Below are 232,013 nucleotides of genomic sequence, written 5' to 3' on the forward strand. Positions count from 1 at the left end.
AGAGGCAGAGAATCCCAGTGAAAGAGGGAAACCGGCCAGGCAGAGACAGCAAGGGGGGTTCGTTGCTCCAGAGCCTTTCCGTTCACCTTCACACTCCTGGGCCAGACTACACTCAATCATAGGACCCACTGAAGAGATGAGTCTTCAGTAAGGACTTAAAGGTTGAGACCGAGTTTGCGTCTCTCACATGGGTAGGCAGACCATTCCATAAAAATGGAGCTCTATAGGAGAAAGCCCTGCCTCCAGCTGTTTGCTTAGAAATTCTAGGGACAATTAGGAGGCCTGCGTCTTGCGACCATAGCGTACGTGTAGGTATGTACGGCAGGACCAAATCAGAGAGATAGGTAGGAGCAAGCCCATGTAATGCTTTGTAGGTTAGCAGTAAAACCTTGAAATCAGCCCTTGCTTTGACAGGAAGCCAGTGTAGGGAGGCTAGCACTGGAGTAATATGATCCATTTTTTTCCGGTTCTAGTCAGGATTCTAGCAGCCGTATTTAGCACGAACTGAAGTTTATTTAGTGCTTTATCTGGGTAGCCGGAAAGTAGAGCATTGCAGTAGTCTAACCTAGAAGTGACAAAAGCATGGATTAATTTTTCTGCATCATTTTAGGACAAAAAGTTTCTGATTTTTGCAATGTTACAATGTAGGTGGAAAAAAGCTGTCCTTGAAACAGTCTTGATAGGTTCTTCAAAAGAGAGATCAGGGTCCAGAGTAACGCCGAGGTCCTTCACAGTTTTATTTGAGACGACTGTACAACCATTAAGATTAATTGTCAGATTCAACAGAAGATCTCTTTGTTTCTTGGGACCTAGAACATGCATCTCTGTTTTGTCAGAGTTTAAAAGTAGAACGTTTGCAGCCATCCACTTCCTTATGTCTGAAACACATGCTTCTAAGCGAGGACAATTTTGGGGATTCACCATGTTTCATTGAAATGTACAGCTGTGTGTCATCATTATGTTTTCGAATGACATCCCCAAGAGGTAAAATATATAGTGAAAACAATAGTGGTCCTAAAATGGAACCTTGAGGAACATCGCAATTTACAGTTGGACAAACCATTCACAGAGACAAACTAATATCGTTCCGACAGATAAGCTCTAAACCAGGCCAGAACTTGTCCGTGTAGACCAATTTGGGTTTCCAATCTCTCCAAAAGAATGTGGTGACCGATGGTATCAAAAGCAGCACTAAGGTCTAGGAGCACGAGGACAGATGCAGAGCCTCGGTCTGACGCCATTAAAAGGTCATTTACCACCTTCACAAGTGCAGTCTCAGTGCTATGATGGGGTCTAAAACCAGATTGAAGCATTTCGTATACATTGTTTGTCTTCAGGAAAGCAGTGAGTTGCTGCGCAACAGCCTTTTCTAAAAGTTTTGAGAGGAATGGAAGATTCGATATAGGCCGATAGTTTTTTATATTTTCTGGGTCAAGGTTTGGCTTTTTCAAGAGAGGCTTTATTACTGCCACTTTTAGTGAGTTTGGTACACATCCGGTGGATAGAGAGCTGTTTATTATGTTCAACATAGGAGGGCCAAGCACAGGAAGCAGCTCTTTCAGTAGTTAAGTTGGAATAGGGTCCAGTATACCGCTTGAAGGTTTAGAGGCCATGATTATTTTCATCATTGTGTCAAGAGATATAGTACTAAAACACTTGAGTGTCTCGCTTGATCCTAGGTGCTGGCAAAGTTGTGCAGACTCAGGACAACTGAGCATTGAAGGAATACACAGATTTAAAGAGGAGTCTGTAATTTGCTTTCTAATAATCATGATATTTTCCTCAAAGAAGTTCATTAATTTATTACTGCTGAAGTGAAAGCCATCCTCTCTTGGGGAATGCTGCTTTTTAGTTAGCTTTGCGACAGTATCAAAAAGGAATTTCGGATTGTTCTTATTTTCCTCAATTAAGTTGGAAAAATAGGAGGATCGAGCAGCAGTAAGGGCTCTTCGATACTGCACGGTACCGTCTTTCCAAGATAGTCGGAAGACTTCCAGTTTGGTGTGGCGCTTATTTCCGTTCCAATTTCCTGGAAGCTTGCTTCAGAGCTTGGGTATTTCATGCATACATGGGAGCTCGTTTCTTATGACAAATGTTTTTAGTTTTTAGGGGTGCAACTGCATCTAGGGTATTGCGCAAGGTTAAATTGAGTTCCTCAGTTAGGTGGTTAACTGATTTTTGTCCTCTGGTGTCCTTGGGTAGACAGAGGAAGTCTGGAAGGACATCAAGGAATCTTTGTGATGTCTGTGAATTTACAGCACGACTTTTGATGTTCCTTGGTAGGGGTCTGAGCAGATTATTTATTGCAATTGCAAACATAATAAAATGGTGGTCCGATAGTCCAGGATTATGAGGAAAAATATTAAGATCCACAACATTTATTCCATGGGACAAAACTAGGTCCAGAGTATGACTGTGACAGTGAGTAGGTCCAGAGACATGTTGGACAAAACGCACTGAGTCGATGATGGCTCCGAAAGCCTTTTGGAGTGGGTCTGGGGACTTTTCCATGTGAATATTAAAGTCACCAAAGATTAGAATATTATCTGCTATGACTACAAGGTCTGATAGGAATTCAGGGAACTCAATGAGGAACGCTGTATATGGCCCAGGAGGCCTGTAAACAGTAGTTTACAGTTTTTTGTAAATTGAAATTTGCTATCGTAAATGTTAGCAACACCTCCGTCTTTGCGGGATGCACGGGGGATATGGTCACTAGTGTAGCCAGGAGGTGAGGCCTCATTTAACACAGTAAATTAATCAGGCTTAAGCCATGTTTCAGTCAGGCCAATCACATCAAGATTATGATCAGTGATTAGTTCATTGACTATAATTGCCTTTGAAGTAAGGGATCTAACATTAAGTAGCTCTATTTCGAGATGTGAGGTATCATGATCTCTTTCAATAATGACAGGAATGGAGGAGGTCTTTATCCTTGTGAGATTGCTAAGGCGAACACCGCCATGTTTCGTTTTGCCCAACCAAGGTCGAGGCACAAACACGGTCTCAATGGGGATAGCTGAGCTGACTACACTGACTGTGCTAGTGGCAGACTCCACTATGCTGGCAGGCTGGCTAACAGCCTGCTGCCTGACCTGCACCCTATTTCATTGTGGAGCTAGAGGAGTTAGAGCCCTGTCTATGTTGGTAGATAAGAGGAGAGCACCCCTCCAGCTAGGATGGAGTCTGTCACTCCTCAGCAGGTCAAGCTTGGTCCTGTTTGTGGGTGAGTCCCCATATATTGTGGGTGAGTCCCCATATATCCCCATATTGGTTTTATTTACTTTTTTTTGCTCTTTTGCACACCAGTATTTCTACTTGCACATCATCATCTCATTTACATTTACATTTAAGTCATTTAGCAGACGCTCTTATCCAGAGCGACTTACAAATTGGTGCATTCACCTTATGAAATCCAGTGGAACAGTCACTTTACAATAGTGCATCTAAATCTTAAAAGGGGGGGGGGGGTGAGAGGGATTACTTATCCTATCCTAGGTATTCTTTAAAGAGGTGGGGTTTCAGGTGTCTCCGGAAGGTGGTGATTGACTCCGCTGTCCTGGCATCGTGAGGGAGTTTGTTCCACCATTGGGGGGGCCAGAGCAGCGAACAGTTTTGACTGGGCTGAGCGGGAGCTGTACTTCCTCAGTGGTAGGGAGGCGAGCAGGCCAGAGGTGGATGCATGCAGTGCCCTTGTTTGGGTGTAGGGCCTGATCAGAGCCTGGAGGTACTGAGGTGCCATTCCCCTCACAGCTCCGTAGGCAAGCACCATGGTCTTGTAGCGGATGCGAGCTTCAACTGGAAGCCAGTGGAGAGAACGGAGGAGCGGGGTGACGTGAGAGAACTTGGGAAGGTTGAACACCAGACGGGCTGCGGCATTCTGGATGAGTTGAAGGGGTTTAATGGCACAGGCAGGGAGCCCAGCCAACAGCGAGTTGCAGTAATCCAGACGGGAGATGACAAGTGCCTGGATTAGGACCTGCGCCGCTTCCTGTGTGAGGCAGGGTCGTACTCTGCGGATGTTGTAGAGCATGAACCTACAGGAACAGGCCACCGCCTTGATGTTAGTTGAGAACGACAGGGTGTTGTCCAGGATCACACCAAGGTTCTTAGCGCTCAGGGAGGAGGACACAATGGAGTTGTCAACCGTGATGGCGAGATCATGGAACGGGCAGTCCTTCCCCGGGAGGAAGAGCAGCTCCGTCTTGCCGAGGTTCAGCTTGAGGTGGTGATCCGTCATCCACACTGATATGTCTGCCAGACATGCAGAGATGCGATTCGCCACCTGGTCATCAGAAGGGGGAAAGGAGAAGATTAATTGTGTGTCGTCTGCATAGCAATGATAGGAGAGACCATGTGAGGTTATGACAGAGCCAAGTGACTTGGTGTATAGCGAGAATAGGAGAGGGCCTAGAACAGAGCCCTGGGGGACACCAGTGGTGAGAGCGCGTGGTGAGGAGACAGATTCTCGCCACGCCACCTGGTAGGAGCGACCTGTCAGGTAGGACGCAATCCAAGCGTGGGCCGCGCCGGAGATGCCCAACTCGGAGAGGGTGGAGAGGAGGATCTGATGGTTCACAGTATCGAAGGCAGCCGATAGATCTAGAAGGATGAGAGCAGAGGAGAGAGAGTTAGCTTTAGCAGTGCGGAGCGCCTCCGTGATACAGTGGAGAGCAGTCTCAGTTGAATGACTAGTCTTGAAACCTGACTGATTTGGATCAAGAAGGTCATTCAGAGAGAGATAGCGGGATAGCTGGCCAAGGACGGCACGTTCAAGAGTTTTGGAGAGAAAAGAAAGAAGGAATACTGGTCTGTAATTGTTGACATCGGAGGGATCGAGTGTATGTTTTTTCAGAAGGGGTGCAACTCTCGCTCTCTTGAAGATGGAAGGGACGTAGCCAGCGGTCAGGGATGAGTTGATGAGCGAGGTGAGGTAAGGGAGAAGGTCTCCGGAAATGGTCTGGAGAAGAGAGGAGGGGATAGGGTCAAGCGGGCAGGTTGTTGGGCGGCCGGCCGTCACAAGACGCGAGATTTCATCTGGAGAGAGAGGGGAGAAAGAGGTCAGAGCACAGGGTAGGGCAGTGTGAGCAGAACCAGCGGTGTCGTTTGACTTAGCAAACGAGGATCGGATGTCGTCGACCTTCTTTTCAAAATGGTTGACGAAGTCATCTGCAGAGAGGGAGGAGAGGGGGGGGGGATTCAGGAGGGAGGAGAAGGTGGCAAAGAGCTTCCTAGGGTTAGAGGCATATGCTTGGAATTTAGAGTGGTAGAAAGTGGCTTTAGCAGCAGAGACAGAGGAGGAAAATGTAGAGAGGAGGGAGTGAAAGGATGCCAGGTCCGCAGGGAGGCGAGTTTTCCTCCATTTCCGCTCGGCTGCCCGGAGCCCTGTTCTGTGAGCTCGCAATGAGTCATCGAGCCACGGAGCGGGAGGGGAGGACCGAGCCGGCCTGGAGGATAGGGGACATAGAGAGTCAAAGGATGCAGAGAGGGAGGAGAGGAGGGTTGAGGAGGCAGATTCAGGAGATAGGTTGGAGAAGGTTTGAGCAGAGGGAAGAGATGATAGGATGGAAGAGGAGAGAGTAGCGGGGGAGAGAGAGCGAAGGTTGGGACGGCGCGATACCATCCAAGTAGGGGCAGTGTGGGAGGTGTTGGATGAGAGCGAGAGGGAAAAGGATACAAGGTAGTGGTCGGAGACTTGGAGGGGAGTTGCAATGAGATTAGTGGAAGAACAGCATCTAGTAAAGATGAGGTCGAGCGTATTGCCTGCCTTGTGAGTAGGGGGGGGGAAGGTGAGAGGGTGAGGTCAAAAGAGGAGAGGAGTGGAAAGAAGGAGGCAGAGAGGAATGAGTCAAAGTTAGACGTGGGGAGGTTAAAGTCGCCCAGAACTGTGAGAGGTGAGCCGTCCTCAGGAAAGGAGCTTATCAAGGCATCAAGCTCATTGATGAACTCTCCGAGGGAACCTGGAGGGCGATAAATGATAAGGATGTTAAGCTTGAAAGGCATGGAATTCAAAGGAGGTGATAGACAGATGGGTAAGGGGGAGAAAGAGAGAATGACCACTTGGGAGAGATGAGGATCCCGGCGCCACCACCCCGCTGACCAGAAGCTCTCGGGGTGTGCGAGAACACGTGGGCGGACGAAGAGAGAGCAGTAGGAGTAGCAGTGTTGTCTGTGGTGATCCATGTTTCCGTCAGTGCCAAGAAGTCGAGGGACTGGAGGGAAGCATAGGCTGAGATGAACTCTGCCTTGTTGGCCGCAGATCGGCAGTTCCAGAGGCTACCGGAGACCTGGAACTCCACGTGGGTCGTGCGCGCTGGGACCACCAGATTAGGGTGGCCGCGGCCACTCGGTGTGGAGCGTTTGTATGGTCTGTGCAGAGAGGAGAGAACAGGGATAGACAGACACATAGTTGACAGGCTACAGAAGAGGCTACGCTAATGCAAAGGAGATTGGAATGACAAGTGGACTACACGTCTCGAATGTTCAGAAAGTTAAGCTTACGTAGCAAGAATCTTATTGACTAAAATGATTAAATGATACAGTACTGCTGAAGTAGGCTAGCTGGCAGTGGGTGCGTTGTTGACACTACACTAATCAAGTCGTTCCGTTGAGTGTAATAGTTTCGACAGTGCTGCTATTCGGGGGCTAGCTGGCTAGCTAGCAGTGTTGTTTACGTTACGTTGCGTTAAAAGAACGACAATAGCTGGCTAGCTAACCTAGAAAATCGCTCTAGACTACACAATTATCTTTGATACAAAGACGGCTATGTAGCTAGCTATGTAGCTAGCTACGATCATCTATCACTCCAGTTTTAATTTGCTAAATTGTAATTACTTCGCTACTAGGGCCTATTTATTTCCTTACCTCCTTACTCCATTCGCACAGACTGTATATAGATTTTTATATTGTGTTATTGACTGTACTTTTGTTTATTCCATGTGTAACTCTGTTGTTTTTTGTCACACTGCTTTGCTTTATCTTCCCAGGTCTCAGTTGTAAACGAGAACTTGTTCTCAACTGGCCTGGTTAAATAAAGATGAAATAAAAAATAAAAAGAGCAGATGTTTCCTGACTATGATGACTGTCTCTCTCTGATAGTCCTCCCTCTTCCCTGCAGTACCTTATCTTCCTCATAATCTGTTTTTTAAAATTCTCCTCCTCCTCTTTGTGTATCTCTCTCCCTCGTTTATTGTTCTAGTGATACCTGGTCCCTCTCTCTCTTTTGTAGCCCTGCTGACGCATGCACAAACACACATATGCACGAGCACACATCAACATACACACACACACACACACACACACACACACACACACACACACACACACACACACACACACACACACACACACACACACACACACACACACACACACACACACACACACACACACACACACACACACACACACACACACACACACACACACACACACACACACACACACACACACACACACACACACACACACCTTTCTAGGGATAAGGGGGAGAGGGGGGTAAACAGCAGAACAAGCATATTGGGAAGAGATAGAAGAAGAAAAAAACAGGGGAGGAGGAAGAGAGATAAGAGGGATAACGCCAGGAAAGTCAATACATGGAATGTTATGATTCCATGTTATCACTCTATAAATGGACATGGAACAAATGTCGGCCTAGATTCAATCATTCAAAGATATTTTTATTTAACGAGTCGGACGCAAAGGATTTACTTCAGACACCAGACAAGGCCCAAATCCCCGTCTTTCAATTAAAGAAGAGCTGGAGATATCGGGACGTAGGTCGGGGTGCCTTGTAAGGATCTGATGGCGAGTGGTTAATCCGCCTCTACCATCAGTCTTATTAGCCAACGTGCAATCATTGGATAATAAAATGAATGAGCTCCAATCAAGACTAACCTACCAACGGGAAATAAAAACTGTAAGATATTGTGTTTCACCGAGTCGTGGCTGAATGACAACATGGATAACATACAGCTGGCGGGGTTTTCCGTGCATCCGGTAAGACAAGGAGTCTATTTTTCAAAAACAGCTGGTGCACAAAATCTTATATTAAGGAAGTCTCAAGGTTTTGCTCGCCTGAGGTAGAGTATCTCATGATAAGCTGTAGACCACACTATTTACCAAGAGTGTTTTCATCTATATTTTTCGTAGCTGTCTATATACCACCATAAACTGATGCTGGCACTAAGACCGCACTCAACGAGCTGTATAAGGCCATAAGCAAACAAGAAAATGCTCATCCAAAGGCGAGGACTTTAATGCAGGGAAACGTAAATCTGTTTTTACCTAGTTTCTACCAGCATGTTACATTTCCTCTCGACCACCTTTACGCCACACACAGAGACGCATACAAAGCTCTCCCTTGCCCTCCATTTGGCAAATCTGACCATAACTCTATCCTCCTGATTCCTGCTTACAAGCAAAAATGAAAGCAGGAAGTGTTCAGATGATTCAGATGCTAAACTACAAGAATGTTTACTAGCACAGACTGGAATATGCTCTGGAATTCTTACAATGGCATTGAGGAGTACACCACATCAGTCACTGGCTTCATCAATAAGTGCATCTATGACGTTGTCCCCACAGTGACCGTACGTACGTACATACCCCAACCAGAAGCCATGGATTACAGGCAGCATCCACACTGAGCTAAGGGGTAGAGCTGACACTTTCAAGGAGCGGGACTCTGACCCAGATGCATATAAGAAGTCCCGTTAAGTCCTCCGACGAACCATCAAACAGGCAAAGTGTCAATACAGGACTAAGAATGGATCGCACTACACCAGCTCTGATGCTCGTCGGATGTGGCAGGTCTTGCAAACTATTACGGACTACAAAGGGAACCACAGGCGTAATCTGCCCAGTGACATGAGCCTACCAGACGAGCTAAAGACCTTAAAAAAAGTCAACATTCACAAGGCTGCGGGGCCTTTACCATATTCTCATCGATGGGGCTATAGTTGAGCAGGTTGAAAGCTTCAAGTACCTCTGTATCCACTTTATGGTCTATGATGGTCCAAACACGCCAAGACAGTCGTGAAGAGGGCACGACAACGCCTATTCCCCCCCAGTAGACTGAAAAGATTTGGTATGGGTCCTCAGATCCTCAAAAATGATACAGCTGCACCATTGAGAGCATCCTGACTGGATGCATCACTGCCTGGTATGGCAACTGCTTGGCCTCCGACCACAAGGCCCTACACAGGGTAGTGTGAACTGCCCATCACTGGGGCCAAGCTTCCTGCTATCCAGGACCTCTATACCAAGAGATGTCAGAGGAAGGCCCTAAAAAATGCCGAAGACTACACCTACCCGAGTCATAGACTGTTCTCTCTGCTACCACACGGCAAGTGGTACCAGAGTGCCAAGTAGAGGTCCAAAAGGTTTCTTAACAGCTTCTACCCCCAAGTCATAAGACTCCTAAACAGCTAATCAAAGGGCTCCCCAGACTATTTGCATTGACCCCCTCCCATTTTTACACTGCTGCTGCTCTTTATTTAACCTTTATTTAACTAGGCAAGTCAGTTAAGAAACTAGTTGTTATTTACAATGACAGACTAGGAACAGTGGGTTAACTGCCTTGTTCAGGGGCAGAACAACAGATTTTTACCTTGTCAGCTCAGGGATTTGCTCTAATAACCTTTCGGTTACTAGCCCAACGCCCTAACCACTAGGCTACCTGTCGCCTGCTCTCTGCTCATGATCTAAGCATAGTCACTTTACCTTTACCTACATGTACATATGACCTCAATTACCTGGACTAACCAGTTCCTCCGCACGTTGACACTGTACCGGTACCCTGTGTATATAGCCTGGCTACTGTTCTTTTATTGTTTCTTTAAAATTAGTTGTTACTTTTCTATTCTCTTCTTATTTTTATAAAACCTTTTTTACTTCAGTTTTATTTGAGGAAATAAATACTTTCTTAAAATAAATACTTTTTCTTAAAAATGCATTGTTGGTTAAGGGCTTGTAAGCACACATTTCACTGTAAGGTTGTATTCGGTGCATGTGACAAATAACATTTTATTTGATTTGATTTATTTTAGTGTAACTGTGTTGGAGCCATCAAATTGGTCATTAGCTGCTCTTGCGATCAATGGTGGAGTTATTTTGCATAGCCCGGTCCCAAAAGAGGGTGGAGATGAAGAACCAATGGGATGATCTAAAATGAGTAAACTCCGCCCACCCGGGGGCCAGCGACGCAAAATGAACTTGATCGTTGCCATTAAGGCACTAGAACAGGAGAATGGAAGACAGAAAGAGAGGGGTGGATAGAGGAGGAGAATGGAAGACAGAAAGAGAGAGATGGATAGAGGAGGAGAATGGAAGACAGAAAGAGAGGGGTGGATAGAGGAGGAGAATGGAAGACAGAAAGAGAGAGATGGATAGAGGAGAATGGAAGACAGAAAGAGAGAGATGGATAGAGGAGGAGAATGGAAGACAGAAAGAGAGAGATGGATAGAGGAGGAGAATGGAAGACAGAAAGAGAGAGGTGGATAGAGGAGGAGAATGGAAGACAGAAAGAGAGGGGTGGATAGAGGAGGAGAATGGAAGACAGAAAGAGAGGGGTGGATAGAGGAGGAGAATGGAAGACAGAAAGAGAGAGATGGATAGAGGAGGAGAATGGAAGACAGAAAGAGAGGGGTGGATAGAGGAGGAGAATGGAAGACAGAAAGAGAGAGATGGATAGAACTTGAGAATGGAAGACAGAAAGAGAGAGATGGATAGAACAGGAGAATGGAAGACAGAAAGAGAGGGGTGGATAGGACAGGAGAATAGAAGACAGAAAGAGAGGGGTGGATAGAACAGTAGAATGGAAGACAGAAAGAGAGGGGTGGATAGAACTTGAGAATGGAAGACAGAAAGAGAGAGATGGATAGAGGAGGAGAATGGAAGACAGAAAGAGAGAGATGGATAGAGGAGGAGAATGGAAGACAGAAAGAGAGAGATGGATAGAACTGGAGAATGGAAGACAGAAAGAGAGGGGTGGATAGAACTTGAGAATGGAAGACAGAAAGAGAGAGATGGATAGAGGAGGAGAATGGAAGACAGAAAGAGAGAGATGGATAGAGGAGGAGAATGGAAGACAGAAAGAGAGGGGTGGATAGAACAGGAGAATGGAAGACAGAAAGAGAGAGATGGATAGAACAGTAGAATGGAAGACAGAAAGAGAGGGGTGGATAGAGGAGGAGAATGGAAGACAGAAAGAGAGAGATGGATAGAACAGTAGAATGGAAGACAGAAAGAGAGGGGTGGATAGAACTGGAGAATGGAAGACAGAAAGAGAGAGATGGATAGAGGAGGAGAATGGAAGACAGAAAGAGAGAGATGGATAGAGGAGGAGAATGGAAGACAGAAAGAGAGGGGTGGATAGAACAGGAGAATGGAAGACAGAAAGAGAGGGGTGGATAGAACTGGAGAATGGAAGACAGAAAGAGAGAGATGGATAGAGGAGGAGAATGGAAGACAGAAAGAGAGGGGTGGATAGAACTTGAGAATGGAAGACAGAAAGAGAGAGATGGATAGAACAGGAGAATGGAAGACAGAAAGAGAGGGGTGGATAGAACAGGAGAATGGAAGACAGAAAGAGAGGGGTGGATAGAACAGGAGAATGGAAGACAGAAAGAGAGGGGTGGATAGAACTTGAGAATGGAAGACAGAAAGAGAGGGGTGGATAGAACTGGAGAATGGAAGACAGAAAGAGAGAGATGGATAGAGGAGGAGAATGGAAGACAGAAAGAGAGAGATGGATAGAGGAGGAGAATGGAAGACAGAAAGAGAGAGATGGATAGAGGAGGAGAATGGAAGACAGAAAGAGAGGGGTGGATAGAACAGTAGAATGGAAGACAGAAAGAGAGGGGTGGATAGAACTTGAGAATGGAAGACAGAAAGAGAGAGATGGATAGAGGAGGAGAATGGAAGACAGAAAGAGAGAGATGGATAGAGGAGGAGAATGGAAGACAGAAAGAGAGGGGTGGATAGGACAGGAGAATGGAAGACAGAAAGAGAGGGGTGGATAGAACAGGAGAATGGAAGACAGAAAGAGAGGGGTGGATAGAACAGGAGAATGGAAGACAGAAAGAGAGGGGTGGATAGGACAGGAGAATGGAAGACAGAACGAGAGAGATGGATAGAGGAGGAGAATGGAAGACAGAAAGAGAGAGATGGATAGAACAGTAGAATGGAAGACAGAAAGAGAGGGGTGGATAGAACTGGAGAATGGAAGACAGAAAGAGAGGGGTGGATAGAGGAGGAGAATGGAAGACAGAAAGAGAGAGATGGATAGAGGAGGAGAATGGAAGACAGAAAGAGAGAGATGGATAGAGGAGGAGAATGGAAGACAGAAAGAGAGAGATGGATAGAACAGTAGAATGGAAGACAGAAAGAGAGAGATGGATAGAACTGGAGAATGGAAGACAGAAAGAGAGGGGTGGATAGAACAGTAGAATGGAAGACAGAAAGAGAGGGGTGGATAGAACAGTAGAATGGAAGACAGAAAGAGAGAGATGGATAGAGGAGGAGAATGGAAGACAGAAAGAGAGGGGTGGATAGAACAGCAGAATGGAAGACAGAAAGAGAGGGGTGGATAGAACAGTAGAATGGAAGACAGAAAGAGAGAGATGGATAGAGGAGGAGAATGGAAGACAGAAAGAGAGGGGTGGATAGAACAGTAGAATGGAAGACAGAAAGAGAGAGATGGATAGAGGAGGAGAATGGAAGACAGAAAGAGAGAGATGGATAGAGGAGGAGAATGGAAGACAGAAAGAGAGAGATGGATAGAGGAGGAGAATGGAAGACAGAAAGAGAGAGATGGATAGAACAGTAGAATGGAAGACAGAAAGAGAGAGATGGATAGAACTGGAGAATGGAAGACAGAAAGAGAGGGGTGGATAGAACAGCAGAATGGAAGACAGAAAGAGAGGGGTGGATAGAACAGTAGAATGGAAGACAGAAAGAGAGGGGTGGATAGAACTTGAGAATGGAAGACAGAAAGAGAGAGATGGATAGAGGAGGAGAATGGAAGACAGAAAGAGAGAGATGGATAGAGGAGGAGAATGGAAGACAGAAAGAGAGAGATGGATAGAGGAGGAGAATGGAAGACAGAAAGAGAGAGGTGGATAGAGGAGAATGGAAGACAGAAAGAGAGGGGTGGATAGAGGAGGAGAATGGAAGACAGAAAGAGAGGGGTGGATAGAGGAGGAGAATGGAAGACAGAAAGAGAGAGATGGATAGAGGAGGAGAATGGAAGACAGAAAGAGAGAGATGGATAGAACTTGAGAATGGAAGACAGAAAGAGAGAGATGGATAGAACAGGAGAATGGAAGACAGAAAGAGAGGGGTGGATAGGACAGGAGAATAGAAGACAGAAAGAGAGGGGTGGATAGAACAGTAGAATGGAAGACAGAAAGAGAGGGGTGGATAGAACTTGAGAATGGAAGACAGAAAGAGAGAGATGGATAGAACAGTAGAATGGAAGACAGAAAGAGAGAGATGGATAGAGGAGGAGAATGGAAGACAGAAAGAGAGAGATGGATAGAGGAGGAGAATGGAAGACAGAAAGAGAGAGATGGATAGAGGAGGAGAATGGAAGACAGAAAGAGAGAGATGGATAGAGGAGGAGAATGGAAGACAGAAAGAGAGGGGTGGATAGAACAGGAGAATGGAAGACAGAAAGAGAGAGATGGATAGAACTTGAGAATGGAAGACAGAAAGAGAGGGGTGGATAGAACAGGAGAATGGAAGACAGAAAGAGAGAGATGGATAGAACTTGAGAATGGAAGACAGAAAGAGAGAGATGGATAGAACAGGAGAATGGAAGACAGAAAGAGAGGGGTGGATAGGACAGGAGAATAGAAGACAGAAAGAGAGGGGTGGATAGAACAGTAGAATGGAAGACAGAAAGAGAGGGTGGATAGAACTTGAGAATGGAAGACAGAAAGAGAGAGATGGATAGAGGAGGAGAATGGAAGACAGAAAGAGAGATGGATAGAGGAGGAGAATGGAAGACAGAAAGAGAGAGATGGATAGAGGAGGAGAATGGAAGACAGAAAGAGAGAGATGGATAGAGGAGGAGAATGGAAGACAGAAAGAGAGGGGTGGATAGAACAGGAGAATGGAAGACAGAAAGAGAGAGATGGATAGAACAGTAGAATGGAAGACAGAAAGAGAGGGGTGGATAGAGGAGGAGAATGGAAGACAGAAAGAGAGAGATGGATAGAACAGTAGAATGGAAGACAGAAAGAGAGGGGTGGATAGAGGAGGAGAATGGAAGACAGAAAGAGAGGGGTGGATAGAACTGGAGAATGGAAGACAGAAAGAGAGAGATGGATAGAGGAGGAGAATGGAAGACAGAAAGAGAGGGGTGGATAGAACTTGAGAATGGAAGACAGAAAGAGAGAGATGGATAGAACAGGAGAATGAAAGACAGAAAGAGAGGGGTGGATAGAACAGGAGAATGGAAGACAGAAAGAGAGGGGTGGATAGAACAGGAGAATGGAAGACAGAAAGAGAGGGGTGGATAGAACTGGAGAATGGAAGACAGAAAGAGAGAGATGGATAGAGGAGGAGAATGGAAGACAGAAAGAGAGAGATGGATAGAGGAGGAGAATGGAAGACAGAAAGAGAGAGATGGATAGAGGAGGAGAATGGAAGACAGAAAGAGAGGGGTGGATAGGACAGGAGAATGGAAGACAGAAAGAGAGGGGTGGATAGAACAGGAGAATGGAAGACAGAAAGAGAGGTGGATAGAACAGGAGAATGGAAGACAGAAAGAGAGGGGTGGATAGGACAGGAGAATGGAAGACAGAACGAGAGAGATGGATAGAGGAGGAGAATGGAAGACAGAAAGAGAGAGATGGATAGAACAGTAGAATGGAAGACAGAAAGAGAGGGGTGGATAGAACTGGAGAATGGAAGACAGAAAGAGAGGGGTGGATAGAGGAGGAGAATGGAAGACAGAAAGAGAGAGATGGATAGAGGAGGAGAATGGAAGACAGAAAGAGAGAGATGGATAGAGGAGGAGAATGGAAGACAGAAAGAGAGAGATGGATAGAGGAGGAGAATGGAAGACAGAAAGAGAGAGATGGATAGAGGAGGAGAATGGAAGACAGAAAGAGAGAGGTGGATAGAGGAGGAGAATGGAAGACAGAAAGAGAGGGGTGGATAGAGGAGGAGAATGGAAGACAGAAAGAGAGGGGTGGATAGAGGAGGAGAATGGAAGACAGAAAGAGAGAGATGGATAGAGGAGGAGAATGGAAGACAGAAAGAGAGAGATGGATAGAACTTGAGAATGGAAGACAGAAAGAGAGAGATGGATAGAACAGGAGAATGGAAGACAGAAAGAGAGGGGTGGATAGGACAGGAGAATAGAAGACAGAAAGAGAGGGGTGGATAGAACAGTAGAATGGAAGAAGAAGAAGAGAGGGGTGGATAGAACTTGAGAATGGAAGACAGAAAGAGAGAGATGGATAGAACAGTAGAATGGAAGACAGAAAGAGAGAGATGGATAGAGGAGGAGAATGGAAGACAGAAAGAGAGAGATGGATAGAGGAGGAGAATGGAAGACAGAAAGAGAGAGATGGATAGAGGAGGAGAATGGAAGACAGAAAGAGAGAGATGGATAGAGGAGGAGAATGGAAGACAGAAAGAGAGGGGTGGATAGAACAGGAGAATGGAAGACAGAAAGAGAGAGATGGATAGAACTTGAGAATGGAAGACAGAAAGAGAGGGGTGGATAGAACAGGAGAATGGAAGACAGAAAGAGAGAGATGGATAGAACTTGAGAATGGAAGACAGAAAGAGAGAGATGGATAGAACAGGAGAATGGAAGACAGAAAGAGAGGGGTGGATAGGACAGGAGAATAGAAGACAGAAAGAGAGGGGTGGATAGAACAGTAGAATGGAAGACAGAAAGAGAGGGGTGGATAGAACTTGAGAATGGAAGACAGAAAGAGAGAGATGGATAGAGGAGGAGAATGGAAGACAGAAAGAGAGAGATGGATAGAGGAGGAGAATGGAAGACAGAAAGAGAGAGATGGATAGAGGAGGAGAATGGAAGACAGAAAGAGAGAGATGGATAGAGGAGGAGAATGGAAGACAGAAAGAGAGGGGTGGATAGAACAGGAGAATGGAAGACAGAAAGAGAGGGATGGATAGAACAGTAGAATGGAAGACAGAAAGAGGGGTGGAGAGGAGGAGAATGGAAGACAGAAAGAACTGGATAGAACAGAGAATGGAAGACAGAAAGAGAGGGGTGGATAGAACAGGAGAATGGAAGACAGAAAGAGAGGGGTGGATAGAACTGGAGAATGGAAGACAGAAAGAGAGAGATGGATAGAAGGAGAATGGAAGACAGAAAGAGAATAGAACTTGAGAATGGAAGACAGAAAGAGAGAGATGGATAGAACAGGAGAATGGAAGACAGAAAGAGAGGGGTGGATAGAACAGGAGAATGGAAGACAGAAAGAGAGGGGTGGATAGAACAGGAGAATGGAAGACAGAAAGAAGGGGTGGAGAACTGGGAATGGAAGACAGGATAGAGACAGGAGAATGGAAGACAGAAGAGATGGAGAGAGATGGATAGAGGAGGAGAATGGAAGACAGAAAGAGAGGGTGGATAGAACAGGAGAATGGAAGACAGAAAGAGAGGGGTGGATAGGGAGGAGAATGGATAGAACTGGAGAATGGAAGACAGAAAGAGAGGATAGAGAGAATGGAAGACAGAGAATGGAAGACAGAAAGAGAGAGATGGATAGAACAGGAGAATGGAAGAGAAAGAGAATGGAAGACAGAAAGAGAGGGGTGGATAGAACAGGAGAATGGAAGACAGAAAGAGAGGGGTGATAGAACTAGAGGAAGACAGAAAGATGGAAGACAGAAATGGAAGACAGAAAGATGGATAGAACAGCAGAATGGAAGACAGAAAGAGAGGGGTGGATAGAACTGGAGAATGGAAGACAGAAAGAGAGAGATGGATAGAGGAGGAGAATGGAAGACAGACGGGGGAGATGGATCGATGGGCGGATGGGGCAGACGAGAGAGAGGTATACAATAGAGGTGTATCAATCTCACTTCGTCATCACAAAATGATCTAGACACAAATAGAAACCCAAAGACCAGTGGACTCCAACAGGAAGACTCCAACGGAAGACTCCAACAGGGAGACTCCAACAGGAAGACTCCAACAGGGAGACTCCAACAGGAAGACTCCAACAGGGAGACTCCAACAGGGAGACTCCAACAGGAAGACTCCAACAGGAAGACTCCAACAGGAAGACTCCAACAGGAAGACTGTCACGTAGAGTAGGCCAGAAGGCTAAACTGGATAACCTAACCTCTATCAAAATAAAAAGATGGCGGAACCGCAAAAGTTCTTCTGTGCAAAGGTGTTTATTTACAAGTCATTCCAGAACAAAAAAACAACAGTACTGCCATCAACGTCTACCTTATGGGACAGCTTAAAAACAATGCTGCCCCATCCACAGCTCAATCCAAAACAAAAACCTCCCCATGACTGAAAGAGAGGCTCCTTTTGTAGGGCTAGCCCCTCCCCTCAGAACAATTAACCCTAATTAATTAATCAATTAACAATACAAACCTACCTTTTCCATGAACTAAACATACTAAAGGATATACATTGCAACACGGTTTTAAACAATATCACAACATAACATTTACAACATTACCTCACTACTGACAATATCTTTCAATATGCCCATATGCATTACTGAGCCATTTGGGACAGGCACTATAAAGCCAACCCAATTCCCTTAGCTCGGGTCCTTTTCCAGCATACCCGGAAGCTACAGAGATGGAGAGAGAGGAACAGAACAAACAAACAATGCGCTCATCCACAACATTGATAAGTATAATAATTATTGTATCTCTCAAATATGAACACTGACAGGTGTGAAATGCATGCACCAAGACAGAAGTTAATTTGTGTGTCGACCCACATTGTTAACTTATCTTATAATGGCGCAGGGAGGAGTGAAGAATATGTGTGTGCGTTAAAGAACCAAATGCTGCCCGCGGCCAGTGACGGACTTCTACGTCACAAAGACTCCAACAGGAAGACTCCAACAATATTTACAGAGATAACCAAACTCTCCTCCTGGATGTTTTAGAGTAACAATAAATGGAGCCAACGGAAAGACGGTGTAAACACTGTGAAGATGTAAAGTTGTTAATAAACTCAGAGTTAGAACCCCTAGAAGGCTCTGAGAACAAGCCCCAATGAGGTATACAGTACAATGTATATTTAAGCAATAAGGCACCTGGGGGGTTTGTGTTATACAGTTCATTCGGAAACTATTCACAATCCTTCCCTTTTTTTCACATTTTGTTACATTTTAGCCTCATTCTAAAATGGATTATATACAAAAAAAAAATCCTCATCAATCTACTCCCCATAATGACAAAGCGAAAACAGTTTAAAAAAAAACATTTTGCTAATTTACATTTACATTCAATTGATTGGACATAAGGTCCCACAGTTGACAGTGCATGTCAGAGCAAAAACCAAGCCATGAGGTTGAAGGAGTTGTCCGTAGAGCTCGAAGACAGGATTGTGTCGAGGCACAGATCCGGGGAAGGGCACCAAAGAACGTCTGCAGCTTTGAAGGTCCCCAACATTATTAGTATTTAGTATTTTCCAGCATTATTAAATGGAAGAAGTTTGGAACCACCAAGACTCTTCTAAAGCTGGCCGCACGGCCAAACTGAGCAATGGGGGAGAAGGGCCTTGGTCAGGGAGGTGACAAAGAACCCAATGGTCACTCTGACAGAGCTCCAGAGTTCCTCTGTGGAGATGGGAGAACCTTCCAGAAGGATACCGATCTCTGCAGCACTCCACCAATCAGGCCTTTATGGTTGAGTGGCCAGACAGTAAAATACAGCCCGCTTGGAGGTTGCCAAAAGGCACCTAAAGGACTATCAGACCATGAGAAACAACATTATTTGGTTTGATGAAACCAAGATTGAACTCTTTGGCCTGAATGGCAAGCAAGAAGAAACCTGGCGCCATCCCTACTGTGAAGCATGGTGTTTTTCAGCAGCAGGGACTGGGAAACTAGTCAGAATCAAGGTAAAGATGAACAGAGCAAAGTACAGAGAGCTCCTTGATGAAAACCTGCTCCAGAGCACTCAGGACCTCAGACTGGGGAAAAGGTTCACCTTCCAACAGGACAACGACCCTAAGCACACAGCCAAGACAACACACGAGTGGCTTCGGGACAAGTCTCTGAATGTCCTTGATTGGCCCAGCCAAGCCCAGGCTTGAACTTGATCGAACATCTCTGGAGAGACATGAAAATAGCTGTGAAGCGACGCTTGCCAATCCACCTGACAGAGCTTGAGAGGATCTGCAGAGAAGAATGGGAGAAACTCCCCAAATACAGTTGTGCCAAACTTGTAGCGTCAAACCCAAGAAGACCAGAGGCTGTAATTGCTTCCAAAGGCTCTTCAACAAAGTACTGAGTAAAAGGGTCTGAATACTTATGTAAATGTAACATTTCTGTTTTTTGTTGTTTTGTTTGAAATGTTTTATTTTATTTATCATTACTTTGTCTTTATGGTGTATTGTGTGTAGATTGATGAGCTACATTTTTTTACACACATTTTAGAATAAAGCTGTAACGTAACAAAATGTGGAAAAAGTCAAGGGGTTTGAATACTTTCAGAATGCACCAATATACCACGGCTAAGGCCTGTTCTTCAGCACGACGTCTGGTTACAGCCGTTAGCTGTGGTATATTGGCCATATACCACAAGCCATGGAGGAGCCTTATTGCTATTATAAACTGTTTACCATTGTAATTAGAGCAGTAAAAAGTATTCTTTATGTATTTTACTTTCGCGTGGTATACAGTCTGATATACCACATCTTTCAACCAATCAGCATAAAGGGCTCAAACCACACAGTTTACAATGATGTATAAATGAGGTATAAACACATATGTATAGCATAGTTGTTCCTGCCAAAGTCAACACCTGGATCTAGATGGAATGCTGTTGTCTCGTTCTGTTTTGCACTGAATAAATAGCCTACATGTATGGGAATGTATAGTATGTCTATGATTAAACCTCCTAGTAGGCTATAACCTAGGGTTGATTATCTCACCAATCACCGTACTGAATGAATGAACGAATGAACAAACAAATGAATGAAAAATAACAATAATAAACAAACTCTTGAATGAATGGTTTATTTACATGTCAAATCGACTTTAGTGACCCATCCCTTACTTACTATTATTTGAGATTTTGAACAAGCACAGTTTGTAGTTCTGTATAGGTGGGTGGTGTGTTTGGTATCATAAATATGTCTACGTCTGCTACGAGAGGAGACAGGAGTCGACAGAATGTTATGACCAATGTTCCATCTGGTGCCAATGTTGCCAAGGTTGTGTGTGGGCCTGTGCCTGTGCGTGTGCTTGTGTGTGTGTGCGTGTGCTTGTGTGTGCGTGCGTGTGTGTGCGCGTTTTCTGCGATCGTGTCCATGCATGTGTGTGTACATATGTTCTTCAGACATCTGTAAGTATATGTCCACATACTTCTCCAGGGTATCCAGAGTAGGTGAGTGCTAACATAATTCACTTCATTGTGGTGATAATGATTATGTTTGTGGAAGTGGAAAATGTGGCTGTGGTTGAATGAAAGTGTTGTCACTGTGAGAGCCCTGTTCGGAGAGATGGGACAGGAAGAGAGGGAAAAATAAGAGGGAGACAGAGGTGCGTGAGGGAGAGAGAGGGAGAGAGATGGAGAGAGAGGTAGTGGGGTGAATAGTACTCTGTTAGAGCAGAGGGAGACAAGAGAAGGACTCATGTCAGTGTGGTTCCAAGACTGATTGATAATATCTATGTGTATGTGTGAGTGTGTGAGTGTGTGAGTGTGTGAGTGTGTGTGTGTGTGTGTGTGTGTGTGTGTGTGCCTGCCTGCCTGCCTGCCTGCCTGCTGTCTGCCTGTCTGTCTGTCTGTCTGTCTGTCTGTCTGTCTGTCTGTCTGTCTGTCTGTCTGTCTGTCTGTCTGTCTGTCTGTCTGTCTGTCTGTCTGTCTGTCTGTCTGTCTGTCTGTCTGTCTGTCTGTCTGTCTGTCTGTCTGTCTGTCTGTCTGTCTGTCTGTCTGTCTGTAGTCTGTGCTTGTGAGTCTGTGCTTGTGAGTCTGTGCTTGTGAGTCTGTCGATTTCAAGTTTTCTTAACAATCGGTAATCAGCCTTTTTGGACGCCGATTATGGCCGATTACATTGCAATCAACGAGGAGACTGCGTGGCAGGCTGACCACCTGTTACGGAAGTGCCGCGTCAAAATGACCTTGTGGCTGCAATGAGCCAAGGTAAGTTGCTAGCATTAAACTTATCTTTTAAAAAACAATCAATCTTCACATAATCACTATTTAACTACACATGGTTGATGATATTACTAGGTTAATTAGCTTGTCCTGCGTTGCATATAATCAATGTGGTGCCTGTTAATTTATCATCTAATCACAGTCTACTTAACCTTTGCCAAACGGGTGATGATTTAATAAAAGCTCATTCGAGAAAAAAGCACATTCGTTGCACAAATGTACCTAACCATTGTTAGGTTATTATTCCTCAGAGTTAATAACTCACAGACACTAGAGAAGTTTAATTCTGCCCAAAGGGTCTTAGAAGGGTCTTTAGACAGCAAAATATTTCTCAACATCACATCATATATCCCACTTAAGACACTCGTCCTGCTCTCCAATCCTTACATTTTATGGTTCCACAGGAAGAGGGTAATAGGATAATAAACCATTATAACTCCCTTCGGGGGATCTGACCTGACCTCCTGACCTCAACCCCTCCTTCGCCTAGTCCACAGATGTCCATCCGTCTCCCCAATAGCAATCCTTTGATCCCCTCCTGTCCACACAGCACATTCCACAGCCACTCTGTCTTTCTACAGATCTCACTCCTTTATGTACTATGTGGCTGATCTATCATGTCTTTAATATCTCAATGTTCAACATTTCGAATCCAACACCATCAACATCAATGCCTTCCTTAAAATCAATACACAGAAGTATATTTTTTAAAACCTGCATATTTAGTTAAAATAAATGCATGTTAGCAGGCAATATTAACTAGGGAAATTGTGTCACTTCTCTTGTGTTCAGTGCAAGCAGAGTCAGGGTAGATGCAGCAGTTTGGTCCGCCTGGCTCGTTGCAAACTGTGTTTCTTCCTAACAAAGACCATAATTAATTTGCCAGAATTGTACATAATTATGACATAACATTGAAGGTTGTACAATGTAACAGCAATATTTAGTCTTATGGATGCCACCCGTTAGATAAAATACGGAACGGTTCCGTATTTAACTGAAAGAATAAACGTTTTGTTTTCGAAATTATAGTTTCCGGATTTTACCATATTAATGACCAAAGGCTTGTATTTCTGTGTGTTTATTATAATTAAGTCTATGATTTGATATTTGATAGAGCAGTCTGACTGAGCGATGGTAGGCAGCAGCAGGCTCGTAAGCATTCATTCAAACAGAACTTTATTGCGTTTGCAAGCAGCTCTTACAATGCTTGAAGCACAGCTCTGTTTATAACTTCAAGCATATCAATGTTTCATTATTTATTTGAGACTAAATAGATATTATTTATGTGTTATATTAAGTGAAAATAAAAGTGTTCATTCAGTATTGTTGTAATTGTCGTCACTACAAATATATATATAAAAATCGGCAGTGTAACGGCTTTCTTCCTGGGAAGGAGAGGACCAAAGCGCAGCGTGGTGAGTGTTAAACATCTTTAATAAAGACGAATACCGAGAACACTACAAATATACAAAACAATAAATGTGAAAACCGAAACAGTCCTGTCTGGTGAAACAAACACAGACACTGAAACAATCACCCACAAACAAACAGTGAAACCCAGGCTACCTAAGTATGATTCTCAATCAGAGACAACTAACAACACCGACCTCTGATTGAGAACCATACTAGGCCGAACACAGAAAACCAACCTAGAAACACAAAACATAGAATGCCCACCCAACTCACGTCCTGACCAATTCAAACAAACAAATAACACAAATACTAGGGTCAGAACGTGACAGGCAGATTAATCGGTATCGGCTTTTTTGGCCCGCCAATAATCTGTATCCGTATCGGCGCTGAAAAATAATAATCGGTCGACCTCTAGTCTGTGCCTGTAGGTCTGTGTGTCTGTGCCTGTAGGTCTGTGTGTCTGTGCCTGTAGGTCTGTGTGTCTGTGCCTGTAGGTCTGTGTGTCTGTGCCTGTAGGTCTGTGAGTCTGTACCTGTGAGTCTGTGTCTGTGAGTCTTAGCCTGTGAGTTTGTGTCTGTGAGTCTGTGTCTGTGAGTCTGTGCCTGTGAGTTTGTGTCTGTGAGTCTGTGCCTGTAGGTCTGTGTGTCTGTGCCTGTAGGTCTGTGAGTCTGTGCCTGTAGGTCTGTGTGTCTGTGCCTGTAGGTCTGTGTGTCTGTGCCTGTGAGTCTGTGCCTGTAGGTCTGTGTGTCTGTGCCTGTGAGTCTGTGCCTGTAGGTCTGTGTGTCTGTGCCTGTGAGTCTGTGCCTGTAGGTCTGTGAGTCTGTGCCTGTGAGTCTTAGCCTGTGAGTTTGTGTCTGTGAGTCTGTGTCTGTGAGTCTGTGCCTGTGAGTTTGTGTCTGTGAGTCTGTGCCTGTAGGTCTGTGTGTCTGTGCCTGTAGGTCTGTGAGTCTGTGCCTGTAGGTCTGTGTGTCTGTGCCTGTGAGTCTGTGCCTGTAGGTCTGTGTGTCTGTGCCTGTGAGTCTGTGCCTGTAGGTCTGTGTGTCTGTGCCTGTGAGTCTGTGCCTGTAGGTCTGTGTGTCTGTGCCTGTGAGTCTGTGCCTGTAGGTCTGTGTGTCTGTGCCTGTGAGTCTGTGCCTGTAGGTCTGTGTGTCTGTGCCTGTGAGTCTGTGCCTGTAGGTCTGTGAGTCTGTGCCTGTGAGTCTGTGCCTGTAGGTCTGTGTGTCTGTGCCTGTGAGTCTGTGTCTGTGACTCTTAGCCTGTGAGTTTGTGTCTGTGAGTCTGTGTCTGTGAGTCTGTGCCTGTGAGTCTGTGCCTGTGAGTCTGTGTCTGTGAGTCTGTGCCTGTGAGTCTGTGCCTGTGAGTCTGTGTCTGTGAGTTTGTGCCTGTGAGTCTGTGTCTGTGAGTCTGTGTCTGTGTTGTGTTTATATCTTGAATTACCGGATTCCCCTCTGCCGTGTATAATGTTTTCCAAATCGCTACGCCTAATGTTCTGAGTGTCACGCTATGATTGGTTATGGCTGAATTCTCAGTTCATAATTCGATGGATGTCTTTAGCGATGTCTGGCCCATGATAACAAGCTGAGGTGTGTTTAAAGGCTCAGTCCTGCATTTTTTCAACTATTCTGATTTATTATAGGACAGAGCTACATACAGTAAGACTATCCCTCTGACGGTGTAAAATAAGCTCAGCTGTGTTTTGGATTGAGATATTTTGTGTGTGTTCCAAATGGCAGCCTATTCCCCATGTAGTGCACTACCTTTGACCAGAGCCCTAATGGGAATAGGGAGCCCACTCACTACTGTATATTGGGAATAGGTTGCCATTTGCGGCGCAGGAAACAAGGCTTGAGGTGTGGTCATAATAGAGAGAGGCTAACAACAATCTTTCATTCAAAATAATAAAATAAGGGGTGTCAGAATAAAGATGTCTACCACAACAATAATGTCAACGGCATCAACAATAATAAGAAGTTCATTTCATAATGATTTGCCCTCAAAAATTCATAAATAAAAAAAATTCAACAAACTAATTAAATGTACTTGCAGAACAGAAATGACTCTGCAGTTACACCACACGCTCTACTTTACACGCATTTCAGAGAAAATAATGGGATTTTACATTTACCATTATTCATAATTTTATCATAATTTCATAGCACTGCAATCATGTAAAGGTAACATAGGCTACATACAATACATATACTATACCCGGCAAAGATTTGATCTCAGGCAAAAAAAAATATCTAGTGGTTTTGAAGTGAGGTTTAAAAATGTGGCAACAACATCGTGTTAGTCATAAGAGCAGATTTGAGTTTCTTTCGTCTAAGGTCCTGGAATAGCTGTTTCTCATTATTCAATATCAGGGAGGAGAGGGGGAGGAGAAGGTCACAGGGAGGGAAGAAGGGAAGAAGAGAGGGAGGGAGGAAGAGGAGGAGGGAGAGATGGATGGAAGGAGGAAGGGAGAGAAGGAGGGATGGAGGGAAGGAGGGATGGAGGAAGGGAAGGAAGTTGGAAGGCCAATAGAGACTAAGTGGCTATACATAGCATAAAAAACACTGAATGGACAGTGAGATACTTTTGTTTTTATCCGGAAAAATGGTTGTTATATGATACAAGGTTATATGGGAAAGATGGCGGAGTAAGAGATGGGGAAGATACATAGGGAAGGGGAGACCGAGAGAGGCAGTAAAATAAAGAGGGTGAGGAGGGAGAGAGAGGAGGGCAGTAAAAGAGAGGGAGAGGGAGGCAGTACAAGTGAGGAAGAGAGAGAGGCAGTAAAAGAGAGGGAGAGAGAGAGGCAATAAAAGAGAGGGAGAGAGAGGGGCAGTAAAAGAGAAGAAGAGAAAGAGAGAGGGGTAGTAAAAGAGAGGGAGAGAGAGAGGCAGTAAAAGAGAGGGAGAGAGAGAGGCAGTAAAAGAGAGAGAGAGAGAGAGGGGGCAGTAAAAGAGAAGAAGAGAAAGAGAGAGGGGCAGTAAAAGAGAAGATAAAGAGAGAGGGGCAGTAAAAGAGAGGGAGAGAGAGAGGCAGTAAAAGAGAGGGAGAGAGAGAGGCAGTAAAATAGAGGGAGAGAGAGAGGCAGTAAAAGAGAGAGAGAGAGAGAGAGAGGCTGTAAAAGAGAGGGAGAGAGAGAGGCAGTAAAGAGAGAGAGAGAGGCAGTAAAAGAGAGGGAGAGAGAGGCAGTAAAAGAGAGAGGGGCAGTAAAAGAGAGGGAGAGAGGCAGTAAAAGAGAGAGAGAGAGAGAGAGAGAGAGAGAGAGAGAGAGAGAGAGAGGCTGTAAAAGAGAGAGAGAGAGAGAGGCTGTAAAAGAGAGGGAGAGAGAGGCTGTAAAAGAGAGGAGAGAGAGAGAGAGAGAGAAGAGAGAGAGAGAGAGAGAGAGGCTGTAAAATAGAGGGAGAGAGAGAGGCAGTAAAAGAGAGAGATATAGAGAGAGGCAGTAAAAGAGAGAGAGAGAGAGAGAGATAGAGAGGCAGTAAAAGAGAGGGAGAGAAAAAGAGAGGGGCAGTAAAAGAGAAGGAGAGAAAGAGAGAGGGGCAGTAAAAGAGAGGGAGAGGGAGGCAGTACAAGTGAGGAAGAGAGAGAGGCAGTAAAAGAGAGGGAGAGAGAGAGGCAATAAAAGAGAGGGAGAGAGAGGGGCAGTAAAAGAGAAGAAGAGAAAGAGAGAGGGGCAGTAAAAGAGAGGGAGAGAGAGAGGCAGTAAAAGAGAGGGAGAGAGAGAGGCAGTAAAAGAGAGAGAGAGAGGGGCAGTAAAAGAGAAGAAGAGAAAGAGAGAGGGGCAGTAAAAGAGAAGAAGATAAAGAGGGAGGGGCAGTAAAAGAGAGGGAGAGAGAGAGGCAGTAAAATAGAGGGAGAGAGAGAGGCAGTAAAAGAGAGAGAGAGAGAGAGGCTGTAAAAGAGAGGGAGAGAGGCAGTAAAGAGAGAGAGAGAGAGGCAGTAAAAGAGAGGGAGAGAGAGGCAGTAAAAGAGAGAGGGGCAGTAAAAGAGAGGGAGAGAGGCAGTAAAAGAGAGACAGAGAGAGAGAGAGAGGCTGTAAAAGAGAGAGAGAGAGGCTGTAAAAGAGAGGGAGAGAGAGAGGCCGTAAAAGAGAGGGAGAGAGAGGCTGTAAAAGAGAGAGAGAGAGAGGCTGTAAAATAGAGGGAGAGAGGCAGTAAAAGAGAGAGATATAGAGAGAGGCTGTAAAAGAGAGGGAGAGAGAGAGGCAGTAAAATAGAGGGAGAGAGAGAGGCAGTAAAAGAGAGAGAGAGAGAGAGAGAGGCTGTAAAAGAGAGGGAGAGAGGCAGTAAAGAGAGAGAGAGAGAGGCAGTAAAAGAGAGGGAGAGAGAGGCAGTAAAAGAGAGAGGGGCAGTAAAAGAGAGGGAGAGAGGCAGTAAAAGAGAGAAAGAAAATAGAGGGAGAGAGAGGCAGTAAAAGAGAGAGAGAGAGAGGCTGTAAAATAGAGGGAGAGAGGCAGTAAAAGAGAGAGATATAGAGAGAGGCTGTAAAAGAGAGGGAGAGAGAGAGGCAGTAAAAGAGAGAGAGAGAGAGGCAGTAAAAGAGAGGGAGAGAGAGGGGCAGTAAAAGAGAAGGAGAGAAAGAGAGAGAGGCAGTAAAAGAGAGGGAGAGAGAGAGGCAGTAAAAGAGATGGAGAGAGAGAGGCAGTAAAAGAGAGGGAGAGAAAGAGAGAGGGGCAGTAAAAGAGAGGGAGAGAGAGAGGCAGTAAAAGAAAGGGAGAGAGAGAGGCAGTAAGAGAGAGAGAGAGAGAGAGGCAGTAAAATAGAGGGAGAGAGAGAGGCAGTAAAAGAGAAGGAGAGAAAGAGAGAGGGGCAGTAAAAGAGAAGGAGAGAAAGAGAGAGGGGCAGTAAAAGAGAGGGAGAGAGAGAGGGGCAGTAAAAGAGAGGGAGAGAGAGAGGCAGTAAAAGAGAGGGAGAGAGAGGCAGTAAAAGAGAGGGAGAGAGAGGGGCAGTAAAAGAGAAGGAGAGAAAGAGAGAGAGGCAGTAAAAGAGAGGGAGAGAGAGAGGCAGTAAAAGAGAGAGAAAGAGAGAGGGGCAGTAAAAGAGAGGGAGAGAGAGGCAGTAAAAGAGAGGGAGAGAGAGAGGCAGTAAAAGAGAGAGAGAGAGAGAGAGAGGCAGTAAAAGAGAGGGAGAGAGAGAGGCAGTAAAAGAGAGAAGAGAGAGAGAGGCAGTAAAAGAGAGAGAGAGAGAGGCAGTAAAGAGAGAGAGGGCAGTAAAAGAGGAGAGAGAGAGGCAGTAAAAGAGAGAGAGAAGAGAGAGAGGCAGTAAAAGAGAAGAAGAGAGAAGAGAGAGAGGGAGAGTAAAAGAGAGGGAGAGAGAGAGGCAGTAAAATAGAGGGAGAGAGGCAGTAAAAAGAGAGAGAGAGAGAGAGCTGTAAAAGAGAGAGAGAGAGAGAGAGAGAAAGGAGTAAAAGAGAAAAGAGAGAGAGAGAGGCAGTAAAAGAGAGGGAGAGAGAGAGGCAGTAAAAGAGAGGGAGAGAGGCAGTAAAAGAGAGAGGCAGAAAAGAGAGAGAGCAGTAAAAGAGAGAGAGAGAGAGAGAGAAAAGAGAGAGGAGAAAAGAGAGAGAGTAAAGAGAGAGAGAGAGAGGGGCAGTAAAAGAGAGGGAGAGAGGCAGTAAAAGAGAGGGAGAGAAAAGAGAGGCAGTAAAAGAGAGGGAGAGAGAGGAGCAGTAAAAGAGAGAGAGAGAGAGAGAGAGAGAGGAGAGAGAGAGAGTAAAATAGAGGGAGAGAGAGAGGCAGTAAAAGAGGGAGAGAGAGAGGCAGTAAAAGAGAGGGAGAGAGAGAGGCAGTAAAAGAGAGAGAGAGAGAAAGAGAAAGAGAGAGAGAGAGAGGCAGTAAAGAGAGAGAGGAGAGAGAGAGAGAGAGGGCAGTAAAAGAGAGAGGGAGAGAGAGAGGCAGTAAAAGAGAGAGATATAGAGAGAGGAGGCAGTAAAAGAGAGGGAGAGAGAGGCAGTAAAAGAGAGAGGAGAGAGAGAGGCAGTAAAAGAGAGGGAGAGAAAGAGAGAGGGGCAGTAAAAGAAGAGAGGAGAGAGAGAGGGGGCAGTAAAAGAGAGGGAGAGAGGCAGTAAAAGAGAGGGAGAGAGAGAGGCAGTAAAAGAGAGGAGAGAGAGAGAGGCAGTAAAAGAGAGAGAGAGAGAGGCAGTAAAAGAGAGAGAGAAAGAGAGAGAGGCAGTAAAAGAGAGAGAGAGAGAGGCAGTAAAGAGAGAGGGAGAGAGAGAGGCAGTAAAGAGAGAGGAGAGAGAGAGGCAGTAAAAGAGAAGAGAGAGAAAGAGAGAGGGGGCAGAAAAGAGAAGAGAGAAAGAGAGAGGGGCAGTAAAAGAGAGGGAGAGAGAGAGGGCAGTAAAAGAGAGGGAGAGAGAGAGGCAGTAAAAGAGAGGGAGAGAGAGAGGCAGTAAAAGAGAGAGAGAGAGAGAGAAAGAGAGAGAGAGAGGCAGTAAAGAGAGGGAGAGAGAGAGAGGGAGAGAGAGAGGCAGTAAAAAAGAGAGAGAGAGAGAGAGGCAGTAAAGAGAGAGAGAGAGAGGCAGTAAAAGAGAGAGAGAGAGAGAGGCAGTAAAAGAGAGGGAGAGAGAGGCAGTAAAAGAGAGAGAGAGAGGGCAGTAAAAGAGAGAGAGAGAGAGAGGCAGTAAAAGAGAGAAGGAGAGAGAGAGGCAGTAAAAGAGAGGGAGAGAGAGAGGCAGTAAAAGAGAGGGAGAGAGAGGGCAGTAAAAGAGAGAGAGAGAGAGAGAGAGGGGCAGTAAAAGAGAGAGAAAGAGAGGGCAGTAAAGAGAGAGAGAGAGAGAGGCTGTAAAAGAGAGGGAGAGAGAGAGGCAGTAAAGAGAGAGAGGAGAGAGAGGCAGTAAAAGAGAGGGAGAGAGAGGCAGTAAAAGAGAGAGAGAGAGAGAGGAGGCAGTAAAAGAGAGGGAGAGAGAGGGGCAGTAAAGAGAGAGAGAGAGAGGCAGTAAAAGAGAGGGAGAGAGAGGCAGTAAAAGAGAGAGAGAGGGCAGTAAAAGAGAGAGAGAAAAGAGAGGGAGTAAAAGAAGAGAGAGAGAGAGAGAGAAAAGAGAGGAGAGAGAGAGGCAGTAAGAGAGAGAGAGAGAAAAGAGAGAGAGGGCAGTAAAAGAGAGGGAGAGAGGCAGTAAAAGAAGGGAGAGAGGAGGCAGTAAAAGAGAGAGAGAGTAAAGAGAGAGAGAGAGAGAGAGAGAGAGGCTGTAAAATAGAGAGAGAGAGAGGCAGTAAAAGAGAGAGATATAGAGAGAGGCTGTAAAAGAGAGGGAGAGAGAGAGGCAGTAAAAGAGAGAGAGAGAGTAGTAAAAGAGAAAAGGAGAGAAAGAGAGAGGGGCAGTAAAAGAGAAGGAGAGAAAGAGAGAGGGCAGTAAAAGAGAGGCAGAGAGAGAGGCAGTAAAAGAGAGGGAGAGAGAGAGAGGCAGTAAAAGAGAGGGAGAGAGAGAGGCAGTAAAAGAGAGGGAGAGAGAGGGCAGTAAAAGAGAGAGAGAGAAAGAGAGAGAGGCAGTAAAAGAGAGGGAGAGAGAGGGCAGTAAAAGAGAGGAGAAAGAGAGAGGGCAGTAAAAGAGAGAGAGAGAGAGAGGCAGTAAAAGAGAAGAGAGAGAGAGAGAGAGAGAAAGAGAGAGAGAGAGAGAGAGAGAGAGAGAGGAGAGTAAAAGAGAGAGAGAGAGAGGGCAGTAAAAGAGAGAGAGAGAGAGGCAGTAAAAGAGAGAGAGAGAGAAAGAGAGAGGGGCAAAAAGAGAGGAGAGAGAGGGCAGTAAAAGAGAGGGAGAGAGAGAGGCAGTAAAAGAGAGGGAGAGAGAGAGAGAGAGAGAGAGGCAGTAAAAGAGAGGGAGAGAGAGAGGCAGTAAAAGAGAGGAGAGAGAGAGAGGCAGTAAAAGAGAGGGAGAGAGAGAGGCAGTAAAAGAGAGAGAGAGAGCAGTAAAAGAGAGAGAGAGGCAGTAAAAAGAGAGAGAGGCAGTAAAAGAGAGAGAGAGAGAGAGAGAGCAGTAAAAGAGAGAGAGAGAGAGAGGCAAAAAAGAGAGAAAGAGAGAGAGAGGCAGTAAAAGAGAAGAGAGAAAGAGAGAGGGGCAGTAAAAGAGAGAGAAGAGAAAGAGAGAGGGGCAGTAAAAGAGAGGGAGAGAGAGAGAGGCAGTAAAATAGAGGGAGAGAGAGAGGCAGTAAAAGAGAGAGAGAGAGAGAGAGAGAGAGTAAAAGAGAGGGAGAGAGAGAGGCAGTAAAAGAGAGAGAGAGAGGCAGGCAGTAAAAGAGAGAGAGAGGCAGTAAAAGAGAGAGAGAGCAGTAAAAGAGAGAGAGGCAGTAAAAGAGAGAGGCAGTAAAGAGAGGCAGAGAAGAGAGAGAAAAGAGAGAGAGGCAGTAAAAGAGAGGGAGAGAGAGGGCAGTAAAGAGAGAGGAGAGAGAGAGGCAGTAAAGAGAGAGAGAGAGAGGCAGTAAAAGAGAGAGAGAGAGAGAAGAGAGAGAAAGAGGAGAGGAGAGAGGCAGTAAAAGAGAGAGAGAGAGAGGCAGTAAAAGAGAGAGAGGGCAGTAAAAGAGAGAGGGAGGAGAGTAAAGAGAGAGAGAGGCAGTAAAATAGAGAGAGAGAGGCAGTAAAAGAGAGGGAGAGGAGAGAGAGGGGCAGTAAAAGAGAGGGAGAGAGAGGCAGTAAAAGAGAGGGAGAGAGAGAGGCAGTAAAAGAGAGGGAGAGAGAGAGGCAGTAAAAGAGAGAGAGAGAGGGCAGTAAAGAGAGAGAGAGGCAGTAAAAGAGAGAGAGAGAGGGCAGTAAAAGAGAGGGAGAGAGAGAGCAGTAAAAGAGAGGAGAGAGAGAGGCAGTAAAAGAGAGAGAGAGGCAGTAAAAGAGAGGGAGAGTAAAAGAGAGAGAGAGTAAAAGAGAGAGAGAAAGAGAGAGAGTAAAAGAGAGAAGAGAAAGAGAGAGGCAGTAAAAGAGGGAGAGAGAGAGGCAGTAAAAGAGAGGGAGAGAGAGAGGGCAGTAAAAGAGAGGAGAGAGAGGCTGTAAAAGAGAGAGGCAGTAAAGAGAGAGAGAGAGAGGCAGTAAAAGAGAGAGAGAGAGAGGCAGTAAAATAGAGGGAGAGAGAGAGAGGCAGTAAAAGAGAGAGAGAGAGAGAGGGCAGTAAAAGAGAGGGAGAGAGAGAGAGCAGTAAAGAGAGAGAGGAGAGAAGAGGCAGTAAAGAGAGGAGAGAGGCAGTAAAAGAGAGGGAGAGAGGGCAGTAAAAGAGAGAGGAGAAAAGAGAGAGAGCAGTAAAAGAGAGGGAGAGAGAGAGGCAGTAAAAGAGAGAGAGAGAAAAAGAGAGAGAGGGCAGTAAAAGAGAGGGAGAGAGAGAGGCAGTAAGAGAGAGGCAGTAGAGAGGAGAGAGAGGGCAGTAAAAGAGAGGGAGAGAGAGAGGCAGTAAAAGAGAGGAGAGAAAGAGAGAGGCAGTAAAAGAGGAGAGAGAGAGAGAGAGAGGCAGTAAAGGGAGAGAGGAGAGAGAGGGCAGTAAAAGAGAGGGAGAGAGAGGCAGTAAAAGAGAGGGAGAGAGAGAGCAGTAAAAGAGAGGAGAGAGAGAGAGAGAGGCAGTAAAAGAGAGGGAGAGAGAGAGGCAGTAAAAGAGAGGGAGAGAGAGAGGGGCAGTAAAATAGAGGGAGAGAGAGAGGCAGTAAAAGAGAGAGAGAGAGGCAGTAAAAGAGAGAGAGAGAGAGAGGCAGTAAAAGAGAGAGAGAGAGAGAGGCAGTAAAAGAGAGGGAGAAAGAGAGGGGCAGTAAAAGAGAGGGAGAAAGAGAGAGAGGCAGTAAAAGAGAGGAGAGAGAGGCAGTAAAAGAGGGCAGAAAAGAGAGGCTGTAAAAGAGAGAGAGAGAGAGGCAGTAAAAGAGAGGGAGAGAGAGAGGCAGTAAAAGAGAGGAGAAAAGAGAGGGAGAGAGGCAGTAAAAGAGAGAGAGAGAGGCAGTAAAAGAGAGAGAGAGAGGCAGTAAAAGAGAGGGAGAGAGAGGCAGTAAAAGAGAGGAGAGAGAGAGAGAGGCTGTAAAAAGAGAGAGAGAGGGCAGTAAAAGAGAGAGAGAGAGGCAGTAAAAGAGAGAGAGAGAGAGTAAAATAGAGGCAGTAAAAGAGAGAGAGAGAGAGAGGCAGTAAAAGAGAGAGAGAGAGAGAGGCAGTAAAAGAGAGGAGAGAAAGAGAGGCAGTAAAAGAGAGAGAGAGAGAGAGAGGCAGTAAAAGAGAGGGAGAGAGAGGCAGTAAAAGAGAGGGAGAGAGAGGAGTAAAAGAGAGGGAGAGAGAGGCAGTAAAAGAGAGGAGAGAGAGAGAGAGAGAGGCAGTAAAAGAGAAAGAGAGGAGAGAGAGAGAGGGAGAAAAGAGAGAGAGAGAGAGGCAGTAAAATAGAGAGGAGAGAGAGAGGCAGTAAAAGAGAGGAGAGAGGCAGTAAAAGAGAGGGAGAGAGAGAGGCAGTAAAAGAGTAAAAGAGAGAGAGGCAGTAAAAGAGAGAGAGAGAGAGAGGCAGTAAAAGAGAGGGAGAGAGAGAGGCAGTAAAAGAGAGGGAGAGAGAGAGAGAGGCAGTAAAAGAGAGGAGAGAGAGAGAGGCAGTAAAAGAGAGGGAGAGAGAGAGGCAGTAAAAGAGAGAGAGAGAGAGGCAGTAAAGAGGGTAAAAGAGAGGGAGAGAGAGGGCAGTAAAAGAAGAGAGAGGCAGTAAAAGAGAGAGAGAGTAAAAGAAAGAGAGAGAGAGAGAGGCAGTAAAAGAGAGGGAGAGAGAGGCAGTAAAAGAGAGGGAGAGAGAGGCTGTAAAATAGAGAGCAGTAAAAGAGAGAGAGAGAGGCAGTAAAAGAGAGGAGAGAGAGAGGCAGTAAAAGAGAGGGAGAGAGAGAGGCAGTAAAAGAGAGAGAGAGGGGCAGTAAAAGAGAGGAGAGAGAGAGCAGTAAAGAGAGGGAGAGAGAGAGGGCAGTAAAAGAGAGAGGAGAGAGAGAGAGGCAGTAAAAGAGAGGGAGAGAGGCAGAAAGGCAGTAAAAGAGAGGAAAAGAGAGAGAGAGGCAGTAAAAGAGAGGGAGAGAGAGAGGCAGTAAAAGAGAGAGAGAGAGGCAGTAAAAGAGAGAGGGAGAGAGAGAGAGGCAGTAAAAGAGAGAGAGAGAGGCAGTAAAAGAGAGGGAGAGTAAAAGAGAGGGAGAAAGAGAGGGGCAGTAAAAGAGAGAGAGAGAGGGCAGTAAAAGAGAGGGAGAGAGAGGCAGTAAAAGAGAGGAGAGAGAGGCAGTAAAATAGAGGGAGAGAGAGCAGTAAAGAGAGAGAGAGGCAGTAAAGAGAGGAGAGAGAGGCAGTAAAAGAGAGAGGAGAGAGGCAGTAAAAGAGAGAGAGAGGCAGTAAAAGAGAGGGAGAGAGAGAGGCAGTAAAAGAGAGGGAGAGAGAGAGAGAGGGGCAGTAAAAGAGAGAGGAGTAAAAAGAGAGAGGCAGTAAAAGAGAGGGAGAGAGGCAGTAAAAGAGAGGGAGAGAGAGAGAGCAGTAAAGAGAGAGAGAGAGAGGCTGTAAAAGAGAGGAGAGAGAGAGGCAGTAAAAGAGAGAGAGAGAGTAAAGAGAGAGAGGCAGAGGCAGTAAAAGAGAGAGGAGAGAGAGGCAGTAAAAGAGAGGAGAGAGAGGCAGTAAAAGAGAGGGAGAGAGAGCAGTAAAAGAGAGAGAGAGAGGGCAGTAAAGGGAGAGAGAGGTAAGAGAGAGAGGCAGTAAAAGAGAGAGAGAGGCAGTAAAATAGAGGGAAGAGAGGCAGTAAAGAGAGAGGAAAAGAGAGAGAGGGCAGTAAAAGAGAGGGAGAGAGAGAGGCAGTAAAAGAGAGGAGAGAGAGAGGCAGTAAAAGAGGGAGAGAGAGGGCAGTAAAAGAGAGGAGAGAGAGAGAGTAGTAAAGAGAGAGGGAGAAAAGAGAGAGGCAGTAAAAGAGAGGGAGAGAGAGAGAGGGCAGTAAAAGAGAGGAGAGAGAGGCAGTAAAAGAGAGAGAGAGGCAGTAAAAGAGAGGAGAGAGAGAGAGAGGGGCAGTAAAAGAGAGAGAGAGAGAGGGCAGTAAAAGAGAGGGAGAGAAAGAGAGAGGGAGAGAGAGGCAGTAAAAGAGAGGAGAGAGAGGCAGTAAAAGAGAGGGAGAAAAGAGGCAGTAAAGAGAGGGAGAGAGGGGGCAGTAAAAGAGAGAGAGAAAGAGAGGGGCAGTAAAGAGAGGGAGAGAGAGGCAGTAAAAGAGAGGAGAGAGAGAGGCAGTAAAAGAGAGAGAGAGGCAGTAAAAGAGAGGGAGAGAGAGAGGCAGTAAAAGAGAGGGAGAGAGAGAGAGGCAGAAGAGAGAGGGTAAAAGAGGCAGTAAAAGAGAGAGAGAGAGGCAGTAAAAGAGAGGAGAGAGAGAGAGGCAGTAAAAGAGAGGGAGAGAGAGAGGCAGTAAAAGAGAGGGAGAGAGAGAGAGAGGCAGTAAAAGAGAGAGGAGAGAGGCAGTAAAGAGAGAGAGAGAGAGAGAGGCAGTAAAAGAGAGGGAGAGAGAGAGGCAGTAAAAGAGAGGAGAGAGAGAGGAGGGCAGTAAAAGAGAGGAGAGAGAGAGGCAGTAAAAGAGAGGGAGAGAGAGAGGGCAGTAAAAGAGAGGAGAGAGAGGCAGTAAAAGAGAGGGAGAGAGAGGGGCAGTAAAAGCAGTAAAGAGAGAGAGAGAGAGAGAGAGAGAGGCAGTAAAAGAGAGGGAGAGAGAGGCAGTAAAAGAGAGAGAGAGTAAAAGAGAGAGAGAGAGAGAGGCAGTAAAAGAGAGAGAGAGAGGCAGTAAAAGAGAGGAGAGAGAGAGGGCAGTAAAGAGAGAGAGAGAGAGAGAGGCAGTAAAATAGAGGAGAGAGAGAGCAGTAAAAGAGAGGAGAGAGAGAGGCAGTAAAAGAGAGGAGAGAGAGAGGCAGTAAAAGAGAGGAGAGAGAGAGAGGCAGTAAAAGAGAGAGGAGAGAAAGAGAGGCAGTAAAAGAGAGGGAGAGAGTAGAAAGGGAGAGAGAGCAGTAAAAGAGAGAGAGAGAGAGAGAGGGCAGTAAAGAGAGAGAGAGGAGAGAGAGGCAGTAAAAGAGAGGGAGAAAAGAGAGGGAGAGAGGCAGTAAAAGAGAGGGGCAGTAAAAGAGAGAGAGGCAGTAAAAGAGGGAGAAGAGAGAGAGAGAGAGAGGCAGTAAAGAGAATGTAAGAGAGAGAGAGAGAGAGGCAGTAAAAGAGAGGGAGAGAGAGGGCAGTAAAAGAGAGGAGAGAAAAGAGAGAGGGCAGTAAAAGAGAGAGAGAGGCAGAGAGAGAGGGCAGTAAAAGAGAGAGAGAGAGAGGCAGTAAAAGAGAGGGAGAGAGGCAGTAAAGAAAGAGAGGGAAAAGAGAGAGAGGGCAGTAAAAGAGGGAGGAGAGAGAGAGGCAGTAAAAGAGAGGGAGAGAGAGGGCAGTAAAAGAGAGAGAGTAAAAGAGGCAGTAAAGAGAGAGAGAGAGTAAAATAGAGGAGAAAGAGAGAGGGCAGTAAAAGAGAGAGAGAGAGGCAGTAAAAGAGAGGAGAGAAAGAGAGGAGGCAGTAAAAGAGAGGAGAGGAGAGCAGTAAAATAGAGGGAGAGAGAGAGGCAGTAAAAGAGAGAGAGAGAGAGAGGCAGTAAAAGAGAGGGAGAGAGAGAGAGAGGCAGTAAAAAGAGAGAGAGAGAGAGGCAGTAAAAGGGGAGAGAGAGAGGAGGGTAAAAGAGAGAGAGAGAGGCAGTAAAAGAGAGGGAGAGAGAGGCAGTAAAGAGAGAGAGAGAGGAGGCAGTAAAAGAGAGGAGAGAGAGAGGGCAGTAAAAGAGGGAGAGAGAGAGAGGCAGTAAAAGAGAGAGAGAGAGTAAAAGAGAGAGAGAGGCAGTAAAGAGAGAAGAGAGGGAGAGAGAGAGGCAGTAAAAGAGAGGGAGAGAGAGAGGCAGTAAAAGAGAGGAGAGAGAGAGAGAGGCAGTAAAAGAGAGGGAGATAGAGAGAGAGGCTGTAAAAGAGAGGGAGAGAGGCAGTAAAAGAGAGGGAGAGAGGCAGTAAAGAGAGGGAGAGAGAGAGAGGCAGTAAAAGAGAAGGAGAGAGAGAGGGAGAGAGAGAGAGGAGAGAGGCAGTAAAAGAGAGAGAGAGAGGGAGTAAAAGAGAGGGAGAGAGAGAGGCAGTAAAAAGAGGGAGAGAGAGGCAGTAAAAGAGAGGAGAGAGACAGAGGCAGTAAAAGAGAGAGGAGAGAAAGAGAGAGGAGAGAGAGAGGCAAAAAGAGAGGGAGAGAGAGGAGTAAAAGAGAGGGAGAGAGAGGGCAGTAAAGAGAGAGAGAGAGAAAGAGAGAGAGGCAGTAAAAGAGAGGAGAGAGAGAGGCTGTAAAAGAGAGGAGAGAGAAAGAGTAAAAAAGAGGGGAGAGAGAGGCAAAAGAGAGAGAGAGAGAGAGGCTGTAAAATAGAGGGAGAGAGAGAGAGCAGTAAAAAGAGAGGGAGAGAAAGAGAGGGCAGTAAAAGAGAGGAGAGAGAGAGGCAGTAAAAGAGAGGGAGAGAGAGAGGGGCAGTAAAGAGAGGGAGAGAGAGAGGCAGTAAAAGAGAGAGAGAGAGGCAGTAAAAGAGAGAGAGAGGAGAAAGAGAGAGTAAAGAGAGAGGCTGTAAAAGAGAGGGAGAGAGAGAGAGGCAGTAAAAGAGAGAGAGAGAGAGAGGCAGTAAAAGAGAGAGAGAGAGAGAGGAGTAAAAGAGAGGGAGAAAAGAGAGAGAGGCAGTAAAAGAGAGAGAGAGGAGGCAGTAAAAGAGAGAGAAAGAGAGAGGCAGTAAAAGAGAGGGAGAGAGAGAGGCAGTAAAAGAGAGAGAGAGTAAAAGAGAGAAAGAGAGAGAGGGGCAGTAAAAGAGAGGGAGAGAGAGAGAGAGAGAGGTAGAAAGAGAGAGAGAGAGAGAGAGCAGTAAAAGAGAGGAGAGAGAGGCAGTAAAAGAGAGGAGAGAGAGTAAAGAGAGAGAGGGCAGTAAAAGAGAGGGAGAGAGAGGGCAGTAAAATAGAGAGAGAGAGGGGGCAGTAAAAGAGAGAGGTGAGAGAGGCAGTAAAAGAGAGGGAGAGAGGCAGTAAAAGAGAGAGAGAAAGAGAGGCAGTAAAGAGAGAGAGAGAGAGGCAGTAAAAGAGAGGGAGAGAGAGAGGCAGTAAAGAGAGAGAGAGAGAGAGGCAGTAAAAGAGAGGAGAGAGAGAGTAAAGAGAGAAGAGAGAGGCAGTAAAGAGAGAGAGAGGGCAGTAAAAGAGAGGGAGAGAGAGAGGCAGTAAAAGAGGGAGAGAGAGGCAGTAAAAGAGAGAGAGAGAGAGGGGCAGTAAAAGAGAGGAGAGAGAGGCAGTAAAAGAGAGGGAGAGAGAGAGGAGTAAAGAGAGGAGAGAAGAGAGAGAGGCAGTAAAAGAGAGAGGCAGTAAAAGAGAGAGAGAGAGAGGGCAGTAAAAGAGAGAGGGGCAGTAAAGAGAGGGAGAGAGAGGCAGTAAAAGAGAGAAAGAGAGAGGCAGTAAAAGAGGGAGAGAGAGAGAGGCAGTAAAAGAGAGGGAGAGAGAGAGGCAGTAAAGAGAGAGAGAGAGCAGTAAAAGAGAGGGAGAGAGAGCAGTAAAAGAGAGAGAGAGGCAGTAAAAGAGAGAGAGAGAGAGGCAGTAAAAGAGAGGAGAGAGAGAGGCAGTAAAAGAGAGAGAGAGAGAGGCAGTAAAGAGAGGGAGAGAGGGGCAGTAAAAGAGAGAGAGAGGAGAGAGGGCAGAAAGAGAGGAGGCAGGCAGTAAAGAGAGAGAGAGAGAGAGTAAAAGAGTAAAGAGAGGCAGAAAGAGAGAGAGAGAGGCAGTAAAAGAGAGAGGAGAGAGAGAGGCAGTAAAAGAGAGGAGAGAGAGGCAGTAAAAGAGAGAGAGAGAGAGAGGCAGTAAAAGAGAGAGGGAGAGAGAGGCAGTAAAAGAGAGGAGAGAGAGGGCAGTAAAAGAGAGAGAGAGAGAGCAGTAAAGAGAGGAGAGAGAGAGGGGCAGTAAAAGAGAGAGAGAGAGAGAGGGCAGTAAAAGAGAGAGAGAGGCAGTAAAAGAGAGGAGAGAGAGAGGCAGTAAAAGAGAGAGAGAGAGGCAGTAAAAGAGAGGGAGAGAGAGGCAGTAAAAGAGAGGGAGAGAGAGGCAGTAAAAGAGAGGAGAGAGAGAGGCAGTAAAAGAGAGAGAAAGAGAGAGGCAGTAAAAGAGAGGAGAAGAGAGGGGCAGTAAAGAGGGAGAGAGAGAGAGGGCAGTAAAAGAGAGGGAGAGAGAGAGGCAGTAAAGAGAGGGAGAGAGAGAGGCAGTAAAAGAGAGGGAGAGAGAGAGGCAGTAAAAGAGAGGAGAGAGAGAGAGGCAGTAAAAGAGGGAGAGAGAGAGGCAGTAAAAGAGAGGGAGAGAGAGGCAGTAAAAGAGAGGGAGAAAGAGAGAGAGGCAGTAAAGAGAGAGAGAGAGAGAGAGGCAGTAAAAGAGAGGAGAGAGAAAAGAGGCAGTAAAGAGAAAAGAGAGGAGAGAGAGAGAGGGAGTAAAAGAGAGGAGAGAGAGAGGGGCAGTAAAAGAGAGGGAGAGAGAGAGGGGCAGTAAAAGAGAGGAGAGAAAGAGAGGCAGTAAAAGAGAGGGAGAGAGAGAGAGGCAGTAAAAGAGAGGGAGAGAGAGAGAGCAGTAAAAGAGAGGGAGAGAGAGAGGCAGTAAAAGAGAGAGAGAGAGAGGCAGTAAAAGAGAGGGAGAGAAAGAGAGAGAAAAGAGAGGAGAGAGGCAGTAAAGAGAAGGGCAGAAAGAGAGAGAGAGAGAGAGGGCAGTAAAAGAGAGAGAGAGAGAGGCAGTAAAAGAGAGGAGAGAGAGAGGCAGTAAAAGAGAGGGAGAGAGGGAGAGAGAAAGAGAGGGGCAGTAAAAGAGAGTAAAGAGAAAATAGAGAGAGGCAGTAAAAGAGAGGGAGAGAGAGGCAGTAAAAGAGAGAGAGAGAGAGAGTAAAGAGAGAGAGAGAGAGAGAGGCAGTAAAAGAGAGGAGAGAGAGAGGCAGTAAAAGAGAGAGAGAAAGAGAGAGGCAGTAAAAGAGAGGGAGAGAGAGAGGCAGTAAAAGAGAGGGAGAGAGAGGGGCAGTAAAGAGAGGGAGAGAGAGGCAGTAAAAGAGAGGAGAGAGAGAGAGAGGCAGTAAAGAGAGAGAGAGAGAGGCAGGCAAAAAGAGAGAGAGAGAGAGGGGCAGTAAAAGAGAGGGAGAGAGAGAGAGGCAGTAAAAGAGAGGGAGAGAGAGAGGCAGTAAAAGAGAGGGAGAGAGGCAGTAGTAAAGAGAGAGGGAAAAGAGAGAGGCAGTAAAAGAGAGAGAGAGAGAGGCAGTAAAAGAGAGAGAGAGAGAGGCAGTAAAAGAGAGAGGAGAGAAAGAGAGGGGGCAGTAAAAGAGAGGGAGAGAGAGAGAGGGCAGTAAAAGAGAGGGAGAGAGAGAGGGCAGTAAAGAGAGAGGAGAGAGAGAGAGGAGGAGGGGCAGTAAAAGAGAGGGAGAGAAAGAGAGAGCAGTAAAAGAGAGAGAGAGAGAGGCAGTAAAAGAGAAGAGAGAGAGGGCAGTAAAAGAGAGAGAGAGAGAGGCAGTAAAAGAGAGAGAGAGAGAGGCAGTAAAAGAGAGGAGAGAGAAAGAGAGAGAGAGGCAGTAAAGAGAGGGAGAGAGAGAGAGAGAGTAAAAGAGAGGAGAGAGAGAGAGGCAGTAAAAGAGAGGGAGAGAGAGAGGCAGTAAAAGAGAGGGAGAGAGAGCAGTAAAAGAGAGAGAGGGCAGTAAAAGAGAGGGAGAGAGAGGCAGTAAAAGAGAGGGAGAGAGAGAGGGCAGTAAAGAGAGAGAGAGAGAGTAAAAGAGAGAGGAGAGAGGCAGTAAAATAGAGAGAGAGAGAGAGGCAGTAAAAGAGAGGGAGAGAGAGAGGCAGTAAAAGAGAGAGAGAGAGAGAGAGAGTAAAGAGAGGCAGTAAAGAGAGAGAGAGGCAGTAAAAGAGAGGAGAGAGGCAGTAAAAGAGAGAGAGAGAGAGAGGCAGTAAAAGAGAGGGAGAGAGGCAGTAAAAGAGAGAGAGAGAGAGGCAGTAAAGAGAGAGAGAGAGAGAGAGGCAGTAAAAGAGAGAGAGAGAGCAGTAAAAGAGAGAGAGAGAGAGGCAGTAAAAGAGAGGGAGAGAGAGAGTAGAGAGGGAGAGAGCAGAAAGAAGAGAGAGAGGCAGTAAAAGAGAGTAGGAGAGAGGCAGTAAAAGAGAGGAGAGAGAGAGTAGGAGCAGTAAAGAGAGGCAGTAGAGAGAGGGCAGTAAAAGAGAGGGAGAGAGAGAGGCAGTAAAAGAGAGAGAGAGAGGGCAGTAAAAGAGAGGGAGAGAGAGAGGCAGTAAAAGAGAGGAGAGAGAGAGGGGCAGTAAAGAGAGAGGAGAGAGAGAGGCAGTAAAAGAGAGGGAGAGAGAGAGCAGTAAAAGAGAGGGAGAGAGAGAGGCAGTAAAAGAGAGGGAGAGAGAGAGGGGCAGTAAAAGAGAGGGAGAGAGAGAGAAAGAGGAGTAAAAGAGAGGGAGAGAGAGAGGCAGTAAAGAGAGGGAGAGAAAGAGAGAGGGCAGTAAAAGAGAGGAGAGGAGAGAGAGAGGCAGTAAAAGAGAGAGAGAGAGAGGCAGTAAAAGAGAGGGAGAGAGAGAGAGAGGCAGTAAAAGAGAGAGAGAGAGAGAGGAGAGAGCAGTAAAAGAGAGAGGAGAGAGAGAGGCAGTAAAAGAGAGGGAGAGAGAGAGGCAGTAAAAGAGAGGGAGAGAGAGAGAGTAAGTAAAGAGAGAGAGAGAGGCAGTAAAAGAGAGAGAGAGAGGCAGTAAAAGAGAGAGAGAGGCAGTAAAAGAGAGAGAGAGAGAGGCAGTAAAAGAGAGAGAGAGAGGCAGTAAAAGAGAGAGAGAGGGCAGTAAAAGAGAGAGAGAGAGAGAGGCAGTAAAAGAGAGAGAGAGAGAAAGAGAGAGCAGTAAAAGAGAGGGAGAGAGGCAGTAAAAGAGAGGGAGAGAGAGAGGCAGTAAAAGAGAGGGAGAGAGAGAGGCAGTAAAAGAGAGGGAGAGAGAGAGGCAGTAAAAGAGAGAGAGAGAGAGGCAGTAAAAGAGAGGGAGAGAGAGGGGCAGTAAAAGAGAAGGAGAGAAAGAGAGAGAGGCAGTAAAAGAGAGGGAGAGAGAGAGGCAGTAAAAGAGAGGGAGAGAGAGGCAGTAAAAGAGAGAGAGAGAGGCAGTAAAAGAGAGGAGAGAGAGAGGCAGTAAAAGAGAGGGAGAGAGAGAGAGAGGCAGTAAAAGAGAGGGAGAGAGAGAGGCAGTAAAAGAGAGAGAAAGAGAGGGCAGTAAAAGAGAGAGAGAGAGAAAAGAGGCAGTAAAAGAGGGAGAGAGAGAGAGAGGCAGTAAAAGAGAGAGAAAGAGAGAGGCAGTAAAAGAGAGGGAGGAGAGAGGCAGTAAAAGAGAGAGAGAGAGAGGCAGTAAAAGAGAGGGAGAGAGAGAGGCAGTAAAAGAGAGGGAGAGAGAGAGAGGCAGTAAAAGAGGGAGAGAGAGAGGGCAGTAAAAGAGAGGGAGAGAGAGAGTAAAAGAGAGAGAGAGAGAGGCAGTAAAAGAGAGGGAGAGAGAGGAGGCAGTAAAAGAGAGGGAGAGAGAGAGAGGCAGTAAAGAGAGAGAGAGAGAGAGGCAGTAAAAGAGAGGGAGAGAGAGGGGCAGTAAAAGAGAGGGAGAGAGAGAGGCAGTAAAAGAGAGAGAGAGAGGCAGTAAAAGAGAGGGAGAGAGAGAGGCAGTAAAAGAGAGGGAGAAAAGAGTAAAAGAGAGGCAGAAAGAGAGAGAGGCAGTAAAAGAGAGGGAGAGAAAGAGAGAGGCAGTAAAAGAGAGGGAGAGAGAGAGGCAGTAAAAGAGAGGGAGAGAGAGGGGGCAGTAAAAGAGAGAGAGAGAGGCAGTAAAAGAGAGGGAGAGAGGCAGTAAAAGAGAGGGAGAGAGAGTAAAGAGAGGGAGTAAAAGAGAGGCAGAAAGAGAGAGAGAGGCAGTAAAAGAGGGAGAGAGAGGCAGTAAAAGAGAGAGGAGAGGCAGTAAAAGAGAGAGAGAGAGAGGCAGTAAAAGAGAGGGAGAGAGAGGCAGTAAAAGAGAGGGAGAGAGAGAGGCAGTAAAAGAGAGAGAGAGAGAGAGAGGCAGTAAAAGAGAGGGAGAGAAAGAGAGAGGCAGTAAAAGAGAGGAGAGAGAGAGAGGGCAGTAAAGAGAGGGAGAGAGAGAGGCAGTAAAAGAGAGGGAGTAAAAGAGAGAGGCAGTAAAAGAGAGAGGAGAGAGAGGCAGTAAAAGAGAGGGAGAGGCAGTAAAAAGAGAGAGAGAAAGAGGGCAGTAAAAGAGAGGGAGAGAGAGGCAGTAAAAGAGAGGGAGAGAGAGGGGCAGTAAAGAGAGAGAGAGAGTAAAAGAGAGAGGGAGAGAGAGAGGCAGTAAAAGAGAGGGAGAGAGAGAGGCAGTAAAAGAGAGGGAGAGAGAGGGCAGTAAAAGAGAGGGAGAGAGAGAGAGGCAGTAAAAGAGAGGGAGAGAGAGAGGCAGTAAAAGAGAGGGAGAGAGAGAGAAAAGGAGGAGAGAGGCAGTAAAAGAGAGGGAGAGAGAGAGGCAGTAAAAGAGAGGGAGTAAAGAGAGAGGCAGTAAAAGAGAGGGAGAGAGAGAGAGGGCAGTAAAAGAGGAGAGAGAGAGGCAGTAAAAGAGAGAGAGAGAGAGAGAGGCAGTAAAAGAGAGGGAGAGAGAGAGGCAGTAAAAGAGAGGGAGAGAGAGAGGGCAGTAAAAGAGAGGAGAGAGAGAGCAGTAAAAGAGAGGAGAGAGAGAGAGGCAGTAAAAGAGAGGGAGAGAGAGAGAGTAAAAGAGAGGAGAAAAGAGAGAGAGAGAGGGGGCAGTAAAAGAGAGGAGAGAGAAAGAGAGGCAGTAAAAGAGAGGGAGAGAGAGAGGCAGTAAAAGAGAGAGGAGTAAAAGAGAGAGAGAGGGCAGTAAAAGAGAGAGAGAGAAAGAGAGAGGGGCAGTAAAAGAGGGAGAGAGAGAGGGCAGTAAAAGAGAGGGAGAGAGAGAGAGGCAGTAAAAGTAAAAGAGAGAGAGGCAGTAAAGAGAGAGAGGAGAGAGAGAGGCAGTAAAAGAGAGGGAGAGAGAGAGGCAGTAAAAGAGAGAGAGAGAGCAGTAAAAGAGAGGGAGAGAGAGAGGGGCAGTAAAAGAGAGGAGAGTAAAAGAGAGAGGCAGTAAAAGAGAGGAGAGAGAGAGGGCAGTAAAAAGAGAGGAGAGAGAGAGAGGGCAGTAAAAGAGAGAGAGAGAGAGGCAGTAAAAGAGAGGAGAGAGAGGCAGTAAAAGAGAGGGAGAGAGAGAGAGGGGCAGTAAAGAGAGAGAGAGAGAGGGGCAGTAAAAGAGAGAGAGGAGAGTAAAAGAGAGAGAGAGAGGGGCAGTAAAAGAGAGGGAGAGAGAGAGAGGGCAGTAAAAGAGAGGAGAGAGAGAGTAAAAGAGAGGAGAGAGAAGGCTGTAAAAGAGAGAGAGAGAGAGAGGGGCAGTAAAAGAGAGAGAGAGAGAGGCAGTAAAAGAGAGAGAGAGAGAGGCAGTAAAAGAGAGGGAGAGAGAGAGGCAGTAAAAGAGAGGGAGAGAGAGGCAGTAAAAGAGAGGAGAGAGAGGCAGTAAAAGAGAGGGAGAGAGAGAGGCAGTAAAGAGAGAGAGGAGAGAAAGAGAGAGGGAGTAAGAGAGAGAGAGGTAAAGAGGGAGAGAGAGAGAGGCAGTAAAGAGAGGGAGAGAGAGAGGCAGTAAAAGAGAGGGAGAGAGAGAGGCAGTAAAAGAGAGAGAGAGAGAGAGAGAGAGGCAGTAAAAGAGAGAGGAGGGCAGTAAAAGAGAGAGAGAGAGAGGCAGTAAAAGAGAGAGAGAGGGCAGTAAAAGAGAGGAGAGAGAGCAGTAAAAGAGAGGAGAGAGAGAGGCAGTAAAAGAGAGAGAGAGAGAGAGGCAGTAAAGAGAGAGAGAGAGAGAGGCAGTAAAAGAGAGGAGAGAGAGAGAGGCAGTAAAAGAGAAGAGAGAGGCAGTAAAAGAGAGGGAGAGAGAGAGGCAGTAAAAGAGAGGGAGAGAGGCAGTAAAAGAGAGGGAGAGAGAGGGCAGTAAAAGAGAGGGAGAGAGAGGCAGTAAAAGAGAGGGAGAGAGAGGCAGTAAAAGAGAGGGAGAGAGTAAAAGAGAGAGAGAGGCAGTAAAAGAGAGGGAGAGAGAGAGGCAGTAAAAGAGAGGAGAGAGAGGCAGTAAAAGAGAGGGAGAAAGAGAGAGGGGCAGTAAAAGAGAGAGAGAGAGAGAGGCAGTAAAAGAGAGGGAGAGAGAGAGGCAGTAAAAGAGAGGGAGAGAGAGAGGCAGTAAAAGAGAGGGAGAGAGAGAGGCAGTAAAAGAGAGGAGAGAGAGAGAGGCAGTAAAAGAGAGGGAGAGAAAGAGAGAGGGGCAGTAAAAGAGTAGGGAGAGAGAGGGCAGTAAAAGAGAAGAGAGAGAGGGCAGTAAAGAGAGAGGGAGTAAAGAGAGAGGGGCAGTAAAAGAGAGGGAGAGAGAGAGAGAGGGGCAGTAAAAGAGAGGGAGAGAGAGAGGCAGTAAAAGAGAGGAGAGAGAGAGGCAGTAAAAGAGAGGGAGAGGAGAGAGAGAGGCAGTAAAAGAGAGAGAGAGAGAGAGGCAGTAAAGAGAGAGAGAGAGAGAGAGAGAGAGAGAGAAAGAGAGAGAGAGAGGAGAAAGAGAGAGAGAGAGAGGCAGTAAAATAGAGGGAGAGAGAGAGGCAGTAAAAGAGAGAGAGAGGAGGCAGTAAAAGAGAGAGAGGCAGTAAAAGAGAGAGAGAGGCAGTAAAAGAGAGAGAGAGAGAGGGCAGTAAAAGAGAGGGAGAGAGAGAGAGGCAGTAAAAGAGAGGGAGAGAGAGAGCAGTAAAAGAAAGGGAGAGAGAGAGGCAGTAAGAGAGAGAGAGAGAGAGAGAGAGGCAGTAAAAGAGAGAGAGAGAGAGAGAGAGGCTGTAAAAGAGAGGGAGAGAGAGAGGCAGTAAAAGAGAGAGAGAGAGAGGCAGTAAAAGAGAGAGGGGCAGTAAAAGAGAGGGAGAGAGGCAGTAAAAGAGAGAGAGAGGGGCAGTAAAATAGAGGGAGAGAGAGGCAGTAAAAGAGAGGGTGAGAGAAGCAGTAAAAGAGAGGGTGAGAGAGGCAGTAAACGAGAGGGAGAGAGAGGCAGTAAAAGAGAGAGAGAGAGAGGCAGTAAAAGAGAGGGAGAGAGAGAGGGGCAGTAAAAGAGAGAGAGAGAGGCAGTAAAAGAGAGGGAGAGAGAGAGGCAGTAAAAGAGAGAGAGAGGCAGTAAAAGAGAGGGAGAGAGAGAGGCAGTAAAATAGAGGGAGAGAGAGGCAGTAAAAGAGAGGGAGAGAGAGGCAGTAAAAGAGAGGGAGAGAAAGAGAGAGGGGCAGTAAAAGAGAGGGAGAGAGAGAGGCAGTAAAAGAGAGGGAGAGAGAGAGGGGCAGTAAAAGAGAAGGAGAGAAAGAGAAAGAGGCAGTAAAAGAGAGGGAGAGAGAGAGAGGGGCAGTAAAAGAGAGGGAGAGAAAGAGAGAGGGGCAGTAAAAGAGAGGGAGGGAGAGAGGCAGTAAAAGAGAGAGAGAGAGAGGCAGTAAAATAGAGGGAGAGAGGGAGGCAGTAAAAGAGAGGGAGAGAGAGGGCAGTAAAAGAGAGGGAGAGAGAGAGGCAGTAAAAGAGAGGGAGAGAGAGAGGCAGTAAAAGAGAGGGAGAGAGAGGCAGTAAAAGAGAGGGAGAGAGAGAGAGGCAGTAAAAGAGAGGGAGAGAGAGAGGGGCAGTAAAAGAGAGAGAGAGAGGCAGTAAAAGAGAGGGAGAGAGAGAGGCAGTAAAAGAGAGAGAGGCAGTAAAAGAGAGGGAGAGAGAGGCAGTAAAAGAGAGAGAGAGAGTAAGAGGCAGTAAAAGAGAGGGAGAGAGAGAGGCAGTAAAAGAGAGGGAGAGAGAGAGGCAGTAAAAGAGAGAGAGAAAGAGAGAGGGCAGTAAAAGAGAGGGAGGGAGAGAGGCAGTAAAAGAGAGAGAGAGAGAGTAAAATAGAGGGAGAGAGGAGTAAAAGAGAGGGAGAGAGAGAGGGCAGTAAAGAGAGGGAGAGAGAGAGGCAGTAAAAGAGAGGAGAGAGAAAGAGAGGGAAAGAGAGGCAGTAAAAGAGAGAGAGGCAGTAAAAGAGAGGGAGAGAGAGAGAGTAAAATAGAGGGAGAGAGAGGCAGTAAAAGAGAGGGAGAGAGAGAGGCAGTAAAAGAGAGAGAGGCAGTAAAAGAGAGGGAGAGAGAGAGGCAGTAAAAGAGAGGGAGAGAAAGAGAGAGGGGCAGTAAAAGAGAAGGAGAGAAAGAGAAAGAGGCAGTAAAAGAGAGGGAGAGAGAGAGAGGGGCAGTAAAAGAGAGGGAGAGAAAGAGAGAGGGGCAGTAAAAGAGAGGGAGGGAGAGAGGCAGTAAAAGAGAGAGAGAGAGAGGCAGTAAAATAGAGGGAGAGAGGGAGGCAGTAAAAGAGAGGAGAGAGAGAGGGGCAGTAAAAGAGAGGGAGAGAGAGAGGCAGTAAAAGAGAGGGAGAGAGAGAGGCAGTAAAAGAGAGGGAGAGAGAGGCAGTAAAAGAGAGGGTGAGAGAGGCAGTAAACGAGAGGGAGAGAGAGGCAGTAAAAGAGAGGGAGAGAGAGAGAGGCAGTAAAAGAGAGGGAGAGAGAGAGGGGCAGTAAAAGAGAGAGAGAGAGGCAGTAAAAGAGAGGGAGAGAGAGAGGCAGTAAAAGAGAGAGAGGGCAGTAAAAGAGAGGGAGAGAGAGGGCAGTAAAAGAGAGGAGAGAAAGAGAGAGGGGCAGTAAAAGAGAAGGAGAGAAAGAGAGAGGGGCAGTAAAAGAGAGGGAGGGAGAGAGGCAGTAAAAGAGAGAGAGAGAGAGGCAGTAAAATAGAGGGAGAGAGGGAGGCAGTAAAAGAGAGGGAGAGAGAGAGGGGCAGTAAAAGAGAGGGAGAGAGAGAGGCAGTAAAAGAGAGGGAGAGAGAGAGGCAGTAAAAGAGAGGGAGAGAGAGAGGCAGTAAAAGAGAAGGAGAGAAAGAGAGAGAGGCAGTAAAAGAGAAGGAGAGAAAGAGAGAGAGGCAGTAAAAGAGAGGGAGAGAGAGAGGGGCAGTAAAAGAGAGGGAGAGAAAGAGAGAGGGGCAGTAAAAGAGAGGGAGAGAGAGAGGCAGTAAAAGAGAGGGAGAGAGAGAGGCAGTAAAAGAGAGAGAGAGAGGCAGTAAAATAGAGGGAGAGAGAGAGGCAGTAAAAGAGAGGGAGAGACAGAGGGGCAGTAAAAGAGAGGGAGTGAGAGAGGCAGTAAAAGAGATGGAGAGAGAGAGGCAGTAAAAGAGAGGGAGAGAGAGAGGCAGTAAAAGAGAGGGAGAGAAGAGAGGGGCAGTAAAAGAGAAGGAGAGAAAGAGAGAGGCAGTAAAAGAGAGGGAGAGAGAGAGGGCAGTAAAAGAGAGAGAAAAGAGAGAGGGCAGTAAAAGAGAGGGAGAGAGAGGCAGTAAAAGAGATGGAGAGAGAGAGGGGCTGTAAAAGAGAGGGAGAGAAAGAGAGAGGGCAGTAAAAGAGAGGGAGAAAGAGAGAGGGGCAGTAAAAGAGAGGGAGAGAGAGGCAGTAAAAGAGGGAGAGAGAGAGGCAGTAAAGAGAGGCAGAGAGAGAGAGGGGCAGTAAAATAGAGGGAGAGAGAGAGGCAGTAAAAGAGAGAGAGAGAGGCAGTAAAAGAGAGAGGAGAGAGAGAGAGGAGAGTAAAGAGAGAGAGGGCAGTAAAATAGAGGAGAGAGAGAGGCAGTAAAAGAGAGAGAGGCAGAGAGGCAGTAAAAGAGAGAGAGAGTAAAAGAGAGAGAGAGAGGCAGTAAAAGAGAGAGGAGGCAGTAAAGAGAGAGGGAGTAAAAGAGAGGGAGAGAGAGAGGCAGTAAAAGAGAGAGAGAGAGAGGCAGTAAAGAGAGAGAGAGAGAGAGAGAGGGCAGTAAAAGAGAGAGAGAGAGAGAGAGGGCAGTAAAAGAGAGGGAGAGAGAGAGGCAGTAAAAGAGAGAGAGAGAGAAAGAGAGAGGGCAGTAAAAGAGAGAGAGAGGCAGTAAAAGAGAGAGAGAGAGGCAGTAAAAGAGAGAGGAGGCAGTAAAAGAGAGGAGGAGAGGCAGTAAAAGAGAGGGAGAGAGAGGGCAGTAAAAGAGAGAGAGAAAGAGAGGGGGGAGAGAGTAAAAGAGAGAGAGGGCAGTAAAAGAGAGAGAGAGGAGAAAGAGAGAGAGAGAGGCAGTAAAAGAGGGAGAGAGAGAGGCAGTAAAAGAGAGGGAGAGAGAAGAGAGAGGCAGTAAAAGAGAGAGGAGTAAGAGAGGCAGTAAAAGAGAGAGGCAGGAGTAGAGAAGAGAGAGGGGCAGTAAAAGAGAGGGAGAGAGAGAGGCAGTAAAAGAGAGGGAGAGAGGAGAGTAAAGAGAGAGAGAAAGAGAGAGAGGCAGTAAAAGAGAGAGAGAGAGAGGCAGTAAAAGAGAGGGAGAGAGAGAGGGTAAAATAGAGGGAGAGAGGAGGCAGTAAAGAGAGGGAGAAAGAGAGGCAGTAAAAGAGAGAGAGAGAGGGCAGTAAAAGAGAGAGAGGCAGTAAAAGAGAGAGAGAGGCAGTAAAGAGAGAGAGAGAGAGGCAGTAAAAGAGAGGGAGAGAGAGAGGCAGTAAAAGAGAGGGAGAGAGAGAGGGGCAGTAAAAGAGGCAGTAAAGAGAGAGAGGCAGTAAAGAGAGAGGAGAGAGAGAGGCAGTAAAAGAGAGGGAGAGAAAGAGAGAGGGGCAGTAAAAGAGAAAGAGAGAGAGGCAGTAAAAGAGAGGGAGAGAGAGGGGCAGTAAAAGAGAGAGAGAGAGAGAGAGGGCAGTAAAAGAGAGGGAGAGAGAGGAGTAAAAGAGAGGGAGAGTAGAAAATAGGCAGTAAAAGAGAGGAGAGAGAGAGGGCAGTAAAAGAGAGAGGAGAGAGAGAGGCAGTAAAGAGAGGAGAGAGAGAGGCAGTAAAAGAGAGAGAGAGAGAGAGGCAGTAAAAGAGAGGAGAGAGAGAGAGGCAGTAAAAGAGAGGAGAGAAAGAGAGAGGGGCAGTAAAAGAGAGAGAGAGAGAGAGGGGCAGTAAAAGAGAGGGAGAGAGAGAGGGGCAGTAAAAGAGAGAGAGAGAGAGGGGCAGTAAAAGAGAGGGAGAGAGAGAGGCAGTAAAAGAGAGAGAGAGAGGCAGTAAAAGAGAGGGAGAGAGAGAGGCAGTAAAAGAGAGGGAGAGAGAGAGGGGCAGTAAAAGAGAGGGAGTGAGAGAGGGCAGTAAAAGAGATGGAGAGAGAGAGGCAGTAAAAGAGAGGGAGAGAGAGAGGCAGTAAAAGAGAGGGAGAGAAAGAGAGAGGGGCAGTAAAAGAGAAGGAGAGAAAGAGAGAGGCAGTAAAAGAGAGGGAGAGAGAGAGGGGCTGTAAAAGAGAGGGAGAGAAAGAGAGAGGGGCAGTAAAAGAGAGGGAGTGAGAGAGGCAGTAAAAGAGATGGAGAGAGAGAGAGGGGCTGTAAAAGAGAGGGAGAGAAAGAGAGAGGGGCAGTAAAAGAGAGGGAGTGAAAGAGAGGGGCAGTAAAAGAGAGGGAGAGAGAGGCAGTAAAAGAGAGGGAGAGAGAGAGAGGCAGTAAAAGAGAGGGAGAGAAAGAGAGAGGGCAGTAAAAGAGAGGGAGAGAAAAAGAGAGAGAGGGCAGTAAAAGAGAGGGAGAGAGAGGCAGTAAAATAGATGGAGAGAGAGAGAGGGGCAGTAAAAGAGAGAGAAAGAGAGAGAGGCAGTAAAAGAGAAGGAGAGAAAGAGAGAGGGGCAGTAAAAGAGAAGGAGAGAAAGAGAGAGAGGCAGTAAAAGAGAGGGAGAGAGAGGGGCTGTAAAAGAGAGGGAGAGAAAGAGAGAGGGGCAGTAAAAGAGAGGGAGTGAGAGAGGCAGTAAAAGAGAGAGAGAGAGGCAGTAAAATAGATGGAGAGAGAGAGAGGGGCTGTAAAAGAGAGGGAGAGAGAGAGAGAGGGGCAGTAAAAGAGAGGGAGAGAGAGAGGCAGTAAAAGAGAGAGAGAGAGGCAGTAAAATAGAGGGAGAGAGAGAGGCAGTAAAAGAGAGGGAGAGAGAGGCAGTAAAAGAGAGGGAGAGAAAGAGAGGCAGTAAAAGAGAGGGAGAGAGAGAGGCAGTAAAAGAGAGGGAGAGAGAGAGGCAGTAAAAGAGAAGGAGAGAAAGAGAGAGAGGCAGTAAAAGAGAGGGAGAGAGAGGCAGTAAAATAGAGGGAGAGAGAGGCAGTAAAAGAGAGGGAGAGAGAGGCAGTAAAAGAGAGTGAGAGAAGGAGAGAGGGGCAGTAAAAGAGGGGGAGAGAGAGAGGCAATAAAAGAGAGGGAGAGAGAGGCAGTAAAAGAGAAGGAGAAAGAGAGGCAGTAAAATATAGTGAGAGAGAGGCAGTAAAGAGAGGGAGAGAAAGAGAGAGAGAGAGAGAGGAAGTAAAAGAGAGGGAGAGAGAGGCAGTAAAATAGAGGGAGAGAGAGAGGCAGTAAAAGAGAGAGAGAGAGAGTCAGTAAAAGAGAGGGCAGTAAAGAGAGAGAGGCAGTAAAATAGAGGGAGAGAGAGAGGGCAGTAAAAGAGAGGGAGAGAGAGAGGCAGAAAAGAGGGAGAGGAGAGAGGGGCAGTAAAAGAGAGGAGAAAAGAGAGAGGAGGGCAGTAAAAGAGAAGAGAGAGAGGCAGTAAAAGAGAGGGAGAAAAGAGAGAGGAGAGAGAGGGCAGTAAAAGAGGGAGAGAAAGAGAGGCAGTAAAAGAGAGAGAGAGAGGGAGAGGCAGTAAAAGAGAGAGAGAGAGAGGCAGTAAAAGAGAGGGAGAGAGAGAGGCAGTAAAAGAGAGAGAGAGAGAGAGGCAGTAAAAGAGAGAGAGAGGAAAGAGAGAGGGAGGCAGTAAAAGAGAGAGAGAGAGAGGCAGTAAAAGAGAGGAGAGAGAGAGGGCAGTAAAAAGAGGGAGAGAGAGAGAGGCAGTAAAAGAGAGGGAGAGGGAGAGAGAGGCAGTAAAATAGAGGGAGAGAAAGAGGCAGTAAAATAGAGGGAGAGAGAGGGGCAGTAAAAGAGGAGAGAAAGAGAGAGGGGCAGTAAAAGAGAAGGAGAGAAAGAGAGAGAGGCAGTAAAAGAGAGGGAGAGAGAGAGTCAGTAAAAGAGAGGGAGAGAAAAAGAGAGGGGCAGTAAAAGAGAGGGAGAGAGAGAGGCAGTAAAAGAGAGGGAGAGAAAGAGAGAGAGGCAGTAAAAGAGAGGGAGAGAGAGAGGCAGTAAAAGAGAGGGAGAGAAAGAGAGAGGGGCAACAAAAGAGAAGGAGAGAGAGAGAGGCAGTAAAAGAGAAGGAGAGAAAGAGAGGGGCAGTAAAAGAGAGGGAGAGAGAGAGGCAGTAAAAGAGAGAGAGAGAGAGGCAGTAAAATAGAGGGAGAGAGAGGGGCAGTAAAAGAGAGGGAGAGAGAGAGGCAGTAAAAGAGAGGGAGAGAAAGAGAGAGGGGCAGTAAAAGAGAGGGAGAGAGAGAGGCAGTAAAAGAGAGGGAGCGAAAGAGAGAGAGGCAGTAAAAGAGAGGGAGAGAGAGAGAGAGGCAGTAAAAGAGAGGGAGAGAGAGGCAGTAAAAGAGAGGGAGAGAAAGAGAGATGGGCAGTAAAAGAGAAGGAGAGAGAGAGAGGCAGTAAAAGAGAAGGAGAGAAAGAGAGGTGCAGTAAAAGAGAGGGAGAGAGAGAGAGAGGCAGTAAAAGAGAGAGAGAGAGAGGCAGTAAAAGAGAGGGAGAGAAAGAGAGAGGGGCAGTAAAAGAGAAGGAGAGAGAGAGAGGCAGTAAAAGAGAGGGAGAGAAAGAGATAGGGGCAGTAAAAGAGAGGGAGAGAGAGAGAGGCAGTAAAAGAGAGGGAGAGAAAGAGAGAGGGGCATCCGGCGCCGACTGAGATGGCCGCCTCGCTTCGCGTTCCTAGGAAACTATGCAGTTTTTTGTTTTTTTACGTGTTATTTCTTACATTAGTACCCCAGGTCATCTTAGGTTTCATTACATACAGTCGAGAAGAACTACTGAATATAAGATCAGCGTCAACTCACCATCAGTACGACCAAGAATATGTTTTCCGCGACGCGGATCCTGTGTTCTGCCTTACAAACAGGACAACGGAATGGATCGCATGCAGCGACCCAAGGAAACGACTCCGAAAAAGAGGGAAACGCGGCGGTGTTCTGGTCAGACTCCGAAAAAGGGCACATCGCGCACCACTTCCCAGTATTCTTCTTGCCAATGTCCAGTCTCTCGACAACAAGGTTGATGAAATCCGAGCAAGGGTGGCATTCCAGAGGGACATCAGAGACTGCAACGTTCTTTGCTTTACGGAGACATGGCTTACTGGGAAAACGCTATCCAGGGCGGTGCAGCCAACGGGTTTCTCCACGCATCGCGCGGACAGAAACAAACATCTCTCTGGTAAGAAGAGTGGCGGGGGCGTATGCCTCATGACTAACGGGACATGGTGTGATGAAGGAAACATACAGGAACTCAAATCCTTCTGTTCACCTGATTTAGAATTCCTCACAATCAAATGTAGACCGCATTATCTTCCAAGAGAATTCTCTTCGATTATAATCACAGCCGTATATATCCCCCCCAAGCAGACACATCGATGGCTCTGAACGAACTTTATTTAACTCTTTGCAAACTGGAAAACATTTATCCGGAGGCTGCATTCATTGTAGCTGGGGATTTTAACAAAGCCAATCTGAAAACAAGACTCCCTAAATTTTATCAGCATATCGATTGCGCAACCAGGGGTGGTAAAACCTTGGATCATTGTTACTCTAACTTCCGCGACGCATATAAGGCCCTGCCCCGCCCCCCTTTCGTAAAAGCTGACCACGACTCCATTTTGCTGATCCCTGCCTACAGACAGAAACTAAAACAAGAGGCTCCCACGCTGAGGTCTGTCCAACGCTGGTCAGACCAAGCTGACTCTACACTCCAAGACTGCTTCCATCACGTGGACTGGGACATGTTTCGTATTGCGTCAGATGGGAATATTGACGAATACGCTGATTCGGTGTGCGAGTTCATTAGAACGTGCGTCGAAGATGTCGTTCCCATAGCAACGATAAAAACATTCCCTAATCAGAAACCGTGGATTGATGGCAGCATTCGCGTGAAACTGAAAGCGCGAACCACTGCTTTTAATCAGGGCAAGGTGTCTGGCAACATGACTGAATACAAACAGTGCAGCTATTCCCTCCGTAAGGCTATTAAACAAGCTAAGCGTCAGTACAGAGACAAAGTGGAATCTCAATTCAATGGCTCAGACACAAGAGGCATGTGGCAGGGTCTACAGTCAATCACGGACTACAAGATGAAATCCAGCCCAGTCACGGACCAGGATGTCTTGCTCCCAGGCAGACTAAATAACTTTTTTGCCCGCTTTGAGGACAATACAGTGCCACTGACACGGCCTGCAACGGAAACATGCGGTCTCTCCTTCACTGCAGCCGAGGTGAGTAAGACATTTAAACGTGTTAACCCTCGCAAGGCTGCAGGCCCAGACGGCATCCCCAGCCGCGCCCTCAGAGCATGCGCAGACCAGCTGGCCGGTGTGTTTACGGACATATTCAATCAATCCCTATACCAGTCTGCTGTTCCCACATGCTTCAAGAGGGCCACCATTGTTCCTGTTCCCAAGAAAGCTAAGGTAACTGAGCTAAACGACTACCGCCCCGTAGCACTCACTTCCGTCATCATGAAGTGCTTTGAGAGACTAGTCAAGGACCATATCACCTCCACCCTACCTGACACCCTAGACCCACTCCAATTTGCTTACCGCCCAAATAGGTCCACAGACGATGCAATCTCAACCACACTGCACACTGCCCTAACCCACCTGGACAAGAGGAATACCTATGTGAGAATGCTGTTCATCGACTACAGCTCGGCATTCAACACCATAGTACCCTCCAAGCTCGTCATCAAGCTCGAGATCCTGGGTCTCGACCCCGCCCTGTGCAACTGGGTACTGGACTTCCTGACGGGCCGCCCCCAGGTGGTGAGGGTAGGCAACAACATCTCCTCCCCGCTGATCCTCAATACGGGGGCCCCACAAGGGTGCGTTCTGAGCCCTCTCCTGTACTCCCTGTTCACCCACGACTGCGTGGCCACGCACGCCTCCAACTCAATCATCAAGTTTGCGGACGACATAACAGTGGTAGGCTTGATTACCAACAACGACGAGACGGCCTACAGGGAGGAGGTGAGGGCCCTCGGAGTGTGGTGTCAGGAAAATAACCTCACACTCAACGTCAACAAAACTAAGGAGATGATTGTGGACTTCAGGAAACAGCAGAGGGAACACCCCTATCCACATCGATGGAACAGTAGTGGAGAGGGTAGCTAGTTTTAAGTTCCTCGGCATACACATCACAGACAAACTGAATTGGTCCACTCACACTGACAGCGTAGTGAAGAAGGCGCAGCAGCGCCTATTCAACCTCAGGAGGCTGAAGAAATTTGGCTTGTCACCAAAAGCACTCACAAACTTCTACAGATGCACAATCGAGAGCATCCTGGCGGGCTGTATCACCGCCTGGTACGGCAACTGCTCCGCCCTCAACCGTAAGGCTCTCCAGAGGGTAGTGAGGACTGCACAACGCATCACCGGGGGCAAACTACCTGCCCTCCAGGACACCTACACCACCCGTTGTTACAGGAAGGCCATAAAGATCATCAAGGACATCAACCACCCGAACCACTGCCTGTTCACCCCGCTATCATCCAGAAGGCGAGGTCAGTACAGGTGCATCAAAGCTGGGACCGAGAGACTGAAAAACAGCTTCTATCTCAAGGCCATCAGACTGTTAAACAGCCACCACTAACACTGAGTGGCTGCTGCCAACACACTGTCATTGACACTGACCCAACTCCAGCCATTTTAATAATGGGAATTGATGGGAAATGATGTAAATATATCACTAGCCACTTTAAACAATGCTACCTTATATAATGTTACTTACCCTACATTATTCATCTCATATGCATATGTATATACTGTACTCTACATCATCGACTGCATCCTTATGTAACACACGTATCACTAGCCACTTTAACTATGCCACTTTGTTTACTTTGTCTACACACTCATCTCATATGTATATACTGTACTCGATACCATCTACTGTATGCTGCTCTGTACCATCACTCATTCATATATCCTTATGTACATGTTCCTTATCCCCTTACACTGTGTATAAGACAGTAGTTTTGGAATTGTTAGTTAGATTACTTGTTGGTTATCACTGCATTGTCGGAACTAGAAGCACAAGCATTTCGCTACACTCGCATTAACATCTGCTAACCATGTGTATGTGACAAATAAAATTTGATTTGATTTAAAAGAGAAGGAGAGAAAGAGGGAGAGGCAGTAAAAGAGAGGGAGAGAAAGAGAGAGAGGCAGTAAAAGAGAAGGAGAGAGAGAGGCAGTAAAAGAGAAGGAGAGAAAGAGAGAGAGGCAGTAAAATAGAGGGAGAGAGAGGGGCAGTAAAAGAGAGGGAGAGAGAGGCAGTAAAATAGAGGGAGAGAGAGGGGCAGTAAAAGAGAGGGAGAGAGAGGCAGTAAAAGAGAGGGAGAGAAAGAGAGAGGGGCAGTAAAAGAGAGGGAGAGAGAGAGGCAGTAAAAGAGAGGGAGAGAAAGAGAGAGGGGCAGTAAAAGAGAAGGAGAGAAAGAGGGAGAGGCAGTAAAAGAGAGGGAGAGAAAGAGAGAGAGGCAGTAAAAGAGAAGGAGAGAGAGAGGCAGTAAGAGAGAAGGAGAGAAAGAGAGGGGCAGTAAAAGAGAGGGAGAGAGAGAGAGAGGCAGTAAAAGAGAGAGAGAGAGAGAGAGAGAGAGAGAGAGAGAGAGAGGCAGTAAAATAGAGGGAGAGAGAGGGGCAGTAAAAGAGAGGGAGAGAGAGAGGCAGTAAAAGAGAGGGAGAGAAAGAGAGAGGGGCAGTAAAAGAGAGGGAGAGAGAGAGAGGCAGTAATATAGAGGGAGAGAGAGAGGCAATAAAAGAGAGGGAGAGAGGGAGGCATTAAAAGAGAGGGAGAGAGAGGCAGTAAAAGAGAGGGAGAGAGAGGCAGTAAAAGAGAGGGAGCGAGAGAGAGGCAGTAAAAGAGAGAGAGGCAGTAAAAGAGGGAGAGGGGAGAGCGAAAGGCAATAAAAGAGCGAGAAAGGCAGTAAAAGAGAGGGAGAGGGAGACCTGAGAGAGACCTGAGCCCCTATTCATAAAGCATCTAGAGTATGAGTGCTGATCTAGGATCAGTTTAGCCTTTTACTGAATAATACGATTACATGGACATGACCTAATACTAGGTCAGCACTCCTACTCTGAGACACTGTGCCCTGGGTTCAAATAGAATCAGTTTTCTTTCAATTGGTTCAAGCGTTTGATTATCAGGTGAGATGGGGGAATTTTGTACTTTTGGGACAATTCCATCGCACCAGGCAAGCTAAATCAAGCACAGCACAAAGCATTTGAGAGAAGTATAATTATATTTGAAGTCAGGTGTGCTGAACATAAGACTCTCTAGGTGAAAATCTAGTTAAGTAACAGAGTTAAGTCCCAGACACAAACTTGCTGTTTTGGGATGTGCTGTTCTATTTGTTATGCATAATGCCACCCTGTTTTTTTCTCTCCCTCTCCCTCCAGATATGCGAGTTTATCAAAATTGGGTTTGTTTTCAAATTCTTTGTGGATCTGTGTAATCTGAGGGAAATATGTGTCTCTAATATGGTCATACATTTGGCACCGGAGGTTAGGAAGTGCAGCTAAGTTTCCACCTCATTTTGAGGGCAATTTGCACATAGCCCCTCTCTATCTCTATTTCTCTCTCTCTTTCTCTCTCTCTTTCTCTCTCTCTCTATCTCTCTTTCTCTCTCTCTATGTTTCTCTCTCTCTTTGTTTGGCTCTCTCTCTGTTTCTCTTTCATCTGTTCATCCATATCTACTTTCAGAGAGTAGCAGCCAATCTGAGGGAGGGATGCATTCAGTATCTGTAAATTAATGTGGTTATGACCCCTGTAGTTCCCAGGCCAGACCAGGATATGTGTGTGTGTGTGTGTGTGTGTGTGTGTGTGTGTGTGTGTGTGTGTGTGTGTGTGTGTGTGTGTGTGTGTGTGTGTGTGTGTGTGTGTGTGTGTGTGTGTGTGTGTGTGTGTGTGTGTGTGTGTGTGTGTGTGTGTGTGTGTGTGTGTGTGTGTGTGTGTGTGAGAGAGCCTGTGTGTTCCCAGGAAAGAGAGGACCACGGGTTTATAACGTTCTGATCTCATCCTGGCCTGTCGGTGCTATTACCAAGCTTTGTGTCCTCTGGCCGTTCTAACAGTGAATTGTTTCTAACTCTGCGTGACGTTGGAGGAATCTCTGGTGGTAAACTGCTCTAAGATTAGGGCCGTGTCTGAAATGGCACCCTGTTCCCTATGTGGTCTGGTCAAAAGTAATGCAGCACCATGTAAGCTGGGAGTTAGTGGAAAGTGAGCTCACAGCCACAGTTAAGACCTGCTGACGTCTGATCCTAGATACCATTCATCATGGACAGACAGACAGACAGACAGACAGACAGACAGACAGACAGACAGACAGACAGACAGACAGACAGACAGACAGACAGACAGACAGACAGACAGACAGACAGACAGACAGACAGACAGACAGACAGACAGACAGACAGACAGACAGACAGACAGACAGACAGACAGACAGACAGACAGACAGACAGACAGACAGACAGACAGACAGACAGACAGACAGACAGACAGACAGACAGACAGACAGACAGACAGACAGACAGACAGACAGACAGACAGACAGACAGACAGACAGACAGACAGACAGACAGACAGACAGACAGACAGACAGACAGACAGACAGACAGACAGACAGACAGACAGACAGACAGACAGACAGACAAATTCCCAATCTTAAATCAGTTAGGATCAGCACTTTATTTTAAGAATGTGAAATGTCAGTATAATCGTAGAGAGAATGATTTATTTCAGCTTTTCTTTCTTTCATCACATTCCCAGTGGGTGAGAAGTTTACATACACTCAATTAGTATTTGGTAGCATTGCCATTAAATTGTTTAACTTGGGTCAAACGTTTCAGGTAACCTACCACAAGCTTCCCACAATGAGTTGGGTGAATTTTGGCCCATTCCTCCTGACAGAGCTGGTGTAACTGAGTCAGGTTTGTAGACCTCCTTGCTCGCACACGCTTTTTCAGTTCTGCCCACAAATTTTCTATAGGATTGAGTTCAGGGCTTTGTGATGGCCACTCCAATACCTTGACGTTCTTGTCCTTAAGCCATTTTGCCACAACTTTGGAAGTATGCTTGGCGTCATTGTCCATTTGGAAGACTCATTTGCGAACAAGCTTTAACTTCCTGACTGATGTCTTGAGATGTTGCTTCAATATATCCAAATAATGTCCCCTCCTCATGATGCCATCTATTTTGTTCCTAGTCCATCATTGTAAGAATTTGCTCTTAACTGACTTGCCTGGTCAAATATATATTTTAAAATTAGGCCATGGATCAAATGCAGGTTCAGGGATGGCTAATGTTGGAGGTCCCTTTGATCTCCGATGAAAGGGTTTTCGTGTTTCTGGAACAATCTCCAAAACACCCTGATATCTGAGGTATTGGTGCCTCGAGGGCTTCTCAGACGGCTGTTAGAGGACTTGTTTATTGATGAATATATTTGTTTTTAATGCTTGTTTTGTATGTATGATAGTGCGGATTAGTTGTATATTAAGTGTTTTTATTGTATAGATATGTATAGTTTTGTTTCTACAGTGCTCACCTTGGTCTCAGCGTGACTTTCATAAAGGGTCAATCTTTTTTTTGAAATAGAATGTTAGTCACGGTTGTTTCTAGGCTCCAAACTGAAGACATTCTATTGAAACAGAGGTTAGGACCCTGCAAAGTGGATAGGACATTAGCTTTTCATAAAGCATCCTAGCAGCCAGTTTGTGTGTGTGCGTGGGTTTATGTGAGTGTGTGTGGGTGTGTGGGTGTGTGGGTGTGCATGCGTGTGTGTTTGTCTGAGGCACCCCAACAGGGTAGGGCAGGATAGTATTAAATGCTATGCCTTAATATTAGAGACAGAGAGGGAAAATGAGAGGAGGGGGGGATGAAATATGAAATGTGACTGTGGGTCTTTGTGTTTTCAAAGCCCTTGTCTTTTGCTACGACCTGTTTAGTGGGTTTCTGTATTGTATGTCTATGGAAAACGAGATGACCAGAGGAGAGACGATGAGAGGAGTTGACAGAGAACAGAAGGTGCTAATGCCTATGTTGTGTCCGCCAATGATTGTTGAATGGCGGCCATCTTGGTTCGGAGAGACACACCTCCTATCCAGTGTCCTTAAAGTTGAACTTAAATCTAGCCAATTCAGAAGAGTTAAGTACCATTAAGTACCTTCAATTATATGTTAATTCAAATTCGGAGCATGTCTGAGTGTCTTGGAGGCTATAGGTTGAAATTTTCCGGGAGAATCTGATGGTCTCATCGGTCCAACCTCTTTTGACACTTGTAAATTAAACAATTGCCCTGGAAATTCTGCCAACAGTTGGCCTAGCTTGTTAGTCAATTATTAGATAAATGTTCTCAACAAATACTCAAGGAGAAAAGAAAGCTTGCAATTTTTTTTGCAGAATGTAAAATATAGCATAGAACAAATTGCAGTGAAGGTTTAAAAGGAGAGAAAGTGCAGTGGTGATGATGAATCAACACATTGTTACCCTTCCCCCATATTTGGGTCATGGGATGAGGGCATTCCAAGAGATTAATGTTGAAGATTTAATTGGATGGTTGTCTGTTGTATTTAATTTGACCGTAAATCCTATTGGTTTTCTGGAAGCTGATTTGGTTATTTTCCCTCATTTTCTCCACAAACAAGAACATTGTTTATCTCAAGAAACACACTGCTTGTCAGATGGAGGGTTCTTTCCATGGTTTCAAGTTCATTAGGTTCAGTTTAGTGATTGATCAGCACCCTGAGGAGTGAGACGAAGAAAGGTCTGTTTGTCAGAAATTGTAATTTTAAACCAAAACCACACAGTGCCATCGAGAGAGAGAGAGAGAGAGAGAGCGAGAGAGAGCGAGAGAGAGCGAGAGAGAGAGCGAGAGAGAGAGAGTGAGAGAGAAACAGAGAGAGAGCGAGAGAGAGAGAGGAGAGAGAAACAGAGAGAGAGAGAGAGAGAGAGAGTGAGTGAGAGAGACAGAGCGAGAGAGAGAGAGCGAGAGAGAGCGAGAGAGCGAGAGAGAGAGAGCGAGAGAGAGAGAGAGAGCGAGACAGAGCGAGAGAGAGCGAGAGAGACAGAGCGAGACAGAGCGAGAGAGAGAGAGAGAGAGAGAGAGAGAGAGAGAGAGAGAGAGAGAGAGGGGAGAGAGGGAGAGGGGAGAGAGAGAGAGAGAGAGAGAGAGAGAGAGAGAGAGAGAGAGAGAGAGAGAGAGAGAGAGAGGGGGAGAGAGGGGGGGAGAGGGAGAGAGAGAGAGGGAGATAACTACTTCACTTTACCGAGCTGGTAAATGTGGTGGATAAAACAGCCATTATGCCAAACATTTTTGGAAAATAAACCCACTATCAACACCACTGACTTCACACTATCATCACCACTAACTTCACACTATCAACACTACTGACTTCACACTATCAACACTACTGACTTCACACTATCAACACCACTGACTACTGTTCTATAGATTGTCATACTATCAACAATGTATCTGTTGATAAGCACCTGTTTGCTAAGGTTACTTTTAAGGTTAGAGTAAGGGTTAGGGTTAGGGCTAGGGCTAGGGTTAGGGTAAGGGTAAGGGTAAGGGTAAGGGTAAGGGTAAGGGTAAGGGTAAGGGTTAGGGTTAGAGTAAGGGTAAAGGTTAGGGTTAGAGTAAGGGTAAAGGTTAGGGTTAGAGTAAGGGTACAGGTTAGGGTTAGAGTAAGGGTAAATGTTAGGGTTTGGGCTAGGGTTAGAGTAAGGGTACAGGTTAGGGTTAGAGTAAGGGTAAATGTTAGGGTATGGGCTAGGGTTAGAGTAAGGGTAAAGGTTAGGGTTAGAGTAAGGGTACAGGTTAGGGTTAGATTAAGGGTAAATGTTAGGGTATGGGCTAGGGTTAGAGTAAGGGTACAGGTTAGGGTTAGAGTAAGGGTACAGTTTAGGGTTAGAGTAAGGGTACAGGTTAGGGTTAGAGTAAGGGTACAGGTTAGGGTTAGAGTAAGGGTAAAGGTTAGGGTTGGAGTAAGGGTACAGGTTAGGGTTAGAGTAAGGGTAAAGGTTAGGGTTAGAGTAAGGGTACAGGTTAGGGTTAGAGTAAGGGTAAATGTTAGGGTATGGGCTAGGGTTAGGGTAAGGGTACAGGTTAGGGTTAGAGTTAGGGTTAAGTTTATGGGTTAGGATAAGGGTTAAGGGTTAGGGTTAGCAGAGTGTTGAAATGTTATTGATAATCAGTATAGTATCTACAGATGGACTATCCAAATAAAGTGTTACTGTTCAATGTAGAGTACATCATCTTCTGTTTTTCTCTGCACCTGGTTAGAGTGAGGGAGGTTTAGATAGCAGGAAATAGCAGGAAACCATGGATAAGACGAATGATGGAGGAGAGGTTTTGATCTCTGGTGGTGGAAGGTGAGGGAGGTGAGTGAGAGGAAGAGCTGGCAGGTATATGAACATGAGTGCGTGTCGACAGAAGGAGAAATTTGGTAATAACGATGGAAGAATGGGAGAAAAATGTCAGAGGTCACAAACAAAACACACACACACACAGAGAGACCAGACGCTTGAAATGTAGTACCTATGTGCTTAACAAGCATATGAAAAGACAGATAAGTAGACAGATGTAGCATACCTCAACTCAACTTCACAACCATGTCCCAGCTGCTCCTTGATTCCATCAGATATTAGTGGCAAAGCGCCCTCGGATTTTGGAAGACAACATCTACAAACAGGTCACTGACCATCTCGAATCCCACCGTACCTTCTCCGCTGTGCAATCTGGTTTCCGAGCCGGTCATGGGTGCACCTCAGCCACACTCAAGGTACTAAACGATATCATAACCGCCATCGATAAAAGACAGTACTGTGCAGCCGTCTTCATCGACCTCGCCAAGGCTTTCGACTCTGTCAATCACTATATTCTTATCGGCAGACTCAACAGCCTCGGTTTTTCGGATGACTGCCTTGCCTGGTTCACCAATTACTTTGCAGACAGAGTTCAGTGTGTCAAATCGGAGGGCATGCTGTCCGGTCCTCTGGCAGTCTCTATGGGGGTGCCACAGGGTTCAATTCTCGGGCCGACTCTTTTCTCTGTGTATATCAATGATGTTGCTCTTGCTGTGGGCGATTCCCTGATCCACCTCTACGCAGACGACACCATTCTATATACTTTCGGCCCGTCATTGGACACTGTGCTATCTAACCTCCAAACGAGCTTCAATGCCATACAGCACTCCTTCCGTGGCCTCCAACTGCTCTTAAACGCGAGTAAAACCAAATGCATGCTTTTCAACCGATCGCTGCCTGCACCCGCATGCCCGACTAGCATCACCACCCTGGATGGTTCCGACCTTGAATATGTGGACATCTATAAGTACCTAGGTGTCTGGCTAGACTGCAAACTCTCCTTCCAGACCCACATCAAACATCTACAATCGAAAATCAAATCAAGAGTCGGCTTTCTATTCCGCAACAAAGCCTCCTTCACTCACGCCGCCAAGCTTACCCTAGTAAAACTGACTATCCTACCGATCCTCGACTTCGGCGATGTCATCTACAAAATGGCTTCCAACACTCTACTCAGCAAACTGGATGCAGTCTATCACAGTGCCATCCGTTTTGTCACTAAAGCACCTTATACCACCCACCACTGCGACTTGTATGCTCTAGTCGGCTGGCCCTCACTACATATTCGTCGCCAGACCCACTGGCTCCAGGTCATCTACAAGTCCATGCTAGGTAAAGCTCCGCCTTATCTCAGTTCACTGGTCACGATGGCAACACCCATCCGTAGCACGCGCTCCAGCAGGTGTATCTCACTGATCATCCCTAAAGCCAACACATCATTTGGCCGCCTTTCGTTCCAGTACTCTGCTGCCTGTGACTGGAACGAATCGCAAAAATCGCTGAAGTTGGAGACTTTTATCTCCCTCACCAACTTCAAACATCAGCTATCCGAGCAGCTAACCGATCGCTGCAGCTGTACATAGTCTATAGGAAAATAGCCCACCCATTTTCACCTACCTCATTCCCATACTGTTTTTTTATACTGTTTTTATTTATTTATTTTTCTGCTCTTTTGCACACCAATATCTCTACCTGTACATGACCATCTGATCATTTATCACTCCAGTGTTAATCTGCAAAACTGTATTATTCGCCTACCTCCTCATGCCTTTTGCACACATTGTATATAGACTGCCCATTTTTTTTTCTACTGTGTTATTGACTTGTTAATTGTTTATTCCATGTGTAACTCTGTGTTGTCTGTTCACACTGCTATGCTTTATCTTGGCCAGGTCGCAGTTGCAAATGAGAACTTGTTCTCAACTAGCCTACCTGGTTAAATAAAGGTGAAATAAAAAAATAAAAAATAAAGAAATGCATTCAGTGCTGACTGGTGGCACTTTAAAATAGAGGAAGGGCTCATTGTAATGGCTGAAAATTAATACATTGAAATATTTAAACACATGGTTTCTATGTATTCGATGCCGTTCCATTAATTCAATTTCAGCCATTATTATGAGCTGTCCTTCCTCCTCTAATCCAACCACAACCTAATCCAACCACAACCTAATCCAACCACAACCAAATCCAACCACAACCAAATCCAACCACAACCTAATCCATCCACAACCTAATCCAACCACAACCTAATCCAACCACAACCAAATCCAACCACAACCTAATCCAACCACAACCACAACCTAATCCAACCACAACCTAATCCAACCACAACCTAATCCAACCACAACCTAACCCCAAATGGCAAGACATCACTTGAAATGCTCCTTACACTGCTTACCTTTTTATGCCAATGGATTTATGAAGGATTGTGTGAACTAGTCAGAGACACATGGCAATGTGTAATGACACCCTATACCCTATATAGTGCACAGAGCTCTGGGCAAAAGTACTGCACTATATAGGGGAAAGGGAGCCATTTTAGAAAAGAAAGATCAAAGTAAACTAGGTCACAAGTAGTGTACACTACACACTCACTAATGTACTGACCTGACCTGACATGGCTTGGCTCCTCTTAGTGCTGCTGGGTCACACAAAATATGTAGTACATTATGTACTGTAGTAGGACAGATAGCCTTAATATCTGATATGTAATAGGTTATGTACTGTAGTAGGACAGATAGCCTTAACATCAGATATGTAATAGGTTATATACTGTAGTAGGACAGATAGCCTTAACAACAGCTATGCGGGCTATGTACTGTAGTAGGACAGATAGCCTTAATATCAGATATGTAGTAGGTTATGTACTGTAGCAGGACAGATAGCCTTAACATCAGATATGTAGTAGGTTATGTACTGTAGTAAGACAGATAGCCTTAACAACAGCTATACGGGCTATGTACTGTAGCAGGACCGATAACCTAAAAGCTGAGATCTGAGTGAGGTGAAACAGACCCACTTGTTGCCCCAGGTGCATTTGTTATTGTTTTGGTTTGGTTTTTGAAACGGGGCAGAGGAGCATCTTGCATCGTGGTGAAAAAAACCCATAGATCAGCAGAATATGTACTATCACGCATTATGTGAAATGATGTTCAATGATGTATAATGCTGTTCAATGATATTCAATGATGTTCAATGATGTTCAATGATGTATAATGCTGTTCAATGATGTTCAATGATGTTCAATGATGTATAACGATTAGGAATGATGTGCAACGATGTCCACTATATTAAGAATAGGGGGTCATTTGGGACAAAAATCCCAAGAAAAGCTGGAATGTACCCCACTGTAAGTTATGAAAATGTGATGATTCTGTTTAATGTTTTATATAACATTAGATAGCTATGTAGGACCTGTACAGTTTTGGAGTGTTCAACCAACTCTCCCATGCTATCTGCCAAACAACTCTGCCAAATGACTCCCCTCCAGAACCACTAGTCCATGTGTTGAAACTCTGTCAAATAACTACCCTCCAGAACCACCAGTCCATGTGTTGTCATATTGTTGCGTGCAAGTTATGACTACAATTGTTTCTCTGTTTTTTCTTGGAGGCATTTGGTCCATCCTCGCCTATAAAGTGAAGCCAAAACACTTTATAATGTGTTATACTGTATATTTTAGAGAGACATTATGAAGAGTCTCTAGCTGAGATAAAGAACTTTAACCTGTAGTCATACCGAGGAGAAAAATAATCAAAGCTGTGTTTTCCGGTGGATTTACAGAGAAAATTGTTTTCATCATAAGCACTTTAGAAACGGTACACCTGAAGAGAATGAGGGAGGGAGGGAGGGCAGACATGTAAGACATCTAATCACAAATGGACCCCTAAACCCTGTGCACTTGTGGAGATCAGAGAGGATTTTATTGGTAGAAGCAATATGGGAAGCTTCCACCTAGCCTATTAAAGGGCAAGGTGGAACTACTACCATATTGCTTACACCTGTCAAATCCTCTCACATTTCCACACGTGTATAGGGTGTAGGACTTCAAATCAAATCACATGTTATTTGAATGCATGCTTTGTAGACAAGAGGTGTAAAGTAACAGTGAAACGCTTACTTGCGGGTCCTTTTCAAACAGTGCAGGTTTAAAATAAGATACTTCTAAAAATACAAAATAGACATATGTCACAATGAATAAAGAATAAAAATAAAGAATAAAAATGACATGGCTATATACATATATAGGGAGTAGAAAATAACATGGCTATATACAGGGAGTAGAAAATAACATGACTATATACATATATAGGGAGTAGAAAATAACATGACTATATACATATATAGGGAGTAGAAAATAACATGACTATATACATATATAGGGAGTAGAAAATAACATGGCTATATACAGGGAGTAGAAAATAACATGGCTATATACAGATATAGGGAGTAGAAAATAACATGGCTATATACAGATATAGGGAGTAGAAAATAACATGACTATATACAGATATAGGGAGTAGAAAATAACATGACTATATACAGATATAGGGAGTAGAAAATAACATGACTATATACAGATATAGGGGGAGTAGAAAATAACATGACTATATACATATATAGGGAGTAGAAAATAACATGGCTATTTAAAGGAGTATATACATATATAGGGAGTAGAAAATAACATGACTATATACAGAGTAGAAAATAACATGGCTATATACAGATATAGGGAGTAGAAAATAACATGGCTATATACAGATATAGGGAGTAGAAAATAACATGACTATATACAGATATAGGGAGTAGAAAATAACATGGCTATATACAGATATAGGGAGTAGAAAATAACATGGCTATATACAGATATAGGGAGTAGAAAATAACATGGCTATATACAGATATAGGGAGTAGAAAATAACATGACTATATACAGATATAGGGAGTAGAAAATGACATGACTATATACAGATATAGGGAGTAGACAATAACATGGCTATATACAGATATAGGGAGTAGAAAATAACATAACTATATATAGGGAGTAGAAAATAACATGGCTATATATAGGGAGTAGAAAATAACATGGCTATATACAGGGAGTAGAAAATAACATGACTATATACAGATATAGGGAGTAGAAAAACATGACTATATACAGATATAGGGAGTAGAAAATAACATGACTATATACAGATATAGGGAGTAGAAAATAACATGACTATATACAGGGAGTAGAAAATAACATGACTATATACAGATATAGGAGTAGAAAATAACATGACTATATACAGATATAGGGAGTAGAAAATAACATGACTATATACAGATATAGGGAGTAGAAAATAACATGACTATATACAGATATAGGGAGTAGAAAATAACATGACTATATACAGATATAGGGAGTAGAAAATAACATGGCTATATACAGATATAGGGAGTAGAAAATAACATGGCTATATACAGATATAGGGAGTAGAAAATAACATAACTATATATAGGGAGTAGAAAATAACATGGCTATATATAGGGAGTAGAAAATAACATGGCTATATACAGATATAGGGAGTAGAAAATAACATGACTATATACATATATAGGGAGTAGAAAATAACATGGCTATATATAGGGAGTAGAAAATAACATGACTATATACAGATATAGGGAGTAGAAAATAACATGACTATATACAGATATAGGGAGTAGACAATAACATGGCTATATACATATATAGGGAGTAGAAAATAACATGACTATATACATATATAGGGAGTAGAAAATAACATGGCTATATATAGGGAGTAGAAAATAACATGGCTATATACAGGGAGTAGAAAATAACATGGCTATATACAGATATAGGGAGTAGAAAATAACATGGCTATATACATATATAGGGAGTAGAAAATAACATGACTATATACAGATATAGGGAGTAGAAAATAACATGACTATATACAGATATAGGGAGTAGACAATAACATGGCTATATACAGATATAGGGAGTAGAAAATAACATGACTATTTAAAGGGAGTAGAAAATAACATGGCTATATATAGGGAGTAGAAAATAACATGGCTATATACAGGGAGTAGAAAATAACATGACTATATACAGGGAGTAGAAAATAACATGACTATATACAGATATAGGGAGTAGAAAATAACATGACTATATACAGATATAGGGAGTAGAAAATAACATGACTATATACAGATATAGGGAGTAGAAAATAACATGACTATATACAGATATAGGGAGTAGAAAATAACATGGCTATATACAGATATAGGAGTAGAAAATAACATGGCTATATACAGATATAGGGAGTAGAAAATAACATGGCTATATACAGATATAGGGAGTAGAAAATAACATGGCTATATACAGATATAGGGAGTAGAAAATAACATGAAGTAGAAAATAACATGGCTATATACAGATATAGGGAGTAGAAAATAACATGACTATATACAGATATAGGGAGTAGAAAATAACATGACTATATACAGATATAGGGAGTAGAAAATAACATGGCTATATACAGATATAGGGAGTAGAAAATAACATGGCTATATACATATATAGGGAGTAGAAAATAACATGACTATATACAGATATAGGGAGTAGAAAATAACATGGCTATATACAGATATAGGGAGTAGAAAATAACATGACTATATACAGATATAGGGAGTAGAAAATAACATGACTATATACAGATATAGGGAGTAGAAAATAACATGACTATATACAGATATAGGGAGTAGAAAATAACATGACTATATACAGATATAGGGAGTAGACAATAACATGGCTATATACAGATATAGGGAGTAGAAAATAACATGACTATTTAAAGGGAGTAGAAAATAACATGGCTATATATAGGGAGTAGAAAATAACATGGCTATATATAGGGAGTAGAAAATAACATGGCTATATATAGGGAGTAGAAAATAACATGGCTATATACAGATATAGGGAGTAGAAAATAACATGGCTATATACAGATATAGGGAGTAGAAAATGACATGACTATATACAGATATAGGGAGTAGAAAATAACATGGCTATATACAGATATAGGGAGTAGACAATAACATGGCTATATACAGATAGGGAGTAGACAATAACATGGCTATATACAGATATAGGGAGTAGAAAATAACATAACTATATATAGGGAGTAGAAAATAACATGGCTATATATAGGGAGTAGAAAATAACATGGCTATATATAGGGAGTAGAAAATAACATGGCTATATATAGGGAGTAGAAAATAACATGGCTATATACAGATATAGGGAGTAGAAAATAACATGGCTATATACAGATATAGGGAGTAGAAAATAACATGACTATATACAGATATAGGGAGTAGAAATAACATGGCTATATACAGATATAGGGAGTAGAAAATAACAACTAACATGGCTATATACAGATATAGGGAGTAGAAAATAACATGGCTATATACAGATATAGGGAGTAGAAAATAACATGGCTATATACAGATATAGGGAGTAGAAAATAACATGGCTATATACAGATATAGGGAGTAGAAAATAACATGAAGTAGAAAATAACATGGCTATATACAGATATAGGGAGTAGAAAATAACATGAAGTAGAAAAAAACATGGCTATATACAGATATAGGGAGTAGAAAATAACATGGCTATATACAGATATAGGGAGTAGAAAATAACATGGCTATATACAGATATAGGGAGTAGAAAATAACATGATATACAATCCAATACAATCCAAGTAGAAAATAACATGGCTATATACAGATATAGGGAGTAGAAAATAACATGGCTATATACAGATATAGGGAGTAGAAAATAACATGACTATATGCAGATATTGGCCTTTCTAGGGAGTAGAAAATAACATGACTATATACAGATATAGCTGTTTGAGTAGACAATAACATGACTATATACAGATATAGGGAGTAGAAAATAACATGATTAGATTTGACATGGAAATAAAACATGGCTATATACAGATATAGGGAGTAGACAATAACATGACTATATACAGATATAGGGAGTAGAACAATAACATGACTATATACAGATATAGGGAGTAGAAAATAACATGAGGGATACAGATATAGGGAGTAGAAAATAACATGACTATATACAGATATAGGGAGTAGAAAATAACATGACTATATACAGATATAGGGGAGTAGAAAATAACATGGCTATATACAGATATAGGGAGTAGAAAATAACATGACTATATACAGATATAGGGAGTAGAAAATAACATGGAGATATACAGATATAGGGAGTAGAAAATAACATGACTATATAGGAAAATAACAGATATAGGGAGTAGACAATAACATGACTATATACAGATATAGGGAGTAGAAAATAACATGACTATATACAGATATAGGGAGTAGAAAATAACATGACTATATACAGATATAGGGAGTAGAAAATAACATGGCTATATACAGATATAGGGAGTAGAAAATAACATGAAAGATATACAGATATAGGGGTGTAGAAAATAACATGACTATATACAGATATAGGGAGTAGAAAATAACATGGACTATATACAGATATAGGGAGTAGAAAATAACATGAAGGGAAAACTAGAAAATAACATGGCTATATACAGATATAGGGAGAAGAAGAATAACATGAAGTAGAAAATACAAGATGGAGTGGTAGGAAAAGAATAGAAGAAGAATACACCCTTAAAACTACGGAAAGATTAGGGGGAGATGGATTATTTGACCATGCTGGTCATTTATGAACATTTGAACATCTTGGAAATGTTCTGGGGATAATGGTGGGTGGGTGGAGGAAAGAAGAGAAGACTGGCCACCCCAGATAGCCTGGTTCCTCTCTAGGTTTCTTCCTAGGTTTTGGCCTTTCTAGGGAGTTTTTCCTAGCCTAGTGCTTCTACAAAGATGCATTGCTTGCTGTTTGGGGTTTTAGGCTGGGTTTCTGACAGCACTTTGAGATAAAGCTGAAAGATACGAGGGGGAGATGGGCTTGGGTGGGTGGAGGAAATACATTTGATTAGATTTGAAAGATGTTGGGGAGATGGAGTTGTTGGAGGAAAAGTAAAACTAAGAGGCAAAAGATAGGGGAGGGGGAGATGTTATGTTGGAATGGAAGCCACCAGATAGAGAGGGAAAACTAGGAAAGATATGGGAGGTTGTCATGGATCTGGGTGTGGTTTCTAGCCATAATGCAGCTTTGGCACTTTCCCCTGGACACAGCCAAGAACTCAGGGGATAGAACACTTCAGAGTGGGGTTAGGGTTAGAGTGAGAAGGGGGAGATGGAGTGGTGGGTGGAGGAAAAGAGAGGGAGAAGAAGAGGGAGAGAGATAGAGAGGGAAAACTAGGAAAGATAGGGGAGGGGGAGATGGAGTGGTGGGTGGGTGGAGGAAAAGAGAGGGAGAAGAAGACGGAGAGAGATAGAGAGGGAAAACTAGGAAAGATGGGGGAGGGGGAGATGGAGTGGTGGGTGGGTGGAGGAAAAGAGAGGGAGAAGAAGACGGAGAGAGATAGAGAGGGAAAACTAGGAAAGATAGGGGAGGGGGAGATGGAGTGGTGGGTGGAGGAAAAGAGAGGGAGAAGAAGAGGGAGAGAGATAGAGAGGGAAAACTAGGAAAGATAGGGGAGGGGGAGATGGAGTGGTGGGTGGGTGGAGGAAAAGAGAGGGAGAAGAAGAGGGAGAGAGATAGAGAGGGAAAACTAGGAAAGATAGGGGAGGGGGAGATGGAGTGGTGGGTGGGTGGAGGAAAAGAGAGGGAGAAGAAGAGGGAGAGAGATAGAGAGGGAAAACTAGGAAAGATAGGGGAGGGGGAGGTGGAGTGGTGGGTGGGTGGAGGAAAAGAGAGGGAGAAGAAGACGGAGAGAGATAGAGAGGGAAAACTAGGAAAGATAGGGGAGGGGGAGATGGAGTGGTGGGTGGAGGAAAAGAGAGGGAGAAGAAGACGGAGAGAGAGAGTTAGAGAGGGAAAACTAGGAAAGATGGCACAGCGGGTCCAAATAGAAAAAACATCCCATCAATATTCAATCAATCACCTATGCTTCCTTTCATCTCTCTTCTTCTCCTCTCTCTCTCCCCTTCCATCTCTCCTCCCTCCTCTCACTCTCTCCGTCTGCCCCTTCCATCTCCCTCCCCCCGTCTCTCTCTCTTTACTCTGTCTCTACATCCTGCCAATGATTACAGCAGTTTCAGTTTGACCCCTGCAGCTGCATAGTTCCATGGTCCTCAGTGGTCCTTCCCTAAGGAAAACAACTCCATCAATTTGACATAAAACCAAACAGAAATAGCACGTAGTTCGTCTAGTGCAGCTCTCCCACCGACTCCCAACCGGGCCCCGCCAGGAGGCTTTCAGCCAGCCTTAAAAGCCCAAAGTGAGAGCGTCAAATTGGGGGGGGCACTCTCTGTGGACGTGATGCAATAATGCCCCCCAGCTGCCCCAGCAGTCCCCTAACACTATAAAATATCACAGAAGCCCTCTGACAGCTCTGAATACCAGTGCCGGGTTCAGAGAGGTCAGATAGCAGTGCTTGGTGTAAGATATACACACGTGGATCCATTTCCGTGTGTGTGTGTGTGTGTGTGTGTGTGTGTGTGTGTGTGTGTGTGTGTGTGTGTGTGTGTGTGTGTGTGTGTGTGTGTGTGTGTGTGTGTGTGTGTGTGTGTGTGTGTGTGTGTGTGTGTGTGTGTGTGTGTGTGTGTGTGTGTGTGTGTGTCCGCTGCAGGCTGAGAGCTGAGGGAGTTGAGGACAGGTGACACTTAAATCCTAGGGACTAATCTCCACATCCCAGAGGATCAGATGGAAGCTGAATATGCACTTGAAATCCAAGTGATCATGCAGTGTGTGTGTGTGTGTGTGTGTGTGTGTGTGTGTGTGTGTGTGTGTGTGTGTGTGTGTGTGTGTGTGTGTGTGTGTGTGTGTGTGTGTGTGTCATCACGACACTGACATGATGGGCTTAAATTACAGTATGTGGGGACACGTACAGAAGTAGGATCTTAATTTGATCGCTATTTTGTTACTGAGAATTGCCTTGCACGGCAGGAAATGCAAACTTGTTGTGATTTTCATGTTTAAAATACAATTCTAAAGTTTGTCATTTCCACTTTAAAATGATTTACCCTAACGAAATATGTATCAACCCCTACCGAAAAATAGTTGCTGCAGGATTATTTTCCTGCTGTTGCATACTTGCTCAAATTAAGATCCCAAATCTGTAGACATACGCAATAGGCATGTAAGGTAATGTATGTAGATAATGAGCGTATTTTGATAGTGTGTGATATGAGTGAGGTTGTGTGGGGGAACAACTCTCTCTCTCTCTCTCTCTCTCTCTCTCTCTCTCTCTCTCTCATGTTTACATTGCCAAAGCAAGCGAAATAGATAATAAACAAAAATGAAATAAACAATAAAAAAGAACAGTAAACATTACACTCACAAAAGTTCCAAAAATATTGAAGACATTTAAAATGTTATATTATGTCAATATACAGCATTGTATTGATGTGCAAACAGTTAAAGTACAAAAGGGAAAATAAATAAACATAAATATGGGTTGCATTTACAATGGTTTTTGTTGTGGTAACAGGTCACGGATCTTGCTGCTGCGATGGCACACTGTGATATTTCACCCAATAGATATGGGACTTTATCAAAATTAGATGTGTTTTCGAATTCTTTGTGGGTGTGTATAATCTGAGGGAAATATGTCTCTCTAATATGGTCATACATTTAGCAGGAGGTTAGGAAGTGCAGCTCAGTTTCTACCTCATTTTGTGGGCAGTGTTGCACATAACCTGTCTTTTCTTCAGAGCCAGGTCAGCCTATGGCAGCCTCTCTCAATAGCAAGGCTATGCTCACTGAATCTGTACATAGTCAATTATTTCTTTCATTTTGGGTCAGTCACACAGTCAGGTAATCTGCCACTGTGTACTCTCTGTTTAGGGCCAAATAGCATTCTAGTTTGCTCTGTTTTTTTGTTAATTCTTTCCAGTGTGTCAAGTAATTATCTTTTTTCCCTCATGATTTGGTTGGGTCTAATTGTGTTGCTGTCCTGGTCTATGGGGTCTGTTTGTATTTGTGAACAGAGCCCCAGGACCAGCTTGCTTGGGGACTTCTCCAGGTTCATCTCTCTGAAGGTAACGGCTTTGTTATAGAAGGTTTGGGAATCGCTTCCTTTTAGGTGGTTGTTGAATTAAATGGCTCTTTTAATAATTTTGACAATTAGTGGGGATCGGCCTAATTCTGCTCTGCATGCATTATTTGGTATTTTACGTTATACACAGAAGATATTTTTGCAGAATTCTGCATGCAGAGTCTCAATTTGGTGTTTGTCCCATTTTGTGAGTTCTTGGTTAGTGAGTGTACCCCAGACCTCACAACGATAAAGGGCAATGGGTTCTATAACTGATTCAAGTATTTTTTGCCAGATCCTAATTGGTATGTCGAATTTTACGTTCCTTTTGATAGCATAAAAGGCCCTTCCTAGCTTGTCTCATCAGATTGTTCACATCCTTGTGGAAGTTACCTGTGGCGCTGATGTTTAGGCCGAGGTATGTATAGTGTTTTGTGTGCTCTAGGGCAACGGTGTCTAGATGGAATTTGTATTTCTTGTCCTGGCAACTGGACCTTTTTTGTAACACCATTTGAGTCTTAATGAGATTTACAGTCAGGGCCCCGGTCTGACAGAGTCTGTGCAGAAGATCTAAGTGCTGCTGTAGGCCCTCATTGGTTGGGGACAGAAGCACCCGATCATCAGCATTCAGTAGACATTTGACTTCAGATTCTAGTAGGATGAGACCGGGTGCTGCAGACTGTTCTAGTGTTCTCGCCAATTCGTTGATATATATGTTGAAGAGGGTGGGGCTTAAGCTGCATCCCTGTCTCACCCGACAGCTTTGTGGGACGAAATGTGTGTGTTTTTTGCCAATTTTAACTGCACACTTGTTGTTTGTGTACATGGATTTTAGAATGTGGTATGTTTTTCCCCCAACACCACTTTACATCAATTTGTATAGCAAACCCCCATGACAAATTGAGTCAAAAGTTTTTTGAAATCAACAATGCATGAAAAGACTTTGCTTTCGCTTTTGGTTGGTTTGTTTGTCAATGATGCAGAGTGAATACGCGGTCTGTTGTACGGTAACTTGGAATAAAGCCAATTTGACATTTGCTCAGTACAGTGTTTTCAATGAGGAAATGTATGAGTCTACTGTTAATGATAATGCAGAGGATTTTCCCAACATTGCTGTTGACGCATATCCCACGGTAGTTATTGGGGTCAAATTTGTCTCCACTTTTGTGGATTGGGGTGATCAGTCCTTGGTTCCAATCATTGGGGAAGATGCCAGAGATGAGGATGATGTTAAAGAGTATAGCCAATTTAAATTGTGGTCTATATATTGTATTATTTATTATAGGATAACATCAATACCACAGTCCTTTTTATATTTTTTATTTTGTCCTGTAGTTCATCCAATAAATTGGAGAATCCAATGGGATCTGGTAGTCTTTAATAGTTGATCATGTATATGTTTTTGCTGTTTGATCTTTGTTACAGGGCCAAAAAGATTGGAGAAGTGGTTTATCCATACATCTCCATTTTGGATAGATAACTCTTCTAAAGGTAACTATTTTAAATGGATTCTTATTTGGATTTCATGTAATGGACACAAAATAGTCCAAAGTGGTGAAGTGAAATGAAAAAAATGTATAACAAAATGAAAAACGGTAAATTGGTGCATCCATACGTATTCACCTCCTTTACTATGAAGCCCCTAAATAAGGGGCCATCCATACGTATTCACCTCCTTTACTATGAAGCCCCTAAATAAGGGGCCATCCATACGTATTCACCTCCTTTACTATGAAGCCCCTAAATAAGGGGCCATCCATACGTATTCACCTCCTTTACTATGAAGCCCCTAAATAAGGGGCCATCCATACGTATTCACCCCTTTACTATGAAGCCCCTAAATAAGGGGCCATCCATACGTATTCACCTCCTTTACTATGAAGCCCCTAAATAAGGGGCCATCCATACGTAATAAGGGGCCATCCATACGTATTCACCTCCTTTACTATGAAGCCCCTAAATAAGGGGCCATCCATACGTATTCACCTCCTTTACTATGAAGCCCCTAAATAAGGGGCCATCCATACGTATTCACCTCCTTTACTATGAAGCCCCTAAATAAGGGGCCATCCATACGTATTCACCCCTTTACTATGAAGCCCCTAAATAAGGGGCCATCCATACGTATTCACCTCCTTTACTATGAAGCCCCTAAATAAGGGGCCATCCATACGTATTCACCCCCTTTACTATGAAGCCCCTAAATAAGGGGCCATCCATACGTATTCACCTCCTTTACTATGAAGCCCCTAAATAAGGGGCCATCCATACGTATTCACCCCTTTACTATGAAGCCCCTAAATAAGGGGCCATCCATACGTATTCACCTCCTTTACTATGAAGCCCCTAAATAAGGGGCCATCCATACGTATTCACCCCTTTACTATGAAGCCCCTAAATAAGGGGCCATCCATACGTATTCACCTCCTTTACTATGAAGCCCCTAAATAAGGGGCCATCCATACGTATTCACCCCTTTACTATGAAGCCCCTAAATAAGGGGCCATCCATACGTATTCACCCCTTTACTATGAAGCCCCTAAATAAGGGGCCATCCATACGTATTCACCCCTTTACTATGAAGCCCCTAAATAAGGGGCCATCCATACGTATTCACCCCTTTACTATGAAGCCCCTAAATAAGGGGCCATCCATACGTATTCACCCCTTTACTATGAAGCCCCTAAATAAGGGGCCATCCATACGTATTCACCCCTTTACTATGAAGCCCCTAAATAAGGGGCCATCCATACGTATTCACCCCCTTTACTATGAAGCCCTAAATAAGGGGCCATCCATACGATTCACCCCCATTTACAAATTAAAAGCCCCTGGGGCCATCCATACGTATTCACCCCACTATGAAGCCCCTAAATAAGGGGCCATCCATACGTATTCACCCCTTTACTATGAAGCCCCTAAATAAGGGGCCATCCATACGTATTCACCTCCTTTACTATGAAGCCCCTAAATAAGGGGCCATCCATACGTATTCACCCCCTTTACTATGAAGCCCCTAAATAAGGGGCCATCCATACGTATTCACCTCCTTTACTATGAAGCCCCTAAATAAGGGGCCATCCATACGTATTCACCCCCTTTACTATGAAGCCCCTAAATAAGGGGCCATCCATACGTATTCACCCCTTTACTATGAAGCCCCTAAATAAGGGGCCATCCATACGTATTCACCCCTTTACTATGAAGCCCCTAAATAAGGGGCCATCCATACGTATTCACCTCCTTTACTATGAAGCCCCTAAATAAGGGGCCATCCATACGTATTCACCCCTTTACTATGAAGCCCCTAAATAAGGGGCCATCCATACGTATTCACCCCTTTACTATGAAGCCCCTAAATAAGGGGCCATCCATACGTATTCACCCCTTTAGGGCATTAATCAGAAAGGCAACAAAGAGACAAAAAGATAACCCTGAAGGAGCTGCAAAGCTCCACAGCGGAAAGTATCTGTCCATCTATGAAGCCCCTAAATAAGGGGCCATCCATACGTATTCACCCCTTTACTATGAAGCCCCTAAATAAGGGGCCATCCATACGTATTCACCCCCTTTACTATGAAGCCCCTAAATAAGGGGCCATCCATACGTATTCACCCCTTTACTATGAAGCCCCTAAATAAGGGGCCATCCATACGTATTCACCCCCTTTACTATGAAGCCCCTAAATAAGGGGCCATCCATACGTATTCACCCCCTTTACTATGAACCCTCTAAATAAGGGGCCATCCATACGTATTCACCCCTTTACTATGAAGCCCCTAAATAAGGGGCCATCCATACGTATTCACCCCCTTTACTATGAAGCCCCTAAATAAGGGGCCATCCATACGTATTCACCCCCTTTACTATGAAGCCCCTAAATAAGATCTGTTGCAACCAATTACCTTCAGAAGTCAAATAATTCAATCAATAAAGTCAACCTGTGTGCAATCTAAGTGTCACATGATCCATCACATGATCTCAGTATATATACACCTGCAACACCACTAAGTGGCACTATGAAGACCAAGGAGCTCTCCAAACAGGTCAGGGATAAAGTTGTGGAGAAGTACAGATCAGGGTTGGGTTATACAAAAATATCAGAAACTTTGAACATCCCACGGAGCACCATTAAATCCATTATTAAAAAATTGAAAGAATATGGCACCACAACTAACCTGCCAAGAGAGGGCTGCCCACCAAAACTCACAGACTAGGCAAGGAGGGCATTAATCAGAAAGGCAACAAAGAGACAAAAGATAACCCTGAAGGAGCTGCAAAGCTCCACAGCGGAGATTGGAGTATCTGTCCATAGGACCACTTTAAGCTGTACACTCCACAGAGCTGGGCTTTACGGAAGAGTGGCCAGAAAAAAAGCCATTGCTTAAAGAAAGAAATAAGCAACATGTTTGGTGTTCACCAAAAGGCATGTGGGCGACTCCACAAACATATGGAAGAAGGTACTCTGGTCAGATGAGACTAAAATTGATATTTTTGGCCATCAAGGAAAACACTATGTCTGGCACAAACCTAACACCTCTCATCACCCCGAGAACACCACATGGGAATGTTTTTCATCGGCAGGGAAACCGTCAGAATTGAAGGAATGATGGATGGATCTAAATACAGGGAAATTATTGAGGGAACCCTGTTTCAGTCTTCCAGAGATTTGAGACTGGGATGGAGGTTCACCTTCCAGCAGGACAATGACCTAAGCATACTGCTAAAGAAACACTCAAGATGTTTATGGGGAAACATTTAAATGTCTTGGAATGGCCTAGTCAAAGCCCAGACTTCAATCCAATTGAGAATATGTGGTATGACTTAAAGATTGCTGTACACCAGCGGAACCCATCCAACTTGAAGGAGCTGGAGCAGTTTTGCCTTGAAGAATGGGCAAAAATCCTAGTGGCAAGATGTGCCAAGCTTATAGAGACATACCCCAAGAGACTTGTGGCTGTAATTGCTGCAAACGGTGGCTCTACAAAGTATTAGCTTTGGGGGGTGAATAGTTATGCACACTCAAGTTTTCAGTTTTTTTGTCTTATTTCTTGTTTGTTTCACAAGAAAAATATTTTGATCTTCAAAGTGGTAGGCATGTTGTGTAAATCAAATGATAAACCACCCCTCCCAAAATCTATTTTAATTCCAGGTTGTAAGGCAACAAAATAGGAAAAGTTGCACAAGGGGGTGACTACTTTTGCAAGCCACTGTTTAGGTTTTTTGCTACCAAGTTTACACCTTCACTATTACAGTGAACATTTGTTCCAGGAAGTCTAAAAGGGATTGCATTTGCTGTTGCCTAATCGTTTTTTTTGGTAGGTTTCCATCCTACTTTCCTTCTATCTACAGCATTTCTATCTACCGTAGGAGTCCCCTCGAAGCCTACCATAGACTATATACATACCCAGCATGCGAGTTGTGACCCGTTTATGTTGTCGTAGTTGTGCCTCGGTGGGCATATGGGGGAGGGAATGTTGTCACCTCCAGGCAGGTGTTTGTCCCCCTGTGTGCTGAGGGTGTCAGGTTCTTGTCCAGATCTGGCATGTGGGTCGCCACAGACTAGTACATGTCCCTTGGCCTGGAAATGATTAATTTCCCCCTCCAGGATGGAGAAGCTGTCTTAAAGTATGGGGATTCTGGTGGGGGGATATAGGTAGCACATTTTTCTCTGTTGAGATCATTTCCTTTAGAATTTCTGCGTGTGTGTGCACACATTTATTTAATAGAGTGAGTTATGTCTGCTCTTTACCAAATTAGCTTATCCCCTGACTCTCTTCCCTGTTTCACACTTGGTAGTTTGGTGGATGGGACTTCTAGCTCTCTGTAACCTAGAGGCCAACCAGTGGGTCCATCTCCTCTATACCATGTTTCTTGTAGGATGACAACGTCAGTATTTCTGATTTCTTTGAAATCCAGGTTCCTTCTCTTTAGGCCGAAGGCAGAGGACTTCAGGCCTTGGATATTCACTCTCTCTTTCTCTCTCACTCTCTCTCAGTTACCATTGAGTAGAAGTGGATATAATGAAAACCTAAAACTATCTCGTAGCACTGAGAGAAGATACTTTGTGTTAATTGATGGAGGCGATAGCTATACCCTGACATATTGTAATGTAGCTTAGCCATGTGGCTCTGAAATGGCCTACTAACAGAGTGATTGGAGCCAGCTGTGGTGGGCAGAGGCCTGTTCAGACAGTCTGATTGATTACTATCACCTGGAGATACACACAGGAAGGGAAGGAACACATGCACACACACACAAAGACACACACACACAAAGACACACACACACACATTAACTTATGGCCTGAATAAAAGGGACATGACTTATAAGAACTTGGAGAGAGAAATAAATAGTGGGGGAGAGAGACATTAGGAAATTGAGCCAGAGGCATCCACAAGAAAACAAGAGTTATGGCAACTCACATTATCATGTTCATTTCCATATCTCACTGTTAGGGTAAACCTCTAAAACCTACCATTTTTCACAGTAGAAAGGAGTCCGTTTTCATACACAGGAGGACGGAAAAGACGGGATTGAGAGATATGAGGAGGAGAGAGGACTGAGGGAGATGGAGAGAGATAGAGATCAGTGGAGGCTGCTGAAGGGAGGACGGCTCATAATAATGGCTGGAACGGAGCGACTGGAATGGCATCAAACACATGGAGAACTATTGTGTTGTATTGTGGAAACCATGCGTTTGATGTATATGATACCGTTCCACCTATTCCGCTCCAGACATTACCACGAGCCCATCCTCCCCAACTAAGGTGCCACCAACATCCTGCGGAGAGAGAGATAGAGGATATAAAGTTGCCACAGGGGTGGGAGAGGACAACGAAGGACATCTGGGCATCTGGTCAGACCAAGGAGATGAGTAATGTGAGAGAGTGACAGATAAGAGAGTAAGAGTATGAGAGAGAAAGAGATGGATGGCAGAGAGAGATAAAGAGAGTGATGCAGAGGAGGGAAAGAGTAAGGGCATCTGTTTGTGTTTAATAAAATGGCTGAAATGAAATCCACACTAACCTGTTTGATTTGGTTTCCAGGCAACTCCAGTGGCTATGCTGCAGGGGTTATGGGTCCAATCACTGATGGCCTATTGGATGATCACATAATAATATGGAGAGGTCGCAACCTTTCCATCAGGTGTATGTTCTCTTTTAAAGGCCTTTCTCAGATAATCCAGTATGTTATGTGATCGAGGCTCTTTCTCTCCACAGATCATCTAGTATATTATGTGATCAAAGCTCTTTCTCTCCACAGACCATCCAGTATGTTATGTGATCAAGGCTCTTTCTCTCCACAGATCATCCAGTATGTTATGTGATCAAGGCTCTTTCTCTCCACAGATCATCTAGTATATTATGTAATCGAGGCTCTTTCTCTTCCTAGATCAGCCGGTATGTGATCGAGTTCCCACCCCATGAGTCTCATATTGGCTCCAGCTGACCCACAGGGAGAGAGGGTTAGGGGGAGAGAATAACGGGGGACAGAGGGTTAGGGGGAGAGCGATATGGGGCCCAGAGGGTTAGAGGGAGAGAGGTATGGGGAGAAAGGGTTAGGGGAGAGAGATATGGGGGAGAGAGGGTTAGGGGAGAGAGATATGGGGAGAGAGGGTTAGGGGGAGAGAGATATGGGGGAGAGAGGGTTAGGGGAGAGAGATATGGGGGAGAGAGGGTTAGGGGAGAGAGATATGGGGGAGAGAGGGTTAGGGGAGAGAGATATGGGGCCCAGAGGTTTAGAGGGAGAGAGGTATGGGGAGAGAGGGTTAGGGGAGAGAGTAATGGGGGACAGAGTGTTAGGGGAGAGCGATATGGGGCTCAGAGGGAGAGAGGTATGGGGAGAGAGATATGGGGAAAAGATCAAGGTAATGGGGGAGAGAGGTATAAGGGAGAGAGTAGGGACCGGGGAAAAGAGCTCAGCGCAGGGAGCACGGAACAGCATTAGGGAAGAGAACAAGTGAGGTATGGAGGAGAGGTGAAGGACGTGGAGGAGGTATGGAGAAAGAGGTGGGGGAGGTGAAGGGGTATGGGAGAAAGGTGAAGGATGTGGAGGAGGTATGGAGAGAGGTGGGGGGGAGGTGAAGGGGGTATGGGAGAAAGGGGGAGGAGATGGAGGAGGTATGGAGAGAGGTGGGGGAGGTGAAGGGGGTTTGGGAGAAAGGTGAAGGACGTGGAGGAGGTATGGAGAGAGTTGGGGGAGGTGAAGGGGGTATGGTAGAAAGGGGGAGGAGATGGAGGAGGTATGGAGAGAGATGGGGGGAGGTGAAGGGGGTATGGGAGAAAGGTGAAGGACGTGGAGGAGGTATGGAGAGAGTTGGGGGAGGTGAAGGGGGTATGGGAGAAAGGTGGGGGGAGGTGAAGGGGGTATGGGAGAAAGGGGAGGAGATGGAGGAGGTATGATGGAGAGGAGGAGGAGGTATGGGGGACCGGGTGAAAGAGCTCAGCGAGGTATGGGGGAGATGGAGGGAGATGTGGTGGAGGTATGGAAGGGAGAAAGAGGGGGCCGGGGGAAAGAGCTTAGAGCAGGGAGCACAGACCAGCATTAGGGGAGATGATGAGAGAGGTATGGAGGAGAGAAAGATAGAGGAGAGATGAAGGAGAGAGGAGACAGAGGAAAGAGCTGGGGAAGCACAAGGCATTTATTAAGAGCTTGATGGAGAACATGAGGAACATGTTGGTGTGAACAGTCAGAGGGGGCGAGAGAGAGGGAATTGAGCACACTGAAACATAAGCAAATTGAGTGTGGTAAAAGAGTGTTTGAGCAAATTAGCCTGGATTGGCCTGATTTTAAACAATACACAAACAAAAGAGAGAAAGAGATGTGTACACTGCCTCTTCAGGGTCTCTGCGGACCAAACAACTGATGGAGACAGAGGGAGTCAAAGAGACAGAAAGCCAAAATAGTCCGAAGCTAAAATACACTGGAGGGTAATTCCCAGCACTCTTCACACACCATACATCACTCATCACTCCCTATGTATATTAAATTCTTACATGAAATCTCTTTATAAACACACTGTTTGATATTCAGTATATAAATTATAAATCACAGGGAACAACTCATCACTTTCCCACAGAATCTAAACAGTTGGGGAATTAACCAACAGTGACATTGTGATTATTAAATGGACAGCAGAGGTCAGTGGGATTCTGTCCGTTCTGACCGTCGGGGAATAGAAAGACTGAAGGGTTTGATCAGTATCTCTGGCCCAGTACACACTCAGGTTGTACAACTGATGTAGCCTACAGCACATTTCACATAACCGTTGTGATTACAGCTGATGTTTTTGTGATACAACGAAGAGTTTGCCTGCGCAAAAAAATCTGTAATCATTTTTGTGCAGAAACATTCTTAGTTGAATCGCAACCGTTGTCAAATTTGTTGTGCATCAGTTGTACAATCTGAGCTATATTGGCTAGGGGTATCAGTCCTCTCGGACTGAGGAGATGAAGGGACCAGAGGGGCAGAGTGGCCGTGATGGTTTAGACAGTACCTGAGTGTAGGGGTCAGGGGTCACTATGGACATTGAAATGGACATTGATCAATATTTCTGTTAATGTGCAAGATGTAGCAGCCTGAAAACTGTCATCTGTAATCCCTGATGCGGTGTTTTTACATTACATTTAGGTCATTTAGCAGACGCTCTTATCCAGAGCGACTTACAAATTGGTGCATTCACCTTATGACATCCAGTGGGACAGTCACTTAACAATAGTGCATCTAAAACTTAGGGGGTCTTATCCTATCCTAGGTATTCCTTAAAGAGGTGGGGTTTCAGGTGTCTCCGGAAGGTGGTGATTGACTCCGCTGTCCTGGCGTCGTGAGGGAGTTTGTTCCACCATTGGGGGCCAGGGCAGCGAACAGTTTTGACTGGGCTGAGCGGGAGCTGTATTCCTCAGTGGTAGGGAGGCGAGCAGGCCAGAGGTGGATGAACGCAGTGCCCTTGTTTGGGTGTAGGGCCTGATCAGAGCCTGGAGGTACTGAGGTGCCGTTCCCCTCCAGCTCCGTAGGCAAGCACCATGGTCTTGTAGCGGATGCCTTCAACTGGAAGCCAGTGGAGAGAACGGAGGAGCGGGGTGACGTGAGAGAATTTGGGAAGGTTGAACACCAGACGGGCTGCGGGTTCTGGATGAGTTGAAGGGGTTTAATGGCACAGGCAGGGAGCCCAGCCAACAGCGAGTTGCAGTAATCCAGACGGGAGATGACAAGTGCCTGGATTAGGACCTGCGTCCTGTGTGAGGCAGGGTCCCTCTTGGATGTTGTAGAGCATGAACCTACCCCTGCCACCGCCTTGATGTTGGTTGAGAACGACAGGGTGTTGTCCAGGATCACGCCAAGGTTCTTGGCGCTCTGGGAGGAGGACACAATGGAGTTGTCAACCGTGATGGCGAGATCATGGAACGGGCAGTCCTTCCCCGGGAGGAAGAGCAGCTCCGTCTTGCCGAGGTTCAGCTTGAGGTGGTGATCCGTCATCCACACTGATATGTCTGCCAGACATGCAGAGATGCCCACCTGGTCATCAGAAGGGGGAAAGGAGAAGATTAATTGTGTGTCGTCTGCATAGCAATGATAAGAGAGACCATGTGAGGTTATGACAGAGCCAAGTGACTTGGTGTATAGCGAGAATAGGAGAGGGCCAAGAACAGAGCCCTGGGGGACACCAGTGGTGAGAGCGCGTGGTGAGGAGACAGATTCTCGCCACGCCACCTGGTAGGAGCGACCTGTCAGGTAGGACGCAATCCATTAGCGTGGGCCGCGCCGGAGATGCCCAACTCGGAGAGGGTGGAGAGGAGGATCTGATGGTTCACAGTATCGAAGGCAGCCGATAGATCTAGAAGGATGAGAGCAGAGGAGAGAGAGTTAGCTTTAGCAGTGCGGAGCGCCTCCGTGATACAGAGGAGAGCAGTCTCAGTTGAATGACTAGTCTTGAAACCTGACTGATTTGGATCAAGAAGGTCATTCAGAGAGAGATAGCGGGAGAGCTGGCCAAGGACGGCACGTTCAAGAGTTTTGGAGAGAAAAGAAAGAAGGGATACTGGTCTGTAATTGTTGACATCGGAGGGATCGAGTGTAGGTTTTTTCAGAAGGGGGGCAACTCTCGCTCTCTTGAAGACGGAAGGGACGTAGCCAGCGGTCAGGGATGAGTTGATGAGCGAGGTGAGGTAAGGGAGAAGGTCTCCGGAAATGGTCTGGAGAAGAGAGGAGGGGATCGGGTCAAGCCAGGTTGTTGGGCAGGCCGTCACAAGACGCTTTCATCTGGAGAGAGAGGGGAAAAGAGGTCAGAGCACAGGGTAGGGCAGTGTGAGCAGAACCAGGGTGTCGTTTGACTTAGCAAACGAGGATCGGATGTCGTCGACCTTCTTTTCAAAATGGTTGACGAAGTCATCTGCAGAGAGGAGGAGGGGGGGGGAGGAGGATTCAGAGATTCGGAGGGAGGAGAAGGTGGCAAAGAGCTTCCTAGGGTTAGAGGCAGATGCTTGGAATTTAGCGTGGTAGAAAGTGGCTTTAGCAGCAGAGACAGAGGAGGAAAATGTAGAGAGGAGGGAGTGAAAGGATGCCAGGTCCGCAGGGAGACCGAGTTTTCCTCCATTTCCGCTCGGACTGCCCGGAGCCCTGTTCTGTGAGCTCGCAATGAGTCATCGAGCCACGGAGCGGGAGGGGAGGACCGAGCCGGCCTGGAGGATAGGGGACATAGAGAGTCAAGGGATGCAGAGAGGGAGGAGAGGAGGGTTGAGGAGGCAGAATCAGGAGATAGGTGGGAGAAGGTTTGAGCGGAGGGAAGAGATGATAGGATGGAAGAGGAGAGAGTAGCGGGGGAGAGAGAGCGAAGGTTGGGACGGCGCGATACCATCCGAGTAGGGGCAGTGTGGGAGGTGTTGGATGAGAGCGAGAGGGAAAAGGATACAAGGCAGTGGTCGGAGACTTGGAGGGGAGTTGCAATGAGGTTAGTGGAAGAACAGCATCTAGTAAAGATGAGGTCCGTAAGCCTGCCTTGTGAGTAGGGGGAGAAGGTGAGAGGGTGAGGTCAAAGAGGAGAGGAGTGGAAAGAAGGAGGCAGAGAGGAAAGAGTCAAAGGTAGATCCCCAGAACTGTGAGAGGTGAGCCGTCCTCAGAAAGGAGCTTATCAAGGCATCAAGCTCATTGATGAACTCTCCGAGGGAACCTGGAGGGCGATAAATGATAAGGATGTTAAGCTTGAAAGGACTAGTAACTGTGACAGCATGGAATTCAAAGGAGGCGATAGACAGATGGGTAAGGGGAGAAAGAGAAATGACCACTTGGGAGAGATGAGGATCCTTTGCCACCACCCCGCTGACCAGACGCTCTCGGGGTGTGCGACCCTAACACGTGGGCGGACGAAGAGAGAGCAGTAGGAGTAGCAGTGTTGTCTGTGGTGATCCATGTTTCCGTCTAAACAGTTGGGGAATTAACTGACAGTGCCAAGAAGTCGAGGACTGAGGGAGGCATAGGCTGAGATGAACTCTGCCTTGTTGACCGCAGATTGGCAGTTCCAGAGGCTACCGGAGACCTGGAACTCCACGTTTCGTGCGCTGGGACCACCAGAGTCAGGGTGGCCCGGCCACGCGGTGAGGAGCGTTTGTATGGTCTGTGCAGAGAGGAGAGAACAGGGATAAACAGACACATAGTTGACAGGCTACAGAAGAGGCTACGCTAATGCAAAGGAGATTGGAATGACAAGTGGACTACACGTCTCGAATGTTCAGAAAGTTAAGCTACGTAGCAAGAATCTTATTGACTAAAATGATTAAAATGATACAGTACTGCTGAAGTCTATTACTTGTTTCCCAATTCGACCCCTAGACCCTATCCCTTATCCTCCCGTTGACCTGTGCCCTTGGGTCAACCCCTAGACCCTATCCCTTATCCTCCCGTTGACCTGTGCCCTTGGGTCAACCCCTAGACCCTATCCCTTATCCTCCCGTTGACCTATGCCCTTGGGTTGACCCCTAGACCCTACAGTACGTCCTATCCCTTTGGTTGACCCCTAGACCCTACAGTACGTCCTATCCCTTGGGTTGACCCCTAGACCTTACAGTACGTCCTATCCCTTTGGTTGACCCCTAGACCCTACAGTACATCCTATACGTCCTATCCCTCGGGTTGACCCCTAGACCCTACAGTACGTCCTATCGTCCTATCCCTGGGTTGACCCCTAGACCCTACAGTACGTCCTATACGTATCCTACCCCTAGACCATACGGGTTGACCCCCCTAGACCCTACAGTACCTCCTATCCCTTGGGTTGACCCCTAGACCCTACAGGTATGATCCCGGGTTGACCCCTAGACCCTACAGTACCTCCTATCCCTTGGGTTGACCCCTAGACCCTACAGTACGTCCTATACGTCCTATCCCTCGGGTTGACCCCTAGACACTACAGTACCTCCTATCCCTTGGGTTGACCCCTAGACCATACAGTACCTCCTATCCCTTGGGTTGACCCCTAGACCCTACAGTACCCTATCCCTTGGGTTGACCCCCCTTAAGTCCTATCCCTTGGGTTGACCCCTAGACCCTACAGTACCTCCTATCCCTTGGGTTGACCACTAGACCCTACAGTACTTCCTATCCCTTGGGTTGACCCCTAGACCCTACAGTACGTCCTATCCCTTGGGTTGACCCCTAGACCCTACAGTACGTCCTATCCCTTGGGTTGACCCCTAGACCCTACAGTAAGTCCTATCCCTTGGGTTGACCCCTAGACCCTACAGTACGTCCTATCCCTTTGGTTGACCCCTAGACTCTACAGTACGTCCTACACCCTTGGGTTGACCCCTAGACCGTACAATACGTCCTACACCTTTGGGTTGACCCCTAGACCCTACAGTACGTCCTATCCCTTGGGTTGACCCCTAGACCCTACAGTACATCCTATCCTACCCCTAGACCCTACAGTACGTCCTATCCCTTCCCTGGTTGACCCCTAGACCATACAGTACCCTATCCCTCGGGTTGACCCCTAGACCATACAGTACGTCCTATACGTCCTATCCCTCGGGTTGACCCCCCTAGACCCCTATCCCTTGGGTACCCCTCCATATCCTCCTATCCCTTGGGTTGACCCCTAGACCCTACAGTAAGTCCTATCCCTTGGGTTGACCCCTAGACCTTACAGTACGTCCTATCCCTTTGGTTGACCCCTAGACCCTACAGTACGTCCTATACGTCCTATCCCTCGGGTTGACCCCTAGACCCTACAGTACGTCCTATACGTCCTATCCCTTGGGTTGACCCCTAGACCCTACAGTACGTCCTATACGTCCTATCCCTCGGGTTGACCCCTAGACCCTACAGTACCTCCTATCCCTTGGGTTGACCCCTAGACCCTACAGTAAGTCCTATCCCTATCCCTCGGGTTGACCCCTAGACCCTACAGTACGTCCTATCCCTTGGGTTGACCCCTAGACCCTACAGTAAGTCCTATCCCTTGGGTTGACCCCTAGACCCTACAGTACGTCCTATCCCTTGGGTTGACCCCTAGACCCTACAGTAAGTCCTATCCCTTGGGTTGACCCCTAGACCCTACAGTAAGTCCTATCCCTTGGGTTGACCCCTAGACCCTACAGTAAGTCCTATCCCTTGGGTTGACCCCTAGACCCTACAGTAAGTCCTATCCCTTGGGTTGACCCCTAGACCCTACAGACCCTACCCCTAGACCCTACAGTCCCTATCCCTTGGGTTGACCCCTAGACCCTACAGTACGTCCTATCCCTTGGGTTGACCCCTAGACCCTACAGTAAGTCCTATCCCTTGGGTTGACCCCTAGACCCTACAGTAAGTCCTATCCCTTGGGTTGACCCCTAGACCTCCTATCCCTTGGGTTGACCCCTAGACCCTACAGTACGTCCTATCCCTTGGGTTGACCCCTAGACCCTACAGTAAGTCCTATCCCTTGGGTTGACCCCTAGACCCTACAGTACGTCCTATCCCTTGGGTTGACCCCTAGACCCTACAGTACGTCCTATCCCTTGGGTTGACCCCTAGACCCTACAGTAAGTCCTATCCCTTGGGTTGACCCCTAGACCCTACAGTACCTCCTATCCCTTGGGTTGACCCCTAGACCCTACAGTAAGTCCTATCCCTTGGGTTGACCCCTAGACCCTACAGTACCTCCTATCCCTTGGGTTGACCCCTACACCTTACAGTACGTCCTATCCCTTTCCTATCCTTTTGGTTGACCCCTAGACCCTACAGTACATCCTATACGTCCTATCCCTCGGGTTGACCCCTAGACCATACAGTACGTCCTATCCCTCGGGTTGACCCCTAGACCCTACAGTACGTCCTATACGTCCTATCCCTCGGGTTGACCCCTAGACCCTACAGTACCTCCTATCCCTTGGGTTGACCCCTAGACCCTACAGTACGTCCTATCCCTCCTATCCCTCGGGTTGACCCCTAGACCCTACAGTACCTCCTATCCCTTGGGTTGACCCCTAGACCATACAGTACGTCCTATCCCTTTGGTTGACCCCTAGACCCTACAGTACCTCCTATCCCTTGGGTTGACCCCTAGACCCTACAGTACGTCCTATCCCTTGGGTTGACCCCTAGACCCTACAGTAAGTCCTATCCCTTGGGTTGACCCCTAGACCCTACAGTACCTCCTATCCCTTGGGTTGACCCCTAGACCCTACAGTACGTCCTATACGTCCTATCCCTTGGGTTGACCCCTAGACCCTACAGTACGTCCTATCCCTTGGGTTGACCCCTAGACCCTACAGTAAGTCCTATCTCTTGGGTTGACCACTAGACCCTACAGTAAGTCCTCTCCCTTTAGTTGACCCCTAGACCCTACAGTACGTCCTATCCCTTTGGTTGACCCCTAGAACCTACAGTACGTCCTATCCCTTTGGTTGACCCCTAGACCCTACAGTATGTCCTATCCCTTTGGTTGACCCCTAGACCATACAGTACGTCCTATCCCTTTGGTTGACCCCTAGACCCTACAGTAAGTCCTATCCCTTGGGTTGACCCCTAGACCCTACAGTAAGTCCTATCCCTTGGGTTGACCCCTAGACCCTACAGTACGTCCTGTCCCTTGGGTTGACCCCTAGACCCTACAGTAAGTCCTATCCCTTGGGTTGACCCCTAGACCCTACAGTACGTCCTATCCCTTGGGTTGACCCCTAGACCCTACAGTACGTCCTATCCCTTTGGTTGACCCCTAGACCCTACAGTACGTCCTATCCCTTTGGTTGACCCCTAGACCCTACACTACGTCCTATCCCTTTGGTTGACCCCTAGACCCTACAGTACGTCCTATCCCTTTGGTTGACCCCTAGACCCTACAGTAAGTCCTATCCCTTTGGTTGACCCCTAGACCCTACAGTACGTCCTATCCCTTGGGTTGACCCCTAGACCCTACAGTATGTCCTATCCCTTGGGTTGACCCCTAGACCCTACAGTACGTCCTATCCCTTTGGTTGACCCCTAGACCATACAGTACGTCCTATCCCTTTGGTTGACCCCTAGACCCTACAGTAAGTCCTATCCCTTTGGTTGACCCCTAGACCCTACAGTATGTCCTATCCCTTGGGTTGACCCCTAGACCCTACAGTACGTCCTATCCCTTTGGTTGACCCCTAGACCCTACAGTACGTCCTATGCATTTTTCTATTATTTCTCTCTGCATTGTTGGGAAGGATCCGTAAGCAAACATTTCACTGTTAGTCTACACCCATTTTTAACGATGAATGTGACGAACACAATTTGATTGATTTGATCTGAGAGGACATGACAAATCTATATTGTCCTGTTGATACCTATCATATCCTCTCAGATCTCCACAAGGGCATAGGGGATTGTGGTTGATTTGAGACAGAGCAACATTTATCAATGCCTCTTCTTTGTGTGCATGTATTTTTGAGCGTGCATGTGCGTGCTTGTCTTTGTGTGTGTATCCTGAACGATTAGCGAACTGGAACATAATGTTCTAAAAATTTGGTTTACCCCATGCCTTGTCTTGACGAAGACTTCCTTTTCATACTTTTTCTGCACCTTAAAGTGTTTCAAGCCTGTTTTGTTTCCTAAGCCCAAACAGCTCATTACAGTGTAACAGTCACAGTGATTACACTGTCATTTTCCTGGTCAAAGAGTTAATAATGGGATGCACATGTTGTTGGAGCAGTGTACTAAAGACATTTCAAGAACAGGAGAGACTAAATGGACTTTTCTGACCAGAAATCCCATTGCCAGCCTGACCAGCCCAAATCTAAAAACCCAATCTTCCCTAACGTTAACCAAAACCCTTTCCATAACCTCATCTTAAACCAACTCAGAAATTAAAATATCAGTTCGCACATCAGCCAAGACCCTTTGTTTACCTCATTAGAACATACATTATCCAAGAGTATGACACGCGTACAACATCCTGTGTTGATGCTGCCATCTAGTGAGACAATGTCGAACTGCAACAGGCTTCTCCTTGTCCTGTAACATGTCAAACACATACCTACAGTAACATATGACATTTTGAACAAATTCTAAATAAAAAGTTTAATTAAACAATGGTCAGATCCTTAAAACTATATAAAGTATAAAAGTAATAGAACTCTCGAAACGGTTTATCCCTGAGAGAATGAAACTAATCCGAGTTAGAATTCACAGTTTATTGTTATCAGTTTCTTAGAGACTCAATCACAGACAGGACATCTCACTGGCACAGGTAGAATGGGCTTTTCATCTGTTAATAAAGAATTTGCGTTTGGATGTGAACATAAATATAGACAGACACATGGTTTTTGAAATTTCAACATTTATGGCAAGCACTTTTCTTGGAGCATATAGTTTATCCTTGCACACATTTGACAAGTATATGATGTACATCACTGATTCTATAAAAATAACAGTAGTATTGTTTATCCATCCACATGCATGAGAATACAGCAGTGCACATTCCAAGCTATTGTGGGTAAAATAACTTATGATAAATCTACTCATTGTGTTGATTAGTTAACATTGTCCTGGGTCCTTATTCTCAACGGTTTTCCTAAAGTGTGCCCTTGTACACACACCAGCTAATGCTTCCAACAATCCAACGCTTTTAAATTCATGGGTGGGCATGTGGAGAATAGAGGCACAGCCGTTGAGTGAAAAATCAGTGTCGGTTAGGGTTGTGTTGTATCAAACACACTAACAAAAGGCTTCACAGTACGATTCAAACCTCGTCTGTCTGTGACTGTCTATTCACAGGCTCCACAATGGAGGCTGCTGTCTGAGCAGCACAGCAGACACGTACAGTACAGTGAACTGACTTTGGTTAATTTAATCCAGCCATCTGTAATCACACTTAGGCTGCTGTCACAACCTGTCATCACACACCTACAATCCTTCAATCAGCCCAAGTCACCCTTCTTCGCCCCCCTCTGTGTGTCTTCTCATCCAAGTCTCGTCTCTCCCCCGTTCATTTCCTCATTCATATATTCATTCCTCCATCCATCTATTCTGGTCCCCTCTCACTTTCTATCAGTCCAATTGGCCTGATCTAAACAGGCTTTTCCCTTTTCCACCCAATCCCTTTCTTCTGCTGTGGTGGAGGGTGGGAAGAGGTGACAGAGGAGGTGGAGGGAGGGAGGGATTTTCGAGAGAGAAGCTCCTTGAAGACAGAGTTCATCTGGCGGCAGACCTCCTATGAAATGAATAAAGGCAGGAGGGGGACAAAGATGAATGGAAGAGTAGAGGGAAGGAGGGGACAAAGATGAAGGGGAGGAAAGAGGGAGAAGGGGACAATGATGAAGAGGGAGAAGGGGACAATGATGAAGAGGGAGAAGGGGACAATGATGAAGAGGGAGAAGGGGACAATGATGAAGGGAAGAGAAGGGGACAATGATGAAGAGGGAGAAGGGGACAATGATGAAGAGGGAGAAGGGGACAATGATGAAGAGGGAGAAGGGGACAATGATGAAGAGGGAGAAGGGGACAATGATGAAGAGGGAGAAGGGGACAATGATGAAGAGAAGAGGGAGAAGGGGGCAATGATGAAGAGAAGAGGGAGAAGGGGGCAATGATGAAGAGAAGAGGGAGAAGGGGGCAATGATGAAGAAGAGGAGAAGGGGGCAATGATGAAGAGGGGGAGAAGGGGACAATGATGAAGAGGGAGAAGGGGACAATGATGAAGAGGGAGAAGGGGACAATGATGAAGAGGAGAGAAGGGGACAATGATGAAGAGGAGAAGGGGACAATGATGAAGAGGGAGAAGGGGACAATGATGAAGAGAAGAGGGAGAAGGGGACAATGATGAAGAGGGAGAAGGGGACAATGATGAAGAGGGAGAAGGGGACAATGATGAAGAGGGAGAAGGGGACAATGATGAAGAGGGAGAAGGGGACAATGATGAAGAGGGAGAAGGGGACAATGATGAAGAGGGGGAGAAGGGGACAATGATGAAGAGAAGAGGACAGAGACATTTTTCTTGAGTGGACTCCCTTCAGAGTGGCAGCTTACATCTTATTAGTGTACTCTTAGTGAGTTCAATAGTGAGAACAGTAATTGCTACATCTGCTGCTGGTAAATTAGAGAAATTGTTTAAATATGAGTTTAATGAAAAACATGTCAGACCTCGTCAACCTGAACTGTTATATCTTCACTGGACGACAGGTCCTGGGCTCTGTGAAAAACAGAGATTTCAAGTCAAACGCTTTGGTTTATTTAGATCACTACAATTTATGACAATGAAAGCTAAAAAAACTACTAGCATAACAAGTCAATATACCCTGTGAATAGCAGAGTAGATGTTACCATCTAAATCACAGTTCCAGTATGGGTTAAAGACTTGGTGGTACACGGTTCTTCAGTAATAGGTGAAATGTGTCCTAATTACAGGGTAATTACACTAACATGTATTGTAGTTTACTGTAATAACTCATGGTTAAACTGTAATAACACGCAACTGGTGGTAATTTCAGGCTGTAATTACAGAGGTGAAACAAATGCTTCTAACCATGCTTGTTAGAAATGGGCAAGTTCTCTACTAAATGCACCAATTTAGTGTTTTGTTTCTTCTCATCCGATCCAGTAACAACTGTCACACGATTAGTTCTATCCAGGAGAGATTACAATCTGGGTGTCCGAGATTAGAAATATTGGAGGCTCAATAGGCTCTACCTACCTGTGAATGCACACTCTTCAAAATGACTGTGTATGTTGCCTATTATGACAACCTGAACCTCCTTACCATCCAAGTGGGAGGATAAACCCACTAGAACACAGATATTACTAGGTGTTAAAATGAATGAAGTGAAGTGCATAGTGAGGGGTACTCAAATGAAGTGCATAGGGAGGGGTACTCAAATGAAGTGCATAGTGAGGGGTACTCAAATGAAGTGCATAGTGAGGGGTACTCAAATGAAGTGTATAGTGAGTGGTACTCAAATGAAGTGTATAGTGAGGGGTACTCAAATGAAGTGTATAGTGAGGGGTACTCAAATGAAGTGTATAGTGAGGGGTACTCCAATTAAGTGTATAGTGAGGGGTACTTACTTGTAATAAATGTGTACCTACATAGTACGTTACCATATACTTACTTTCTACTCATTACCAACTGACAACAAAAGATGGGCTTCTACTTTAGTTAACTTTATGCCTTACATTTCTTACAAAATAAGGACTTTTATTGTTGGATTAATAATTGGATTAAATTAGAGTAAATAAATATATGGGCCTACTCAATAAATTAAATCTAATTTCATTGGTCTCACACACATACTTTGCAGATGTTATTTTGGGTGAAGTGAAATGCTCCTAGTGGTTAGTGTTGGACTAGTAACCGGAAGGTTGCGAGTTCAAACCTCCGAGCTGACAAGGTACAAATCTGTCGTTCTGCCCCTGAACAGGCAGTTAACCCACTGTTCCCAGGCCGTCATTGAAAATAAGAATATGTTCTTAACTGACTTGCCTGGTTAAATAAAGGTTAAAAAAACACACACAAAAAAACAGTGCAGTAACACATAACAATACATGCAAATCCAAAAATGTTAAAGATATGAGGAAATATAGAAATATTACAAAGAGTAATGTCAGGAATATAAATATATATGTACTGCATATGATGGTGTGTATAGACATTATGGACAGTCTATGAATAGAAAAAGGTGTGTACAATCCAGTTGCAGCTGGTTCTACAAAAAAAACAGCGAAAACTCAGAAACATTTTAAATCCATGTTTTGTACCAAACGAAGAGGTTCCTCGCCATCTTAGCTGCCGCACATCAAGGATTTCCCAGCGTCTTTGTAGGAACTAGTCCTGTCTATGCAACGCGGCCACATATAGAAGTCACACGGTGCAACCAAACCAAAGAGCTAAACACATGCAAAAATCCTCTCTCACTCGATACAAAACATGGATTTCTCTTTCTGAATACATATTCTTTTGTAGAACCACCTGCAACTGGAAACAGATATTTATTTCTATGAAAACGTAGTACACAGAATCAAGAATGAAGATAGATTCACCAAGAACAGGTTAGTTGAAAAAAAAACAATGGTGGTGGTTTGTATGGGGTTTCCCTGTAAGGCCCAGTAATGGACACAAACATATTTGGGTTACAGAGCATTCGGGAAGTATTTAGACATCTTCACTTTTTCCACAATTTGTTACAATACAGCCTTATTCTACAATGGATTAAATCGTCCCCCCGTATCATTCTACAAACAATACCCCATAATGACAGAGCAAAAATTACAACTTTTGCAGCGATTTCAGCCTCGGGTCTTCTTGGGTAGGATGCTAAAATCTTGGCACACTTGTATTTGGGGAGTTTCTCCCATTGTTCTCTGCAGATCCTCTCAAGGTCTTTGCAAGTTAGATGGGGAGCATCGCTACACAGCTATTTTCATGTGTCTCCAGAGATGTTCAACGGGGTTCAAGTCCTGGCTCTGGCTGGGCCACTCAAGGACATTCAGAGACTTGTCCCGAAGCCACTCCTGCATGGTCTTGGATGTGTGCTTAGGGTCGTTGTCCTGTTGGAAGGTGAACCTTCGCCCCAGTCTGAGGGTCCTGAGCGCTTGGAGCAGGTTTTAATCAAGGATCTCTCTGTACTTCGCTCCGTTTATCTTTCCCTCAGTCCTGACTAGTCTCCCAGTCCCTGCCGCTGAAAAACATCCCCACAGCATGATGCTGCCACAACCATGCTTCACCGTAGTGATGGTGCCAGGTTTCCTCCAGACGTGACACTTGGCATTCAAGCCAAAGAGTTCAACCCTGGTTTCATCAGACCGGAGAATCTTGTTTTTCATGGTCAGAGTCCTTTAGGTGCCTTTTGGCAAACTCCAAGCGGGCTGTCATGTGCCTTTTATTGAAGAGTGGCTTCCGTCTGGCCACTCTACCATAAAGGCCTGATTGGTGGAGTGCTGCAGAGATGGTTGTCCTTCTGGAAGGTTCTCCAATCTCAACAGAGGAACTCTGGAGCTCTGTCAGAGTGACCATCAGGTTCTTAGTGAACTCCCTGACCTGATCAATGCTGCAGAAATGTTTGGGTACCCTTCCTCAGATCTGAGGTCGAAGGAATTGTCAATAGAGCTCCGAGACCGGATTGTGTCCAGGCACAGATCTGAGCCTGGACACAATCCGGTCTCGGAGCTCTATTGACAATTCCTTCGACCTCATGGCTTGGTTTTAGCTCTGACATGCACTGTCAACTGTGGGACCTGATAGCGACAGGTGTGTGCTTTTCCAAATCATGTCCAATCAATTGAATTTACCACAGGTGGACTCCAATCAAGCTGTAGAAACATCTCAAGGATGATCAATGGAAACAGGAGGCACCGGAGCTCAATTTCAAGTCTCATAAAAAAGGGTCTGAATACTTATGTAAACAAGGTATCCATTTTTAATAAATTAACAAACATTTCTAAAAACCTGTTTTTGCTTTGTCATTACTGTAACGGCGTTCTTCGTTTGTTGAGAGTCGGACCGAAATGCAGCGTGGTGGTTACTCATGTCTTTAATGAAGAGATCGCGATACATGAAAAATACTTATACAAATACAAAAACAACAAACGGAACGTGAAACCTAATTACAGCCTATCTGGTGAAACTACACAGAGACAGGAACAATCACCCACGAAATACAAAGTGAAACCCAGGCTACCTAAATACGGTTCCCAATCAGACACAACGAGAATCACCTGACTGATTGAAAACCCCCCTGGCAGCCAAGCCTATGCAACACCCCTACTCAGCCGCAATCCCAATAACTACAAAACCCTAATACAAAATACAACAAAATAAACCCATGTCACACCATGGCCTGACCAAATAATAAACAAAAACACAAAATACTAAGACCAAGGCGTGACAATTACGGGGTATTGTGTGTAGATTGATGGGGGAAAATAATGATTTAATCAATTTAAAATAAAGCTGTAAAGTAACAACATTTGGAAAAAGTCAACGGGTCTGAATACTTTGCGAATGCACATCACATTAGCTGGCCAACAATCTGTTGCTAGTAGAGAGGAAGAATGTATGACAATTTAGCAAAGACACTGTACAATTAGCCTGCTAGCTAGCTATCATCACAGACCATCTCCAATATCTCTGCTGTCATCAGTAACATGTTTCTATCAATTAGGGTTTAGGCTATAGGTCGGCATGTTGTGTTATCCAGTTGTTGTGTTATCCTGCTAGCATTATACTAATAATGGTGTTTGCTAACACTAATAAGCTAGCTAGTGTTTACATTGAAAAGAAGCTACTAATAATGGTGAATGCTAACACCAATAAGCTAGCTAGCTAATCAAATCTAATTTTATTTGTCACATACACATGGTTAGCAGATGTTAATGCGAGTGTAGCGAAATGCTTGTGCTTCTAGTTCCGACAATGCAGTGATAACCAACAAGTAATCTAACTAACAATTCCAAAACTAATGTCTTATACACAGTGTAAGGGGATAAAGAATATGTACATAAGGATATATGAATGAGTGATGGTAAAGAGCAGCATACAGTAGATGGTATCGAGTACAGTATATACATATGAGATGAGTATGTAGACAAAGTAAACAAAGTGGCATAGTTAAAGTGGCTAGCTAAACTCACCCACATTCCGTACAAATGTGCGCAACCGCAACATTCAAACGAGGCTACAAAGAAAACTAATGGGACTGTAGCAACTGTGTTGACTTCAAAATCGGGGGTGTGAACTAGGTTTCTATTCAATTGATGATCGACATGGTAATGGCTCTATAGTATTGGAGAAAAGTTGAAAAAAGGACCCTCCGTTACATCTCGACGTGTCATGCCGTAACGTACAGCACGCATAAAGCAACTATTTCTGTCTTACAATCTCTCCACCGGGTGTAGCACTCTCATCCTGTAAAAACAAGACATGGACAGTGACGGGGGTAAGGGGGGGATACCTAGTCAATTTTTGCATCATCATTGCATGCGATCATCATTCTCAAAGCCGCTGTTTACTTTTAAGATCACTTTAGCACCGCCCTAAAAACCCGATTCAAATTTGACACAAACCATCAAATAGGTATGTAATGACACATTATGTAAACTCTTTATAGTGTTTTATTTACATTTTAGAGGCGATGAGGTGATAAGTTGGACAGATCAAGTGAAAAAAAGCCATTTTCCCACCTGACATCTCTCCTTCTCACTATCACGCATTAGTTTCGCTTCCCCACCTGCCATTTTTTAAAAGACCTGACGGGGCTCATTGCCTGCTTGAATTATGCAGAAACGGGCAGCGTTTAGGTCATGTAATTGATTCTGTTGGAAAGGGGAGAAATGGTGCTTTACAATGGTATTGACATTACAGTTGATCTGGAAGTATTACGTTTTTGGGGTGCTAAAATAAGGGCAATTGTACGGACCAAGGCGATGTACGAGTTTACGTTAGTGTTTACATTGAAAATAAGCTGCTAATAGGTGTGTTGACACAAGTAACTAATGTTAATATCCTGGGTGTGTTTCACGTAATACCTTTTCTTTGGGTTCCGTACGGATACCCTGAGAACAAGGTTCAGGGAAGATAAGACCATTGAGCTCAGCTAGCTAGCTAGATAAAGTTATCTGTCAAGGCATGGAAAGTCTATTCTGTATGTAAACAAAGTTAGCTAGCTAGCCTATTTATTTAACCTTTAGTTAAGAACAAATTCTTGTTTTCAATGACAGCCTAGGAATAGTGGGTTAACTGCCTTGTCAAGGGGCAGAACGACAGATGTTTTACCTTGTCAGCTCAGGGATTCAATCTTGCAGCCTTTCGCTTACTAGTCCAATGCTCTAACCACTAGGCTCCCTGCCGCCCGAGTTGGTAGGCCTACCAAAAATGGCAGCTAATGTTTGCCAGCTAGCTAGCCAACAATAGGCCAGCTAGTTAACTACCTATACTAAATTGTCCAGTGTAACGGGTGTGAAACGGCTAGCTTAGTTAGCGGTGGTGCGCGCTTAATAGCGTTTCAATCGGTGACGTCACTTGCTCTGAGACCTTGAAGTAGTAGTTCCCCTTGCTCTGCAAGGGCTGCGGCTTTTGTGGAGCGATGGGTAACGATGCTTCGTGGGTGACTGTTGTTGATGTGTGCAGAGGGTCCCTGGTTCGTGCCCGGGTATGGGCGAGGGGATGGTCTGAAGTTATACTGTTACATTGGTGCCGTGACCCGGATCACTGGTTGCAGCGGAAAAGGAGGAGGTCAAAAGGGAGGTGAGTGTAACGGATGTGAAACGGCTAGCTTAGTTAGCGGTGGTGCGCTCTTAATAGCGTTTCAATCGGTGACGTCACTTGCTCTGAGACCTTGAAGTAGTAGTTCCCCATGCTCTGCAAGGGCAGCGGCTTTTGTGGAGCGATGGGTAACGATGCTTCGTGGGTGACTGTTGTTGATGTGTGCAGAGGGTCCCTGGTTCGTGCCCGGGTATGGGCGAGGGGACGGTTTAAAATTATACTGTTACACCAGCACAATTTATGTATCCCAAAAAGCAAAACAAATGGCATTGGAAACCTACCTTATCTCTCCTTTGTGGACGTTTTTGTCTCCTCCACAACATTTTATTTATTTTGCGACAATCATCTTATGCACATAACCTTCTACTTGATCTGGGTTCTTTGCACACTGCCAGTATGAGTTTGAAGTCGTTATTTCGAGCACGTTGTGGAGATCTTGATGTGATGCCTTAATTTCTAGAATAAATAAATAAGTGCTCCAATGCATCCCACCCAAAAGAAAATTCTTCAACCATAAAAAAAACCTTGCTAGGTTACATGATGAAATAAGAGGTTGACCATTTTAAGTGAATTTATAAACCATTATTCAACCAAGAACGCTCACAATTTGGCAAGCACTGACTGACCATCTCACAATTTGGCAAGCACTGACTGACCATCTCACAATTTGGCAAGCACTGACTGACCATCTCACAATTTGGCAAGCACTGACTGACCATCTCACAATTTGGCAAGCACTGACTGACCATCTCACAATTTGGCAAGCACTGACTGACCATCTCACAATTTGGGCAAGCACTGACTGACCATCTCACAATTTGGACAAGCACTGACTGACCATCTCACAATTTGGCAAGCACTGACTGACCATCTCACAATTTGGCAAGCACTGACTGACCATCTCACAATTTGGCAAGCACTGACTGACCATCTCACAATTTTAGCCGTCATTTATTTATTCATGTGTTAAAGATGTTTGATTGACGCTTAACAAAGTAATTCACCGATTGTCAAGCCCGGTCGTCCTTAGCTACTGTTGCTATCCAGGTCAAATGCACCGTTAAATGTTATAACAATTTAAACACATTTTGGATGTAAACCCCTTATTTTTGCCATGACACTGATAAGCTTCCATGCATTTCAAACAAAAGCTGGACCTGGGCATCAGACTCCAGAGCCCTTTACAGCAAAGTGGTTTGTTTTCTATTGGCTACCACTTCTAACATGGTTAGCGCAGGCTGAAAAATGGTGCGTTGGGATGCTATCAGAAACAAACATGGTAACAAGAATTCATTGTTACAATTACCACCAGTTGCATGTTGTTAGTACAGGGTACTATGAATTATTACGATAAACTACAATACTTGTTACAGTGTAATTACTTATTTAATAAGGACCATTTAAAATGTAGTGTTACCGAAGTATCTTTGATGGTACTTACTCTTTGCTTATGTATCCGGGGGAGAGGGGCCATCCCTGTGGGGTTATGGGGACTGTAAGGTGAACTTTCCTCCAGGGGTCACAGTGCCCCCTACTGGGGTCTGTCTTGAACTGCAGCTGCTGTTGGCTCGAGATCGCTCCCTCTTTGACTCAGGCTCTGGATCAAGAGTTATTACATTTATTTGACTGAGACAATGCACATCAATCAACATTTCTGTAAATGTGTCAGATTTAGCCAGCTGGATAGTTTCCATCCATAGTTGAAAAATGTTTCTCATAAAGCATAGATGGGACAAACAATATCTCAAGAGTCAAATGATTGATTCTCAAAACACACAACGATGAAGATAACAACCTTTTACCTTCTTTACTGTGGTGTTCTGAATCCCCTTCTCCCTCCTCACTGCAAAATAAACACAGACCATCACCATCATGTGTGTGTGTCTATATCGCTGTCTATCTATCCGCGTGTTGTCTCTCACCAGTCGTCTTGCTGCAGCGTCATGCATTTCTCATACATTGGTCCCTGTAGCTCGGCCAGGCTTGGGAAGATGCTCTCGTGCTGCAAGATGATGCTCTTCACCAGGGAGTTGATCTGAGGCTGCAGGGTAACGACATCATCATCCTGCGCCCCTCGTAGCAGACTGGGGCCGAAGCACACAGCCAGGTTATAGGGCTGCATCATGTTCTCGTCGCTGTACTGAGACACACTGGGGGGGGGGGGGATAAAAACAAAATAATCAGAGCTGAAATCTGACAGTTTACTGCTGGACTCAGACACGGCCTGGTCAAAAGTAGTGCACTATATCGGGAACAGGGTGCTATCTGGGACGCAACCTAACTTTGTTTTAGGAAAGAAAACATCTGGTTCTCTCGGAGGTTCCTTGACTTCCTCTTCTCTGAACAGACAGCTTTCTGGTAAGTTTATGGTTAGTTCCCCTTGACAATGACAAAGCACTTGACTTGGACATACAGTGCAGTATATGTTCCCCAAACCAAAGTGTTTGAGCAGAGATACTCACTGATGGAGGAATGCAAAGAGGTATCTCATGACGGTGCTGACAGGTGGTGGAAAGGAGGAGATGACTGATTTGAGTTTAGTTGCTCTCTCCGTCTCGTTGTCAATCTCTGGAAGGGTACAACAAAGAAAGAGATGAAAAGGAAAAGCATATGAAAACCTACACAATATACACATGCACAGACTTACGTGCGTACTCCAGGAGCTGAGCAGTGCTGTCCTGAGGAAAGAGAGGGTTTTCCAGGGTTCTAAAGTAGAGTTTCAATACTCCTGCTACAGAGTCCAAGTCACACCTGCTGTCTGCCACAGGGTCCTCTCCTGCAGGGAACGCCCAGGGCACACTGCCCACCATTATTAATGATCAACACTACAACACAGGACTATGGCTTCACTAGATAGATACCAGACCTGGGTTCAAATAGTACTTGATTTGTTTTCTTTAAAATACTTTGTGTGTTCAATTGAGCCTGCCTGGGTTTGCATTTTTGGGGCTATAACATTGGTTCCATTGTGCCAGGCCAGCTAAATCAAAACAAAGTTTATTCATCCCATACACAGGATACAGCAGGTATAACCGGTGCAGAGGAACACTTACTTGCAAGTTCTCCTCAACAGTTCAGTATTAATATCAATAATAATCAAACGTCAAATCAAAAATATAAGTAAATAAAAAATGCATAGTAATAACTGGTTGTGGTAGAATATGTACACAATACAATATAATAAAGTATTTGAAAAAGAAGAGCAACTTGTTGAACCCAGGTCTGCACTAAATAAAGCTAGAGCAGCAGACAGGAGACAGCAGACAGGAGACAGCTGACAGGAGACAGGGACAGCAGGCAGGAGACAGGGACAACAGACCAGGACAGCAGTCTAGACAGCACACCGGGAGAGCAGACAGAAGACAAAAACAGGAGACAGGGACAGCAGGCAGGAGACAGCTGACAGGAGACAGCAGGCAGAAGACAGGGACAGCAGGCAGAAGACAGGGACAGCAGGCAGAAGACAGGGACAGCAGACCGGGAGAGCAGACAGAAGACAAAAACAGGAGACAGGAACAGCAGGCAGGAGACAGGGACAACAGGCAGGAGACAGGGACAACAGGCAGGAGACAGGGACAACAGGCAGGGACAACAGGCAGGAGACAGGGACAACAGGCAGGAGACAGGGACAACAGGCAGGAGACAGGGACAGTAGACCGGAGACAGTGACAGAAGACATGGGACAGCAGAACGGAGACAGCAGACAGCAGAACAGAGACAGCAGACCAGAGATAAAGAGGTGACAGGGACAGCAGACAGGAAACAGCAGACAGGAAACAGGGAGAGCAGACGAGGACAGCAGACAGGGAGAGCAGACAGCAGACAGGACTACCTCGCTCAAAGGCATCTCTCAGACTGTTGACCTTCCCCTGAGACCCTGGTACTCTGAAGATACCCTCATGGTGGAGACCTACAGTATGGGATGGATTGACATGAAGACATTGACAAATACACAGTACATTTGTTGTTTGTAATGTACACTACAGTGCAACAGCAGAGCGTCTTGTTCCAGGTGCATGTTCTGGCCGGAACATGTTCCACATAGTATCAGGATGGATATGTATCAAGCTAAGATGATAAGGTATGTTCTACTGGGCTGTTTCAATGCCTCACCGTTAAGGTTGATGAAGCGAATGCAGCTTTCCACCACTATAGGTATCTCCTGTCCTGATGCCTGTATGAAGGAGAGCATGTCTCCGGTGAAGAGTTTGTGGGTGTACTGGACACCGGGTTGACTCTTACTCCTCACACGCAATAACTTCCTGGAGGGGGTGGAGACACCTCTAGTCAGATGAGTGTAGCACAGTGCACTAAACTGTTATGTCACTCTTATGAGGCAGTTATAAAGGCCTTACAGTAGAATGTAACTCTACCTGGTCTGATGACCATTGGTTGGTTCAGCTAGGAAGGGAAGAAGAAGCAATGATTAAGATAACAACAGCTATATTTTAGAAAATAAATGGCCACAATGACACTTGGGTTGTAATCGAGCCTGTCTCTTTGTGAACGAGTGGAATCATGAACAGTGGTTTGTTCGTTAAGTTCGCCTGTCTCTTTGTGAACGAGTGGAATCATGAACAGTGGTTTGTTCGTTAAGTTCGCCGGCCTCATTGTGAACGAGTGGAATCATGAACAGTGGTTTGTTCGTTATGTTCGCCGGCCTCCCCTGGATTTGCCTTTTTAGCAGCACATTCACCCCCCTCTCAAACGGCTGTCTCCGCCCTCTCGGTGAACAGGATGAGGGCCTGAGACGTGACACGAACTAGCCCAGCTCTGAGTCGGCTCCGGACTCAACTAGTCTACTAGACACGCTGCTGACAGTGTGTTTGCAAAAGGCCATTTTTAAAACATCCCACGACGCCTACCGTGTCTACAGACATCCCCTAAACAAACAAAGAAACGACTCGGAGAATGACCCCACAGCTACCCCCTTCCAGACCTTAATAAAACTCCAAGCCTGGGTACTGCCCTGATGGGGCTAGAAGTCATGTTGAACAGTTGTGTTTATTACAGAAGTAGTTAGTGTAGTACCTTTCTCAACCGCCACTTTAAGCAGATCATGTTTCGCCTGTAGTTTAGATACCAGAGAGCTTTTACAGAGATACTCCTTCACGTTCTGAGGGAAGATATAAAACACAACTCTTCATGATGATGAAAATGTTCATCATCATCTACTTGTATTTCATTCTCATCATTAATTACATCATCACCACTATTATAGTGAACTACTGTTGGACTGACCCTTATGTGTAGGTCAGTGTAATAATGACTCACAGCACAGTAGAGTGTCTCGGTCTCCTGCAGGTTGGCTCTCCGTCTGGCAAGACTGGGTCTGCTACTGCTGCTGGCCAGGCTCTCACTGCTTCCCCCCTGACCTTGGCTCTGAGACAGGAACTGGAGATGGACCTGTGAGCCCTGGGTCTGGTTGCTGGAGGGTGGAGGATCCAGGTCATCATCACTGATACCTTCTAGCAGGGCAGAGCGGGCCATCTGGAGCTTCTTACCTGCCTGGGAGGATGGAGTGTCAACTTAATCCAATCAATTTTCCAATATGAGTGTTGATGAAAAAAGGCTTTATAAATGTGATTGATTGGACTGGACTGTACCTCCTCTGTTTCCTGAGTGAACCCGGTGAGCTTTGACTGCAGCTGTTGGAACCTGGTCTCCATCTCACACCTAATCTCCTGTTCTGCACTCACCTCACACACCTGACAGGGACAGACAGAGGGACAGGCACAGGGACAGACAGAGGGACAGACACAGGCACAGGGACAGACAGAGGTATAGGCACAGGGACAGACAGAGGGACAGACACAGGCACAGGGACAGACAGAGGGACAGGCACAGGGACAGACAGAGGGACAGACACAGGCACAGGGACAGACAGAGGTATAGGCACAGGGACAGACAGAGGGACAGGCACAGGGACAGACAGAGGGACAGACAGAGGGACAGACAGAGGGACAGACAGAGGGACAAACAGAGGGACAAACAGAGGGACAGACAGAGGCACAGCGACAGGCACAGATGAGAATCAGGTGATATCGGACAGGTGGAAGCAAAGACACATGACATCCACGTACACAACCCACACATTCTTAAACATAGTTACAGAAAATAAAAGCACACAGACACTCCCCACCCCACGTAGTCTACCTGGTCTCCCTCGCGTGGCTGGTAGTGGAAGCGGAGGGGTAGACAGAAGGTGTTGGTGTGAGTCTGTAGCAGGTAGTCTCTGTCCTGAATCTGGTCCAGTCCAGACACAGCAGTGTGGAGCTGCTGCAGCCCTCCACTCAGGTTCTGCTGGGCCCGGGAGCGGCTGGACAGGTAGGAGCGTAGCACACGGGACAGAGAAAGGTGGTAGCCAATGTCTGAACACTGAGGGAGAGATGGAACTGTTGCAGGTGTTGTACTGTATTGATTCTGTTATAACCATATTATGTGAACACTGTAAAGGGGTTGTACTGTATTGATTCTGTTCTAACCATATTATGTGAACACTGTAAAGGGGTTGTACTGTATTGATTCTGTTCTAACCATATTATGTGAACACTGTAAAGGGGTTGCTGGAGACAGGTAGCCTGGCGGTTAAGAGCGTTGTGCCAGTAACCGAAAGGTTGCTGGTTTGAATCCCAGAGCAGTCTAAGTGAAACATTTGTCAATGTGCCCTTGAGAAAGGCACTTAACCCTAATTACTCCTGTAAGTCCTCTGTATCAGACAGTCTGCTAAATGACAATGTCAAATGTAATGTTGCCATGAATTTGACAGTAATATACATGCAGCTGTAGCAAGTAAAAGGCTGTATTTCATATTACGGTAGACCTCCTGTAATATAAATACACTATCAAAGCAAGTACTGTCTTATAATCACACAGTAGTAAAATGTACTGTAATACTGTAAAATGTACTGTGTTATACTGTGAAAAAGTAAATGTTACCATAATCAGAATGAATCGGTCCCAACGGAGAGACTGAAAAACAGCTTCTATCTCAAGGCCATCAGACTGTTAAATAGCCATCACTAGCACATTAGAGGCTGCTGCCTATAGACATAGACTAGATATCACTGGCCACTTTAAGAAATGGAGCACTAGTCACTTTAATAATGTTTACATATCTGGCATTAGTCATCTCATATGTATATACTGTATTCTATACTACTGTATCTTAGTCAGTTCTGCTCTGACATTGCCCATTCATATATGTATATAGTATTAATTCATACCTACTTAGATGTGTGTGTATTGGGTATATGTTGTGTAATTGTTAGATATGACTTATTACTGCACTGTCAGAGCTAGAAGCACAAGCATTTCGCTACACCTGCAATAACATCTGCTAATCACACGTATTTAACCAATAACATTTGATTTGATTTGGATGAATGAATACAATTTATTTGAGTGGAGGGGGTTGTATTTCACAGTATTTTACTATAATTACAAGGGATTGGTGCAAGCAGGTTGGCTGCTAGGTGACATGTTAACACATTACAGCATATTAATGAATATTTGGTGTTTTATATCACTTTCACTTCTAGAGGGCTTAACAAAGGCTTCAGCACAGGCAGCGACAACAGGGCAAAACAGACCAGAAGAGCATGGTGAAATGCTCAACCATTAGGTTTAAGACTTGTTGCCATTCCAATCTGCCACCTATACATGTTAAATTGACAAGGCTCTATAAACACATAGGACTTAAATTGGTACAGCATTCAGACTCAGGGAGTCAGAATTGGCACTACAGAGATACAGTAAGTACGGTACTGCATTCTGTGGGGTGGAATTACAGTACCGTTCCAAATACAGAAATTATTTCCCCGACCACAACCTTTTCCCACAATGCACCAAAATGTACAGTATGCTGCAGTAAAATGTTACTGTATTTTACGATTGATAATACTCCAAATTACTGTATTTTACTATTGATAATACTCCAAATTACTGTATAATTGACAGTTTTCCGTTACAGTGTATAGTTGTGAGTTCCATGTAATTAAATGTTTGGCTTTCGTTTTAAGTGTCTTTCTTATTCTACCAATGTTAAGTTCAGTTACACAGGTTAAGACAATAGACAATTTACTCAGGGTAGTACTCTTGTCAGGGATGTGACCGAGAATCCAATGGTCACTCTAACAGATCTCCAAAGTTCCTCTGTGAGATGGGAGAACCTTCCAGAAGGACAACCATCTCTGCAGCACTCCACCAATCAGGGCTTTATGGTAAAGGGGCCAGATGGAAGTCACTCCTCAGTAAAAGGCACATGACAGCCCGTTGGAGTTTGCCAAAAGGCACCTAAAGACTCTTGACCATGAGAAACAAGATTCTCTGGTCTGATGAAACCAAGTTTGAACTCTTTGACCTGAATGCCAAGCGTCCCGTCTTGAAGAAACCGGGCACCATCACTATGGTGAAGCATGGTGGTGGCTGCATCATGCAGTGGGGATATTTTTCGGTGGCAGGGACTAGGAGACTAGTCAGGATCGATGAACGGAGCAAAGTACAGAGAGTTCCTTGATCTCTGCTCCAGAGCGCTCAGGATCTCAGACTGGGGTGAAGTTTCACCTTCCAACAGGACAACGACCATAAGCACACAGCAAAGACAGTTCAGGACAAGTCTCTAAATGTCCTTGAGTGGCCCAGCCAGAGCCCGGAATTGAACCTGATTGAAAATCTCTGGAGAGACCTGAAAATAGCTGTGCAGCGACACTCCCCATCCAACCTAACAGAGCTTGAGAGGATCTGCAGAGAAGAATGGGAGAAACTCCCCAAATACAGGTGTGCCAAGCTTGTAGTGCCATACCCAAGAAGACAAGGCTGTAATTGCTGCCAAACGTTCTTCAACAAAGTACTGAGTAAAGGGTCTGAATACTTATGTAAATGTGACATTTAAGTTTTTGAATTCATTTTTGTAAAATTTCTAAAAACATGTTTCTGCTTTGTCATCATGTATTGTATGTAGATTGATAAGGAAAAACCCCAATATAATACATTTTTGAAAAAGGCTAACATAACAAAATGTGGAAAAAGGTCAAATGGTCTGAATACTTTCCAAATGTACTGTGTATATAAAGTGTAATGGGATGCAAACTTAAAATGTAGTACAACTACATTTCAACTCTATATCTGACATGGTACAGGTGTGTTCATTTCTTAAGCCCATAACCATGCGTGTGAGGTGTATACTTTTGCTTAACAAACACTATGTGACCATATTATTTAGCCAACTGCAGTGAAAGGTTATTAAGACAATGGTGACTGTGTTAGACACTTCCAGAGACAGAGACACAGTTGACACACAGTCAGTGGCTGTGAAGCAGCACTTACGTCCATGAGTGAGGAGAGGTCTTGGAGATAGTACTTGTTCATGGAAGCGTTGGCAGCAGCCAGATTGAGAAGGTAGTCATTACGAGCCTTAGTGCACTTCAGCTGGATCTCCTGCACTTTACACTGTCTCTGGAAACACATAGGAATGAAGGAGGACACAAACAGTAAACACATGTACACATACACACATATATCCATACTTGAACTCATTTAGACTATAAAAAGGGATGCGAGGAGTGTTTTTCAGAGAAGAAGAGTTTACTTTCTCAATCTTTTTAGAAGCTCCTTGCTTCTGTTTCTCTGCTTCCTTCAACTTTCCCTCTGCAGACTCATACTCTGAGTGGTACTGATAGTAGGTCCGCCACGCCTTTAGACACACACACACACACACACACACACACACACACACACACACACACACACACACACACACACACACACACACACACACACACACACACACACACACACACACACACACACACACACACACACACACACACACACACACACACACACACAAAGAGAGAGAACATCCATCAACACGCCACATCACGCAAATATCGAGACGACTATTTTACATACCACCATATCCTTTTATACTGCTCAAAAAAATAAACGGAACACTAAAATAACACATCCTAGATCTGAATGAATGAAATATTCTTATTAAATACTTTTTTCTTTACATAGTTGAATGTGCTGACCACAAAATCACAAAAATTATCAATGGAAATCACATTTATCAACCCATGGAGGTCTGGATTTGGAGTCACACTCAAAAGTAAAGTGGAAAACCACACTACAGGCTGATCCAACTTTGATGTAATGTCCTTAAAACAAGTCCAAATGAGGCTCAGTAGTGTGTGTGGCCTCTACGTACCTGTATGACCTCCCTACAACGCCTGGGCATGCTCCAGATGAGGTGGCGGATGGTCTCCTGAGGGATGTCCTCCCAGACCTGGACTAAAGCATCCGCCAACTCCTGGACAGTCTGTGGTGCAATGTTGGTGGATGGAGCGAGACATGATGTCCTAGATGTGCTCAATTGGATTCAGGTCTGGGGAACGGGCGGACCAGTCCATAGCATCAATGCCTTCCTCTTGCAGGAACTGCTGACACACTCCAGCCACATGAGGTCTAGCATCGTCTTGCATTAGGCGGAACCCAGGGCCAACCGCACCAGCATATGGTCTCACAAGGGGTCTGAGGATCTCATCTCGGTACCTAATGGCAGTCAGGCTACCTCTGGCGAGCACATGGAGGGCTGTGCGGCCCCCCAAAGAAATACCACCCACACCATGACTGACCCACCGCCAAACCGGTCATGCTGGAGAATGTTGCAGGCAACAGAACGTTCTCCACGGCGTCTCCAGACTCTGCCACGTCTGTCACATGTGCTCAGTGTGAACCTGCTTTCATCTGTGAAGAGCACAGGGTGCCAGGGGCGAATTTGCCAATCTTGGTGTTCTCTGACAAATGCCAAACGTCCTGCATGGTGTTGGGCTGTAAGCACAACCCCCACCTGTGGACGTCAGGCCCTCACACCACCCTCATGGAGTCTGTTTCTGACTGTTTGAGCAGACATGCACATTTGTGGCCCACTGGAGGTCATTTTGCAGGGCTCTGGCAATGCTCCTCCTGCTCCTCCTTGCACAAAGGCGGAGGTAGCGGTCCTGCTGCTGGGTTGTTGCCCTCCTACGGCCTCCTCCACGTCTCCTGATGTACTGGCCTGTCTCCTGGTAGCGCCTCCATGCTCTGGACACTACGCTGACAGACACAGCAAACCTTCTTGCCACAGCTCGCATTGATGTTCCATCCTGGATGAGCTGCACTACCTGAGCCACTTGTGTGGGTTGTAGACTCCGTCTCATGCTACCACTAGAGTGAAAGCACCGCCAGCATTCAAAAGTGACCAAAACATCAGCCAGGAAGCGTAGGAACTGATAAGTGGTCTGTGGTCACCACCTGCAGAATTTCCACCTGTTGTCTATTCCATTTGCACAACAGCATGTGAAATGTATTGTCAATCAGTGTTGCTTCCTAAGTGGACAGTTTGATTTCACAGAAGTGTGATTGACTTGGAGTTACGTTGTGTTGTTTAAGTGTTCCCTTTATTTTTTTGAGCAGTGTATTATTATTTTTAAATATGCCATATTTAGTTTTCTAGCATGGTGTCTGTTTCCTGAACTTGTCAAACATGTCAGACTTACTGTCTGTAGCTCTGTGGTGACCTTCAACAGCCCATCCTGTAACTGGCTACAGACATCTTTAGTCTGGAAATATAGAGACCAACCAATAAGTTAGATAGATATAATAGAGACAGAGATAGAACAGCGACAACAGATATAGAATAGAGATAGATACAGAATAGAGACAGGGACAGAATAGAGACAAATATATAATAGAGACAGAGATAGAATAGATACAGATATAGAATAGACAATATACAGATATAGAATAGACAATAGAGACAGAGATATAATAGAGACAGAATAAATAGAAACAGAAGAGACAGAGATAGAAAAAATAAAGACAGAGTTGAAACAATAGATATAGAATAGAGACCGAGAGAATAGAGACAAATAGAAAAGCGACATTCTTCTGTCTATTCTATTTATGTCGCTTTTCTATTTGTCTCTATTCTCTGTCTCTATTCTATATCTATTGTTTCAACTATGTCTTTATTTTTTCTCTCTGTCTCTTCTGTTTCTCTTTATTCTGTCTCTATTATATCTCTGTCTCTATTGTCTATTCTATATCTATTCTATCTCTGTCTCTATTATATATTCTTCTCTGTCTTTATTCTATTTAATAGAGACAGAGATAGAATAGACATAGATATAGAATAGAGACAAATAGAGACAGAGATAGAATAGAGACAGAAGAGATACAGAATAGAGACAATACATATAGAATAGAGACAGAGAGAATAGAGATAAATAGAATAAAGACAAATATATAATAGAGACAGATATAGAATAGATAGAGACAGGGATATAATCTATACAAAACAGACAGAATAAAGACAGCGAATCGAGACCATAAATATAGAACAGAGACAGAATAGAGACATATATATATATATATATATAATAGAGACAAACTAGAGATAGATATAGAATAGACATTAGAGACAGATAGAGACAATAGATATAGAATAGAGAAAGAGAGAATAGAGACAGAGATAGAATGAAGACATATAGAAGAGACGGACAGATAGATATAGAATAGAGAAGGAATTGAGAAAGCGATAGAACAGAGATCAAACAGAGACATAAGAGACAGAATAGAGGCAATAGATATAGAATAGAGACAGTAGAGACAGTTATAGAATATAGACTAGAGGTCGACCGATTAATCGGAATGGCCGATTAATTAGGGCCGATTTCAACGGCCTAGGAACGGTGGGTTAACTGCCTTGTTCAGGGGCAGAATGACAGATTTACACCTTGTCAGCTCGGGGGATCCAAACTTGCAACCTTACAGTTAATGAGTCCAACGCAATAATGACCTGCCTCTCTCGCGTTGCACTCCACAAGGAGACTGACTGTTACGCGAATGCAGTAAGCCAAGGTAAGTTGCTAGCTAGCATTAAACTTATCTTATAAAAAACAACCAATCATAATCACTAGTTAACTACACATGGTTGATGATATTACTAGATATTATCTAGTGTGTCCTGAGTTGCATATAATCTAATTGAGCATACAAGCATCTAAGTATCTGACTGAGCATACAAGCATCTAAGTATCTGACTGAGCGGTGGTAGGCAGAATCAGGCGCATAAACATTCATTCAAACAGAACTTTCGTGCATTTTGACAGCAACTCTTCGTTGTGTGTCAAGCATTGCGCTGTTTATGACTTCAAGCTTATCAACTCCCAAGACGAGGCTGGTGTGACCGAAGTGAAATGGCTAGCTAGTTAGCGCGCGCTAATTGTCGTTGTGTTGCTGGTTCGAGCCCAGGGAGGAGCGAGGAGAGGGACGGAAGCTATACTGTTACACTGGCAATACTAAAGTGCCTATAAGAACATCCAATAGTCAAAGGTTAATGAAATACAAATGGTATAGAGGGAAATAGTCCTATAATTCCTATAATAACTACAACCTAAAACTTCTTACCTGGGAATATTGAAGACTCATGTTAAAAGCAACCACCAGCTTTCATATGTTCTCATGTTCTGAGAAAGGAACTGAAACGTTAGCTTTCTTCAATAGCACATATTGCACTTTTACATTCTTCTCCAACACTGTTTTTGCATTATTTAAACCAAATTGAACATGTTTCACTATCTACTTGAGGCCAAATTGATTTTATTTATGTATTATATGAAGTTAAAATAAGTGTTCATTCAGTATTGTTGTAATTGTCATTATTACAAATAAAAATAAATAAATAAAATTGTCCGATTAATCAGTATCGGCTTTTTTGGTCTTCCAATAATCAGTATCGGTATCGGGGTTGAAAAATCATAATCGGTCGACCTCTAATATAGACAGAGATAGAATGGAGACAATAGAGACAATAGAATAGTAACAGAGAATAGAGAGAGACAATAGAGAGAGACAGAATAGAGACAATAGAGAGACAGAATAGACAGAATAGAGAGAATAAAGACAGAAGAGACAATAGAATAGAGACAATAGCTATAGAATATAGAAAGAGAGAATAGAGACAGAGATATAATAGAGACAGAATAAAGACAGAGATAGAATAGAGACATATAGAACAGAGACATATACAGAGAGTTTCTGGAGAGAGACATTCTGGAGAGAGTTTGCTGCACTAAATGTAAAGGGGCTGAATAATTTTGCACGCCCAATTTTTCAGTTTTTGATTTGTTAAAAAAGTTTGAAATATCAAATAAATGTCGTTCCACTTCATGATTGTGTCCCACTTGTTGTTGATTCTTCACAAAAAAAATACAGTTTTATATCTTTATGTTTGAAGCCTGAAATGTGGCAAAAGGTTGCAAAGTTCAAGGGGGCCGAATACTTTCGCAAGGCACTGTATATAGAATAGAGGTAGAGATAGAATAGAGATAATAAAGACAGATAGAATAGAGACAGAGAGAATAGACATATTCTATTCTAGAAGAGACAGAACAGAAAGAGACAATAGAGAGATAGGAGAGACAGAATAGAGAGAGACAGAATAGAGATAGATAAGATTCCCCAGGACTCATTAGAAAACAGTGTAACTGAGTGGACTATCCTGGCTAAATGAATCAAATGAAGATAGAGCAGTACCCTCTTGGCCAGGCGCTGTGTGATCTCCAGAGAGTGTGTGAGGGGCTGGGTGAGGGTGGTGCTACAGCTGTCACTCACACCACTGTGGTCTTTGCTCTCCTGTCTGGTCTGAGCCAGCAGGACCAGCCAACACTGGGCCACAGACTGACCACTGCCAGGCTCCTTCCTGAAAGATAGAGGCACAGGGAAGGGACATGTTTTAACCATAGAAATGAACCACTCTAGTTACTAGAATGGAAAAAACTAGAATGGGAAATGTAAAAACATCTTTTTTAGTTCAGGAATAGGCTTAATCTGTGTCTGGGAAACCAGCCCTATGTAATTGCTAGCACGCATGAGAGTAGTTTCAGAAACACAAAGCCATATCAACTCTAGCCTGGTCCCATATCTGTTTGTGCTGTGCTGCCAACTCAATGAGTTGGAATAACACTAACAGAAATAGCACAAACATATCTGTGAGCAACTTACCTTTTGATTTTGGAGGTAAACCTCTCGGCCAATTTGTCCAGCGAGCGTGCGTACTCTCCTTCTATCTCACTGCGTCTACGCAGGTAGTCTGTCAGATCCTGAAGCTGCTGAGATTTCTGCTCCAACTGCAGATCCAAAACCTTCAACTGGTCCACCAACTGACAACGCACCTCTGGGGGTGGGAGCGGAGAGAGAGATACAGACAAAGAGTGAGAGAAGAAAGCGAGAGAGGGGGAGGGAGAGAGTGAGAGAGAAAGGGAGAGAGAAAGGGAAAGAGATGGGAGAGAGAAAGGGAAAGGGATGGAGAGATGAGAGAGAAAGGGAAAGTGATGGAGAGAGAAGGGGATGGAGAGATGGAGAGAGAAAGGGATGGAGAGATGGAGAGAGAAAGGGATGGAGAGATGGAGAGAGAAAGGGATGGAGAGATGGAGAGAGAAGGGGATGGAGAGATGGAGAGAGAAAGGGATGGAGAGATGGAGAGAGAAGGGGATGGAGAGATGGAGAGAGAAGGGGATGGAGAGATGGAGAGAGAAGGGGATGGAGAGATGGAGAGAGAAGGGGATGGAGAGATGGAGAGAGAAGGGGATGGAGAGATGGAGAGAGAAGGGGATGGAGAGATGGAGAGAGAAGGGGATGGAGAGATGGAGAGAGAAGGGGATGGAGAGATGGAGAGAGAAGGGGATGGAGAGATGGAGAGAGAAGGGGATGGAGAGATGGAGAGAGAAGGGGATGGAGAGATGGAGAGAGAAGGGGATGGAGAGATGGAGAGAGAAGGGGATGGAGAGATGGAGAGAGAAAGGGATGGAGAGATGGAGAGAGAAAGGGATGGAGAGATGGAGAGAGAAAGGGATGGAGAGATGGAGAGAGAAAGGGATGGAGAGATGGAGAGAGAAAGGGATGGAGAGATGGAGAGAGAAAGGGATGGAGAGATGGAGAAAGAAAGGGATGGAGAGATGGAGAAAGAAAGGGATGGAGAGATGGAGAAAGAAAGGGATGGAGAGATGGAGAAAGAAAGGGATGGAGAGATGGAGAAAGAAAGGGATGGAGAGATGGAGAAAGAAAGGGATGGAGAGATGGAGAAAGAAAGGGATGGAGAGATGGAGAGAGAAAGGGATGGAGAGATGGAGAGAGAAAGGGATGGAGAGATGGAGAGAGAAAGGGATGGAGAGATGGAGAGAGAAAGGGATGGAGAGATGGAGAGACAAAGGGATGGAGAGATGGAGAGACAAAGGGAAAGGGATGGAGAGACAAAGGGAAAGGGATGGAGAGATGGAGAGAGAAAGGGATGGAGAGATGGAGAGAAAAGGGATGGAGAGATGGAGAGAGAAAGGGATGGAGAGATGGAGAGAGAAAGGGATGGAGAGATGGAGAGAGAAAGGGATGGAGAGATGGAGAGAGAAAGGGAAAGGGATGGAGAGATGGGAGAGAAAGGGAAAGGGATGGAGAGATGGGAGAGAGAGAAAGGGAAAGGGATGGAGAGATGGGAGAGAGAGAAAGGGAAAGGGATGGAGAGAGAAAGGGATGGAGAGATGGAGAGAGAAAGGGATGGAGAGAGAAAGGGATGGAGAGATGGAGAGAGAAAGGGAAAGGGATGGAGAGAGAAAGGGAAAGGGATGGAGAGATGGGAGAGAGAGAAAGGGAAAGGGATGGAGAGATGGAGAGAGAAAGGGATGGAGAGAGAAAGGGATGGAGAGATGGAGAGAGAAAGGGAAAGGGATGGAGAGATGGGAGAGAGAGAAAGGGAAATAAAAATTGGTAAGGAGATAGATGTATACAGTTGCAGCCAAATATATTGGCACTTTTCGTGAATTATTCACTATTTCTTCTCAAATAAGTTAAAATAACCTTGTTATTGGATTTTCAACATCGCAGAACTAATTTTATAAGTAATTTAGAAAATAAAGACAAATGCCATGGACAAAATTATTGCAACCCCAGAGCTAGTACTTGGTTGCATGGCCTTTGGCCAAGATATCTGCAGATAAACTCTTCTTGTAGCCATCAATGTGCTTACAGCACCTTTCTACTGACAATTTGGCCCCTCTTCAACAGCAAACCACTCTAATTATTCAATGTTTGAGAGGAGCCCTCCACCAACTGCTGTTTTCAGATCTTTTTCTGTTCGACCTGACGAAGATCCGTTTGGGATGGAAACGTTGTCAATAAAGCGGTGGATTGGGAGCTTTAACAGTGGGTGGGCCTTCTTGTTTTCAGATCTTGCCATAGGTTTTGGATGCGGTTCAGATCTTGACTCTTCGCTTGCCACTCCAGCGTTTCTTCTTGGATCTACACCAAGCGTAAAAAACATGAGGAACACCTTACTAATATTGAGTTGCACCCATTTTGCCCTCAAAAACGCCTGAAGGCAAACATGGCATGGACTCTACAAGGTGTTGAAAGCGTTCCACAGGGATGTTGGTCCATGTTGACTCTACAAGGTGTTGAAAGCGTTCCACAGGGATGCTGGTCCTTGTTGACTCTACAAGGTGTTGAAAGCGTTCCACAGGGATGCTGGTCCTTGTTGACTCTACAAGGTGTTGAAAGCGTTCCACAGGGATGCTGGTCCTTGTTGACTCTACAAGGTGTTGAAAGCGTTCCACAGGGATGTTGGCCCATGTTGACTCTACAAGGTGTTGAAAGCGTTCCACAGGGATGTTGGTCCATGTTGACTCTACAAGGTGTTGAAAGCGTTCCACAGGGATGCTGGTCCTTGTTGACTCTACAAGGTGTTGAAAACATTCCACAGGGATGTTGGCTCATGTTGATTCCAATGCTTCCCACAGTTGTGTCAAGTTGGCTGGATGTCCTTTGGGTGGTGGACCATTCTTGATAAACACAAACTGTTGAGCGTGAAAAACCTAGCAGCATTGCAGTTCTTGACACACTCAAACCAGTGCGCCTGGCACCTATACAGTATAGATTGGATGGGCTATTTACAGACGAGCTATGTACAGGTGCAGTGATCTGTGAGCTGCTCTGACAGCTGACCAGTGAGATATACCTGCTGGAGCGTGTGCTATGGGTGGGTGCTACTATGGTGACCAGTGAGCTGAGATAAGGCTGGGCTTTACCTAGCAGGGACTTGTAAGAAGCGAGACTTGTATGAAGCGAGGGTCAGCCTACGAGATCGCACAGGTGGGTAGTATGATGGCACTGTGATAGACTGCATCCAATTTGCTGAGTACAGTGTTGGAGGCTATTTTTAAATGACATCGCCGAAGTCAAGGATCAGTAGGATGGTCAGTTTTACGAGGGTGTGTTTGGCAGCATGGCAGAGGTTTAGGAAAAATATTTAAAAGAATGCGAAGAAAAATATATAAAGGATATATACATGGGACAAGACAAGACAAAGACGTCTGACTGTTACGCCATCTTGGAATCATGTAGCCTATAACCTGTTTTTGAAAAATGTCATCATCTAATATTGTAAGAGGTTTCATTGTCTGCTTATAAGCCCCCTTTATTTATTCTCCAGTTCTGACTTGGTGTACAGGCAAAATACTGTAAGAGCAGCATGTTCTGCATTCTGTCGCTGTACATATAGTTATATTGACTACGTCTGTCTTAGCTCGCTCATTAATGTCTTCATCGAAATGACGGAATGCCTCTTATCCGCTCATCGTTCCCTCAATTGTCAGTAGAAACCACATTTGTTTAAGTACAATTAATGTATTGTTTAGTGTTCTATGGTGTAGTGGCATTGCTGGCATGCATCAACAAAAATAATTGGTGAGTTTGCCCCACCAAGATTTACATGCTAAAATCTTCACTGGCTGTGCAGTAAAGTAATGTAAGAGGATAAAAACATCAAGGACTTCCCCTACCTTTGATTTGTGTGTCATAGTCCACAGCTCCAACTCTCTCTTTTCTGAGCTTCACATGTGATGTCATTGTTGCTCCGACAGGATGAAACTCTGTTGCAAAGAAGAGATATCAATCATTTCACAAGTTTTTCTACAATAGTTTGACCTGGAACGTTACTGCAGCTTATCACCTAGTTCATGACAAAAGCCTTATTCTCTGTACCCATGCTTATTGGAGTACACTGTAAATATATATATATATATATATTGAGATCCAGTCAAAATGACTCGTTTTATCTAGTCAAGTCAACTAAATGTGCTAAATAAATGTTACGTTTTCTATTTGTATTTATTAGGGATCCCCATTAGCTGCTGCCAAGGCAGCAGATACTCTTCCTGGGGTCCAAACACACCAAAGGACCCACATTACATATAAAACAACAGATAAAACAGTGAACTATGTTTGTACTGAATGAGCTAAAGATAAGACAGTACATCATATAACATCCCTACACCACCACATATCCACAACACAAAATGTTCAATCCCACCATACAACGATATCCCAATGTGTGCGTATGCATGTGTCTGTACCTGTGTGTGTGTCTCTTCACAGTCCCCGTTGTTCCATAAGGTGCATTTCTACCTGCTTTTTACTGCCTGATGTGGAATAGAGTTCCATGTAGTACTGTGCGCCTTCCATAGTCTGTTCTGGACTTGGGGACTGTGAAGAGACCTCTGGTGGCATGTCTTGTGGCGTATGTATGGGTGTCCGAGCTGTGCGCTAGTATTTTAAACGGTACATTCAGCTTGTCAACACCTCTTCGAAAAACAAGTAATGATGAAGTCAATCTCTCTTCCACTTTGAGCCAGGAGAGATTGACATGCATGTCAATAATGTTAGCTCTCCGTGTACTTTTAAGGGCCAGCCGTGCTGCCCTGTTCTGAGACCATTGTAATTTTCCCAAGTCCCTCTTTGTGGCACTTGACCACACAACTGAACAGTAGTCTAGGTGCGACAAAACCAGGGCCTGTAGGACCGGCATTGTTGATAGTGTTGTTAAGAAGGCAGAGCAGTGCTTATTATGGCCAGACTTCTCCCAATCTTAGCAACTGTTGAATCAAAATGTTTTGATCATGACAGTTTACAATCCAGGGTTACTCCAAGCAGTTTAGTCACCTCAACCTGCTCAATTTCCACATTATTCATTACTAGATGTAATTGAGGTTTAGGGTTTAGTGAATGATTTGTCCCAAATACAATGCTTTTAGTTCTGGAAATATTTAGAACTAACATTCCTTGCTACTTATTCTGAAACTAACTGCAGCTCTTTGTTAAGTGTTGCAGTCATTTCAGTCGTTTTAACTTATGAAATTAAATCAGCGAAGAACGACTTGTTTACTCAAGTCAAATCAACTGAAGCAACATAACAGTAGTGTTAACTGAAAATATCAAGATGACTTCAACTTATTTTAGGGGGGGTGGAGCTCATTAGAATAATACTCAGTATTTGCAACAGTTAATTTTTACATTTACATTTTGGTCAGACACTTTTATCCAGAGCGACTTTAGCTAGTGCATTTAAAGAAGGACGATAAACAACTACATGTAAAAAGTAACAAGTAAAAAGCTTATGTAACCATGACTGAGAATGTCATTGTAGCTAAAGTGGTCCGTTAATGGTTTGAAATTACAGATTGCGCCGCCGGTTTTGAGTGTGAGCAAGAAACTGATGGGAGCATAATGTACCCTACTTAAATCTCTAGTATATAATTTCAAAAACTTTGTCAGTTCTGAAATGTGTAATTTTCAAAGTAGTTGTTTCAACTGTATAACGTTGTTCAATTCAAACAACAAATAGTTTTGTTTTTCTGACTAGCAAATATGTGTCCTCTCCACTCAAAAACTTGTCAAAACAAATTGAGTAGCTTGTTAGCATAACTAAAACAATCAGTTTAAGCACATTGATTTCAATTTTAACAAAGCAAATTTGAGGAAAAGGCTAGCTAAATTCTATCAGCATTTAGCACTCGCACTGGAAAAACACTTGAACATTGTAACTCAAATTTCCTGGATGCATGTAAGGCCCTCTCCCGCCCTCCTTTCAGCAAATCTGACCATGACTCCATTTTGCTCCTCCCTTCTTATAGGCATAAACTCAAATAAGAAGTACCAGTGCTGAGGAATATTCAACGCTGGTATGACCAATCGGAATCCACGCTTCAAGATTGTTTTGATCACGCGCATTAGGATGTGTCCCGGGTAGCTTCAGAGAATAATATTGATGTGTACACCGAGACGGATACTGAGTTCATCAAGAAGTGTATAGGAGATGCTGTACCCACTGTGACCATTAAAACCTACCCTAACCAGAAACCGCAGATAGATGGCAGCATTCATATTAAACTGAAAGAAATGGTGGGAATATGGCAGAATATAAACATTCTCTCTGTAAGACAATCAAACAGATGAAACATCAGTATTGAGACAAAGTGGAGTCGCAAAACAGCTCAGACACAAGACGTAAACTCAGCAAAAAAAGAAACGTTCCTTTTTCAGGACCCTGTCTTTGGAAGATAATTCGTAAAAATCCAAATGACTTCACAGATCTTCATTGTAAAGGGTTTAAACACTGTTTCCCATGTTTGTTCAATGAACCATAAACAAAAGAAGATGCCCAGGGTCCCTGCTCATCTGCGTGAACGTGCCTTAGGCATGTTGCAGGGAGGCATGAGGACTGCAGATGTGGCCAGGGAAATAAATTGCAATGTCCGTACTGTGAGACGCCTAAAACAGCACTACAGGGAGACAGGACGGACAGCTGATCGTCTCTGCAGTGGCAGACCGTGTTACAACACCTGCACAGGATCGGTACATCCGAACGTCACACCTGCGGGACAGGTACAGGATGGCAACAACTGCCGAGTTACACCAGGAACACACAATTCATGATCAGTGCTCAGACTGTTCGCAATAGGCTGAGAGAGGCTGGACAGTGGGCTTGTAGGCCCGTTGTAAGGCAGGTCCTCACCAGACATCACCGGCAACAACGTCGACTATGGGCACAAACCCACCGTCGCTGGACCAGACAGGACTGGCAGAAGGTGCTCTTCACTGACGAGTCGCAGTTTTGTCTCACCAGGGGTGATGGTCGGATTTGCGTTTATCATCGAATGAATGAGCGTTACACCGAGGCCTGTACTCTGGAGCTGGATTGATTTGGAGGTGGAGGGTCCGTCATGGTCCGTCATGGTCTGGGGCGGTGTGTCACAGCATCATTGGACGGAGCTCGTTGTCATTGCAGGCAATCTCAATGCTGTGCGTTTACAGGAGAGACATACTCCTCCCTCATGCGGTACCCTTCCTGCAGGCTCATCCTGACATGACCTTCCAGCATGACAATGCCACCAGCCGTACTGCTCGTTCTGTGCATGATTTCCTGCAAGACAGGAATGTCAGTGTTCTGCTATGGCCAGCGAAGAGCCCGGATTTCAATCCCATTGAGCACGCTTGGGACTTGTTGGATCGGAGAGTGAGGGCTAGGGCCCTCCCCCCCCAGAAATATCCGGGAACTTGAAGGTGCCTTGGTGGAAGAGTGGGGTAACATCTCACAGCAAGAACTGGCAAATCTGGTGCAGTCCATGAGGAGGAGATGCACTGCAGTACTTAATGCAGCTGGTGGCCACACCAGATACTGAATGTTACTTTTGATTTTGACCCCCCTTTGTTCAGGGACACAGTATTCAATTTCTGTTAGTCACATGTCTGTGGAATTTGTTCAGTTTATGTCTCATTTGTCAATCTTGTTATATTCATACAAATGTTTACACATGTTAAATTTGCTGAAAATAAACGCAGTTGACGGTGAGAGGACGTTTCTTTTTTTGCTGAGTGTATGTGGCAGGGTCTACAGACAATTACGAACTACAAAAGGAAAACCAGCCATGACGCCTTGCTCCCAGACAAGCTACACATGTTCTTTGCCCACTTTGATGATAACACAGTGCCACCGACACTCGCTAGGCTGCTGGCTCAGACGGCATCCCTAGCTGCGTCCTTAGAGCATGCACAGACAAGCTGTCTGATGTGTTTATGGACATATTCAATTTCTCCCTACCCCAGTCTGCTGTCCCCACTTGCTTCAAGATGTCCAACATTGTCCCTGTTCCCAAGAATGCAAAGGTAACTGAACTAAATGACTATCGCCCCGTAGAACTCACTTATGTCATCATGAAGTACTTTTGAGAGACTAGTCAAAGATCATATCACCTCCACCCTACCTGACACCCTAGACCTACTCCAATTTGCTTTCCGCCCCAATAGGTCCACAGATGATGCAATCGCACCCACACTGCCCTATCCCATCTGGACAAGACGAATACCTATGTTAGAATGCTGTTCATTGACTATAGCTCAGCATTCAACACCATAGTACCCACCAAGCTCATCATTAAGCTTGAGGACCTGGGTCTAAATCCTGCCCTGTACAACTGGGTCCTGGACTTCCTGACGGCCGCCCCCAGGTGGTGAATGTAGGAATCAACACCTCCACTTTGCTGATCCTCAAAACTGGGGCCCCAAAAGGGTGCGTGCTCAGTCCCCTCCTGTACTCCCTGTTCACCCATGACTGCGTGGCCATGCACGCCTCCAACTCAATCATAAAGTTTGCAGACAACATAACAGTAGTAAGCTTGATTACCAACAACGATGAGTCAGCCTCCAGGGGGAGGTGAGGGCTCTGAGAGTGTGGTGCCAGGAAAATAACCTCTCACCCAATGTCAACAAAACAAAGGAGATGATCGTGGACTTCAGGAAACAGCAGAGGGAGCACCCCCCTGATCCACATCGATGGGACACCAATGGAGGAGGTGGAAAGTTAAGTTCCTCGGTGTACACATCACAGACAAACTGAAATGGTCCACCCACCCACACAGACAGCATGGTGAAGAAGGTGCAACAGCTCCTCTTCAACCTCAAGAGGCTGAAGCAAATTTGTTCGTCACCAAAAACCCTCACAAACTTTTACAGATGCACAATTGAGAGCATACTGTCAGGCTGTATCACCGCCTGGTACGGCAACTGCACCGCCCACAACCGTAAGGCTCTCCTGAGGGTAGTGAGGTCTGCACAACACATCACCGGGGGCAAACTACCTGCCTCCCAGGACACCTATGGCACCCGATGTCACAGGAAAGGCCAAAAAGATAATCAGGACAACCACCCAAGCCACTGCCTGTTCACCCCACTATCATCCAGAAGGTGAGGTCTGTACAGTTGCATCAAAGCTGGTACCGAGAGACTGAAAAACAGCTTCTATCTCAAGACCATCAGACTGTTAAAACAGCCATCACTAGCACAGTCTGTCTATGTTGCCTACATAGAGAGACTTGAAATAATTGGCCACTTTAAATAAACGGAACACTCGTGACTTTAATAATGTTTACACATTTTGCATTACTCATCTCATATGTATATACTGTATTCTATACTATCTACTGTATCTCAGTCTATGCTGCTCTGAAATTGCTCATCCATATATTTATATATTCTTAATTCCATTCCTTTACTTAGATGTGTATTAGGTATTTGTGAAATCAGAACTAGAAGCACAAGCATTTCGCTACACCCGCAATAACATCTGCTAAACACGTGTATGTGACAAATACAATTTGATTTAATTTGAGTTCCATTTACTTTGCTAGGTTGAAGTAATTTGAGATTAAATTAACCACACGAAATTCAGATTGGATTTGACATTAAAAAAATGTTAAGAAATCTTGGTAATACACTTTTGTAAATTGAATCAAACAATATTTTTGTTTTGTTTTACAGTGTAACGTTATAGTCTCCAACAGGTTGATCGCCCACCTATGAGTAGCTCGCCAAACGATTCTGAAAGTACCATTTTCACTTGTTCCATCGTAAACTGTCATACACAAATCTCACAACTATGAGATACCGTAAACTCCCAGCTACTATCTAATCAACACAACAACATTGGCATTATCCCACAATATCTACCAATTAATTTCCAGCAATATTATACCCGTATGTCTTTGTGATGCGCGCGTTTGTTTATCACTCCGTGTGTAGCCAGTTGATGTGATAATCAACTTGTGGTTTGACAGAAGTACTTTCCGCAAAACCTTCTCAATTAAATGTTAACTGTAAAGTAGTCTTACCTGGCAGAAGTATATCATGAGTAAGTATATAATTTGTATATATTATTTGCACACTTTGCCATGAAATGAGCAGCAGCAGTACAGAACCATCGCTAAACCTTCACATTAGATGGTAGATTCCTCACTCACTAGATGCACAATTAAAGGGCCAGATACACAAAAAGTGGAATACACAAAGAAAATCACAATTTTTCCAGACCTGAAAAAAATATGTATTTTGATGTGATTTAAGCATTGGCATCGACTCAGAACATGCAATTTCCTTGTTTTTCTATTAACAATGTTAATTTTAAGAGTGAAAAATAAGTGAGAACATAATTTGGGAAAATATCAAACAGAATTTGGGGGGGAAATCACAGATGTTATAGGGCCCCTCTTAGTTTATGAACCATTATTTTACCAGGGAGATTCACAGAACACATAGTGCACTACTTTCTCTTGTACACTAAGGACCCGGGAAAGTGTTGCAGGGTGGAGGAGAAGAGAATAATGTGCTATTTGATAACTAGAAGAAAAATAGTAGCTTGCGACATGTTACTATTTTTTAAAGTAGCTCTCATGCTAGAAAAGGTTGGAGACCCCTGGTCTAAGTGAATCCTTACTCACCGTACCCATGCTTATTGGAGTATAGTCTAAGTGTGTGAAGTTAATGACCCTACATCGAGGCCCAAGTTCAATTGATTTCTAACACTTGAAAACTAATCTGTCATGTACTGTATGCTACACTTGCTGGTCCCTCCAATGACTTTGTCAACAACGCTCTATGACACTCATTACTTCCCTCGCTCTGTGACACTCTCCCTGTATTCACTACTACACTCCTATCCATAGTATCAGATACAGTCTGTGATCCACACCTGCTGTCTCTAACTCTGAATGATCGGCTATGAAAAGCCAACTGACATTTACCCCTGAGGTGCTGACCTGTTGCCCCCTCTTCAACCACTGTGATTATTATTATCTGACCCTGCTGGTCTTCTATGAACGTTTGAACATCTTGGCCATGTTCTGTTATAATCTCCACCCGGCACAGCCAGAAGAGGACTGGCCACCCCTCAGAGCCTGGTTCCTCTCTAGGTTTCTTCCTAGGTTCTGGCCTTTCTAGGGAGTTTTTCCTAGCCACCGTGCTTCTACATCTGCATTGCTTGCTGTTTGAGATTTTAGGCTGGGTTTCTGTACAGCACTTTGTGACATCGGCTGATGTGAAAATGCCTTATAAATACATTTTATTGATAGACTGAAAACAGTATTTTCTGTAATACATTTCCTAGTTGAACCCAGCCTGCCTCTGCTGCCTCTGAGAAAGCCAGCTGGTATGTAACGCACCACTCTGCTCATGCTGCTGCACACTTGTAGCATGCAGGAAGAGCAGCAGCAACATTTCAGCTGCCTTATAAATAGTACTATACCACCGCCACAAGGCACACAACACCGTCACAGAGCGAATGTTTGTGTAACACGCTCAATAATAGAGTAACTTTGCGTGACAATATGTAACTTATGTATGTCTTGGGAGAGAATCAACAGTACTGACAGCTCACACAATCCTTCAATTGTAGTTTACATGTTTTGTAGATTATATTGAATTAGAGAAACTAAACTTAAATCAGAAGTTTGAATGTATTGGTTATGACTGAGCAAGCCAGTCAGTATTTATTTTGTTTCAATAGCCTAGGCCTGGTTTAGTTGAGCACAATATGGTGATGGGACATCATGTCTCTTTCTTCCTCTCTCTAGGTTGGATCTGGAGTGGTTAACATGCCAAATAAAGGAGAGAAAATATTTATTTATGGATTTGCTGCATTGCTGTTGTCTGTTTAAGCAATAAGGCACGAGGGGGTGTGGTATGTGGCCAATATACCATGGCTAAGGGCTGTTCTTACACACGACACAATGCAGAGTGCCTGGATACAGCCCTTGGCTGTGGTATATTGGCCATGTATCATAACCCCTGAGGTGCCTCATTGCTATTATAAACTGGTTACCAACGTAAATAGAGCACTAAAAATAAATGTTTTGTCATACGTGTGGTATACAGTCTGATATACCACGGCTGTCAGCCAATCAGCATTCAGGGCTCGAACTACCCAGTTTATAATGTTCCTTAGATACTGACTGCTAAAGGCCTGAGGGGTTGATAACCCCCTTGACCATTTAGATGCAGTTTAACTCCTTTATGCTTGTGCAGTTAGAATTGCTGTCTTTCCTCCTTCTCTGTTGGCATTTAACAATACAATATGACAAAGCTTTATTCATACCCTTATTCATTAACTGAGAGCTCAAGCAGTCACTATAGGATTAGTGCCTGAGATGTTGGTTCTGAACTGCCTTCGAATTGCCTTTCATGAAATTAATAGTTCATATTATTGGCGTCTCTCTCTTTCTATGCTGTCACTAATCCTCCCACAGAGACCTCTCGTGATCTTTAAAAAGAGGAAGACAGGTGTGGTGCTTCCTGTGTCGGGGGCGAGGGCACACACTAGTGGTGCGCAGGTCAGCTGTTTGTTCAACCGTACCCGCCTGCAATTGCTAGTAACCAACCCATCAGCAACCATACACTCGGTATACCAAACCTTAGTGACCCCTTCCTAATATTGAAGGTCTACAGCAGCCTCAACAGCACTCTGTAAGGGTAGCACCATGATGTAGCTGGAGGACAGCAAGCTTCTGTCCTCCTCTGGGTACATTGACTTCAATACAAAAACCTAGGAGGCTCATGGTTCTCACCTCCTTCCATAGACTTACACAGTAGTTATGACAACTTCAGGAGGACGTCCTCCAACCTATCAGAGCTCTTGCAGCTGATATGTTGTCCACCCAATCAAAGGATCAGATAATGAATTTACTCATTAAGCTACAGCTAGCTAGCACCGCAGTACATAACATGTGGTGAGTAGTAGACTCAAAGAGATAGAAAGACAATAGTTTAACAGTTTTGAACAAATATATTTATTACAAAATAAAAAAGCAAGAGATACATTTCGTTTCATTTTCACTTACTAGCTAGCAAATGCAGCTAGCTAGCTAGTTTAGCCTACTCAAACACCAGCTCAATTATGTTATTTTACCTTTATTTAACTAGGCAAGTCAGTTATGAACAGCCTAGGAACAGTGAGTTTAACTGCCTTGTCAAGAGGCTGAACGACAGATGTTGTACCTTGTCAGCTCAGGGATTCAATCTTGCAACATTTCAGTTACTAGTCCAACGCTCTAACCCACATATGTCAGAGTCAAGGCCCGCGGGCCACATCCGGCCCGCGAGAAGGTTTTTTACGGCCCCTGGGATGATCTTGATTTATTATTAGAACCGGCCCGCAGACCGCAGCAAGCCGGCAGCCCGCAGATCTTTTACACGCACCAATACTACATTTCCCACAATGCAACGGTGACGCACCGAGCAGTAGGCTGCTTCATTTCAATATTTATTGGCACAGCAGTTGTCAGCATCACAGTAAAATTAACTTTCAGATACCCATCAAAAATGGCAAAACGGAAGGTGGACACTGAGAACCGGGGGTTTCAAACAAGGTGGGAGTCGGAGTATTTGTTCACGGAGGTAGCTGGAAAACCTGTGTGTCTTCTGTGTGGAGAAAGTGTGGCGGTACTGAAAGAGTATAATCTGAGACGACATTATGAAACGAAACACGCGGACAAAAACAAGAATATGGACATGGAACAAAGGCTACAAAAGGCAGAGGAATTAAAACGAGGCCTCAAATCTCGACAGGCTCTGTTCAAAAAAGCCAAATCACAAGGCCAGGCTGCTGTCAAGGCCAGTTTTATTTTGGCAGAAGAGATCGCTAAATCAGCCCGGCCATTTACGGAGGGGGATTTCATCAAAAACTGCATGATTAAAGTTTGTGACGAAGTTTGCCCAGAAAAAAGGCAACTCTTTTTAAATGTGAGTCTGAGCAGAAACACCATTGCCGAGAGAGTAGACCAGTTGTCCATCTAAAAGAGCAGCTTGTGAAAAAGGGAAAAGATTTCATTGCATATTCCTTGGCTGTGGATGAGAGCACCGACATTTCTGACATTGCCCAGTTGTCAATTTTCATCCGCGGAGTGGACTCCAGCCTAAGCGTGACAGAGGAGTTTTTGGCTTTACGTCCTATGCATGGCACAACTACGGGGCATGATTTGTATGAAGAGGTGTCAAGATGTGTAAATGAGATGGAGCTGCCTTGGGAAAAACTTGTGGGTTTGACAACCGACGGAGCACCTGCGATGTGTGGACACAGGAGCGGACTGGGGGAGAAGATACGGGAAAAGATGCAAGAGGAAAACGCGACAGGTGAGCTGACAGCTTATCATTGTATCATACACCAGGAAGCGTTGTGCGGTAAAGCCTTGAAAATGGAGCATGTAATGAGCATCATCACGCGCACAGTTAACTTTATCAGAGCCAAAGGTTTGAATCACCGCCAGTTCAAGGCATTTCTGACGGAGTTAGAAACGGAGCATGGTGATTTGCCTTATCACACAGAGGTGCGATGGCTAAGCCAGGGAAAGGTGCTTCAAAGATGTTTCGAGCTTCGTGAGGAGATTTGTCTGTTCTTGGACAGCAAAGGGAAAGACACAACACAACTCCGAGACGAAATGTTTCTGTGTGAAATGGCTTTTCTGTGTGACATTACGAGTCATCTGAATGCAATGAACTTGCAGCTGCAGGGTCGGGATCGTGTCATCTCTGATATGTACAGTACAGTGAAGGCATTTAAAACCAAACTGACTCTGTGGGAGACGCAGATGCGGAAAGAAAATTTGAGCCACTTTCCCAGCTGCCAGACCATGAAAGAGAAGCTCTCTACCAGTGCGTTCCCGAGCGCACAGTTGGCTGATAAAATAGGTATGCTTGCCGCTGACTTTCGACGCCGATTTGCTGACTTTGAAGCACAAAAAAGCAGGTTGGAACTGCTCGGTAACCCATTTGCTGTTGACGTGGAAAGCTCACCACCAAACCTCCAAATGGAGTTGATTGACCTCCAATGCAATGATGCACTGAGGGCAAAATATGCGGCAGTGGGTGCTGCGGAGTTCGCCCGTTTCCTCCCCGACACAATGCCCCAGCTGCGCATCCAGGCTGCTCAAACGTTGTCTATGTTTGGCAGCACATACCTGTGTGAACAACTGTTTTCTTTGATGAACTTGAACAAAACATCACACAGAAGTCGACTTACTGCTGAACACCTCCACTCAATTCTGAGGATTTCCTCAGCTCAGAGCCTTACCCCGAACATTGATGAACTTGTGGAAAAGATGGGACACCACCAAGTATCACCCTCAACCTCAAACAAGTGAACATTACTGTGCAATCACATATTTAGAGTTTTTACTCAGTTCAAGTTTAAAAGTTAAAGTTTAATATTTGTTTTCACTGCATGTTACTTCTCCTTAAACAAAGTGTTGTTTTTGATTAATAGATTTTTGCACTTTATTTTATTGTATTTCAATCCAATTATATTTTTAAAATATTTCAGTTGAGTGGATGATAGAAAATTGCTATTATTGTTTTTTTCTTTGAAGTAAATTTAGCCCACTTTTGCTAAAATATAAAATATAGGCTACTGATGGTGCCTTGAATACCGGTTTCTTTCATTTAATGTTCATGTTATGGGGATTTTTATATAAAGGAAATTTGTCTTTTGTGTCTGTTGAAAATTAAAGATTACTGACAGAGCCATAAGAAAATATTGCTTTATTTATCTGATCATATTGGAATATATTTGTTAGGTTTTCAGTAGGTTCAATTAGGTTCACTAGACTATATGCGTCATTTAAATTTTTTTCAATGAACATTCGAACAGTCCGGCCCTCGGCTTGTAGCTAAATTTTTTATTTGGCCCTCCGTCCATTTGACTTTGACACCCCTGCTCTAACCACTAGGCTCCCTGCCGCCCCGCCTCAAACAGAGGGATGCTATGTTAGCTAGCTGCAATTGCTAGTAACCCATCCGCAACTCCCCTTCTATACACCTTGTAACGTTAGCTGGCTAGCCAGTTCAAATAATGACCATATCATAGATGACACTGTCTTAACTTTAGATACTTTTTTATTCATTATTACAGGTTAAAATAAACTCACAACAATATCATTATTTACAAGTTAATGGGGAGCTAATGACAGAAAATAGCTTACGGTTGTGAGTGTGACGAAATAAAGCAGTGCATTATACCAGAGAATTTTAAAACTTTCATTGCGAGCTCGTCGGGTAACCATGACAACGGACGCAGCGACAGGGTCAAAGTTGAACTTTTATCATCTGTTATAGACAATGAAACAGACAGTTGCAGCGAAGGTCTACAGACATTCCACCCGAATATAAATTAAAATGTAGTTTTGACCAGCTACACTTGTCGCATTCTAATTGTCTACAGACATGTCGATAGACAAAGTATAAACCCGTATAAGGTAGTGTTTTAGCTTTATTCAACCCGCCCGACCAAAATTTAATGACCCTAACCCCGCCTGCCCCGCGGTTCGGCGGGTTATGATGAGTCAACTCGCTCATCATAAACACACACACACTCATGATTCACGCACACACGCCCAAACACTTAAGCACGCACACACATACACACGCACTGAAGAGCAAAGCAGGAATCACTAACCATGAGTCACGAACTCACTTTCCTTCCTTCGCTCCCCCCTCTTTCTCCATCGCTCTCTCACTGCCAACTAACTTCCTCTTTTCTTTTCAAAAACCAAATTTCACTCATCAAAACTCAATTTCACACAGCTGTTTTAAACTGTTCCCAATTTCAGTTCCTTTCATTTATTTTTCAAAAGATAAACGTTCCCTGTGATTTCGTCTATCCATCTATAGATAGGTATAGGTATATCTGTATATCTGCCTATAGTTTACGTTTAGATCCATTGCATTTCCCTTTGAAATGTGTAACAAATCTCATGTAACTTTATAATATGCCTTGTAGAACGTAGCTGTTGCACAGCATCTTCTTTCTACAGATTCGTCATCCTTTCCATCTCCCCTTCTCCATTCCTTCACTGCATGATCATCATTGAATCATGCAACAGGAATTGGAGATTCTTGCCATCATCATCAGGATACAGGGCACTACCAGTATATCTCAACTGATATCCGCTGGTCAGTTTGAACTGTTATAAGGTACTGTACATGTCTTTCCTATACAGCTGTACTAATGTGGTGTATTTCGGTTTATCGTCCAGCCACAACCACATACTTCACAGTGGGGTGAGTCTGAGATACACATCAAGATATACTGTAGTTATTGCTGTCAAACAGCAGATAAACTACATTCAGAGCAAGTAGAGAAAGCAGAACCCCTGTCTAACATTCAGGTAATTACAGTACTCCTAAACGTGTATAGCAACACACAACAGACATTGTCTAATTCAAACAAGACATGACATGCCACACAACATTCTTAAATATTGTGAAATGAATGTCCTAGTTATTCTGTTATGAAAATGAGATTCATACCTGACTGAGATTGTTTTTAACCGTCTTCTTTCCACACTGAGTAACGTTTATCTCCCAAAGATGACTTCTCCCTTCCTCCTTTTTACATTAAACACATAAACCTGGGTGAATGTCACGACCCTCCTCTCTCCCTCTCTGTTCTGTCGCTCCCTGACACACTTTCTAAAACACCCAGTGCCGGGTTGTGCAAGAGTTGTGGAGAGTCATTCTTCTAATTCAAGACACACCCCCTCCTCCTCCCTCATCGCTCTCTCCCCCATGACTTAATGTGTGTAGTAACACTTAAGCTGAGTAAGGGCTGTCTGCATCTATAATAAACTTATTGAGTAAAGAATATATATTATGGGAGCATTGCACTTCGGTAACACACCCAAAAGTCATGACATTAATCAGAACAAGTCATGACATTAATCAGAACAATGCATTCTGTATAAGCTATGAGAATAGAAAGGTTCAGTACTTTTGTGAAGTATCACAGCACAGTTGAAAAATAAATGGCAAATAGAAACCCAAAATGGATGATGTTAAGAGATAGATGGGAGGGGTTGAATGGAGCTGAAGGGTGGGACTAATAACAAGATAACCAATGTAAAACATACGGGGTCTGTACAATGTATATAGATTCAGAAATGTTGTGAAATAGCACAGTTACAAATAGAAATCAAACTGGATGGACATCAGACTGGATAGCCATCAGAAATAGAGGAAGGACTAAAAACAAACAAAAAATAACTATTGTAAAATAGATTTTGTCTGTAAAATGTGTATAAGATGTATAAATATATAAACTGAAGGTAGAAGCCTACGTGTTATTGTTATTTTACTCCAATTGGGGGAAGGGTGGTAGGGTTTGTGGGGAATAATAAAGGTATATTATTTTTAAAAGTATGTACATCTATGTAGGTATGTGTATGTAACTGTATGTACAGTTGAAGTCGGAAGTATACACTTAGGTTGGAGTCATTAAGAGTCGTTTTTCAACATCTCTACAAATTTCTTGTTAACAAACTATAGTTTTGGCAAGTCGGTTAGGACATCTACTTTGTGCTTCACACAAGTAATTTTTCCAATAATTGTTTACAGATTATTTCACTTATAATTAATTCACTGCATCACAATTGTGGTCCTTCTGTAGCTCAGTTGGTAGAGCATGGCGCTTGTAACGCCAGGGTAGGGGGTTCGATCCCCGGGACCACCCATACGTAGAATGTATGCACACATGACTGTAAGTCGCTTTGGATAAAAGCGTCTGCTAAATGGCATATATTATTATTATTATATATAATTTCAGTGGGTCAGAAGTTGACACACTATGTTGACTGCCTTTAAACAGCTTGGAAGATTCCAGAAAATGATGTCATGTCTTTATATATGATTGTTTGATGGGGTGTTATCCTCAGATAATAGCATGGTTTGCTTTCGCTGTAAAGCCTTTTTGAAATCTGACACGTTGGCTGGATTAACAACAAGTGTAGCTTTAATTTGGTGTATTGCATGTGTGATTTCATGAAAGTTTAATATTTATAGTAATTTAATTTGAATTTGGCACTCTGCCATTTCACCAGATGTTGGTCAGGTGTGACGGTAGCGTCCCATCGAGCCTAGAGTTTAAAATGTGTGTGAGAAAGATAGCGCCACAAGGCAGGCTAAATACACGTGTGTGAAGGTGATAGATGCTCTGGGTTTGTTCCTATCATATCTCTGTCTGTTTGGTCAGTTCTATTGAAGAAAGGAACAGACCTGCATGCTTAGTTTGTTCTGTGCAACACATGCTTCTAAGTCAAGTAAAATATGGACTTTGTCAGCTCTATTCATTACTTTTCTACCGGCAGCAATCAAAATGTAAGACTCGTTTATGAGTGCTGGTTGCAAAAACGCTATTTATCTATTGGTCACTAAGAATTTCTCAAAATATTTTGTTACATTTTACTGGGCATCTAGTACGCAAAGAAATACAATACAAAATGTATTACTTGAAACTTTTATTTTGAAGAATACTTAACAGACCTGATTTAGACACATCCAAAAACACTGGTTATGATTTCATGGGTGGGGTGGCCGACGATGAAGTACTAGTGACAACATCAAATATATATATATTTTTTTAAACTTATGGAACCAGTCGTGAATTTCAGCTCAAAATCCATTTTCATTCCAGTTCCAAAAACATTCCTTTCAACCAATTCTCAATTTTCTTTGTTTGTCACTAATGACAACAGAGAAGGTTATGGGAAAAAAACTATTACTGTACAGTGTATGCTCTAAAAGGTAAAATATATTACTGTACAGTGTAAAGTAAAATATATATTACGGTGCGGTGTACACTGTAAAGGTCAAATATACTACTGTATGTGAACACAGTAATAGTAAAATATACTATTGTATGGTGTACGCTGTAAAGGTATAATATATTACTCTACTGTGTACACTGAAGATAAAATATGTTCCTGTACGGTGTGAAGGTCAAATATGTTCCTGTACGGTGTGAAGGTCAAATATGTTCCTGTATGGTGTGAAGGTCAAATATGTTCCTGTACGGTGTGAAGGTCAAATATGTTCCAGTACGGTGTGAAGGTCAAATATGTTCCTGTACGGTGTGAAGGTCAAATATGTTCCTGTACGGTGTGAAGGTCAAATATGTTCCTGTACGGTGTGAAGGTCAAATATGTTCCTGTACGGTGTGAAGGTCAAATATATATTACTGTACAGTATGTTGTAAAGGTAAAATATACAAAGTAACTGAGGTGAATAGTTGAAGATGAACACTGGGGAAAACTGAGGTCAAATCTGTTTTTTCCTATTTGGAAAGAGATAAAAAGTGTAATAAGTTTCTTTCATGGTGAAATTTAAAAATGGCTACTAAAGAGGTCAGAGTCATTGTGAATCGGAGGATGAATCTTTGACGTCTGTGCTTTCTGTTGCTTCGCTAACTTCACTGAGTTCTTTGCTCTCTCCGCCACTGTCCCTCTCTCCCTCTTTCTCCTGGTCACCGGGTGTGGTCGTAGCAGTAAGGGTCTCCTGACCCAGTGCCTTCACTCCTGGCTTCCTCAACTGTGGGACCTATAGACAGAAAAGACTGCAGTGTGTCTCTCTTAATGGTTTGGTGCAAGGTTGACCGTACCCTTACGGCAGAGAGGATCCAATGTATACAAAACACTATCAAGCCATGCTGCTGGAAAGAAGGATAGGAGTTAAAACTCACCTCATCAGCCATGTGAGCTAGGTCTCTCTTCATGGCATAGGCATCCTCCCCATCTGCATAGTACTTGGGCTCTATTTCACTAATCCTATGGAGATGAATGAAAATGATTAGAATGTGAGTGGGGAATAGGATCAACACATTATACATGGACATTGATTGTGATTGTGGCACTGCAAACAATCCCTGGTTAAATAAGGGAAAAATAAATAAAATAAACAACCTCTGGATACATTTGAATCCTACAGCAGAGACCATCATTTGGATGTATCAGTAGGGAATATGACTCCACAGTTCCCGAGACAACCTCACTTTGACTACGAGGCTGACAAGCAACGTCTACCTTTACATAAGCACTTGCTTTAGGAGGGTTCGTTTAAACAAGTTAGGAGGAGCTCCATGTTACTTACTGGAATTTCAGTGTGTTGGAGTACAGGTGCAAGGCTGCTCGGTTACTGCAGTAGGAGAACATGAAATGGATGCAATTCAAGTGCTTTGTGAACCAAAAAACTACAGATACAGATCAACAGGATAAAACCATACAAGTCACATTAAGAATGGTCTGAAAAACAATGTCTCACTGTATTCAAATTCTTCCGTCTATACTTCTCTAGACAACAGGAGAGTGTTGCGTATTTAGCATTCCATTACAACAACTAATCTGGAAATTCTTATCGAAGAGCAATATACAAATGACTACAAATGGAACCATCTTATTGAAGTCCAACACAGACATCCAGCACACTGCACTACCTTTTCCGGACATGAAGTGAGACATATTTGGCGTTGAAGTTTTCAATCATAGCTCGGCTGGCTTGGTCCATCAGCTTCTGAGCCAGACCCAGACGTCTGTGTGAGCGCTTGACAGCCTGAGAGACGGACAGACACAATCCAAACATTTGTTAACAATCCTTCCTGTCACTCAACAACCACAACCTGACAAGTGCTGCAGATGAGAGGTCCCCTCGTCCTACTCCAAGCTCCTCCATAGCCTACTGCCTAGCCCATGTTGAAGCTACAAAGCACTACAATGAACAGTACAGAACCAAGACTCACCAGGGATGTGATGTGACCATGGGGGACATCATCTGGATCCTCCTCCCTGCATGCCACACAAAGAGTGAGAGCTTGATAGACACTGATAAACAATGGCATGAGATAAGCTCTGTAGTTCAGGTATACTCACATCTTGGCCAAAACATATCCCACTATTTTGCCATTCTCATCCTCAGCGATGTAGGAGAGCTGAAAGACAAACAAAAAGGTGATGTTAGATGCACAGACATCTAGTAACGACTAGTTAGACCTAAATCAAATGTTTCTCATTCCTCTTGATGAGTTAGATTACATTTTTGACTGATTGAATGCAAGAACAATGACTGAAGTGATATGAATGAAGTGGCGATGATGAAGAGGAAGCCATCTTAACCTGTGGCCAGGACAGTCCATGGTAGAAGTAGTATTTCATCTGGTAGTTCTCTGGGAGACACAGCAGGTTGCAGTGCTGCATGTTCATAAGGTCCTCCGGCTGAGAAAACAGAACAAGACATGTCAATGGTTTGGACACTGATTGAAACAATGGCACTACTACACGTGAGAAAAGGTACAACTAGAAGAGATGTCGTGTCTGGACACGGATTCAATCCAAATGTCACTAACTTCAATAGCTAACGAGTGGGGAATAGGATCAACACATTATACATGGACATTGATTGCGATTGTAGCACTGCAAACAATCCCTGGTTAAATCGACGGGACGGTAGTGGAGAGGATAGTAGGTTTTAAGTTCCTCGGCGTACACATCACGGACAAACTGAATTGGCCCATCCACACAGACAGCGTCGTGAAGAAGGCGCAGCAGCGCCTCTTCAACCTCCGGAGGCTGAAGAAATTTGGCTTGTCACCAAAAGCACTCAAACTTCTACAGATGCACAATCGAGAGCATCCTGTCGGGCTGTATCACCGCCTGGTACGGCAACTGCTCCACCCACAACCGTAAGGCTCTCCAGAGGGTAGGGCGGTCTGCACAACGCATCACCGGGGGCAAACCACCTTCCCTCCAGGACACCTCCACCACCCGATGTCACAGGAAGGACATAAAGATCATCAAGGACAACAACCACCAGAGCCACTGCCTGTTCACCCCTCTATCATCCAGAAGGCAAGGTCAGTACAGGTGCATCAAAGCAGGGACCGAGAGACTGAAAAACAGCTTCTATCTCAAGGCCATCAGACTGTTAAACTGCCACCACTAACATTGAGTGGCTGCTGCCAACACACTGACTCAACTCCAGCCACTTTAATAATGGAAATTGATGTAAAAATATATCACTAGCCATTTTAAACAATGATACTTAATATAATGTTTAAATACCCTACATTACTCATCTCATATGTATATACTGTACTCTATATCATCTACTGCATCTTTATGTAATACATATATCACTAGCCACTTTAAACTATGCTACTTAATATAATGTTTACATACCCTACATTACTCATCTCATATGTGTATACTGTACTCGATACCATCTACTGCATCTTGCCTATGCCGTTCTGTACCATCACTCATTCATATATCTTTATGTACATATTCTTTATCCCCTTACACTGTGTATAAGACAGTAGTTTTGGAATTGTTAGTTAGATTACTCGTTGGTTATTGCTGCTTTGTCGGAACTAGAAGCACAAGCATTTCGCTACACTCGCATTAACATCTGCTAACCATGTGTATGTGACAAATACATTTGATTTTTGATTTGAACGGAACTACACTAGAAGTTGAACTAGCTACTCTTGTTCAGTGTATCCAGCTAGCTACCATAGTAGCAATCCATTTACGTAGTAGCTAAATAAGCTAGCAGCAGTTTGACAAGCAAACGTGGAGCTATCACAAAGCCTTGCATTGTTATTATTAGGGATGGGTGGCTAGGTAGCTGGGTAACGTTTGTTAGCAAGCTAACACAGTGTTGCATGGTCGACTCGGCGGCTCACTTACCCTTGCGTTGCGAATATTCATGTTTTCTTCGACCGTCACAATTTCAAATGATGAAATGTATAAATTATGGAACCAAAGTGTTTTATGAACTCCTAACGTTGTCTATATATTATGTTTCATATATGTTAGCTAGCTAAATTGAAGGGGAAGCATGCGATAAACCGGAAGGGTTTCAGAGGTGAGTCCCGCATCTAGTTGCGTGGGATTGGACTGGCTACGGCAGAAATAATGAAATATAACCTCCAAACACCCAATGTGGACAGGAAAGCATTTTGACGGACATATCAGAGAAGGCACACTTGATTAGTTTGCTCGGTGCGCCGGGACAACTGTGTTACCTGGCACACGCGGGATGAGCTACCATAAATCAAGTGCACCTATAGTCCACACAGTATTACGTTGATATTTTTTTAATGGTAATTTAAGTCAACATGATTAGGCAACTTCTCAGTTCAATTCAAGTTCATTCAGTTTAGTCTATAAAGAGTAGAGTTGGCAAAAAAAATGAAACAGGCTTTTGAAATGTATGATATTTCATACAGAGCAGTTCAAAGAGTCAAAGGAATCCAATATTTTGGCATGACAGGATTGTATGCTAATTACCTGCAACGTGGGTAGTAGCAGCCAATCAGAGAGTAGCATGCAAATGTTAACGACAGGTGGAAGAGGGATATAAGGAAACCAAAATATTTTTAGAGATGAAGTCTATCTGTCACTGACAAGCGCGTCAACCTAAAGACAGGGACTTTACAGATACAAAAAAGTTTCTCATTAATCTTATCAGACCTTTATGGTATTTAAACAACACTTTGAGATATTGTTTTCAGAGTGGAGCTTGTATCTGGAGAGTGTATCATTTTAATATGCGGTAATATTGAATTATTTGAATCATTTCTAAAATAAATTGTTCTTCGGTTGCCTACATTCTTCTGTGATAGTGATAGAGAACTACAATCCTGTCTATCTATACTATAGACGTTTGTAGAGATACACATAGTATGGATGTAGATCTAGTACAGTTGGAGTCCAGTCTATGGGTCGGTAAGAAACGTTACCGGGCAGCCCTTACCGAATGGCACCTCAACTGGACTGGGCTCGATAAGAAGAACCGTGACAAGACCGGTGAGTCCTTTGTATAATTTTATCCATCACTTTCGTCGTGCATGGCATCTCATTCTAATTGTAGACATTTCATTATATACATTACTTTTAAATACACTTTAATGTAGGCTCATATAGGATTTAGATTTTATCTTAGGTTGCCTAGTAATAACTGCATAACAATCTCATTCACTCTTAGAATAGAGTAAATAAAAAGAAGACTTGACTAGCCTCATATTACATTACATTTAAGTCATTTAGCAGACGCTCTTATCCAGAGCGACTTACAAATTGGTGCGTTCACCTTATGACATCTGGTAATCCTTCTATCACACTGGCATCACACAGCATGTTGTTTTGAGTAGAGTGAATGTGTGATATGTACCACTAATAGAAAGTCACCAAACCTGTCTTGGAGACGGCATGTAAGTGGAAACTGATGTAAATAGGCTACATGCTAGTGGTAAAATGAATTGAAATTCTATCCATTCTGTAAAATTAGTAGGCTAGTAATTAGTGTGTGTTTCAGAGAAATTGGTATAAAAAAATAAAATATTATAGGTACTCTGTATTTCACTCATGAAGAATGTCCCTTTTCCTGTAAAGGTGAACAACAAGTTATACAGCACCAACATGAAACACTAGAAAACACACACACACACACACACACACACACACACACACACACACACACACACACACACACACACACACACACACACACACACACACACACACACACACACACACACACACACACACACACACACACACACACACACACACACACTATCCAATGTGTCCTTTAATTAATAGCCACATGAGCTCAATATAAGCAAAATATTTACCAGTTTGTGTGTGCGTGTAGCCTCGTTAACACCTTGCTATAACATGTGAGTTTGGTGAGCTGATCAATATGTCGCATCTACACATTGTATTAAAATGTGTCTCTTACATGTCCACTGTGTCCGCATTGTGACCATATTAGATGGTTCCTCCCTGTATGCAATCTGTTGATTGATATCCAGACAAAATGTGTGCCTGACTACCTCTGGAGGTGGTAAGGAAGATCTGATCACAATCAGATCACAATGTGTCTTTTAATCATCTACGTCTGTCTAAAAATGTGAGCACAATCAGAATGTGGACAAGATCAGGGCAACGGACGCATGTTATCACCAGGTATAAGCAGGGCTTATGTAATACAAGTTTCAATGTCATACTGTGCCTGTGGGATCCTAGTTTCAGTACCAGTGTCGGAGATTGTTGCTGTGGAGGAGGGGCATGTGGAGGTTCTGCCCCAGAGGTCAGTTTCTGAAGACACAGACAGAGACTTCACAGGTGAGTTATGTTACTGCCCCAAGGTCAGGCACACAGTCTCTGGTAACAGACGCAGCAAGAGATTTAGTTCTGGGAGCCGAGATTAGACACAACACAAAATCAAGCAAAAGCAATTTCCTGGTGTCCCTCCCTCCTTCTCTCCCCTTCCCCCCCTCCCTCCCTCCCTGTGTCCTGTTTTGCAGTGTTCTATGTGAAGCGTAGCAGCAACGGTAGTTCCTATGGGTTGCTATGGCGCCTGGGCAGGACCCAGTTCAGCTGTCCCAGCAGGGATCTCAGAGACCAGTGGATGACCCAGCTGAGGATTGCCCTCAAAACACACAGTAAGGATAACTTCACTTGTCCTGAGATAAGATTTATGATAAGATTAAATGTATTTATCCTGTTAGTGCAATTCTAACCCCCCCCCACCTGTTGTTTTCCATGGATCCACTGTCTCCACTCTTCTTTTGATATGCACTTTTGATCGGTCTATCCTCCTCTCCTCTCTCAGGCCCCTCTCGTCCTCACAGGTTGTTGGTGTTCATCAACCCGTTCGGAGGAAAGAAACAAGGGAGGGAGATCTATCACTCTCTAGTGGCCCCACTATTTGAGCTGGCAGGGGTCAGCTCTCATGTTGTAGGTGAGACCCGTGTAAAACAATAGTGATGCAGAAAAGCCTGTGACTTATTGACAAACCGATAGAACTGGTAGTTAAGTTGGTTTCGGGTTTGTCAGTAGCAGGCTAATTATCATTGTGTGGTGATTATGCTCATAATTACATGGTCTATTGCTATATAATAACATGGTCTATTGCCGTATTATAACATGGTATATTGCTGTATTTCTAATAGTAAAACAAATTCTGCTTTGTTTTTGTCATTCAGTGACAGAGCGGGCCAACCAGGCGAGAGACCACATATTGAAGAAAGACCTGACTGGTTTCGATGGGTATGTCAGACATTTCAATGTTGTCATGTTAACAGCAACACTATGGCAGCCAATCACGAAATGCTATCCTATTCACCCCTTTTGATGAGGGCTCTGGTCAAAAGTAGTAAGGCCCTTAGGACTCTGTTCAAAAGAAGTGCACTATATATTGAGTAGTGCATTACATTTCAGGTTTAGCCTGGGATTGGGTTTCACCACATCACTGTTTGTTTATGTTTGTCCCTTCCTCAGTGTGGTATGTGTGGGCGGGGATGGAATGTTCAGTGAGCTGCTGCACGGTGTGATTGGCCGAACACAGCAGGAGGCGGGGCTATCGGAGCATGACCCCTCCCTACAGTCATGTGACCTTCACATTGGCATCATTCCTGCAGGTGAGAGACATCATTGATAAAGAATTAAATGCATTTGGTTGATCTCAGAAGTCCTTCCGCAAAGAAAGTGAACGTTTTGAGGAGGGAGGAGACAAGGAATCGAGAAAATACTTAAAGATTCACCATGACTATATAGTTGCATCTGATATGAGACTGATATGAGTCTGTGTGTTCTCTCCTCAGGCTCCACAGACTGCGTGTGTTTTGCCACTGTGGGAGTCAATGACCCAGTGACCTCTGCACTGCACATTATCATTGGTGAGACATGAATATAAATGAAAAACACATTTAATAACAAATAACACATTTTAGATTACATTATACTTGACTTTGTTATCTTGTGTAGCTTAAACTCATATTTAGCCAATATCTTTAGCCACTGAGGAAGCAGGTAGCATAGCGTTTAATCATTGAGCCAGTATACCACCCACCACTGCGACCTGTATGTTCAAGTCGGCTGGCCCTTGCTAAATATTTGTCGCCAGACCCACTGGCTACAGGTCATCTATAAGTCTATGCTAGGTAAAGCTCTGCCTTATCTCAGCTCACCGGTTATGATAACAACACCCACCCGTTGTATGCGCTCCAGCAGGTATATTTCATTGGTCATCCCCAAAGCCAACACCTCCTTTGGCCGCCTTTTCTTCCAGTTCTCTGCTGCCAGTGACTGGAACGAATTGAAAAAAAAAATTGCTGGAGACTTACATTTCCCTCACTAACTTTAAACATCAGCTATCTGAGCAGCTAACCGATCGCTGCAGCTGTACATAGTCCATCTGTAAATAGCCCACCCAATCTACCTACCTCATCCCCATATTGTTTTTATTTACTTTGCTGCTCTTTTGCACACCAGTATCACTACTTACGCACCATCATCTGAACATCATCTGCTCATCTATCACTCCAGTGTTAATCTGTTAAATTGTAATTACTTTTCTACTATGGCCTATTTATTGCCTTACCACCTCATGCCATTTGCACAGACTGTATATAGACTTTCTTTTTGTTCTATTGTGTTATTGACTGTACACTTGTTTATTTCATATGTAACTCTGTGTTGTTGTTTCTGTCGCACTACTTTGCTTTATCTTGGCCAGGTCACAGTTGTAAATGAGAACTTGTTCTCAACTAGCTTACCTGGTTAAATAAAGGTGAAATAGAAAAATTTAAGTCACCGGGAGGTTGCAGGTTCGAGTCCCTGAGCAGACTAGTTGAAAAATCTATCGATGTGCCCATAAGCAAGGTACTTAACCTTAATTGCGACTGTTAGTCGCACTGCATAAGATGTGAAAAGCATCACTTTAGAGAAGCCACAAGCAGCAACTTTAGTCAAAAGCAGCATCATTATTTAACAAGGGCAGAATTGTGACGTTAATGTCAATATTCAAAATCATGATCTAAATCATGATCTACCTTGTCCTCCACATTCCGACAACCCATTGCAGGAGACTCTCAGCCTCTGGACGTGTGTTCTGTCCACCACCGCTCGTCTCTGGTGCGTTACTCTGTGTCTCTGGTAGGATACGGGTTCTATGGTGACGTGCTGGCTGAAAGTGAGAGACACCGCTGGATGGGGCCTCTCCGATATGACTATTCAGGTATGGAACGAAAAATGAAAGCAATCATAGACGAGAAGGTGTGCATTATTGTGATTATTGGCATAATGTGATGCAGTCACTATGTATGAGGCGATGCTGAGTACCATCAGCTTCACATGGTCTAATATTGCAGTACCAGTCAAACATTTGGACACAGCTACTCATTCAAGGGTTTTTCTTATTACTTTTTTATTACTACATTTACTATATTGTAGAATAATAGTGAAGACATCAAAACTATGAAATAACACATATGGAATCATGTAGTAACCAAAAATGTGTTAAACAAATAAAAATATATTTTAGATTTGAGATTCTTCAAAAGTAGCCATGTACATATGTACATGAATGTATAGTTAAAGTGACTATGCATAAACGATAAACAGAGAGTAGCAGCAGCATAAAAGAGGGGCTGGGGGGGGGCACACAATGCAAATAGTCCGGGTAGCCATTTGATTACCTGTTCAGGAGCCTTATGGGTTGAGGGTAAAAACTGTTGAGAAGCCTTTTTGTCCTGGACTTGGCACTCCGGTACCACTTGCCATGTGGTAGTAGAGAGAACAGTCTATGACTGGGTTGGCTGGGCTCTTTGACAATTTTTAGGGCCTTCCTCTGACACCGCCAGTTGTAGAGGTCCTGGATGGCAGGCAGCTTAGCCCCAGTGATGTAATGGGCCGTACGCACTATCCTCTGTAGTGCCTTGCGGTCGGAGGCCGAGCAATTGCTGTACCAGGCAGTGATGGAACCAGTCACGATGCTCTCGATGTTGCAGCTGTAGAACCTTTTGAGGATTGTTGTTGTTCTTCTGGCACCAGAAGTTGTTTTTCTGGCACCACCCGGCCAGGTCTCAGACCTCCTCCCTATAGGCTGTCTCGTCGTTGTCAGTGATTAGGCCTACCACTGCTGTGTCGTCTACAAACGTGCCTGGCCATGCAGTCGTGGGTGAACAGGGAGTACAGGAGGGGACTGAGCATGCACCCCTGGGGGTCTCCAGTGTTGAGGATCAGCGTGGCAGATGTGTTGCTACCTCCCCTCACCGCCTGGGGGCGGCCTGTCAGGAAGTCCAGGATCCAGTTGCAGAGGGAGGTGTTTAGTCCCAGGATCCTTAGCTTAGTGATGAGCTTTGGGGGTACTATGGTGTTGAACGCTGAGCTGTAGTCAATGAATAGCATTCTCACATAAGTGTTCCTTTTGTTCAGGTGGGAAAGGGCAGTGTGGAGTGAAATAAAGATGGCATCGTCTATGGTTCTGTTGGTGCAGTATGTAAATTGGAGTGGGTCTAGGGTATCTGGGATAATGGTGTTGATGTGAGCCATTTCCATCCTTTCAAAGCACTTCATGGCTACGGACCTGAGTGCTACAGGTCTGTAGTCATTTAGGCAGGTTGCCTTTGTTCTTGGGCACAGGGACTATGGTGGTCTGCTTGAAACATGTTGGTATTACAGACTCAATCAGGGACATGTTGAAAATGTCAGTGAAGACACCTGCCAGTTGGTCAGCACATGCCCGGAGTACACGTCCTGGTAATCCGTCTCGCCCTGCAGCCTTGTGAATTTTGACCTGTTTAAAGGTCTTACTCACATTGGTTACGGAGAGCGTGATCACACTGTCGTCCGGAACAGCTGATGCTCTCATGCAAGCCTCAGTGTTGCTTGCCTCGAAGCGAGCATAGAAGTGATTTAGCTCGTCTGGTAGGCTCGTGTCACTGGGCAGCTTGCGGCTGTGCTTCCCGTTGTAGTCTGTAATGGTTTGCAGGCACTACCACATAAGATGAGTGTCGGAGCCGGTGTAGTATGATTCAACCTTAGCCCTGTATTGACGCATTGCCTGTTTGATGGACATCGCAGGGCAGAGCAGGATTTCTTGTAAGCATCCGGGTTAGAGTCCCGCACCTTGAAAGCGGCAGCTCTACCCTTTAGCTCAGTGCGAATGTTGCCTGTAATCCATGGCTTCTGGTTGGGGTATGTACATACAGTCACTGTGGGGACAACGTCCTCGATGCACTTATTAATAAAGCCAGTGACTGATGTGGTGTACTCCTCAATGCCGTCGGAAGAATCCTGGAACATGTTCCAGTCTGTGATAGCAAAACGGTCCTGTAGTTTAGCATCTGCTTCATCTGACCACTTTTTTGTAGACCGAGTCACTGGTGATTCCTGCTTTCATTTTTGCTTGTAAGCAGGATTCAGGTGGATAGAGTTGTGGTCGGATTTACCAAATGGAGGGTGAGGGAGAGCTCTGTACGCGTCACTGTGTGCGGAGTACAGGTGATCTAGAATTTTTGTCCCTTATGGTTGCACATTTAACATGTTGATAGAAATTTGGTGGAACTGATTTAAGTTTCCAGGCATTAAAAGTCTCCGGCCACTAGGCGCGCCGCCTCTGGGTGAATGGTTTCCTGTTTGCTTATTTCCTTATACATCTGACTGAGGTCTTAGTGCCAGCATCTGTGGTGGTAAATAAATACAAATAAATCAAATAAAATAAAATAAATAAAAGTATAGGTGACAACTCTCTAGGCAAGTAGTAGCCTGCAATTTATCACAATATACTCTACATTAGACGAGCAAAATCTAGAGACTTCTTTAGATTTTGTCACAGACCACCCCCTCTCATCTTATCGCAGTGTGCTGTTCTATCTTTCCAGTGCAGTTTATTAGCTGAACTGGGAGTTTACTCAGGATCAAGGGAAATATGAACTGAACAAAGTACATAGAGATCCTTGATGAAAACCTGCTCCAAGCGCTCAGGACCTCAGACTGGGGAGAAGGTTCTCCTTCCAACAGGAGAACAACCCTAAGCACACAACCAAGACAACGCAGGAGTGACTTCATGACAAGTCTCTGAATGTCCTTGAGTGGCCCAGCCAGAGCCCGGACTTGAACTCAATCGAACATCTCTGAAGAGACCTGAAAATAGCTGTGCAGCGACGCTCCCCATCCAACCTGACAGAGTTTGAGAGGCTCTGCAGAGAAAAATGGGAGAAACTCCCCAAATACAGGTGTGCAAGATTGCAGCGTCATATCCAAGAAGACTTGTAATAATTGCCAAAGGTGCTTCAACAAAGTACTGAGTAAAGGGTCTGAATACTTTTGTAAATATGATATTGCATTTTTTTTGCTTTGTCATTATGAGGGATTATGTGTAGATCGATGAGGGAAAAAACGATTTAATCCATTTTAGAATAAGGCTTGTAACGTAACAAAATGTGGAAAAAGTCAGCAGTTCTGAATATTTTCCAAATGCACTGTATATACACAGTACCAGTCAAAAGTTTGGACGAACCTACTTATTCCAAGTTTCTTACAATTGTTATTATTTTCTACATTGTAGAATAATAGTGAAGACATCAAAGCTATGAAATAACACATATGGAATCATGTAGTAGCTTCATGAGGTAGTCACATGGAATGCATTTCAATTAACAGGTGTACCTTGTTAAAAGTGAATTTGTGGAATTTATTTTCTTCTTCATGCATTTGAGACAATCAGTTGTGCTGTGACATAGTAGGGGTGGTATACAGAAGAAAGCCTTATTTGGTATAAGACCAAATCCAAATTATAGCAAGAACAGCTAAAAAAAAGCAAAGAGAAAGAAAGACATCAGTCAATCTTGAAAATTTCAAGAAGTTTCTTCAAGTGCAGTCGCAAAAACCATCAAGCTTTATGATGAACTGGCTACAACACAGGTATCTTTTGGTTATCACTACGGCAACAGCTTCCAGGAACGACACAATATTTACATCTTACAGTTATTCAGAAAATAAGCAAAAGGAATAGAACAACAATATGTACATAACTGCCAAGTGGTACAGTATTTGGAATTTCAGTACAGAAGAAAGATCATTGGTATTGTGGTAAACATTGGTCAGATATAGAGCTATGGGTAAACAGAGTTAGAATCCTTTGGAAGGTTAGCCTGGATGACAGACTGTTTCTGTCATCCAGGCTAACCTCTCATGTGGAGGTCCTCTCATGAGGACCTCCACAGGAAAGGAAGACCCAGAGTTACCTCTGCTGCAGAGGATAAGTTCATTAGTTACCAGCCTCAGAAATTGCTGCCCAAATAAATGCTTCACAGAGTTCAAGTAACATACATCTCAACATCAACTGTTCAGAGGAAACTGTGTGAATCAGTCCTTCATGGTCAAATTGCTGCAAAGAAACCACAACGAAAAGGACACCAATAAGAATACTTGCTTGGGCCAAGAAACACGAGCAATGAACATTAGACCGGTGGAAATCTGGCCTGATGTGTCCAAATTTGAGATGTTTGGTTCCAATCGCCTTATCTTTGTGAGACGCAGAGTAGGTGAACAGATGATCTCCACCAGTGTGGTTCCCACCGTGAAGCATGGAGGGGGTGGTGTGATGGTGTGGGGATGCTTTGCTGGTGACACTGTTGGTGATTTATTTAGAATTCAAGGCTCAATTAACCAACATGGCAACCACAGCATTCTGCAGCAATACACCATTCCATCTGTTTTGCACTTAGTGGGACTATCATTTGTTTTTCAACAGCACAATGACCCAACACACTTCCAGGCTGTGTAAGTGCTGGAAGTGCTACATCAGATGACCTGACCTCAACCCAATTGAGATGGTTTGGGATGAGTTGGACCATACATTGAAGGAAAAGCAGCCAACAAGTGGTCAGCATATGTGGGAACTCCTTCAAGACTGTTGGAAAAACATTCCAGGTGAAGCTGGTTGAGAGAATGCCAAGAGTGTGCAAAGCTGTCATCAAGGCATAGGTTGGCTACTTTGAAGAATCTAAAATCTATTTTTATTTGTTTAACTTTTTTGGTTACTACATCATTCTGTGTTATTTCATAGTTTTAATGTCTTTATTATTATTCTACAATGTAGAAAATCCACGTCTTTATTGTTACAGAGAGGAACTAATACATACGTACTAGCACATGCTCCTCTAAAAGTAGTAAATAATAAAGAAAACCCTTGAATGAGTAGGTGTGTCCAAACTTTTGACTGGTACTGTATATAGCTACATATATATCTAGAGATCTGTGAAAAAGTATCTCAGTCATCCAGGTGAGGCTGAAAAGCCCCATCACACTACCACCACCATGCTTGACTGTTGGTATAAGGGTCTTACTGTGGAATGCAGTGTGTGGTTTTCGCCAGGCATAATGGGATCCATGTAGTCCAAAAAGTGATACTTTTGACTCATCTGTCCATAGAACATTCTTCCAGGAGTCTTGCTGATCATCCAGGTGCTTTTTGGCAAACTTGAGTCAACTTGCTGGATGAAATGGGTCCCATTATGTCTGGCGAAAACCAAACACTGCATTCCACAGTAAGAACCTCATACCAATGGTCAGCATGGTGATAGGACGGTGTGGGGAGGCTTTGCTGCCTCAGGACCTGGATGACTTGGACCTGGGTGACACACCGTTGTGTCACTCACTACATATCACAAGCTCTAAGAAGTAAATCATGTCTATAATGACAACGTGCATAATGACAGAACATTCATATATAGTGTTGCATACCAGTTAGAGTGAGAGGTAGTGAGGATAGAGTTTCTCTGTGTTTACAGTATGAATCAGAGCCATACAGATGTAGGATCTTAATTTGTACACACTGTTGCAGGAGAACTTTAAACTTGTAGCTTCTGAAGTTTGTAATTTCCACTTTGACATTTCATGATTTTATTTTCCCTTCTGAAAAAATGTATTAACCCCTACAAAAATGTAAATGAATTATAATCCACATAATAATTAACATTTCCTGTTGCTGCAGGATTATTTTCCTGGTGAAGCAAATTGGCTCAAAGTATGATCATACATCTGTAGGATGGTTGCTAACCCTCTCCCGCCCTCTCTTCCCCCAGGTGCTATGGTGTACCTGAGTAACAGGAGCTATGCAGGCCTAGTTCAGTACCTACCAGCAGACCCCCAGCTCTCCAACCCCAGGGACAACACACGCTGCCTCTCTGGGTAGCAACTAACTATATATATTTTTCAGAGAATAAAAATGCTCACTCACTGCTTGGTACACTGATCCAAAACAAGGCTTACCCAGGGAAGAAAAGAAGGATGGTCCTCCTCTTTCCTTGTTACAGAGAGGAACTAATACATATGTACTAGCACATGCTCCTCTAAATGTTGTGATTGACAGAGTGTGTTCTTTTCCATTGGGAGAAAGTGTTCTGGCTACTTTACGTCATCAGGAGGCTATAGTGACATGACCTAAATTTCCCCTGGGGAAGAACCTCAGTCTCAGTCACTTCCTCCTGCAACAGAGACCCAGGTGTCGGGTGTAGTCCTGTACCTTAAGGAGGGCGGATTCCATGCCAACCTAGGGCAACCTGATCTGGACGAAAGGAGAGACAGCACCTCCTGGTCTGTGAAAGCAGACTGTAGCCTACCCGGGTGAAAGACTGTACCCAATCTATTTAGTCTGAAATGACTAAGACCTGCCCCCCGGTCTGTAAGGGAGGGTAAGGAACTGGGAGATGCTACATATAAAAGGACACTGGTATCTTTGAAAGACTGTACCTGTCTTTAGTCTGTGATCGATAGCCAGCCCAAGGGTCTGTGAGGGAGAGTAAGATGACGATAGCCATGCATTCCATTCACATGTGTATCAGGAACAGGTGCTGTTGGTACACCACTGGAATGTATCAGTATGCTATACCTATGTCACTTGTAAAAAAAGAGCAATCATTGGTAATGTGTGTGTGTGTGTGCGGTGTTCCAGGTGCAGTGTGTGTTCTAAGAGCACAGAGAGACTGTTCCCCCACTCTCCAGATGCTAGTTCCAACTACATCTCCCACTTCAGGCAGTTCAGCAGCGACTCAGAGGGTAAGTCTATACAAACTCGCAGTCTATGCAAAAGTCTATACACATCCTATGTAACGCAATTCCATGAACCGCGCTTGGGTGAAGAGTAACTTTGCCTGAGACTGGAAGACTTATGTTAGCTCCTAGAGTTAATGTCTGGGCTTTAGCTCAGTGGGCTAACTATTGTGGCATGCAGGAGAACAGGGTTCAAACCCTGGTCGGTAACAGAACTTCCTCTGCTCTCTCTGCCTCGTGCTGCAGGTGATTGGGTGAGTGTGGAGGGCCGGTTCAAGGCTGTGTCCCTCACCTGTATGTCCAGCTCCTGTCCTCGCAGTCCCCTGGGCCTGTCCCCCTCAGCACATCTGGCCGATGGGACAGGTGACCTCATCATTGTACGGGACACACATCCCCTAGGGTTCCTCACCTTCCTACACAGACACACCAGCACACAGGACCAGGTAACCCTAACCCAGTGCCAGGTAACACTAACCCAGTGCCGGGTAACTAACCCGGTGCCAGGTAACACTAACCCAGTGCCAGGTAACTAACCCGGTGCCAGGTAACACTAACCCGATGCCAGGTAACACTAACCCGGTGCCAGGTAACACTAACCCGGTGCCAGGTAACACTAACCCAGTGCCAGATAACACTAACCCAATGCCAGGTAACTAACCCAGTGCCAGATAACTAACCCAGTGCCAGCTAACCCTAACCCAGTGCCAGGTAACTCTAACCCAGTGCCAGGTAACCCTAACCTAGTGCCAGGTAACCCTAACCTAGTGCCAGGTAACCCTAACCCAGTGCCAGGTAACCCTAACCCAGTGCCAGGTAACCCTAACCCAGTGCCAGGTAACTCTAACCCAGTGCCAGGTAACTCTAACCCAGTGCCAGGTAACTCTAACCCAGTGCCAGGTAACTAACCCAGTGCCAGGTAACTCTAACCCAGTGCCAGGTAACTCTAACCCAGTGCCAGGTAACTAACCTAGTGCCAGGTATCCCTAACCCAGTGCCAGGTAACTAACCTAGTGCCAGGTAACTAACCCAGTGCCAGGTAACTAACCCAGTGCCAGGTAACCCTAACCCAGTGCCAGGTAACTAACCTAGTGCCAGGTATCCCTAACCCAGTGCCAGGTAACTAACCTAGTGCCAGGTATCCCTAACCCATTGCCAGGTAACTAACCTAGTGCCAGGTATCCCTAACCCAGTGCCAGGTAACTAACCTAGTGCCAGGTATCCCTAACCCGGTGCCAGGTAACCCTAACCCAGTGCCAGGTAACTAACCTAGTGCCAGGTATCCCTAACCCGGTGCCAGGTAACTCTAACCCGGTGCCAGGTAACTAACCCAGTGCCAGGTAACTCTAACCCGGTGCCAGGTAACTAACCCAGTGCCAGGTATCCCTAACCCGGTGCCAGGTAACCCTTACCCAGTGCCAGGTAACTAACCTAGTGCCAGGTATCCCTAACCCGGTGCCAGGTAACTAACCCAGTGCCAGGTATCCCTAACCCGGTGCCAGGTAACCCTAACCCAGTGCCAGGTAACTAACCTAGTGCCAGGTATCCCTAACCCGGTGCCAGGTAACCCTAACCCAGTGCCAGGTAACTAACCCAGTGCCAGGTATCCCTAACCCGGTGCCAGGTAACTAACCCAGTACCAGGTAACTAACCCAGTGCCAGGTATCCCTAACCCGGTGCCAGGTAACTAACCCAGTGCCAGGTATCCCTAACCCGGTGCCAGGTAACTAACCCAGTGCCAGGTAACTAACCCAGTGCCAGGTAACCCTAACTCAGTGCCAGGTAACTAACCCAGTGCCAGGTATCCCTAACCCGGTGCCAGGTAACTAACCCAGTGCCAGGTAACTAACCCAGTGCCAGGTAACCCTAACTCAGTGCCAGGTAACCCTAACCCAGTGCCAGGTAACTAACCCAGTGCCAGGTAACTAACCCAGTGCCAGGTAACTAACCCAGTGCCAGGTATCCCTAACCCAGTGCCAGGTATCCCTAACCCAGTGCCAGGTATCCCTAACCCAGTGCCAGGTAACTAACCTAGTGCCAGGTATCCCTAACCCGGTGCCAGGTAACCCTAACCCAGTGCCAGGTAACTAACCTAGTGCCAGGTATCCCTAACCCGGTGCCAGGTAATTAACTCCGGGGCCAGGTAACTAACCCAGTGCCAGGTAACTAACCTAGTGCCAGGTAACCCTAACCCAGTGCCAGGTAACTAACCCAGTGCCAGGTAACTAACCCAGTGCCAGGTAACTAACCCAGTGCCAGGTAACACTAACCCAGTGCCAGGTAACTAACCCAGTGCCAGGTAACTAACCCAGTGCCAGGTAACCCTAACCCAGTGCCAGGTAACTAACCCAGTGCCAGGTAACCCTAACCCAGTGCCAGGTAACTAACCCAGTGCCAGGTAACTAACCCAGTGCCAGGTAACCCTAACCCAGTGCCAGGTAACTAACCCAGTGCCAGGTAACTAACCCAGTGCCAGGTAACCCTAACCCAGTGCCAGGTAACTAACCCAGTGCCAGGTAACCCTAACCCAGTGCCAGGTAACCCTAACCCAGTGCCAGGTAACTAACCCAGTGCCAGGTAACTAACCCAGTGCCAGGTAACCCTAACCCAGTGCCAGGTAACTAACCCAGTGCCAGGTAACTAACCCAGTGCCAGGTAACCCTAACCCAGTGCCAGGTATCCCTAACCCAGTGCCAGGTATCCCTAACCCAGTGCCAGGTAACTAACCCAGTACCAGGTAACTAACCCAGTGCCAGGTAACTAACCCAGTGCCAGGTAACTAACTCAGTGCCAGGTAACTAACTCAGTACCAGGTAACTAACTCAGTACCAGGTAACTAACCCAGTGCCAGGTAACTAACTCAGTGCCAGGTAACTAACTCAGTGCCAGGTAACTCTAACCTGGTGCCAGGTCATTTTAATTCTAACCAACCTCAACCTAGGACTATGTAGGTACAACCTCCACAAGTACTGTAGCCTGGATAATAGGCCAAATTCTGAAGCCATATTGCTTGTTAGATCGCTATCGTACCATGTGGACTGGCATGCCACATAACAGTATGGAAATATCTATCCGAGAAAGACAGGAACACTTGCTGATGGAGTAACATCTAGCTGCAGCACTAAAAGGCCTAAAAGAAACAACTTGTGATGAAAGGAAAAAGTTGCTACTGTATTTGATTGATCGTATTTCGATAGTCACCTAATGCATCTTCCCTTCTAAGTTTGACCTGTCCTTCGTGGATGTCCACCGCGTGAAGGCAGTACGTTTCTCTCTCCCACCCGGAGAAAAGGAGGATGAGGATGAAGAGAGGGAGACAGTAAATGGTGGAGGGATGGCGGAAGAGAGAACAAGCCGGAGCGGTTCCCAACATCACCTGGTAGAAAGAGGAGAGGAGCGAGGGATGGCGAATGACAGGAGGAAGAAAGACTTGTGTGGCCTGTGCTGCAGTAAGCCTCCTTCAGTGTCTGTGTGGAACTGTGATGGAGAAATACTACCTCACACTGAGATCCTCTGCAGGTAAGAGATATCTTATCACATGATGGAAATCAATACTTACCTGACAGAGTTTCAGTGTACATTTAGTGCTCTGCTTCAGGCCCAACCTGAAGCCTCTAATAATATTTTCATACTATTGAGCTGAGCCAAGCTGTACTGCTCTAGCCTGGTTATGCATTCACCATCATTGCTGAAATCGTGCTGGAAAGGAGAAATAAAATATTTGAGCCAGCACAGGAGTTAGACTTAGCATGATAGTATGACGTGTCAATGCTGCATTTTCTTACCCTGTCCTCATCTGCCTTGTTGTCCTGTCCCTCCCTCCATTCTTCCCTTCCTCCCAGGGTTCATGGTCAGCTGGTGCGTTTGTATGCCCGGGGCATGGAGGACGGATCAGCCACGCCCACCAGGAAGTGAACTGTGTTAGGGTCCGTTCACACTACTGACTGAGGGAGGCCGTGGTAGGGTCCGTTCACACTACTGACTGAGGGAGGCGGTGGTAGGGTCCGTTCACACTACTGACTGAGGGAGGCCGTGGTAGGGTCCATTCACACTACTGACTGAGGGAGGCCGTGGTAGGGTCCATTCACACTACTGACTGAGGGAGGCGGAGGTAGGGTCCGTTCACACTACTGACTGAGGGAGGCCGTGGTAGGGTCCGTTCACACTACTGACACTACCGTTCACACTACTGACTGAGGGAGGCCGTGGTAGGGTCCGTTCACACTACTGACTGAGGGAGGCGATGGACTGAGGGTCCGTTCACACTACTGACTGAGGGAGGCCGTGGTAGGGTCCGTTCACACTACTGACTGAGGGGCCGGAGGTAGGCCGTTCACACTACTGACTGAGGGAGGCCGTGGTAGGGTCCGTTCACACTACTGACTGAGGGGCCGTGGTAGGGTCCGCACACTACTGACTGAGGAGGCCGGAGGTAGGGTAGGGTCCGTTCACACTACTGACTGAGGGAGGCCGTGGTAGGGTCCGTTCACACTACTGACTGAGGGAGGCGGAGGTAGGGTCCGTTCACACTACTGACTGAGGGAGGCCGTGGTAGGGTCCGTTCACACTACTGACTGAGGGAGGCCGTGGTAGGGTCCGTTCACACTACTGACTGAGGGAGGCCGTGACTGAGGAGGCCGTGGTAGGGTCCGTTCACTGACTACTGACTGAGGGAGGAGGAGGTAGGGTCCGTTCACACTACTGACTGAGGGAGGCGGAGGTAGGGTCCGTTCACACTACTGACTGAGGGAGGCGGAGGTAAGGTCCGTTCACACTACTGACTGAGGGAGGCCGTGGTAGGGTCCGTTCACACTACTGACTGAGGGAGGCCGTGGTAGGGTCCGTTCACACTACTGACTGAGGGAGGCCGTGGTAGGGTCCCTTCACACTACTGACTGAGGGAGGCCGTGGTAGGGTCCGTTCACACTACTGACTGAGGGAGGCGGAGGTAGGGTCCGTTCACACTACTGACTGAGGGAGGCCGTGGTAGGGTTCGTTCACACTACTGACTGAGGGAGGCCCGTTCACACTACTGACTGAGGGAGGCCGTGGTAGGGTCCGTTCACACTACTGACTGAGGGAGGCCGTAGTAGGGTCCATTCACACTACTGACTGAGGGAGGCCGTGGTAGGGTCCGTTCACACTACTGACTGAGGGAGGCGATGGTAGGGTCCGTTCACACTACTGACTGAGGGAGGCCGTGGTAGGGTCCGTTCACACTACTGACTGAGGGAGGCGGAGGTAGGGTCCGTTCACACTACTGACTGAGGGAGGCCGTGGTAGGGTCCGTTCACACTACTGACTGAGGGAGGCCGTGGTAGGGTCCGTTCACACTACTGACTGAGGGAGGTCACCATGGTACGGAGGTAGGGTCCGTTCACACTACTGACTGAGGGAGGCCGTGGTAGGGTCCGTTCACACTACTGACTGAGGGAGGCGGAGGTAGGGTCCGTTCACACTACTGACTGAGGGAGGCCGTGGTAGGGTCCGTTCACACTACTGACTGAGGGAGGCCGTGGTAGGGTCCGTTCACACTACTGACTGAGGGAGGCCGTGGTAGGGTCCGTTCACACTACTGACTGAGGGAGGAGGAGGTAGGGTCCGTTCACACTACTGACTGAGGGAGGCGGAGGTAGGGTCCGTTCACACTACTGACTGAGGGAGGCGGAGGTAAGGTCCGTTCACACTACTGACTGAGGGAGGCCGTGGTAGGGTCCCTTCACACTACTGACTGAGGGAGGCCGTGGTAGGGTCCGTTCACACTACTGACTGAGGGAGGCGGAGGTAGGGTCCGTTCACACTACTGACTGAGGGAGGCCGTGGTAGGGTTCGTTCACACTACTGACTGAGGGAGGCCCGTTCACACTACTGACTGAGGGAGGCCGTGGTAGGGTCCGTTCACACTACTGACTGAGGGAGGCCGTAGTAGGGTCCATTCACACTACTGACTGAGGGAGGCCGTGGTAGGGTCCGTTCACACTACTGACTGAGGGAGGCCGTGGTAGGGTCCGATAACACTACTTTCAGAGAAAAATAATGCCAAAAAAGAAAACATAATTATAGTCAATAATTCTGCCAGCTAGGACCAATGAAATGGCTCTCTCTCTCTCTGGGGTAGTTTTTTTTCTAGAGTGAACGGAGCCTTACTGTGATACTGAGATGTATCACAACTGAAGAAGGCTGTATTACTGTACGAACCTCATGTAGGCTCAATGACAACGTATCAGTTAGTGGGATGTCTGTGGAAAGACTTATTTTTCTGACCTGTGACTATCAACAGAATAACCAACAGAGCCTTACATTTGACATACCTGATGAAATGGCTACTGTAACTAACAGTAGGGTCACCATACAAGTTAGTGGGACAACGGTCATGAATGACATTGGAAGTAGGTGTGACTGAATGTAACACACTACCCAAAAGAGCCTTCCATTTCACTTCATCTGCTTTCTCTCTTGTCAAAATATTCAGGAATGATTTGGTTAAGTCTTTAGATGGAGGTTTGAGGTAATTCAAGGAATGTACACTGAGTGTTTAAAACATTAAGAACACCTGCACTTTTCATGACAGGTGGATCCAGGTGAAAGCTATGATCCCCTTATTGATGTCACTTGTTAAATCCACTTAAAATCAGTGTAGATGAAGGGGAGGAGTCCGGTTAAAGAAGGATTTTTAAGCCTCTCGAGACAAATGAGACATGGATTGTCTGTGTGCCATTCAGAGGGTGAATGGGCCAGACAAAAGATGTCAGTGCCTTTGAACGGGGTCTGGTGGTAGGCCCTAGGCGCACCGGTTTGTGTCAAGAACGGCAATGCTGCTGGGTTTTTCACACAGTTTCCCGAGTGTATAAAGAATGGTCCACCACCCAAAGGACATCCAGCCAACTTCACACAACTGTTTGAAGCATTGGAGTCAACATCCCTGTGGAACGCTTTAGCCACCTTGTAGAGACCATGCCCCGACCAATTGAGGCGGGTTCTGAGGGAAAAGGGGGCGCAACTCAATATTAGGAAGGTGTTCTTAATGGTTTTTTTTTACACCCAATATATCATATTTTCTACAAACAATGATACAGCTTGATATGACTTGATGTCAGTAGCTTATGGTATTTTCACCTGTAAATGTGTATGTTTATTTCAGCTACTGATTTGCATTTATGAAAATGTTGCACATAATAAACAGACACCTTATTATTATGCAGAATTTTGAGCTTACACATTTATTATTTATGACAGAACTGACGTTTCCTCACAGAGAGCAAGAGACACACTTTTATCTCGTGAATATAGAAGAGTAGGACAAACCTGTTGTTCTTGAACATTGAGACCATTCTCAAACTCTTCTCAAAACCACAATGACAGAGTTGATCCAAGCATACAGTGCAATTTTATGAATCAGCTATTGTCATTGGGGACATTTGTTTTGCGTCACCCGTTGTACATTTTAGACGATTCCATTTGTCTTGGTGACATTTTCACCCACCCGGGGAACCAGGCGATGTAAAACGAGCACACCCAATGTATACAGAGACACATTTTTGATCTTTCATTCATTCTGCTTCCTCCCAGCAGTAACAGTCTGTGGCCTATGGAGTGACAGCATGCTCAGAACTGGGACATATACCTGGAGGGAGAGAAACAGGAAACATCAGTCAACAGCCAGTCTAGCGGAGCAACTTAAATTAGGCCCAGATCAGACCAGACCAGACCAGGCCAGACCAGGCCAGACCAGACCAGATCAGACCAGACCAGGCTAGGACTGAGTGATACACAGGAATGTGCTGCTGTAGATGGAAATATAATTAGTCAGGTTGAGAAAGTTTATAATATTTTGGAGGTTTTTAGTTGATTATCCCAGTAGGATCATTTATTTTGTAAGTCAGTGATTTTCACGAGCTTAGATTTAATAAGATAGTAAAGAGGTTCTTACCTTCCCTCCTCCCTTCAGGCTGCTCAATGCCTTATAGACGACAGTCTCACAGGAATTGACATCGTCAATCAATCAATCAAACAGTGAAGTCAATAAATTATCATGATTTATTTTGTCACAATCAATCTGGATAGTGATGCTGTAATCAAACAGTGCATTAATCAAGTTCAGAAGTGTTGTTCATAATACTGATTTGTCGCCTGGTAGTTCAGAACGGTTTGTGTTTTAACCAACTCCTCTGTGGTCGTTGTCATGCCGAACACGTGCCCAAATGACAAGTTGGCTACGGCACATACAGTAGGATACCATGCCAACTCAAATAGGAGACGAGGGAATATCAGGATAGTGAGAAATGCCGAGTATAACGTTTTCTTTCATGCAGTATGACTTAAATAAGCACCTCGAAAGAGTCGAGAGTAGCAAACACAAGGGAACTTTCACACAGTGTAATTGGTGTGTGTTTCTAGTGTCATGCAGTGTGGGGGTTGACCCACTTGTATGTTCCCTCGTAGCGGAATCCTACCCTCCTCACGAGCTCATCCGCTTCATTTGGTCCACGACTGAGGAACAGGGACAGATAGAGGGTGGAGGAGGGACAAGAACAGATAGAGGGTGGAGGAGGGACAGGGACAGATCGAGGGTGGAGGAGGAACAGGGACAGATAGAGGGTGGAGGAGCAACAGGGACAGATAGAGGGTGGAGGAGCAACAGGGACAGATAGAGGGTGGAGGAGGAACAGGGACAGATAGAGGGTGGAGGAGGGACAGGGACAGATAGAGGGTGGAGGAGCAACAGGGACAGATAGAGCGTGGAGGAGCAACAGGGACAGATAGAGGGTGGAGGAGGAACAGGGACAGATAGAGGGTAGAGGAGGAGCAACAGGGACAGATAGAGGGTGGAGGGTAGAGGAGGAGCAACAGGGACAGATAGAGGGTAGAGGAGGAGCAACAGGGACAGATAGAGGGTGGAGGGTAGAGGAGGAGCAACAGGGACAGATAGAGGGTAGAGGAGGAGCAACAGGGACAGATAGAGGGTAGAGGAGGAGCAACAGGGACAGATAGAGGGTGGAGGAGGAACAGGGACAGATAGAGGGTGGAGGAGGAACACGGACAGATAGAGGGTAGAGGGTAGAGGAGGAGCAACAGGGACAGATAGAGGGTAGAGGAGGAGCAACAGGGACAGATAGAGGGTAGAGGAGGAGCAACAGGGACAGATAGAGGGTAGAGGAGGAGCAACAGGGACAGATAGAGGGTAGAGGAGGAGCAACAGGGACAGATAGAGGGTGGAGGAGCAACAGGGACAGATAGAGGGTGGAGGAGCAACAGGGACAGATAGAGCGTGGAGGAGCAACAGGGACAGATAGAGGGTGGAGGAGGAACAGGGACAGATAGAGGGTAGAGGAGGAGCAACAGGGACAGATAGAGGGTGGAGGGTAGAGGAGGAGCAACAGGGACAGATAGAGGGTAGAGGAGGAGCAACAGGGACAGATAGAGGGTGGAGGGTAGAGGAGGAGCAACAGGGACAGATAGAGGGTAGAGGAGGAGCAACAGGGACAGATAGAGGGTGGAGGGTAGAGGAGGAGCAACAGGGACAGATAGAGGGTAGAGGAGGAGCAACAGGGACAGATAGAGGGTAGAGGAGGAGCAACAGGGACAGATAGAGGGTAGAGGAGGAGCAACAGGGACAGATAGAGGGTGGAGGAGGAACAGGGACAGATAGAGGGTGGAGGAGGAACACGGACAGATAGAGGGTAGAGGGTAGAGGAGGAGCAACAGGGACAGATAGAGGGTAGAGGAGGAGCAACAGGGACAGATAGAGGGTAGAGGAGGAGCAACAGGGACAGATAGAGGGTAGAGGAGGAGCAACAGGGACAGATAGAGGGTAGAGGAGGAGCAACAGGGACAGATAGAGGGTGGAGGAGCAACAGGGACAGATAGAGGGTGGAGGAGCAACAGGGACAGATAGAGCGTGGAGGAGCAACAGGGACAGATAGAGGGTGGAGGAGGAACAGGGACAGATAGAGGGTAGAGGAGGAGCAACAGGGACAGATAGAGGGTGGAGGGTAGAGGAGGAGCAACAGGGACAGATAGAGGGTAGAGGAGGAGCAACAGGGACAGATAGAGGGTAGAGGAGGAGCAACAGGGACAGATAGAGGGTGGAGGAGGAAACAGGGACAGATAGAGGGTAGAGGAGGAACAACAGATAGACAGATAGAGGTGGAGGAGGAACAGGGACAGATAGAGGGTGGAGGAGGAACAGGGACAGATAGAGGGTAGAGGGTAGAGGAGGCAACAGGGACAGATAGAGGGTAGAGGAGGAGCAACAGGGACAGATAGAGGGTAGAGGAGGAGCAACAGGGACAGATAGAGGGTAGAGGAGGAGCAACAGGGACAGATGGGGTGGAGGAGCAACAGGGACAGATAGATGGTGGAGGAGCAACAGGGACAGATAGAGGGTAGAGGAGGAGCAACAGGGACAGATAGAGGGTGGTGGAGGAGCAACAGGGACAGATAGAGGGTGGCGGAGGAGCAACAGGGACAGATAGAGGGTGGTGGAGGAGCAACAGGGACAGATATTGGGTGGTGGAGGAGCAACAGGGACAGATAGAGGGTGGAGCAGGAACAGGGACAGATAGAGGGTGGTGGAGGAGCAACAGGGACAGATAGAGGGTGGCGGAGGAGCAACAGGGACAGATAGAGGGTGGTGGAGGAGCAACAGGGACAGATAGAGGGTAGAGGGTAGAGGGTAGAGGAGGAGCAACAGGGACAGATAGAGGGTGGTGGAGGAACAACAGGGACAGATAGAGGGTGGTGGAGGAGCAACAGGGACAGATAGAGGGTGGTGGAGGAGCAACAGGGACAGATAGAGGGTGGAGGAGGAACAGGGACAGATAGAGGGTGGTGGAGGAGCAACAGGGACAGATAGAGGGTGGTGGAGGAGCAACAGGGACAGATAGAGGGTGGTGGAGGAGCAACAGGGACAGATAGAGGGTGGTGGAGGAGCAACAGGGACAGATAGAGGGTGGAGGAGGAGCAACAGGGACAGATAGAGGGTGGTGGAGGAGCAACAGGGACAGATAGAGGGTGGTGGAGGAGCAACAGGGACAGATAGAGGGTGGTGGAGGAGCAACAGGGACAGATAGAGGGTGGAGGAGGAACAGGGACAGATAGAGGGTAGAGGGTAGAGGAGGAGCAACAGGGACAGAGGGTAGAGGAGAAGCAACAGGGTCAGATAGAGGGTGGTGGAGGAGGAACAGGGACAGATAGAGGGTAGAGGAGGAGCAACAGGGACAGATAGAGGGTGGAGGGTAGAGGAGGAGCAACAGGGACAGATAGAGGGTAGAGGAGGAGCAACAGGGACAGATAGAGGGTGGAGGGTAGAGGAGAAGCAACAGGGTCAGATAGAGGGTGGTGGAGGAGGAACAGGGACAGATAGAGGGTAGAGGAGGAGCAACAGGGACAGATAGAGGGTGGAGGGTAGAGGAGGAGGAACAGGGACAGAGAGGGTGGAGGAGGAACAGGGACAGATAGAGGGTGGAGGAGGAACAGGGACAGATAGAGGGTGGAGGAGGAACAGGGACAGATAGAGGGTGGAGGAGGAACAGGGACAGATAGAGGGTGGAGGAGGGTTAGGTGGACATGCGATGTGATGAAAGTAAGGTAGGATTAGTAGTATTACTTACCTTCCATAGGTGTAAGGGATAGGAGGTGTTTTCTCTCTCTCTATGTGATGGAGGAGGGGAGTGAAGATCCTCCAGGCTTCTCGCAGCTCATCACTGGGAGAGGAAAAGGACCAGGAAACAGGAGCAATGTTATGATTTATACCACAGCGTTGGTGAATATTTGTTTCTGATTGGCTAGAAGGGCGTTCTAGAATGGACATTAAAATGTGTTCTTTACTATTGTTTTCTTTGGCAACTGTGGTATAAACGCCTCCGTTGTGTACATTTAACCTTGGAAAAATGAACTGGAAATGATATATATTGTCACATAAATCAGGTCTGATAGAAATGTTCCTTCCATACATGAGAGATTATCAGTATAGATTACAGCCCATAGATATGGGTCAGAAATAGTGTGGTGACAGACAGGGTAAGAGTCAGAGGCAGACATGTCAGTGGGCACATCGCCACCCCTCAGAACCTGGTTCCTCTCTAGTTTTCTTCCTAGGTTCCTGCCTTTCTAGGGAGTTTTTCCTAGCCAACATGCTTCTACATCTGCACTGGGGTTTTAGGCTGGGTTCCTGCAGAAGCACTTTGTGGCAACTGCTGATGTGAAAATTACATTTGAAATGTTAAATTTAAGCGGGTGGGATAGTGGCAGTCAAAGACAGACCTGCGGACAAAGTGCATCGGATTCCCACAGAACACATCCAGAATCAGACGCTCATATGCATCTGGGAGCTTCACGTCCTGTAGCGAGAACACAAGACGAGTTGTTATTTATCACACACACACACACACACACACACACACACACACACACACACACACACACACACACACACACACACACACACACACACACACACACACACACACACACACACACACACACACACACACACACACACACACACACACACACACACACACACGTTAGAAATGTCCTTGTTTTTGAAAGAAAAGCACATTTGCTTTCCATTAAAATAACATCAAATTGATCAGAAATGCAGTGTAAACATTGTTAATGTTATAAATGACTATTGTAGCTGGAAACTGCTGAATTTTAATGAACTATCTACATAGGCGTACAGAGGCCCATTATCAGCAACCATCACTCCTGTGTTCCAATGGCACGTTGTGTTAGCTAATCGAAGTTTATAATTTTAAAAGGCTAATTGATCATTAGAAAACCCTTTTGCAATAATGTTTGCACAGCTAAAAACTGATGTTCTGATTAAAGAAGCAATTAAACGGGCCTTCTTTAGGCTCGTTGAGCATTTGTGGGTTCGATTACAGGCTCAAAATGGCCAGAAACAAAGACCTTTCTTCTGAAACTCGTCAGTCTATTCTTGTTCTGAGGAATGAAGGCTATTCCATGCAAGAAATTACCAAGAAACTGAAGATCTCGTACACTGTGTTACTCCCTTCACAGAACCTAGCAAACTGGCTCTAACCAGAATAGAAAGAGGAGAGGGAGGCCCCGGTGCACAACTGTGCAAGAGGACAAGTACATTAGAGTGTCAAGTTTGAGAAACATACACCTCACAAGTCCTCAACTGGCAGCTTCATTAAATAGTACCCGCAAAACATCAGTCTCAACGTCAACAGTGAAGAGGCGACTCCGGGATCTGTCCAGTGTCTGTGTTCTTTTGCCCATCTTAATCTTTTATTTTTATTGGCCAGTCTGAGATGTGGCTTTTTCTTTGCATCCCTCTTCACTGTTGACGTTGAGACTGGTGTTTTGCGGGTACTATTTAATGAAGCTGCCAGTTGAGGACTTGTGAGGCATCTGGTTCTTACAAGAAAGTCGTGAAGAGAAAGTCTATTTCTCACAGGAAAGGTATTTGTTTCTGGCCATTTAGAGCCTGTAATCAAATCCACAAATGCTGATGCTCTAGATATTCAACTAGTTAGTGTAAAGGCCAGTTTTATTGCTTCTTTAATCAGAACAAAAAAGGGCTTTTCTTTCAGAAACAAGACATTTCTAAGTGACTCTAAACTTTTGAATGGTAGTGTACACACATATATACACACATTATATACATACTTACATATATATACATGTGTGTGTGTATCTTACCTTGTATCTGCTCCTGTAGGTAAGGTCCAGTTCAGTCTCCTCAGGGCTGAAGTAGGCTCCAGGCTTCTTGGTCATCATCTTGAGGTAGATGGCCTCATCAGGCTGTACCCTCACCACCAGCTCATTCCTCTGGCACTGCTCATTAAAGATGTCCCCTGGAACATCCGTGAACTGGAGACGCACTTCCGCCTTACGCTCGTTGAGTGCCTTACCGCAACGCAGGACGAACGGAACACCTACGGGGTGAGGGATGGGTGGATGGATGAGGGGAGAGAGGGATGGGTGGGTGGATGAGGGGAGAGAGGGATGGGTGGGTGGATGAGGGGAGAGAGGGATGGGTGGATGGATGAGGGGAGAGAGGGATGGGTGGGTGGATGAGGGGAGAGAGGGATGGGTGGGTGGATGAGGGGAGAGAGGGATGGGTGGGTGGATGAGGGGAGAGAGGGATGGATGAGGGGAGAGAGGGATGGATGAGGGGAGAGAAGGATGGGTGGGTGGATGAGGGGATAGAGGGATGGGTGGGTGGATGAGGGGAGAGAGGGATGGGTGGGTGGATGAGTGGAGTGAGGGATGGGTGGGTGGGTGGATGAGGGGAGAGAGGATGGATGGGTGGATGAGGGGAGAGAGGGATGGATGAGGGGAGAGAGGGATGGGTGGGTGGATGAGGGGAGAGAGGGATGGGTGGGTGGATGGGAGAGCGACAAAGAATAGAGAGAGTGTGTATGAGAAGGGAGGAGAGAGAGAGCGTAGATGAGAAGGGAGGAGAGAGAGAGGGTAGATGAGAAGGGAGGAGAGAGAGAGGGTAGATGAGAAGGGAGGAGAGAGAGAGGGTAGATGAAGGGAGGAGAGAGAGAGGGTAGATGAAGGGAGGAGAGAGAGAGGGTAGATGAAGGGAGGAGAGCGAGAGGGTAGATGAGAAGGGAGGAGAGCGAGAGGGTAGATGAGAAGGGAGGAGAGCGAGAGGGTAGATGAGAAGGGAGGAGAGCGAGTGTGTATGAGAAGGGAGGAGAGAGAGTGTATGAGAAGGGAGGAGAGAGAGAGCGTAGATGAGAAGGGAGGAGAGAGAGAGGGTAGATGAGAAGGGAGGAGAGAGAGGGTAGATGAGAAGGGAGGAGAGCGAGAGGGTAGATGAGAAGGGAGGAGAGAGAGTGTGTATGAGAAGGGAGGAGAGAGAGAGCGTAGATGAGAAGGGAGGAGAGAGAGTGTGTATGAGAAGGGAGGAGAGAGAGTGTGTATGAGAAGGGAGGAGAGAGAGTGTGTATGAGAGTAATGATCGACGTTCCTGTGCAGCTGGAGTCAAACAAGAGGAGTTGGGAAGTAACAGAATACAGTTCAGGATTGTGAGGAATGCAGAGTATAAGGCTGACAATATGAGCGGATGAGTCTGGAAGATACGTCGAAATCTGTCAACATGTCTAGATAAAGGACATAATAGGAAAAGAGTTTGCCAGAATCCAAGATGGCCGTCGGTCCTCACCATCCCATCTCTCATTCTGTACGTAGAGCACAGAGGTGGCGAAGGTAGGCGTCTGGGAGCCGTTGGGCACGGTGGGGTCATCTAGGTAACCCAGTCTGGCATGGCCCTCCCCCTCAGGGTCCCCTATGTACTGACCCAGCACCACATCAGACCGAGGCACTGGGGCGATGCATTTCAACACTTTCACCTAGGGTTCACACACACACACATTTAGAAGACAGAGGGAATGGTCATATAGTTTTATGTCACAAGTGTAAAAAGTGTGCCCAGAGTTTGTCCTGGTCAGCATGTCCATGGGAAAAATCCTGAGCCTAAGTGGAACACTGATCAAAGTGTAACACTGGTTGGTGATGCACCTTCTCATCTCTCACGTCATCAGGGCTGGTGGAGGCAGGCTTCTCCATGGCAACCAGAGAGAGCATCTGGAGGAGGTGGTTCTGCATGACATCACTAAAGCAGGAAATATCACAAACCCATGGAACTGAACAACTCAATTATTTGTCACATGCTTTGCAAATTACAGGTGTAGACTTGAATACAATTCTTACTTATGGGCCCTTCCCACAATGCAACAAGAAAGAGAAATAATAGAAAAAGCTATATTCCACTACATTGCCATAGAATAAGAGAACCACATGAACATCTGAAAACAGTTGATCAAAGTTTTCCAGTGATTTATACTTTGGCATGACATGCCAGCCTATTGCAAATGCCGCTCTTCCTCACCGGATGATGCCAAAGTCATCAAAGTATCCTCCGCGTCCCTGTGTACCGAATGGTTCTTTAAAGGTTAGAACCACACAAGCCACGCTGTTCCTGTTCCAGATAGGACCAAAGATACGGTTCCCAAACCTGATGGACAGACAGAGGACAGGATCAAAACACAATGGTAAACAGTAAGAACATGGCAAGCCAAGGTTCTTTCAGTTTCCGCAGGGATCACACACTCATACCTAACCTGTATGAACACACTTCATTGTCATCGCTTTGGACAAAAGCATCGGCTTCATTTTGATTGATACTGTACAGTACTTCATGAACAAGGAAGATTTCAAAATCTGTAAATGTACTGTCTTCTGGGATCAGGACTCAAGCTGTACCTGAGGACGATGAGGTTCTAACACCATCTCTGTACCTGAGGACGATTAGGTTCTATCACCGTATCTGTACCTGAGGACGATGAGGTTCTAACACCATCTCTGTACCTGAGGACTATGAGGTTCTAACACCATCTCTGTACCTGAGGACGATTAGGTTCTATCACCGTATCTGTACCTGAGGACGATGAGGTTCTAACACCATCTCTGTACCTGAGGACTATGAGGTTCTAACACCATCTCTGTACCTGAGGACCATGAGGTTCTAACACCATCTCTGTACCTGAGGACCATGAGGTTCTGCACCATCTCCTTGCCCAGGTAGTGGTCTATGCGGTAGATCTGGTCTTCTCTGAACAGGGAGGAGAAGTGGGACGACAGCTCCTGAGAACTCTGCAAGTCACGACCAAATGGCTTCTCCACGATCACCCTGCTCCAACCTCTAACACACAGAGACAGAGACCACTTTACAGTGTGGTACAGGGATGTGTGAGTGTGTTTGCGCATGTGTGTTTATGGGTTTTCTATCCTTGCGGGTACCAGAAATTCAGACTAGTGGGAACATTACCCAATTCCCCACAAGGAAGAAGGCTATTTTAGGCAGGGGCGCAACTTTCACTGGGGACTGGGGGCATTCTGAAATTGTATTCCCCCCCAGTTTTATCATTAAGATGTGATACAAAAAGAAGAAAAATGGTGCTTTAGTACAAAGCGGATGCCTCAGAGCGGTAGGGTAGGCTGTTGTGAGTGAACAGTCGGCTGGATTTAGGACCGCGCAGACGCCACAGATGGGGCTGACAGGCTGTGTGAAGGCAAAGGTTCTGGAAGGCTGGCTGGAACAGCACGGGAGAGTTGAGCATAGTTCAGTGTGTCCGTGTTGTGCTCTTTAACCGAGTTGTAAAAGCAAGCAGAGCAGAAACGGGCTACTCTTTAGTAGACTGATGTAGTTGGCAAGGTAACTGCTGTTTAACTTAATGGTGGGGGGGGGACCAATATTTATTCGCAGTGCTGAGCTAGTGTTGTGACTGAATTGTTAACTTTAGCGAATGTTTTATCCCCTCTCGACCGAGGTGAATTGAATAAGCTACGCTAGTGAGCAGCTACCACAGTCAGTTCAGCTCTAGTCTCTAGTTATCTGTCAGATAGTACTAATAGCCACCTCATATCACTATCTGACAGCAGTTGTTTGTATGGACACCTTTTGTAGCCATTGTTTTGTCTCATTTCAACAGAGGTAAATGAACTTGGGTAGCTTTCGTCAGTTGATGTACAGTTGGCAAGACAGCTGCCAAAAGTTGGCCAGCGATAGCTATTATTTTTTGCCTCAATCACACTAGACCTGAATCAAATGATGAAACCATCGACCAAACAATTGAAGATTGATATTGTGATGTTTTTTCAGTACAATGTGCGTTTTTATTAGCCAGTATGGCAATGTAACGTTATTGATTTGTTTCCCTTGCTAAGTCCCTACTTTTCACACTGACACAGTATTAAACAGCTCTAACATTACAGACTTCACTGTCATTGTGCACAGTAGAGGTCTGCACAGGACCGATTTCTTCATCTCACTCCTGCCAGCACCTGCAGCTTTTCATACCGCACCTGCTGGCTTTCTGTCTGACTCCCACAAGAACTGATCCCAAAACCCAACCACAGTTCGGCAAAGTTTGTTTTTAGGCGTATGTGACGCAGCTCACTTGGTCCCAGAAATGTTGAGCACTATAGGCAATATCAAATGCGCAAAAAGAACTTTAGAAATAGGTTAAATTACCAGAGATTCTGACATGGCCCTTATATTAGACTATATGTATTACTGGACTATATCAGCCAATATGCTAGATGTAGATTGAAGAGAGCAGAGTTGGAGAGACTTTTACTTTCTCTTGCGCCATTTTTATAGCCTACGTTTGGGAGTGGGAAGGGTTTTCAGACAGAGAAATATGGGTGATCAATATTTAGGCCTTTGTAGGCAATGTAGTAAACTATAGCCTAATCATAGGCCTATTTAGGAAGTATATTTCCTTGGAAAGAACTGCCCTGTGCTTCTGCACCCAAGTATAGGCTGTAGCCTGCTCTACTCTTTAATTGAGACCACACATGCACCTAATCGCACAAGTATGGCTACTGAATTTGAAGCAGCAAGAATGATGACAGCGACATTTAACGTTTTGCATAAGCCTATAGGACCTTTTAGGAAGACGATTTGCAGGCAGAGATAAATAAATGGGTAATCAATTATTGAAAATGAAAAAGGCATAATGCTCGCTCCCCATAGCAGCCTAGCCTATGTGCACATTGTGCCTTTTCATTTTTTGATTGCACTTCGACTCGTTGGTTGAGCACCCTCCACTTCTTTCCATTATCAATATTTATTTACAGACTGTAGTCAACTACAGTCTAATCATATTTAAGTTAACTGCCACGTGATTCTCCACCCATGTAGGCAGCCTTCTCTATTTCAATGAGACCACACATACTAGGCACAGTTGAACTCTCACGCCCAACTAGGAGAGGGAGACTACTGAAGTTGAAGCAGTATGTGAATAATGCGAAAACAATATGTGCGTACAATAGTTAGGCTAACACATACAAAGCAGGAAGAGGACCGTTTCCAAATCACAAGAAAAATACTATATTTTCATCCAAAAGTGGTCTGACCGCCTGCTCCCGCCCACAGACCGTGCTGCAATGATCTGGACCTGCAGGCATCCAGCAGGAATGTATACAGTCAGTACACAACACTATGCTCAACATGTCTTAAGACAGGGGAGGGCAACTCCAGTCCTCCAGGGCCTGATTGGTGTCACACTTTTTCTCCATCCCAGCAAATACAGCTGATTAATCATATTGCATTCTAAACTGAAGATCATCATTAGGTGATTATTGGAGTCAGGTGTGTTAGCTGGGGCTGGGGCAAAACGGTGACACCAATCAGGCCCCCGAGGACTGGAATTGACTTTGCAGGGTCAGATGGTGACGAGGGTCCCAGTAGGGTCAGATGGTGACAGGGGTCCCAGTAGGGTCAGATGGTGACAGGGGTCCCAGTAGGGTCAGATGGTGACAGGGGTCCCAGTAGGGTCAGATGGTGACAGGGGTCCCAGCAGGGTCAGATGGTGACAGGGGTCCCAGTAGGGTCAGATGGTGACAGGGGTCCCAGTAGGGTCAGATGGTGACAGGGGTCCCAGTAGGGTCAGATGGTGACAGGGGTCCCAGTAGGGTCAGATGGTGACAGGGGTCCCAGCAGGGTCAGACAGCCAGGGAAGACCAGTCTACGGAGCTCAGGTCAATTTTTCAGTATATTAACAATATCAGTGAACGATACAAAGTTCCATCTTGAATTGATGGGTAGACCTACAGTAGCTACAGGACAGCAGTTTAAGCGTAAAGCTACAGTCTGGGATATGAGAATAATAGTCATTATTAGATCATGTATGAATGTACACCAAGGTAATCCTTTGTCATGGTCTGGCTGGTCGGTCTGGCTGAAATGTTATATAGAGGATGTCTTATTAAAAACAATCAAGTCTGTCTTTTTTCAAGAGTTGTTCAGTTGTTACGCTATTGGTTAAAAGAGCAACACAGTATTTATTATTGAATGACCTTTGATCTAGTTCAGTCTTATGAAACACTTAAACATATGTAATAATGATCTCTTACATAGCTTGATGACTGTGGGTATTTTTGCTTACTTTTTTGCTTTTGTTCTATATAGAGATGGCATATTGGATTTGGTAAAAATGCAGGAAATTCGCATTCGATGCCTAAACCAGACCACTTACCAGGTTATGTCCCCCCCACTTCTAAAACCAAAGTGGCACCCCTGATTTTAGGCTTAGGGGTTACAGTTAGGTGTTAGGGTTATTGGATTGGGGTTCGGTTAAGGGGGTTCGGTTAAGGGGGTTCGGTTAATGGTTAGGGAAAATAGTAAAATGATAGAAAAACAAATCTGTGTGGGTTCATGCATATGCTTGAGTGATCTGACAAGTGTGTTTGAGATACTGACTTGCGGCACATGCAGTGGGCTCTGATGTTCTTGCTAACATGATGGTAGACGCTGGGGGGCAGTGCCAGGTAAAAGACACAGTTAGCATGGTCAGCCCCCCTGCTGGTGGTCAGGGAGCTCAGGTGGGCATTCAGCTCAGAGAAGGAGTCCTCCTCATCATACCTGCCGCTCAAGTAAGAGTTCCTACTGAAGAACGCAGCGAGGCGCTCACTCTCACCATCACCAACCTGAGAAAACACACGTACACACATGAATGATTACAACAGAATACCTATCCACAGTCTTTTCATTGTAATGAGTATGAACATGTACATCTAGGTCAACCACATGTCCTGGATTGCGCGGGACAGTCGTGCATCTTGCAACTGTGTCACCCTTCCCACAAAGAAACAATCATGTCCTGCATTTTATCAACATTTGATCAGCACCACTAATTTAGGAAAAAAAGGTTGATTTCAGTTAGACATTCCAACCTGTCTCTTGCAGCAAAACAGTGCCCCTCTGTCTCAGTAGGTGTAGACCATGTATCTGATGCTGTCTGGACAGTGAAACAGCGCCCCATCTGTCTCAGTATGTATAGACCATGTATCTGATGCTGTCTGGACAGTGAAACAGCGCCCCATCTGTCTCAGTATGTATAGACCATGTATCTGATGCTGTCTGGACAGTGAAACAGCGCCCCATCTGTCTCAGTATGTATAGACCATGTATCTGATGCTGTCTGGACAGAGAAACTGCATCCCCTCTGTCTCAGTATGTATAGACCATGTATCTGATGCTGTCTGGACAGTGAAACAGCCCCCTCTGTCTCAGTATGTATAGACCATGTATCTGATGCTGTCTGGACAGTGAAACAGCGCCCCTCTGTCTCAGTATGTATAGACCATGTATCTGATGCTGTCTGGACAGTGAAACAGCGCCCCTCTGTCTCAGTATGTATAGACCATGTATCTGATGCTGTCTGGACAGTGAAACAGCGCCCCCTCTGTCTGAGTCAGAAGCCCAATACGATTCTATGGGAATAATATGTAGACCTAAGCTTGTCGCTTGCCTTCCTGCCTTTGGGACAAAGACTCCCATTGTTAGGGTGGAGTCATGAGCATCTCATCATTATGTACAGATCTCTGGTTTCCTCGCGAATTAGGAAGGAAAGTTGTGGGGTGCGCAGTTCACTGTTAGGATGCTGTATTGCCCTAAAGTAAATTGATGTTTTGCCAAAATTATATAATTACTCGTTCCTAAATAAATGTCTAATAATAATGATAAATACTTCACCAGGGAGCATTACATAGCCACAGAGGAACATTAGCTTATTATTATTTATTTTTGTAAAGCTTATTGTTTTCAATCAGAAGTGTGTAGGCCTAAGCCCATTTGGGTAGTGCACCTGGTAATAGGTCTAGTTGATGGAGTTGTAGCCGTCAGTGAAAAGCATCTAAATGTGTTAAGATAGTGTCTTGAGTATTTTCTTTTTAAACTAGGCAAGTCAGTTAAGAACAAATTCTTATATACAATGACGACCTACCCGTCATTGTGTGTGGAAAATATATGGTGTGTCTCTCTCCAGAATGCATGCATACATGTATACACATGACCAAAAGTATGTGGACACCTACTCGTCAAACATCTCATTCCAAAATCATGGGCATTAATATGGAGTTGGTCTCCCCTTTGCTGCTATAACAGCCTCCACTCTTCTGATAAGGATTTCCACTAGATGTTGGAACATTGCTGCAGGGACTTGCTTCCATTCAGCAAGGTTGGGCACTGATGTTGGACGATTAGGCCTGGCTCGCAGTCAGTGTTCCAATTCATCCCAAAGGTTTTAGATGGGGTTGAGGTCAGGGATCTGTGTAGGCCAGTCAAGTCCACCAATCTCAACAAACCGTTTCTGTATGGACCTGGCTTTGTGCACAGGGGGCATTGTCATGCTCAAACAAGAAAAGGCCTTCCCCAAACTGTTGCCACAAAGTTGGAAGCACAGTATTGTATAGAATGTCATTGTATGCTGTAGCGTTAAGATTTCCCTTCACTGGAACTAAGGGGCCCGAACCATGAAATGCAGCCAAAGACCATTATTCCTCCTACATATAGTGTACTCTATACCATCTACTGCATCTTACCTATGCCATGCGGCCATCACTCATTCATATATTTTTATGTACATATTCTTATTAATTTCTTTACACTTGTGTGTATAAGGTAGTTGTTGTGAAATTGTTAGGTTATATTACTTGTTAGATATTACTGCATGGTCGGAACTAGAAGCACAAGCATTTCGCTACCCTCACATTAACATCTGCTAACCATGTGTATGTGACAAATACAATTTAATTTCATCAAACTTTACAGTTGGCACTATGCATTCGGGCAGGTAGCGTTCTCCTGAAATCTCCCAAACCCAGATTAGTCTGTCGTACTGCCAGATGGTGAAGTGTGATTCATCACTCCAGAGAACATGTTTCCACTGCTCCAGAGTTCAATGGCGGCAAGCTCTACACCCCTCCAGCCGACGCTTGACATTGTGCATTGTGATCTTAGGCTTGTGTGCGGCTGCTTGGAAACCCATTTCATAAAGCTCCCACAAACAGTTATCGTGCTGACGTTGCTTCCAGAGGCAGTTTGCAACTCGGTCGTGAGTGTAGCAACCGAGGGAAAATTAGTTTTATGCTCTACGCGCTTCAGCACTTGGAAGTCCATGTTTATCAGCTTGTGTGGCCTACCACTTCACAGCTGAGCCGCTGTTGCTCCTAGATGTTTCCACTTCACAATAACAGCACATACAGTTGCCAGGGGTAGCTCTAGCAAGTCTGACATTTGATGAACTGACTTGTTGGAAAGGTGCCCCGTTGAATGTCACTGAACTCTTCAGTAGGGCCAGACTACTGCCAATGTTTGTCAATGGAGATTTTAAATGTGGTCACCCTATGTACATCCCGCAAAACCTCACCGACAAACCAGTGTCATAAAAGAGGGAATCCAGTCAAGGCAGTTTCACATGGACTTTCAATGGTGAAGCTACCAAAAGCTAAACGGCTTTGATCAAAAGAAGTTAGCAGAACCGAGTTGCCTGCACTCAGCCTACACTAAGACTCCTTACCTTCATATGTGGCAGACATGCTGTCCTGATGTCATCCATAGTCAGCTTGGAGCGAGCAAAGCCCACAAAGTGGGTCTCTTCTGGGAGAAGCTCATCTCTGAACAGCCACCTACAAGAGGCGGACTGAACAATGAGATGCAGTATAAAGGGACGGAGACAAAGACAGGACACTCAGTCAGCTCCCTGGAGACATGATGACCTAGAACACTGGTCAAGGAGCTGACCCCCCCCCCCCCTAAACTCCTAGCATAATTGGTAGAAACTTGAGATGACAAACCTGAACCTGTTTACGGACAGTCATTCTGATGATTCAGGGACTGTGGAGATAGACAGGCACATGATCTGACAGGAAACAGGAAACTCACTCACCATAGAGTAGGATAAATCTTCTTATTGGCAAGATCTCCCTGAATGGATAGATAAAAAAGTTAAAGTATTTGAGAGACTAAAATGTACCTAGAATCTTATGGTTGATTACTTTTGTTTTTATTTGTTTCCTGTTTCTATGAACACATGGTACAGTACAGGGCAGTTAAACTTCCAACCTACACAGTAACAAGCTACTGTCCCCAAGTCCAGAACAGACTATGGGAGGCGCACAGTACCACATAGAGCCATGACTACATGGATCTCTATTCCACAGTACCACATAGAGCCATGACTACATGGAACTCTATTCCACAGTACCACATAGAGCCATGACTACATGGAACTCTATTCCACAGTACCACATAGAGCCATGACTACATGGAACTTTATTCCACAGTACCACACAGAGCCATGACTACATGGAACTCTATTCCACAGTACCACATAGAGCCATGACTACATGGAACTCTATTCCACATCAGGTAACTGATGCAAGCAGTAGAATCAGATTTTTTAAAACTTTTTTTTAAACACACCTTATGGATCAGTAGGGACTGCTAAGCAACACAAACATAGGCTCAGACACATGCATACACACACGATAACATACGCACTACGCACACACACGATAACATACGCACTACGCACACACACGATAACATACGCACTATACACACACACATGGATTTAGTGTTGTAGATATGTGGTAGTGGAGTAGGGGTCTGAGGACACACACGTGTTGTGACATCTGTTATGAATGTTTAAACACAACATTGAAAAAAGGGAAGATAAGCACTGCAGCACAGCCATTCTGAAAAGTAACTTTTTAACACACTCAAATGTAGCGAAGGGGGATAGTGATTTGTGATAGACAGATAGTTAACTCACGGAAGTGGACAAACATTTTAAGTCCTAAACTCATCTCTCTCTTTCAGAGCTAGATAAAGAAAACCCAGATGCAGCACATTTCAGTCAGTGTGTGAGCCCTCTCCTCTCTTCCCCCAGTCTCTCTCACACGCACACCACACACACACCACACGCACACCACACGCACACCACACGTCTCATCAGTCAGTCAGTCAGTCACACACACACTTACTTAGTTGACCCCATGTTTGGACTTCAAACCAGATGGAACTCTAGATATAGAGAGTCATATACTAGCTGGGTAATTAGAACAAGCAAGACTCTACATTTCTGTAACAAGTCACACAGCAGCCTAGTCGGTAGCGTAACTACTGAGTCGTTAGGTCATGTGGTTGATCTTAATGCAAATCTCACAAGGAACCCACTCTTATCCCACAGTGGAAGCAGTGCAACGCGTCAGTAACTTCCTTTTAAATACTGTGGAACTGTGGCTATTGGCTGTGTTCCAACAATCACACTCGAACACTTCCAGCACTGAAGCAGTATTCTGGTAGCATACAGTCTGACACGTGGTGTTCTAGTATGCACATTGGACTGTGCTCTATGTAGCCCATGTCTCTGCCCTTATAGAACAGAACTGAACAGAAAATACCACGGGGAAAAGGTTCACTGTTACCATTAAATAAACACATGCATAGAGGGACAACTACTACTTAGACCGAGTGCCAGTCTGTTTGTGCTATCATACCAACTCCTTGTCACTCAATGTCATGCCAAACATGAAAGGAAGAGCACAAACAGGGTAACTACTAGAGTACTCACTGAGGCTCCCAGTATGATGAAGATGTGGAAGTCAGATGAATGGGACAGCTCTCTTCTCAGCTGACCCAATACCTCAGAGTGGGTGAGACACTCAGGAACACCACTCTTCTCCATCTCTATACTGTATGTCAAGCTTGGTTCCCTCTGCTGCTGAAAGACAGCAAGAGACATACAACAATACCAACAGGAAGATGTTGGACTCAAGTCTTTGTGTCTTACTCTCCGTGTCGTGTTGTCTCATTCACTCACAAAGGGTCCAGGTCCAGCCCTCTCCTGGCTCAGTCAGTAACATAACAGTGGAGTGTGTTTGTGTGAGGTAGGTTCAAATTGTAACTGTCATCGTTGCATAGCAGAAATATTCACCAAGGCATTGCTGCCACCTATTGTTGCAAGGGAAGAATGTCTCAATGTGATATGGATAGGGGTACGGTGATTAGGCATCAGGATATATGATAAACAGAGTATGATGATTGTATACAAGTGTGAACAAATAAAGTGAGTGTGAGTTGGAGTGTCAATGTGAGTGAGTGTGTAGAGTCCTGATGAGTGTGTAGAGCCCTGATGAGTGTGTAGAGTCCTGATGAGTGTGTAGAGCCCTGATGTGTGTAGAGCCCTGATGAGTGTGTAGAGTCCTGATGAGTGTGTAGAGCCCTGATGTGTGTAGAGCCCTGATGAGTGTGTAGAGTCCTGTGAGTGTGTAGAGTCCTGATGAGTGTGTAGAGCCCTGATGTGTGTAGAGCCCTGATGAGTGTGTAGAGCCCTGATGAGTGTGTAGAGTCCTGTGAGTGTGTAGAGTCCTGTGAGTGTGTAGAGTCCTGTGAGTGTGTAGAGCCCTGATGAGTGTGTAGAGTCCTGTGTGCGTAGAGTCCTGATGAGTGTGTAGAGCCCTGGTGAGTGTGTAGAGCCCTGATGTGTGTAGAGCCCTGATGAGTGTGTAGAGCCCTGATGTGTGTAGAGCCCTGATGAGTGTGTAGAGCCCTGATGAGTGTGTAGAGTCCTGTGAGTGTGTAGAGTCCTGTGAGTGTGTAGAGTCCTGTGAGTGTGTAGAGCCCTGATGAGTGTGTAGAGTCCTGTGTGCGTAGAGTCCTGATGAGTGTGTAGAGCCCTGGTGAGTGTGTAGAGCCCTGATGTGTGTAGAGCCCTGATGAGTGTGTAGAGCCCTGATGTGTGTAGAGCCCTGATGAGTGTGTAGAGCCCTGATGAGTGTGTAGAGTCCTGTGATTGTGTAGAGCCCTGATGTGTGTAGAGCCCTGATGAGTGTGTAGAGTCCTGTGTGTGTAGAGTCCTGATGAGTGTGTAGAGTCCTGATGAGTGTGTAGAGCCCTGGTGAGTGTGTAGAGCCCTGATGTGTGTAGAGTCCTGATGAGTGTGTAGAGTCCTGTGAGTGTGTAGAGTCCTGATGAGTGTGCATAGTCAGTGCAAAAATAAATGGGTAGATGCAAGGCATGAAAGACAACATTCCATCATTCTGATTTCCCAATAGCGATCGGATTTAGGCTTAAGAGTGTTTTAACGTTACACCTTTCTTACAAAGGCCCGAAGATGTAAAATGTGTTTCCCAAAACACCACGCAGAGAGAACGTTCGCTAAGTGCATTGTTGTCAAGGCAGATGTCAACACTGATAGGATCCAAAGGCAGCACTGCTCTCGGATCAGCTTTCTCCATTCAAATCTGACCTTAACATTAGAATCATGCCACAATACTGATGACGGATCAGCTCCTAGAAAGATATCACCCATGGCTGCAAATAGAGGCGTTTTATTATATTGCTCACCCTATAATAAAGCACTAAATCAAGATTTGGCGAAACATTGCGCACGTTAGGATACACATGAAATACTGAGTATACGCAACATTGATACCTGCTCTTTCCATGACAGACTGATCAGGTGAAAGCTATGATCCCTTAATGATGTCACTTGTTCAATCCACTTCAAATCAGTGTAGAGATGAAAGGGAGAAGACCGATTAAAATAAAGATTTTTAAGCATTGAGACATGGATTGTGTATGTGTGCCATTCTAAGTGTGAATGGGCAAGACAAAAGATTTTAAGTGCCTTTGAACGGGTATGGTAGTAGGTGCCAGGCGCACCGGTTTGTGTCAAGAACTGCAAAGCTGCTGGGTTTTCCAGGTTCAACAGTTTCCCATGTGTATTAGGAATGATTCACCACCCAAAGGACATCCAGCCAACTCAACACAACTGTGGGAAGCATGGGAGTGAACATGGGCCAGCATCCCTGTGGAACGCTTTCAACACCTTGTAGAGTCCATGCCCCGATGAATTGAGGCTGTTCAGAGGGTAAACGGGAGCCAACTCAATTAGGTGTTTTTAATGTTTTGTAAACTGTGTATATTGTGGCAAAACATTTGGTTGTAAGACAAATTGCAAAATAAAACAATTAAATGAACATGAAAATTGACTTCAATATCATTCAATGGTAAGAATTGAATGGCGAAAGCTGACCCGAGAGCAGCACTGCCTTCGATCCTATCAGTATCGACACCAGCGGCAACAACGCACTTAGTGACCGTTCTCTCTGCGTGGTATTTTGGGAAACGCATGTCACATCTTTGGCTGTTGTAGGAAAGATGCATCGTTAAAATAACACTCGTAAGCGATCGGTAAACCGGGCCCTGGTTTGACAATCCTCAGCCACAGTCTTTCACCTCGTTTGCGAAGCCTGAAGCCGAGGCGAGACAACCCTCAACTTTAATTTCCAAATAGAAATAAATTACATGTCTTTCTTAAGATTAGTCCGTCAAACACACATTCTTAGAACTTGCCCAAGTTATAATTCATTTAATAAGGAATTACCTTAAGAGTCCAAAACCACTCCTTGCATAAACAATATTGTGCAAAGCAAATTGTGAGAGAAAGATATATTTATCATTAACTAGCCTATTCAACAGCTCACCCGGAACAAGGTTTATTATTGTAGGAATTCATAAGTCCCAAATACCACACTATTACCTACATAGTGCACAACTATTGACCAGATCCCTACGGGCCCTCGTCAAAAGTAGTGCACTATAGGGAACGGTGTACCATTTGGGACAAAAAGAATAGTCTCTTATTATCAGCTTGTGGGTTCTGATAAGAACAGGGCCCATATCTCCAGCGAGAAAAAGTTGGTCTGGAATCAAAAAGTATGAAAGTCACATAGGAACAGACACACACAAGAGCATGATATCCAGCATCCCTTAGTTACCTTGCCAGACAATTTGCATAATAGCATTGTATTTTGAACACACAGTACTTTCAGTTCGTGCCATATGTAAAGTACATGCTAAATGACTTAAATGTAAATGTAGTACATAACCAGGAACAAAAAAAAACTCAAAACAAAGAGCTAGAAACCAACCAAGTATTACATTGGTAGACGCTGCTGGAAAGACATGGTATCAAATGCTGGCTGTAATACACAATCTCCTTGTTTTTATTCATTTAATGTGGCCAAAAGATGGTAAAATAAATAAAATAAAAATTATATCACAAGTCGTATTGAATGCATGTTAATAAATCAAGAATGAAACTAAATTAAAATCCCCCAAAAGTACTCATTCAATTTCCATTCCAATCCTTCATATGTTTATAGGAATATTTGTCATGATTTTGAATATCCCTTTACCTCTGGTATATCCTGTAAGGAACATACAGTATGTCAGTTTACTATGACAAATAAGCAAAACAAATTTTTACACCTCTCCCTTTGGCAGATATTTGCATTGTCTTAGCAACAACATTCACCATGTCTACATTCATTTCCTGACAAACATAGTGTAAATTAGACAAACAAAACAATTATTTAAAATCTGGAGTATAAAGAAAAGGATCTTCTGTTAACTTCTTGATGACAAGTTAACTTCTTGGTGACAGGGTGGCAGTATTGAGTAGCTTGGATGAATAAGGTGCCCAGAGTAAACTGCCTGATTCTCTGTCCCAGATGCTACTATATGCATATTATTAGTAGTATTGGATAGAAAACACTCTGAAGTTTCTAAAACTGTTTGAATTATGTCTGTTAGTATAACAGAACTCATATGACAGGCGAAAACCTGAGAAAAATCCAACCAGGAAGTGGGAAATCTGAAGCTTGTAGGTTTTCAAAGCTTGGCCTATCGAATACACAGTGTCTATGGGGTCATTTTTCACTTCCTACGGTTTCCACTAGATGTCAACCGCCTTAAGAAACTTGTTTGAGGATTCTACTATAAAGGAGGGGCTCATGAGACCTGTTTGAGTCAGTGGTCTGGCAGAGTGCCTTGGTTCCCCTGATGCGCGGTCTCGAGAGCGTTACCTCTCGTTACATTGCTTTTCTACAAACAAAGCAATTCTCCCGTTGGAACATTACTGAACATTTATGTTAAAAACATCCTATAAGGTTTGACAGGTTTCTACGGACTGTTATATCACTTTTTGAACTTTTCGTCCGACGTTGTGCTGGAACTGCACGCGCCTTTGGATTTGCTTACCAAACGCCCTAACATGAGGATATACTTTATCGAACAAATCAAGCATTCATTGTAGACCTGGGATTCCTGGGAGTGCATTCTGGTGAAGATCATCAAAGGTAAGTGAATATTTCTAATGCTATTTATGACTAATGTTGACGACCCAATATGGTGGATATCGCTTTGACTTCTTTGTTGTGTGAACACTGCTCTCAGATTATTGCATGGTTTGCTTTTTCTGTGAAGTTTTAAAAAAATCTGACAGCGGTTGCATTAAGGAGAAGTATTTCTCTAATTCCATGTATAATAGTCGTACCTTTATCAATGTTTATTATGAGTATTTGTGTAATTTGATGGGTCTCTAAGCTAAATCGCATGTTTTAAAACTACTGAACGTAACGCGCCAAATTAAAATGAATTTTTTAAATATAAATATGCACTTTACCGAACAAAACATACATGTATTGTGTAACATGAAGTCCTATGAGTGTCATCTGATGAAGATCATCAAAGGTTAGTGATTTATTTTATCTCTATTTGTACTTTTTGTGACTCCTCTCTATGGCTGGAAAAATGGCTGTGTTTATTCTGTGGCCTGGTGGTGATCTAACATAATCGTTTGTGGAGCATTCGCTGTAAAGCATTTTTGAAATCAGACACTGTGGCTGGATTAACGAGAATTCTTTTTCTTTTTTAAAATGTAATACTTGTATGTTTGAGAAATTAGATTTATGAGATTTATGTTGTTTCGTATTTGGCGCCCTGCAATTTCATTGGCTGTTGGCGAGGGGTTCCGCTGGCGGAACGGACAGGTTTTAAGATTTTAGTGGTCAGTGATGGACCTCTTCCAACCATATTAGCTGGGTAGAGCATATCGCTGCTTGCCAGTCCAGGGTCATGTTTAGTAGGGTATACCGTAGCAAAATGTTTTGCAACAAATTTAAATCTGTGTTCTCATTGGACAAGTTCAGGTATTAGTGGAGATCACAGTTTCACTCTGTTTCTAAATATCTTCCCCTAATGAACACAACCCAGGCTGCAGTGTTCAGTTCCCTCCCCACCACAAGAAGGAACCAGACCACCTTCATTCCTGAGTCTCCATCATAAATATAGTTAAAACAGTCAGAGGTTAAATCCTGAGCTCATTCACATAGGTATGCAGTACTCCATGTTCTACCAGTTCATTCCTCTCAAGTCAGCAATTTTGTGTTCTCAGCGGCATATGGTCCTGTCCTGTTGTCCTCAGCTGGTACTGGCCTTTCCTTCTTGACCCTGAGTCTATGGGTGGATGGGCTGGTAGAGGGATCAAGGTCCAGTACATGCTTTAGTTATGGTTAAGGTCAGGGGTTAAAGTTCAGGGAGGTCAACTGAATGTCCAGTGCTGGTTGAGATCAGCTGTGTTGCAGTAGTACATCACTATCTGGCTCCCTATCAGGAGTAAGCACTTTCCACTGGCTGGGTTCTGGAGGAGATTCTCCTGGAAAGGACAGAGGGTTAACAATACAGAATCAGACCATGTACTGCAGCTATGGACAGATACAGAACCAGTCAAAAGTTTGGACACACCTACTCATTCTAGGGTTCTTCTTTACTTTGACTATTTTCTACATTTCTACATTAAATATCATATGGAATCACATAGTAACCAAAAAAAAGTGATAAAAAAATATAAAATAGGGTGGCTACTTGCCACCCTTTGCTGTGATGACAGCTTTGTACACTCTTGGCATTCTCTCAACCAGCTTCTTGAGGTTGTCACCTGGAATGCACTTCATTAATTAACAGGAGATACTTCTTAATGCGTTTGAGCCAATCAGTTGTGTTGTGACAAGGTAGGGGTGGTATACAGAAGATAGGCCTACTTGGTAAAAGATCAAGTCCATATTATGGCAAGAACAGTTCAAATAAGAAAAGAGAAACGACAGTCCAACATTACTTTAAGACATGAAGGTCAGTCAATATGTAATATTTAAGTTTCTTCAAGTGCGGTCACAAAAACCAACAAGCGCTATGATGAAACTGGCTCTAATGAGGACCGCCACAGGAAAGGAAGACCCATAGTTACCTCTGTGCAAAGGATAAGTTCATTAGTTACCAGCCTCAGAAATTGCAGCCAAAATAAATTCTTCACTGAGTTCAAGTAACAGACACATCTCAACATCAACTTCTCAGAGGAAACTGTGTCAATCAGGCCTTCATGGTCTAATTGCTGCAAAGAAGCCACAACTAAAAGGACACCAATAACAAGAAGAGACTTGCTTGGGCCAAGAAACACGTGCAATGGACATTAGACCAAATTTGAGATTTTTGGTTCCAACCGCCATGTCTTTGTGAGACGCAGAGTAGGTGAACGGATGATCTCCACAGGTGTGGTTCCCAACGTGAAGCAGGAGGTGGTGTGATGGTGCTTTGCTGGTGACACTGTCGGTTATTTATTTAGAATTCAAGGTAAACCTAACCTTTATGGCTACCACAGCATTCTGCAGCGATGCGCCATCCCATCCCGCTTAGTGGGACTATCATTTGTTTTTCAACAAGACCCAAGGCAAAGGGTGGATACTTTGAAGAATCTCAAACACACCTCCAGGCAGTGTGAGGGCTATTTGACCAAGGAGAGTGATGGAGTGCTGCATCAGATGACCTGGCCTCCACAATCACCCGACCTCAACCCAATTGAGAAGGTTTGGGATGAGTTTGACCGCATAGTGAAGTAAAAGCAGCCAACAAGTGCTCAGCATATGTGGGAACTCCTTCAAGACTGTTGGAAAAGCATTCCAGGTGAAGCTAGTTGAGGGAATGGCAGGAGTGTGTAAAGCTGTCACCAAGGCAAAGGGTGGATACTTTGAAGAATCTCAAATATAAAACATTTTTATTTGCTTAACACTTTTTTGGGTTACTAAACTCAGCAAAAAAAGAAACGTCCCTTTTTCAGAACCCTGTCTTTCAAAGATATTTCGTAAAAATCCAAATAACTTCACAGATATTCATTGCAAAGGGTTTAAACACTGTTTCCCATGCATGTTCAATGAACCATAAACAATTAATGAACATGCACCTGTGGAATGGTCGTTAGGAGAAGAAAAAAAATCAAGGGGTGTGAACACTTTCTGAAGACACTGTGTATATTTCCACACTATGAGATTGGAATAATACTGTGAATTTGTGAAAATGATGATAGTGCCCTTTAGTATAAAAGTATAATACTTTGAAGGCACTGTGTATGAGTGTGCATGTATGCATGCTTGTCCAGGTCATTTTCCTTACCTCTGTAAAGAGCCACTCCTGTTGTGGGGCCACGCTGGTCCCTTGGCCCTTCAGTGTACAGAGCTCTATCTTAACCTGGTCTGGCTGGGGGTTGGCCTGCAGACACAGCTGCTTCCCTATGTTGTGACGCAGCTCCTTATGGGACGTATACTCAAAGTACTGGGGTGACAGAGAAGAGATACAACGACTGAGGAACTTTCCTTATAAAACTGGGTCCCTTTACCTTCTGAAGGCTTACAGAGAATGTATAAAGTCTTTATGATAAGGGTACATTAATCCATGAATAAATAAAGCCTACTTGTTCCAAAAGAGACATCATCCAATTCAATGAGAGTCGATACTGAGTCACCATCTACCACAGTGGCAGTACAGTACCTGATTGCCCCCCATGTTGTGGCAGGTGTACATGATCAGTGGCTTTCCTCCTTGGTTGTTTTCTCCTACATCCAGACAGCTCTGAGTGCCAGAGTTCTTAATCTGCACAAACACCATATCAACACAGCGAATAAACATGCACTGCTTTCCCTAAGGCACAACGGAAAACGACTACAGTGAGTGAGTGTGGTTGTGTACACCTGAAGGGATTTGGGAACGAGACTTACCGCTCCAAACTTGGTCGGGGTGAGGTCTGGTATGAACATCTCGGGGTAGATATTATTCAAATACCAAGTGAAGTTCTTACAATGTAGGCTCTCCCTCAGATTCATACGCTCTGAGATGTCACCAAACCCTTTCTGCAAAACACAGATTCACACGCTCTGAGATGTCACCAAGCCCTTTCTGCAAAACACAGATTCACACGCTCTGAGATGTCACCAAGCCCTTTCTGCAAAACACAGATTCACACGCTCTGAGATGTCACCAAACCCTTTCTGCAAAACACAGATTCACACGCTCTGAGATGTCACCAAACCCTTTCTGCAAAACACAGATTCACACGCTCTGAGATGTCACCAAACCCTGTCTGCAAAACACAGATTCACATGCTCTGAGATGTCACCAAACCCTTTCTGCAAAACACAGATTCACACGCTCTGAGATGTCACCAAGCCCTTTCTGCAAAACACAGATTCACACGCTCTGAGATGTCACCAAACCCTTTCTGCAAAACACAGATTCACACGCTCTGAGATGTCACCAAACCCTTTCTGCAAAACACAGATTCACACGCTCTGAGATGTCACCAAACCCTGTCTGCAAAACACAGATTCACATGCTCTGAGATGTCACCAAACCCTTTCTGCAAAACACAGATTCACACGCTCTGAGATGTCACCAAACCCTTTCTGCAAAACACAGATTCACACGCTCTGAGATGTCACCAAACCCTTTCTGCAAAACACAGATTCACACGCTCTGAGATGTCACCAAACCCTTTCTGCAAAACACAGATTCACACGCTCTGAGATGTCACCAAACCCTTTCTGCAAAACACAGATTCACACGCTCTGAGATGTCACCAAACCCTTTCTGCAAAACACAGATTCACACGCTCTGAGATGTCACCAAACCCTTTCTGCAAAACACAGATTCACACGCTCTGAGATGTCACCAAACCCTTTCTGCAAAACACAGATTCACACGCTCTGAGATGTCACCAAACCCTTTCTGCAAAACACAGATTCACACGCTCTGAGATGTCACCAAACCCTTTCTGCAAAACACAGATTCACACGCTCTGAGATGTCACCAAACCCTTTCTGCAGTAGTGTGTTGGCTTACAGTGAGCTTTGATTAAGATCTTCCTTTTGTGTCGAGCGAATGTGACATTACCAAATCTGGCAAAACAAGATTATCTAATAGTATTATGAAACTTGGGAGTAATTGAAAGCATGCCATGTGCTTAACTATATCTAGCAGTAGGACACTTGGAGTTGACTGAGCACATACCTCTTTGGCCATCTTCGCAGCGTTACTGTTGCGTCGGTAGTAGATGCGTTTGTAGTCGTCCATCCAGACCTCGGCTAATCGTACCTGGTTCCGTGTGATGACCTCAGTGCCTTTAGGGAAGGTGTGGGGGGACTTGGTACGGAACACGTGACCAACCACAGAACACGGAATGATCTCCAGCTGGCCCCCACACTGCCACACCTGGGGAAGGGGGGTGATGTCAGAAAGTTGATAACAGTTAGCTGAATAACTTAGTGACCTGCCTTGTCCCTGGAGGTACAATGACCAAGGACACACCGATTATTTGCAAATTGTATTGATGACATTCTGATGACAACACTGATCCTGTAGCAGCTGACAAAGTCACCGTCTGCATTTCAAACTCATAAAAGACACACCTTCGCCCACTTACCCTCGCCCACTTACCCTCGTCCTATGCCCTTGGGGGAATCCCCGCGGCCATATTTGTCGTCGGTCCAAATGATTAGTCAAGCAAGGGAGCAAAGTAAGCCCCTCAGCCCTTGTTTTTAATGGAGTTTGCGAGTGTACAATTATGTTCACTTCAGGGCCTGAAACACCCCAGAAATGTACATCTGATAAGAAAAGTCAGCCAAAACTTAAAACTTCAATGTCAATATGGAGTCAACATACAAGTGTAAGTAAAAACAAATGTAAATAAGTTAGAAATGGTGCTACTAATGCACAAACACGTCTCGTAAAAGTCATGTTTTTGTTTGGTTAGCTTTTGGAACTTGTGGAAATAAAACATTTTTCTTCTTCAGAAGTAGCTAGTCAGGCTAACGCTAATTCATTTGCTAGCTATCATACAGTAGGTATATATTAATAATTATATAGTTAATATAAGTAGACATGCAATCAGAATTGACTGTAGCACATATAAAACACCTACAAGCTGAAAACACAATCGTCGCAGGATGAACGAGTGACGAATTTCTGGGCAAGGGCGGTCCATTTAAAATGACTTCCTTCCTCCCTCGCCATGCAAGTATATACTCGTCAGACGTCATGATACATCATCAGAAGTGTCCACTTAATTTGAGGGATGAGGGGAGAGGGTATGTCTGTTAAGTGTTTGGAATGCAGCCACTGTCTTTCTGTTTTGACTTCCCAGAAGCCTCTGGGGCTGGTGTTCACAGAACATTTGGGGCTGTATGTTTCATTAGGATATTAAGGGCCTGTCTCCAAGAGGCCAGTTAGACATTTCCTTTCCTGCTTTCATTTCCTGCTTCTGTGCTGGGTGGTGTCTCCTAATTGCAACTTGTAATAAACCAGACTGATTGACTACCTATGACTGCCCTCCTTTTTCCTTCACCTGGAAATTCCAATTGCAGATAAACATGCTCACACCATTTACATGTTACAGCACATGTCATTTCAAATCACTCCAACATGTGCAAGGTGGGAGATTTGTAGAAACAAGGGAGATTATTTAAGACCAGAGCCATATACAACGTTGAGGTCACATGACTCCATTCAACCAATTAACTGTAGGTAATAATCAACAGAAACAGAATGTCGTTGAGAAAGCATAATGCCTCAACTCTCTACATATAGCGCAGTGTTTTAGACTTGCTAAAGTTCTTGATAAATTCCACTTCATTAACGCTGTTAGAGGAAAGAGAAGAGGGGAAACTAACCCTAAAGGACATCTCCACATTCTCACCCCCCCAGATCTCCATCTTATCGTCGTACGTCCCAATGTGTTCAAAGTACTTCTTGGAGATGGAGAAGAGACCACCGGCAAACGTTGGAGTTCTGAAGGAACAGACCCGTAGAGGTGACACATGGTGTCAATGCAATGCAAAAGCATGAGATAATATTGTATTACACCGAGTGTACAAAACATTAAGAATGCCTTCCTAATATTGAGTTGCACCCTCCCACTCTTTTGCCCTCAGAACAGCCTCAATTCGTTGGGGGCATCGAAAGCATTCCACAGGGATGCTGGCCCATGTCGACTCCAATGCTTCCCACAGTTGTGTCAAGTTTGCTGGATGTCTTTTGGGTGCTGGGCCATTCTTGATACGCACGGGGAAACTGTGGAGCGTGAAAAACTCAGCAGCATTGCAGTGTTTGACACACACCGGTGCGCTTGGCACCAACTACAATACCCCGTTCAAAAGGCACTTCACCCTCTGAATGGCACACACACACAATCCATGTCTCAATTGTCTCTAGAATTAAAAATATTGATTTAACCCTCCCTTGCACCTACACCGATTGACGTGGATTTAACAAGTGACCATAGCTTTCACCTGGTCATTCTGTCATAGAAAGAGCAGGTGTTCATAATGTTTTGTACACTCCATGTATATGGCTGTTTTAGACTAGGTATTTGATATATTCCACTTTATTAACGCTGTTTGAAAGCATGAGATAATATTGTGTAAAGTGTTACTGTAATATTGAAGTTACTATACATGCTGAATTGTGAGCTTTTCATTAACACCACTATGCAGGGGTTTAAATAAAGGGTAAATTAAATAAATTATGTAAATTATTTTTGGTGGGTCCCTAGCCCTTACTTGACGGGGTAGGTCTCGTCTTTGCGTCTGTTCCTCTCCTGCTCGGGGATGCCCTCCCAGCCGAAGGTGAGGCTCCAGTCAAAGTTTCCTCTGTTCTGGGCCTTAGAGGTGGCTACAGGCTTGTTGAAGGCAAAGTTATTCAGGTTGATGGTGGTGATCTCTGGGCTGACCACAGCCGTGGGCTCCTCTACGATACGAGCAAGCAGGGGCTCCAGCCAGCCATGGAAACACTCACCTGGGAGGGGAGTGGAGGGTGAGAGGAGGGTGAGAGGAGGGGAGAGGAGGGTGAGAGGAGGGGAGAGGAGGGTGAGAGGAGGGTGAGAGGAGGGGAGAGGAGGGGAGAGGAGGGTGAGAAGAGAGGAGAGGAGGGTGAGAGGAGGGTGAGAGGAGGGGAGAGGAGGGTGAGAGGAGGGGAGAGGAGGGTGAGAAGAGAGGAGAGGAGGGTGAGAGGAGGGTGAGGAGGGGAGAGGAGGGGAGAGGAGGGGAGAGGAGGGTGAGAGGAGGGGAGAGGAGGGTGAGAGGAGGGGAGAGGAGGGTGAGAGGAGGGGGTGAGAGGAGGGTGAGAGGAGGGTGAGAGGAGGGGAGAGGAGGGTGAGAAGAGAGGAGAGGAGGGTGAGAGGAGGGTGAGATGAGGGGAGAGGAGGGTGAGAGGAGGGGAGAGGAGGGTGAGAGGAGGGTGAGAGGAGGGTGAGAGGAGGGGAGAGGAGGGTGAGAGGAGGGTGAGAGGAGGGGAGAGGAGGGTGAGAGAGTTCAGTAACTGGATTATTATTTTAATTAGATTTTTTACAACAAAAGAACAAAGAGGAGGTTCAGCTGACAAACGCTGTGGAACATTGCAGATAGAGATGATATGAATGAAGCTGACTCCATTTCCAATTCTACATGACAGAACATCATCTACACTCTCGACACAATACTTTTCTATTTGAATGTTGTGTAACGTTGCATCTGCAAGTTGCACATGGCTAGTCGAACGCAGAACTCGTCATTGAGACAACGCTGAAACACCAATCCATTGGGCGAGTCAGTGATACATTTTCATTTGTGCCGAAATCAAAATGAAATGACAGTTATCGTGCAAACTCAGCAGGCCTTGGTGTGAAACAGGCTTTTAGAAGTGCCCTCTTTATTTACAGTGGTTAATGCAGTCTTTGGTGTGCTTATCAATGTACAACCACATTTTCTCCCCCACTCGTCAATTCTTTTTTATTAAGTCATACAAAAGTGTTACATTGCGTGAAGTTTAATATACATCCGGTCATTACTAAATGTGTATTGTGATATATTAAAATGTTTTAACACAACAACAAAAAACATGTCATTTATAAAATATTTAAAATCAGTAGACTTCCTCAAATGAAGGGGATGATGATGCAATCTTTGCAAGAGGGAGGGAATCTGATTTCATTGGTCCTCAACTCATGGCTCAGTAATTTCATTCAGGGAAGTTTAGTCGTGAGTTAGCCTGCCCCGGAGCAGATTAGTTCTGAAGGATTCGTTGCCATAGAAAGGGCACAGACAGATTTTTCACCTTGTCGGCTCTGTGACTCAAACTAGCCACCTTTCGGTTACTGGCCCAACTTTCTAACCGCTAGGCTAAGTTACCTATGCTAACTCCTCAAACCTGCTTCGTAGGATAAACTCAGTGGCACTTTATTATGTACATGTTTACAAAAATGTTTCGCTCCTACAGACAGTGAGTCACGTGGCCACGACTTGCTATATAAAGCAGGCAGACAGGTGTCGGGCCATTCAGTTACTATTTGATTGAACGTTAGAATGGGCATAACAAGTGACATAAGCAACTTTGAGCATGGTACTGTATGATCGTCAGTGCCAGGCTCGCCGGTTCCAGTATCTTAGAAACAGCCGGTCTCCTGGGCTTTTCACGCAGAACAAAACAGTACCTACTTTATCCTCCAATGTGTCCCTTGTCTACTGCTCTTCAATCACAAGCTGCGTCTCTGAGAATGTTGCGACAAACAAAACATCCATCCAGTCAACGGCGAAAACAGCTCGTTGATGAGAGATCGAAGGAGAAATGCAAGAATCGGGCAAGCTAACAAGCGGACCACAAACAGTGGTGTGCAGAACAACAACTTGTTGTTCCTTGTCATGGATGGGCTATAATATAATAATAATATGCCATTTAGCAGACGCTTTTATCCAAAGCGACTTACAGTCATGTGTGCATACATTCTACGTATGGGTGGTCCCGGGAATCGAACCCACTACCCTGGCGTTACAAGCGCCATGCTCTACCTACTGAGCTACAGTCTGCTGCTATTGCAGCAGACGACCACACTGGGTTCCACTCCTATCAAGAACAAGAAGCAGCAGCTCCAGTGGGCACGCAATCACCAACACTGGACAATTGAGGAGTGGAAAAACTTTGCCTGGTCCAAAGAATCCCGGTTCCTGTTGCGTCATGCTGATGGCAGTGTCAGGATTTGGTGTAATCAGCATGAGTTCATGGCCCCATCCTGCCTGGTGTCGACGGTACAGACTGGTGGCGGTAGTATAATGGTGTGGGGAATGTTTTCCTGGCACACATTAGGTCCCTTGATACCAATTGAGCAACGTTTCATGCACCAAAGTATTCAGGCTAGGGGGTCTGACCTGGTACTACCTAATAAACTGGCTACAGTGTATATATATATCCATGCAATGCCTTTATCACCTTGTATCTGGATTTATAGTTCACTTTACATCTCTCTAAGCATACGTGAGTGGAATGGTGTCGCACATCTAGGTTCTAGCAGGGTAACCCGAAGAACAAGTTTCAACCGTTGACTACTAAGAGAACCCCAATCTATAATGGACATCTAACTGAGACAAACCGACTAGTCCTGACCTAAGGCCACTAACCACTATTTTCTTTATCAGTGTTCTTTCCTGATAGTTTCTGGTTGAAAATACACATCTACACAGGACCTTTTAAATGGTCCTGTGTGGTCGGGAGTTTCAACTTTCCATAGTGACATCACTTTGCAGTAAATTGGTTAATAGACCAATAACAAAAAGAGTTCCAAACCTCTGCCAATAACAGCTAGTTTTCCCCCTTCCACTCAGACTACTTTTTTTCTAAAAAGCTATTTTTGACCATTTGAATGGAAATCTTTTACAGTAAGGTAATTCATTGTTACCCAAATTATTTGATATAAAAACTGCTGCATTGGGTCTTTTTCCCAATATTAGTATTTGAGACTCCAACATTTCTGCTTTTTTTCTAGTACTAACACACTTCATTACACTAATCAAGTCATCAATTTGATGATCTCAATCAGGTGTATGAGGTGCGAGGGCAACAACTCTAATGTCCACCCCTTTGAGTCCCCAGGACCAGGACCAGGATACACTGCTTTAAAGAACTCAATATAAATATCACAGGCAGACAGCGGGGAAACCTCTTGGTACAAACATTAACACATTAGAAAATCTACCACATACCTTTAACACTTTGCAATAATATATACATAACATGATTTATAAAGGGTTTAAAAGTAGTTTATAAACTCAGTTATTAGATTATAGGTAGTTCATCTGTACTAAACATTTTTTTAAATGTAAATGCATTGATCTCATGGGAACCATTTGACCCCCTCCACCTATCCTTCCATTTTTTCTTTTTTTTAACCTTTATTTAACTAGGCAAGTCAGTTAAGAACAAATTCTTATTTTCAATGACGGCCTAGGAACAGTGGGTTAACTGCCTGTTCAGGGGCAGAACGACAGATTTGGGGCAGAAGGACCAGATTTGACCCCCTCCACCTATCCTTCCATTTGACCCCCTCCACCTATCCTTCCATTTGACCCCCTCCACCTATCCTTCCATTTGACCCCCTTTACCTATCCTTCCATTTGACCCCCTCCACCTATCCTTCCATTTGACCCCCTCCACCTATCCTTCCATTTCACCCCCTCCACTTATCCTTCCATTTCACCCCCTCCACCTATCCTTCCATTTCACCCCCTCCACCTAGGTAGGATGAGGAGGTCGTGGCTTGATTTGAAACCATACCAACTCTCAATACAGTAGCTAGTCACAGTGTGCATCCAGGAAGGAGAGTGTCTGTCCCTGGGCCTCCCATTCCCTGGGCCAGTATTCATTCATTCATCCACCCATCACTACTCACAGTGTGGGTCCAGGAAGGTGAGACTCTCTCAATGGGCCACCCAGCATTCATTCATTCATCCAACCATCACTACTCACAGTGTGCGTCCAGGAAGGTGAGAGTCTGTCCCAGTGCCCCACTAGCCCCCAGGAGCCTGGCTGTGATCAGGCCCTTCCTCTCCTGCTGTCTCACCACCTTCACTATATTCAGCTGTTTCACATACTCATCCAGCCGAGTCCCTAGGTGCTCTGGTAGGAAGAAGGAAACACATACCTGATATTAAACTATTTTCTTCACGTGCATGGAGCATGGGGGTTAATGACAGAAGGTTAATGCTGTGTTCATAACAAAACGGGAAACTCACAAAATACTACTTGTAAAATTGGAACGAGTTGTGTGCGTTCACATGCTTTGAACTCCTTGAAAATGCCTATTGGCGAAATGGCAAGCAATATATATATCTATATTAATAGATTATGTTAAAATGTTTTGTTGTTGTTTATTGCCGAAAAAGCTGTTGGCGGTAATTTCCTTAGTACTGTATGTGACGTCTGAGTTCAGCATGTGGGAGAAATCTGAGCTCAGCCATGATAGACGTTTTTTCCACGGGTTAGAGGGGCATTCAAGTGAATTTTTCCCGGTCGTATACTTGTATTTACAAGATGTTATGAACACAGCATTAGAACAACATCTCTAGGGAACTGACAGAGAGCAGGGGTGTGTTCATAGGACTGTTGTCTAAATGTGATGGCATAGGACTGTAACCACACGCTGTCTAAATGTGATGGCATAGGACTGTTACCACATGCTGTCTAAATGTGATGGCATAGGACTGTTACCACATGCTGTCTAAATGTGATGGCATAGGACTGTAACCACATGCTGTCTAAATATGATGGCATAGGACTGTAACCACATGCTGTCTAAATGTGATGGCATAGGACTGTAACCACACGCTGTCTAAATGTGATGGCATAGGACTGTTACCACATGCTGTCTAAATGTGATGGCATAGGACTGTAACCACATGCTGTCTAAATGTGATGGCATAGGACTGTAACCACATGCTGTCTAAATGTGATGGCATAGGACTGTAACCACATGCTGTCTAAATGTGATGGCATAGGACTGTAACCACATGCTGTCTAAATGTGATGGCATAGGACTGTAACCACATGCTGTCTAAATGTGATGGCATAGGACTGTAACCACATGCTGTCTAAATGTGATGGCATAGGACTGTTACCACATGCTGTCTAAATGTGATGGCATAGGTCGTTAAAACAGGGAAATGAAACTGAACCGATACAGACGGGATACAGACGGGAGGAGATAGAAGCGGTTCCAAGGTCCAGGAGCAGTTATACTGTAGTTAACCAACCCTCCTCTTTTAGTCTTTATTACTGACGCTATGCCAATGTCACTTCCTGTTCATAAGGGAACACCCAGTTTCAGAATGAGATGATCACAGTCATTGACACGTTAACAGTCTAATAATAATAGTAGGCTGCGTTTACACAGGCAGCAATATATTCCCCACTTATTGGTCTTTTGACCAATCACATCAGATGTTTTCACATCAGATATTTTTCAGATCCAATAAGTGAATAAGTGAAAAAGATCAGAATTGAGCTGCCTGTGTAAATGAAGTCATACATGCTTTGCTCTGAAACGGAGTTGTGATCCATAGACAAGAAATCGAAGAACGTGCTCAGAAAAAAGGAATTAATGTAATTATCTATGGCAAAATGCTTGGATAAGATGTGTCCTAATGAACGATCCAGGCCCCGCAGTATGTGTTCCTCTAAGAGCCAGTGGTGTCAAGCAAGGCCTAGTGGCGTCAAGCCCTAAACCAAGGCCTATCTATCTCCTTCTCTTAGTCCACCCATGGTGTCAGGCTCCAGTTCTTGAGCCCTCATGCCCACCAGTGGTGCTGACATTGTCCACTAATCAATTATACAAATTGATCAATTATCACTGCCCTAAGTTTTGCCCCATGTCATTAGCAGGACTGTAGCTAGGCAACAGTAAAGCCCTGAAAGATTCCAACCTGCAGTGCTGGCGTCGTCCACCATGATGATCTCAGTGAGCAGGGCAGCAGGGGAGGTGTGGAGGACACTGTAGACGGTACGCAGCAGGGTGGACCAGGCCTCGTTGTGGAACACTATGATTACACTGGTGGTGGGGAGAGGAGGACAGCGGCGGAACTTACGCTCCACACACCTGGGAAGAAAAGACAGGGCAAGACTGTGTCAAATCAAACCAAATTGTATTTGTCACATGCGTCAAAACAACAGATTTAGACTAACAGTGAACTACTTAATTATTGGCCCTTCCCTACAATTTAGAGAGAACATGTTTTAAATAATAACACAAGGAATAAATCCACAATGAGTAACGATAACTTGGCTATATACAGAGTACCAGTAGCGAGTTGATGTGCAGTGGTACGAGGTAGATATATAGAATTAGGTAAAGTGACTAGGCAACAGGATAGACAAAACAGTAGCTGCAGTGTATGGGATGAGTCAAAAGAGTTATTGTCAAAAATGGGTCATTGTAGATAGTCTGGGTAGCTAATGACGAACTATTTAACAAACTACTTTGCAGTCTTAAGGCTTGTGTTATTTCATAGTTTTGATGTCTTCACCATTATTTTACAATGTTTAAAAGAATAAAAAATAAAGACAAACCCTTGAATGAGTAGGTGTCCTAAAACATTTGACCGGTAGTGGAAACCAAAGTGATTGAAATATAACTTGAAAGCTTTTAGGAAAAAACAGTCAGTCTAAAAGCATTGGATTGGTGGAGACGTGGGCTAATGGGAGCTTCCACCACATTTCTTACACAAGCCATTTCCTTTCAAATCAGTGAAGGGAAGTGAACAAGAAGGAGAGATAATTAGAACATAGTCTTACTCTGGTGGCCGGGTGTCGTCTCCTAGGCTACGGCTGAGGGAGATCCTGTCGGAGGAGAACTGATTGAAACAGTTAACAGTCATCCCATTTTCCTTCTCTTTCTCCTCCTCTGGTGTCATCTTGTCTTTCTCATAGCCTGTCCCATCTGCCCCGGGCCCCTGGGGGTCCTGTTGGGGCCTCTCCAGGACTGGCTTCAACTCTGCTTGGGTGTAGTGACCTGGAGGACAGTTGCGGTCTGAGGTGGCCTGCTGCTCCTCTACCAGTGGAGGCTGGGGAGCTCCAATCTGGAAGCCCAGGTTATTATTCGTTTTCTTCATTTTATTTAAATTATTATATAATGCAAGAAAAATAATTCAAAAGCCCACCCACTGTACTACTCTAGCCCCCCCCACCAAAAGGACTCATAAAGGTACCTGGAAGCCCAGGTTGTTGACTGCTCCTCGGACCATCACCAGCACTCTCTCCTTGCGTTCCACCAGGTCTTGGAACCAGGGGTCCTGGACAGAATTGGAGCTGATACCCACGTCTTTCTGGAGTATGACAAGGACAACCATAAACAGAGTCCCCCCAGCCAGGGCCAGCTTCAGGAGGGACAAGCGCCGAAGCAGGAACAGACGCATGGTGGTGGGTCAATGCAAAATGGCTGCTGCTGGAAAGAGGGGGAGAAAATAGATAGTTAATTTAAAACTGGAGGTATTATTTAGTAATGGCAGCAAACAGCTATTCAAGAATATCTGCAATTTTCTTAAATAGACTCAAACAAAAAATACTTTCTTTACCAAGGTGAATCTATTGCAGTTTTAAAATGTAGTTCTACCCAAAAACAGATGCCTATAATAACTACCTGCCAAATGTCAAAAGATGTGGACCAGTCAGCTCTTCTTAACCAGCCTGTACTATGCGTGTACCTAGCAACTCTCATAGCACTCATCCACTGTCATAGCTACTCTCTCTCTCTCTCTCGCTTTCTCTTTCCTGGGTGTACGAGGAGTCCCAGAGGAATAGCCACACACACATACACAACACACACGCGGCGTGAGTAGAGAGAAGAGAGTGACCAACACCTGCTCCAGCCAGAGAACACCCCTGGACTTATTAACACCTGCTCCAGCCAGAGAACACCCCTGGACTTATTAACACCTGCTCCAGCCAGAGAACACCCCTGGACTTATTAACACCTGCTCCAACCAGAGAACACCCCTGGACTTATTAACACCTGCTCCAGCCAGAGAACACCCCTGGACTTATTAACACCTGTACCAGCCAGAGAACCCCCCTGGACTTATTAACACCTGCTCCAGCCAGAGAACACCCCTGGACTTATTAACACCTGCTCCAGCCAGAGAACACCCCTGGACTTATTAACACCTGCTCCAGCCAGAGAACACCCCTGGACTTATTAACACCTGCTCCAGCCAGAGAACACCCCTGGACTTATTAACACCTGCTCCAGCCAGAGAACACCCCTGGACTTATTAACACCTGCTCCAGCCAGAGAACACACCTGGACTTATTAACACCTGCTCCAGCCAGAGAACACCCCTGGACTTATTAACACCTGCTCCAGCCAGAGAACACCCCTGGACTTATTAACACCTGCTCCAGCCAGAGAACACCCCTGGACTTATTAACACCTGCTCCAGCCAGAGAACACCCCTGGACTTATTAACACCTGCTCCAGCCAGAGAACACCCCTGGACTTATTAACACCTGCTCCAGCCAGAGAGAACACCCCTGGACTTATTAACACCTGCTCCAGCCAGAGAACACCCCTGACTTATTAACACCTGCTCCAGCCAGAGAACACCCCTGGACTTATTAACACCTGCTCCAGCCAGAAACACCCCTGGACTTATTAACACCTGCTCCAGCCAGAGAACACCCCTGGACTGCTCCAGCCAGAGAACACCCCTGGACTTATTAACACCTGCTCCAGCCAGAGAACACCCCTGGACTTATTAACACCTGCTCCAGCCAGAGAACACCCCTGGACTTATTAGCACCTGCTCCAGCCAGAGAACACCCCTGGACTGGACTTATTAACACCTGCTCCAGCCAGAGAACACCCCTGGACTTATAACACCTGCTCCAGCCAGAGAACACCCCTGGACTTATTAACACCTGCTCCAGCCAGAGAACACCCCTGGACTTATTAACACCTGCTCCAGCCAGAGAACACCCTGGACTTATTAACACCTGCTCCAGCCAGAGAACACCCCTGGCTCCAGCCAGAGAACCCCCTGGACTTATTAACACCTGCTCCAGCCAGAGAACACCCCTGGACTTATTAACACCTGCTCCAGCCAGAGAACACCCCTGGACTTATTAACACCTGCTCCAGCCAGAGAACACCCCTGGACTGCTCCAGCCAGAGAACCCCCTGGACTTATTAACACCTGCTCCAGCCAGAGAACACCCCTGGACTTATTAACACCTGCTCCAGCCAGAGAACACCCTGGACTTATTAACACCTGGACTTATTAACACCTGCTCCAGCCAGAGAACACCCCTGGACTTATTAACACCTGCTCCAGCCAGAGAACACCCCTGGACTTATTAACACCTGCTCCAGCCAGAGAACACCCCTGGACTTATTAACACCTGCTCCAGCCAGAGAACACCCCTGGACTTATTAACACCTGCTCCAGCCAGAGAACACCCCTGGACTTATTAACACCTGCTCCAGCCAGAGAACACCCCTGGACTTATTAACACCTGCTCCAGCCAGAGAACACCCCTGGACTTATTAACACCTGCTCCAGCCAGAGAACACCCCTGGACTTATTAACACCTGCTCCAGCCAGAGAACACCCCTGGACTTATTAACACCTGCTCCAGCCAGAGAACACCCCTGGACTTATTAACACCTGCTCCAGCCAGAGAACACCCCTGGACTTATTAACACCTGCTCCAGCCAGAGAACACCCCTGGACTTATTAACACCTGCTCCAGCCAGAGAACACCCCTGGACTTATTAACACCTGCTCCAGCCAGAGAACACCCCTGGACTTATTAACACCTGAGAACCACAATACGTCTGTTGTCCTCAATCATTTTTACCATTTTATTGTTGATTTCAATTGGCTGAAGCAACTATGTATTTCAAATGTGTCCACTTTAAATTCAAATCATACCTGCCTGCACTCACCTGCCCCAGCCAAGAACACACCTGTCCAAGTAAACACCGGTCATACCCTCCCCTCCCGGATGTGTGTTTCACCTTGTGGGCCTTCAGCTGTCGGCTGACTGAGCAGCTCCCACACACATTAATGAATGACGCCTCACATAACACACACACACACACACACACACACACACACACACACACACACACACACACACACACACACACACACACACACACACACACACACACACACACACACACACACACACACACACACACACACACACACACACACACACACACACGACTAAATTCAGCTCCACAACTAGCCATTAATTATTTGTTATTTTTCAATTTTATTTGTAATTTTTTACTTCAGTTTATTTCAGTAAATACTTTTAACAAATATTTTTCTTAAAATTGCATTGTTGTTTAACGGCTTGTAAGTAAACATTTCACTGTAAGGTCTACAACGGTTGTATTCGGCGCATGTGACAAAAAAACATTTAATTTTGAATCGTTCCTAGTGAATATGGCTTGGTTTGTGCTGTCGTGACAAATCCATTAGTCATTCAATGGAGCTGGCAAGACCACACAAACAGATATTGGACTCAGGCTATTCAACACATCCTGCTTTACGAGGGGGTATCAATCACAATAATGACAGGCTTCGGTGAACACGGCTTAGGACCTCTTAAAAACTCTCATTCATTTAAGCCAGTCCTCTCAAGGAAAGCCTACTTCCATCATTGATTCAATACACTCTCGTGGTTCAAGTGCCCAATATTGGCCACACAGAGTACTACTGACTCGAATGTGGAATGTTAACAGTCTGTTTGGCTTGTTTTTATGCTGGACGTCGGTTACATGCCATGTGAAGAAAGAGGACTATTTCTAGTTCTACCATGTAGTATGGAAAATGTGTTCAGAACAACTTCTAATATAAAGTTTGCCCTTCCAATAAAATGTCATTAATGTTTGAACCGTAACAAATAACCATCCAGATGTCAAAATGTTCATATTTTGTTACAAAGTTCTTGGACAACTTTTTTATTAACAAATAATAGACTGAATTTGTACTATAACAATACTGTACTTCAAAGCCATCATTGTATGACTATCAGTGAATGCTAGGCCAAATATAAGTAAGCAAACTACTTCAGCCCGTGATGACACTTTCTCTTCTCCCTCCACTGAACTCTGCAACTCCTTCCTTTAGTTTGTCAAGATCACCAAAATAAACATCACTGACCGATCAATCTGCCTCTGCTGCCCCTCCCCGTCAACCTCCCAACAGTCACCTCTGAAACCGACTCTCCACATTCTCCCCCCATTGACTCTCCCTAGATCTCAAAACTCGTCATGCCATCGAAGATTACAACCTGCTCCCTGGATCCTCTACCCACAGTTCTCATTGAAGCCTGCCTGCTCTCTGTCCAGATCATACCTACTGTACATCAACCTCTCCCTCACCCATGGAGCTACAAAACAGCTGCAGTCACCCTCATCTTAAAGAAGGCCAGAGTACAGCGTTGAGATTGCCTGCAATGACAACAAGCTCAGTCCGAAGATGCTGTGACACTCCGCCCAAGACCGTGACGGACCCTCCACCTCCAAAATCGATCCCGCTCCAGAGTACAGGCCTCGGTGTAACGCTCATTCCTTCAACGATAAACACGAATCCGACCATCACCCCTGGTGAGACAAAACCGCGACTCGTCAGTGAAGAGCACTTTTTGCCAGTCCTGTCTGGGTCAGCGACGGTGGGTTTGTGCCCATAAGGCGACATTTCTGCCGGTGATGTCTGGTGAGGACGTGCCTTACAACAGGCTTACAAGCCCTCAGTCCAGCCTCTCTCAGCCTATTGCAGACAGTCTGAGCACTGATGGAGGGATTGTGCGTTCCTGGTGTAACTCGGGCAGTTGTTGTCATCCTGTACCTGTCCCGCAGGTGTGATGTTCGGACATACCAATCCTGTGCAGATGTTGTTACACGTGGTCTGCCACTGCGAGGATGATCAGCTGTCCATCCTGTCTCCCTGTAGCGCTGTCTTAGGCGCCTCACAGTACGGACATAGTAATTTATTGCCCTGGCCACATCTGCAGTCCTCATGCCTCCTTGCAGCATGCCTAAGGCATGTTCACACAGATGAGCAGGGACCCTGAGCATCTTTCTTTTTGTGATTTTCAGAGTCAGTAGAAAGGTATCTTCAATGTCCTAAGTTTCATAACTGTGACCTTAATTGCCTACCGTCTGTAAGCTGTTAATGTCTTCATGACCGTTCCACAGGTGCATGTTCATTCATTGTTTATGGTTCATTGAACAAGCATGGGGACAATGTTTAAACCATTCACAATGAAGATCTGTGAAGTTATTTTGGATTTTTACAAATGAACTTTGAAAGACAGGGTCCTGAAAAAGGGCCGTTTCTTTTTTTGCTGAGTTTATCTACCTCAACTAAGGGCCTGGGTGTTGGGGGCACTCGTACCACTGCACATCGACTCTGTACTGGTACTTTGTGTATATAGCCAAGTTATTGTTACTCATTGTGTATTTATTCTTAAGTGTTATCTTTCTATTATTTGGATATAATCTGCACTGTTTGGAAGGGCCGTAACAGGGCTCTGTGCTTGGTCTTTTACTCTTCCTCATCTACACCCCCCCCCCCGGTCAGATCCTCTGCCATTCAACCTTGACTTCCTATGTTACCCCAACGACACCCGGGGCTACCTCAGCACCAAGTCCTTCCTCAACCCACCTCTGATCCACATTGAATACTGCCTCTGAAATACAAATCTGAATGCAACACAACTTCCTCAAGCTAAACAGGGACAAAAACCGAACTTCCTCATAGGAACCAAAACCACACTCAGCAAAGTTGGAAACCATTGATGATACCATTGTCTCTCTCTCTCCACACACATGCAACCTTGGCATAATCCTGGACTCCACCCTCTCCTTCGTCCACCATATCCCAACAGACTGTCAAAACCTCATTCTTCCACCTCAGCATTAATGCCAAAGTCAGGTCCTCCCTTTCCTGTCCTGCTGCTGAAAATCTGATCCATGCGTTCATCTCCCATCTCGACAAATGCAACTCAAGCTCCCTCCATAAGCTCCAACTAGTTCTGTTCCACCACAGCAGGCCACCTTGCTGCTTCCCAGGTCCAAGCTCCAGTGTTCTGGTGACAGGGCCGTTTCCGGGGTTGCTCCAACCATGACTGAGACCATCACCATCTTTCAGTCCCTCTTAAAGCCTCACCTGTTCACTATGGCCTAAGCTTAACCCCCCCCCACCCCCCACACCCCCCCCCCCCTGACACACAACACCTATGCGTTCACTCATGCCCTCCATTAGCCATACCACTTCTCTGTTTCTTTCTGATGTTAGTCTGGTGTTGTTTTCTTTTATTCTCCTTTTTACGTTTACTTTCTACTATTGTAAAGCACTATAGAAATGGTTTATTATCCAAATAGCACTATGCAGTGAGAATAGGAAGACCACCCATAAATCTGGTGAACCAGTCATTTACATACCGGAAACAGTACAAAGGGTTGGCAACAGTGGTGAGGAGTGATGTATACCATCAATACTACTGCTGCTAGATACTATAGACACCACGTGAACATGAAACTGCAACATTGTTACAAGTGAACATGAAACTGCAACATTGTTACACTACTATACTAAATAGGCTTTTGAAAGTAAATAACCATATAATTATTGAAGGCACTGTAAGCCCTAAACTGAACTCTAATTTAAAAATTCCCAAGTAAATTTGAGTGGTTTTTAAACACGTTGCCTCATCTAAGATCTTTTCCAGCTCGTCGTTGTTAGATGATGCTAGAAGCAGGAAATTGGTTGTGACAAAATGATCAGGAAGTATTTCACTATAGCATATAAAATATGACTTGAGTTAGTTTTAAAAAGTAAGCTTTCCCTTTGTGATTTACACAAACAAAATAACTAAATGTATGACATAGGATAAAATAACAAGCTGCCACTATCACTATCGTTTCTTGTTGTATAAGTGTCTCACAGGAAATTACATACAGTAACATAACTTTATTGCAATACAAATGTAGCCGTTCTGGTGCACAAGGGAAAAAACCGTTCATTGCACGATACAAGACAGATGCAATGATGCGTTGTCTCCCGGAGAGCTTTCTTTCTTACCTTGGAACCTGTTCACAAATTTGAAGAGACGGCTTTGCGAGGCACTTTATTTAGTATTGCAAATAAGATAGACGTAGGTATTCATTTAAAAAGTTTATTTTACTCAGCGCGAAAAGGATACACCAGCACCAACACCGTGGCCTCCCGATTTCCCCTTTGAACCGAACAGGTGCCATTCGTTGAAATGATTAACTGCCGTCTGCAGGGTCCTAAAGAAAACTAAACTCCACGTCACTGACACAGAGCGGACTGTGACGGTCCGTCAGGTCTATGGGCTTGTCTACTGTTACTTTGCAACCAGGAATACAACTTTAAAACATCTGTAGCCTAGATTAATTTATTCTACATCAAAATCACTCTGATTTTCAAAACGTTTAGATTAGCCATTTGGCAGCTGGAAAAATAATTCACATTGTGTGACGTTCTTGAAAATGATCGGACCAAGGCGCAGCGTGAATTGAGTTCCACATCTTTAATTACAAAGTGAAACAAAAATTGACAAAGACCGTGACGACGTAGTGCTCAAACACACTAACACAAACAATATCCCACAAATGCTGGTGGGGGGAAAAAAGCCTACCTAAATATGATCCCCAATTAGAGGCAACGATTACAAGCTGCCTCTAATTGGGAACCACACAAACCACCAACCTAGAATATATATAAACTAGATAACCCCCCCAGTCACGCTCTGATCTAAACACCATAGAGAACCGAGGGCTCTCTATGGTCAGGGCGTGACACATTGTTTAATTAATGCTCAGCATAGAATGCTGTGGTCTAAGTTAACACAGCCATTACTTCAACATAGTTACATTATTCATGTCAAAGATATTAAATACCATCTCCACTACTGCTGTCTTGAAACTGTAGACTGATTTATTCTGTTTTGTTCCAAATGGCACCCTATTCCCTATTGCACTAATTTTGACCAAGACCAATAGGGCTCTGGTCCAAAGTACTGCACTGTATAGGTAATAGGATGCCATTTGGGATTTAACTTCAGACATTGAGAAGCCACTTGCTTGCCTCCATCTCTCAGCTTAATGCACAAGGTCTAAATCTTGACAGCAGAGAGTTTATTGACATTGCTTGTGGAACTCTGACATTCCACCAACAAGCTAGTCTACCAAAACCATTGTGTGTTCCCATAGGACCCTGGTCAACATTTGTGCACTATATAGGGCAGGGGTATTTAATTCTTACCCTATGAGGTCTGGGGCCTGCTGATAATTAATTGCACACACCTGATGTCCCAGGTCTAAGTCAGTCCCTGATTAAAGGGGAACAATGAAAAAAATGCAGTGGAACCCGCTTCGAGGTCCAGAGTTGAGATTGAATGATACCGCATAGGAATTCCATCTATTGCAGTAAATTAAATTGTTCAACTAATTGCCTATTGGTCTGTCGTCAAAATACAATTATTGGATAATCAAACTGATTTAGTTCTATCAGTTGACTGGTGAATAAGGCAGAAGAGTGAAAGTATGGGAGGTCTTACATTGCCCTCCAGTGGTACTAGCTATTCCTTTCTGTGTGGTGTGTTGAGAAATAAAAACCCTGAATTGACTGGAATTTAAATGAATTGATCCCAACCCTGCTAGCCACATCCTAATCCACCAGGCTTACTGCTGTGCTCTGGTTTAGTTTAGCAAAACTGATTTAAAAAATTGTAACCTTTATTTAACTAGTCAAGTCAGTTAAGAACAAATTCTTATTTACAATGACAGCCTACCTCGACGACGCTGGGCCAACTGTGCGGAGCCCTATGGGACTCCCAATCACGGCCAGTTGTGATACAGCCTGGAATCTAACCAGGGTCTGTAGTGATGCCTCTAGCACTGAGATGCAGTGTCTTAGACCGCTGCGCCTAATGTTATGTTAGCTGGCGGGATCAGGATGGTGCAACGAGGCTAACTCCCATTCTAAAACCATGTAGTTACGTAGCAATTCCTATGTGACTACAGTGTTGTTACTACAGTTATTATTAATGTTTAGTTGACAGGGGGTATAGTAGCAACTGGTGGCAGGTAGCCCAACGGTGAAGAGCATTGGGCCAGTAACCGAAAGGTTGCTGATTCGAATCCCTGAGCGGACTAGGTGAAAATTCTGTCGATGTGCCCTTGAGCAAGGTACTTAACCCCAAATCGCTCTGGATCAGAGCATCTGCTAAATGATCAAAATGAAAAAACTTAAGGTAACGTGTTACCCATTATTATGAACATGACATTACCAATAACTTCACTAACTTATTATTTGACTAAAATGTGCATTGCAATGAAACAGCAGCAAAACACATAGGTTAACATAGCACATTGATTAGGGGCAGACATTGATTGAATAATAACAGAAAAATAACTGAATGACAATCATCAATAATACAAAACAGCCATTTATTGATTTTGTATCAAGGGGAAATCAAACGAGAATACCATTGAATTTCTTCAATTCTGGTATAGTGTTATTTTTGGAATGGAAAAACAAAAACAAACCAACATTATTTTGTTGACCTTTCAACTCAAATACAATAAGAGACTAATGGGGAAAAAAGAGCAAATAAAAGGGGAAAACCAATCCACTTCATTCAATCAGATATCCATTCCCTCCTACACACAGGCTGCTCAGGGGATCAGCAGGCTCATTCGTGTTCATTAGGGCAAACAGTAGCTAAACGTTTTGCATTGGAAAACAAAAACAAGTAATTTCTTATTGGGCAAGTCCACTCTTTATTCCACTCTTTATTCTTTCATTTCTAATGGTTGAGGGAGAAGATAGATAGACGGAGAACCCGAGTCACCATGGTAGGCCCTATATAATCTCCTCCCCTGATATACAGTATAGTGAGACTCAGAGTACCAAGGGAAGAGAGTGGCATAGAGTATAAACACAGCAGTAGCTCTTCCTCTCCCTCTACCCTTTTACCATGTTGGTGTAAAAGAACAGGTCACATCCCTGTCCTGACCTGGGAGCCCACATTGGGCTTTCTGGTCATTTCTTTCAATACAAGGTAGATAATGTTAGTACTGCGAAAATAACGAGTAGTAGTAGTAGTAGTGTCACCATAGACGTACAATATCTTTAGTGATTTATGTACATTCATAAAATAACAGTTTCAAAATGCAGTACTCCTTTGGGGGTAAAGAGACTATTATACTGTATAATAATAATAATATGCCATTTAGCAGATTATTTTTATCCAATTTACAGTCATGCGAACATCTTCTACTTGCCAAATCAGATAGCGTTAACTACTATGTAGTACAGATACTGCTATAGATGTAACCCTTATTTCAAGGTAACAGCTAGTGGACTTAAAATAATAACTGTTGTGTATTCTCTGAATACATTGTACTGTAGGCCTACTATGTGTAGACAACCACCTCCTGCCCATATGTTTTAATACAATCCAAAATCAATGAGTGTTTTTATACATTTAGGGTTGGAATGGAATTGCAATCATAATCACATAACATTTTAATTAAATACATGAAGTAAAGGTGATTTAAAAAATACAAATAAAATCAACAAAAATTAAAATCAGGAATGAACACAACTCCAAAGTATAAGATATAATAACAACACACATGCAATCATTTTGGCAAGAAAGTATTTCTACATCCCAAATGGCATCCTATTCCCTATATAGTGCACTTCTATTGACCAGGGCCTATAGCGCACTACCAGGACCCACAGGGCTCAGGTCAAAAGTAGTGCACTATTAGGGAATAGGGTGCCATTTGGGTACACTCCTGTCATACCGTATCTTTAAAAACCTCACAGTGAAAAGTTGTGCCCCTTTAAAGAGAACATACAGTTACCCCCTCTCTCTCTCACACACACACACACACACACACACACACACACACACACACACACACACACACACACACACACACACACACACACACACACACACACACACACACACACACACACACACACACACACACACACACACACACACACACAAACTTATTTCATAGAAAACATCTCATAGCAGTTAAAACTCTCTCCAGTACCATGGCGCCAATGCAGTTGTTTGTTTGTCCTTCACTAAAGTTTCTGTTTTGGCTTGTACCAAAAAATACATCTAGAGAGAGAAAGTAATTGATCATACCTAGCAAAGAGAAAACAACCTTCTGTGGGTTTGTTAGCCTGCACACAAGAGGCCCTGAAAGGAACACAGAAATCCAACCCAAGACTGGTGTGTGTGTGTGTGTGTGTGTGTGTGTGTGTGTGTAAGGGTTACATGTAATTCGTTATATGTAATCGGATTACACACACACAAAAAACGAACAGTAATCAGTTACGTTACCAGCAAAAATATTGTAATCAGATTACATAAACTTTTCAAAAAGGAGATGATTATTTATTGGATTACTTAGAAATTCAGAAAGGCTGTTTGACAAAAAAATATATCACGACACCTGTATTATCAATGACATTCAATTCAGCCTTGAAAAAAGCCGCAAATTTAAGTTTGTTCCAACTGACTGAGTCTGACCACAAGTCAGAGACCACTATGATGTCAAGACCACTATGATGTCAGAGACCACTGTGATGTCACACCAAATGCGTTTGATGGATCCTTTTAGTTTTTTTCTTACGCGTCTTAAGGGGAAGTAATCCCTAAGTAACTGAAAGTAATCAGATTACTTTACTGAGTTGGGTTAATCTACATTTTGGACAAGTAACTAGTAACTGTAACCCGTGTGTGTGTGTGGTCTCTCTCTTTATTCGCTGTGCACAACCAAAGACAGATTTCTCAGTTCTCCTTCATTTTATCAATATTCTGTAAGTGTTCGCCGCTATCAAAGAACGTTACGTTGATTTCTGTGGCCTTTGTTGTCAATCATTTCAGTTGTTCATTCTGCATTCATTTCAAACTGAAATTGGTAGATGTATGTAGAGTCAGTCTCTCGTAATCAAACGTGTTCTTTGGTCGTGTTCATCCTTTTCTTCTTATCTTTGCATATTTCATATAATACATATATAGTTTATGTTCCAAGGTCGTCACGACAACAAAAAACTATCCATTTCAGTGAAAAATAAATAATGACTCCAGACGTGAACTACTTGTAGTGTAGCTCACAACAAAACAAATATAGCCTTTTGTTCTGTAAGGCAACAGGTCTTCATTATAATTATTTCTTTATATCTTTCAAGTAGCTTTGTCGAAAAAGTGTTGAAGTAAGAAAAAAATGTATGTGGGTGCGTTCCATACGACACCCTATTCCCTATATAGTGCACTAATTTTGACCAGGGCCCCTATATAGGGAATAGGGTGGCATTTGAGACGCAACTCTAAAGTTGTGTGCAGAAGAATACATGGTCACACACAAACACCTGTCTATCATGGAGCTGAACTGTTTTTTAAATTTTTGTTCCAGTGTTCATTGGCCGTTTGTCTCTCTCTTTCCTGCTCTCTCGGTCTCTCCTCACTCCCCCCCCACTCTCCCTCTTTCCCTAACTCACTCACTCACTCCCCCCTCTCTCTTCTCACTTCTTCCCCCCCACTCTCCCTCTTTCCCTAACTCACTCACTCACTCACTCACTCACTCACTCACTCACTCACTCACTCCACCCTCTCTCTTCTCACTCCCCCCCCACTCTCCCTCTTTCCCTAACTCACTCACTCACCCCCCCCTCTCGTCTCACTCCCCCTCTCGTCTCACTTCTCCCCCCATTCTCCCTAACTTACTCACTCCCCCTCTCTCTTCCAACTTCTTCCCCCATTCTCCCTCTTTCCCTAACTCACCCCCTCTCTCTTCCAACTTCTTCCCCCATTCTCCCTCTTCCACTAACTCACTCACCCCCCCACCCTCTCATCTCTATTTTCTTCATGCATTAGCAGCCAGCTGTAATCCCATGACCGTCGGTGGTTAACTGCCCTAGGGACCATTGGGACCACTGGTAAGAAAGTATGTGGTCATCTCTCCCTTCCCCTTCACCTTAACCAGGCCTCTGTGGTCCAGCTGGTAGCCCTTTTGTACCAGGACGTGGTACAGGTCTGTGGTCACCTGGGACAAGACAACACAAGAACACTTAAGTGTGTGTATGTGTGTGTGTCATTGCCAATTTACCCTGTTCCTTGTGACTGCTCAATCCACTGTCTCATCAGCCCAGCCAGGCAATTTATAAACTTGATCTCCATTATAAAAAGCATCTGGACATTATCTCACATTTCTTTTAGACTAACATTTAGTTTTCAACAGCAGAGACTTGTATAAACCTTACTCTCTGTCTCTCTGAAATTTGCAAAAAAATGTCAATATCTGTCACTTTCTGACCTTTATTTCTGTTGTTTTTGTCATTATTTAGTATGGTCAGGGCGTGAGTTGGGGTGGGCAGTCTATGTTTGTTTTTCTATGATTTTGGGATTTCTATGTTTTGGCCTAGTATGGTTCTCAATCAGAGGCAGGTGTCATTAGTTGTCTCTGATTGAGAATCATACTTAGGTAGCCTGGGTTTCACTGTTTGTTTGTGGGTGATTGTCTTTGTTAGTTGCTTGTGTCAGCACAGTCCTTATGATAGCGTCACGGTCGTTATTTGTTTATTGTTTTTGTACAGTTTATTTCGTGTTTTTCGTCATCTATTAAATGATGCATTAACACCACGCTGCACTTTGGTCCACTTCTTATGACGATCGTGACAATATTCAAATTGGATCTCCAGCTGTCCCATAGTAATAAACATGTCTGGAGCCTGGACGAGACAGACAGAGAGGCAGCGTTTCTCAGTCAGTTGAAATCATGAATCAGCTGGCATCATTTATTTTATTTAAAAAATGTTTTTCCCTTTATTGAACTAGACAAGTCAGTTAAGAACAAATTCTTATTTTCAATAATGGCCTAGGAACAGTGGGTTAACTGCCTTGTTCAGGGGCAGAACGACAGATTTTTACCTTGTCAACTCGGGGATTCGATCTTGCAACCTTTCGATTACCGACCAAATACTCTAACCACTAGGCTACCTGCTCTAACCACTAGGCTACCTGCCTCTAACCACTAGGCTACCTGCCTCTAACCACTAGGCTACCTGCCCCTAACCACTAGGCTACCTGCCCCTAACCACTAGGCTACCTGCCTCTAACCACTAGGCTACCTGCCCCTAACCACTAGGCTACCTGCCTCTAACCACTAGGCTACCTGCCTCTAACCACTAGGCTACCTGCCTCTAACCACTAGGCTACCTGCCCCTAACCACTAGGCTACCTGCCCCTAACCACTAGGCTACCTGCCCCTAACCACTAGGCTACCTGCCCCTAACCACTAGGCTACCTGCCCCTAACCACTAGGCTACCTGCCCCTAACCACTAGGCTACCTGCCCCTAACCACTAGGCTACCTGCCCCTAACCACTAGGCTACCTGCCCCTAACCACTAGGCTACCTGCCCCTAACCACTAGGCTCCCTGCCCCTAACCACTAGGCTCCCTGCCCCTAACCACTAGGCTACCTGCCCCTAACCACTAGGCTACCTGCCCCTAACCACTAGGCTACCTGCCCCTAACCACTAGGCTCCCTGCCCCTAACCACTAGGCTCCCTGCCTCTAACCACTAGGCTCCCTGCCTCTAACCACTAGGCTCCCTGCCTCTAACCACTAGGCTCCCTGCCTCTAACCACTAGGCTCCCTGCCTCTAACCACTAGGCTCCCTGCCTCTAACCACTAGGCTCCCTGCCTCTAACCACTAGGCTCCCTGCCTCTAACCACTAGGCTCCCTGCCTCTAACCACTAGGCTCCTGCCTCTAACCACTAGGCTCCTTGCCTCTAACCACTAGGCTACCTGCCTCTAACCACTAGGCTACCTGCCTCTAACCACTAGGCTACCTGCCTCTAACCACTAGGCTACCTGCCTCTAACCACTAGGCTACCTGCCTCTAACCACTAGGCTACCTGCCTCTAACCACTAGGCTACCTGCCCCTAACCACTAGGCTACCTGCCCCTAACCACTAGGCTACCTGCCCCTAACCACTAGGCTACCTGCCCCTAACCACTAGGCTACCTGCCCCTAACCACTAGGCTACCTGCCCCTAACCACTAGGCTACCTGCCCCTAACCACTAGGCTACCTGCCCCTAACCACTAGGCTACCTGCCCCTAACCACTAGGCTACCTGCCCCTAACCACTAGGCTACCTGCCCCTAACCACTAGGCTACCTGCCCCTAACCACTAGGCTACCTGCCCCTAACCACTAGGCTACCTGCCTCTAACCACTAGGCTACCTGCCTCTAACCACTAGGCTACCTGCCTCTAACCACTAGGCTACCTGCCTCTAACCACTAGGCTACCTGCCTCTAACCACTAGGCTACCTGCCTCTAACCACTAGGCTACCTGCCTCTAACCACTAGGCTACCTGCCTCTAACCACTAGGCTACCTGCCTCTAACCACTAGGCTACCTGCCTCTAACCACTAGGCTACCTGCCTCTAACCACTAGGCTCCCTGCCTCTAACCACTAGGCTCCCTGCCTCTAACCACTAGGCTCCCTGCCTCTAACCACTAGGCTCCCTGCCTCTAACCACTAGGCTCCCTGCCTCTAACCACTAGGCTACCTGCCTCTAACCACTAGGCTACCTGCCTCTAACCACTAGGCTACCTGCCTCTAACCACTAGGCTACCTGCCTCTAACCACTAGGCTCCCTGCCTCTAACCACTAGGCTACCTGCCTCTAACCACTAGGCTACCTGCCTCTAACCACTAGGCTACCTGCCTCTAACCACTAGGCTACCTGCCTCCCCCACAATTGTATGGATATTTACAAAGAAATGTTGACTGAAAAAGTAAAAACGGAACAAAGCGCAGCTTGTTTCCAGCGTGAAGTGATTGTGTTATCTGTGTTGTTGGCTAGATCCTCTGAACAACAGTGTCCTGACGAGAGAGCACATTTTCTATGCCCTGCGAAATCACACCTCATTAGCTCATTGGTATATGTGTCTAAATAAATGTCACTAGAAAACAACGTAAACAAAAGCAAATGCAGCTACTGTTGTTATTCTGTCTGCACTGTTTGACGTGACTAAGTTAGCCATGGTTGACTAGCTAGGAAGCAAGGGATGAGAACGTCGCCAGCCAGTATGGCAATGGAACATTTAGAACGAATGACTGAGTCGTGTCCATAGATACAGAACAGAAAGACTGAACGACTGGGTCACGTCTCTGGCAACTGAACCGAGAGAACATACGACCAGCCGGGTTGGGTAGCAACCCTAGATTTGTGTCGGGACTATACATGTTGTGGAAGGATGAAATAGTATGAATAAATTCATAAAAATAACATTTTTTATGTAAAAATATCAATCATTATTTGAATATGTTGGTAACCCGTTGTATTAAAGTGATACAGTGATAAAGCCAGTGTTTGGAGGATATTGGCACGGTCTCAGGCCAAACAACACCAATACCAATATACCCTCCAAACATTTAGTTTGACCTTTTTTCAATTGACATTTGTTAGTATATATCCATAACAATGATGCCAGCTTTCATGATTTCGACCGACTGAGAAAAGCTGCCTGCCGGTCTGTCTCGTCCTGACTCCTGACTCATTCATTACTATAGGACAGCTGGAGATCCAATTTGAATATTGAAACAATATTGCAAATGTCAGAGAGACAGACAGCAAGGTTTATACAAGTCTCTGCTGTATAAAACTAAATGTTAGTCTAAAAGAAATGTGAGATAATGTCTAGATGATTTTTATAATGGAGATCACCTTTATAAATTGCTTGTCTGGGCTGATGAGATAGTGGATTGCGCAGTCAGATGGAACAGAGTAAATAGGCATTTTAATGTCATAGATTTTGCTGGTGGTAACTTGTGGAATAGACACCGGCTGGAATTCAATTGTGTTCTGTTCTATTCTATTCAATTGTGTTCTGTTCTATTCTATAATGTTCAAGGCACTACACAGCGGAAGGAAGAGTATATGATGGAAAGTGTAGATCTAGTTGAAGTGGAACACTTGGTATCTAGTTACAGCTATTGTTCCTTCCTTGTAAAAACTCATGGTCGCAAAATACTCTTAAGGAAGATGTCAAGCTTGACGCCTAAACGTCAGTCACCTGTACTCATCCTGAATAATGGATTCAAATAAATGAATCTCTGCCTCTTTTGTTAAGTGCTCCAACTTCTTTCTGCCTCAAATGAGTCCTTTTGGAAAGTTTTTCTTGGTAAGCCCTTCTCATGAGCTGCAGTAGGGTTTTATGTACAGCAGGTGGAAGCACTGGTCATGAAGAACTGAGGGGACACAATCTACTGTATATTGAGTTCAATCTCATCATCTGTTTATTATCCATTCAATTCATTGACTAATTAATATTGCATTTCAATAAGTGTTAAAAGTGAAAGCTGTAGGACTCAATGACATATATAAGTAGGTGTATGTACCTGTATGCAGTCTGGGACACCGGTGCTGTCCATTCGACTGGCTACGTTGACAGTGTTCCCCCAGATGTCATACTGGGGCTTCCTGGCCCCGATCACCCCAGCCACCACCGGACCCATGTTGAGACCTGCATGAGGAGACCACAGTCAACCTGCCTCCCTGCCTCACACCACTTCACTCTACCTACCTCTTAACTGAACCCTAGCCCTATAATGGAGCCTAACCTTACTTCTTATAGTCCCGAGGACATCACATGTTTTGTTTTCCAGGTGAATTGGCTCTGGAAGACAAGACAGCCAAATACTCCTTCTAAACGTGAATGGATTCTTAATTACGGTATGGTTCTAGAAACATAAATCCTTCCACTTTCATATTACATCAAAAATTATTTCACAAACGCAAAATACACACTTACTGTACACTGTTTTAACTTAGCTGCAGCCGACAGCATTTCTCAGTGACTGTCTTTCGTTTACACACAACTGTTCGGATACGCAGATAGCATCCTACTCCGACTCCTCTTTCTACTACTACTACTACTCCTCTTCCTCCTCCTCCTACACATCCTACTCCTACTCCTCTTTCTACTACTACTACTACTCCTCTTCCTCCTCCACATCCTACTCCTACTCCTCTTTCTACTACATCTACTACTCCTAATACTCCTCTTACTCCTACTCCTCCTCCTCCTACTACTACTCCTCCTACTATTACTCATCCTACTCATCCTCCTCTTCCTCCTCCTACACCTCCTACTACTACTACTCCTACTCCTCCTACTACTACTACTCCTTCTCCTTCTCCTCCTCTTCCTACTCCTCTTGTTCCTCCTACTCCTCCTCCTCCTACTACTACTCCTACACATCCTACTCCTACAATCCTACTCCTACTACTACACATCCTACTCCTACTCCTCCTCCTCCTACTACTACTACTACACACCCTACTCCTACAATCCTACTCCTACACATCCTACTCCTCTTCCTCCTCCTACTCCTCCTCCTACACATCCTACTCATTTACATTTACATTTAACTCCTATTCCTCCTCCTCCTACTACTACTCCTACACATCCTACTGCTACAATCCTACTCCTACACATCCTCATCCTACTCCTCCTCCTACACATCCTACTCCTACTCCTCTTTCTACTACATCTACTACTCCTAATACTCCTCTTACTCCTACTCCTCCTACTACTCCTCCTCCTCCCCCCACTACTCCTCCTAATACTCCTCCTAATACTACTACTCCTCCTCCTACGCCTCCTCCGACTCCTCCTCCTCCTGCTACTACCATACCACCCTACCTTATCTCTACTATAGTTCCAGGGACTCACCTATTTTCATCTGGAAGTTATTGAAGGAGTGTTCATTGATGTACTTCATCTGTTCTTTGAGTCTCATAGCATAGTCTGCCAGAGCCAGGATGTGTGATCGTCCCTCGCGGTCGTAGGTAGAGTCGTTGAGGCCAGAGGCTGCCATGTAAGTGCTACCGATGGTCTTTATCTTTTCCAGCTGGCGGAACTGGTCCTCACTGATGATCTGGGGGGAGGAACAGACGTAGGATCTTCATTTGAGACAGTTTGCTACAGCAGGGGAAAAAATCCTTCAGCAACAGGACATTTCAATTATTCTGTGCATTATAATTAATGGACATTTTTGTAGGAAAAGCAAGTCAAAAAAATATATTTTTTTTAAATCGCCTTTGGTTAACTAACACTCCCATCCCCCTACTCACACTGACTTCGCTCATAGCGACTTTATTGAGGAAAAATGTACTTACTATGACTGACATATGTGGTTGTCCCACCTAGCTGGATAAGAGCATCTGCTAAATGACTAATATGTCATGTAAAAATGTAGTCAAAGGATTGTCATCAGCGGAAAGGAAGAGCATTACGAACTACAGTCTTCTTTTGTAGACACAGAACATGTCATCATGCATAGACTATTTTTACTGTTCCCTCCATTGCTGATTTGTGGCTTTCATTACAGACTATTCCTAAGCGATTTACGATCTCCCGCCATTATACTTTTGAATCTTCCACTCCTCCACCTTCCCTCAGTCCTCCCCATCCTCCTCCCCTCCCCTCCCCTCCCCTTCCCTCCCTCCTCATTGGCTCTTGGATGATTAAAATAAGTACATACAGAGAAACAAACCTCGTCAAAGTCCGCGATGATCTCGTTGAGCAGCCGGAGACACTCCACTCCCTCGTTGTTGGCCTCCAGCTCTACGTAGAACTCAGAGAAGTTGGAGATGGAGGCGAACATGACGGCCACACACTCACAGGACTGGTAGTAGAGCTCGTCGTTTCGCCTCTCCCGCGTCAGGAAGTGGGCGGCCACGTCTTTAGGCAGGATGTTGTGGAGGAGCCGGCGGTTGTAGGCCTGAAGCTCCTCCATCTCCTCTTTCTCCTCTGTGGCCTGGAGGGGACAGACAGGGGAATGGGGATACGGTTTGTTAAAAGGCCTGTGGCCTGGAGGGGACAGACAGGGGAATGGGGATACGGTTTGTTAAAAGGCCTGTGGCCTGGAGGGGACAGACAGGGGAATGGGGATATGGTTTGTTAAAAGGCCTGTGGCCTGGAGAGGACAGACACAGGGGAATGGGGATACGGTTTGTTAAAAGGCCTGTGGCCTGGAGGGCACAGACACAGGGGAATGGGGATACGGTTTGTTAAAAGGCCTGTGGCCTGGAGGGGACAGACAGGGGAATGGGGATACGGTTTGTTAAAAGGCCTGTGGCCTGGAGAGGACAGACACAGGGGAATGGGGATACGGTTTGTTAAAAGGCCTGTGGCCTGGAGAGGACAGACACAGGAGAATGGGTCAACCACTGTCCGTCTGTAGGTTTTGAGAGGAACTCAGAATGCTGATTGGTTTTCGGTACAGTAAAGTTCGACCAGAGGTGAGAGTAACGCCACTCCGTTTGATAAATGGAGAAAGAACGAGCCCTGCAATCTTAGTGATGTCATCAGATACAACAAACGTGCGGTGGACTCCACCTGCTGGACCAGTGTGTGTGAGACCGGGTCCTACCTGCAGCTTCCACAGGAAGTCGAGGCGTGCGTTGGACTCCACCTGCTGGACCAGTGTGTGTGAGACCGGGTCCTACCTGCAGCTTCCACAGGAAGTCAAGGCGTGCGGTGGACTCCAACTGCTGGACCAGTGTGTGTGAGACCGGGTCCTACCTGCAGCTTCCACAGGAAGTCGAGGCGTGCGGTGGACTCCACCTGCTGGACCAGTGTGTGTGAGACCGGGTCCTACCTGCAGCTTCCACAGGAAGTCGAGGCGTGCGTTGGACTCCACCTGCTGGACCAGTGTGTGTGAGACCGGGTCCTACCTGCAGCTTCCACAGGAAGTCAAGGCGTGCGGTGGACTCCACCTGCTGGACCAGTGTGTGTGAGACCGGGTCCTACCTGCAGCTTCCACAGGAAGTCGAGGCGTGCGGTGGACTCCACCTGCTGAGCATGTAGGTACAGAGCCAGGACGAACACCGTAAGGATGACAGGGGTCATGACCTTTAGGGACACCTTGGTCACAGTCTCCTGGCTGGATGGAGGAAACAGAACCATAATCAACCAACCAACCAATCAATCACACTCCTGGCCAAGAGGAGACAGGGAGAGGATGGACTCAGTCTAGGAGTAGACATGGTAACAGAACATTGAGTTGAGAGGAGATGGGGAGAATGGACTCAGTCTAGGAGTAGACATGGTAACAGAACATTGAGTTGAGAGGAGACAGGGAGAGGATGGACTCAGTCTAGGAGTAGACATGGTAACAGAACATTGAGCTGAGAGGAGATGGGGAGGATGGACTCAGTCTAGGAGTAGACATGGTAACAGAACACTGACACTATAAGACCTAAAGACAGAAATGAACGTACCATGTCTCTGTAGTTGTTTCATTGAAACTAGGAATCCTAGGGAAAAAATAACACAACACATTTATTAAATAGTTTCAACACTTGACAAGACCTTTGTGCTTTGCACAGCTTAAGTATTTGAACAAAAACAAGTACTACTTGAACAAATACTATTTCAGGTGGGCTAGGGGTAGGGTGGGCTAGGGTTAGGGTGGGCTAGGGTTAGGGTGGGCTAGGGTTAGGGTGGGCTAGGGTTAGGGTGGGCTAGGGTTAGGGTGGGCTAGGGTTAGGGTGGGCTAGGGTTAGGGTGGGCTAGGGTTAGGGTGGGCTAGGGTTAGGGTGGGCTAGGGTTAGGGTGGGCTAGGGTTAGGGTGGGCTAGGGTTAGGGTGGGCTAGGGTTAGGGTGGGCTAGGGTTAGGGTGGGCTAGGGTTAGGGTGGGCTAGGGTAGGTTAGTCGGGTGGGCAGTAGGCTACAGTTAGTGACTCACAGGGTGTGTGTGGTGTGTGTCTGTGTGTGTTAACTCACAGGGTGCTGGCGGTGAGCAGCAGATCAGCGTTGTCGAACAGGGCCACCTGGGGCCACTCCACCAGCAACAGGAAGGTGACCTGGATCAGCACCATGAGGGCCAGCTTGCCTATACTGCTGATGTGGAGGAACACACTGCAGGCCAGCAGGGTCAGGAGAACACTGTAGCAGAAATACTGGAAGGGGGAGGCATAGCAAGTTATAACAATGTTAATAAACACAGACAATAGTCACACCACACACACAGTAGCGTCCCAGCTGGGCTCACCTCAGGGAAGTGGCATGGTGTGGGCTGTCTGGGGCACAGGGTCAGTCCGTCCTGTGCTGACTGGCTCAGGTTGTGTAGTAGACACAGAGTCACCAAGCTGGAGGACAGGTTCCTCTCACGCACCACACAGTCCAACAGGCCCTCTCTGTCACAGGTCAACTAGAGAGAGACACAGTCTTAAATCACACGTCAACCAACAGAGAAGCCAACTGAACAGAGAAGCCAACTGAACAGATGGCAAACTGAACTACTACACACACACACACACACACACACACACACACACACACACACACACACACACACACACACACACACACACACACACACACACACACACACACACACACACACACACACACACACACACACACACACACACACACACACGTTAGTCAGTTAGCAGACACTCTTACAGTAGTGAGTGCAGACATTTTCGTAGTGCATTTGCAGGCACTATTGTGAGAATTGTCATACCTACCATGTTAACAAAGGCAGACATGAAGAGAAGTAGGATGGTGAGAACTCCCACCAGGGTACTGTTGGTACGAGACTGGACTATACTCCTAGTCACTGTCTGCAAGGCAACTGGGAAGAGCTGGGAGGAGAGAGAGGGGGAGGGGGGAGAGCGAGAGAGAGAGGGGATATTATTCATTTTGTTATATATGAAAATGCAAATTCAAACAAATGTTAACTTTTGGGTACATCTCTATAAAAGGTGCTTGTATGATTTAAAAAATGGAGGAGTCTGTCCTTTACCTTGACGCAGGAGTAAATGGCACAGATGAAGAGGATGTTGACGAGGATGATGAAGATGATGATGTAGACACCCAGCATGAGAGGTGTGCTGTGGAGAGGAACTGACTCAAGTCACAACTGCACCACAATCAATCCTCACAGGTCACTACTCAGTACATTTTCTATGATCGGTTAAAAAGGCCTCATTTGGTCCTTGGAGCTGGGTACCCTGTGTCGGTTCAGCCTGACCAACTAGCAGCCTTGTTAGCTCCATACGGTTACAGACAGGTGGAGTTTTAAGAGAAGTACTTACTGTGGGAAGATGATGATCTGAATGAAACAGATGAAGCAGAAGACTAACAGAGCGCAGGCCACGTAGCCTCCGAAACGATCATCCACCTGCGTGGAGAACTAAACACACAATGAGGAGAAGAGCAGCAAACTCAACACAACACACAACACTCTGCATATAATGTCCCAAAAAACATCTCTAGCTGTCAAATCCTTACTTCAAAGCTCATTTGAGGAGGTTTGGATTGGAGCCTCCTCCTCCAATGAGATTTGAGTGGGAGGTTTTGGAATTGAGGAAACAAGGACTGAGGAAACAAGGATTTAACACCGAGTAATGCTTTCAGACACAGCCAATGAATCACCACCCTATCTCCTCCCACCTTGTTCTCCAGGTCTTTTGTCTGGAAGGTGAGGAGGAACTTCTTGACGTGGTCTTTACGGAGTTGGTCGATGCTGCGGGCGTCGATGGCTCGGCCCAGAAACTCATCCACCTCATCCTCAGGGTTGAGGGCCTCCTGTGAACAACGGCTAGACAAGACAGACCAGACCAGATCAGACCAGACAGGACGGACAGGATGGACAGGACAGACAGAGTCAGCAACCCAATAATATATACTGGGCCAATGACTACACTACACACACACACAGAGTAACCCATTAACAACTACTGGGCCAAATTAAGATAACTCACTTGTCTTGTCTGGACGTTTCATCAATTCCCTGGGAGAAGAGAGAACGAGATGGAGAGAAGAAAAGAGAACGAGCGATAGAGAGAGCAAGAGGGAGGGGTAGAAAGAAAGCGAGATTAGGTTTTAGACAGGTAGCCAGTGAAAACCACAGTGAAAGATTGACTCTGTGTGTTTTTCATTGGCTGACTCAGACTTCTGCACACTTAATCCCTGGTAGCCAGACTGATGTTTTAATTAATGCTGTGAGGATTCAAATTATACCCTCCTCCCCCCCTGGGCAATACCCCTCAGAGAAGGAGAGAGAGAAAGATGAGGAGATGGGAAGATGAGGGGAAGGGAGGAAATGAGGAGAGCAAAAGACAGAGGAAAGGAGAGAGGTCGCAGACAACAGGAGGAGGAGAGAGGTTGCAGACAACAGGAGGAGAGGAGAGTTTGCAGACAACAGGAGGAGAGGATGCAGACAACAGGAGGAGAGGAGAGGATGCAGACAACAGGAGGAGAGGAGAGGATGCAGACAACAGGAGGAGAGGAGAGGTTGCAGACAACAGGAGGAGAGGAGAGGTTGCAGACAACAAGAGGAGAGGAGAGTTGCAGACAACAGGAGGAGATGTGAGATTGCAGACAACAGGACGAGAGGAGAGTTTGCAGACAACAGGAGGAGAGGATGCAGACAACAGGAGGAGAGGAGAGGTTGCAGACAACAAGAGGAGAGGAGAGGTTGCAGACAACAAGAGGAGAGGAGAGGTTGCAGACAACAGGAGGAGAGGTTGCAGACAACAGGAGGAGAGGTTGCAGACAACAGGAGGAGAGGTTGCAGACAACAGGAGGAGGAGAGGTTGCAGACAACAGGAGGAGGAGAGGTTGCAGACAACAGGAGGAGGAGAGGTTGCAGACAACAGGAGGAGGAGAGAGGTTGCAGACAACAGGAGGAGAGGAGAGTTTGCAGACAACAGGAGGAGAGGAGAGGTTGCAGACAACAAGAGGAGAGGAGAGGATGCAGACAACAAGAGGAGAGGAGAGGATGCAGACAACAGGAGGAGAGGAGAGGTTGCAGACAACAAGAGGAGAGGAGAGGTTGCAGACAACAGGAGGAGAGGAGAGGTTGCAGACAACAGGAGGAGAGGAGAGGTTGCAGACGACAGGAGGAGAGGAGAGGTTGCAGACAACAGGAGGAGAGGAGAGGTTGCAGACAACAGGAGGAGAGGAGAGGTTGCAGACAACAGGAGGAGAGGAGAGGTTGCAGACAACAAGAGGAGAGGATGCAGACAACAGGAGGAGAGGAGAGGTTGCAGACAACAAGAGGAGAGGAGAGGTTGCAGACAACAGGAGGAGAGGAGAGGTTGCAGACAACAGGAGGAGAGGAGAGGTTGCAGACAACAGGAGGAGAGGAGAGGTTGCAGACAACAGGAGGAGAGGAGAGGTTGCAGACAACAGGAGGAGAGGAGAGGTTGCAGACAACAGGAGGAGAGGAGAGGTTGCAGACAACAGGAGGAGAGGAGAGGTTGCAGACAACAGGAGGAGAGGAGAGGTTGCAGACAACAGGAGGAGAGGAGAGGTTGCAGACAACAGGAGGAGAGGAGAGGTTGCAGACAACAGGAGGAGAGGAGAGGTTGCAGACAACAGGAGGAGAGGAGAGGTTGCAGACAACAGGAGGAGAGGAGAGGTTGCAGACAACAGGAGGAGAGGAGAGGTTGCAGACAACAGGAGGAGAGGAGAGGTTGCAGACAACAGGAGGAGAGGAGAGGTTGCAGACAACAGGAGGAGAGGAGAGGTTGCAGACAACAGGAGGAGAGGAGAGGTTGCAGACAACAGGAGGAGAGGAGAGATTGCAGACAACAGGAGGAGAGGAGAGATTGCAGACAACAGGAGGAGAGGAGAGGTTGCAGACAACAGGAGGAGAGGAGAGGTTGCAGACAACAGGAGGAGAGGAGAGGTTGCAGACAACAGGAGGAGAGGAGAGGTTGCAGACAACAGGAGGAGAGGAGAGATGGCAGACAACAGGAGGAGAGGAGAGGTTGCAGACAACAGGAGGAGAGGAGAGGTTGCAGACAACAGGAGGAGAGGAGAGGTTGCAGACAACAAGAGGAGAGGAGAGGTTGCAGACAACAGGAGGAGAGGAGAGGTTGCAGACAACAAGAGGAGAGGAGAGTTGCAGACAACAGGAGGAGAGGAGAGGTTGCAGACAACAGGAGGAGAGGAGAGGTTGCAGACAACAAGAGGAGAGGAGAGGTTGCAGACAACAGGAGGAGAGGTTGCAGACAACAAGAGGAGAGGAGAGTTGCAGACAACAGGAGGAGAGGAGAGTTGCAGACAACAGGAGGAGAGGAGAGGTTGCAGACAACAAGAGGAGAGGAGAGTTGCAGACAACAGGAGGAGAGGAGAGGTTGCAGACAACAGGAGGAGAGGAGAGGTTGCAGACAACAGGAGGAGATGAGAGGAGAGGTTGCAGACAACAGGAGGAGATGAGAGGTTGCAGACAACAGGAGGAGATGAGAGGTTGCAGACAACAGGAGGAGATGAGAGGTTGCAGACAACAGGAGGAGATGAGAGGTTGCAGACAACAGGAGGAGAGGAGAGGTTGCAGACAACTGGAGGAGATGAGAGGTTGCAGACAACAAGAGGAGAGGAGAGTTGCAGACAACAGGAGGAGAGGAGAGGTTGCAGACAACAGGAGGAGAGGAGAGGTTGCAGACAACAAGAGGAGAGGAGAGGTTGCAGACAACAGGAGGAGATGAGAGGTTGCAGACAACAGGAGGAGAGGAGAGGTTGCAGACAACAAGAGGAGAGGAGAGTTGCAGACAACAGGAGGAGAGGAGAGGTTGCAGACAACAGGAGGAGAGGAGAGGTTGCAGACAACAAGAGGAGAGGAGAGTTGCAGACAACAGGAGGAGAGGAGAGGTTGCAGACAACAGGAGGAGAGGAGAGGTTGCAGACAACAAGAGGAGAGGAGAGGTTGCAGACAACAGGAGGAGAGGAGAGGTTGCAGACAACAAGAGAGGAGAGTTGCAGACAACAGGAGGAGAGGAGAGGTTGCAGACAACAGGAGGAGAGGAGAGGTTGCAGACAACAAGAGAGGAGAGGTTGCAGACAACAGGAGGAGAGGAGAGGTTGCAGACAACAGGAGGAGAGGAGAGGTTGCAGACAACAGGAGGAGAGGAGAGGTTGCAGACAACAGGAGGAGAGGAGAGGTTGCAGACAACAGGAGGAGATGAGAGGTTGCAGACAACAGGAGGAGAGGAGAGGTTGCAGACAACAGGAGGAGAGGAGAGGTTGCAGACAACAGGAGGAGATGAGAGGTTGCAGACAACAGGAGGAGATGAGAGGTTGCAGACAACAGGAGGAGATGAGAGGTTGCAGACAACAGGAGGAGATGAGAGGTTGCAGACAACAGGAGGAGAGGAGAGGTTGCAGACAACAAGAGGAGAGGAGAGGTTGCAGACAACAGGATGAGAGGAGAGGTTGCAGACAACAGGAGGAGATGAGAGGTTGCAGACAACAGGAGGAGAGGAGAGGTTGCAGACAACAGGAGGAGAGGAGAGGTTGCAGACAACAGGAGGAGAGGAGAGGTTGCAGACAACAGGAGGAGAGGAGAGGATGCAGACAACAGGAGGAGAGGACAAAGGTTAATTGCGATGCAGCCCTGCATTGACTGATCAGATTATTGTTGATGTGAAATTCAAGTTTAAAGTTGCATTAGTCGTATGTAAGTTGTCTAGCGGTTAAGAGCATGTCGATGTGCCTCTGAGCAAGGCACTGAACCCTAACTGATCCTGTAAGTGGCTCTGGATAAATTACTATCATGTAAATGTACAGTAAATTGTCCAATGAAATGCTTGCAGGTTATTCTCAACATTGCAACAACAACAACAAGAAATAATAAAAGATAAGAATAGGAACATAAAGCAAATTACTCAGTAGAATTAACATGTTAAAATAAGTATAAAACAAGAAGGTACAATTTACAGTCCAATATTTTCTGTGAAGGGGAATTGGGAGGCAAGTGTGCAGTTTTAGCAATAGTAATAAGAGACTGGTAGCAGCAGTAGTGATGTGCATGTGGCATAAATGCGTCTGTCTGGGTGTGTGTGTGTGTGTGTGTGTGTGTGTGTGTATCACGCCCTAACCTTAGAGAGCAGTTTTATTTCTCTATTTGGTTAGGTCAGGGTGTGATTTGGGGTGGGCATTCTAGGTTGTTTGTTTCTATGTTTTGGCCGGGTATGGTCCTCAATCAGGGACAGCTGTCTATCGTTGTCTCTGATTGGGAATCATATATAGGCAGCCGTTTTCCTTTTGTTATTTGTGGGTAGTTGTCTTTGTTTGTGCATGTTTAGCCTTATGGAGCGTCACGGTCATTTTTGTTGTATTATTGCTTGGTTGGCAACATTTGCATATAAAGGAAAATGTACGCTCACCACGCAGCACCTTGGTCCGTTCTATACGACGATCGTGACAGTGTGTGCGTGCGTGTACTTTTTTATTTTTTTAAATTTATTGAACCTTTATTTAACTAGGCAAGTCAGTTAAGAACAAATTCTTATTTTCAATGACGGCCTGCCAAAAGGTCTCCTGCGGGGATGGGGGCCTGGGATTGAAAATAAATAAATAAATACAATATAATTATAGGACAAAACACACATCACAACAAGAGAGACAACACTACATAAAGAGAGACCTAAGACAACAACAACACATAACAACACAACATGGTAGCAACACAACATGGTAGCAGCACAAAACATGGTACAAACATTATTGGGCACAGTCAACAGCACAAAGGTCAAGCAGGTAGAGACAACAATACATCACACAAAGCAGCCACAACTGTCAGTAAGAGTGTCCATGATTGAGTCTTTGAATGAAGAGATGGAGATAAACTGTCCAGTTTGAGTGTTTGTTGCAGCTCGTTCCAGTCGCTAGCTGCAACGAACTGAAAAGAGGAGCGACCCAGGGATGTGTGTGCATTGGGGACCTTTAACAGAATGTGACTGGCAGAACGGGTGTTGTATGTGGAGGATGAGGGCTACAGTAGATATTTCAGATAGGGGGGAGTGAGGCCTAAGAGGGTTTTATAAATAAGCATCAACCAGTGGGTCTTGCGATGGGTAAACAAAGACAACCAGTTTACAGACGAGTATAAAGTGCAGTGATGTGTCCTATAAGGGGCATTTGAGGCAAATCTGATGGCCGAATGTTAAAGAACATCTAGCCGCTCGAGAGCACCAACCCTTAGCTGCTGATCTATAAATGATGTCTCCGTATTCTAGAATGGGTAGGATGTTCATCTGAATCAGGGTTAGTTTGGCAGCTGGGGTGAAAGAGGAGCGATTACGATATAGCAAACTGAAAAGAGGAGTGACCCAGGGGTGTATGCACTTTGGGGACCAGAATGGGTGTTGTATGTGGAGGACGAGGGCTGCAGTAGATATCTCAGATAGGGGGAGTGAGGGCTAAGAGGGTTTTCCTGCCTGGTTGGCCCTGTCTGGGGGTATCGTCGAACGGGGTCACAGCGTCTCCCGACCCTTCCTGTCTCAGCCTCCAGTATTTATGCTGCAATAGTTTGTGTCGGGGGGCTAGGGTCAGTCTGTTATATCTGAAGTATTTCTCCTGACTTATCCAGTGTCCTGTGTGAATTTAAGTATGCTCCCTCTAACTCTTCTCTCGGAGGAACCTGAGTCCTAGGACCATGCCTCAGGACTACCTGGCCTGATGACTCCTTGCTGTCCCCAGTCCACCTGGTCATGCTTCTGCTCCAGTTTCAACTGTTCTGCCTGCGGCTATGGAACCCTGACCTGTTCACCGGACGTGCTACCTGCTGTTTTCGACTCTCTCTCTAACTCTGAATGATTGGCTATGGAAAAGCCAACTGACATTTACTCCTGAGGTGCTGACCTGTTGCACAACCACTGTGATTATTATTATTAGACCATGCTGGTCATCTATGAACGTTTGAACATCTTGGCCACTGTTATAATCTCCACCCGGCACAGCAGAAGAGGACTCTTTAGAGCCTGGTTCATTAGAGCCTGGTTCCTCTCTAGGTTTCTTCCTAGGTTCCTGCCTTTCTAGGGAGTTTTTCCTGGCCACCATGCTTCTACACCTGCATTGCTTGCTTTTTGCGGTTTTAGGCTGGGTTTCTGGAGAGCACTTTGTGACATCGGCTGATGTAAAAAGGGCTTTATAAATACATTTGATTGATTGATTGGTGACATCATTGAGTACCTTTAAGGTTGCAGTGACACATCCGTAACCTGAGTGGAAACCAGATTGCATACCAGAGAGAATACTGTAGACATCAAGAAAGCCAGTCAGTTGATTATTGACCAGTTTTCCAACACTTTTGATAAACAGGGCAAAATAAAAATAGGCCTATAACAGTTAGGATAAGCTTGCTTTAGGACTTGGTCAGGTGGTTTAAGCATGCCCCAGTTTAGGTCACCTAGCAGGACAAATTCAGACTTAGTGTAAGGGGCCAGGAGAGATCTTAGGGCAGGTAGGGTACGGGTCGGTGCTGATGGAGGCATCATGCAAAAGTCAACAAAGAGCTATTTGAAAGTTTAATGCTTAAAACCAGAAAATCTAATTGTTTGGGGCCAGACTTGGTGGAGACCACCGAGCACTGAAGGTGTCCTTGGTAAAGATTGCCACTCCTACACCTTTGGAAGATCTGTCTTGACAAAACAGGTTATAACCAGAAAGGTTAACATTAGTATTCAAAACACTCTTCCTTAACCACGTCTCAGTAATGACCAACACATCTGGATTGGAGCTGTAAACCCACACTTTCAATTGATCCATTTTAGGTAATAAGCTTCTAGTGTTAACGTGTAGAAAACCCAGGCTTTTACGAGAGCAGAAATCAGTGAAGCAGATATCAGAGCACAAGTCAGAGTTGGGGCAAGCAACAATAGATGGGCCAGGGTGTACATGCACATTTCCAGATATCATCAACAGTAATACAATCAAGGCACGGCATTGGAAAGGGAGAGCTCTGCGGTGCTGATTTATGACATCTGAATGTGCATCAGATGGCAACAAGATCATATTATACAGCAATTTCATCAGGTAACATGAATACAAAGACAGCGAGAGGTGGTTAGAATAGGATGGAAGGCCAAAAGTCTGTGTAACCAATAGAGTGACAGAGTCCCGAGTGTGGGAACAAACAGTCTGTCCCACGGTTGGGTAAAGAATGTTTGTAGTCGACAAAGTAAGCAGGAGTCATTAGGCAAATAGCAAAATGCACAAGAAAAAATAATATATAACTACTTTATATATATAGCCATTGTAAATTCAAATACCAGACAGTGGGAGTCAGGCCAGGGCAGACTGTGAACAGAGTGGGGTGAGTGTGGTAGGGTACCTGTACCAGACAGGGGGAGACAGGCCAGGGCAGGGTGAGTGTGGTAGGGTACCTGTACCAGACAGGGGGAGTCAGACCAGGGCAGGGTGAGTGTGGTAGGGTACCTGTACCAGACAGGGGGAGTCAGGCCAGGGCAGGGTGAGTGTGGTGGGGTACCTGTACCAGACAGGGGGTGTCAGGCCAAGGCAGACGGTGAACAGAGAGGGGTGAGTGTGGTGGGGTACCTGTACCAGACAGGGGGAGTCAGGCCAGGGCAGGGTGAGTGTGGTGGGGTACCTGTACCAGACAGGGGGTGTCAGGCCAAGGCAGACGGTGAACAGAGAGGGGTGAGTGTGGTGGGGTACCTGTACCAGACAGGGGGAGACAGACCAGGGCAGACGGTGAACAGATCACCAGGTGGAATCCAAGCAGCAGTGCAGCAGGCAACAGGAGTAGGTGTCACGCCCACTTGGGAGAAACTTTTATTTCTGGAGTCAGATTTCTTGTAGAAAATGCCAGTGAATGGTCTTTGAACAGCAGGAGGGGACTTCAGAGGATGCTTCAAAGACTCCTCCCACTTGTTGGGCCCAAAGGCCTCGACACTTTTTACTTCACACCTTGATGCTAATTGAATTAGAGATGACTGCTTCCAAGGTTCTTTTTCCAAGCTATATGGAGGGTGCTCTAGCAAACAAACAGTAGAGACCGGAGGACACCAGGTTGTATGTTTGGTTGTATGTAGGGAGTTTTGATCTGGAGCGAAGGCCATGCTGTGGAGGTTAGCATTCTACATATGTACCTGCCGAAAAATCCAAGTTTATCGAACTCCAAATCTATCCTTTTGTAAAAAAACATATTGAAAAATGTGAGAGCTCACATGTAGCTGTGCCTCTCTCTCTGAAGGTGTAGAGAGTCCGTGCAGGTGGTCAGCAGTCTGATGGCTTGGAGATAGAAACTCTCTCTGTTGGTATCAGATCTCATGCTCCGATACCATTTGCCCGACAGTAAGGGAGTGAACAGCTCATAGCTGGGGTGTGTGTGGGGTCTTTGATGATGCTTCCTCAGGCAGCTTCTCGGAATCATATCAGTCTTTAACAAGTGTAAGGCTAGCTGTCTGCTGCTGGCCACTAACTTCCATTGGGTGTTGGCTGTCCACTAACCACAGTAGGGCTGTGTAACTCCCACTTGTGATGCTGGTTGGTCTGTACTAATCAATACAGGTTCTGGGCTTTCCATTGGCTGTTTGAGAGCTTTAGGCTTATAATAGACACAGTTGATTAAAGCTAGAGGAATTCTACAACATAGAGAGCCCTTTTAAAAGCAACTGGAAAGAATCCTAAAACAATCATCTATCAGTTCTCAATCAATTCTAATTGGTCCATGACAGCCATATTCTAATTGGTCCATGATAGCCATATTCTAATTGGTCCCTGAACGTGGCCAGACAAATTAAAATAAAGTTACACGCTCATCTCTCCATGATGGGGATTTATTTGTCCAAAGAGCCTTTGTCAAGGTGTAGTGCTGAGCAAATACTCGAAATGTTGGTTATTTTGGGGATTTTACACAACTAATTGACAGACGGTTCAATTATCTGAATTCCATGTTGTTGTGTTTTTTTCTCTGTGAGCTCAATGAGCACATTGAGCAGTTTCTCTAGAGATACACTAAATGAACAAAAGTATGTGGACACCTGCTCATTGAAAATCTAATTCCAAAATCATGGGTATTAATATAGAATTGGTCCCCCCTTTTCTGCTATAACAGCCTCCAATCTTCTGGGAAGGCTCTCAGTTGCCGTTCCAATTCATCCCAAAGGTGTTCGATGGGGTTGAGGTCAGAGCTCTGTGCAGGCCAGTCAAGTTCTTCCACACCAACCTCGTCAAACCATTTCTGTATGGACCTCGCTTTGTGCACGGGGGCATTGTCATGCTGAAACAGGAAAGGGTTTTCCCCAAACTGATGCCACAAAGTTGGAAGCACAGAATTGTCTAGAATGTCATTGTATGCTGTAGCATTAAGATTTCCCGTCACTGGAACTAAGGGGCCCGAACCATCAAAAACAGCCCAGACCATTGTTCCTCCTCCACAAACATTACATTTGCCACTATGCATTGGGGCAGGTAGCACTTGTGCGTCTGCTCGGCCATGGAAACTCATTTCACGAAGTTCCAGATTAACAGTTCTTGTGCTGACGTTGCTTCCAGAGAAGTTGGGAACTCAGTAGTGAGTGTTGCAACCAAGGACAGACTATTTTTACGGACTACACGCTTCGGCACTCAGCAGTCCGTTCTGTGAGCTTGTGTGGCCTAATGTGATTTACTGACTATGACAGTGAAAGTCACTGAGCTCTTCAGTAAGGCCAATCTACTGAGAAAGTTTGAGCTCGATTTTATACACCTGTCAGCAACGGGTGTGGCTGAAATAGCCAAATCTACTCATTTGAAGTGGTGTCCATATACTTTTGCATTTATAGTGTAAATCAGATCAAGCCTGAACTGTGCAATGTAGTAGGGAGTTGTAGTTTCCAACAGGCCAATATTCTACATAGTTTAGTGCAGAAAAAGTGGTAATTAACTACAATGACCATAATCCATTGCACACCTACTTGTTCAGTCTGTGTGTTTCTATAGACCTGCTACATTAGGTTGGTGTGGAGCAGACAGAGAGAGGAGACAGAAGAATGTGCGATGGAGAGGGATAGAGAGCAGTTGCTTTGTGAGGTATCTCTACCTGAAAATACATGATCTAAGTGATTGATAGTTGGTATTCAGCAGTCATAAAAGTATGCCTTATTTACTCTGAAGAACTACTAAAATAGTGATTTTGTCAGACAGCCTAGGCAGCAGCTCTATAAAGATGATGACTTGGAATGAAAGAATAAAATAATTGAATAAAACAAATGTAATATAGACAACTTAAATATTTTATTAAAGTAATGTGATTCATTGGCAGTGACTACCATCATGGGACTTTTATGAATTGTTTTATTCTATGTTTTTACAGCATTCAATGCACATAATGCATAGTCCATTTAATGTTTTAAAAAAAATATTGAAACCAAACCGACCTCAAAAAGCACTAATCGCTAAGCACCATCAGGGTGTCATCAGTCTCTCATCATCTGTCTGAAGTCCTTGGTCCTGGAGAACCTCGTGTCAGGTGAGTACCCAGTGTGGCATCAGGCCCTCTGTGACCAATCAACCTATTCAACCACATCCATCTCTCATCCATCTATTCTCCCTCATCCAGCCTCCATCCCTCATCCAGCCTCCATCCCTCCCAGAATGTGTCTCTCACCATGTGTCTGAAGACCTTGGAGTCCTTGGTCCTGGAGAAGCGTGTGTCGGGTACCCAGCGTGGCATCAGGCCCTCAGTGGAGTTGGCGCGTACTCGCTGCATCATGGCACTCTTGGCCATCGCTGCCTTCTCCTCTTTCTGCCGGCGGAGGGAACAGACCAAAGGACCTTAATCACACTGGACATCTGAATGTGTTATACAGTAATTGTTCAGTCTACTATTTCTATACAGAAGAGTCAGAGAGAGATTTTGAAGAATATACATCATTTTTGATAATACAATGAATTGAACTATCCAGCAGAAACACAAAAACGAGAAGATCAAAGAATAAATGGATAACTAAAAGGTAATGAAGAGTTTCTGTGGTCTGAAAACTATAAAGTATACTTGCTCTTCTTCTTCTGTCGTTGAAAAACTATTTATTAAAGGTGTTTAAATAAACTACAGACCCTCTTCTGGCTGCACCCCAGCACCAGGAACGTCTGGATGTTGTTCTCCTTCAGATAGGCGTTCCTGTCCCCTCCGAACCCCGGCTCCACCTCATAGTCCCCATTCAGGTACTGTAGGGTGGCCTTGGTGATGTGGATACGCCTGGTACCACACACAGGGGTCACATTCACACACTATTATCAGAGCAGAGGTTTTCAAACCTCTCCTCTGGGATCCCCCAACATTGCACCGTTTTGGTATAGCCCTTAATAACTAGCTAGTCTGAGTCACCTAATCAAGGGCTTGATAATTAGTTGACAAGCTGAATCAGGTGTGCTAGCTGTGGAATAGTTCAAATACATGGAACGGCTGGGTGTCCCAGAGGAGAGGCTTGAAAACCAATGTATCAAAGGACATTTTCAATATCGGGGACTGCAATGCCAGAAAGAGTTTAATCAATACTGACACTTTATTATGAAGCCCCACATCACACATTTAATTGTAATGCGTCTAAGCCATATGCCTGTAAGTCAAAAACACATGAAAATGTATAAAGAAAAATGACAATAAATGTAACAACCTGAACTGGTATGCTGAACCGAATGGTCAGTGTAACTCTATAGGAGTTTCTCATGGTGTTGTGGTGGGAAGGGCTTACCCTGCCGCGCCCCCTGCCTCCATGTGATTGGCTAGTGTGACGTCATTGGACCAGACGTCAAACTGCCACTTCCTGAGTCCCAGCACCCCACAGTGGACCCTGCCACTATGGATACCCACACGCATGTTCACGTTGACCCCTGTGACCTCTCTCACCAGCCTGCAAAGAGACAAACACAGACATAGACACACACACAGAGAGAGGGATAGACACACACACACACACACACACACACACACACACACACACACACACACACACACACACACACACACACACACACACACACACACACACACACACACACACACACACACACACACACACACACACACACACACACAGAGTTAGACACACACACATAGATAGACACACACACATAGATAGACAGACACACACACACACACACACAGAGTTAGACACACACACATAGATAGACACACACACATAGATACACACACACACACGGATATACACACAAACAAACACACACAGACAGAGATAGAAACACACACAAACACACATAGACAGAGATAGAAACACACACAAACACACATAGACAGAGATATACACACACACAAACACACACAGACAGAGATATACACACACACACACACAAACGCACACAGACCGAGATAGACACACACACCAAAAATCACCTGTTA

The 232,013-nt window shown here is 45.1% G+C and overlaps 6 protein-coding genes across 18 annotated transcripts in view; 1 reads left to right on the forward strand and 5 right to left on the reverse strand.

Annotated features, from left to right (window-relative positions):
- Positions 1-92,167: 92,167 nt before the first annotated feature.
- On the reverse strand, positions 92,168-132,762 carry LOC124032305 (rho GTPase-activating protein 4-like). Of its 4 annotated transcripts, none has more exons than XM_046344598.1 (21): positions 132,595-132,762; positions 118,971-119,060; positions 115,147-115,318; positions 114,679-114,844; positions 111,639-111,701; positions 109,688-109,792; positions 109,426-109,554; positions 106,255-106,476; positions 105,705-105,806; positions 105,373-105,606; positions 105,130-105,214; positions 104,472-104,499; positions 104,212-104,360; positions 103,931-104,008; positions 102,746-102,874; positions 102,561-102,666; positions 102,021-102,248; positions 101,901-101,941; positions 101,540-101,695; positions 93,987-94,035; positions 92,168-93,057 (listed from the first exon to the last, which is right to left on the reverse strand). In XM_046344598.1, the coding sequence occupies exons 2-19, from the start codon at positions 119,035-119,037 to the stop codon at positions 101,583-101,585; spliced, it is 2,217 nt and encodes a 738-aa protein (XP_046200554.1). In that variant the 5' UTR covers positions 119,038-119,060; positions 132,595-132,762; the 3' UTR covers positions 92,168-93,057; positions 93,987-94,035; positions 101,540-101,582. The 4 variants fall into 4 exon arrangements, with proteins under 4 accessions (XP_046200554.1, XP_046200556.1, XP_046200555.1 ...); XM_046344600.1 differs by lacking the exon at positions 132,595-132,762 and adding an exon at positions 125,133-125,271; XM_046344599.1 differs by lacking the exon at positions 132,595-132,762 and adding an exon at positions 124,997-125,058.
- Positions 132,763-134,561: 1,799 nt separating this feature from the next.
- Positions 134,562-139,040, reverse strand: LOC124023162 (N-alpha-acetyltransferase 10-like). Its single transcript, XM_046337700.1, has 8 exons — positions 138,795-139,040; positions 137,223-137,321; positions 136,980-137,038; positions 136,850-136,895; positions 136,547-136,662; positions 136,204-136,248; positions 135,797-135,881; positions 134,562-135,654 (listed from the first exon to the last, which is right to left on the reverse strand). Exons 1-8 carry the CDS (start codon positions 138,813-138,815, stop codon positions 135,469-135,471), a joined length of 657 nt encoding a protein of 218 aa, XP_046193656.1. The 5' UTR covers positions 138,816-139,040; the 3' UTR covers positions 134,562-135,468.
- A 470-nt stretch (positions 139,041-139,510) lies between these two features.
- On the forward strand, positions 139,511-157,609 carry LOC124032306 (ceramide kinase-like). 3 transcript variants are annotated; one of them, XR_006838253.1, is made up of 15 exons: positions 139,511-139,916; positions 141,138-141,236; positions 141,419-141,556; positions 141,727-141,855; positions 142,100-142,163; positions 142,395-142,534; positions 142,718-142,792; positions 143,980-144,132; positions 149,987-150,092; positions 150,856-150,959; positions 151,200-151,396; positions 154,174-154,469; positions 154,793-155,104; positions 155,714-156,299; positions 156,349-157,609. XR_006838253.1 is itself a non-coding variant. In XM_046344601.1 (14 exons), exons 1-13 carry the CDS (start codon positions 139,793-139,795, stop codon positions 154,863-154,865), a joined length of 1,698 nt encoding a protein of 565 aa, XP_046200557.1. In that variant the 5' UTR covers positions 139,511-139,792; the 3' UTR covers positions 154,866-154,909; positions 156,317-157,609. The 3 variants fall into 3 exon arrangements, 1 of the variants encoding a protein (XP_046200557.1); XR_006838254.1 differs by having other exon boundaries at positions 155,714-156,115; positions 156,317-157,609; XM_046344601.1 differs by lacking the exon at positions 155,714-156,299 and having other exon boundaries at positions 154,793-154,909; positions 156,317-157,609.
- A 540-nt stretch (positions 157,610-158,149) lies between these two features.
- On the reverse strand, positions 158,150-180,349 carry LOC124032308 (glucose-6-phosphate 1-dehydrogenase-like). 6 transcript variants are annotated; one of them, XM_046344607.1, is made up of 13 exons: positions 176,363-176,662; positions 174,674-174,711; positions 174,305-174,413; positions 171,205-171,431; positions 167,482-167,640; positions 166,828-166,953; positions 166,458-166,551; positions 166,102-166,288; positions 164,625-164,860; positions 163,215-163,291; positions 162,563-162,655; positions 159,375-159,440; positions 158,150-158,574 (listed from the first exon to the last, which is right to left on the reverse strand). In XM_046344607.1, the coding sequence occupies exons 1-13, from the start codon at positions 176,531-176,533 to the stop codon at positions 158,556-158,558; spliced, it is 1,602 nt and encodes a 533-aa protein (XP_046200563.1). In that variant the 5' UTR covers positions 176,534-176,662; the 3' UTR covers positions 158,150-158,555. The 6 variants fall into 6 exon arrangements, with proteins under 6 accessions (XP_046200563.1, XP_046200567.1, XP_046200566.1 ...); XM_046344611.1 differs by having other exon boundaries at positions 174,305-174,427; XM_046344610.1 differs by lacking the exon at positions 158,150-158,574 and adding an exon at positions 179,180-180,349 and having other exon boundaries at positions 158,583-159,440; positions 176,363-176,509.
- Positions 180,346-203,050, reverse strand: LOC124032307 (polypeptide N-acetylgalactosaminyltransferase 6-like). Of its 3 annotated transcripts, none has more exons than XM_046344603.1 (12): positions 202,854-203,050; positions 195,963-196,195; positions 195,550-195,833; positions 194,682-194,854; positions 192,730-192,879; positions 188,517-188,751; positions 187,629-187,746; positions 185,971-186,171; positions 184,683-184,814; positions 184,456-184,557; positions 184,081-184,239; positions 180,346-182,293 (listed from the first exon to the last, which is right to left on the reverse strand). In XM_046344603.1, the coding sequence occupies exons 2-12, from the start codon at positions 196,167-196,169 to the stop codon at positions 182,180-182,182; spliced, it is 1,875 nt and encodes a 624-aa protein (XP_046200559.1). In that variant the 5' UTR covers positions 196,170-196,195; positions 202,854-203,050; the 3' UTR covers positions 180,346-182,179. The 3 variants fall into 3 exon arrangements, with proteins under 3 accessions (XP_046200559.1, XP_046200558.1, XP_046200560.1); XM_046344602.1 differs by having other exon boundaries at positions 195,963-196,198; XM_046344604.1 differs by lacking the exon at positions 202,854-203,050 and adding an exon at positions 198,698-198,793 and having other exon boundaries at positions 195,963-196,198.
- Positions 203,051-208,683: 5,633 nt separating this feature from the next.
- The window catches only part of LOC124032309 (adenylate cyclase type 6-like), a 115,967-nt gene continuing 92,637 nt past the window's right edge, over positions 208,684-232,013 (reverse strand). The window contains exons 8-23 of the mRNA XM_046344612.1: positions 231,349-231,507; positions 230,711-230,852; positions 230,262-230,399; positions 219,625-219,653; positions 219,314-219,461; positions 218,956-219,053; positions 218,664-218,751; positions 218,386-218,502; positions 217,905-218,063; positions 217,637-217,812; positions 217,132-217,167; positions 216,662-216,794; positions 215,403-215,666; positions 214,580-214,784; positions 213,243-213,367; positions 208,684-208,873 (exon numbers count right to left, since the gene is read on the reverse strand). Coding sequence (XP_046200568.1) covers positions 208,745-208,873; positions 213,243-213,367; positions 214,580-214,784; positions 215,403-215,666; positions 216,662-216,794; positions 217,132-217,167; positions 217,637-217,812; positions 217,905-218,063; positions 218,386-218,502; positions 218,664-218,751; positions 218,956-219,053; positions 219,314-219,461; positions 219,625-219,653; positions 230,262-230,399; positions 230,711-230,852; positions 231,349-231,507 — 2,146 coding nt within the window. The 3' untranslated portion in view covers positions 208,684-208,744. The remainder of the gene's footprint in view (positions 208,874-213,242; positions 213,368-214,579; positions 214,785-215,402; positions 215,667-216,661; positions 216,795-217,131; positions 217,168-217,636; positions 217,813-217,904; positions 218,064-218,385; positions 218,503-218,663; positions 218,752-218,955; positions 219,054-219,313; positions 219,462-219,624; positions 219,654-230,261; positions 230,400-230,710; positions 230,853-231,348; positions 231,508-232,013) is intronic.

This window comes from Oncorhynchus gorbuscha, linkage group LG03 (genome assembly GCF_021184085.1).
Source record: "Oncorhynchus gorbuscha isolate QuinsamMale2020 ecotype Even-year linkage group LG03, OgorEven_v1.0, whole genome shotgun sequence".
NCBI lineage: Eukaryota > Metazoa > Chordata > Actinopteri > Salmoniformes > Salmonidae > Oncorhynchus > Oncorhynchus gorbuscha.

Bases quoted from the DNA above. Each gene is read 5' to 3' on its own strand.
- LOC124032305 (XM_046344597.1), bottom strand. From the start codon at position 124,870: ATGGAACAAGTGAAAATGGTACTTTCAGAATCGTTTGGCGAGCTACTC. The intron at 115,319-118,970 runs GTAGGGGAAGTC...TCCCACCCCCAG, and splicing joins CTATGACACACAAATCAAAG to AGGTGCGTTGTCAGTTGGTG. The intron at 102,249-102,560 runs GTGAGTATCTCT...CCCCCCCCCCAG, and splicing joins CTCTTTGCATTCCTCCATCA to TGTGTCTCAGTACAGCGACG.
- LOC124023162 (XM_046337700.1), bottom strand. From the start codon at position 138,815: ATGAATATTCGCAACGCAAGG. The intron at 137,322-138,794 runs GTAAGTGAGCCG...CTGTTTTCTCAG, and splicing joins TGAATATTCGCAACGCAAGG to CCGGAGGACCTTATGAACAT. The intron at 136,249-136,546 runs GTAGTGCAGTGT...CTCCTACTGCAG, and splicing joins TCACTTCATGTCCGGAAAAG to TAACCGAGCAGCCTTGCACC.
- LOC124032306 (XM_046344601.1), top strand. From the start codon at position 139,793: ATGGATGTAGATCTAGTACAGTTGGAGTCCAGTCTATGGGTCGGTAAG. The intron at 142,535-142,717 runs GTGAGAGACATC...TTCTCTCCTCAG, and splicing joins CATTGGCATCATTCCTGCAG to GCTCCACAGACTGCGTGTGT. The intron at 142,793-143,979 runs GTGAGACATGAA...AACCCATTGCAG, and splicing joins TGCACTGCACATTATCATTG to GAGACTCTCAGCCTCTGGAC.
- LOC124032308 (XM_046344606.1), bottom strand. From the start codon at position 176,533: ATGTCTCTTGCTGTCTTTCAGCAGCAGAGGGAACCAAGCTTGACATAC. The intron at 164,861-166,101 runs GTGAGGACCGAC...CTCACCCCGTAG, and splicing joins ACAGAATGAGAGATGGGATG to GTGTTCCGTTCGTCCTGCGT. The intron at 159,441-162,562 runs GTAAGTAATACT...CCTGTTCCTCAG, and splicing joins ATCCCTTACACCTATGGAAG to TCGTGGACCAAATGAAGCGG.
- LOC124032307 (XM_046344603.1), bottom strand. From the start codon at position 196,169: ATGCGTCTGTTCCTGCTTCGGCGCTTGTCCCTCCTGAAGCTGGCCCTG. The intron at 187,747-188,516 runs GTAAGGGCTAGG...CTGTTCCTTCAG, and splicing joins GACGAGACCTACCCCGTCAA to AACTCCAACGTTTGCCGGTG. The intron at 184,240-184,455 runs GTACTGTACTGC...CTGTCACCCCAG, and splicing joins ACAACATGGGGGGCAATCAG to TACTTTGAGTATACGTCCCA.